Source organism: Equus caballus, chromosome 1 (assembly GCF_041296265.1).
Source record: "Equus caballus isolate H_3958 breed thoroughbred chromosome 1, TB-T2T, whole genome shotgun sequence".
In the NCBI taxonomy this organism is placed as follows: Eukaryota; Metazoa; Chordata; class Mammalia; order Perissodactyla; family Equidae; genus Equus; species Equus caballus.
In genome coordinates, this window is record NC_091684.1 from 197,318,993 (window position 1) to 197,569,279 (window position 250,287).

The window sequence follows — 250,287 nt, forward strand, 5'->3', positions numbered from 1 at the left end:
TGTCTTCCTCACTCGAATCCTCCACGCCCTTGCCTCTCCCACCCGCTGAGAGCTGTTCATTGTCTTTCTGCATGTGGTGCCTTTTAGCCAAAGCAGGCTTAATTTGCTGTTATCGTGATTTGTTTTAAGTATTTTACCCCTTTTAGGGTCCAACAGCCAGCCTAGCTTTCCTTGCAACTCCCTTTGTATTTTCTGGAGATGTTCCTCTCAATGAAGAGGATACCGTTATAACAGCTTTATCAGTAAAATTCTCAGAAATGGAAATAACGTAAGAGATATAGACTTGTGTTCTGGAAAGGTGGTGAGAGGATTGTAGAGTGAAAAAGTCATTAGATAAAAGTCATTAGGCTCTAATTAAGGTAAGGACGACTGGCTGGAAATGGCACAATATGCCCCTGGGAGTCTCGATCTTTAAAGGCAGAGAAAGGTTAGGGTGAATTTTGTAAAGCTGTGTCAACGAAAATAATCCATAACCAATCTATAAATGAAAATTTGGGTGAGTTTATTCTGAGCTTAAATCTGAGGATTACAACCCAGGAGAGTCTTTCCACAAAGGAACAGAGCACTCCAAAGAAGTGGGGGTATACAGGGTGGTTATATACCCTCAAAGAGTATGTTTCACGTATGATTGAAATGTCCCTTTTGCAATAGTCATGAGGCTGCTCTGTCAGCACAGCAACTGATGGAAACAGCAGATAGGCCTGCTGTCTCAGTGAACCCCGCAGGGTGGCAGGTCCTTTGCCTCGAGCTGGGCGGTCACAGATGAACGCTGCAATCAGTTCCCAGCCTAAAGAAAGATGTTTAATCTTTAAGGAGATGCCAACATTGGGAGGGGGAGGGAAGTTGCACCTTTATCTCAAAATGTCTAAGCAGATATACAATGCATGCTCAATGGCCACAGTCAGGCCCTTTTGGAAAAACAAAGTCAGGCCGAATTAGGTTTATACCAAATGGCTTCCTCATATACTCCAATATATCCTATTGCTTGCCATTTTCATTTGTCAGCTGAAAGAGAGGGCTGGCCATAGACAGCAAGGAGGGGCAGCCAGGGGACAGACAGGCCCCACCACGTCACCTGTGCCAGGGCAGGGCTCCCCCAGATCCAGGATGGATTTCCATCAGCCCTCAAAAGCTGGGGTGTCCTCCGGAGGGGAGGACACACATCCCTTCGCCTCTCTTCCCCGCCCCATCCAAGGACACCAAACAAAGGGCATTCTCCAGGCCAATGTTGAAGGGACGCCTGGGGTGATTTCAAGGGTCCCAACCAAAGCAAATCTCTCCCCACTCAGTTACTGATTCCTGAAAAGTCTTTTCTTCTGTAATTAGAGATTAAGGCTTAAAAGGCAAATGCAGTTCCACACATTGACTGAAAATCAGCAAATGCAAACAGCACTAAGCCACCCTTTCTGGATGTTATCTGGGGAGGAAGGAATCAAAAAGAGCAATGAGGGATGAGACTCCAGAAGTGAGTTGACTAACCTTGAACTTCAAAGACAGAGAGACTCTGGGCTCTGGGGCGGCTTCCTCCAGCCATGCTGGTCTGCTCCAGCAGCTCGGCTGGTTAGGATGCATTGTGTTCCTAGCAAAGTTGTGGACCCACATGGCCAGTCCTGGGGCTGTGCTACAGTCAGAGAAGCACAGTGCTTAGCAGTAAGAATAATTTAAAGAGATTTCCTCCTTTCCTCAGTTAGTATTGAAGGGGGTTGTTACGGACTGAGTCGTGTCCACTCCGAAATTCACGTGTACAACCCCCCCACGCAACTGTATTTGGAGACAGGGCCTTCAAGGAGGTAACTAAGGTTAAGTGAGGTCGTAAGGGTGGGGCCCCAATCCAATGGGACTGATGTCCTCATAAGAAGAGGAAGAGACACCAGGAGTGCAGGCACGCTCAGAGAGAAGGCCCTGTGAGACACAGCAGCTGTCTGCCAGGATGAGAGACCTCACCAGCACCAGCCCTACTGGCACCTTCCAGCCTCCAGAACCGTGAGAAAATAAAAAATTTCTGTTGTTTAAGCCTCCCAGTCTGCGGGATTCTGTCACAGGATCCCCAGCAGACTAACATAGGTGTCTAATGTAAAACCACCCCCCACACACACACAAACACACATGGAAACACACAGAAACACCTGCCAGTAGAGAGGAGGATAGAGAACCAGGCTGGCCCCTTGCAGAATTCCTCTGATGGGCTCCAGGGTGAGGGATGGGATTAGTATATTTTATCCCATCCTGTCATTAGTACATTTTATCCCATCCAAACACAGTCATTATAACAGAAAGAAGATTTCTTCCAGGGGTTCGAGTACACACAGGTCAACAGACACTTAGTGTGCACCTGCTGTCCCACACACTAGGACAGGGAGAACAAAGATGAAAAAGATGTCTGCCTTCAAGGATCACACGGCTGGCTCCCCAGCCCCAGGTCTGAGGGCACTGGAGCCCACTGCCCGCTTCCTAGTCACCCTCTGCCCCCATCAGGGGGATGCAGAGTGCGCACCTGAACTCCGAGCGTGCACTGATCCTGCAGGCCCTGGCTCTCTGGATGGACTGGGCGTGGGTAACTTTTCTGTCTCCTCTCCCCGTACATGTTTCTACCTCTAGGGTGCTTAGATTTGCCTCCATTTCGAAAGGATCCCAAGGCTCCGCATTTGCAATTGATTTTCTTGTAGGCAGCAGAGTGGTGACTGGGAAGAGCCCAGAACGCGAATCAGGTCTGGGTCGGTGCCAGGCCCCCCACTTCAAATCGATGACTCTGTCTGGCCCAGTCTCCTCTGTAGGTAAATGGAGATGGTAATGCCCACCTCACAGAGTGTTGTGAGGATTTAAAGAAACAGGTGTATTTAGTGCAAAGCTATAGAAATAAAAGGCAGGAGTAATAGCAACTCTCATGCTTGAACTGTTTGCTGTGTACCAGAGACCGCGGTCACTTCTCACGGTAGCCACAACCAGAGGGACCTGTGACATGGGCGCTATGAGATCTCCATCCTTACTAACAAGAAAAGTCAGACTGAAGGAAGCTCTATAATGAGGCCCAGGTCACAGGAGTGAGGATTTGAAGCCTAGTGACTTCTAGGTGAGCCAGCTTGGTGACTCTTCGTGGTGAGTTCTAGGCACTTATTACTCTACTATCGTCTCTCATGGCTGTATAGCCTTTTAATCAATTGTCTCAGGTACTTTCAAGTCATTTGCATTTGTGACTTAGCATCACAATTGAAAGACATTGATGCACACTTTTTAGGTGAGAGCCATGAGGAGAAAGAAGTCCCAAGGATTGAAGCTAAGGTAACAGGCTCATCATTAGAAGGCTTGGAAAACGCTCCTCGTCCAGGCTTCTGCCAGCTCCACGCCGCTAATGTGCCCCCATCACTCTAAAGAGCCCTAATGCATGAAGGTGCTTATGACGATCCCATCTCTGGCATAGAGAAATCTTCCTGAATATTTTTTAACGTTAAAAATTGTTCCTCTTAGAAACAGAGAGTGGAGGGGTGGTTACCAGGGGGTGGAGGTAGGGAAATGAGGAGACATTGGACGGAGGGTACAAACTTCCAGTTATAAGATTCACAAGTTTGGGGACCTAAGGCACAGCATGGTGAATATACCTAATAACACTGTATCACGTACTGAATGTTGCTGAGAGAGTAGATCTTAAACGTTCTCACCACAGAAAAGAGACGGTAACTGTGTGACAGGATGGAGGCGTAGCTCATGCTATGGTGGTGATCATTTTGCAACATATAAATATATCAAATCAGCATGTTGCAAACCTTAAACATACAAATGTTTTTTCTGTTTTTTTTTTTTTGAGGAAGATTAGCCCTGAACTAACTGCTGCCAATCCTTCTCTTTTTGCTGAGGAAGACTGCCCCTGAGCTAACATCCGTGCCCATCTTCCTCTCCTACCACAGCATGGCTTGCCAAGTGGTGCCATGTCTGCACCTGGGATCCGAACCAGCAAACCCCGGGCTGCCGAAGCGGAACGTGTGCACCTAACCGCTGCGCCACTGGGCCAGCCCCACATACAAATATTATATGTCAATTATCTCTCAGTAAAACTGGGGGAAAAAAGTTGTTCCTCTTAAACCGTCATAGATTGCCTCTTTTCTACCATTCAGAAAAGTAGGAAGGAATTTCATTTTTTTAAATTGAAGACAGGGCTTAGCATCTCTCTGCAGCTCCATGTAAAGCCTTTTAACTGTGTGATTACTCTGCCATCTAGCTTCCTAAGCCTGTACAGCTGTTCATGAGACTTGGGGCATATTAGCACTAGGCACTGCTTTGGTTTAAAATGCATTGTTTTAGATCACTTAACAAATGCTCAGTGATGCTACACACATGCACACACACACACAGCAATAACAGGAAGCATGATGTCTCCTCCTCAGCAGGAAGAAGTCCTTATTTGAAAGGTCAATCTACAATGTTGTGAAAGTCCCCTGAGCTAGTTAAGATTTCTGCTTGTTAAAAAAAATTAAAAAGCGGGGGGCCAGCTGGGTGGCAGAGTGGTTGGGTTCACATACTCGGCTTTGGCGGCCTGGGGTTGGAGGGTTCAGATGCTCAGGATGGACATACACACCACTCATCAGCCATGCTGTGGCAGCATCCCACACACAAAATAGAGGAAGATTGGCACAGACGTTATCTCAGGGCCAAACTTCCTCACCAAAAAAAAAAAGTGGCACAGCATTCAAGAATCAGGAATGCAGATTTTAAACGTAAAGTGAGTGACGTTAAAATGAAAGGCCAACAGATAAAACACTGAGTATCTCTCTGTTGTTTGACTAAATCTTGTTAAATTTAGAAGAAATTAAATTTCTTCTAGAAAAATTTACTAGGAAAGGGAAAGCTTTTTCTGGTAGCCTACGTTCTCTAACAGCAATTTCTTTAAGCTTGCTACCTCTAAGTTACCAAGAATAGTATTTATTGTAGAAATATTATTGTTCCTAGAAAATGGTAACATACCTCAGGAAATGAGGGGAAATCTCTGTTTTGGAAACCTGGGTTTGAGATCGTATTAAAACAGAGTTCTTTAGGAAGCCACCAATCTCAGGAAATAAGCGGACACATGAGCAGCCGAGCAGAGACAAGCCTATTCACACACAGAGCGAGCTCAATCTATTCCTATGAATCTGCTCCGTGTTATTAATGTATTTGTATCAGTTACAATGGAGATCTTGATGTTCTCTGTTTTGCCAGAGTGGCCCCACCACACACACACACACACACACACACACACACACACACACATTTAAACACTTTTCTTTCTATTGAGGCATCTAGCTCTAAAATGTTTTTAGTTTAGAATGAGTGAAAAACAAAGTACACTTCTCATTCCATAGTCAGCTTTTAATGATCAATTGTAAAGACAGAGATGAGCATAAGGCGATCAGACGCGCAATGTGACCTGCCAGGAAGAACTGTGAAAGACTGAAAGGAACCAAAAAGATCGCCTACCATGGCATGGCACCCCAGATCCAAATCGGCAAACCCCAGGCCACCAAAGCGGAATATGCACACTTAATTGCTGTCCCACCAGGCCAGCCCCTGGACAGTTAATCTTTGACAAAGGAGCCAAGAACATACAATGGAGAAAGGAAACTCTGTTCAATAAACGGTGTTGGGAAAACTGGACAGCCACATGCAAAAGAATGAAAGTAGATCATTATCTTGCACCATACACAAAAATTAACTCCAAACAGATTAAAGATTTGAATGTAAGAACTGAAACCATAAAAATCCTATAAGAAAATATAGGCAGTACACTCTTTTGACATTGGTCTTAGCCACATCTTTTTGAATACCATGTCTACTTGGGTATGGGGAACAAAAGAAAAAGTTAACAAATGGGACTACATCAGACTAAAAAGCTTCTACAAAGCAAAGGAAACTATCGACAAAATGGAAAGACAACCCACCAACTGGGAGAAAATATTTGCAAATCATTTATCAGACAAGGGGTTGATATCCAAAGTATATAAAGAACTCACAAACTCAACAACAACAAAAAAACAAACAATCTGATCAAAAAAATGGGCAGAGGATATGAACAGACATTTTTCAAAGGAAGATATCCAGATGGGCAACAGGCACGTGAAAAGATGCTCAACATCACTAATCACTAGGGAAATGCAAATCAAAACTACAATGAGATATCACCTTACACAAGTCAAGACCAAAAACAACAAATGTTGGAGAAGATGTGGAGAAAAGGGAACACTCATACACTGCTGGTGGGAATGCAAACTGGTGCAGCCACTATGGAAAACAGTATGGAGATTCTTAAAAAAACTGAAAATAGAACTACCATGTGACCCAGCTATCCCACTGCTGGGTATCTATCCAAACAACTTGAAATCAACAATCCAAAGTAACATATGTACCCCTATGTACATTGCAGCACTATTCATAATGGCCAAGGTGTGGAAACAACCCAAGTGCCCATCAACCAATGATTGGATAAAGATGATGTGGTGTATATATACAATGGAATACTACTCAGCCATAAAAAAAGACAAAATCATCTCATTTGCAGCAACATGGATGGACCTGGAGGGAATTATGTTAAGCAAAATAAAGAAGACTGAGAAAGACAAACACCATATGATTTCACTTATGTGCAGAATATAAACAAACACATGGACAAAGAAAATAGTTCGGTGGCTACCGGGGAAGGGGGTTGGAGGGTGGGCACAGGGGGTGAAGGGGAGCACTTATGTGATGACAGACAAGAAATATTGTGCAACTGAAATTTCACAATGAAGTAAACTATTATGAATCTCAATAAATAAATTAATTAATAAATAAATAAATTTTTTAAGGAAGATTAGCCCTGAGCTAACTACTGCCAATCCTCCTGTTTTTTCTGAGGAAGACTGGCCCTGAGCTAACATCCATGCCCATCTTCCTCTACCTTATACATGGGACGCCTCCCACAGCATGGCTTTTGCCAAGCAGTGCCATGTCCGCACCCCAGATCTGAACAGGAGAACCCCGGCCGACGAGAAGCAGAACGTGTGAACTTAACTGCTGCGCCACCGGGCCAGCCCCGAGGCATCACTTCTTATTGTTGGTATTCCCGAGAGCATTGCAACCCTATTGTCATCGTAGAAAGAACTCCAACTGCATTTCCCACCAAGATACTGACTTAACACACAAGGACTACTGGCTCCCAGATCGACTCTGGAGGAACTACAAAGGGAAAACAGCAAAACACAGATGATATTTTGAGAAACCCTTAGGGAGATGGAGGGGTGCTTTGAATGGGAGGTGGCAGAGACAGTGCATCCCGAGGTTTGACAAAGCCCATTCAGCTGTGGGGAGAATAAATAGAGAGAGCTGTTGGGGCTTCTGGTAGGCGGCAAGCACTCCTCCTCTACTCTCCTAGGGTCACTGTGGGGCCTGCCAATCAAACTGATAAAAGGTGTATTAACAAGAGGGAGGAAATGGACTTCACTACATACATACACACAAGAGCTCACAAAGAAAAATGTGGTTCAAGGAGGGAGCCGAAGTTGGGGGACTTATGTATCATCTTCAGCTGGACAAAGGAAAAGGCATTTTTCAGCTTAGGGGGAGGCAGGGGGTAAATTACAAGAAGGTGACCAGGAAATGTATGTTAAACAAGGGCTTTTTTAGTGCGGTTTGTTACTCAGATTGAAGACAGTGCCTTCTCCACTGATGAGAGTTCTGAAGAGTCTTCCTCCTCCTTCCTGGTACGGGGAAAGGAGACACCTTTACAAATAGAAATTCCCTTTATAAATGTAAACCTCCCTTACAAAAGGAAGATTTATGCTGTCTTTTCAGAGCTTCTCCTGTGTCTGCTGTTTCTCAAGATAATCAGCTCAAATTGATGCTTATGCCAAAGAGACGTACTCTGGTCCCTTTCGAATTGTATTCTCACTTCTCCCTCCCGATTGCCTTGCGACATCCCATGCCTGCCTCTGTGGAATCAGGATTGACTCAGACCAGGATGCAGTATCAGAATTAGAATCAGGAGGCATAGAAGTCCTGCGTAGGTGAGGAGCTGAGAAAAATGAATGATCCTCGCCAGCCTTGGGGAGCCTGTGTATGTATGTATATTATACCACTCTGTAACACGGTAGAGGATCAACCCTTAACTCTTGTGTAAAGGTTAAAGGACAAGAGTATCAAAAATAATTCTAGCTACAATAACTTGTTAATGAATACACAATATAAAAAGAGGTAAACTGTGACATCAAAAACATAAAAAGGGGGGGGAGTAAAAGGGTAGAGTTTTTGTATGGGACCATAGTCAAGTTGTTCAGCATAAAATAGACTGTTATATCTATAAGATTTTTTTTTTTTTTTGAGGAAGATTAGCCCTGAGCTAACATCTACCAATCCTCCTCTTTTTGCTGAGGAAGACTGGCCCTGAGCTAACATCCATGCCCATCTTCCTCTACTTTTTATGTGGGATGCCTGACACCACATGGCTTGCCACACAGTGCCGTGTCTGCACCCGGGATCCAAACAGGCGAACCCCAGGCCACCGAAGCAGAACATACGAACTTAACTGCTGTGCCACTGGGCCAGCCCCTAGAAGATTTTTTATGTAAGACTCATGGTAACTACAAAGCAAAAGCTTACAGTAGATTCACAGAAGATAAAGAGCAGGGAATTAAAGAATTCTACTAGCGAAAATCATCACTTCACAAAGGAAGGCAGCAAGAGAGGATGAAAGGAACAAAGGAACCACAAGACAGCCAGAAAACCACTAAGATGGCATTAGTAAGTTCTCATTTATCAGTAATTACTCTAAATGTAACTGAATTAAATTCTCTAATCAAAAAGACAAAGGTTGGCTAAATAGACAAAAAAACAAGACCCAACTAGATGCTGCCTACAAGAGATTTCACTTCAGCTTTAAGGACACACGTAGGCTCAAAGTGAAGGGTTGAAAAAAGATACTACATACAAAAGGAAACCAAAAGAGAGCAGATAGCTATACAAATATCAGAGAAAATTAACTTTAAGCCAAAAATGGTAACAAGAGACAAAGATTCTTTGGGGTTGTGGAGAGCTCTGCCAGCCCCCAGCTTCCCACAGGAGTCCTCCCTCAGGACCGTGAAGATGAGCTGGCTCTTTCTTGGCAGCTCCTCTTGTCCTCCTAGGCACCCTGCTGGCCAGCACTGTTGGAGGAGGTCATCGAGAGGACGTGACCACTGGTTGATGCGCAAGCTGGACTCAGTGTGAACCAACAGCCACCCAGTAGAATGAAGCCAGCACCCCTTCCCAAGCCCCAGCACCTGCCTTCTGCCTAGAGCCCCTCTTCCAGAACTCTGCAGGGCCCTGAGAACCAGGTTCATCCTTAAAACCACCTCCAGGCTCTGTGAGACCTCTGGGTACGGCACCTGTAGAAGGAAGGAGAACCACCTCCTAGAGAAATGCGCCAGGATGTGTGGTGGGAAAGATCCAAGACTCAAGCCTGGGAGAGCCTGGCACTGTGCTCCCCTGAGATGCCAAAATCCAAGGAGGTCCCACATAGGGCTGGGCTGTGGCTGCCTTCTAAAGGAGTTCAGCCTCCTCCTCTGCTCAACCCCACCATCCTCAGCAGAACCCTGCTCTGTCCTTCTCCCCATGGGTCTGCTTGTTTTAGCTCTGTCTTATCCAGTAGAGTCTAAGCATCATGAGAGCAAGAACTGTGTGCCTATGCTTTTTTCATCACTTTCTCCCTAGCACTTAGCACAGGTCTGGCACAAAGGAGACAATCCATAAATATTTGTGAAATAAATGAGAGAATGCATGAGCACATCATCTCTTCACTGGATTGATTATAGGACTAGAGGTTTGAAGCCAGGACTCGCTAATCCTAACCCTCATCCTTACTGCATCCTCCACCCCATCATCACTGGTGTTCTTTGGGGGTGGCAGCAGTGGAATTTCTGACATCTAGTTCTGAGCATCTGTGGTGGCAGGGGTATTCTCACTAAAGAAGCCCCCATCCCCCACAGTGATGTGAGACATTTTCCTGTCTGTAGATTCAGATTCTCTGCCTTATATTTTAATAAACTCATTTTCTAACTAAACAGAGAGAGAGAGGGGCCAGCCTGGTGGCACAGCAGTCAAGTTCGCATGTTCCGCTTTGGCAGCCCAGGGTTTGCTGGTTCAGACCCCAGGTGCAGACGTACCCACCACTCATCAAGTCACGCTGTGGCAGGCATCCCACATACAAAATAGAGGAAGATTGGCACAGATGTTAGCTCAGGGACAATCTTCCTCAGCAAAAAGGGGAGGATTGGTGGCAGATGTCAGCTCAGGGTTAATCTTCCTCAAAAAAAAGAAAAAAAGAGAGAGAGATGCACAGGTCATTATATAATGGTAAAAGGGTCAGTTCATCAAGAAGATATAACAATTTTAAATATATATGTACCCAACATCAGAGCACTGAAATACAATTAAGCAAATACTAACAGGTCTGAAGGGAGAAATAGACAACAACACGATAATAATAGGGGACTTCTATACCCCACTGTCAAAAATGGATAGATCATCCAGAAAGAAAATCAACAAGGAAACACTGGACTTGAACCACACTTTAGACCAAGTGAACCTAACAGATATACGCAAAACATCCCATTCAACAGCAGAATACACAAGGAACATTCTCCAGGATAGATCATACATTAGGCTGCAAAACAAGTCTTAACAAATTTAAGAAGATTGACTATCAAGCATGTTTTCCAACCACAATGGTATGAAACTAGAAATCAATAACAGGAGGAAAGCTGGAAAATTGACAACTATATGGAAATTAAACACACTCCTGAAAAACACTGGGTCAAAGAAGAAATCAAAAAATATCTTGAAACAAACAAAAACATAACATACCAAAACCTACAGGATGCTGCAAAAGCAGTTCTAAGGGGAAGTTATTAGTGATAAACATCTACATCAAGAAAAGAGAAAAATCTCAAACAACCTAACTTTATACCTCAATGAACTAGAAAAGAAGAACAAACTAAGCCCAAAGGTAGCAGAAGGAAGAAAATTAAAAAGATCAGAGTAGAAATGAATAAAATAGAGACCAGAAAAACAATATAAAGATCAACAAAACTAAGAGCTGGTCTTTCAAAAAGATAAACAAAATTGACAAATCTTTCGCTAGACTAGGAAAAAAAGAGAGAAGACTCAAATAAATAAAATCAGAAATCAAAGAGGAGACATTACAACTGATACTACAGAAATACAAAGGATGACAAGAGACTACTACGAATAATTATACACCACCAAACTGATATGCTAGAAGAAATGGATAAATTCCTAGAAACATTTAAGCCATCCAAACAGATTCACGAAGAAATGGAAAATCTGAACAGACCAGCAATGAGCAAAGAGATTGAAGCAGTAATCAAAAATCTCCCAACAAAGAAAAGCCCAGGAGCAGATGGCTTCATGGGTGATTTCTACTAAAGATTTAAAGAAGATTAATGCCAATCTTTCTCAAACTCTTTCAAAAAATTGAAGAAGAGGGGACACTTCCAAACATATTTTATGAAGCCGGCATTACTCTCATACCAAAGTTAAATAAGGACACTACAAGAAAATAAAATTACAGGCCACTATCCCTGGTAAACATAGAAGCAAAACTCCTGGGGGCCAGCCCAGTGGCATAGTGGTTAAGTTCACACACTCCACTTTGGCGGCCTGGGGTTCACCAGTTCCAATCCTGGGCATTGACCTACACATCACTCATCAAGCAATGCTGTGGCGGCATCCCACACAGAAAAACTAGGACTTACACCAGGATATATGACTATGTACTGGGGCTTTGAGGAGAAAAAAAAGAGGAAGATTTGCAACAGATGTTAACTCAGGGCCAATCTTCCTCACCAAAAAAACATTAAAAACAATCCTCAACAACATACTGGCAAATGAAATCCAATAGCACATTAAAAGGGTCATACACTGTGATCAAATGGGATTTATTCTAGGGATGTAAGGATGTTGCCATATATGCAAACCAATCACCACACTAATAAAATGAAGGATAAAAATTATATGATCATCTCAGTAGAGGCAGAAAAAGCATTTGACAAAATTCAACATCCTTTCATGAAAAAATTCTCAACAAGTTAGATACAGAAGAACATACCTCAACATAATAAAGGCCATATATGACAAGCTCGCAGCGTCACAGTAGTGAAAAGCTGAAATCTTTTCTCTAGGATCAGGAACAAGACAAGTGTGTGCACTCTCCCCACTTCTATTCAACACAGTGCTGGAAGTCCTAGGCAGAGCAATTAGGTAAAAAAGAAAGAAAGAAAAGAAAGAAAGAAAGGAAAGAAGGAAAGAAGGAAAGAAGGAAAGAAAGAAAGAAAGAAAGAAAGAAAGAAAGAAAGAAAGAAAGAAAGAAAGAAAGAAAGAAAGAAAGAAAAGACATCCAAATCAGAAAGGAAGCAGGAAAATTGTCTCTGTTTACAGGTGACAGGATATTATATATAGAAAACCCTAGACTCCACAAAAAGACTGTTAGAACTAAGAAATGAATTTGGCAAAGTTGCAGGACACAAAATCAACCTACAAAAATGAGTTGTTTCTATACACTAAAAATGAACTATCTGAAAAATAATTAAGAAAACAATCTCGGGGTGAGCCCGGTAGCGCAACGGTTAAGTGCGCACGTTCCGCTTCCGCGGCCCGGGGTTCACCAGTTCGAATCCTGGGCACGGACATGGCACCGCTTGGCATGCCATGCTGTGGTAGGCATCCCACATATAAAGTAGAGGAAGATGGGCACAGATGTTAGCTCAGGGCCAGTCTTCTTCAGCAAAAAGGGGAGGATTGGTGGATGTCAGCTCAGGGCTAGTCGTCCTCAAAAAAAGGAAAAGAAAATCTCATTTACAATAGCTTCAATAAAACAAAATACTTAAGTATAAATTAAACCAAGGAGGGAAAAGATTGTACACTGAAATCTATAAGACACTGATGAAAGAAACTGAAAAAGACACAAATAAATGGAAGGATATTCCATGCTCATGGATTGGAAGAATTAATATTGTTAAAATATCAATAACACCCAAAGTGATCTATAGATTCAACACAATCCCTATCAGAAGTCCAAGGGCATTTTTCACAGAAATAGAACAAACAATCCTAAAATTTGTATGGAACCACAAAAGACCCCAAAAAGCCAAAGCAATCTTAAAAAAGAACAAAGCTGGAGGCATCATATTCTCCACTTTCAAACTATATTACAAAGCTATAGTAATTAAAACAGTATAGTACTGGCATAAAAGTGGACATATAGATCAACAGGAGAGAATCAAGAGCCTAGAAATAAACTCCCACATATACAGTCAAGTAATATTTGACAAAGGAGCTAAGAATACTCAATGGAGGAAGGACAGTCTCTTCAATAAATGGTGCTGGGAAAACTGGATAACATGCAGAAAAATGAAATTGCACCTCTATCTTACACCACTCATAAAAATTAACTCAAAATGAATTAAAGACTTAAAGACTTGAAACCATAAAATTCCTAGAAGAAAATATGGGGGAAATTCCTTGAATTAGTCTTGGCAATGATTTTTTTTTATTATTATTCTTTTTCTCCAGTAATTTTGTTGCGATCATAATGGTTTATAGTATTATGTAATTTGGGGTGTACATTATTATTTATCAATTTCTGAAGAGACTTCAAACTGAAAAGCTTCTGCATAGCAAAGGAAATCATCAACAAAAAGAAAAGGGAGAATAGGATGCGGAGAAAAGGGAACCCTTGTGCACTGTTGGTGGGAATGTAAATGGTTCAGCCACCATGGAAGACAGTATACAGACTCCTGGAAAATTAAAAATAGAACTATCAGATGATCCGACTACCCCTCTTCCGGGTATTTATCCAAAGGAAATGAAAACAGGATCTTGAAAAGATATCTGCACTCCCATGTTTTGCAGGGTTAATCACAATAGTCAAAATATGGAAACAATCTTATGGTCTGTCAACATATAAGTAGATAAAGAAGATATGGGGGCTGGCCTTGTGGCGCAGCAGTTAAGTGCGCACGTTCCGCTTCAGCGGCCCAGGGTTCACTAGTTTGGATCCCGGGTGTGGACATGGCATCGCTTGACAAGCCATGCTGTGGTAGGCGTCCCATATATAAAAAGAAGTAGAGGAAGATGGGCATGGATGTTAGCTCAGGGCTAATCTTCCTCAAAAAAAAAAAAAAAAAGATGTGAAATGCAATATTACAGAGTCCATCATGGATGGACTTTGAGGGTGTTACGCTAAGTAAGATAAGTCAGAGAGAGAGAAAGTCAAATACTGTATGATATCACTTATATGGGTAAATTTTTTTAAAAAGAAACTTGCAGAAACAGAGAGCAGCATGATGGTTACCAGGGCCAAGGGGCTGAAGTAACTGTTGGTCAAAGGGGACAAACTTCCAGTTAGAAGATGAGTAAGTTTGGGGATCTAAGGCACAGCCTTGTAATTACAGCCCACAATACAGTATTATATACTGCAAAGTTGCTAAGAGACTAGCTCTTAAATGTCCTCACCACAGAATGAAATGATAATTGTGTGAAGTGCTGGAGGTGGTGGCTAACACCATGCTGGTACACATATTGCAATACGTAAATGTATCAAATCAACATGCTGTACACCTTAAACTTACACAATATTACATGTCAATTTTATCGGAATATTTTTAAAAAAGAAGTTTAGACTAAATTGGAAGGATAAATATCAACAAAAGGTAATACATGACAAACACACACACACAAAAATATTCTTGTCAACAGTTCTCTCCGTAAACAACGTTTCGAACTTTGACTGACCCCTTGACAGCTTGGTTTTTTTCACACTTGCTTCTCCTCAGTGTGCCGTCCTGAGACTGAGTGGTCAGTCATCCTGGTGTCTTAGTCTAAGAACTGCTGCATGGTCTCTCTGCAGTCCTAACACTCCTGGACCAGGAGCCAGGATGGTGCCAGGACCACTGGAGCGGGGACAGCAGCAATGAAAATAGAACACTGGTCCCCAGAAAAAGGGTAACACTTTCCACTGTCCAAAACCCTCATTCTGGCACTCTGAGATTGTCCTCCCTGGAACAGGAGTGCCCGTGGGCCGATATACTCTTCACACCCCCGGAGCCACAATCAGTCCAACTCTGGGGGACTACTTGACAGACCAACAAAAGTGAGATGTGTGCTCCCAGTGTGTCCAGCTGCCTGTTGGGTCCTCAGATGCCTGGAGGATGAGTTGCATCAAGTCCCCAGCCTTCAAGGCACTGCACCATCCAAAACCATCCACAGTCAACCATCTGTGCACGTTTACGCGTTACCCATTCGCTACTTGCAACACTTCAGTGAGATAGATAGAATCATTATGCTGATTTTAAAGATGAGGTTAATGTCTTCCAGAATGACCCACATTCCACTGACCCACATTCCATTCCAACTTTCCAATTTAGTGTATTTAACTGAAAGAATAGGAATTTTTCACTAGAAGAGTAAGGATTATTTTGGGATTTGGGGTCATTAGGTAACAGTGTGAACCAGCTATTCTTCATGTAAATATAGATCAAAGAAAGAGAAGTTGAACCTCCAATACCAAGCAGAGAGAGATTTTGAGGGCTTCTGGCCTGCAGGATGCCACAGCTGGATCAGATACTGTTCTAGCCTGCTTTACAGGCTCTCAAGAAACAAGCCTCAGGAATACACCTCCTGTCTCCACCTCTCTCCATCTCCACCTCTCCCTCATCTTCCAGGAGGCTGTAGCTTCAGTCTTGCCCCAAAGCAGAGGAATTATCTTACCTACTCATTCCGGGCAGGCCTAAGGACTCTTCTCTTGGTTCAGGTACCCACATGGTGCATTAGGCTTAGGTAAGGCCTCAAAACCCAGCGCCCTGTGCAGTTATAACAAGGCAGACACTTGAGGAACAAGTTCTCTCAAGAAATTTTACAGACATTGTCTCGTTTTCCCACATGGCATTGCATTGAGAGAGGTAGGAAGTCAACGTTATCCTGCAGGAGGCCCCAAGGCTCCCAAAGTGGGCTAGCACTGAAGTGACGGTGGCCTCCTTCTGGACCGTGCCTTCTAACTCGTGGGGTCTGTGCCAGAACTGAATTTCAGTATGCCAGTTGGTGTCAGAATACTTTCAAATTGTTTATTACTTTTATAAGCTTTTTTTCATTTTTTAATTGGTATATTTTTCTATTTGTGAAAATTACTTGAGTATCTTGTGGTGCAATGGAACACATCATTTTTTCCAATAAAATTAACGGAATTTTTTTCATTTAATAGCTTTTAACTTAGTAGAAGGGTTTTCAGGAACAAATTAAAGTCATTAACAAGGGAAAAGGTTATTTAGAAAACCTATAATGAAGGACTCCAATGAGGAACAGTCATTTCCATGATCTGCTCCCTAGGTAACAAAGAAGCTAGAATACTCAGGAATCAGATAATGAAGTCTTCTGATCATGGAGATGATCTTTAAAGGATCTTTAAACTTTAAAGGAAACTGTGTTTAAGGAGATTAGCTGCCCCAAAAACTCTCAAAAAAAGTTTCAAATGTGAACTTGTATTCACAAAGCCTTTCCTGCTGTGACGGACTGAATACGACATCTGTGCTGGATGTGCACACATCATCTTCACAAATGGTGACAGGAGTCCATAAGCATCGTTGGAAGACAGAGGCACAAGTGCCAGCATAAAGTGGGATCTGTCGCTACTGAAGAGAGAACGCCAGGTAAACCAGACTCCGTCTATGAAATCCAACCAAGCAGATTGCTAAGAACCAGGTTCTATTTCTTCTTATTTTGTGCTTTTCTTGATGTCTGTGCTGCCATGAATGTTTATCATTCTGTCAACTAGTCCTTAAATATGTAATTTTTTTATTATTCAGGAAATAAAACAAAACCTCCATTAGCATTAATATAATGAGGCATTATTCTTTACGGGCAACTGTTAAGAATTTCAGTAACCTACACATCTTTGGTTCCCTGGGTAAAGGCTTATTGATTTTTCTAGCTCCTGCTGTTAATGCTGGACGTTTGGTGATGGAGGCTCAGCTAGTCTACACAGAGGAGCTGTTTAGACAATCAGCACTATCACTGTTGGGTTGTATAATGTGCATGAAGCCACTGGTATTTACACTCTTACAAGTTTATTTATTTATTTATTTATTTGGTGAGGAATACTGGCTCTGAGCTAACATCTGTGCCAATCTTCCTCTATTTTTTTTTGTATGTGGGATGCCACCTCAGCATGGCTTGATGAGTGGTGTGTAGGTCCACACCTGGGATCCAAGCCCTCAACCCCAGGCAGCCAAAGCGGAGCCCACAAACTTAACCACTTCGCCACCAGGCCATCCGTCTCTTACAGCTGAATTAATAAAGCTGTTCTTTTCTTTCACTGCTGTGACATCTGAAGCCGTAAACACACCTACAGAGATCCTACCCGGTAAGAAGTGACCCAGTCAGCTCCTGAAAGCAGACCTGCCCTGACCTGTGGTCAGAGAGATCAGTGGGACCCCGCACTACTGGCCCCAGAACCCCTGCAACAGACTGGCAGAAAGAGGGCGTGGTTGTTCTCTCAAACCAGCTCTCTCCTCCCCACCTCTGCAGATACGTCCCTCTCCTCCCTTCCTTCCAGACCTCAGCAACTCCAGCCAGTCTCTGTCAATGGAAACTCACTCCTTTCTTATTCATTACTGCTGTTGCATTAAGAACAGCAGGTTATCTGAATTAATAAAGGTTTTACAATGAAACAGCTGAGTGGCAGCCTGCTGGGCTGACCAAGTGAGCTGACCAAAGACATCAAAAGCAGTGGTCAGAAGGAGCCACCCACAGAGAAGTGGGAGGGTCTGGGGAAAGGAGTCCAGGAGAGCAACCAGTGTTCTACATCCAAAGGTGTAGTGAATGTTGGTCTTTTGGGCCCAGAGCACAGCTTCCTGAAATGTACCCTTTGGACTTCTGGGATGGGGCCCATGCGAGGTCCACACCAGGCACTTCCAGAGCCAGAGACATTTTAGTCCTTGCCCTAAGATCAGCGGTTCTCAAACTACACAGGCAGGCAGGGATCTCTGTCTAAGCAGATGGAAAGGTGTCTGGGGATAAGATGACTGATAGGAACAGCAAGAAGGTGGGGGACAGGGGGAGAGGGAGGCCATCATGGTTCCACACGTCAGGAACCCAGCGTTTGTTTGCAGGAGTCAGAAGGTCCAGTCCGGATCAGCTCAAGGGAGCGGGCACCACTGGCACACACAAGAGACTGAAATTAACAAAAGGATTTTCAGTAAACAAAGTCAGCACCAGCTTCTTTAAATGATAATTAGCCCACCTAGATTAAGCGTGTCACTTCCAATCTCAATTCTTTCAAAGCTCTGAAAGATAGAGGAGACTAGTACGGATCATAATCCAGTCGAATCTTTGGCCCCCATACAGCTGTGATTCCTACACACACATACCTTCAGTGATACCAACAAACAGCCTTTAATTTTCTAGATTAACCCTTGAGAAACATCTGGTAGCTCAGCCTTCTCTTCCTATTTCCTTTTTCAATTTTGGTGGATATTGAGGAAACCCAAACACCCTGTTAGACCCTCCTTAATCATACCTCTGCCTACCCAAAAGCCCAACTCGCCAAGGCACCGATTATCACACACAGTTCTCAACAAGAACTACGTCCTAGGCAGAGGTTATGGCAAGCAGGCAGCTGTAAAACTGTTGGAGGCATCAGCCATATGGAGAGCTGCCCAAGGCCCCGGCCTCTGGTCTTTCTGTAACCGTAGAAGATGGCCCATGAAAAGAGAAGCAACATTGACGCCCAACCACATTAAAGACATCACCAAATCCGCTCACTCGTCCACTCGACAAGCTTTCACTGTAGGCCTGCCCTGTGAAACGTGCTGTGTGGGACACCACCAGGATCTAGACAGAGTGGAATTATTTCAGACAACACCAAAGAAGGCTCTAAAGCATGTCCTGTGAAAACAGTTGAATAATCAGGAATGGTTAGCCTGAAACTAGAAGATTCTGAGAGAACATGAGAGCTCTCGTGCCTAAACATTTAACGTTTTTTCTTGCAGAAAATAATCAGTTTTGTACAGGACCACGTGGACTTGCCATCAGGGGGCGGAAATCAGAGGAAGGAAATCGTAGACACACTAAGAACTTGTTTTCAGAGCAATCTCAAAATAGAAGGAGCCGTTTGGGGAGGAGAAGCCTAATGAGCAGTCCAGGTACCTGAGCACCACATACCATCACTAGGAACCCCGCCCCAAGGAAATCTTAACCCGACTGCTTCCCAATCAGATCTCTGGTAACCCTATCAGCCAAAGGCAGTCACTGCCAACATACTGGCAGGTTGCCTTCTGGTTTCTTTGCGTATTTTTTTAACATAGTGAAATCATACCACATATACAATTTTCCACTTTTTATTGAAAATTACTTCTGTAGGCTATTTTGTAGTCTACCAGTATTTACCAAACCTTTCCCTAATTGTTGGACATTTACAGCTATCAAGAGGTTTTCACATATTGAGGTATATGGGGTAACTATTCGGGTTCAAAACCAATTCGGCTTGAACTAAAGCCTGACTTATGGCCTGTCAAACACACCTTGTCCATCTGCTTAACCATCAACGTAAAGAATGCTCTCTCAAGATAAGAATGCAGACTGCCCCTCCTAAGCCCTATCAGTAACACCCAGATTAGTCCCTTTCCCAACATCAGGGTCATGTTGATCTGCTAACTTGCAACTAAATCTCTTTGAAACTTTGATGAAAATGTATCCTGGCTGTGTTTAATGTATGTTCTTTGTCCTAAAAAGATGTAAGACTGTACTGAAAACCATGCTTACGCAGAACGATTCCTTTCCGGAAAAGGCCTTCCCGGGTTATAATCCTCACTGCGACTCAAGTAAACTCATCTTTTTTCCCTTATCTATAGAATAGTTACTGGTTGTTTTGCGTCGACACAGTTTAGTGGTAAGAGCAGTTCTCGAGACACATCGTCTGCTTTGAGTCTCACTTCCTGACTGGGCCATCTTGGGAAAGTTACTAATTCTCTATGCCTCAGTTGCCTCATTTGTAAAATTGTTACCTCCCAAGGAGCAGCCATCTGCCCATCACAGGACATGCCAATAGTGAAGAGGCAAGTTGGTAGGAGAGAAAGGGTTTTATTATGGCCTGCTGGCAATGGGGAAGATGACTGACTAATGCCCAGAAGAGCCATCTTACAGAACAGACTACAGGCCAGTTATACAGGGGGCTGGTCTCCAGAGGGAGGAGCCATCTGGTCTTAGTTCCTGATAGTCTTGTTTTACTGGATATGCATCAGAGAACGGAGGAATGCCCTATTCCCTGACATTTCAGTTCTCATTGACAATGGCTATCAGCACAGACTCCCTGCTCCAGGAGTCACCACATTCTAAGTGTGGAGGATTGGAATTGGCCACCCCAAGATATGTCTCCTTGGCATGAGGATTATTGTAGGCTGGTTACTTTTAAAAACTGCAGACATGAGAGAAACTCTGAAAAGTAGAAGTTACCCTTTGTTAAGAAACGTATTTGTAAGGGAAATGTCCATCTGTAAAGGTGCCTCCCTCTCTGTCTCCCAGGAAGAAGGGGGGATGACCTCATCTCTAGAAACTCTTATCAATGTGCAAGGCAAGGACTTAAATCTGCATAATCACCTTACTCTTGTTTACTGTGCTTTTCTGGTAATCTCCCATAACTGGCTCCCTCCCACCCCCAACATCCTCCTTTGTAGTTGAAGATGATATTTAAGATGAGAACCTCTGCCATTTTGGTGAGTTGCTCAGTTTTCCTGAGTCTCTTCCACATATACAATGTTACAAAGCTTTGCTTAATTTTCTCCTGCTAGTCTGTCACATGTGAACTTAATTTGTAGTCCAGCCAGAAGGACCTAGAGTGGGTATAAGAAATGTCTTCCTCCCCCACATAAGGAACTCAAAAGAATGAAGTTATCAACTTACAGCAGCTGGGAGGGGCCATAAAATCTACAGAGCATGTCTGGGTGAGTTAATCAGAAGTCACTCAAAGTTCCAATATGGTGCCTTTTTTTTTTTTTTTTTTTTTTTGGCTGAGAAAGACTGGCCCTGAGCTAACATCCATGCCCATCTTCCTCTACTTTATGTGGGTCGGCTACAACAGCATGGCTTGCCAAGCGGTGCCACATCCACACCCGGGATCCGAACCAGGGAGCCCCGGGCCACCGAAGCAAAACATGCACTTAACTGCTGTGCCACCAGACTGGTCCTACAATATGGTTTCTGTTCTACAATGTGGCTTCCCTCATGTCAACCTTGCGCTGAGCAGGTATCAAAATGGGGATTATACCTCACAGACTTGTTTTATTAGAGCTAACTCAAGTAAAGCACTAAGAACACTGCCCAGCACATAGCATGCACTCAGAAATTTTACCAATTATAGGTAAAAGCCTAAAAGTCTGAGGAGAAAAATTGTGAAAGACTTCAAAACGGACCAAAAGATTACTAGATGTCTTTCATGTGTTGACACAAAGTAACCAATAAGCACTCTACAGAAGAGATAAGGTGAGTTTTACTTGAGCCAGAGCAAGGATCACAACCCCAGAAGGCAGTTTTCACAAAGGAAAAAAGCATTCAGAAGCACGGCTTTCAAGTTTTATACCTTTTTAGAACACAGAACATACATTAAACACATCCAGGATACAGTCATCAAAGTTTCAATGATGTATTCAGTTGCAAATTAAGTCAGCATGACCCTGATGTTGGGAAAAAGAATTTATCTTCAAGGGCCAGCCTGGTGGGGCAGCAGTTAAGTTTGCACATTTCGTTTTGGTGGCCTGGGGTTCACCAGTTTGGATCCCGGGTGCAGACATGGCACCACTTGTCAAGCCACGCTGTGGTAGGCATCCCACATATAAAGTAGAGGAAGATGGGCACAGATGTTAGCTCAGGGCCAGTCTTCCTCAGCAAAAAGAGGATTGGCAGCAGATGTTAGCTCAGGGCTAATCTTCCTCAAAAGAAAAATAATCTACCTTCAGGAGTACTAGTACAGGCATTACTGATACTGGTCAGTGTAGGAGGGAAAGTATGCACTCTTATCTTAAAGAGTGCAATTCTTCAGTCCCAGGCCTCGTGGGGTGGTTGAATTCAGCATGCTTCAAGTCAGCAGCCCTGGTTCACATCCTGGGCACAGATCTACAGGACTTGTCATCCATGGTGCGGCAGCAACCCACATATAAAGTGGAGGAAGACTGGCACACACATTAGGTCAGGGCTAATCTTCCTCAGCAAAAAAAAAAAAAAAAAAAAAAAACACAACTCATTCTTTTACTCTGAGATAATGTTTAATGCCCTCTTCACTCTCACCCTAACAGTTAAAGATGTAGAACGTGTTTGACAGACTGTAAGTCAGGCTTTAGTTCAAGCCAAATCCATTTTGAACCAGAATAGCTACCCCCATATACCCCAATTACGCGAAAATCTCTTGTCACATAGAAATTAAAGCTTTGTCTGCACAATCCTGGGCTGAGCCCATGTCTGAGCTATTGTACATAAATACTTGTCCAGACATGCAAATTCTGTCCGGTGGGTAACTGACTTCACTCTCCCCCAGAAAATGCCAGTTTTACACTTGATCTATCGTATTTTGCCATCAACACTATTGAGCTTTTACTAGTGAACTTAATTCAGCTTAACAATCGAAGACCTACTATTAATATACAAGGAAACATGCTATGTGCTATGATAAACATGAAAATAACACTTCCTGCCTTCATGTAATTAATTGACCTTTGGGGACAAGAGGTGGTCTTTCAGCCTTACAGTACATTGTGGGTACTGAGCATTAGCACTGACGTCAGACAGACTCAAGTTCCCACCCAGTTTTGATCCCTTTCCAACTTGGGGAGACCTCAGGGAAATTAATCTCTAAGCCTGTCTCCTCAGCTATGTAAAGAGGGTATCTATGGAAAAGTCTTCTGAGACTTTAAAAAGTAGGGTGCTTAGCATGGTATCTGGCACACACATCTTAAAACAGACTCTCTAGCAGTAAGTCATTCAGCCCCCAACAGGGAAGCCATACCTCCTACCTCCTATCCGTGAAGCCCTCACACCCACTGCACCACAGAGGGCCAGGAGTGGCTGGGGAAGTGCTCCCCCAGCCAATGATCACTTCTTACAGGAGCGTTTACACGGGGCCATCCCACTAGACCAGAGTCTAGCTCAGCCAAGACTCTCATAACCGAATCACACACATCTCACTACCTCATCTACCTAAATCAACAGCTGTGTAAGCCCTTCTCTTTTATCTCAAACTTTTACAGTTGCTCAGCAGACACAACTTCTTATCCAACCTCACCACCTGCAACATCAGCTCCATCCCATTACCAAAACCCTTCCTACAGCCTGTCTCTCCTCCCAATCTTCCTTCCACCTCCTTATCCTGTTTGAAACCTGGCTCTCCTCTAAAGACACTTTCCCAGCAGCAACTGCAGTTATCATCACACACTCCTGGACTCAGGTTAACAGCAGGAAGACTTACCCAAGCTCATGAAACTTACACTTCAGTGTCCCTAACTCCTGAGTTCCTTCTAAGCCCCTAGAAAGCACACTAGTTAAGTGCTCAGTCACATTTTTGAAAACACTGCAGATAATTAACCACAATCAGTAAAGATGTTTTCTCTGCTCCAGCTTCTGGTCATCCTTTCCCTCCCATCAGATGACAATGTCCCCACCACTCTTTCCAACTACCTCAACCCCTCCCTCTATCCTGGTCAGGCCAAGATCACCTGCCTAAACTGTTCCAAAAGACTTGCTTCCTGGCTTTCATGTTCAGTCCACTAAAACCTATTTTGTTTACACGACCCAGTGAACTTTTAATCACTGTTCCCTTCCACACACAAATATTTGAAAAACTTACAAGCTTTCATCTGTGAATTTCCCCAAAAGGCAGGACTGCCACCTCTGGGCAAATGCCCAGAGCGGGTTTTAATGATAACCTTCTTTCTCAAAAGCATTTCTCAACAGCTTTACTCCCAGCGCCCGGCTCACTGCAGTGAGTCAAGGGCTCACGAGACAGTCTGTCTTAGGTTACAATGCTGGATGCTCCTACATATAGCAGGCACTTCACATAAAAAGTGTTTTTTTACAGTGTAATAACAAAACTATCATACTCAGAGTTTAGCATGAATACTTTTACCTGAGAAAACATAAGCCACATATTTGAAGATAAATCCACTGAGAAATAGTAAATTTTAAAAGGATTTCCATAATCAATTGACTATTCCATTGACGTTAAAACACCCATAATTGAAGTATTTTTTTATTTTATGTACAAATAACTAGCATCATTTCTGTCGTCGGGAGATGGCTCGGATAACGCATTCGTGGAAGGTCACTCAGTCCAACTGGAAAAAAAAAAAGAAAACGAATTAATTCTAAAGGCTTTAAATATCTGTTTTATTCTCACAAAAACTGGTTCATTGTAGAATGAGGTGTAAACTGGAAATCTGACCTACCCAAACTAGCTAAATATTTACTGAATGCCTACTACAAGCTGCTGCACACACCACAACCATTATATTTCAGTCTGTGAACTTTGGCATTGGTATTCTCGCTTCTTCCACGAAGGAATTCCCATTCCAAAAACACCACTACAGAAAATGATCTTTACCAAAAGCTCACGATGGTTATTAAGTAGGTAACTAATCACATAGCTAATATTTTGGTACTCAATGTGTGCCAGACACTATTCCAGAAGTCATTGATAAACTAAGTCATTTGATCTTAATCTCTGAGAACTGGGGACACACAGCTGCCCGAAGGCCTGAGTCCATTCTCTCCTCTGTGACATGCTACCTCCCACTGAGTTAGTGAACTTCCACGTTCTAACACCAAGCATACAGTCGTAAAGAATCTGGTCAAAGCTAAAAGTCTAACCTTAAGATACTCTGTCTCTGCCAGAGGTCTCACATTAACAATTTCTATCCACTACAATACCTTAACACTAAGACAGCCATTTTCTAACAAGTAGGTTCTACTCAATATCCTAAATACTTATTACTTAGAAAGCTAGTTACTCTATCTGAAAGAGCCAGTAAGAATTCCTTCTCACCTTAAAAAAAACTTGGGCATTCAAGTGATTTTTAAGAGCCCAGAAAGCTTCCTACACGCTAACTAGCTAATTCCTGCAACAGCACTGGCACTTATTTTTCAGAGGCAGAAGCTGAGCTTCCAGGGACTTGACTGAAGTCAGACGACCAGGGCAGACTTCCGTCCGCGCCCTGACAAGGTCTACGCGGCCCAAACCTCCAGCTCACTGCAGCACACTCCCGTGCATCCAGCTACCCAGCACTGCAGGGCAGTGGTCAACACAGGCACGTCCCTGGAAACCGTCCAGAGACGACTAGAGACCTAAAACGCAACTCAGCGGGTTCTCAACAGTGAGTCACCGTCCCACACGCACGCGGCCCGACACTGCAGCGGCGGGCGCGAAGGCCCGGAAGGCTCTGCCCAGGACCCCCGCCGCCCGCCCGCGCACCTTCACGAAGCCGATGTCCTTGGCGTACTGGCGGAAGCACTGGCGGCACATGTTGAGGCCGTACTTCCGGATCAGGCCGTGCCGGTTCGAGCAGACGCGGCTGTGAGGGAAGACGGCGTTACTGCCGGCCGCACGAGTCACAGGATCCGCGCCCGCACCGCCGGCCCCGCGGACGTCACGGAGACCCGTGATGGCGGCAGCCACCGCGCCATCGCCCCCCCGCGCCGCCTGGGCTCCTCCCCGTAGAGTTCACGCAGAGTCGCGGTCCAGGGCAGCCCTCCCCCTACAACCACACTCCGTTTCTCACCAAGACCGAGAACCCTGGCCGAATTTCCTCGGATGGCTCCAGTAGAGCTGCTGGTGACCCATCTTGCTTTCTCGGAGGCAACGAGGCGAAAAGAAGGAGGTGGCGCACGCATGCGCTCTTCACACTTCGGGGACACTTTACCCAGAATGCAGTGCTGACAAGCGACGCGTGCGCAGTTTGCTTACGCTAGTCCGCGGGAGCGACCGGCGCGAAGTCTTGGAAGTGTTCCAGGCCGGCGCCGCTGATGACGTCAGCGCGCCTCTGCCTCCGGACCGCCTCTCGCGGGGCGTGCCTAGCCCCGCCCCGCCCCGCCCCGCCCCGCCCCGGGCCGGGTGACGTCACGCGCCGCAGCCTCTAGTGCGCCCAGGCGCCGGCTCCGAGCGCCGGGCGCGGTGGCGCGCGCCTGTAGTCCCAGCTACTCGGGAGGCTGAGGCTGGAGGATCGCTTGAGCCCAGGAGTTCTGGGCTGCCGTGCGCTATGCCGATCGGGTGTCCGCACTAAGTTCGGCATCAATATGGTGACCTCCCGGGAGCGGGGGACCACCAGGTTGCCTAAGGAGGGGTGAACCGGCCCAGGTCGGAAACGGAGCAGGTCAAAACTCCCGTGCTGATCAGTAGTGGGATCGCGCCTGTGAATAGCCACTGCACTCCAGCCTGGGCAACATAGCGAGACCCCGTCTCTTTTGTACCCTCGGGAAGGAATTTTTGAACCCCCAGAAAAAGAAACAAATGACCCTGTGATCCTACCGTCTTTTCATCGCCGGAACATTTTACGTCCTTTTAATTAATTTTACACTCGGGGAAAGGATTTTGCCTCAACTCAGCACTGACACCTACTGGGATAAATTTACAAAATAACAAAATCAGCTGTAATAATTAGGAGTCAACAGTAGGAGTTTCTGTTTGGTCAAACAGAATCCGTTTTCAAAGTCTTTTCCTTTTTTATTGACACACTCCTCATAGAAGTACACCTACGTCATTCCATAAAAATGATGCGAGCCTTAGTGTGTTTGATATTTACATGTAGTTGGTTGAGTTTAAAGTGAGAAACGAGTAAATGTGCAACGTATGTTGCTTTGACTAGGTGATTGGTGACAAAACAACTAGTGAAAACCAAATACCGTCTGATAATCTGCTGAAAGATTTCTAAATTCCACGTGGTCGTTTATAATGCCTCTAGATAAACCTAGAACGTTATATGGATCTGAAATAAAAGCTTTAACTATGAAATGTACCACAAGGTGCAATAATCCAGGAAACTTTGACACGTGAACCCTTATTTTATAACTGAAATACAACACTTCTGGAAGGTAAGTTACTTCAGGATTCTGGTGGAGTGCCCCTCCCAGTCATTAAATTAGGCACTTTTTTACGTGATGAAGGAAGGGGACAAGTCAGATTAAAACACCAGATATGACTAGAGTCCTGCCCTTAAAACTTGCATACGTAGTGAGGAAAACAAGATGAACTCAAAGAGCCTTTCCTTCCAGTTTCAACTTTTGTCACTCAGTGACCTGTCTGCAACTAAAGCAGAACGTACGGTATTCACAGATGGATGTGCTCGTGGAGTTCAAGAGGAGCAAAGAAGAGAGAAATTAATTCCAGCTTAAGGTACATTTCAGGGCCTTTGAGATAAACCTTAAAGGATGGGATTTCTACAGGAAGTGAATGCCTAGTGAGAGAGGAACAGTTTGAGGCAAAGAGTGGAGTTGGGAAAGGTCTGGAGGAAGGTGAAGAACCTTGCGTAACGAGAGTGGAGGACGCACAAAAGCACAGTGCTAGATAAGATTGAAAAGGTCTTTTATTGAGAGCCTGACTGTGAGGGTCCAGTGTCAAGCTTCCACAGTTTTCCTGGAATTTATATCAGTCATTGACGTGTGGTTTCCAAAATCCATGTGCCTCTCAAAAGCTAAGCTAACATTTGCCCACTATAGCCTTCTCAGGTCTTTCCTAGTTGGTCTCCATAACTTTTTAAAGATTACAGTGGTTCTGAGATCAATTCCATAAATATTTTCAACATTCTGATATATAATCTGTTGGGCCTAAAGAAGTGAACTCATTTAAAAGAGAAAAGAGACAAACAAGAAGTAATTAGTTACACTTGAACAATCTGTGAAACTATCTTGATATTCAAGACGTTCTTAATGTTTATTCTGGTCTTGAAAATTATTCTTGATGGAGATATTACAAAACTGCAGTTGAGAAGTTGTGTTTCCTCTTAGTTTTAAGATAATGTGGTACCGTCTATCTCAACCAATGGAATTATCGCCTTTTTCAATAAGAAAGCTAAGAATACAGCTTTAAAAGTCCATTTTAAGCTGGTGTTTATAAAGACCTTTTACCTTAATCTTGTACTCTTCTTACAGGTTCCTAGCACTCTTTTGTATTTAGCTTTTAAATACTTTTTGACACATTTTCCTCTGATATAAAACTTACTGGGTTTTGGTTTCTTCCCTCCCTTCCTTCCTTCCTTCCTTCCCACAATGAAATACAAAGAAAAAGAAAAATGTACCATAATCTCCTTGGCCAGATAACCCCTACTGATATTTTCTTTTTGAAAAAATAAAATACTTAGAAGATTGAAACATTCTAACAGTACAGAATATAGACATTGTATTTTTAATTTAACCACATTGGAATGATCTACATGTAAAACACTATTAGTTCAGATATCTCCTATTTTCTTCCTCAGAGTATTCTCACAATCATTTGTAATTGTACATCAGAATTTTATTATTTAAAGACCTGCATCTCTCTTGAGTTATTCAATTTCAGAACCATACTTTTTCTCTAAACTTTTAAAAATCTATTTTACCACAGACAAGGTCTAAGATACATCTTTTGCCTGTTTAACTATCACAATAATATGTACACTTGAGCTTCAGCAGCCAGTTCTTTCCAGCTGATCAGAATTAAGTCTTTAATGATTTAATCAATCTTTTTTAAAGTCCAGTGTTTAATAGTGTGTGTGCATATATATACCCACTTCAGAAAATGGATATTTTAACTATATATTCTAAAGTAAAACATACATACATAAAATATATTTTTAAAAGTGAGTTTTTCTCCAGCCCAGACCCCTATTTCTTCATCTCCCTATCCAGACCAATATGTTACCAGTTTTAGGAGGGAGCCTTAAAGAAATATTCTGTCTATACACTCACACACCCATGTATGTGTGTACCTGTATGTATATCTAGGGACACACATACGTATAAATGTGTCTATATACATATGCTTGTATTCATATTTATATGTATTTATTACATCTCTTTTCCTTTACACAAACAGAAACATACCATACCCAATGATGATAGATCATAAAGCATCTTAGAAGGGTATAAAAGCTATGAAGAGATATATAGCAAAAATAGGAAGTGAAACGTCCTTAGGTGAACTTTTTTTTGCATACTTACATATCTATATTTATGTAGTATGTAAATGTAATAAAGTGTGCCTAAAATTCTGAAAATGGGACTGCTAGGTCACAGAATATGAGTTTTTACATTTTTCATAGATATTACCAATTTGCTGTCTATAGAAATTGTAACAATTCAAACTCATACCCATAGAAAGTATCTGTTTTCCCACAATCCCCCAACAGTGTAAATTAGCAAATTTTTTATATTTGTTCTTCTGATAGCCTAAAAACAGTAGATGTCGTTTTAGTTTGAATTTTGGTGAGGCAGAGCCTGTTTTCATATGTGTATGAGCCAGCCATGTAGCTCCACCTGGGCACTTCTCCTCTGAGTCTACAGCCCACCTTTTTATTGTTGCTGATCTGTAATTTTTCTATTTGTAAATGCTTACATGCAAGGAAATGAGCCCTTGTCCTTCATCCTAGTTGCAAAGTTATTTTATTCACCACAACCCCAGATTTTTATTTCTTTCTTTAATTTGTTTCTGGTATATTCTTCCATGCAAAATGCTTACATGTTATGTAGTAAGCAACAAACAAACACATAGAGACAGAGATTGGATTGGTGGTTACCAGAGGGGAAGGGAGGAGGGCTAAGGGGTGATTAGGCACACGAGTGTGGTGGTGGGTTGTAATTAGTCTTTGGGTGGTGAACACAGAAATCAAAATATAATGATGTACACCTGAAATTTATGTTATAAACCAATGCTATTGCAATTAAAAAATGTTGCTAAAAGTATACATTTTCATGACATAATAAATGAATTTGCATAACAGTGATCTAGAAAAATCTTATGATCTATTTAGATATAAAGAGAAAATGTCATTTGTTGTATTATATAATGTAAGACACTGAAAAGATTGTTTTGTAATGTGTAAATGTATGTTGTCACTTGTGTCTTTTTACTCCTATTGTGTTTTATAAGTAATAAAATATTTTAAAGGAAAAAAATTTATTAACTTATGTTACTTCTTTTAGGTTTTGTGTCAAATTTCTAAAACTGTGTTTTTTTGTGGTACTTTTACATTTTCAGTTTTTATTTCAAATCTTGAATCCACCTAAAATTTATTTCCCTGCCCACCAGGAGTGAGGGAGAAATCCAGCCTCCCTCTCTCGCAAATGGCTAGTTCCATACTCCAACACAAGCAACACTAATTGAGTGTATGCTAGTCTATAAGCTTGCTCTATTCTAGCACAATCCAGGCTGTCATCAATATTCATTAAATGAATACATATATTCATTTACTCATTCATTCTTTCTACAAATTTGCATTGAGTGCCTACTATATGTGAACACTACCCCGGGCCTTGTATATAACAGTAGTGACTCAGAACCTGTTCCCAGGCATCTTGTTGTCTAGAGGTGAAGACAGGCATTAAATAACTATTCATATAGAGATATTTTGGACAAGATGACCTAAGATTCTTCTTCCCGTGAACACCAAAAGTGCGAGATGAAATATCGTATGTTTTGAAATGCAGAGTTGAGCTCCAGGGAATCCCAAGAGCAGGTGCTAAGAAGGAACTAAAAACCACACAGGATGCCCTGGGGAGATGTGTCCAGCTGAGTAATAGGACCTGGGTTCTAAAGAGAACAAGAGATAAGCCTCTGGGCAACTGTATTTAATTAAATTGCAAAGAGTGGAAATCCATGAAAGGTTTTGGGAAGAATTCGGTGCAGCATATGAGATTGAGTTGAGCACTATTTGTTCTAACACTAACTATCTGTGAGGTCATGGACAAATCCCTTTACTCTTTTCCGCCTCTATTCCCCTTGTGTGAAATGAAAGAAGTAACTTAGAATATCTGTGAACTCTGTTTCAGCTCCAAAAGTTTAGAGTTCTGTGATAGGAGACCCTTTAGAAATTCAATTTGGCAGCAGTGTGGATGGTGCATTATTGACTGCATTAGCCTCCTGACTTATCCTCAGCCTCTGGGCTTGCTCCACCTCCAAAGTATCCTCTTTACTGACCACAGGGACCTTTCCTAAACAGGCCTGAATTTTAACTCCTGCTTGAAAATTATCAATGGTTTTCCAGGACTTTCAGGCTAAAGTTCAAAGGCCTTGGTTTAGCAAACAAAATGTTTTCCTCGTCTGGCTGCTTTATACTCCTCTAATGTCCTCCTCTAACATTTATTCCATTGTAGTATCATTGTTGTTTGACTTGTCTTTCCTAAACACTGTAAACTCATCTTTGCCTTCTAAACATCTGGCATGGATGTGGGCATACAGCAAGAACACCATAAATACTCAATGAATGAATAAATTGAAGTAAGAAGACCTATGAATTTAGGAATATTTCTGGAGGGAAGTAATGCTCTGAGCTGACATGCTGGTACTAAGAATGGAAAGGTGGGTATTAATTAGGAAGTCATAGTGGAAACACAACCTAAAGACATGAACCAAGACTGTCAACAGGGGCAAGGCAGCACCATGGGGTCTAATGCTTAGGTGTATGCTTGTTAACTATTTAGCTTTATTTCCTTTAGATGAAGTTTACCATTAAAACAAACAACTCCAAGATCTGGTCCCAATGTGCTAGGGCAGTCAAGTCAATACTGCCCATAGAATGTGACCTCGCTCTTTTAAGAATATGATGTGACTATGACTTTGCTAACTTGAACCCAAGTGAGCCACAAACTCGGTAAAGTTTACTATGGGCACAAATGAAGGGAAAAGTCAGAGAGATTCAATTCATTATCTGTTGAATGTCTGCTATGTGCCCGAAACCCAGGGAAATAAAAGAAATGAAAGGTAATTTTAAGTGAAATTGGATTTTCAAACTCCAAAAAGGAAGATTAAGATGTTAAAGAAGGGGCCGGCCCCAAGGCGTAGCAGTTAAGTGCACACGTGCCGCTTCTCAGTGGCCCAGGATGCGCCGGCCGGGATCCCGGGTGAGGACATGGGCACCACTTGGCACACCACGCTGTGGTAGGCGTCCCACATAGAAAGTAGAGGAAGATGGGCACACATGTTAGCTCAGGGCCAGGCTTCCTCAGCAAAAAGAGGAGGACTGGCAGTAGTTAGCTCAGGGCTAATCTTCCTCGGGGGAAAAAAAAAAAAGATGTTAAAGAAAGCTTAACGGAAACTGAACTAATGGGTTTTGAATGATTAATAGGATTAATTAGTATGAAGAAAACAGAGAAGAGATGTAGATCAGGAAGAAGAGGAACCAGGTTTACAGAAGGAAAACAAATCTAGATGTTATTTCTTTGGTTCCTTTTGTCAAAAACTGGTGGCCCAATTTAAAATTCCTTTTGTATTTCCATGTCCAGTCATTCTGCAATGCAAACTACCTGGAGGTAAATGAAGGTAGGGGAGGTCACTGGGCAGATTTTATTTGTATTGTGGTAAAGAGAAAAGTGTGGATAGCTGTTCAAAGAATCCTTTGCTTCATAAAACAGTCCACTAAGAACAAACATCAGATCCAAGCATGCCAGCCATTAAAAATGGTGGACTAAGGGGAAGATGGCGAGAGGGGGATGAGATCTCAAAAACAGATGTTTGCTTTACCTTCAGTCCAATATTATCTTGTTTAACACGATAATCTTATTTAATCTTACTTAAATATTTTGGGAATCAATCACACATCCGTTTTGAGAATCTGGTGGTTAGGACAAGTTTTTGGCAGTACACATTATTTTTTGACTCTAAGATCACCTTAGAACTGTTAAGCAAGTTTCATACATTTACATTATTTAATTACTGAATTCATGTTTCAACAACCCAAGTAAAAGGCATATAACACCAAATAAAGAGCTGGGGCTTTTTGGGGAGAGGGGGGTTATTCTTGATTTTTGTACATCGATTTATACATTTAAGATTTTTCCCAGCTCCCAACTGCCCCTAGAGATTGAGAGTATGGATGACGTACTTGTAATGCTTTAGGATAGGGTTTTATTCTTTTCTTCTACATTGTCACCCACTCAAAGAACAAAAATGGGTAACTCCTATAAAGTCTAATTGTCTTTGAAAATCCTAGGGTTGTCATTTTAGTTGTTTCTCTCTAGCCATGAGATTAACTGTTGCTAAATTCTGAGTAGTGTTTCATGCAGTCCGTGCAGAAATACTAAATAGAAACAAAGGTAATTTTTTATCATCTTAGTTACTATTTTTCACGACCCAATCATGTGTTTCAGAATGAGGAATCAACAGACAACACTTTAGGTTCAACATGTCAACAGAGACCTCATTTAGGGAGAAACGGTCGTAGTGTCGGAGAGAATTGACACTATTTCCGGACGGCCTTCCACACCCGCGAAGGGGCAGCTCAGACCCAGTGGGACGTTCACCGCCAGGCCGGGTCGGGCGAGGCGGGGCGGCGCGACCACGACCCGGGGCTGGCCCCGCTCGGTCCAGGGGCTCAGGGCGCGAAGGCCCCGGGGCCGGTCCCCCACCCGCTCCCGACGGCGTCCCGGCCAGTCCGTTCTGACGGCACGGGCGCTGCCTCCGGAGCGCGCGGAGCCACAACGGCAGTAACGGTCGCCCCGCCCGGCCCTGGGCGACTCGCGTCGTCCCAGGCCGAAGCCACGCAGATGCAGAGTGTCCCTTTACAGACGAACGCTGCCTCCCCGCGGGCTGGGCGCCCGCACCGCCACCCCCGCGTTGCTCCGGGAGGCCCGGCCCCGCCCGTCGCCGGGGTCCTCAGGCGGCGGTGTCCGCGCCCCGCCGGGCCGCAGCCTCCGGGAGCGAGCGCTCTGCCGGCGCGGGGAGGGGCCGCCGTCCGCCGCGGGCGGCCGGGAGGGGGCGGCTGGGAGCGCGGCCGACGCGCGGCAGGCGGAGCGCGGGCAGCCCGCGCCCGAGGACCCCGGCGCGGCGGGAAGCGGGAAGTTTCAAGGCGGCCTGCGGACGCGCGGCCCGGGCATGAGGCTGCACTGCGAGGTGGAGGTGGTCAGCCGGCGGCTGCCGGCCCTGGGGCTGCGGAGCCGGGGCAGGGCCGTCCGCGCCGTGCTCAGCCTCTGTCAGCGCGAGCCCCGGGGCGGCCCGCCGCGCGCCGGCCTGCTGGTCGCCACCCTGCGGGACAAGCGCGGGACCCGCTACGAGGTGCGTGCGGGCGGCCGGGCCGTCTCGGGCCCCCGGGCCTCGGCGTCTCCCCGCGGACCCGAGGCGGGCGCTCCGGAGAGCGCGTCTGGCCTCAGCCTCCGAGCCCCGAGCCGCGCGCGGGAACGGCGGGAGCTGCCCGCGGGAAGTGTGGCGGGCGGCGCGCTCGGCCGGAGGGCCGGTCTCCGCGGCGTCGCCGCGCGCTGCCGTGAGGCTCCCGGGGAGGCGCGGCGTCTGACTGAGGGCGGCAGACCGGGCTCGGACTGCGGCGAAGCGGGAGTGCTCTGGGGCGGCTGATGCTTTTAGGAAAGTGGTTGGTTACTGCGTCCCTTTTGTTTTTTCCTAATTTCCCAAGGCCCGACTCTTTAGGAACGGGGCTCGCTCTTACCTGCAGAGCGGTAGACAGCTCTCTAGAAGCAGATGGAAGTCGAAATAGGACTTTTGGAGCGCGGGTTTTATCAGCCTTTCTCCCGTCACGAGCAGCACTGTGACATGTGCTCAGAATGCCTGCAGTCCCCCCGCGAGTGCTGTAAATGAAGTCGAGGGGGCAGTTGGTCGCCCACCCTCGCGTGCGCCTCGTGACAGGACTTGGTGCCGTCCCTGGGATCGTCTCCCCTGCGGCGAAGGCTCCGCGGAGCAAAGGGGCGTCCCTGCCTCTCTCAGAGACCCCAGTTGTTGGACGTCAGTAGCTGAAAGTCTCGATGGTCCACCCCGCCCCGTTCAAGGAATCACTCGTGTAGTTTTTTGAGTTGAAAGGACGTCAGAAGTCACCCACCGTTTTATAGGTTGGAGAGCTGTTGGGGGACAGAAGCAAACTCATGAGGAGAATTGGGTGTCCCTTTTCTCCTCCAGTGTCTCCCCCGAAACCTCTCTCCGCCATGCCCAGCTGAGGCCTGCCTGTTTGAGAAGTCTGTGATGATCTCGCCCTTAAAGCTCCCACTGAGTGGCAGTCGTGATCAGTTTTATTGTAAACCGCTCGTTGGAGACTCACTGTGTGCAGGGTGCAGTGCTAGATACCGTGGGAGATAAACTTGATTTAGTCACTGTCCCTCCGAGACCAGAAAGGGAGAAGCAAACCACTACTTACAGTACAGGTGGGCGATGGCAGTGCTGGAAGAGAGGTCGAAGCGAGGTGAATGCTGATGGCACGGCTTGAGGAAGTTTTGTGGAGGAGCTGGTGCCACAGGGCTGGGGACGAGGAGGTGCTCAGTGATCATTTGTTGGATGAACTGAGGTGGTGTTGGTTCTGGGCCTTGAAGGGTCCTGTGACTTCAGCTACCACCCACCTGACTGTGGTTTCCAAACCTGTGTCTTTCCCCAGTCCTCTCCCTTAACTTCTGCCTTGAATCTGCTGCTTACTGGAAATCTTCCCGTGGATGTGTTGCAGCATTTCACACTCAAAATATCTAAAAATTAATTTTCCCTGCCACCCCTAAACCTGCTCTCTGACAGTGTTCTGCCCATCCAGAAACCTTTGCTTCCCCAGATCCAGTGTATTGTTGAATCCTTCCAGTTCTGCCTGCTAGGTATCTTTCAGATTCTCATACCTCCTTCCATCCCAGCTGTGGTCTAAACCACCATTATCGGTTGCCTGCCCAGTCTCTTAAGGGATCTCTCTACCTCTACCGTTGTCCTTTCCCGTCCTATTCTCCTCTCCCCCAAAGGTCAGGCTTACGCTGTGGTTAAAGGGAACTTTTCAAAATGTAGATCTAACCCTGTTCTCAACTTAAAGTCATTCAGTAGGTATCATTGTTCTTAGGATAAAATCCAAGATTCTTAACGTGATTTACAAAATCTTTCACCATCTAATCTCTGTTTACCTCTAGGCTCACCTGCCTCTTTTCACTGGATCCTTCAGCCATTCCGAACTTCTTTCAGCTCCTCACAGCTGCCGAGTTCTCTTGCCTTCAAGGCTTTGCACACACTGTTCTCTTATTGGTAGGCCATCCCCTCCCTCTTCCACCAGTATCTTCACTTGCCCAACATCTCCTAATCCTTCAGTTCTCACCTTTCAGGTCACCTTCGTACCCCCAGACCAGGTAAGATTCCTTTGCTATAAAGTCTTAGAGCAGCCTGTCTTAGTATTTGTTATGCTTACTGTTACCTGTTTAATAACTATCTCTCATCAGATTGGCAACTGTATCAGTGTAATTACCATGCTGGTCTTATTCACCACCATTGTCCCAAGCCCCCATCATAGTTCATGGTACATAGTGGCTTCTCAATAAGTAGTTGAATTGAAGTCTAAAGCAGAAACAACGTCAGTCGTTAAAAATTTTGAGCACCTGTTATCTATCAGTCACTGTTCTGGCTCTGGGGATACAGTAGTGAAGAAAGGAAACAAGATTCCTGCTTTTGTGGAGTTGATAGTCTTGCAGGAGACATGCCCACTCCAGACTAACAGACTGAGACTGAGAAGGCAAGTAACTGCTATTGGCAACTCTTCCTACGGCCACATAGTTGGAATGGGAGAAGAGGAGCATTCTCCCCAAACACGGGATTCTCTTCTCAGAAGAGGAAAGAGTTACTGGGCAGATAGAATAATAGTATGTACCAGAAAATAGATAAGGAGTATAATTACCCAACTGCTAAATAAAGCTCAACCAAACCAAAAACTTTAAAACTTAAAACCACAAAACACCCAGACTTAAGGACTAAAAGCCAAACCAAAGTCTGGCAAAGTGACTGGCACATTCTGGTTGTAATAAATATTACTGAATAACAATACCTGGTTTTGTCCTTTTTTCCTATTGGTTTTAAGCAGCTAAAGGAGAACATTGAGCAATTCTTCACCAAATTTGTGGATGAGGGGAGAGCCACTGTTCGGTTGAAGGAGCCTCCTGTGGATATCTATCTAAGTAAGGTATGGTATTAAAACATTAATGGTTAGGTTGGTTGGCTGTATTTTCTTTAAAGAAGAGGCTATTTGAACATCCTGATATTCCACATGGCTGCATAGTGGTGGACGCTGCAGGTGTGTTTGGAGAAGCGATGGCAGCCTCCCAGGCATATTTGTGTGGCTGCAAAGGACAGAGGCATTCTTGGTACGGCGGCCCAGGATGGGGAGGAAAACAGTTTGCTTCTGTGCCCAAGATGGAGCCTTAGGGTGTTCTTAGACTGGAACTCTATAAGGCAAGTGGCAGAGGTCTACATTTTGCCAGCTAAATCACAGGTTTCAAGTCTAAGTTTGGTGTAAGAAAAGAGGATAAAATGCAACTAGAACCATTTTGGGACAGGCATTTTGTTTACTATAATCATTTTTAAAACTGCATGAACCATAAGAATAAAAAATCTGTTTTCTTTGCCCTGTCTCCCCTTTTCCTCTTCCCCCTTCCCAGAGAGTAGTAGCAGCATCTTGTTCAATCTTGCGTTATTCTTAACACCAAGCCAAGTGCTTTGCAAAGATTAAAAATTCAATGACTATTTAAGGGGTTTGTATTGAATGGAATAATTTTGTCCTATCTCCTCCTGTTCTTGTGGTTTTTCATTTTCTCTTAATATTCAGCCCATCGTACTAACTCCTGCCTTCTACCTAAAGACAAACTGAGGTCTTACCAGTTAAAAAATAGAATTGACAAATTTCTGGAAAGACGAAATTGCCTCCACTTTCTTACTATCTCTTTTGACCTTTACTTTTATTCAAAACTTGTATTGAAAACACTGCCTCAGAGATTAGTGATCTTTCTATTTGCCAATCACATTGCTGTTATTTCTCATCCTTTTTGAGCTCTGTAGAATTTGACACTGATGACCACTCCCTTCTTAAAAATCTTAACTTTCTTGACATCTGTGACAGGGCACTATCCTGGCTCACCTTTGGTTTTCTCAGCCACTCCTTTGTCGCCTATCTCTGCAACCTTTTTTCTATCCCCCAAATAAAGGCTTTATTCCAGTCCTCTGCCTGTTCTCTACCATATCTGCCCTCCATTCTCACAGCTCAACCTTTGTGTGTGACTCCCAAGTCTGTAAGTCGGTACCCTCTGCTGGACCTACTTCACCCAGTCTCCAGACTTTCCTTACTCCACTTCCTGTGTACACTGGTGCCAAAATAATATTTAGCTCTTGTCATGTAATTCTCGTCCTCAGAATTCTTCCATGATTTCCCACAGCCTGACCCTTCTGTCCTCCTTACGTTGACATGAAGCTCTTCTATCATTAGCCCCCACACTGTCTTTCTAATCTTTTACTCCTCTACAAAGCTCCCACATTCCAGCCAAATACAGATGCATACTTAGTTTCCCAAACTTGCTGAAATTTCACTAGTCCTTCACATGTAAACTTCAGGAAACTTCTAAAGTATCTTGCAAGTGTTAGTTATTTTTGTTGCACATACTACTTTATTAGTGATTTCTCTTTCCAGCTGTAAGCAATCTCTCTTGCTTTTGATGTTTTCTAGCACTTTTGACAGGGCTATAGCTTTTCACAATTCCTAGTCTTTGTGAATGGCACCCCTGGGCAGTTTGCAGTGCACAGTACTATCTCAGTGGCATGGAGATTTGAGTCAATTCATCTTTAACCCAAATCTTAAGTGGAATTTTTCCATGCTTTCCTCGTTTATGGTTCTCCCTTTGAACAGTTTCATTTAGAGTTTGTCTCTTGAAATAATTCTTTTCAAAAACTTTTAAAGTCTTTTGTATCTATATTGAAATTTAGTCAGAATACTAAAAAAATTTTTACAGCTTTTTTCAATAAACGATTGCATCGTTTGCATATATAACTTTTTACAGAATTTGTTATAGGATGAATTAGCATGCATCTATTACCTAAAATGGAATTTATAATTGTACAACTTATTTTTATTTATTCAGGCCAATTCCAGCAGTTTAAAGGGTTTCCTTTCAGCTGTGCGACTGGCTCATAGAGGCTGCAAGGTTGAGACATCACTTTCAACCCTCACCCCTGTGAAGACTTCAGAATTTGAAAAATTTAAAACAAAAATGGTTATCACATCCAAAAAGGACTATCCTCTAAGCAAAAACTTCCCATATTCTCTGGAACATCTTCAGACTTCTTATTGTGGGCTTGTCCGAGTTGATATGCGTATGCTTTGCTTAAAAAACCTGAGGAAATTAGACTTAAGTCACAACCATATAAAAAAGCTTCCAGCTACAATTGGAGACCTCATCCACCTTCAAGAACTTAACCTGAATGACAATCACTTGGAGTCATTTAGTGTAGCGTTGTGTCAGTCTACACTCCAGAAGTCACTTCGGAGTTTGGATCTCAGCAAGAACAAAATTAAGGCACTCCCTGTGCAGTTTTGCCAGCTCCGAGAACTTACAGATTTAAAACTTGATGATAATGAATTGATTCGATTTCCTTTTAAGATAGGACAACTGACAAACTTGCGTTTTTTGTCAGCGGCTCGAAATAAGCTTCCATTTTTGCCTAGTGAATTTAAAAATTTATCCCTTGAGTACTTGGATCTTTTTGGAAATACTTTCGAACAACCAGAAGTCCTTCCAGTTATAATGCTGCAGACGCCGTTAACTTTATTGGAATCTTCTGCACGGACCATATTATATAATAGGTAAGACTTTATAGTCATAAAATGTGGTACCTTTGATGACATCCTAGTATTCTCATCATCCTCAGAATAATAGTCAAAGTTCTTAACATAGCTTATGGTGCTGTGCACAGTTAGACCGCCTGCTACATGCTCTTGCTGCTCCTCACCTCTGCTTGGAATGCTTTTCCTCCAGAAAGTCTCAGAGCTCACTTTCTCACTTCGTCAGTTCTCTGTCCAAGTGGCACCCCAGAAAGGCCTTTCCTGACCACCCTATCTATAGTTTTATACCCAATCCTCTTACAATGCTTGATGTTTTTTGTTGCTTTTTTTTTTTTAAAGATTGGCATCTGAGCTAACATCTCTTGCCAATCTTTTTTTGTTTTGTTTTGTGAGGAAGATTGTCCCTGAGCTAACATCTGTGCCAATCTTCCTCTACTTTGTATATTGGACGCTGCCACAACATGGCTTGATGAGCAGTGTGTAGGTCCATGCCCAGGATCTGAAGCCATGAACCCCAGGCCGCCAAAGCAGAGTGTGCGAACCCAACCACTATGTTACCGGGCTGGCCCCCTTTGCCAATCTTTTTCTTTTTTTTCCTTCTTCTCCACAAAACCCCCCAGTACATAGTTGTATATTCTTGTTGTGGGCCCTTCTGGCTCTGCTATGTCGGATGCAGCCTCAGCATGGCCTGATGAGCGGTGCCATGTCAGCACCCAGGATCTGAGCTGGCAAAACCCTGGGCCACCGAAGTGGAGCACGTGAGCTTAACCACTCGGCCGCAAGGTAGCCCCTGCTTGATGTTTTGTCATAAAATTTATTACTTGGCATTATATATTTTTTAACATTTGTTTGTTTTCTGTCAGTTTTCCCCACTAGGAGGTAAGATCCATGAGGAGATGGACTTTATCTTATTCTCCACTGTTCCCCTAAGGTCTAAAATGTGATATCCCCTGCTTCTCTCATATTTTAGGCACTTAATGAATACTTGAATGAGTGAGTGGCATTGTTTCTCCACCTGTGGTCCCCTGGCTGACAGCATCAGCATCACCTGGGAACTTGTTAGAGATGCAAGTTCTTGAATTCCACCCCACACCTGCTGAATCAGAACCTCTGAGGGTGAGGTCCAGCTATCTGTGCTTTACTAAGTCCTCCAGTAGTTCCAATGTACTCTAAAGTGTGAGAACTCCAATCTGGCATAATGGCCAAGTGTGGTCTTTGCAGTCAGGCTTGGGTTTGATTCCTATCTTCACTCCTTAGTACAGCTTTAGCAAATTATTTATTTAGCCTATTTGATTCAGTTTTCTCATCTGGAAAACAGAAACAGTAATACCCACTTTACAGAGTTGTGAAGGTAAATGAGCTAATATAATGCCAAAGCATTTGGCACATAGTAGGACTCAGTAGCTGTTGGTTCTCTTCCCCTTGTCTTCGAATATTAACTAAAGTTGGTTTCATAAGACACTGAACTTGTTATTCATTATGTTCATGCTTCTTTCATATAGGAGTGGAAGCTAAGATGTGCATGTGGACTAAATTATTACTGAGCACCTATAAAATAGTAGGAAGACCATATTTCAAAGGAGAGATACTTAACTTTTTATGGGGGAAGAGGCTCTTTAAAAAGAAACACAAAAGTTATGGGCCTAGAAAAATGCACACATGAGTACACACATAGAATTTTGCATACAACTTTTTTTTCCCCCTTTTTCTCCCCAAAGCGCCCCCTGTATATAGTTGTATATTCTAGTTGCAGGTCCTTCTGGCTGTGCTATGTGGGATGCCACCTCAGCATGGCCTAATGAGCAATGCTAGGTCCACGCCCAGCATCCCAACTGGCGAAATCCTGGGCCAGTGAGGCGGAGCGTGAACTTAACCACTTGCCCACGGGACTGGCACCCACATACAACTTGATAATGTCCATGGACCCCACTGAAACCCAGTCCAGTCCTCCCTCCTCACCATCCTTTCTTAAGAGCTCTCATTCTAAAGCAGTGGTTCTCAAACTTTACTTCACATTTAGAATCACTTGAGGAGCTTTTAAAAATTCTGGCGATTAGTCCCCACCCCAGACTTAGTAAATCAGAATGTCTGAGAGCAGGACCAGTATTTTTGTAAATGTCCAGGTGATTCCAGAGCACAGCTAACTAGGATTCAGAACCACTGCTTTATACCAGTGCTTCTCACACTCTAATGTGCATTCCAGTCACCCAGGAGTCTCCTTAGTAGATTCTGTTTCAGATTTCTGGGGTGGAGATCCTGCACTTCAGACAAGCTCCCAGGTGAGGCTGAGGCCACTAGTCCATGAACCACGCTTCAAGGACTAAGGCTCTAAAAGTAACTAAGGACTCACTATTGTTTTAAGACGGTGATCCTCAAAACCTGAGAGTGCATCAGAATCATGCTTATTAAAGTAGGTTGCTGGTCCCCACCTTCAGAGACTCTTATTCAGTAAATCTGATGTGGGGCTGAAGAAATTGCCTCTCTGACAAGTTGATCACAAGGTGATGCTGATGCTGCTGTTCAGGGGACCACACTCTGAGAACCACTGGTTTAAGACATATTGACTCTTTTTTTTTTTTTTTTTAAACATTTTATTTTTTTTCCTTTTTTCTCCCCAAAGCCCCCAGTACATAGTTGTATATTCGTTGTGGGTCCTTCTAGTTGTGGCGTGTGGGACGCTGCCTCAGCGTGGTTTGATGAGCAGTGCCATGTCCACCCCCAGGCTTTGAACCAACGAAACACTGGGCCGCCTGCAGCGGAGCGTGCGAACTTAACCACTCGGCCACGGGGCCAGCCCCAAGACATTGACTCTTAACTAGGAGTTAAAAATTACCTGTTCAATGACTACCTGTAAGTGCCTAGAACAGTGCCTGGTTCATAATAGTTCTCAAAAATATTTATTAGATGTATAATTACATGTAATTTGCTTATCTGGCAATTAAAAATCAATGTTATTAGCTGTGAAGGAGCTTTTAAATAGTAGTAGATGAGAAATATAGATGCCTAGATTCTATCTCAGACCAACTAGTATCTCCAGAGATGGGCTCCTGTTCTATGCTATAGATTTAAAAAATCTCCAGAAGTGATACTGATGATCCAGATTAAGACCACTGATTTGAGGGAACTCTAAATGGTGTCTTTTGGCAAAGAGTTGCTCATGAGACTCTTATTCTATGCTTTCTCTGAGACTTACATATGAAAAACATAACATATTGTACTTATTCAAATTTGAAAATTATATCCAAATGGGAAACATTGTAAATGGTTTCTGGTGATTTGAAAAGACCATAACAAATTGGCCAGATGATCAAAAAAACACCAGACTGACATCCAACATGGAAAAGTGCAGAGTTGGAAGGAAAAAAATACATGATCAAAATGTGATATAATAGGTAAGGCAGAAAAATAATTTGTTAGTGCTGAATGATTTAGCATTGTAGTATTTATATTGTTGGCTTGTTTGGGTTTTTTTTGTGAGAAGATAGGCCCTGAGCTAACATCTGTTGCCAACCTTCCTTTTTTTGCTTGAAGAAGATTGTCCCTGAGCTAACCACTGTGGCAGTCTTCCTCTATTTTGCATATGGGACACCACCATAGCATGGCTTGATGAGCAGTGTGTAGGTCTGGGCCCAGGATCTGAACCCACAAACCCCAGGCTGCTGAAGCAGAGAGCGCAAACTTAACCACTACACCACTGGGCTGGCCGCCTGCATTGTTTTTTTAAACTTGCCCTCTATTAATATAGGTCCTCATAAGGTGACCCTAACCTTTACTAAAGTATAGTTTTGCGTGTTTTCAGCCCCTTTGTTTTAAAAAGAATATAGATCCCAAACCATGAGAAGAATATCTATTCTCTAGCTGTTGGTAAATTGTCCTAAACCTACTGGTTACAAACAAAGTTATGGTCTATTAAAAAAATATGTGGGGATTTAAATTATATTAGATAGAAAATATAGTTTTTAACTATTGCCTGTTTCCTTAGACTATAATTAATAGCCTGAAAGAGATTAATGTAAATACATGGTAGACACTTCTGGCACAGTTTTTAAAAAATTGTTACTTACACAAGCAACAAATTAGTACATGTGAAAAAAAGAAAAATTACAAGCAAGGCCAATCTCCAATCCCTTACGAGAAGTAAATCTCTATTTTTGATTTGATGTGTATCTTTTCAGACTTTTCTAATAGAGTTTTAAACTCCATTTTAAATAGAGGAGTAGCTTTTATTTACTGAAAAAGATCTGAACACCTATATGTGCCAGCCTTGGCTAGGGCCTAGAGAAACAAAGAAAAGACAGTGTGTGGGAGACAGACAGTGGCTGGAGCATGGTTGTGTTTAGTGGAGAGGAGTTGGGCAGTGGGCAGGCAATCTCAAGAGCCCATCTCTTAGCGTCTCATAGATGAGGAGAAAGAGTTTGACTTGATTTTAATTGCACTGGGCACCGCTGAAGCTTTAATCAGGAGGGTGAACGATTGAAGCAAGGTGAGGTGAGCCTTACTTGCTCAGCCAGTAAAATAAAACTAATGCCCCAAACGACTCAGGTTTTAAATTTGTTTCACACAGTTTATTTGTTTCTTTATTTGTTATAATGTTTCTTCACAGATGGAACTCAGTAATTCTCCTATTACCATTATGAGAATTACATGACAGAGCTAGACATTTAAATTATCATGTTACACTGGTCATACAATATAATTATAAAGGACAGATGACTCATTCTATTCAATGGGTTATGCTATTAAATGGCAATGCTACAAGATACTTTATGAAGTGATATAGATCTACTTCGGTTTACAGTATGTCATATGCTGGTTTTTTAATGTATTTTCCCCATTCTTACCAGTTTGAAAGATAAAACATACTGAGTCAGTTGAGTAATTTTATTTTTCCCTGGTTATAATTCAGTGTCCAGTAATTCATGTCCTCATATTGTAGTCCCCCTTATCAACAGTTTTGCTTTCTGCAGTTTCAGTTACCTGTGGTCAACTGTGGTCTGAATATTAAATTGAAAAGTCCAGAAATAAACAATTCATAAGTTTTAAATTGTGCGCCATTCTGATGATGAAATCTCCTGCTGACCTGCTCCTTCCACCTGGGACATGAATTATCCCCTTGTCCAGCAGATCCACACTATATGTGCCACCTGCCTGTGAGTCACTTAGTAGCCATCTGAGTTATGAGATCGACTGTCAGGTATTGCACACACAGTGCTCGTGTTCACGTCACCCTTACTTAACCCATACTTAACAATGGCCCCAAAGTGCAAGAGTGGTGTTGCTGGCAACTTGGATATGCCAAAGAGAAGCATAAAGTGCTACCTTTAAGTGAAAAGGCAAAAGTTCTCAACTTAAGGAAAGAGAAAAATTCATATGCTGAGGTTGCTAAGATCTACTTTAAGAATGAATCTTCTAGGGCTGGCCAGTGGCATAGTGGTTAAGTTCACACGCTCTGCTTTGGCAGCCTGGGGTTCGCCAGTTTGGATCCTGGGCCCAGACCTACACACCGCTCATTAAGCCATGCTGTAAGCCATGCTGTGGCAGCATCCACATGGAAGAACTAGAAGGACTTACAAGTATTATATATACCTATGATATACTTGGGCTTTGGGGAGAGAAAACAAAGAGGAAGATTGGCAAGAGATGTTAGCTCAGGACCAATCTTCCTCACCAAAAAAAGAGAAAAAAAGAATGAATCTTCTAGTCATGAAATTTAAAAAAGGAAAAAGAAATTCGAGGTAGTTTTGCTGTTGCATCAAATATGTATGTATAGGAAAAAACACAGTATATATAGGTTTCGGCACTATCTGCGGTTTTAGGCATCCACTGGGGGATCTTGGAACGTATCCCCCACTGATAAGGGGGGCTACTGTATGTGAAGTTCTGCATCTAATAACATACTAAAAAATATTTTCTAAACATGTTTTTCCAATAGGATTCCGTACAGCTCTCATATCATTCCTTTCCATCTTTGCCGAGATTTGGATACTGCAAAAACCTGTGTTTGTGGAAGATTCTGTCTAAGCTGTTTTATTCAAGGAACTTCTACCATGAATCTACACTCTGTTGCTCACACTGTGGTCTTAGTAGATAACATGGGGGGTACTGAAGCGCCTGTCATCTCTTACTTCTGTTCTCTAGCCTGTTACGTAAATTCCTGTGATATGTTAAAGTAATAGGTGATAACCACAAAAAAGAAATCCCATTTAGTTACACATCACTTTGGGATTCATTTGTGGTTTAACAGTGTCAAACTGGAGAAAGGGAAGCTTTTGTATACTTGCTTGAGGGGAAGAATGTGTGTTATTCTAAAATTTTCAATCATTTGACTATAAAGTCTTAATTTCATTAAAACTTGATTACTTTCATCGTGGGGTTAACTTTTTATCAGTTTATTGTACTTGTGTTGATTTCAGCTTAGTGTTTCCAGAATGGGTTGTGGGTTATCTTTTAATGTTAAACAGATACTGATCCCAATCACTCTGGTCATAGGATTTTCTTATCAACATTCTTCCTGCATTTCAGTTAAAGAAATTGAGTTTCTGTATGCAGAAAATATACCTCAGAGGACTGTGGTCTAAATTATAGTGAAAACTTGTTTGGTATGAAACTACATAGAAGTTTTTAGCATACCACTTTTTGTTTTTTTATGTGTATTCTATATATGGAATTTTATATTCAACAGGTATGAAGTATGAGTTGCTTTCGGACAAATGGACTTCAGCTTTTATAAGTTTTGTAATGTTAATCATATAATCTTTGTTGTGATTTCTAAGTTAATTTTTAGGGTTGGAACAAGGTTTTGGGGTTGGGTGGGAAGAGCAGAAAATTGCTACTTTTTACTGACTATATTCTGTATTATTTGAGGGTGGTTCTTTTTCTGTTTAGTCACTTGCTATGTTTAAGTTTTTTAATTTAAAAAGTGGTGGTAATACACCAGCTAAAGGAAGATGAGGCTTTGAACTAGGTCAGAGGGAAGAGAAAAGAAACTAAGTTGAAAGAATCATGGAACTTGGAGTCAGTAGACCTGTGCCATTCTGTTCTTTCCCACTACCCTTCTCCAAGCCAGCCTCCCTCCTGGATCATGGCAGTAGTCTCGGAACTGGTTCAGAAACAAGAAGGGGAAAGAGAAAGTGACAGGAGAAGTGCCTCTCCAGTGTCAGCATATCACTGCTGTTTGGGCTTGCAGCGAGGTGGAGTCTATGAAAGTTTCTTATGGTTTAACTACTACCTCCTTTTCTTCCTAAAACATTTCTTATTGGGGACATTTTTTTCTTTTCTGAAAATACAAATATTCTTGAGTAAATACTGTTTAAATGTTAGAACATTTTTATTAAAATTTTATGTATATGATCTCCAAAAAATAGTTTCTTCTCAGAGCTGATTCTTTGAGACTAGGCATTGTCCAGAGGAGTAATTCTTTGGGTGACCTTACATTTGTATTACTAATGGTCAGTTAGATTCTTCCTACAAAAGATTTACATACTTTCTAGTTTTTCATTTAAGAAAATTTTATATATAGTGCACACATACCTTAAATAAAAAGAGCTGCTATTTTTCTGGTACCTACTTTGTTCCAGGTGTTTTTATATAACGTATTTTATTTAATACTCACAAATCACCCAAGGAAGGAGGTACCATGAACCCAGATCAGAGATTTTAAGCCCAGGCTTTATACTGCCTTGTAAAGTTACTTCACTTTTGGTCTTTAAAACCAAGAATTTTGTAATTTAGTAAAATATCTTAGGATTCTCTAAACTCATAAGTTGGTGAGGGATTGCCCATAAATACTACAAACCATATCAAAATACGGTTCTTTAAAAAGTGTTGTTTTTTGGCATACTTTTGTGTATCTGATTTTTACACACTCTTGTAGGAAAACAATTTCATCAACAAAGGCAAATATAATAGTCTGTGTTGGGAGTAAGTGCTGTTCCTCCTACACCCCAGCCCCTTGCCTTTGCATTCTCACCACTTACCTATAAGCTATCCCCATGGAACTATCTTAGCTGACTTCAAAGTCATACGAAAAGCAGGATTTCCTGTCCTCATAACCCATACCTTTTCCCAGTTTATTTTTCCTTTCATTCGATACTCAACTTTTCTTTCTTACCTTTCAGGTAATTGCTAGGTTCACTTCTTTAATTCTGAGTTGCAACTTTCCATCCCGTTTTCAGTTACCTCCTCAACCCTCTCAACAGTCAAAAAGTTAGAATATTTGAATACCTCCCAGTTATGTTCTAAAAGATTCAAGAAACAGTTTATGCTGTGATGGACTCGTGGCTTTTTCACTAGCTTTAGAACTTTTTCTAGCTAGAAGTCAATTCCTGCTTTACATTCAAGACCACAGTCTAAAAGAGTGCTGTCCAAAAAAACTGATGGAAATGTTCTATTACTGTGTCCTCCAGTAGGGTAGCCATTAGCCACATGTGCTGTTGAGCACTAAGTGTAGCTAGTGTAACTGAGGAACTGCATTTTCAACTTAAATAGCTACATGTGGCTAGTAGTCCCTGCTGGACACTACAATTTGTAAAAAGTCGGCTCTCCCCCCCACATGGATCCTCTGCCCCACCCAGTCTGCTATACACAGGCCTAGCTTATCCGCTTCGTGTACTTTTTAAAAAAATTGGATTGAGACCTTTCCCAGCAGTTCACTCATGACTATGAATTCACCCACCACATATATTTGAAACTGACCAGAAAAGAGTAAAGTATGTTTTTTCCCTGCTATATGATTTCTCTCCAAAACCTAGTTGTGAGGTTTGAGGTAGGACTGCTGTCTTTTTTATGTATAAATACAAAGTACCAATTCTTGTGGAACTAAATTTAAATGACAAATTGAGAAAAGGCTAAACCTTAATTCACTTACAAATAATTTACTGTTATTTCCTTAATTTAGAACCACATTAAGCATGTGATTATATTTTTAAAAACACAAAAGACTTGGGCAAGATTCTCACTTTATTTTCATACAGGTAATCTTCCTATGGCGTCAACATTTTCCTCTCAGAAATAAAAGCAGAGGAATCCCAAGGCTTAGAACTGGATCACTTGGCCCTTCCTCTTCTTGTCTCCTCCCAGTTCGAAATGCTTGCACCTCTTAATGGCCAGCATCCTCTTGGACCTGCAGTTAGGGTCCACGCACTCGAGCCTCAGCACGATCTTCTTGGTGGTCTTGGCCTTCTTCCGGAAGATGGGCTTCGTCTGCCCGCCGTAGCCGCTCTGCTTGCGGTCGTAGCGCCTCTTGCCCTGCGCGTACAGCGAGTCCTTGCCCTTCTTGTACTGGGTCACTTTGTGCGGCTGGTGCTTCCCACACTTCTTACAGAAAGTCCTTCGCGTTTTAGGGACGTTGACCATCTTTGCAGTAGGGCTGTCCACACGATGAAAACTAGTGAGAGACTTAAAATACGGCAGCGGACGTTAAGCGTTTGAAAAGTAACGGTCCACGCAAATAGCTGGCGAAAGTATCACTACGTGAGCCAGTAAGGAATGAACGCACCCAGCGCTCCCGTTCCACGCGCGTTCGCACACCTCGGGACGAGCCACCGGCGCGTCAACAGAGCGGCCGCCGGCAGGCAGAGAGGCCGGGCTCGCTTCCTGCCGGCCCCGGGCGCCGCGCACGGCCCCGCCCCGCTCGCCCACCGGCCGCCCCGACCGCCCGTCCCGGTGGCCGCGTCGCCCGCGCCCGAAGCTGACGTGTCCTTACGAGCGCTCCGGGCGCCGCCGCCATGCGGGGGCCCCTCTTGAGGGAGAAGCCCTCCCGAACCACCGGCTAGTGCGGCGGCCGCCCTCCCTTCCCCACGAGGGCCCGTGCGTAACCGACCCCGCGCCATGTCTCCCGTGGGCCCCGACGCCCCCGCCTCAGCTCACCGGTACGCGCTCACCCGGACCCGCTCCCCGCACCGCACGCGCCTCGGCGGAAGGAAGCAGGAAGCGGAAGTGGGCTCCGAGCCTGAGCGACAGGCCGGCGGGCCAATAGGCGTCTCCGACGTGTCCGGGCGGCGCCGACCGCCGCTCCGAGGGGCGGGCCGAGGGGTGTGGCCGGAGCCGCGGCGCCGGCGGGCCAGTCGCGGGGTCGGACGGCGGCCGGAACGGGAGGCCGCGGCGCGGGGTCTGGCCGCTGGCCGCCGAGGATGAGCGTGCGGAGGACGCGGGGCCGCGGGCGGCGCAGGTAACGGCACGGGAGCGGCGGGCTGGTGCGGCCGCGCGGATGGAGGGGGCCGGGGCCGGGGCGACGGCGGGCCGCGGCTGCTAGCGCGGGCCGAGCGGCATGAGCCGAGCGCGGGCGGCGCGGTGAGCGGAGCCCGGCCGCGCCGCCCGAGCAGACCGTCCCCGCCCGCCCGCCCGCCGGGACCATGCGGCTGCGCGTCTACAAGCGGAAGGTGCTGGGCCTGGCGCTCGCGCTGGCCGCCTGCGGCGTGGTGCTCTGGAGCAGCGCCGGCCGCCGCCGGAAGAGCGAGGCCCCGCCGCCGCCGGACGCCGAGCCAGCGCGCGCCGCCAGCCGCGGGGACCGCCCCGAGCCCGCGGGCGCCCGCCGGGCCGCCAACGACTCGGCCGCGCCGCCCGTGCCCGGCGCGCCGCAGCCCGAGGCGGACAACCTGACGCTGCGCTACCGCGCGCTGGTGTACCAGCGCAACTTCGACCAGCCGCTGCGCAACGCGGGCCGCGCCGGCGCCTGGGCGCCCCGCGAGCTGGTGCTGGTGGTGCAGGTGCACGACCGGCCCGAGTACCTGAGCCTGCTGCTGGACTCGCTGCGCAGGGCGCGCGGCATCGGCGACGTGCTCGTCATCTTCAGCCACGACGTCTGGTCGGCCGAGATCAACCGGCTGATCGCCGCGGTGGACTTCTGCCCGGTCCTGCAGGTCTTCTTTCCTTTCAGCATCCAGCTGTACCCCCACGAGTTTCCGGGCAGCGACCCCCGGGACTGCCCCAGGGACCTGGAGAAGAAGGCGGCTCTGAGGATGGGGTGCATTAACGCCGAGTACCCCGACTCCTTCGGCCACTACCGGGAGGCCACGTTCTCCCAAACCAAACACCATTGGTGGTGGAAGCTGCACTTTGTGTGGGAAAGGGTCAAGGTCCTCCGAGACTATGCTGGCCTCATACTTTTCCTGGAGGAGGATCACTACTTAGCCCCGGACTTTTACCACGTCTTCAAAAAGATGTGGAAGCTAAAGCAGCAAGAGTGTCCTGAGTGTGACGTGCTGTCCCTGGGGACCTATACTGCCATTCGCAGCTTCCACGGCATTGCTGACAAGGTGGACGTGAAAACTTGGAAATCCACAGAGCACAATATGGGTCTAGCCTTGACCCGGGATGCTTATCAGAAGCTCATCGAGTGCACAGACGCTTTCTGTACTTACGATGATTATAACTGGGACTGGACTCTTCAGTATTTGACTGTATCTTGTCTTCCAAAATCCTGGAAAGTACTGGTTCCTCAAGCTCCTAGGATTTTTCATGCAGGAGACTGTGGTATGCACCACAAGAAAGCCTGCAGACCGTCCACCCAGAGTGCCCAAATCGAGTCACTCTTAAATAATAACAAACAGTACCTGTTTCCAGAAACTCTAGTTGTCAGTGAGAAGTTTGTGGCAGCCGTTGCCCCACCTAGGAAAAATGGAGGGTGGGGAGATATTAGGGACCATGAACTCTGTAAAAGTTATAGGAGACTGCAGTGAAATATCACAAGTACAAAGCAAAAGTGACAGTCTTCTATTTTTGATATTTGCCCAAACGTACAATTGAATAAAAGGGTTTAGGAACTGGTTTCTGCTTTAATACAAAAAAAAAATAATTCTTGTAAAAGGTGTCCAATGTATTAATCTTTTCCTTTTATGTCTGATTAAGATTTAAAACACAGGTTTTCATTTTGCGAGTTGGGTTTTAAAGCTCAGCTGTATCTGCTAAAGGTAATCATTATTGTTAATGGGGGGATTTTATTTAAATTGCATCTATTAATCTTTTTATCTGGAACTTTGTACACTTTTCCACTTTCAAAACTTATTTTAAGTACAGCAAAATTTATTTAAAATTGTCATAGCAGTAAAAAGTATTCAAATGAAATTGTTAGAGTATTAATGGGACAAGCCCAGTCTCACTCTTGACACAGCTACTAGGAAGGGGTTGCTTCACTGGCTGTTAAACACCCTGTCGGAACAGTCATTTTCAGTATTACGGATTCCTCTGTTAAGATTTGCCTGTGCTTTGGAACCTTCATAGAACATACTTTCTTTTGGAATGTATTTGATTGATCAGAGAGTTTAAACACTGTTTTCACCTCAATGTAGAAATACAGTTGTGTTTTTTTTCCTTTAGTGCTGCCAAAATAAATACTCATTTTTGCATAAAAAGATTCCTAATCATTTTGTAGAATAAATTGTTTACACCAAAATTCAGTAAAGGCATTCTAGGAGTTTTAAAATTACATTTTCATATTTACTATTTGTACATTGTGTAACTGAGTCTGAAATAAAGAAAACCCAGCAATTGACGATGCATTATTCCCTTTGGAAGAAACTGGCTTTCAGATTAGCCAGGCATAGATAATGAACAGTAAAAGCTGCTGTGTAAGTGAAATACAGCCTGAATTGTTTTCGAAAGCCAGAAATGATACAAAGTTCAGTCATTCCGAAGTGAAACATGTTCTAGTGCCAGCTTTATTTTAACTGAAATCATACTTATTTAAAGGACAAACAGTAAATAATAGGAAAGTCTTTAATTTACTCCATACTTAACAAAGAAGTTTTTCTTAACGGTGAATAATTCCATTCAACGAGAAATTATTCAGACTAATTTCTGTGTAGATACTACAATTTGTCATTTCAGTCTAAGAAAATGGTGTATTAAATTGACAGTCTCAAAATTATTGCATCAAACCAAGATTCCTGTTAGGATTGAAAAGTGCATCCTGTCATCTAAGGTGAAGCGAATAGTTCTCTGGCTTGATGAGCTGCGTTTGTTCTGCTTTTGGTGCTCTGATCTGACCTCCCCAGTTTGAAGGACAATTAGGTAGTTTCCAGGACTGAGGTAAGACCAGAGGTTTGAATTAGTAGCCATTTTTGGAATGGAAATAGATCAGCTCCACGGCGTTGGGGTCAGGAATTAGATCAAATATTTTTCTTTCTAAATTTTCCTTCATGCTGTACTAAAAATTTTTGTGAGAAAAAATCTATTAGAATTTTCTCCTGGCCACAAATAAAAATACTGTTCCACAAAATTAATAACTTAGCCACTGTTAGATACATCATCTGCTGCCCTCTTATAGATGTTACAGAAAAAAATTATTAGAAAACACCAGCTTTTTTTTGTTGTTTTCATGTAACAAATATAATGAAGACAATTTTCCTATGGGAGCAAATTCCCAGATATTTTTATTGTTCTGTTCTAAAATTCATGAATATATTTTATAAAACTAAAAGATATTTTAATACTATGACAGCAACTTCCAAAAAACTCAATTTTCAAAGTCATTACTAAATAACCTGTATTATGCCTATATTTTGTGTGACAGAAAAGTAAAATACAGAGTTGAGGCAAAAATACTAAATTTCACTCACTGTATTTGTATTGTAATTGTTTGGATCGTTAATATTGGTTAGTAAGTTCTTTCCTCTCTAAGAACCTGTTTCAGGCCTAAGTACCTCCTATTCAGTGAGATTTATATATAGTTTTGAGATTCTACCGCCCCCCCACACACACATTTATATTCCTAGTTAATTGCATTCTTGGTAATTACTTTTTGTGACAGATACAACTTAGTGAATATTTTGAAATTTTATTAAAATTGTAAAAGAAGCCAAAAATAAGACAGAAGTAAATATATACAGGTTATATTAAAACTAAATGTTTAATTCTCCGTTAGAAAAAATACACCTCTATCAGAGAAATCACAAAACTTATCTCCATAATTAAGGAAGCTTTGTATAAATTCTCTACATGCAAAAAAAATATCTCCAGCTTCCCCATTAGAATCAAAATTGCAAATTTTAATTTTATACTTCGTTGTTTACCTTCAGTTTGAAGACAGTAGTTAACAGAAAGAATCTAAGTCCAACACTTTTTTACTCTTAACCTTTAAGTTCCAAAATTATATAGAATTAATCCAAGTCATATAGCAGAGAGTTCTGAAAACTGAATGCACAGTGAGTCACATGATCTTTAATAATCTGCACACTACCATCCTGCATATTGGTTTCTTTTATGTTGTCAAAACCAGATCCACTGTGAACCGTGGTTTTGTTCAGTAATGAAGACAGGTGATCATCTAACAACTCCTCTTCAGTTGTTACTGGTTCTTTTAAATTATCTTTTTCCTCATTTGAGTAAACAGCACGTTTTTCTTTTATAAATTCAGGTTCCATTTTTGATTCGGACTGCTCAGACTTTCCAAGTGACATTTTAGAAATATCGAGAGACTCTTGTTGCAAGTGTGCAGCCGAACCACAACTGTCTGTTTCTAGTACTTGAACTGCTCCAGATGAATCAGCAGACTCGCTGGGGAAGCTGGTAGAATGTTCTGTACTTTCTTTTTCAGTAAGATGACTTCCTTCGTTGACTGTTTCTTCATTTTCATGAAGCTGCTCAGAGTTACTACATTCTTGCAACTGTGTCAAGGGAAACAACAAATTAATAATTCTTTCAAACAAATAGAAAATTAAATTGTAGTACCCTCTGAAAATAAGATATTTTCTTAAAAAAGTTGTGAGGGAATAATTTGCCAGCCTGCCAACAGGCTTCCTCCGGCTCCCCTCAAAGCTGTCCTCCAGGTGCTGCCAGTCACTGCTTAGTGCAAACCTGGCGCTCCTCAGATTAAATCCTTCCAGTGACTCCTCGTCTCCTTCAGGATAAAATCATCCTGGCCTACAAACCCTTCAGCAGTCATTCTTAGAAGGGCATTCTTGAATTTCTCTGATTCTTCAGAGCCACTCTCCCCTCCAATTTATATAGAAGTGTTGGTTACTGAATTATTTCTGTGTCCAATATCGAAGACTATAAAAATAACCAAACTGGGGCCAGCCCCATGGCCTAGTGGTTAAGTTCGGTGCTCTCTGCTTCACTGGCCTCTGTTCGGTTCCTGGGCATGGACCTCCACCACTTGTTACAGCCATGCAGTGGCTGTAACCCACATACAAGATAGAGGAAGACGGGCACAGATGTTAGCTCAGGGCAGATCTTCCTCAGCAAAAACAAACCACAGAAAACCAAACTTAAGGTTTAACTAGAAAGAATGAACAAACTGTATGACATAGTTGCCATGGTTTGAGAGTCACAAAGACTCAAACTCCCAAATGTTAGTTTCTCTCTATCCTTCATTGGACAGTTATTTGGAGATTAAATGAGATAATGTGAAAATGAATTGCGGAGTGTGTAGGGCTTAGTGCAATACATACAAAGAAGTCTTTACTCCTCTTAACCTCACTCTTCTCAGCCATTATGTACATTTAAAGTTACTACATCAAAAAATCGGGAATTAAGTTATTTATTAGGGTTTAACGTTGTCCTACATCACTACTCAAAGCCAAGCAAGTCCTTACCTTTGCATGAATCTGAATCTTACTATCAGTAACCTGAAGAACTTCGATCAATGGTGGGGTTAGGGGCTCCGTCCACGTGGATGGAGAGCTGAGGACTTCTTCAAGAACTTCATTAACATTTTCTTCATTGACAAACAACCTTTCCTAAAATAAAAAGAGAAAAAATGTTCTGCCTTATAGGTCATACTTGACACAGTTCTATCTAAAAACAGCTCATAAAAGTTCTCTCACAGTTCAGGATTACACTTTTTAAATTTGTTTAATGTTATTCCTGTGCTGTCTTGGCAAAAGAAATACATTCTTTGTGAGTATTGTACAGAGCAATAAGAATAGCAAGCCCACACACACAGATAGGAAGAGACCCGAAAAGAAAAAAGTCTCAGTTCCTTTTCTAGGTCTCTATTAAATTGGAGGTATGTTTTCTCTCCTAGATAATCTTACTTACAAATGACGTTTTCTTTTCCTTTTTCTCTCTTAATATTTTATAAAAATATCACCTTTAGGGCTATAAATACAGTCCCAGCTATAAAATAATTCGATTTTACAACTCTTCCTAATGAGTCCGCTATGAAATATACATGACAGGATCCATTCAAATTGTGTGTGACCAGGTAAGAGCCCAGTTTAATATTGAAGACAAGTATATTCTATTTTTAAGCATTGAGATAGTCCAGTGTGACACTAGCATATAGCTATTTATAAGAATGAGGTAGATTTCAAGACACTGACACGGAAAGATTTCCAAAGTACTGTTAGGAAATGCAAAAATCACTTTCACCAGAATCCCAGACACAAAGCAGTGTGTTCATACTCATGTCAAGTGAATACAGGTTTACTGTTAGGATGTTGAAGGAATAACTGTGTTTAAAATTCATAAAATCAGTTCATTGTTGCGCAAAATAAAAGTATTTTCCTCTGTACTTTCATATACACAAATTTTATAATTACAAATAAACACAGTTCATTATTTGGTCGAAATGAGGGGGGAATCAGAAAGAGAAGTTTTAAGCTCGCTTGTAGTACACATTATTTACGTGTGAACCAGTTTACAACTACAGTTTAAAACAAAAGTGAACCTTGGGAACAGAAAAATGTTACATTTGGAGTAATCTGCCTTGCTATTATTTGAAGATCCAGAATAATACTGTATTATAGAAACACCCCTATCAAAAGCATTTCTAAGGTTCATGTCTCTGAAAAAGAAACACGCGTTAATTGCAAAAAATACTCCAAATAGTTTAGTCTTTAGTTAAGCCAAGGAAGAAAAATATTTATAATGGAAATGGTTATGATTAAAATACAAAGGATTTGCATAAACTTGCCTTCTCATTCTATAATGAGTGATTTTACTATAAAAGACACTGAATTCAGTGGTCCTAAAACGCTAGGAAAATTCCCAATGGATATTTAAGGCTTATATAAATACATTTTATACTGGTTTATGTGTAAAATAACAATTTTGACCTTGATAATCACAAATGTCTTTATAATTATTTTCATATAACGCATATAATATAATCATTATATATTATTTGTCTGCCCACCTACTACTCTTGTGATTTTTTAAAAATTTACTTTAAATGGATGGACCTTGAGGGTATTATGTTAAGTGAAATAAGCCAGATAGAGAAAGGCGAACTCTGTATGACTCCACTCATAGGTGGAAGTTGAACATAGAGACAAAGAGAACTGATTGGTGGTTACCAGGGGAAAGGGGGGATGGGGGGAGGGCACAAAGGGTGAAGTGGTGTACCTACAACATGACTAACAATAATGTACAACTGAAATTTCACAAAGTTATAAACTATCATAATCTTAATAAAAAGTTTTAAAAAAATGTAAATATATACACACACACAAAATTTACTTGAATCCTTAGAGCCTCGCCCAGAGAAATATAAAGAAAAAACTTGAACACTGTGATTCTTTCAGCTTAGCAAATGTGATGATTAATGAATTATAAATTTATTTCAGGCATCAGATATAAAACACAGTTGCCCTAATCCCGTTTTTGTCTAGTTTCTGTTAAAATGTTAGCATACTAGAAAATCAGATTAAAATATATTCTTTAGTATTCTCTCAACTGCTGTCAGTGGAGCTTTCTTCCCACATTGTGAGTTATTTTCACATTTATTTAAGACAATTACAGGAAAATGACTGCCCTTTCCTAAACTTCTCCCTTCTGATGACATAAACAGATAGTCAGTTTCATATTTTATATTCTCACTAAGTATCTTACCCAGTCCTGGCAATTTATTTTACCATTTTTGGAGGATTTCAAATTAACCACTTCTCATAGAAGATACCCCTCATAAAATATAAATGTAACTTATTAGCAAATTTCTAGAAAAACAATGGGAAGAAGCGAAAATTTCTGGCAGGTTAAAGCCAAAGGCCAAAACCTTAATTTTTAATATATAATCTGTGCAACTAGCATTTCTGAGAATTTAACCCTTGGATATGTTAAAAGAGCTAAAAAGAAATTACATGTAACTGATACAAACATCAATCAAAACCACCAATTAAAAGTTCATTTGAGATTAAAACGTTCTTTAGCGCTTCAAATTTTAAGTAGTTTTTTTCAATATTTGCCACTAGTACTGGCGTACTGAATCTGCATTTCAAGAACCTCAATAACCTAAAAAGTATAGCAGCAACTACAACAGGACACACTGAATTATTCAGCCGAATTACACCCTAACTGGGTCACGCGCAGCCCCGATTCTAGAGGATTCGCCCAGAAGAGGCGCAGCTGCTGCTGCTGCTGTTCAGTTTAACAACTACGTGTATCACACTTCGTTACATGCCAGCCATTGTGCCAAATACTAGTAGGGACCTAAAGATAGAACGCCCACCGTCAGCGACTACAAGGTCCGCAGTACGGCCCAGAGCACAGGGACTTAGTTCACCCCTGGGTCCGAGTTCGTCTCCCGCGCGAGAACGGTGCGGCGCCCGCTAGGGTACTTTGCTCTCCGGAAGTAGATTATCACTGACCTCCTAAGGTCGGAAAAAGTTATTTACCCACTTAGAATATGGCCATAACAGAGTGCCTCCTGAACCCAGGTGGGTCACAAAGCCCTCAGAGAGTATGACGGAAGAGACGCCCTTCTCGCCCGAGGACAGCACCCGACTTCCCGCCCACAGCGGCGGCGGCCTGGCCCGGGGCTGCTCCCGCGCTCCCTCAGGGCGGCAGACTCCGGAGGGGACAGCGCTGGAAGGGCGGCTCCCAAGACGCGAGACCCGCCCCGCGGGGATGCATGCCGCCGCGCGTCGGCACGTGCAGCAACTGCGAGGCCTCGCCAGAGGAGCCACGGCGGAGAGGCTGTGTTGAGGACAAACGGAGGATGGCCCTAACGGCCAGCAAAGTGGGACGGGATACTACCAACGCCGACTCTAGAAAGGACGGTTACCTCCAAGGAGCCGCCGTGTGGGCCGTAATACCACTCCCTCCAGGGCCCGCGGCAGCCCGGAGCCTTGGCCAGCTCGATCACCGCGTTGTGCGGGGAGACGCTGACCGCGGGCGCCCTGCAGCTCAGCTGGTTCTCCGGAGCAAAGCGCAGGGAGAAAGCGTAGGAACCCAGGTCTTGGGTGGAGAAGCGCAACTGGTACCCGACGGGGCTCAGGTCCCCTTGCAGACTCTGCGGCTGGATCCGAGGCACCTGCACCAGCAGAGTCAGGGACTCCTCGTCCTGCCTGCACCGCGAAGGGGGACACACGGGCTCCCGGCGGGCGGCCCCAGGACCACCCATGGCTTCACCGCGAGGGTCCCCGCGTGCGCCCCCTGCTCCTGCACCAGGGCCCCTGCCCGGGGACCCGGCTGAAGTGCCCGGGAGGCTCCCTGCTCCGGGGGGCGGCTCCTCCCCGACGGCCGCAGTCCACACCGCTCGCTCGCCCGGGCCCCGCTCCTCCCACTGCTGCTCCCGCTCCTCCTCCTCCCCACGCCGTTCCCCCCGCTGCTCCTCCTCCGGCTGTTCCTCCTCCCGGCGCTCCGGCTCTTCCTTCTCCCGCTCCTCCTCCTCCCCACGCCGTTCCCCCCGCTGCTCCTCCTCCGGCTCCTCCTCCTCCCGATGGTCCCGCTCCTCCTGCCGCTGTCGCTCCTCTGCTCGCTGCTCCCGCTCCTCCTCCTCCTCTCGCTGCTTCTCCTCCCCCCGCTCCTCCTCCCGCCGCTCCAGCTCTCCCTCCTCCCGATCCTTCCTCTCCCGCCTCCCCTCCTCCTCCTCCGGTGCCTCCTCCTCCTCTTCCCTCTCCCGCTGCTCCGGCCCCGGGCCGTCAGTTCCGGGCGCGCGGGCGGGCTCTTCCGGCGCCGCGGGGCGCGGGGCGGGGCGCACGACGGGCAGCGTGAGCAGCAGCTGCCGGCGGGCTCGGTGGAACTGCGCAGTGCCGCGGCTGTCGTCCACGGGGTAAGGGAGCGAGAGGCGCAGGCGGTAGTCGGGGGCCCTCGAGTCCAGGCACAGCAGCCTCCCCGTCACCTCCAGCGCCACCTGCTCGGCCGAGCGCAGCAGCGGCAGCTCGATGGTGACCACCAGCTCGTGCGGCACGGGCCCGGGGGCCGAGTCGCGGGCGCAGCGGTAGTCCTGCAGGTCCACGTGGTGGCGCTGCACCACGCTGTAGCGGGGCTCGGTGGGCGCGCGCGGCGGGCCGGCGGCCGGAGGGGCGGGCGCGGGGGGCCGGGCGGCCGGGCGCGGGGCCGGGGGCGGGTAGGGGTAGGGCAGGCCGGGGAGAGGGCCCTCCGGCTCCCCCTCGGGCCGCGCCGGGCCGGCCCCGGGCAGGGGCGCGCGTAGCACGGCGGCCTCCGGGGTGCCCTTGTACTTGATCTTGAGCGTCTTGGCGTTGGTGCCGTCCACTCTCACGCCCCACTGCGTCTCCACGGCGTCCAGGGCCGCGTCGTCCAGCATGCGGCGGAAGCGCTCGTGGCGCCGGGCCAGCGCGAGCGCGCGCGGGTGGAAGACCACGTCGTAGACGGTGTAGCGGCCGCCGCGGCGCCCCAGGTACTCGCGGCCCGGCGCCAGGCTGTAGGGCAGCGACCAGTGGCCGTCCGGCCGGCCGCGGGGCGCGTCCACCAGCGCGTTGCTGCACACGTTCACGAAGCCGCGCCGCGCCCCGTCCAGGCTGGTGCGCAGCACGTGGCCCGGCTCCGGGTGCACGAACCGCACGTCCACGCCGCGCTCCCGCTCCAGCGCCGTGATCTCCGCCTCGTAGCGCCGCCGGTTGTCGGGGTCCGTGAGCTCCTCGGCGTAGTCGGAGAACAGTCTGCGGAACTCCGGGTCCCGGAAGGCCGAGGTGAGCCGCTGGACCTCCTCTGCGCTCAGGTCCAAGTCCTCCAGCGCCGAAGAGGCTGCCGCCCTGGCCATGCTGCCCGCGGCTCCAGCCCAGAGGCCACCGGAGACCGGTCCGGGACCGGGGCGTGGGACGCGCCGCGCAGCCGCCGGTGCGGAGAGTGCGGTGGGCGGTTGCGGAACCGGCCGGGAGTTGAGCGTGGGCCGCGCGTGCTGGTTGCCCTGGTGACACCGGCAGCACCCTGGAGAGAGGAGGGGCAGGAGGCGGAGAGGGATGGTGGAAATGCCAGAATAGCCTTGGTAGAACTTCAGACCGCAGCTACCCTGCATCCCGCGGTTTTAGATTCTTGTGCCGTGGTGCAGTTACTCCTGCAGAATAACCATCTTCATAATTGTCCTAATTTTCGGCCTTGTTCACAACGCTTCAGGGTGGATCTGATCCCCATTTCACAGACAAGATGGGACCTGAGAAGTTACTAAGGTCTCGCAGCTAGTGTATTCACAAGCTGGGGTTCAAGCTGAGATTTTTTTGCTTTTTTCACGTTGTTAAGCCAACATTTCAGTTTTCTGGATATTTCACCATACAGTTTGCCTTGCAACAACTCTCTCTTGGAGCAAGAGATAGAGGCACGGTGTTCATAAATAACCAGTGATCGATAAACATATGACTTTACTAATAATAAAATACAAATGTAAGATAGCACATAGCACCTATCCAAATGGTAAAAGCCGTTTTTACAGTCACATGCTGTGCATCCTTGGGGTGGTGCTAGAAGTTAGGAAAACCTTTCTAGAGACTAGATTGGTAGCTATAGCACAAGCATTTAGAATGTAATACTTCTTTGATCCAGCAATTCCAACTCCAAGAGCATGCTCAAGGCAGTTATCTCTGATGCTAAAGGTTGGGGAAGAAGCTAAGAATTCAGCAGGGGGACTGGTTGAGCAGATTTTGGTACAGCCATGCAAAGGGGATTCTATGCAGCCACTCAGAGTGACGTTGTAGAAGTATATTTATTGACCGGAGTAGTTGTTAAATCCAGTGATGATTTTTCTCTGGTCATTTTGTTGAAACTCGCAGCAACATTTAACACAATTGATGTTGGCATTTCCTCAGTGACAAGACACTGTGCAGGTTTCTCTCCTAATTCATCAGACATTGATGCTGCATAGTCTGCTTTCCAAGTGTTTACCTCTGTTCACCTAAGTGGACATGCCTGGAGGCTGCAACCCCATCTCTTCTCCATATAAACTCCAGACTCCTATATCCAGCTGCCCATTTGAAATCTCCATTAACGCTTAAGCTCCTCAGGCATGAAATGACCAAAATTAGAACTCCTGACTCCTTTCCTTTCCCAGCTTCTGCCCTCATCTTAGGATCTCTTGGCAGCATGCAAAGCAGCTGATTGTCCCCCTTGAGACACATTTTTCTCAGTTTATGGAACTCCATGCTTCCCATTTTCCTCCTCCTTTACTTGCTCCTCTTCTGCCCCTGCTCTAAATGTAGGAGTCACCCAAGCCTTGTTCATCAGCCCTCTTATCCTATTTCCTCCAAGATGATCTTATTCAGGCCCACAGCTTTAAATGCCACCCATGCTCAGATTCGTTCTTTCAACAGATATTTACGGCACACTTGCTGCACCTGCTATATAGGTAGGTAAGGAAGGAACAGAACTGGCACCGGAACAGAAGACGATCGCTGTGCTCTAAGAATGCACAGCAACTGGCGCTCTCAGATGCTGGAAGTATATACTGGGTCAGTCCCTTTGGAAAACTGCTATTGAATCTAATGTATACCTTATGACTAAGAAATTCTACTAGATATACACCCAACAGAAATGCATACATATCTCTATCAAAAGACATATACTAGAATTTGTCTATTCATACAGCTCTATTTGTAATACACAAATGGTGGAAACTACCCAAATTCCCATCAATAGTACAGTGAATAAATAAATTGTGTGTATCCACACAATGGACAAGAATGAACAATGTGGATGAGTCACTAACATTGTGTGAAAGAAAACAGGTGCAAAATAATACATAGCATACAATTCCATTATGTAACAGACAAAACTTAGTAAAAATAAGCCACACTGTGAGAAGTCAGGCTAGTGACTGTCCTGTCGAGGGGCGTGGGGTGTGGTGATGAGCCAGGGAAGGAGAGAGCTGCTGGGGAGAGGGCACCGTTCTGTTTCAATCTTGGTAACAGGGTGCGCAGTTTGTGAAAATTCATTGAACTGTGTCCTGACCATAGGGGACTTTTACGTATATATCTCATACTTCAATTTAAAAGTTTTTAAATGTATCTGTAAAAAAATCTTTGCCTTCATGGATGTCATGTGGGATGAGACTAGTGACTCCAAAATTTTATCTCTAGTCGTACCTGACTACTGAGCTCTAGACTCATGCCACTGCCTGCCAGATACCTCTGCCTGGATGTCTGATCGACATCTCCAAACAGAAATCTTGATTTTCCCCTCTCAAATCTGTTATTTCCCCAGACTCAGTACTGTCTGCCCAGCTTAAATCTTAAGTGTAATCCTTGATTCCTCTTTGCCCGACCCCGCACTGCCATTCAGTTACCAGGTCCTGTCGTCTCTCCTTACACTCCCCAAATATATCCACTTCTTTCCAGGTCTCGTCTTGACCACATCGTCTCCGGCACAGACTTCTGCAATAGCTTCCTGACTGGTCTCTCCAGCTCTTCTCATCTTACGGCCTCTTCTCCACACACTACGCTAGTTTTAGTGACCTTAAAACCAGATCTGCTCAACACCTTCCTGTCGCCTCACATCCACATTCCTTACTGTCTCTGCAAGGCCCGTCATGCCTGGATCTCTAACCCTCTCTGTACTTGCCACCGAATTTTCTCCCTGGATCATTAGACTTCATTCTCGATGGCAGAACACTCATTGCTCATGTGCAGCCTGCGCACGGGCTCTTGAATCTCAAGAACTTAAATGTCACCTTAGTGACTCCTTGTGACGTATTAGGCCCTCAGATATCTAATGAATGAGTATAGTACAGTACAGAAAAAAGCAAGTTTAATATGTATACTATGATCCCAAAGTATTTTTTTTTTTTAAGGAAGATTAGCCCTGAGCTAACTGCTGCCAAGCCTCCTCTTTTTGCTGAGGAACACTGGCCCTGAGCTAACATCTGTGCCCATCTTCCTCTACTTTATATGTGGACGCCTGCCACAGCATGGCATGCCAAGTGGTGCCATGTCCACACCCGGGATCCGAACCGGCAAACCCAGGCGGCCGAGAAGTGGAACATATGAACTTAACCGCTGCGCCACCAGGCCGGCCCCTATCCCAAAGTATTTTTAAGGAAAAAATGTACACATAGAGAAAAATTTAGAAGGACATATACCAAAATATTAACAGATGATCTCTGGTGGTGGAATTGCTGGTCACTAAACATCTTTTCGGAGCCAGCCGTGATGGCCTAGTGGTTAAGGCTTGGCATCCTCCACTTAGGCGGCCCAGGTTTGGTTCTGGGGACAGCTTCACACCCCTGGTCTGTCCTTAGCCATGGTGTGGCAGCTGGTCACATAGAAGGACTTAAAGCCATGTACTGGGGCTTTTGGGAGGAAAAAAGGATTTTTTTCTTTATGATTATTTGTATTTCCTGGTTTTTCTACTATGAACTTGTTTAATAAAAAGTTTTAAAATACGTCATGAATTAGGTCTTAAAGGTTTACATGTGAAATAGTTTGGAGGCATAGAGATGAGTTCGACAAGATCTTCACAGCTTGTGAGGGATGTATAAAATTGCACCCTTTCCTATTATAACCCTTATGTCAACGAACATACTCAACAATGAGTTGTCAACTTAAGTTACCTTTGTAACTTCAGAATTCTGGACATGATTCATCTTAAAAAGGTATTTGCAAACATGAGCACATCATACTACTCAAATGACAACAGACCACACCTAGTTGGAAAGGAGAAGGGCCTTCACAGTTCCTGAACCCTCTAATTATGTGTAGGGGGTAGGCTCATCTATGTGGATTTTTCTGAGTAGAGGGCCCTTAACTTCCATTAGATCCTCTCAGAAGGGTCCATGCCCTCCACCTTGCCAAATTTCTCACCATGTGACAGTCCCTTTCCCAGAACCTCTTTGGGAAAAGACATTGGAGTTGTGGAAAAGCCCAGTGGCCAAAACAAATTCTCTCTTGCCTAAAATCCATTCACTGAGGAAAGACTACCCTTATTAAAATATGAATGCCCTTTGTGGGGGGAAGGACTGAGCATTAGGGCCATTATCATTTATTTTAAAAAATTATTTGCATTTGTTTTTTTATGGAGGTAACATTGGTTCATAACATTATATAAATTTCAGGTGTATGTCATATTTCAATTTCTGTGGACTACATCATGTTTACCACCTGAAGACTGCTATCCATCACCCTACACGTGTGCCCTATCACCCCTTTTGCCCCTCCCTCCCTCCCCTCTGGCAACCACCAATCTAATCTGTATCTGTGTGTGTGTGTTGTTTTTGTCTTCCACTCATGAGTGAAATCATAAGGTCTTAGCTTTCTCCATCTGACTTACTTTACTTGGCATAATTCCCTTAAGGTCCATCCATGTTGTTGCAAATGGCACAGTTTCATCTTTTATGGCTGGGTAGTAGTCGATGGTGTGTGTGTGTGTGTGTGTGTATATATATATATATATATATATATATATCCTATTTTCTCTATTTATCCATCCACTGATGGGCACTTAGGTTGTTTCCAAGTCTTGGCTATTGTGAATGATGACACAGTGAACATAGGTGTGCAGATATCTTTTCACATTCATGTTTTCATGTTCTTTGGATAAATACCCAGAAGTGGAATAGCTGGATCATATGGTAGATCTATTCTTAATTTTTTGAGAAATCTCCATACTGTTTTCCATAGTGGCTGCACCAGTTTGCACTCTCACCAGCAGTGTACAAGGGTTCCCTTCTCTCCACATCCTCTCCAACACTTGTTTCCTGTCTTAATTATAGCCATTCTGACAGGTGTGAGGTGATATCTCATTGTAGTTTTGACTTGCATTTCTCTGGTAATTAGTATGTCCAACGTCTTTTCATGTGCCTGTTGGCCATCTGTATATCTTCTTTGGAAAATTGTCCAGATCCTCTGCCCATTTTTTAATTAGGTTTTTTGTTGTTGAGTTGTATGAGTTCTTTATATACTTTGGATATTAACCCCTTATCAAATGTGATTTGCAGATATCTTCTCCCAGTTGTTAGGCTGTTTTTGTTTTGTTGATGGTTTCCTTTGCTGTGCAGAAGCTTTCTATTCTGAGGTAGTCCCATTTGCTTTTGTTTCCCCTGCCTGAGGAGACATGGTAATCGAAAAGATACTGCCAAGACCCATGCCGCAGAACATGCTGCCTAAGTTTTCTTCTAGAAGTTTTATGGTTTTGGGTCTTAGATTCAAGTCTTTAATCCATTTTGAGTTAATTTTTGTGCATGGTGTAAGGTCATGGTCTACTTTCACTCTTTTGCATGTGGCTGTCCAGTTTTCCCAACACTGTTTACTGAAGAGATTTTCAGAGCTGTAAGCAGTTATTAACCCCTTAGTGCAAACTACTCTATCTCATCCTGCCACAAACACTGCACTTGGGGTCTTTTCAGTGCCACCAGGAGATGACTCAGAGGAGATGGCCTGAGGCCTACTCACTTAAGTAAGTGAGGCAGGTGGGACAGAACGTGCCAGCTCCTGCAGGTTCTAACACTAACGGAAACAACAGTCTCAGGAAATGATACTTAATACGGTGGAAGTTCCTACTGCGCTGTGACCCATTAATATTTTAACCCTCTGATGAGCTCACCGCTCAGATTAAAACACTGCCCTAGGTAAATGATCCTGCATAGCTTCAGTAGTACGGAGTAAGAATTCTGCTCAGTAAGGAGATAGCAGGAGACAGCACAATGTGGGTGGGTTGCCTGGCCTTCAAGCAGGTAACCCAAAGTCACCTTGGCCCTGACCCTTATCAGCTGTGTGACCTTAGGCAACTTACTTAACCTTCCTGTGCCTGTTTTCCTTGTGTATAAATTAAAGATAACAGGGATTAAATAGCACAGTGAATAAGCAGCCCGCAGCCTGCCTCGCAGAGTGGGCGTCTAACGTGGCATCAAGGAATGAGGAGTGGTTTGAATCCCCTTCCCCACCCACCCCTCTTTCTTTATTCAGAAGGCCTGTCTCGAAATGAAGCCCAGAGCATAAGAACAACGAAAGTGGAGCTTCACGGGGTGAACACGCGGAGGGGCCTTGGCTCCACAGATAACACGCGCTCTGCACAGGGTCAGGATGAAGTGCCCCATTTCCCTTCTACCCTGCCTGCTCTGGGCAGTCACCACCCCTACAAGAGATCACAGTGAAGTCCATGGTAGATTTTGGTGAACAATTGGGACCCACCTCATCTTACTATTTAATAGGGACATTTTACAAAATACGAGATTAAATACTTAGAAGGCAGAGAAGGCAGTTCACGGGCACATGCCAGTCTGGATCACGTCTTCTTTGCAAACTGCAATTAAATTAGTCACAAGTGCTTGACAAGGGATGGTTTACCTGAAAATCCAGATTTCTCCCAAATGCCCAGGTGGGCCGGGGTTTCTGCATGGCCACCCCTGGCTGAGGTGGAAAGCGCAGGACCGCTGTAGCCCTCGGCAGGGCCTGGTGCTCCCGCTGCCTGGGGCCTGCCGCGTCCCGTGGTCTCCCAGCGCTGAGCCGAAGCGCCACTTTCTCTCGCATGGAGAAACTTGCCCGCTGCCCTCTTGTCCTGCCTACCTGGCCCCTGCCCTGAGGTGACCTTCACATGACGGTGCCCCTTGCAGACTTCTGCGCTGAGTCCGCCCTGCTTTGGCTGATTGACCACTGAGTCACTGCTGCCCCTCCGCTGCCCCGTCTTTCAGACCTCTGCTCCTTGTCCATTCCCGTCAATGCTGATTCCAGCTGGTTCCAGTTCCTGCCATCTCATTCCAGCACTTACTGCCCGGTTCTGGTACCTTACCTGCTCTCGGTTAACTGCCTTGCTTCCTCTCTCTTCACCTTGCTAACCCCTAAAAGCACCCTAGCTTTCTAGCCATTGACCGTTGTAGGGACCTGAAATTGGCCACCCCAAGATATGTCTCTTTGGCATCAGGATTATTTGAGGCTGATTGCTTTTGATAAACTGGGACAGGGAAGGAGGCTCTGAGGAATGGAACTTGCCCTTCCTTAGGACATATTTACATTTGTAAGGTAAATCTCTATCTGTAAAGGTGCCTCCCTCTCTGTACCAGGAAGAAGGAGATGACCTTCTTTCTAGAAACTCTTAATCAATACCAAAGGCAAGGACTTAAATCTGCATTTTATTGTGCTTGTCTGGTAACCTCCTGTAACTGACTTCCCTCCCCCTCCCAACGTTGGCATTTCTTTAAGGATTAAGCATCTTTCCTTAGGCTAGGAACTGATTGCTGCACTCACCTGTGACCGCCCAGCTCCAGACAATAGACTTGCCTCCAGCTACGCCCTCTGAGACAGCAGACCACTACCTGCTGTGTCCATCAAGTGCTGTGCCGACAGGGCAATCTTGTGACTATTGTGGGAGGGACATTTCAATCACACGTGAAACACCCTGTTTGGGGGTATATAACCACTGTGTGCACCCCACTTCTTGGGTGCCCTTTCTTCCTTCGGGAAGAAAGGCCCCGGGCCATGGTTCCTCATAAAGCTTTGTTTAATTTTCTCTTGCTGTTCTGTCTCATGTGAATTTAATTCGTTCTCCGGCCAGACGAACCCACATTTGGGGAGAGGAAATGTCTTCCTCCCCTACACCGTGTTCCTGAAAAGCTCTCAAAAAGCCCATCTTTAATTATAAAAGCAAGTATTTGCTCAATGAGTGAGGGGACACTTTGTATCCATTTTCCATTTGTAACTTTCTAACCATCATCTTTCATATTTAGCTCTATGGTTCTCACAACAGGACCCACAACCTCATCTGTCTTTCACTATCACTTTCAAGGCCCAAATTGTACCTTTTTTCCAAGCAATGTAGTAGCTTTCAAATTTATGTCGTGATTTCATCTTTAAGTTCAATTTTTCCAGGCTATTCTTGAAATTAAAGCTAAATCTAGCTCTCCTATCATCAAACCCTGTCTAACATTCTCCCCAAATTCTCCATCTCCAAACCACAACTCAAATTGCCACTTTATCCTTAACTACTGATTCACTTATCACTACATTCAGATTCAATCCCCTCGAGGAATTTTCCCTTCAATGTCATTTTAATTTTTTTATCAGTATCTCTTCCCCAAAAAGCTAAAAATTTTTTTTGAGGAAGATTACCCATGAGCTAACATCTGCCGCCAATCCTCCTCTTTTTTGCTGAGGGAGACTGGCCCTGAGCTAACATCTATGCCCATCTCCCTCTACTTTATACGTGGGACACCTGCCACGCATGGCTTGCCAAACCGTGCGTAGGTCTGCACCTGGGATCTGAACCAGCGAACTCCAGGCTGCCAAAGCAGAACAGGTCAACTTAAACGCTGCACCACCAGGCTGGCCCCAACCTAATTTTCTTTGAAAGAAATGTCTTCCATCCCAGGCTCTTTGTAATACTGAGGTTACTCCTGTCTTTGAAACACTCTTTGTACCCAAGTTTGTTTCTGGGCTGTCGGTGCAAGTCCTTAAACTAAAAGATAAAGGAAGGGGATGGTGTTGAGTGATTACAGCCAAAACGGCAAAACAGGCTGCTTCTGAGGAAACTTGCCTGCTAAATGAAAGCCTCTGGGGCCTGTGTGTTTTTAAATTTCCAGTGCCAAAAGGTAATTATGTAATGATGATCCTGGTAATATCCTGAAACAAAGGTTTTCACTATCATTAGCATAAATTCTGTGACTTTAAATATTTGTTTTTCTTAAAATTAATAACATATGACTAATGTAGAAATAATGAATCTTTAGTTTTTAAGTACAAATATATAATTTTTTTCATATTTTTCTTAAAAGACTATGCAGTAAAACTTTGTAAAGTGTACTCATGTTTATTATAACTTAATATCAAAATTTCATAAAATACAAATTTAAGCAGAACATTCTAAAGTTTACCGTAATTTTATTGTAACAATGTCAAAATTATATAAAATTAGAAAATTAATGAGTTTTGCTTCTTCAGATGGTCTTTAAGAATCTCAAAAACCTTGAAGTTTGCTGAAAATAGAAAATATTCGTAAAATTAAACATTTTGGAGACCTGTTATTGTCCATTTCTTAATATTTAGTTTTAGTTAATTAATTTTAAAAATAGGCAATACATGCACATTGTTCCAAATTCAGAAGGGGGCGCAGTGAAAAATAAGTCAGTCCCACAGTCTGTTTCTGCCTCCCCAGAAGCAAAGTATATCCTTATACAGACAGTCTGATCATACATAAGCCTATGCGTACGTGGGAATGCGCTTTAAAAACACATACACAAGTGGCAGAATACTGTGAACACTATTCTACACCTTTTTTTTGATTAGTAATAAATACATTATATTCATAATTTTTAAAACTAATCCCTTCCTTTATGGCTTTGACATTTAAGTTAGAAAAGTTCTGAATAAGTATACACATTTAAATGGATCTCCACTTACACTGTTTTGCGGTAATAAAAATTACAATAAAAACAGCTGCATCTACTTTTGTGCATCAGCCAGTGCACCTGTCGGGTGAATTCCTAGAAATGGAATTGCTGGTGTATGCAGTTCGGGTCTCAACAAATGTCAAATTGCCCTCCGTAACGTTTTTACCACTTATTCTGACTTTGTGTGCGAATGGGTACTCCTCCCCTGCATCGCTATCTTGTGTTTTTAAATAAAACAACTGTATTTGAGAGTACACGTTCAACAGGCTTGACCTTATCTACTTTGACTACATTTCTCTGATTAACTCTACAATGTGATTTCACAAATCAGGAACACCAAATTATTTCACTGTATCTTGAAAATTTTTTCTCTCTCAAAAATAACATACATCAACTTACTGGATCCAGCACTGAAAAAATCAAGTTTATAACTACTCAATTATAGTTTGGAAATTACGTCCAGGCTTTTCGCACCTGAGTTCACAGAGGATAAAGGGACCAACTATCTCAACCAACATGAGCATCAGCTGCAGGTCAAGTCCTGGGCTGGCAACTCAGGAGGGCCAGGCACAGGGCGGCCTCGGGCACAGTGGGCTGAGAAGCTGATAGAAATCTGCCTCGAGTGCTTAGAACACAAGCCAGCTCTGCATGGCAGGCAGGAGCAACACAAGAAGTGCAACTGAAGTGTCTGTGCTATCACAGTAAAGCAGTCAGTTTCCTACTGTGGTTGATTTATTTATAGTCCAACTCGTTTTTTAAAAGAATATAAAATGGTTTGCTGAGATAGAGGGAATAAAAAAAAGTAAGTACATGAGGAAATTCAAGTGAGGGGAAAATTCAGGTCAGAAAAGAAGACGAAGCCAGGGCTGCACTGTGCAGGTGGCTGTGCTTTTGCAGCTAAGGCAGAGGGAGTCTGTCAGAAGATTCACAGTGTCTCCAAGATAAACATAGTTGCTTAGGAAAGAAACAGATTTCTCTTGTCCCGACATCTGTTCAAAGTTCCCAGTATTGATTTTCGTAGCAGGATAAGCTTTATACATAATCTCAGTAAAAGTCAATCTAAAGATGGACAAAATATGCCCCAGGCAGACAGCCTTAGAGGTGACTTAATCCTGGGGTCACAAGATCATATGCCCTCGCGCATCCAGGTGTGGACAGCAGGAGTGGGGAGACTGGAGAAGTGCGCGTGCCCTTACATGAAGGCAGTCTGCCATGTTTTTTAGGATTCACTGTGGGCTAGGTGGAGTCAAACCCATTAGGCTTAGGGAATAGGGGCTGGAACAGCTGTGACCTTTAAGAGAGCATCTCACCCTAAGGAGTGCCTGGAACACAGTAAGAACCAGATATATGTCAAGTGAGTTCATCTAAGAATAAAATCTAGACTGTCTCATGAAGTGAATGGACTTCATTCCTCCATGAGTGTTGACCAGCAAGAACAGTGCATATTTTTTTTCCCCAAGAAATAGATATAAGAAACTGTTAATCAAAGTTTCAAGGCTGGGAAGCAGAGGTATTTTTCCCTTTCAATTTTATACTTTTAAGCGTTGTTTAAAATTTTTATCATGTACTTGTTTTCATTTTTATTTGAATAAATATGTTAATTACTCCCCAAAAAAAGACAGTTGGGCTGTGTTCAAGGTTATGTTCTCTGACACAAACCTAGAGGGCAGTTATCTGGTTATTTCTTCTTAATTGGAGGTGGGAGCTTTTTCACAATACAATAAACTGAGAAATTGCATGTTAGGATGCCTGCATCCAAGGGAAACAGTGTTAAAAATGCATATTTCTGGGTCCTACAACTAGGGAGTCATTGGTAAGTCTGGGGTGGGTCCTGGAACTGGACATGTCGGCGGATTCTGACAGAGGCAGTCTACAGAGCATCCTTTGAAAACACTACCCATGAGCTGATTATTATTCTTTTCCCCTAAAACCTCCCTCCAAACCCAACCCTCACCATCACCACACTCGCACCCAACTCCCCACCATGTCTTCGCTGCCAATTGAAGGCAGGATCAGGAGTCAGCCTGTAGGAGAAGCAGCCCACCTCCACAGCGGGACCGAGATCTCCCTCAGCAGACAGTTCTCGGTCTATTTCATTCACAAACGTGCCATCAAGTACACACAACTGTATGTCACACAGCATGACCACAGTAAGTTCAGCCTAGAACGTTTCCAGTGGGCTACTAGAGACATTTTTAAAAATCTCAACACACCTACAGAACATCTGATTTTTAATAACATAACCAAGAGACAGCTCCCTGCTGTTTCTGTGGGCAACTTACCTGTCTTCTACTGTCTTATTGGAAGGATAAAAAACTTTGAATGAAAATCCACTTCTTGGAAAAGAGCCCTTCGGGGAGAAAAATGCCTGTAAGTGAATACTCAACTTTTATAAAATAATTTCTATTTTTTAAAACAAATTCCATGGTTGTGACTTAAAGTTAGAAGATGTGACTATAACGTAATGAAGCAGATTTTTGCATGATCTTTATAGAGAAAAGGTACTACTATGAAACAGCTCCACTTGAAGCAAGTCTTTCAGGTTGGCTGGGCAATCTCATGCACGAGATGGGACAAGTCTGTAGGAGTGGCACTACTTCCTAAAGAAAGAAACAGCACTGTGTGAAGCTCAGTACGCCTGCAAGCCGCTCAAACATCTTGTTCAAGAAATCTTTCCTGCCCTCTCCCCAGTGAGAATCTGGGTTTGCTTCCCCTCCAGTGTGCCCCCAAAGCAGCTGAGCAGTAATCACACATACAGTTGTCTGTCCGTTCCTAGAGCCTTAAGGTAGTGAGCAGGGACTATCTTTTCTGGCCCATGGAAGGCTCTCATTAATGTGCGGAAGTATCAAGGGATGAAGCAATGTCAAAAGCAAGTTTGTGTTCGCCCAAAAGGTGAAAAAGATACATTGAGGGTGTAGGAGGTGATTGTTTACTCACCTATAGGATAAAAAGTGGAAAAATTCAGAGAAAGTGTTTTCAAAGAGAACATTAACTATGAGAATGCTCAAAGAGTTCAATTTAAATAAGGAAATAGTCTCAATTTGAAAGAATATTGAAATGTGAATAAAGATTCTACAAAAATTAGGCCACAAATAACAGTGAAACCAAATTAGTTGACTACACTCATCCTTAGAGCAGTAGTTCTCAATCAGGGACAATTTTATCCACTAGGGGACATTTGGCAAATATCTGGAGACAGTTCCGATTGTCCCAACCAGGGGCTGCTCCTGGCATCTAGTGGGTGGAGGCCAGGATGCTGCTCAGCATCCTATAGGGCACAGCACAGTGCCCTACAACAAAGAATTATTTGGTCCAAAAATGTCAGCAGTTCTGTGGTTGAGAGACCTGTCTCAGAGAAAGCTGGACAAAAAAAGTGTGTTTGAGGAAAGCAATAATCAACAGTAAGACATGATGTTTCTAGAAATGACCTACATGAAACAAAAAAGTGTTAAAATCTGAAATTCACAAGGATCAAGGAAGCATACAGATTAAAAATCACTAGTGAAGATATTTGACATAAACAACGTCTATGCACATTTATTCTCCAAGTTCAAAAAGTCAATCACACTTCTATAGAAATTCAGAAGCAACTTCAGGATTCCGAAGCAACTTCAAGGTTCTAGAAAAAAAAGGAAATAATAAAATGTGTCCCAGTAAGAATTTCCACACTCATCAGGCTTAGATTTTTGGGATTTGGGCAGTTTCCAAAAATCAAAATCATCCTCAAGGGACAAGTGCCATTAATATGTTTAAAGAAAATGAGAGAGAGGCTCTGAAAGCAATCTCCAGAAAGGAAGCCCAAGGTAAGTTACTCTGAGGGAACACTCACTTGCATTTGTAAGTTTTAGTGCATTTGTTTTTTTAGAAAGTCATTTTACTTTATAGTCACATGCTATTTTGAAAGTTTAAGAATTTTCTGTGTACACCACATTAGTTCAATGTTTTACTAGTGATATGTTTTTACTCCAACAGTAATCTTATTAACTATGTATTTTAAATTTAAAGAAATAACCCTGTGATCTCGATGAACTATGACTACATGAAGTTCACTGCATTCTCACCGGGTTCATGCAGATGCATTCGGTGTTGGTCAGAGTGAAAGGATCATATTTGTCTGCGATGACGAGCAGATCGGGCACAGGATACACCCTCAGAGCGTAGTCGTATGCCCAGTACACGGGGCACACATAGAGCGGGAGAGGAGTCAGGTGTCCCTGGGATAAGATGGTCTTTACAAACTACAAAAGGATGATACAAAACAAACTTCAGTTGACTTATGAATGGCAGCTAACAAATAATTGCAAATTAAACATTAATTCCCAAAAGGTCTTAGAAAATTTGAGAAACAATTGGGAAAACTGAATCACAGAGCTTGGGAAACACTGATATGAAATTAAATGAGCTATCCTGTACTTCTGGAGAAATCTAGGAATTTTCATTTAACACCATATACCATAAAAGCTACTCCCCCAAATAAATCATATTGGAGCCACTGTACTTAGAGCTGTGTAATAAGCTCATTTACTCATTCTGTTCATCTAAAAGTAATTCCACAGCCTGAGTAATGCCAAGAATAGATATTTAGCCAGCATACGCTTTAAATATTAAAAATAAATACTAAAAATGCTCTGTATGATCCACTTCTGTTCTTCGCAAATGGGCGTACATGTAACCAGGGATGGACAATCGTATGTCAGGGAATTTGATGTTACAAGATAAACGCTACACTCCTCTTGATGTGGACATATCATATGAAATATTTAATAAACATTATAAACATGAACATTTTATTAAAAATATATGTATATATTTTGAAGTACATTGTAAGATTCATGAGTTTTAAAAGCAAAACGGGAAGCTCCAAAGAAATTTCCTGCTCGTTCTGGGCTTTCCTCTGCCCACTAAGGGATACTTCAGTGAGAAAGTTCACAAACACTGACTTAGGAACAAAAATTAACGTACTGACAAGAGTATGTTGTCAGTAAGTTACGACGCTTAACAGAGAAGACTTAAAACTTACATGATTAGGAATATCCAAATTGCTACTAGGAAAACGGACACAGTTTCTGCACATTTTATTCACTAAGTCTTCACGGAAGACAATAATTTCTTGCGTACAATACTGAATTCTGAAATGAAAAACAGTAGTTAAATTTGACTTCCACAGAACAAATTATGAGATAATTTTAAAGGCAAAATGTTTTTTTTTTTTGTAAAGATTTTATTTTTCCTTTTTTTCTCCCCAAAGCCCCCTGGTACATAGTTGTGTATTTTTTTTTCAGTTGTGGGTCCTTCTAGTTGTGGCATGTGGGACACCGCCTCAGCATGGCCCAATGAGCGGTGCCACGTCTGCACCCAGGATTTGAACCAGCAAAACCCCAAGCCGCCAAAGCGGAGTGTGCGAACTTAACCACTAGGCCACAGGGCCAGCCCCCCGCAAAATGTTTTATAATACAAAGCCATCCCACTTCCCATTGTTCACCACAGCAAAAGTTCAACCAGATTTATCTATTCATCCATTCATTTGGCAGTTATTTACTGAGCTCTTAATATGTGTGTGTCCTGCACTGTTCCAGGGATGAGCGAACAGAACAAAAGACCGCAGCCCTCACAGTTTACGTTCTAATGGGGGAGGGCGGGCAGAGAAAGTAAACAATAAACACGGTTAGTATACAGTATGTTGGAAGATGACTTAATGTGTGGGAAAAAGGCTAACAGGATCATCTGTGGGGAGAGAAGGGCGAGAAGGCTGGAGAACTGAACAGGATGATCGGAACAGCTCAGGCTCGTAATGAAGCTTGGTTTGAGCACGGACTTGAAGGAGGTGGTCAGTCAAGGAGACATGCAGAGGAAGGATGCTGCAGGGAGAGCAGAGGTCCTATGATGAAGCATGCTGCACCTCTGAGGAACAGAAGGAGGCCAGAGTGGCTGGAATCAATGAGGAGAGGAAATTGGGCCAGATCACACACGACCCTGACCGCTCCTGCAAGGACATGGCTGTTCCTGCCTGACTCGAGGGGCCCCATCTGTCAGGATCAGAAGGGATGTGATATACTTTAGGTTTCTACGATCACTCTGACAGTGTGAAGAACAGAGGAGGGAGGGGCGGAGTAAAAGCTAAAGACCCACTTGGAGGTTGTGACAGTAATCCAGGCTGGAGAAGAAGGCAGAGGGTCGGGGAGGTGGAGGGTACAGAGGTGGCCAGATTCTGGATATATTTTAAAGTTTTCCTTCAAATTTCTGAAGGAGTTCCTGAAAAACTACATGTGAGGAGAAACCCCAAAGTTTTTGGCCTGGGCGACTGGAAGGACAAAGGTGCTATGAACTAAGATGAGGAAGGCCACAGAACAGGTGGGGGCTGACGAGGCAGGAAGGTCAGAGGTTCCGACTGAAACTGTCATCAGACACCCAAGGGGAGAGAGGAGGCTACTGATGCCTGAGTCTGGGGTCTGGGAGGAAGGTCTGAGCTGGGGACACAGATGTGGGAGCTATCAACACATGGATGGTACTGACAACCATGCATGGGATAAGGTCACAGAAGGGGTGAACACAGGCCGCAGAGAGAGGAGAACCAAGGAGAGAGGGCATCGCCTCCATTAGAGCCTGTGGCCACAGCGAGCGGCACACACAGCAAATGTGTCATCTTTCCATTCTCCCCATAACTTTCCTTAAAGAATGTGTAATGAGAATATCTATTTTTAAACCTCCATCCATTATTCAAGCTTCTGAATTCAATATTAGTGAATTATTTAATTAGAGTTAAAATATTTTCAAAGTTTTGAGAAACAAAGAGAAATCTTTTTATATTTATCTCACAACAGTCAAAATTCAGAGACAAATTTTAAGAATTAAGTTAATTTTTAAGTGAAAGAAAAAAAGTGTAACAAAAAATTCTAATGTTTACCTGCAAGGATTAGTAGTGAAAACTGAAAATGGTACTCTCTGTCTGAATTCACTGGTGACGCTTTCAGCAAGTGGTGGCCTATAAAAACAACTTATGTGATACAGCATGTATTTTTAAACTTTACAAAATTTTCTTTACTGTTACAAAAGTCTGAATAAAACTTACCTTGGTAAGATGGAACCAAATCCAGGATCCTCTGGACCAGGTACAAACACAAAACGACTACTGTAGCAAAATTCAACGTAAGTCATTTAAAATATGGATCATTGCAACACCATCCACTAGTCTAACAACAAGTTATTGCTTTTAATTAAATAATGAGTTTTAAAAGAATTTTAAATTTCATCCATTTTAAATGAATTACTAAAAGTCTCCAGACCAACACTGTCCAGTAGACAGTTCGGCAATGATGGAAATGTTCTATATCTGTACTGTCCAATTACTGAATGTCTGAACTGTCACTAGTACAACTGAATTTTAAATTTTATTTGACTTTAAATTCAAAGAGACACGTGGCCAGTGACTATCACATTGAAGAGTGCAGCTCTAGACACTTGAGTAATGTCATCAAGAAAGTCAAATTACAGCTGTCACTCTCCCTTTTAATACTTATCACTACAAATCTAGAGTGCAGTGTAACATACATTATCATGATGTGAGCATAATTTTCTCTCTTAGCTGTACTAATTTTCTTAACTTTTTCTTCCATTCATTTCTTAGTAATCATTGATATCAAACTTAGGATTTATTTTTTGGGTTTTTTTTAAACAAAATTGTTTAAATAAAAAATATAGCAGTAGAAATCATTACCTTTGGTGAATATTTGGATATTCACATATTATATCTGCCAAAGTTTTCAGGGAATCTAAAATTTTAAAAGGATATTAAATTTAATTTGCACATAATGCACATAAAAATCAAACTGTATTTGATTAGACACAATCTAACATCTTTTGAATGAAACTAAAATGTTACAGATTATTTATCAATTTAGTTTAAATTGATGTAGGAACACTTATTCAATAGACTCTCAATACCTTTCAAAGCTTGAACTTGATTTTTTCCATATGGTGCAGATGAGAAATTACCACACAGAATAAAGCAGGTTGGAGGAGCTGGTGAATAACCTAGATATAAGGGAATCAATGAACATCATTTTTCTAGTCTAGAAATCGGGTCAAAACCCTTTCATCACGAGTTTTTACTAATAAAAACATTATTTTAATAACAACTTATTTTAGTAACAACTTCTTATTTAAATACAGTAGTAGTGACAGTGCCCAATACTGAGGACTCATTCTGTGCCAGGCCCTCCTCCCGACATCCCCACAAGCTCAGAGAGAGATGAGGTGAGCTCCCAAGGCCTCAGGCTGCAGCTCACACCCATTCTGTCAGGCTCCAGAGCTCAGGCTCTCATCTACTCTCAAGCTCCACTCGGGACTGATTCTTATTTATTGTGAATACACACACACACAGCGTGTTATTTTTCAAATGGAAAAATTTAAGTCTTTAAGATAAACTCATTTAAAATATTTTTTAAAAATAGACTACTCAAAAAGATACATTTGTAAAGAATTTAGTTTTTTTTTTTTTAAGAATTTAGTTTTAAGACAGGACCCCTCAAAAGAGTTCAAGAATAACAGGAAAAGTGACACCTACCAGAAAACATGGTGTGCAGTTTTTCCAACACTTCTACTTGGTCCAACCAGACATCAGACAGAAACACAAACATGGCATCTTTATTCTCATCTTCCAGCTGCTTCAGTTTTGCAGAAGTCTTCACAGATGTGTTAGAAGGCCCTCCAAAAAAATTAATATTTCCATAGTATGCCCTAGGGAAATTACAACATAATTATTATCTTCTAGCCTATATTCTATTGGAGATATTTTTCTAATAATTTCACAAATTTAGCTTCTTCCTGTCTAATGAGGTTATTCTCCCATCATTGTAAATAGTCCCATAAAAGTGTACTACTTGTAGCACTTAAAGAGCAGATGAGTTTATTTAAACGTTTGAAAATGAGAAAGAAAGCAATACAGAAGCAGTAATAAAGTACTTAAGTAATGGGCTAACTTTGTGCCTTTTAAAACTGACTAAAGCAAATATTAAAATAAGTCATAATTCCCTATGTGTTAAAAGTAGGAGAAATGGGTACTTAATTCCAACAGTATCTAATAAAAGTGCTCAAAAAAAGTGCTAACCGTTTGACCAAACATTCCACTTCTGGAAATTCGTTCTGAGGAATTAAAGACTAACCTACATCCCAGAATTGTGAAAATTTGGAGGGAACCTTAAAGCTTGTCAGGAAAGGGTCAGTAGGAAACGGGGGTCATCCACAGACACAGCCTCCCCTGCTCTTGCCCCCGTTCCCTGGCCGTCATCCTGTAGTTCCCAGCGTGATGGTGACCAGCCCCGAGAAGCCTCCCGAGGACCCAAGAAGAGGCTGGATTCCCCACCATGCACTCCTGTCCGACCCGCAGTTCTCCTCTGTGGGAGAATCCAGAAGGATCAAATTTGTAATCAGCTCATTATCTGAGTGACTGTTTACTGTCTATTGCCCCCACCCAACAACTAGCACAGAGCCTGGCAATACGGTATGTGCTCAAAGTTATTTGCTGAATGTCACAAATCATGTAATAAAACAGCATTTCATGGTAATGGAAAATGCGGACAGCATACTATTAAATGAAGCAGGTTACAGCAATGTATGTGTCCATTTTTAGTGTCCAAAAAAAGAACAGATATAGACCTGTGTATCCAGGCATAAAAAGAAACTGTGTGTGCACGTCTATCGTGCTATGGCTGATGCTTGTTATCTGCTGTGGTCATGCTTTATAAAGTTGCTGCAAACACTGCATTAGCGGGTACTGAACCCTCGCTCCTCAGGAAATACAAACATATCTACACATATCTCAGATAGATTATAATCTTAAACCCTAAAATAACTCAGCTTGGTAGATTCTGTTTTCTTTATTTTACAAAAGAGAAAACAGGCCCAGGTTCAGAAGGGTCAGAAGGGTTAAGTGACTCGCCCGAGACCACCCCACCTCTGTGCACACCCCAGAGACCGCACTGCGCGCCCCTGCCCACTCCATCCCCCAGCTGCCTCTGCAGGAGGCCTAACCATGGCAGAGGCTCCCCAGGCCACTGCCGCTCGCTCTGCACGGGTCTGAGAATGACCGCTATAGCACCGTGGATGCTGATTCTGGGGTTATAAATAAGTTTTCACAAGAATGTGTGGATAACAAGGATCTACTATAAATATAATGTGTATACATAATCTAAAATATATATGTTAAGTTTTTCTCTATGTTTGGTGAATTATAGGTAATTCTCTTTTCCTTCTTGTTGCCTTCAGATATTTTCTAATTTTTTTTGCAATCATATGCTGCTTGCATAAAATGAAACCAATTTTTTTTTTGCTGAGGAAAATCTGCCCTGAGCTAACATCCATTACCAATCTTCCTCTTTTTGTATGTGAGCCACTGCCACAGCATGGCCACTGATAGATGAGTGGTGTAGGTCCACGCCCAGGAACTGAACCCAGGCTGCCAAAGTGGAGCTAGCCAAATTTAACCACTAGGCCACCTGGGCCAGTGGAAAAAACATTTTTTTAATGACTCAACTACTTTTCCAATGCAGCATAATGGCTGGAGTCAGAAATCTTGAGATCAAAACACATTTCTGCTACTAACAAGTTTGTGACTCTGGACAAGTTACTCAACCCCTCTTAACCCAACCGTCCCCAAATGGGGCGCGGCTAGACTCACATCTAACACAAGGGTTATGAGAAGGAATGAAAGAGGGAATGTACAGAAAGCCCTTAGGGACTGTGAGCACCCAACCGTAGTACTTGTCACCAGTGCCACCAACTAGATTTGGCATTTTCAAAGGTGTGATCTCACAGTTATAACTTTACACTTGTCACAGGAATGCAGTAAGCTGTTAGAAATGTGTGATGATTTCAATTAAGTATACATCCACACATAAGCCAGAGCATTACAGAAATACCTATTCAGCTGAATCTTGAGAAAGTAAAGCCCAGAAAAGCCTTATTAACATCTTCTATCCTTGGTTCATGGAATACAAAGTGCAAAGACAGGAGGGAGACGAAGGGCTGACAGTACCTATTTTCCTAAGGTTTCAATTTGAAAAGAAATATTGCAGTAATTTTAGAAACTCAAATAACACCTTAGGCTCAGAAAACACAAATCACATGCCCTGCACCAGTGAAAGACTTACCAAGATGGCAGTGAAGTCCTAGCAAATCTGTATCCTAAAAAAATTATGATAAACTAAGCCACGGTGGGAAGGCATTAGGTCAGTGTAAATCCTTCCGGGACGGGACCATGCCATAGACCTATCTGTACTTATCTGTATCCCTAAAACAGGACTTTACACATACAAAGTACTCCATAAAATACTGGTTGTCAAATCTCACGACTACTACCAGTCTACAACCCTCTGAATTTTATTTTGAAGGTATTTTAAGAGAAAAGTAATTTATAACCATAACAGCAATAAAATGATTATTTTATTTTAATGTACTTTATGACACGTCATATCAGTCCTTTGGTGTAAAAAACATACACAAAACAGTTGAATTTAGAGAAAATGGCATGATTGAAATAGAAAATTACTTGAGATACTACAATGATGACCTCTTGGCTAAACTGAAACGCATGGTAATGCTCACAACCAGCCACTCAATTATACCTCTCATTGCAAAGCAGAAATTTTGAAGCTTGTATGAAACTAAAACACCAAGACAATAGCAATTCCGCTCTAACTATGTCCCAAAGAAAACCTACCATGTTATAAAAAGCCACAAACTCGCACTCAAAGCACTCATGAGTGAGCTGGCTTGATGAGGGTGTGTCCTCCTTGGCATGACCAGCTCTTTCCCTGGGCTACTTCAGCAGGAAGAGGAGCTGCCTGCCAGGGACACCCGGCCAGCAGGCGTGGCCTGTGACCCTGAATGTACTCAGGTACACGAGGACTAAAACCTTAATCCTTATACTCCTTGAAATCTTCACCATTGTCAGACTCTCAAGATGAGAAGGCAACTTCACTCCCCCAGAGCTGGCAGACTCGAGTGCTCCCCAGCTTCAGGAAGGAAACACCAACTCCCAGCAGCAGCTGAGGCTGACTGGCAGGAGCTGGGGGCACACCCATGGCTGCCCAGGGCGGGCCATCGCTGCAGTGGAGTCCTAGCCAGGTGAGCATTCAGGCACCACGTTGCCAGATATGATTGTTCAAGAGAACTCAGAAATCTAGACTTTTATGAGAAATCTCCTAATTTTTAAACACTGGAAACTAATTCAAAATGTTTTTTAACACCTCAAAGGGGGAAAAAGAAAAGAAAGGTCTGTAGACTACATTCAACTCACAAGCCACCAGCTACAAGTTTACACCATCATTCAGCCTCTGCTCAAATACCTCGAGTGACAGGGAACTCACTCCTCTCAGAGAAGGCCCTTTTGGAATAGCTCTAATATCATGATGCTTTTGCTTATATCAAAGAGCTATATAATCTGCCTCTTATAACTTTCACTCATTAGTAGAATACAAAAATAAGAACTTTACATAACATGGGAATTATACTCTTCTAAGTGTTTTCCTATCTCTTATCTCAGTTGAATTTCTCATGAACCCCACAGATAAGTAAGACAGGTAGATTGGAAATTTTTCCCAATTAACGCTGAAGTATAGAGATGCTATTGTACTAATCTGGGGTCAATCCACTGGTTTTCAGGTACATATAAAGCCCAGTCTTCTAACTCTCATTTTCCATTGCTCTTTGCATTCTGACACAAAGCCTGAGGCCTTGTAGTAACTGACATATAATATACTCTCACATTCATTACTGCCAGTGTCACAAGATTCCTACAGAGTTTAAGGCAAACATCCTTATACCTGGTAATACTAGACGGTTCAGTGGGCGGGAATCCAAAGGCACTGACGTGAAATACTTGGTCTTCAAACCAACCTGAAGAAGATAAGAAACAGATCACTTTCTCTTGTCCAGTTCTCCCTATTTGACAAGACAAAACTACGGAACACAAAGCAATGATGCTAGGCTGCCTTCAGATCCAGAGACAGTCTCAGTTCTATAAAGAAATCTATGAAACAGACTCAGAAGTAAGACTTTTCAGAAAAAATTTTAAAAAAAAAATTTTTTTTAAAAGGGGCCATCCCTGTGGCCAAGTGGTTAAGTTCGTGTGCTCTGCTTCGGCGGCCCAGGGTTTCGCCAGTTCGAATCTTGGGCACGGACATGGCCCGCTCATCAAGCTACGCTGAGGCGGCATCCCACATGCCACAACTGGAAGGACACACAACTAAAAATACACAACTATGTACCGGGGGGCTTTGGGGAGAAAAAGGAAAAAAAAAAAATTTTTTTTTAAAAAAGAAGTAAGACTTTTCCCTGTTTTGCCTCACAGTGCATGTTAGAGACAGAGAGAGAAGGGACAGAAATGTTTCATTCTATGACCCTAAGTAAAATCTGGGTTTTCTTCAATTTAATTGAAATATAATTCACAAATCATACAATTCACCCTTTGAAAGTATGCAATTTAGCAGTTTCTAGTATATTCAGAAGTGATACAACCATCACCACTAATTTCAGAATATTTTCATGATCCCAAAAAGAAACCTCGTGCCCGTTAGCAGTCTGAGAGTTATTTAATGTTGTCAAAAGCATGCTCTCGTAATCAATGTTCCCCCAAATTATATCACGTTAACACATGTGAACCAATGTAGAAACAGTTATCCTGTACAAGGAAGAGGACAGGAAAAAGGAGCACTGACTTACCTTCCGCCAAGACGAAGCATGACTCTGTGTACAACCCACTGTGGAACTGGTACACGGCAGCTGAGGAAAAGCATTCTAGTTCTATGCTTGAGGTGGCGATAAAGTCAAGAGACATTTTGGGCCCAAGAGGACTTCTAAATAATAAATTCAAAGACTTCACATTTGAAACTGTGAAGAGATCATAGCTTAAAAAATTTTTGGTTTCAATGTCCCCATGCCTGGTAATACTGACAGCACAGATCATCCTCTGCATGTTATAAACTTCCTCAGTGGTTTGTCTGGATTCTCTAAATAAGGTAGAATTAAAGTTTTTTTTGTCTCTGTTTAGGATTATGTCTCTAAATTCCTACCCCATGGCCATATGGAAGTTACACGGGGAACCCAAATAGGTCAATTTGAGAATGAAATTTAATCTATTTCCCCAACTCATGTAATATAAATTTTCAAAAAACGGAAGTGAAGGATATAGCTTTACTAAGATCCAGCTGTACTGTTCCTGTGGGATCTTCCAGAAAAAATTTCCCCTAAAAAAAATTAAAAGAAATATGTCCACATGTATGTTAAAATGAATACTATGACAAAATAACTAAAATAATGACAATTTTTGACAACCGAATCTAGTAGAGAGTACAGTGGATTTTAAAAAATCAGAAATTCCTAGTCCAGGCTTTTTCATTTACTAGCCTGGTGACTTAATTGAGACTCAGACTCCACACAGGTACCTGGAGAAGGACCACTGCCCAACCAGAGATGGCAGGAGGGACATTCGCTTGCTGCCATAAGAAGGGCCTCCCCAGGCGCCTCCACTTGACAGAGTTGACAGTGTCTCCAAGGCGCCAGGATGTGGTCTGCACTTTGCCTGTTCAGACACCCAGTACTCTCAGTTCAGCCAGCGGTCAGTGGTGACTAATTTCAGGCCATGCAGACTGGGGCCTGTATAAGACGCTCTTTCCTGATGTCTACTCAGGAAACCGAACACAGACGAAAGGGTTACTTGGTCACTGAGGCAGGAACCTTCAATGAAGGATACGTTCCCATACCCTCTGTAGAAACACGATATGTAACCGACATTTCATCAATCTGGGGCTGAAAACAAAAGTTTGATGCTTGTTCAGTTTAACTTACTTCTTTTAACTGGGTTATCATTCCAAGAACAATCACGTCTCCGATTTTGGTTGTACTGCCCAATAGGGTTTCTATTGTTTTAAGCTAAAATAAAACAAAATCAATTCTTAAAGACTGAAAATACATTCTTTTAAGAAACTAATTTTTTTATAAATAAGTGAATTTTGACTGCATATTTCAGTATTTACACCTACTGTACAGTAGAAAATCAAATAAAACTTAGAAAATAGAATTTTACCTACAAAACGCTAAAATATCAACTGCCGATGGCTTGGAAGAATCATGCCTAAAGAAATACCATATCAACTCAGGCCCTGACCAATGACTGAAGTCTCATACCATATTATTCTGAATAATGATACATACATTTATTTTTAAAATATAGAAAAGAATATAAATTCCATGTATTTTTATTTGGTCAGTACCTCTTGAAAATTAGTGGGCTTTTTTCAAAAGTTATATTCTAATTTATTTAATATCTTAATAGGCTGTCATTATTACTTACATTCTCAATCTGACCATTATATTTTTATCAAAAACTTAAAGATAGTAACAATTGGGACACCATTTAAAAAACCCTTTCAGATCCTTTTCTACACATAATCCTAAATATATGTTAATATACACATATATAATTTCTAGACACAAACTCATAGAGTTTTTGTTTTATTTGCAGAGGTGAAATCATATTATTTGTGTTATTCTGCAACTTAACTTTTTAAATTGAATAAATCTTAGACATCAGTCCATTTAGTTATGTATAGATACACTTCATTCTTTTTAATGGACAAAGATGTCTATAGTGTATGTATAACACTTATTTACCAAGCTCCTATTAGAGGATATTTAAGGTATCCCGAGTTTTCTGCTAATAAAAACAAGGCTTAATATTTCTGTGCATCTCTCTTGGCCCACTGAATGAGAATAAGTGTAGGACAAACCTCTACAAGTTCCAGAAACAGGACTGCTAGATGAAAAGGTCTATAATTTTTCATTTTTATAGAAATTACCAGGTGGAGCATCTTTTATCTCTACCATATTATGTTTTTTATTACAAATAATGCATGTTTACTATAGAAAAAATTGTTAAATATAGAGGAGGAAGAAATAAAGGCATACATAAGCCCATCACCCCATAATAATCACTGTTAACAGTTGATATCGGAGATCCTCTTGAAAAACATGAGCCTAAAGGAACACAGGAGTACAACGTACATTTAAAATAGTTTTAGAAAAATGAAATACTTAGAGATAAATCTGGAGAAAAAGATATGCAAGACCTGTCTCCTAACAACAAGGTTAGGTAAAGATTTCTTAGAAACAATACCAAAAATATGATCCATAAAAGGAAAAAGTTTGTAAGTTGGACTTCAACAAAATTAAGCACTTACGTTCTTCAAAAAGACTGTTAAGACAATAAAAAGACAACTTATAGACTGGGAAAAATGTTGCAATTCACATAAAATAAGTAAATAAATAAAGCAGCAGAGGAGTCCGAAGCTCTAACAAGACACCATTTCCGCAGTGTGTAAAGGCGGAAGACCACACAGGTACCACAAATGTAGCTTAAATGTAGATGTAACAGTTACATCAGGGATACAGAAGCAAACGGGTGGGAAAGACTGAAAGAATAATAAATTATTTAGCTAACCCTTAAAGTTACTTTGGCAAAGAGGAGAGGAGAAATAATGCTTCTGGGCTGTGGGCGCCTGAGTTGCCACAGAAACCTCATATACATACGAGAAAACACACAGTCTTTGGTAGGGAAATTTAAGCAAAGTCAATTTCCAAAACTTAATACAATTTTTTCTCTAGTAAAAGTTAAAAGCAGAAACTGTCAAACACTATAAATGTTTTCTCCTTATGGTGCTGCCATCGAACACGAATGTGAGCATTATCTAGTAGGATTGTTTCAGTAGCTATCAAGCTACTCATCATCATGAATTCTGGTCTAACACGGTAGAGAAGTTAATGGGCCTCTTCAGAACCTATTCGGAACCTCACAGAAATGGGGGGCCTAGACAGAAGTAGCTAAGGACTGTCCCCTGGCAGGGTTCTGGGTGCTGGAGAGGGGAGCAGAGCCACAGACGGGCTGATGGGGACTAGCTGTGTAGCTGGAACAGAAGTGACAGTGCCGTTTGGTAACCACTTTCCAAAGTTGAAGAGTACCAAAGTGGCAGGAGCACACAGGACAGAAGACATTCTCCCTCTCGCCGGCTCCTCGGGTCCCCACAACCCTGCGGCCTGTCTGCTCTCATCCATTCCATAAAGGTTATTTCCTTAATGCCTGAAGTGAAATTTTCACTCCAACAGACACAGCACATTTTAGCTGAGCAAGTGTGTTGTGGTCACTGGAGGGATGGGCTGGCCAAGGAGTCTGAGTGAGGGCAGGAAGGGCCAGAAAGCCAGTGCAGTATCCAGCAAATGGACCAGAAGGACCAGGATCTGTGTCGGTGGCCAGAGAACACCTAGGGGCGACCACAGTCTCAGCACCTGCCACAGAGAAGGAAGTAGCGGCTCCTATTAGACACTGTAGGGCACAGGGCGTAGACTTTACCAAGAGAGGGCATGCGAGGGTCAGTTAGCTAGTTAAACAGTTACCAGTGGTTCATTTTCATTTAAAATTCAATACATTAGAATTAAGCAATGAATATTAAACTTGTATACATATACCCCCTAAATAACTAGGATAATGTTCTAACCTGGAATTTGCTTCCGCTTTCATCAGGGTGAGAACCAATCACTGGAGGAGTAAATAATTCATGTCTATGGGTCCGCTATAAAAAAGAAAGATTCACATGAATTGCTGAAACAGAATTTTAAAATTAAGATTCATTAAAATAATACCCTGATGAAACTGTCCTTAAACTAATGTTACTATGACTTATTCTCAACAAATTTGAAAACCCACATAATTTAATGTACAAATACCTACAAAGGTAATTTTAAAAATAATCTTAGGACTAGCCCCAGTGGCCTAGTGGTTAAGTTTGACATGCTCCACCTCGGCGGCCTGGGTTCCATTCCCAGGCACAGACATATACCACTCGTCTCTCGGTAGCCATACTGTGACAGTGGCCCACATACAAAAAGAGGAAGATTGGCAACAGATGTTAGCTCACAGTGAATCTTCCTCAGCAAAATAAATAAATAAATAAATAATGAAATTATTAAAAATAATTTTTTTAAAAGGTCTCCTGTGTGCCTGGCAGCTGTGCCTCTGGGCTGAGGACATGAAAACAACAAGCAAGTTCATCCTGAGAGCACAGGGACTAGTGAGAGAAGTGTCAAGAGGACCCCCACAACAGAGGACCCCAGGCAGAGGGGCCACCCAACAACATCCCAAAGGATGAAGAAGACTCTGCTGGTAAGAAACAAAAGGAGGCTGAGACAAGTCAGAGCAAGGGATGCATCCCAAGTTAAGAGTAAAGGAGCGTTTAGGAAGCGATGCGAGCTCTGTGCAGTGGCATCATGAGGTGCAAGGGCAGAAGGTGAGACACGGCAGGAGATGAGTTGGGGCATCTATTTGGGGAGCATCCCCCCCTATTGTGGGCCCTGTAGCTGAGGCAGGGCCAGTGCTCCTCCCCCTTCTACACAGACCACCATGGCCTAGCGGATCAAAGCACTCCATCCCCTTGGCCAGTAAATGGTTCAGGGTTGAGCAAGGGCCTTCAGCTGGGCCAATAAGAGACTTCTGCCAGAACTACTAGAAAAGAGGAACTCTCTTTCCAAGAGCAGCCACGGCTGCTAGTGGCCCTCTCTGCCACCTCATAGGGAGGGCTTGTTTGAAAGTAAAATCAATTTTAAAAAAGTGCTGGGAGACGGAAAGAGGTAGCTGTCTCATGACACAGTGTGAGAACCTGGAGGCAGACATGCTTGAAACTGGTGGGCCTCTAGACTTCTCCACAAGTCAATAAATTCCTTTCTCTGTTTTAGTCACTTTGAGTTTCTGTGACCTCCAGTGAAAAAGCCCTAACAACACAGACTTTGTGTGCCAAGTCGAGAAGTTTATCTTCCAGATAATGGAGAACAAAGATTCTGAAGTAGGATAATAATAAAAATCAGATTCACTTTCAGGAAGACAACTGCAATAAAAATATGAATGGACTAAAAGTCAACCCTTTTATTTCACAGACAAGAAAAAATGAGGCTCAGAAGGGTTAAGTGACACACCCAAAATAATATGGTAGGCTTTAAAACATAATTTGTACAAAGAAAGAAAAAGGAAATGTGGTATTTACTGCACGTCTTCTCTGTGCGAGGCACTGTGCCAAGTGTGGCAGAGGAAATAAACAAGGAGCCTGCTGTCTGATAACAGGGACAAGCGCAAGGCAGGGCCAAGTCCAGTAAGCGACGTACATGTATACTGGAGATGTCAGTGGATTGAAAGCAGGAAGAGACTGCATCAAACTGGAGGTTGAATGCAAGAGGGCTTCAGAAAGGAGGAGGAATTTGAGAACGGCCTTCCGGAATTAGGAGGGTTTCAACAACAGAGAGGAGAGAGAAGAGCAGCCTGGAGAGTGGACAGTATAAGCAAAGTCACAGGACAAGTGCAGAAACAGAAACAATGATTCCGTATTTCAGCTTTGGCTCCAGCACAGAGTATGCTTAGAGTAAAAGTAGAGATTAGGCCAAAAATGTGTGACGGAAGATGTCAAATATTAAGTACAATCTGTATGTAACTCACTAGGCAGTAAAATTCCTTGAAAGACTTCTGTGGAAAATCATGACAAGCGCAGAGCTACGCTTTGGGAAGATGAACGTGGCCATGTCACGCAGGTGACAGAAGCAGAGAGAGAGAATCCTTAGTGCTCATTCTCTCCAACCTTTTCTCAGTACTTATTCCTGCTGACCGTCTTCTTGGAAGCTTCGTGAGCTCCTGCCATATGAGCCCCATCCCAGCCTGGCCCACACACTCCATGCACTTCCCTTTTCTGTTGCTTCTCTCTCCCGGGTCTCCTCCCTGCTGTTCCATCTACTACCCTGGGCAGATAAATCTCTCTACTCAGATCTCCCCCTTTAGCTCCAGATGCACATTTCAGCCGATAACCTACTAGCAACCTGAACTCAAATATCTAAAACAGAACCTGCCATCATCATCCCAGACATACCCTTTTTCCTATCTCTTAACACATTACCATTTTCCCACCCGCCTACTCTCTCAGGCTCACAACCTTCCTTAATCCTCTGAGTCTTCACTCTCTCCCTCCTCCTTCGCTTCCAGTCAGTCACCATGAACTTCGGCTCCCACTGCACTGGTTCTGTCCCCTCTGCCTCCCCCGGCCGCCTCCTTGACCCTGTCATTACCAAGCCCTCCTGTAAGGCTTCCCTCACACTTCATCCCAAGATCTGCTGGTAGAGGAAGTGCTCAAAAAACCCAGCTGTGACTGAGTCTCTGGAATCCCACGGCTCCTTGTATAAGAAACAGAGGCCCACTTCCCAGAGTGGCAACTGGGTGCTTCCACAATGTGGCTGTCCCTGGCCTTTCCACACGTATCCCCCGCTACTCCTCTTGGTGACCCCTCTTCTCCATGCAAAGTGGACTGACCGCTCGTCCCTTCCTGCCGAGCCCGTGTTTCCCTTTGCTTTTCAGACAGTGCCACCACTTTCCCCCGACTCCACATGACCAGAGCACTCCAGGCCCAGGACAAACGCCATCTCCTTGAAACCTTGCCTCATTTTTCTAGTGAATGCACTCTGCTTGTATCTCTGTTATAGCACATTTATATTTCATTTCTGCAAATGTCTAACTTCACTGAGTGTAAGGTGCTAGAAGCTAGTGCAGTGCACTAGGCAAAGGCTGGCTCCAGAGTCAGACCGAGTTCAAACCCTGTCTCCACTTACTAGATGGATCTCTGGGCAGGTTACTAAGCTTCTCTAGACCTCGGAGCCTCTTCTGTAAAATGGAAATAATAACAACATTTATACATACACTGATGATGTGATGATTAAACAAGGTAAATAATGTCTGTTAAGGGCTAAGCACAGGCCCCAGCATATCAAAAGCATGGAAGGAACATCGGGTGCCATTTTTATCATCATCCTGATTACTAAGGAGAAAGTATGGATTTTTATTTCTGCATCCCCTATATGGTCTCAAACACAGAGAGCCCAACAATAGTCTATTGAATGACAAAAGTTAGACTACACAATTCCATCCTTTGATTATCCCTGAGTCTTACCCCCCAACTTACCTGGTGCAAAATGGTATATCGTTCACGAAACAGCTCTGCTTTATCTCTTGCTGTTCCAAATAAATTTGGTGCAGGGTGGTTGGTCATTAAAAGACTAGATAAAAAAGAAATATCATTTCTGACTATCATAATATACTAAAGTAGGCCAAATGAAACATGAGACTATTTTGAAAAAAGTATACATCTGAAATTATCTTAAAACCAATAGATGGTATACTTACGGAAGAAACTTTTTTCTTTCTGAATTGTACACAAAGCGTGGAATATCAAATGCTCCTATGATATTGAAAATATGTTCTCTGAAAAACATCCCACAAAAACACAGACCCAATTTACTAAAACATAAGTATTCTAGGTAAACATGAAAACTCATATTATAATATTATGTTACACATACTACTTTTCACTGGTCATGTACACAATTTGTTATAGTGTCAAAAATTATATGGGGGTAAAATTTTTAGCTTGTGATTTTCCTTTCAAGAGACAAGAAAGCATTGCCAATACTCTCAAGCAAAAGACAAAATTAATCAAGTTAACTTCTAAGTAAGAATGTCATCTGTCGAAAAGAGCATTTACATATAAAATAGTCACATCATAAAGAAGTCTCTCCCCGGGGCCTGCCCGGTGGCGCAGCAATTAAGTTCACACATTCCGCTTCTCGGAGGCCTGGGGTTCGATGGTTCGGATCCCAGGTGTGGACATGGCACCACTTGGCACACCATGCTGTGGTAGGTGTCCCACATATAAAGTAGAGGAAGATGGGCATGGATGTTAGCTCAGGGCCACTCTTCCTCAGCAAAAAAAAGGAGGATTGGCAGTAGTTAGCTCAGGGCTAATCTTCCTCAAAAAGGAAAAATGTCTTTCCCCATATGCCATATGTACTACTTTTATGAGCTAAAATATTATTATTAAAGGATATGATTCATTTTCAACAATTTTTTAATCCAAAATATTATGCAAAAGTGTCCCAGGAAAAGTTGTAAAACAGAAAAAGGACCCCCAAAATTCTGGCCATAGCCTTGACACTTACAGTGTTGCAGAAGGAACATCAACAAAATAATTTTACTTTCAGACACTGTTAATAACATAATCATGTTTAAAAGAGGTTTTAAAGAATTCACAGCACTACTGCATAAATATTCCAACCAAAAAAATCTTCCCCAAAATTATATCTGTTCATCTCCCAAATCAAAAACGGTCAAAAAACATTCATGCTAGCCCGGTGATAGCACTAAGTGTACAGCAGCAGAGAATCTGGACTTGAAAAAACCTAGAATCCAGCCACAGCTCCACCTTTCCTGGTGGATCAATCTTGGCAAATTATCTAACCTATCACGCCATTTCTTCATCTATAAAAATGAGAGCCTCTCTCTTGTGCTATAATATAATGACTTTCTGATCATTTACCATTCAGTCCCCACGGCCCTCTACGTCAGCTGACTGTAGCATATCAACAGCTTGACAGAGACAACAGATAACTTTAATGCCCATTTTAGGATTCTAATCCTTTCACTTCCATGCAATCATTTTGAATTTCTATTGATGGTTATAGGGGCATCAATAGCCCCTAGCACCATAAATAATGAGTTTGCAAAGGTAAAATTAAAATTCCTCGATTTCTCTATGTTTTAGCAGCTCTAATAAGTGCAACAGGGAAAAGATTAAAACTACCAACCAAAGTAAGGTCATGGACTCCTTTCAATGATTTCCGTTGCCCAAACAGGAAAAAATTACTAAAGTTAAAACTATCTCCCTGTCCATTTTTCCTAATGTTTCCCTCCCAGTTAAACCCCGTGAATTTGGAAAGAAGTATTATATTCAAAGGAGGAGAGACAAGAGGGACACTAGGGAAATAAAACCCAGAAAAATCACTGCCTTACACATTTCTAACTCTAATAGCATGAGAAAGGGGCAAGAGTCATAAACTGAGGTTCTGCCCTCACTTGCCATTCACCATGTGACCCAAGGTAAGTCACTGAATTCTCCGGACTCAGCACTTTCCTGAGAGCAAAAGTAAATTGTACTTCTGAATGTTCACTTCAATTCATTCGTAGCTTGCAGAATATAAAGTCAGATCAGCGGGTAAGTGGCAAAAGTTGGTAATGGTACAAACACCACTATCGTCTCAAATACTACGAAAAAGTGAGTCCTTTAATAATGAGGTTTATAATGCAGGCTATCACTTAAAAAAGAAACACTGAGAAAAAAGACCACTGCAGAAATAATGACCAATAATTATTATCCCAATAAAATAATGCAAAATAAGCACTCAACAACACCTCCACGGGGAGGAAAGTCTGTTTATCCACATACATAGTTTCATCCACAGACTGACTGCACTCCTGGACGGCCGCCTCCACTGCAGATCGTTCGATCATGTTTGATGACACTGAAAAATTTCAAAGTCAAATTTTAAAAAGAGGCATAAAAATCAGTTCTTTCCACAGATAGCTTTTTTCCTAAAAATAACCTGCAAACACCAATTCTGATACTTTCATTACATAGTTTTTAGGAGGAAAGAAGTGTTAGGTCAGAATAACAAAAGCTGTATCTCAAATACCTTAATTTCCACACTTAGGTACACACGTAATACCTTAATACACAGTCAAATGCATTACTTATCTTAGTCCTGTTTAGTAACATAAATTCAGTTATAAAACACTCTGTAAGAGCAAGCTGCACCCACGTCTATGATTCAGTGCTCTAGAAGAGTATTTCTAGAAGAGCATTTTTTTCTAGAAGAGCATTTCTCCTTTGTAGGCCCATGCTAGGGTAAAGGTCATGTATTTAACAAAAGGACGCCTAAAGAAAGGCTGAAGAAGGCAGAGTTAGCCCTGCTCACTTACTCTTTTTCCCCCTAAACATTTAGGAGCACCTAACTTAAGTAACAGGCCTGCAGAGTGACAAAAGGGACCATAAAGGACCGGGTCAAAGCCAGAAGTCAAGTGCAGAAAGACGGCGGTGACAGCTCCCCAGGGGCAGAGCTGTGAGAGTCTCCAGCGGAACTAGAGGTCCCGCCCGGCCCGGGAAGAAGCGCTCGCAGCAGCCTGGCCCGTAATGCGGGACATCTGCATGTGGAATCCGCCTTTCTCCTTCAGCTACAGACCTAACTGAGGATGCAGACCTACACAAACAGCTGAAGCGCTATCAGAAGACGTCACCTACAGGGCTGCTTTTCAACCGCGTCGATGATCTTTTCCAGCGCATCTTCAAGCTCTACTTCACTGACAGACTGAAGAGCCTCTGTGAGGTACTTAATCGCCTCACTGATAAGAGAGGGAAAGAAAAGACAAGGCAGGTCAGTGGTAATTAAGGCTAAAAGTTTTATGCCAAAACTAGCAAACACGCATCCATCTGGATTGAAAGTAGACCCACTCTCTCCTCCCTGCAAGGAGGGCTCAACTTTCCTGTGCTTCCTGGACAAATTCTTCCTTCGATCCCCTGCCAACATCACCGTTCTTACAGCCCCGAAGCACGTCCTTCTACGAAGAAGCCTTCCTAGTCCAGCCCACTGCTGCCGTCTCCCCTCCCTCCTGAAACGGTTAAAATCCCCCTTTCCCACACCTTAGAGCTGATAGCACAGTCACCTCGTACTAGTCATTGCCTCACATTTAAGGCAGGGCTCCGTCTGCTTCAATGTTCTGAACATAACACTCAAACATGTACTTATTAAGCTGATAATGCATTCCCTTAAAGTAAATTCCAGTAATTTCAATAGTAAAATCAGAAAAACACTAGGCTACAGAAAACTTTGACATTTGGATATGGTCATAGAAGCAACGCTCATGTTAAAATCACATGAATCGGGGCTGTGGCCGAGTGGTTAAGTTCTCTCGCTCCGCTGCAGGTGGCCCAGTGTTTCGTTGGTTCGAATCCTGGGCGCGGACATGGCACTGCTCATCAAACCACGCTGAGGCAGCGTCCCACATGCCACAACTAGAAGGATCCACAACGAATATACAACTATGTACCAGGGGGCTTTGGGGAGAAAAAGGAAAAAAGTAAATAAAATCTAAAAAAAAAATCTAAAATCACATGAATCCCCTCACCTAAAAAAAACTCAATAAAGCTGAAATTTAAATTTAAAAATGACATGAATCCCTGATTTAAATATCACTGCTCAGAATGAGCACTGCCTACTTAATTAGCTCATTACATGCCATTCTGTATTCACAGCACACCACTTTACACTTTACGTCAATATTATTGTTGGAGTCATCACACGACTTGTTCTATACCTCTGGTTGCTTATTGAATGTTTCATGTGTGGCTGCCACACCCCTCCAATTTAGTATAGATGATGCTTCTTGAGAACCGGAGCTGTGTCATCCTTTGTCAGAGTGCTAAGAACACTCAAGGTGGCCCATAAACACTTGATGATTAAGTCCCTACAATCACACACTTATTGGGTGAATCCTGGGACAGCTCTTAGGATCTTAGGGCCTTCTCAAGGCCCGTGAAGCCATATAGGCGCTGGCCCCTGCTGAATCTCACTAGACTCAGCCAGCATCTCTGGCCTTCCTGGGGCTCTCCTGCCGCCGGGGCTTGACATGGTCATTTCCCCTCATTCTTCCCTTCACCTACTCAAGTCCTGCTCATCCTTCAACACTCAGCTCAAACCACTTCTTCAATGAAGCCTGCCTTGACTCCAGAGCAGCCACCTTGTTATACATTATCACAGAACTTCTTTCACAATTGAACTTAAATTGTGAATTATTTAATGTCCACAGTAGACAGAGTTCTAAGATGACTCCTAATGATCCACGCCTCCTGGTAATCACACCCATGTGCAATCCTCTCCCCTTGAGTGTGGGCTGGACCTAGTGACTTGCTTCTAACAATAGAATATAGCAATTGTGATGAAACATTTTACTGTATTGTAATTTTAAAAATAAAATTTCTAAAGTGACAAAATGTCACTTCCTTGATTAGGTTACAAAAGACTGTGACTTCTGTCTTGCTGGCAGAACTCTTGCTGGCTTTGGTGAAGCAACCTGCCATGTTAGAAGGGCCGACATGGCAAGGAACTGAGGGAGGCCTCCAGCAAACAGCCAGCAAGGACTGAGGCCCTCAGTCCAACAATCCTGACAGCCACTGAATGAGCTTGGAAGCAAAGCCTGCCCAAGTGACATCTGACATGACCCCATCTTGACGGCAGTCCCGTGAGAGACCCTGAAGCTGAGGACTCAGCTAAGCCAACCTGAATTCCCGAACCACAGAAAATGTGAGAAAATCAGTGTGTATTGTTTTAAATCTCTAAGTTTTGGGGTAACTTGTTACGCAGCCATAAATAACTAATACACTATCTGCCCTGGGAGCGCCACAATGTCTTACTCTCTCTTGTCCTTCCTTGCCCCAGAACAGGGCTTTGCTGCTAACAGATCTCAGAGTATTTCTGACTGAGTTAATTAATGAATGACAGCTTAATATTAAGTCAAATTCTAAGTCAAAAAAAAGAAAAATTGATTGATCAATCGCTCATATTTTCAAAATGTCAGGGATCAATGAACATACTCACTGCTTTCTCCCAGGGCATATCCTTGTTCACCACTAACCCAAAAGCAAAGTTAAAAGGCCCATAAAACTCATCCTTAAAGCAAAAACAAAGACACTCTCCACACACAGTAAGAGCAACCAAAACGTGGTACAGAAAAGTATATTCCTTCCAGCAGGTATTTAAACATGTAAAAAATATCAAATTCTAAAAAAGAAGAGGCAGATTTAATGAGAAAAATCTTGGAAAGCTTCACTCTCTAAGTCCTAGAAAACACGGATATGGCCAGGAAACCTGACTATCAGAGAAGTTCTAAAGGAAATCTTTAAAAAAATTAAAAACGAGGACACCTAGGAACAGGCTTCGAACCTGCCCACTTTTGAGCCCTCCAGGAATCACACCCGACCCCAACTCGGGAGGGCGGGGAGGGCGCAACCTTCAGCCACAGAGCTGTCGCCGGCCCCGCACCGCGCTCTCCCGGGGCCCCCACCCGCGCTCAGCAGCGCCGGCGGAGGCTGCGAAGGCCCCACCGTGCGGGCGAGACCGAGAGGGGCCCGGGGCACAGCGCCGCCCGGATCCGCCGCCCCCTGCGCAGCGCGGCGCGGGCCAGCCCCTCGCCCCGCCCGGCGGGCACTTCCCACCCCGCGCCTCGGGGACTCCGGGGGGCGTCGCAGCCCCAAGCCCGGGCCGGACCCGCCCCGCGCCTTAGAGCCTTTTAAGGGCCGAACCCCTTCTCCGCCCGCGCGGCGGCCTGACCCTGGCCCTCCCCTCCCCTCCCCGCGGCCAACTCACCCGCGAAGGAGCAGGCCGCGCAGCCTGAAGGCGGACAGCGCGCGGCTCCGCAGCCGCTCCGGCGCCATGCTCGCGTTTTGGCGCCACGGCCGCGGCCCCGCCCCCGGGCCCCGCCCCTAGCCGCCCTGTCCCCCATTGGCCCCGTCCCTTCCTGACCCCGCCCCTAGAAGCCCCGTCCCTTCATAGCCCCGCCCCTCATGGCCCCCCTAGCCGCTCTGTCCCCGCCCCTCATAGCCCCGCCCCCCGTAGCCCCGCCCCTAGTCTCCTGGGGCCCGCCCCCTCGTGGCCCCCACCCCTAGCCGCCCCGTCCCCTTTCGGCCCCGCCCCGCCCCTCCAGGTCCCTTTCCCTGCGAGGGGCGCATGGCACCTCCCCCAGCCTACGGGCTGGAGGCTGGAGCAGGAGACGACCCTACCCTCTTTTGTCCCCCGGAGACTGGAGGCGACAGCGTTCTTCGCTGGGCTCCGGTTGGGAACGTGCTGCCCTTATCCCAGGTCCCTCGCCGAGACACCCTCTCAGCTCAGCCCTCGACCTCCCGCGACCCGTCGGGCTCTGCTGGGACTGGGGGCCCCTGTGGACCACGTTCCCTCCTTCACACCCCTGGCAGTGCCCGGGGGCCCCTGTGGACCACGGTCCCTTCTTCACACCCCTGGAAGTGCTCGCCATTGGGCCTCCCCCGACGTCCACTGGAAGCTACTACAAGTCGCTGTCACTGCCGCCCACCCCGCGTTTTATTTAGGTCGAGGGCTTCCTGCGCGCCAGGCGCTGTCATAAGCCCTGTTAAAGGTGTCAATTGCTGTACTGCTCATCAAGCCGAATGAGCTGGGTGCTGTTTTTGTCAGCATCTTCATTCTAAAGATGAGGAAACTGAGACACAGAGATGGTAGATGGCTGGCTCAAGACGAAACGCTCAGTAGGTGGTGGAGGCAGGATTTGAACTCAGCCTGATTCCAGCAAGTGGGCTATTAATGTGCCGCACTTCAAAACGCTGCCTTCCATGAGTAAACCCATGAGTGCTTACAAGTGCACACGCAGCCTTGTGAAACGCGAGGACAATTTCTAAGTACTGATGTACAGGGACCTCCAGAGTATATGGTGAACTTAAAACAAAAAGCAAAGGATGGTAACGGAGGGGAAATACGAGTATAGATGCATATTTACTTGTTTTTGAGTTTAAAAAAACCTCTGGAAGTTTACGCTAGATGCTAGAAAAATGGTTAACTGTAAAGGGCAGGAGGGTACGGATGGAAGTGAGACCTTTGTGGTGAGACAACCATTGATCCATGTACATGTTTTACATATTCAAAGAAAAAAGTAAACTTAAAATTGAAAGCACACTCAAACCAATACACCTAACTGTATATTAAATTGGTAACATAACATCACAGAGAAAAGTGATTTTTGAACACAGATCTCTGTATATTTTCAGTGAAATATATTCTAAAGATAAAAAAACTGCAAAGAAAATTTGAACTTTTGTGTAAGAAAGAAGAGGAAACAAAAATCAATAAACACAGTCAATTCTCATTATTGGAGGTAGTTATGTTCTATAAAAGTGCCACCAACACTGAAATAGCAAATAATCGTTGCTCCCAGGGGAAATAATCCCAGGGTTAGGTCCCTCTGAGCCTCCGGTCACAACATTTTCATCAACTGATCAATACATAACTTTGTTTTACGTGTGTTTCTGTTTAAAGACATCTTTAATATATATTGTTGATTCAGTAACATTGAACTCAGGGCAACGGCACTATAATTCATGCCTGAGGGAAGTTTATCTAATGTCTCTCTAAGGCGCCTCACAGCCTCCTCGTGCCTTGGAACAATAGACAGCACTATGCTTCAAAGCCATTTTAAACAGCAAAATCACCAAGAAAATTATAAAAATACAGAAAACGTGGCGCTAAATGTGCCTCAGAAAAGACACCTGTTTATAGTATGAAAGAGGAAACAAGAAAGCAGAGTCATCTCACTCAACCTCAGCTGAGAACCTGTGTGATGGGGAATTCAAATTCTTCACTGTTCTGTGTGTTTCTGAGAATGACTGTGAAAGCCCCCAGGTTTGATCTGAGAGTTACAAATAAGTTTTATAGTGAGTAGGTGAATTCGCAAATATGGAACGCACAATTAATGAGGACCAACTGTGTCTGCTTAAGCACTAGAAGGATAGAGAAGAAACAAATAGTTATCTATGGGTAGGAAAGTGGAAGGAATAGGGATATAAAATGCCAAAACCATTGGGCAAGTGTTTTAGGGAACAGGATATTTGCTCAAAGTATCACCCTAAGATTACTGGCTAATGATACAAAGGGAAAAACTTTTAGAACAGATGGTTCAGAGGTTACCACCTTAACCAAGTATCAAACCTAGAATCACAAATAGGGGACTAATTTGACATTATGTTACGATTATAATGCAATACAACATATATGGCATTACTTATGAAGTATTCTTGCCAAAAATGTCAACCTCAATTTAATCAAGTCCAGGTCTAACTTCTGATTTAAGGAAATACGGAGGAGAGAGGACCAAGGTAAATTACACCATGAGGAAACAATCAGACAAATCCAGAATGTGGAACAATCTAACTGGCCTGGTCTCTTCAAAAAGTTAGCGTCATGAGAGGAAAACAGATGGAAGGATTGATCCAGATCGTGGTAGCCAGACTCCACAAGAGCCCTCAATGATTTTTGCTTCCTGGAATTCATGCCTTGTCCACTCGCCTCCCACACTGAAGAGGACTGACCTGTGTAATCAATAGGGTGTCCTGGAAAGGACAGGTGTGACTTCTAAGGCCGGGTCATAGAATTCATTGCTATTTCTGCCTTGCTGTTTCTTAGGTCACTAGCTCTTGGGGAAGCCAGCTGCCCTCAAGCAGCTCCAGGGCAAGGACCCTGGGTTAAGAAATCAAAGCCTCCTCAACAGCCAGCACCACCTTGACCTCCATGTGCTAGTGGGTGTGAGCAATGTCAGAAGCAGATCTGCCAGCCCTAGTGATGTCCTCAGATGACAGCAATCCTCGCCAATATCTTGACTGTAGCCTCCTGAGACCAGAGACTGAACCACCCACCAGGCTGTTCCCAAATTCCCCACCTACACAAACCGTGTGAGATATTAAATGTTTTTTATTTATTTATTCCCAGGGTAACAGGGAAATCTTGAATATGGATTGGATATTACATTATCTTAAGTAATAACTTCATTATTGCTTAGGTGTGATAACGATATCGTAGTTATATGTGTTAATGTCCCTATTTTTAAGAAATGCATACCGAAGTGTAACTTTCAAATAATTCAGCAAAATGAAAAATACACACACATACAAACAAATATAAAGCTATTATGGCAATATTGACAATTATTAAACTTAAGTAGAGGCTACACAGGTATTCCTTGAACTATTTTTCCAACTTTTCTTTATGTTTGATATTTTTCATATTAAGAAATTGGAGGGGCCCGCCTGGTGGCACAGCGGTTAAGTGCGCACGTTCTGCTTTGGCAGCCCTGGTTCACCGGTTCGGATCCTGGGTGAGGACATGGCACTGCTTGGCAAGCCATGCTGTGGTAGGCGTCCCATGTATAAAGTAGAGGAAGATGGGCATGGATATTAGCTCAGGGCCAGTCTTCCTCAGCAAAAAGAGGAGGATTGGCAGATGTTGGCTCAGGGCTAATCTTCCTCAAAAAAAAAAAAGAAAGAATAAGAAATTGGAGATGAAAGAATTTATCCTGATTTCCCACCTTCCTCTCACAATCTGACAATGATTCCCTTTCTCTGATAAATTTTTGTTTTCTTCCCTATGGCTCCTTCACCTGGCAGCTCATCAAGTCCTAATATTTCTATGAACGACTAAATGCTGATGACTCCAAAATCCATACCCTGCCCCCGTCTCTCTCAGGCTTAAAATCCAATTCAATACGCCCCCAAATGAATTCAACATCGCCCCTCATAAATGTGCTCCTTCTGTCATGTTCAGCACCCTAGTGAAGCGCCCCACCCCTTTACTCAGTAACCAGGCTAGTAACTAGCTGGCATCATTAACCCCTCCCTCTCCTTCATCCCCCGCCAACCAATTAGCCACCAAGTCCCATTGGTTCTACCTTTTAAGTCTCTCTCAAACCTGTGCACTTCTCTGTCTCCATGGCCAGAGCCCTCACTCAGGACACCAGCCTCTCTAGCCAGCAGCGACTGACCTGCTAACTGGTCTCTTTGCCTCCAATCTTGCCATCAAAATAAGCTTTCTAAAACAATTATTATTGTGTCACTTTTGTACTTAAAAGGCTTCCAGGGCCCTCTCCGGTGGCGGAGCAGTTAAGTTTCCAGGCTCCGCTTTGGCGGCCCAGGGTTCCCTGGTTCCGATCCTGGGCACAGATCTATGCACTGCTTGGCAAGCCATTGCTGTGGCAGGCGTCCCACATATAAAATAGAGGAAGACGGGCACAGATGTGAGCTCAGGGCCAGCCCTCCTCAGCAAAAAGAGGAGGATTGGTGGCAGATGTTAGCTCAGGGTTAATCTTCCTCAAAACAAAAAAAAAAGTCTCCCAAATCTCCCCATATTAGGATAAAGTCAACAGGTCATCTCTGTCTTCCTCTCCTGTTCCATCTTCCAGGAACACCTCCCTCCGGCCTCCCCCTCCCCCCCGCCCCCGTTTGCCTGAACAACTTTCACTCCCCCTCCAGTTCTTTTTTTTTTTAAAGATTTTCTTTTTCCTTTTTCTCCCAAAGCTCCCTGGTACATAGTTGTGTATTTTTAGTTGTGGGTCCTTCTAGTTGTGCCATGTGGTACGCCGCCTCAGCATGGCCTGATGAGCAGTGCCATGTCCGCACCCAGGATTTGAACTGGCGAAACCCTGGGCCGCTGCAGTGGAATGCGCAAACCTAACCACTCAGCCACGGGGCTTGCCCTCCTCCAGTTCTTAGTGTAGACTTTACTTTCTCTCAGGAACCTTCCCTGACTCTCCAAATGGGAGTTAGGGCCCTCTTACATAGCCCCGAGGGGCCCAGACCTTTTGCACTCAGCACACTTCCTGCACAGTATGATGATGGTCTGTTTGCTGGTCTGTAGCCTCCACTAGACTTTAAGGTCCAGGAGGACATTTCAAAAATACAATACCAATATTACTAGTAACAAGAAAATGGTAGAGTAAGGACTTTAAAAACATATTTTTATTGAGGTATAATTAACACTGTGCATATCTGAAGGATGCAGTTTAATGAGTTTCGATAAATGTATAAACCCATGTAACCACTCCAATCAAGATATAGAATACTTCTATCACCCCAGACTGTTCCCTTTACTCTTTTCCATAAATCTCCTTTCCCTACCTGTAAACAACTACTTTTCTGCTTTCTATCACCATAGATTAGTTTCGTATATCTGAATTTCATATAAATGAAATCCAATAGCAGATATTTTTTGGGTGGCTGGTTTCTTTTTTCCCCCCAGCTTTATGAGGAATGATTGACAAATAAAAATTGTATATGTTTAAGGTGTACAACATGATGTTTTGATATATGTATACAATGTGACGTGATTACACCAATCAAGCTAATTAACATATTCATCACCTCACACAGTTACCATTTTGTGTGTGTGATGAGAACACTTAAGATCTACTTTCTTGGCAAATTTCAAGTATACAGTACATTTTCATTAGCTATAGTTGCCATGCTATACGTTAGGTCTCCAGAATTTATTAACCTTGTAACTCAAAGTTTGTACCCTTTGACCAACATCTCCCTATTTCCCCCACCCTTCAGCCACTGGTAGTCACTACTGTACTCTTTGTTTCTATGAATTTGACATTTTTATGTTCCACATCTAAATGAGATCATGCAATATTTGTCTTTCTGTATCTGGCTTATTTCAATTAGCATAAGGTCCTTCAGGTTCATCTATGTTGTCACAAGTAGCAAGATTTCCTTCTTTTTTAAGGCTGAATAATATTCCATTGTGTATGTATAATTTTCTTTATTTCTTTATCCATGCATCCATTGGTGGACACGTAGGTTGTTTCGTGTCTTGGTCATTGTGAATAATGCTGCTATGAACATGGAGGTGCAGATATCTCTTCAAAATAGTGATTTCATGTTCTTTAGATGCATACTCAGAAGTGGGATTGCTGGATCATATGGTAGTTCTAGTTTTAATTTTTTGAAGAACCTCCATAGTGTTTTCCATAGTGGCTGTACCAATTTACACTCCACCAGCAGTGTACAAGGGTTGCCTTTTTCCACATCCTCACCAGCACTTATTATCTTTTGACTTTTTAATAATAGCCATCCTACTAGGTATGAGGTGATAGCTCATTCTGGTTTTGTATTTCCCTGATAATTAATGTTGTTGAGCACTTTTTCATACATCTGTTGGCCATTTGGATGTCTTCTTTGGAAAAATGTCTATTCAGATCCTCTGCCCAATTTTTAATCAGGTAATTTGTCTTTTTGTTATTGAGTTTTACGGTTTTTTTTTTCTTTTCCTGAGGAAGATTTGCCCTGAGCTAACATCTGTGCCAATCTCCCTCTACTTTGTATGTGGGATGCCCCCACAGCATGGCTGCTGATGAGTGGAGTAGGTCTGCACCCGGGATCTGAACCTGCAAGCCCAGGCTGCTGAAGTGGAGTGTGTGGAACTTTAACCACTCAGCCACGGGGCCAGCCCCTGAGTTTCTTATATGTTTTGGATACTAACCTTTATGAGATATATGGTTTGCAAATATTTTTTCCCATTTTGTAGGTGCTTTTTCCTTTTTTTTGATAGTTTCCTTTGCTGTGCAGAAGCTTTTTAATTTGATGTAGGCCCATTTGTTTATTTTTGCTTCTGTTGCCTGTGCTTTTGGTGTCATATCCAAAAAAAATCACTGCCAAGACCAATGTCAAGGAGCTTACTGCTATGTTTTCTTCTAGGAGTTTTACGATTTCAGGTCTTACATTCAAGTCTTTAATCCATCTTTTGTTTTTTTGTGTATGTTCTAAGGTAAGAGTCCAGTTTCATTCTTTTGCATGTGGCTGTCCAGTTTTTTCCCAACACCATTTATTGAAGAAATATCCTTTCCTCATTGTATATTCTGGGCTCATTTGTCATAAATTAATTAATATACATGGGTTTATTTCTGGGCTCTCTTTCCGTTCCATTGATCTATATGTCTATTTTTATGTAAATACCATACTGTTTTGGTTACTATTGCTTTGTAATATAGTTTAAAATCAGGAAGATATACTACTTTATAGTCATCAGATTGGCAAAAATTAAAAAGGCAGATAATATCAAGGATTAAAAGCAACTGAATATTATCTACTTGTTATCTACTGCTGATAGGCCTGTAGATCGCTACAATTACTTTGGAAAACAACTTAATATTATCCAGTAAAGTTGAAGATGTTCATACCTTATATCCCAGAAAGGGTATATACAGTTCTATTTGAAATTATTTTCTTTCTATGATATAAACCCCTTCTCCATCATCTTTTTACTTTTACCTTTTACTTCAGTGAAATTTAGTAGAAATACAAGCAATTTTTAAAAGTGGGTTTTTAAAGAAAATACAGTGTGTTTCTGAGTTTCATGTCTGAGGTGATGCGTCAGAGGACATAAATAGCATGCCCCATGGGGAGAAGGTCCCTAACTCTGTGAATGGAATTATTCCAGGAGTTTAAAGCCAGATGTGACTATGAGGTCATAAACCTTCTAAGAATTCACAGAAATCTTGGAGAGGGCTTGGAATTCTGCTGCAGGTGGAAAGGGGGTTCCTGGGACAAAGGACCATGAGTGGACATATGGTTGCATACATCATAGGGGAGAAAGAACTCTACCCTCTAGGTCCCTCTGGCTGGTCTAAGAATTAAATTGACATGAGACAGAATCACAGGAGAAAACCAAATCTTAATAACACGTATACGTAGGAGAAACCCAGGAAAATTGAGTAACTCTCCAAAATGGTTGAAGCCACCACCTTAAATACCATCTTCAGCTAAAGACAAAGGAGGATGTTGAGGGTAGTGGTTTGGGATTCCAAAGGGGAGGAAGGCAATTTACATGGAGCTGGAAAAGCAAATGTTTGCTAAACAAATGTTTGTGGGGCCATCTGTAGACATGTGACCTGAGAGACAGAACTTGGATAAAAATAGGCTTAGCAAGGACCCTCCCAGTCTACCTATACCCAGAGTTATCTATGGTGATGGCTTGTCCTGGGGACAGGCCTTCTATCTTAAATTCTTTTAGGTAGTTAGGGGGAAGGCCAAAGTTTCTTTCAGAGTCTTTTGTTCTTAAAAATAATCATCCACTGGTGGATATTTATCCCAAGAACATGAAAACACAAATACATAAAGATACATGCACCCCTGTGTTCATCGCAGCATTATTCACAATAGCTAAGACTTGGAAGCAACCTAGGTGCCCATCAAGGGACCAATGGGTGAAGAAGATGTGGTATATACACACAACGGAATACTACTCAGCTATAAGAAACAATGAAATCTGGCCCTTTGTGACAACATGGATGGACCCTGAGGGCATTATGCTAACTGAAATAAGTCAGAGGGAGAAAGTCAAATAGCATACGATCTCACTCATAAGTAGAAGATAAAAATGACAACAAACAAACACATAGCAACAGAGATTGGATTGGTGGTTACCAGTGGGGAAGCGGGGAGGGAGGAGGGCAAAAGGGGTGATTAGGCACATGTGTGTGGTGGTGGATTGTAATTAGTCTTTGGGTGGTGAACACGTTGTAATCTACACAGAAATCAAAATATATAACGATGTACACCTGAAATTTATATAATGTTATAAACCACTGTTACTGCAATAAAAAAAGAATTTAAAAAATCAAACCAGAGACACATTTTTGGGTGGCAAATTCTGATCCCCCACAGCATTAATAACAATGACTACTACTACTGCTACTACCATTTTCTGAGGACCTACTTTACAGAGCGGTGCTGTGTGCTATCCATCTTTCAGCCTTCAGTCCTGACTCCCCCACCATGCCAATCCAAAGTAAATGTTTGAATAATCAAGTTACATTATCTACTTACTCCCTGCTTAAGACCCTTTTAGCCTTACAGTTAAAGTTCAGACTCCTTAGCAGGACATGCAAGGCTGTGTGATTGTCTGTTCCAGCTTTATCCTTGGATACGTCCTACAAGCATCCACAGCCATATTGAACTATTTCTACAACGGGTAAGAAAAACTCAAGAGTGTCCCTTTGTGCACCCCTTCCCCAACAGATCACATCTTTCCTTCCCACTTTTCTGCTGTATTTTGTCTACGTTTCTACTATACCACTTTTCCTCCCAAATTGCATGTATTTCTTTACATCTTTCCCTCCGCCTGGACTTTGAAGCCCCTGTGGTGCTACTACGTCCTCTTCATCTTAAAATTCACTTTGTTTGTTCATTCATTTAGTCAACAGATATTAATTTAGCATCCACTTGGTACTGAGCTCTGGAGTGTCAATACTACTTGATTCCTTTGAAGAGTTTCCAGTCTAATTAGAGCCTCAGCACCAACTACCTACAGCGAGCAGGCATAAGTAGGTGTATAGTGAATAAATCAATGAATTAACTTGTTCCGATCAGTGCGCAGCCAGAGTCTCTCCAAAGGGTAACTCTGGACAAAGGCACTTACAGACACCGGTAGAATTATTATCTTCTCTCCTGGCCCTAGTTTTCATTCAATAACATCACTTTCTAACAAGAGCTAGCCAACTTTTTCTGTCGGGAGCCAGACTAAGTATTTCCAGCAGTGTGGGCTACACGGGCATCGTCGCAACGGCTCAGTCCTCCTTCTTCGCCCCGGGGTGCGGAGTGACAGCAGCTGGGGACAGCGCCTGAGCAAGTTAGGGGGCCGGGCGCCAACACGACTTTATGGACAGGGCTGACAGCGGAATTCATAGCATTTTCACGAAATATCATCCTTTTGATTTTTTCCCAAACATTCCAAATGTAGAACGTTCTTAGCTTGTGGGCCTTTAACAGGCGGCGGACGGGATTTGGGCTCAGGTCGTAGCCGGCTGGCGTGTAGTTTAGAAAGGTCCGGATTTTAAAAAATGCAAACTTAAATTAAATACACATACACTACTCTGGTGGATAACCGTCTCTGCTGCAGGCTGAGCGGAAAGCGTTGGTGTGTTAACACGTTGACTCCGGTCACAGGGACTGGAAGACCCTGCCCCCCGCGACCCGGCCGCGCAACCCCGGGACGCGCCCGCGCGCCCCCCGGCGCCGCCCCGCTGGCTTCCGGGCGCGGGCGCGCAGACGCACGGCCGCGTCCCCACCAATCTCGACCCTCGCGGCGCCCCGTCCGGCGCGGAAGAGCCGGCGTGAGAGGCCGCTCGGCGGCGGCGGCGCGGATGGCGGACTCGCGACCGTTCTGCGTGGCCGAGGAGCGTAGCGGCCACTGCGCCGTGGTGGACGGAAACTGCCTCTACGTGTGGGGGGGCTACGTGGTAAGGGGAAGAGGCGGGCCGCCCCGCCCCGCCGGCCCCGCCCCTCGGCCGCGCGCCCGCCCCCGGCTCCGCTCAGGCCCCGACCCCGCCGCGCCGTGCGTCCCGCGGCCGCCCTGGGGCTCCGCGCGCTCGGGGGATCGCGCTCGGGGGTGGGGGGTCGCGGTCGGGGGTATGGGGGCCGCGCTCGTGGGTGGGGGGGCCGCGCTCGGGGGGCGGCGCTCTGGGGGGGTCCGCACTCTGGGGGCCGCGCTCAGGGGCGAGAGGCGCGCTGGGCGCCGTGCGCAGTTGGTGCCTCTGTCCCTGTCGGCGGACGAGGTGGCGCGGCGCCTCGGTTCGTACCGTGCTGAGCCTTGTTTCGTGGCGGTCCCTTGCCAGTGGGTCGTCACCAAGCTCTCTCCGAGTCTCCAGAGAGACTCACCTTAGCGACAACGTACCGAAGAGCTGTACGCCCGCAAGTTCTACCTGCCGTGGAGGTTTGACCGCGCGTGTGCGCTTTGTTTCTGGCGTCATAGGATTGCAGACTCAAGGATGCTGAAGCTGGAGGGCAGTGCAGACGTAGATGCCAGCCCCTTTAGTTTACACGTAGGACACTCGCGGGCCATCTGCAAGTTCTGCTGGGAGTAGACCCTGCGTCTCCTGACTCTCCATCCTGTTTTGTGACACGTGTAACGTGGCTGAGTCACCCACTGAAATAAAGTACATGCCGTCTGTGTGACATGATCCTCGGATGCGAGTGGGTTTTTGCTGTTTTGTTTGTTTATTTTTGATTTGGTGCAGTATCAGGACGGGAAAATGAGAACTAACCTTTGAGTGCCTACTATACCCGGCATGTGCTAGGAACTCTTGTCCCTAATCTTATATAATCCTATCATATCTTGTAAGGTGAGTCCTTTTAAAAATAAGGACGATGAGTCAGTGAGAGTGAGTAACTTTAATGGCCGTTTGACCTTGAGGCCACCAGATTCCACCCCAGGTATATTGGATTTCCGAAGGCTATATTTTTCCCATGATAAGTGACATAAATTAGATGACTGTACTTTCTTAATGTCTAGTATTTGCACCCTTTGTTCCTGATGACAAAGTAGTCCAGATATAGTGATGGTTTTATGCAGAAGAATATTTTGATTGTTTTTGAGCTCTGCTACTTAAAAATGTAGAGGTGTCAAACTTCATCTGTTACATTGATTCTTAATATGGCAAAAGTTGTGAAAAAAATTTCACTTAAAAATATTAATCTGTAATATCTCATGTTTGGGACAGTATAGATTTCTTTCGGGCCCCTAAGTGAAATGTCTGGATTTTTTATATCTCATTTTAATCTTGAAAATTGTGTAATCAGTTAAATTCCAGTTCTTCAGGTGGCAGTGAAAAGAAGTACTTCTTTTCCTCCTACTTGTTGATCCAATGAGTAGCGTGCTGTAAGAACTGCCCTGGAAAGTACCTCAGATTGAGATTGTCTGCTGCTTTTTAAATTCCAGGGATTATCAGCGGTTAAATAGGTCTAAGGCATAAGTGGAAGGAAAGGAGAGTGGGAGGCAAAAAAGAAGGCATGGCATGTCATGAGAAAATATAGACTCCTTCTGACAGTTGTTTTATTCAGACCCTTCTGAACAGAGGATAGCTAAAAGGCCCTGGAAGCTGGAGGTAATCCGGTAGTCAATAGTTAAGAAGAATGAACAGCTAATTTCTGATTATTTGTTCCAGTCACAATTTTCCTCCTCATTAACACAATGTGTGTCAAAATTGACAGACATATTTTATATCCTAAAACTTGAATGGCCCACCAATATCTGTCTAAATTACTTATTACTCTTGTCAAACATATCCTAAAGAACGCTGTGTCTGAAAACAGCCCTGCCTCTAGAGCTAGGAGCGGCTGAGCTGAGTTAGTGGTAAATTCTTATTGGTACCAGAATATTCTTTTGCTCCTGGTTCTTCCCTATCCTTTCCACATAACTGAAGTCCATACAAACTTTAATGCGCTAGTAGGAACATTTAAAAGTTGTGAACAGTTTTCCCAAATTTTGGAGGAAAAGCACAGTGTCTTAGCATGTTTGCAGATGATATCTTTCTTCTTAGGGCTTAATAATATGAACAGTTTTGTGTCGATAATACAGTTGATCTTATTACACCTTTCTCTGAACTTTTCCTTAGAGAACATATCTGCATAAATATGCTTAATACATGTTTCTGTTATGGATATGGACTTAAAGGGAAGAAAGATCAATTCAGAAAGTGTTTGAAAAGAATCGAGGTGGGAGGCTTACAGTGCCAGACATTAAAACGTCACAATACGATAATAATTAAATCAGTGCTCCAGATGCAAGTTGAGATAGATGATGGAATGGAAGTTACATAAACGGCCAAGCATGTAAGACTATTTTGTATTTAAAAGGTAGCATTTCAATTCTGGAAAAACAACTGCTTATTCAGTAAATAGTCCTGGGATGCCTGGAGGAACATAATATTGGAGCCTTAGGATTGAAGAGTTAAATGTAGAAAAATTAAGCTATACAATACCAGCAGAAAATGCGTGACTTTTGTAAAATCTTGAGTTGGAAAAAGAAAAACTGAATTGGGAAAAACTATAAAAGAAAAGATTGGCAGATCAAACTCTTAAAGAATTAAAAACTGTGATTTTTAAACACCATAAAATAAGAAGGCAAATGACAAACTGGGGAAAATATTTGCATAATGCATATATGATAATGCATAATGCATAAATGATAAGCAAAGGTCCTGTAAAAATAAAGATTAATATCTCCATTGAAATTGAGCATTGGATATATATAAGCAATTTGCAGAAGAAATACAAATATAATATGAATCAAAGAAACCCAGCTGAAAATAACGAGGTTTTTCTTCTCCAATTTGCAAAGGTTGAAAAGAATTTTTGAGAAGAGCATGGGGAAATGAATTACTGGAACACTGGTAGGGGGAGTACAAATTTGTGTAACCTTTTAGAGGAGAAATTTAGCACTGTGTATCAAAAGCTGTAAGGGGCCAGCCCAGTGGCATAGTGGTTATGTTTGCACACCCTGCTTTGGCAGCCCGGAGTTCATGGGTTCGGTTCCTGGGTGCTGACCTACACACTGCTCATCGAGTCATGCTGTGGTGGCATCCCACATACAAAATAGAGGAAGATGGGCACAGATCTTAGCTCAGTGACAATCTTCCTCACGAAAAAGAAAAAAAGCCTTAACTGTGTATTCTCTTTAAGGTAATAGTTACACTTTATGTATTCATAGATAGCCACACAGGCCACCTATGTCATGTAGAAGACATTTATCCTTTTTAGATGCCCAGAATTTGAACCTTCTTCCTCTATTTGTAGTATCCTCCACTGAGTGAGCCTTGTTGGAGTATCTATTTTAGTTGTCTGACTAGCTCCTCTCTACCCCTATAGGATGTAGCCAGGGATTTTGTTCCCTATTGTATCCTCAGTCTCCAGAACTGGGTATTCCTCATAGTGGATGCCCAATAAAAAGAACCTGGTGCCAGGGACTCACTTTTCCAGGCTCCCTTGCAGCTAGGTTGTGGGTGGGTGGCTTCAACTCAGTTAGTTAGATAAATCTGTGCTACATCTGGACTCAGGAGTAAAGATGTAAAAATCAGGACCTGAAGAGGATTTTTACCCAGTGATAGAATTTGAAGGAAGATCAAGGTCCCTGGCAGAAGAGGTGGTGCTACCAGCTAGAGTGTGATGCTCGCCAGACCTGTTCTGTGCTGGGTTTCAGGCTTTGCTCCTCCTTGCACAGATCTGGCTGGTTCTCCAGCCTCCTTGATGATTCTGTGAGCCACTTCATATTCATTTCTTACAATTTTATTTTCTTAATTTTTGAAGTTGAAATGTTTCTACAAAAGAACGTATAAAATAAGTATCATTTAGAGGTAAACATCTGCTTACCTTCCAGGTTAAGAAATTAACTAGAACGAGTACCTCAGAAGCTTCCTGTTTATCTTCACTGATCACATTGGTCCTCACACCCCACAGGAGGCCACTCTCCTTATTTCTGGTTAATCAGTCTTTTCTCTATAGGTTTACCACTCGTGTATGTATATCGAAAGAATGTTATTTGCTTTTGGAGTCACAGCATATGTTTTCTTTTGTGGCCTAATACTTTCAGTCAACATTATGCTTTTAGACTCAGACCTTACTTGTATCAGCTGGTGTGCGCTTGCGTGGCTGGGCCTCTTTTCATGTGGTGTTCATTCTGGTTGGTCAGTGCTTGTGCTCCCCACTTATTAAATATTTTGAAATCATTCCTGGATTCATTCATTTGACGTGTGTCCTGTATAATATTCTACTGTGTGAATTTACTGCAGTTTATTTCTCTGTTCCACTATTGATGAAGATTTGAATGTTTATGATGTTTTGCTGTTATAGGCAGGGCTACATTGAGCATTCTTACAACATGTCTCCTATTGTACGTGCACAAGGGCGTGCACATCCTCTGGGGCATACACCAAGGGATGGAATGCTTGGTCACCTAGTACACGCATCTCCAGCCTTACCTGGAAACATCACTTTCCTAAATATTTGTATCAATTTACCCTCCCACTAGCCTCCTCCTTGCTCCACATCCTTGACAACATTTGGTGCTGTCTGGCCTTATATTTTTTGCCAACCCAGTGAGTGTAACATATTTCTCTGTGGTTTTTGTTTGCATTTCCCTGATTACTAATAAAGTTGAGTGTCTTATTGTAACTTATGAACTAGTATTTGTGTTTTCGGTAAAAATGCTGGTTCATGTCTTTTGCTCCCTTGTCTATTGGGTTATTTGTCTTTCCTTACTGATTTGTAGGAATTCTTTAAATATATAGTTATATGAGTTGAATATGTCTTCTCAGTTTGTAGCTCATCTTTTTTTTTTTTTTTTTTTTTTGAGGAAGATTAGCCCTGAGCTAACATCTGCTGCCAATCCTCCTCTTTTTGCTGAGGAAGACTGGCCCAGAGCTAACATCTGTGCCCATCTTCCTCTACTTTGTATGTGGGATGCCTACCACAGCATGGCTTGCCAAGCAGTGCCATGTCCACACCTGGGATCCGAACTGGCTAACCTGGGCCGCCGAAGCGGAACGTGCACTTAACCACTGCGCCACCCGGCCTGCCCCTGTAGCTCATCTTTGTTCTTTCTTGATGATTGTCTTTTGTTCAACAGAAGTTCTTAGTTTTAATGTAATTTCAATCTTCCTGAATGCTTTGTGCTTTCTGCATCTTATTTAGGAAATCTTTCCCAATGTGGAGATCACCAAGTCTCCTATATTGTCTTCTAAACAGTTTTGCCTTCCGTGTTAATTTCTTTTTAATCTGAATGTTTTATTTGGTTGGTTTAAGGTAGGGATCTGATTTCATTATGTTTTCCACGTGGATGACCACTTGTCCACGTGTCCTACGTTGAGTAGTGTCCCCTTTCCCAGCTAGTATGCAGACTTGGTCTGTCGTACATCAAGTTTTCATGCTTGTGTGATCTGTTTCTAGGTTCTTTATTCTGTTCACTTGGTCTGTTTGTTTGTTCTTGTGCCAGAACCACATTATCTGCTTTAGAATACCTTTATTAGAGTCTAAATGTTGAGTTATAAAAGCCCCAGCTGCACTCTATCTTGTTCTTGTTCTTCAGGGATATTTTGGTGATTTAGGGCCCTTTGTTCTTTTGTATAAATTTTCTTCACTGTTTTTTATTTTGGTAAAATATATAAAACATAAAATTTGCTATTTAAACTGTAGTTTAGCATACAATTCATTGACATTAATTCAGTTCACAATGTTTTATGATGTTACCACCATCTAGTTCCAAAACTCTTCATTACTTCAAATAGAAACTCTGTATCCATTATGCGATCACTCCCCCGCCCTCTTCCTCCAGTCCCTGGTAACTTCTAATCTGTAAAGTCACTTAGGCCTGGTACCTACTTTGTGGAGAGGTTTTAAATCTCTGATTCAGTCCATTTAAAGCTATAGGATTGTTCACATTTTCTGTTTTTTCTTGAATCAGGCTTGATAAAGTTCCCTCACCCCCACCTCCACCCCCCAGAGTCTGTCCATTTCATTTAGGTTTTAAAATTTGTTGGCATGCACTTAAGTTGTTCATAACACTCTTGGTTTAATCTCTGCAGTACCCACAGCTACGTCCCCTTTTTCATTCCTACAATTGCTTAATGGTCCTTCCTTTCCCCACCAGATTGAATAATCTTCCTGGAGGTCTATCAGCCTTCTGAAACACCAGCTTTTGCTTTGCTTAATCCTCTGTTTGTTTGTTTTTTTAAATTTCATCAATATCTGCTTTTTATTCTATCCTACTTTCTATGGGTTTATTATGCTGTTATTTCTTGAACTTCTAAAGTTGGATGTTCAACTCATTCTTTCTGAGACTTTTTAATTCTTCAATGTAGATATGTAAGGCTATAAATTCTCTTCTAAAGTATCTCTTTGGCTGTATTCCTAAAGTTTTGATAAGCAGTATTTTGTCATTTTACAGTTCTAATATTTTCTACTTTCCATTGTTATTTCTTATTTGACCCATAAGTTGTTTAGGAAGATATTTTAAATTTCTAAACATATGGCATTTTTATAGTGAACTTTCTGTTATTAATTTCTAACTTGTGTTGTGCTTAGAGAATGTGGCTATATCCATCTGATATCAGTCCTTTGGAATATGTCAAAGTGTGCTTTAAAGACTAGTGTGTGATCAATGTTCAGAAATATACCATTTGTTCTTATAAAGAATACATGTTCTAATTATTGGGTGAAGTGTTTTATGTATGTCCATTTTGTCAACCTTGCTAGTTGTACTTTTGAATCTCCTATATCCTTAATGATTATTTTATGTCCTGTTCTGTCAGTTACTGTAACAGGTATTAAAAACCCCTGCTCTGACTGTAGATTTGTTAGTTTTTCCCTGTGGTCCTGTCAGTTTTTACTTTATATGCTTGTTTAGGCTAACTTTTGGGTGTATATGAATTTAGAATTGTTATATCTTTTGGTTGATCTAACATTTTGTTAATTAGTAATGATCCTCTTTATCAACAGTAGTAATGTTATTTGCCTTAAAATTTATTTTGCAAATATTAATGCAGCTATACCAGCACGGTGTATCTTTTTCTCCCTTCTGATGGAAACTTTGTATATCTTTATATTTTATTTTATTTTATTTTTTATTTTTTTTAAGATTGGCACCTGAGCTAACATCTGTTGCCAGTCTTCTTTCTTTCTTTTTTTTCTTCTTCTTCTCCCCAGAGCCCCCCCAGTACATAGTTGTATATTTTAGTTGTAGGTCCTTCTGGCTCTGCTATGTGGGATGCCGCCTCAGCATGGTATGTCCGCACCCGGGATCTGAACGAGAGAAACCCTGGGCCACCTAAGTGGAGCATATGAACTTAACCACTCAGCCATGGGGATGGCCCCTGTATATCTTTATGTTTTAGATGTATGTCTTATAACATCAAAATAGCTGCATCTTATTTTTATGCAGTCTAGCACATATGTATTTTATCTGGAGAGTTCAGTCTATTTTCACTTAATGTATTTCTGACATAATTTTTTCATCAGATGTGCTTTATATGTGCCCCACTCTCTTTCTCCTCCCCCTCCTCCTCCTTCTTTAACTTTCTTATTATGAGGATTGTTCTCTTTCCATTTTTTTCTCTTTGCTTGTATAGAAGTATATGATTTATTTCTAGCCATCTTTTAGGTACTCTCTTTATTTAAATGCAAATACTTCACAAAGTTCAAGGTTAATAATCTTCCTTCTTCCCTTCAAGTTCAAGAACTTGAGAAAGTTAAGTCTGATCACCCATTTCCCTGGTTCTTTCCTGTTTCCCCCTCAAATTAGGCATCAAGAAAAGTTTAGCTGTTTTTTTATGTTTAAATTTACCCACACATTTACCAATATTTTATCATATTCCTTGTTGCATTTCAGATCATTTTTCTTTTGCCTAAAGTAGCACAGCTATTGGAATTTCTTTAAAGGAGGGTCTATTCTTGGCCAACTGTCTTAGTTTTTGTTTGTCTGAAAATTTCTTTATTTCACCTGGATTCTTAAAATATATTTTCACTATGTATACAATTCTAGGTTGACAGTTACTTTATTAAACACATTGGTTAATATTACTTAATCTTGTATTGTTGCTAATGAGAATTCAGTCATTAGTTGCCATTCATTTGAAGATGATTTGTCTTTTCTCTGGCAGATTTTAAGAATATATCTTTTTCTTTGATGTTCTGTCATTTTGCTATGATGTCTCCAGGTATGGATTTCTATGTCTTTATCCTGCTTGGAGCTATTTAGGTCTTCTGAGATCTCAAGGATTGATAACTTTCAACAGTTTTGTACAACTCTTCACCTTTGTCTTTTCAAATATTGCCTCTTCCTTATTTTCTCTATTTTGTAATAATATGATGTCCTACTGTAATTCTGATTTGACTTAGTTCTTACATCTGTTTCTCCATGTCTCTTAACTTCTTTTTTGTATATTCTATCTCTCTGGGCCATATTTCTGGAGAAATCAGTTAACTGATTCCGTTTTTAGGGTGACCTTGAAACGAGCAGTTTTAGTGGGATGATGAGCTCAGAAGCCAGATTAATCTGGATTGATGAGGGAATGAGAGGTGAAGCCATGGGGGCCCTGCTGTAGTTAGCTCGGTGTGGGAGTTTTGTTGTGAAGCCAGCAGAGAGATAGGATAAGGAGTCAGGGGAGAGTTTGTTTTGTTTTGTTTTGTTGTTTGAAGAAGATTAGCCCTGAGCTAACTACTGCCAATCCTCCTCTTTTTGCTGAGGAAGACTGGCTCTGAGCTAACATCTGTGCCCATCTTCCTCTACTTTATATGAGGGATGCCTACCACAGCATGGCTTTTACCAAGCAGTGCCATGTCCGCACCTGGGATCCAAACCAGTGGACCCTGGGCCACTGAGAAGCTGAACGTGCGAACTTAATCGCTGCGCCACTGGGCCAACCCCGAGAGTTGTTTTTTTTAAAAAAAGATGAGTGATGTTCAGGCATATTTGGATATTGATAGGAATGATCTAGTAAAGAAGGAAAAGTTGATGATGTAGAAAAGGAGGGATAATTTAGGAGTGGAATCTCTTGAGAAAGTGGGAAGGAACGAGGTCCAAGTTTTTCACTTCTGTGCTACATTTGTGGTTTTGCACCGCCCCTTTTAAAGATTAGTGAAAGGGGCTTGTGTTTAACTCAGGCTGAGGCGAGCACACAGTCGGTTTAGCAGGTATTCACTTACCCACCCACTCGCTCACTCAATCAACAAATATTCCATTTGCCTTTTATGCGCTGTGCACTGTGCTCGGCTCTGGGAACAGAATTATAACAGGATAAACATGCTGTCATGAAGCTTATAGGTTAGTGGTGGTGGTGGGTGGGTGGGGTACAGATAGAGGACTTTGAAGAGAGGTATGGGACGTATGAGAGCATTTAATAGGGACTGTTATCCTTTACCCTCATTCTGGGAGGTTAGAGAAGCAACATTTAAACCAGTTCACAAAGAAGGAGTATTTGGCCAGGCACATTCCAGGAGAGCCTTCCAGGAGAGAGGAGCATCAGTGCAGGCCCTGTTGCAGCAAGGACCTCGCCAAGGTTTAGGAACTGAGAGAAGACTAGAGCGTGAGCGAGAGGCCAGATGAACTGCAGAGGGACAGCGGGTGCCAGAGCGCGCTCTCTAGGGACTCTAGACTGTTCTGAGAGCAGCCGGGCAGCACGGCGGGGGCTTAGGCAGAATTGTGACAGGTCCATTTTATCTATTATATCATTATATCATCATAATATTTCTGTTGTAAACAGGTACACACGAGGCTACTGGAGCCTGGTGCCGTTAAACTGTGTAATTGTACAATTAACTCCTCTTCTTACAGGTATTCTTAATTTAGCCATCTCAGTCAAACACAAGTGGAAGTTTCCTCAAATTAATAAAATAGATTTCTGCTTTATGTGTGTGTGTGAGAGAGAGAGTACCTATTAGTCAAGGTACTGTTTAAATTTAACATAGCAATGAGAAAATTAGGTAAATCTACTTAGCCGTGAATACTTTGTACATCATACAGTCTTAGAAATTCTTAAACTGCTATCTTTTAAAAACGAGCTATTTTTTAATTATTTTATAGATTCTAACAGTTTATGATAGATTTATGTGAGGATTGTTTTTAACTCCTAAGTGTTTTAACTTAATATAAGTAAGATTATTATTCTATTCTTATTTCTCTTTTCATCATAAATGTCAGAATGTACTGTTCTGTTTATATCAACTTTAGAGATTATTCAGATTCAGAGTTGTCATTTTGACTAGTTAAATTTATCTTGATCCTTAGCTTCTGTATTTAATGCACGCCTAACACTATGCCCTGCGCATAGTAGGCACTCAAAAACTATGTTCCATGAATCAAAGTCTCTGACACAGTCTCCTCATTATACCTTATAAAAATGTCCTTCCTAAATTCCTTCCCTTCACCCAAAACATACTGTCCTTTTTTGATATTCCTTTTCTTCCTGGCTTTATAGTCTTCAGTATTCTGCTCGGAGTGTTATTATTTTGCTCTCTTCCCTTCCTCAGAATCTGCTTCTAAGGTTTCATTGCCCTGAGTCTTTTTCTTGAGACTCATGTACTTGCTATTTTGAATTCTAAACCTTTATCGTCTGCCCATCGTCTCTTAAAAAATGTCTTACTCTCCTTCTCTTTTGACCTATCGTTATATTGAAAAAACCGTGTATGAGCTTCTTTATGATTTTGTGGTTTGCAGTGTTTTAATTTCAGTTTTCCCATCCTGAGGAACTATTTAATTGTTACTATGTATGGATAAACATAATTTTATGTATTCTGTGTTTTTAGTCTATTGAAGACAATGAAGTATATTTGCCTAATGATGAAATTTGGACCTATGATATTGATAGTGGGTTGTGGTAAGTATTTTAAATTGCAGAATGTCCAATCTTAATGTCTGTTGTAAATGTTCTCTTAGATGACAGGGAACGTCAGACCCACTGAGAACACACTGCAGCATTCCCTGTCTTTCTTCTTTTCCTTCAATGCTTTCTTCTCTCTGGCTCTTTCTTTCCCCTGCTCCCTTCCTCTCCCCACTCTGTCCTTTACCATTCCTCTCAAGACTAAGGCTGTCTCTGAAGACTTTGCTCTGTTGTATTAATTCATTCCCAATTCTGGTGACACGTGGAGATTTTATAATTTTTTTCCCAGTAGGTTGAAAAATCTACCGTGGATCTTCTTAGAGTTTTTACAGTATTGGCTACATTTACATTTTAATTGTAACTGCCAGTGACAGTTTTCATTGAGAAAGTAGCCATGGAGTTCAAAGGGAATTTTAATTTGCCTTTCTGGAAAGTGATGGGATTCCATGTTATTCTTGCTGCAGGACAATGCACCTCATGGAAGGAGAGCTCCCCACCTCCATGTCAGGAAGTTGTGGAGCTTGCGTTCATGGAAAGCTGTACATTTTTGGAGGATATGATGACAAAGGATACAGCAATCGAGTAATATTTTCTTTCAATTCAGGAGTGCAGCAAAATGTAATATTCAATGTATCACTTCATCTCGTGAGTTTATAAATATTTTAAAAAGAAGATATATGTCACGAGTCTTATGTTTATGATCATACATTCTTAAAGAGAGTGAAAACGGAGCAGTCCTGCTCTTCTCTTCCCCCACATCCTTCTGCTTCAGAATTAACTGCATCCTTAGTTAACTGTGTATTTAGTTAATATCCACAGGGCAAGAGAATGATGGGAAATGATCTATTTCAGTATGTTTTATATATCATTTTTGCTTCTAAAACATAGTCTCATTTTCATTAACTCTACAATTAAAATTTTTAAAAAGAAAAAAGTAATATTTTTGGATCATATATCCCTCAGATATGGACTTACTTTTCAAATGCCCTGTCTGCTAATGGTGTTCTCCTCTTTTAAAAGCTTTATTTTGTTAATTTGCGAACAAGAGATGGAACCTATGTTTGGAAAAAAATCACCAGCTTTGAAGGACAACCACCCACACCACGTGATAAACTTTCTTGCTGGGTATACAAAGACAGGTAATGCATCGAACTCATCTCAGGAACTGCCCTTACTAAGGATGAGAGCTTGTGGCCAAAATAGAGAAAACTTGAAAGTCTGAATTTTGTCAAGATAGAATTACAAACTTGTTTTCACGTTGATGGTAACGGCAGTTCTGAATCTGGATGAAGGCCGTGTCATAAAAATAAACATCGTGGAAGCAACAATCTGGTTTTTAACATTAATTTACCTGATGATATTTTCTGAACAATTAATACCTTCACATGGTTCAAAAATAGAAACTGTAGTAAAAGTATGAAGGGAAGGTCTGGCTCCCACTCCCTGTCCCCACCCTCCCTGTCCCACCCCCTGCACAAGTGGCTACTGCTTTAGGATCTTCTGTGTTCTCACAGCAGTGGTTCCCAACTGGTCTGCCACTGGAGTCCCCTGGGGATCCTTTAATCCATCCAAAGCCAGGTGACACCCCAGCCTCAGAAAATTACAGTCTCAGGTGAATAAGTTCTTGAAGCTCCCCAGATGATCCCAAGATGCAGACAAGTTTTGGAACTGCTGCCATCTGTTACTTTATGCAAAGAGAAGCAGATGTGTATGTGCGTGCAGGTGGTGTTAGGGGTGTGGTCCCCTGTTCACCCTCCTCCGTGTACAGGTACCAGCGCACCCTGCACTCTGTTCTGCACCCTGCTGCTTCTCTCAGTTAACAGTATCGCAGAGAGATCCTTCATCTTTCTGTATCCCTAGTTACAAAGCTTGTTCTTGTGTTTTTACAGCTCATACTGTTCTCCTCTGTGGATATACCGTGGTTTACATAGCCTTTCCCCTGCAGAGGAAACCACACTTAGATTGTTTCAATTCCTTTGCCATTACAAACTATGCTTTAATGAATATCTATGTATATATATGATTGCAGATCTGTCTGTTGGATAAAATTCCAGAATTGGATTATAGGGTCAGAGGGTAATGCATTTATGATTTTGATAAATATTTAGTTTACTGGGGCTGCTGTAACAAAGTACCATAAGCTGAGTGGCTTAAACAACAGAAATGGATTGTCTCGCAGTTCTGGAGGTGGAAGTCTGGGGCAAGATGTCAGCAGGAGTGATTCCTTCTCCAAGCTTTGAGGATGAGTCTATTCCGTGCCTCTCCCCTAGCTTCTGGGGAGTGGCTGGCAATCTTTGGCGTTCCTTGGTATCTTGAAGCATCACCCCAATGTCTGCCTTCATCTTCACCTAGCACCTCACCTGTATGTGCCTGTCTGTCTCCAGATTTCTCCTTTTCCTAAGGACACCAGTCACATTGGATTGGCCTACTCTAATGACCTCATTTTAAGTTGATTGCCTCTGTAAAGACCCTGTCTCCAAATAAGGTCACATTCTGAGGTACTGCGGATTAGGACTTCCATATATGAATTTGGGAAGGGACACAATTCAACCCATAATAATAAGTTTTGCCAACTTTTTCTCTACAGAAGTTGTGCTGTTTTGCATTCCCAGCAATGGAGTGCTTATTTCTCCACAGCCTTGCCAAGACTTTGCTGGCAAACTTAGATTTATTTTTGCCAAACTGATGGCAAAATCTTAAAGTCTTACTTTAATTTCTATCATTTTTAAAAAATTTATGTGAGTTTGAATGTATTTTGCTGTGTTTAAGGGCAATTTGTATTTATTTTTCTCTGAACTGTTCACATCCTTTACTAATTATTTTCTGTTTGATTATTGGCATTTATACTCATGATTTTTGGGAGTTAGTTATGTGTTAAGGGGATTACTGTTTCACTGTGATGTGATATGAAAATATTTTTCCCAGTTTGTCATTTGTCTTTTGACTTTGCTTAGAGTGTTTTCTGCCTGCATTAAACAGCTTTTAAAAGTTATTTAGGTAAATTTATCAATAATTTATTTTGTGACTTCTTGATTTTGAGTTTTGATTGCAAAGTCTTTTTCTACTCCAAGATTATAAACTAATTGTCTCATATTTTCCTCTAGTGCTTTTGGCATTTCATTTTTTAGTTTTAAATCATTGATTCATTTGGGACGTATCCTGCAAATGGTATGAGATGTGGATCCAGGTTCGTCTTTTTCTGGATGGCTACCTGTCTCTAAGTCAGTCATTTGAGTTGCCACTTTTCCATGTATTTACTACATTTTCATTGGTATTTGGATCTATTTCTGGCTTTTCGATTCTATTCCATTGATCTTCTGTCTGTTCATGTACAAATACTTCACTGTTTCACATACTGAAGTTTTGTAGAACATTCTTATAGGACTAGCACAAATCGTAAGTGTATAACTTAAATAATTATCACAGACTGAGCTTGCTTATGTAACCACCACCCAAGTAAAGAAATAGAACATCATCACCCCTCTAGAAACCCTCGTTATGTCCACTCCTAGTCTCTATGCCCAGCCTCCTTCCTAAAGGACCCTTATCCTGACTTCTAGCACCCAAAATTAGTTCTTCAGAATCCTATAGAATTTATTCTGTTGTGTTTGGCTTCTTTTACTCAAATTATATTTTTTAGAGTTATCTGTATTGTGTGTACCTATAGTTTGTTTTCTGTATGTTATTGTATTAAATGAAATACTGTAATATATTTATTCTACTATTGACAGACATTTGGGTCATTTCCACTTTCTGACTCTTGGAATAATACAGCTATGAACAATAGTTTATGTATTTTGACACAGATGGATAAACATTTCTGTTGGGTATATATCTTTTCATTCTCTCAATGGTATAATCTGATGAACCAAAGATTTTAATTTTAATTTTATTATTATTTTTTAAAGATTTTATTTTTCCTTTTTCTCCCCAAAGTCCCCCGGTACATAGTTGTATATTTTTAGTTGTGGGTCCTTCTAGTTGTGGCATGTGGGATGCCGTCTCAGCATGGCCTGATGAGCAGTGCCATGTCCACACCCAGGATCTGAACCAGCGAAACCCTGGGCGGCAGAAGCAGAGCGTGCAAACTTAACCACTTGGCCACGGGGCCGGCCCCCAGATCTTAATTTTAATATAGTCTGATTTGCCAATCTTTTCCTTATGGTTAGTGCTTTTGTGTCCTAGAAACTTTTCATTCCCCAAGGTCATGAAGATATTCCTCTGAGTTATCTTTTAAAAGCTGTGTTGTTTTCCCTTTGGCGTTCAGATCCACAAGCTGCCCGGAGGTGATTTGTGTGTGGTTTGAGTTAGGGGTCAGGTTTCCTTTGGATACCGGTTGATCCAGCAGCAGTGATTGACAAGATCATACTTTCTCCATTGCTCTGCCACTTTTCCGTAAACTAAGTGTCCGTAAATGGATGGGTCTGTTTCTGAAGTCTCTTCTCTATTCTGTTGAACAATTTGTGTGTCCTTGTACCAGTACCATGTTGTCTTAAGTTCTGTACTTTTTTTTTTTTTACATGAAGACTGTCATCCATATTTATTTATATTTGGGTAGAAACAGTGTCTTAATGCATTGTATTGATGTTTTCTATGAAAGCAGCTATAAATCATTATAACTCAATACTATAATTGATATTTATTTTAGCATATCTCCCAAGTATAGGTGAAAAAAAGTCCAAATATTTGTATAATTAAGAAAATGATGCCTATTTGTTAATGTAGGAGATTATAAACACAATTGCTTTATGATCTAAGTTATTTGTCTTTCTACCTTTGTTTTCTTTTCTGTGGTATTGAGGATGATTCAACAGTTGAGACAGAACATTGACATTGTGGAAAGATCCAAAGATCTTTGAGATTCTCCAAATCTACAAAAAATACTCCACCATCTAATGTCTTCCATAATATGTTGCAAAACATAATGGAAATGAAGTACCCAGTTTAGACCTTAATGATTAAATAAATATAAAATTAAGTGCATGTATAATAAGTATTTCAAATAAATTTAGACTGGAGTACTTCCCAAAACATTTTCATGAATCTCTTGTCTCTATAATAGTGCATGTGGTCCATTGGTTCATAGATCCAAGCATTGCAGCATTCAGCATTTTACTCTTTATCTAAAGCTGTTTTTTGGCTAAGAAGAACACTGTCTTAGATTTCTTCTCTGCCATAACAGTTGCCCTTCTTCTTTATTTTTTTTTCCAATTTTTTTTATTGAGTTCATAATAGTTTACATCAATATGAGATTTCACTTGTATATTATTTCTTGACTGTCAGCACAAGTGCTCCCCTTCACCCCCTGTGCCCACCCTCCACCTCCCTTCCCCTGGTAACCACTGAACTGTTTTCTTTGTCCATGTACTTGTTTATATTCCACATATGAGTGAAATCATCTTGTGTTTGTCTTTCTCAGACTGGCTTATTTTGCTTAGCATAATTCCCTATAGGTCCTTCCATGTTATTGTAAATGGGATGAATTTGTCTTTTTTTCTGGCTGAGTAGTATTCCATTGTATATATATACCACATCTTCTTTATCCAGTCATCGATCGATGGGCACTTGGGTTGCTTCTGTGTCTTGGCTATTGTGAATAGTGCTGCGACAAACATAGGGGTACGTATGTTACTTTGGATTGTTGATTTCAGATTGTTTGGGTAGATACCCAGTATTGGGATGGCTGGGTCATAGGGCATTTCTATTTTTAGTTTTTTGAGGAATCTCCATACTGTTTTCCATAGTGGCTGTACCAGTTTGCATTCCTACCAGCAGTGTGTGAGGGTTCCCTTCTCTCCACACCCTCTCCAACATTCGTTATTTTTAGTCTTAGTGATGATAGCCATTTTAACAGGTGTAAAGTGATATCTTAGTGTAGTTTTGATTTGCATTTCCCTCATGATTAGTGATGTTGAACATCTTTTCATGTGTTTATTGGCCATCTGTATATCTTCTTTGGAAAAATGCCTGTTCATCTCCTCTGCTCGCTTTTTGATCAAGTTGTTTGCTTTCTTATTGTTCAGTTGTGTAAGTTCCTTATATATTATGGAGATTAACCCCTTGTCAGATATATGATTTGCAAATATTTTCTCCCAATTGGTGGGTTGTCTCTTTGTTTTGATTGTAGTTTCTTTTGCCTTGCAGAAGCTCTTTAGTCTGATGAATTCCCACTTGTTTATTTTTTCTTTTGTTTCCCTTAATTTCTATACTTTTATAACAAGGCTTGAGAGCCAGTAAACTTACTCTATTTGTTCCCAGTCTGTTCTCCTACAAATATGTCTTGGCTCTTTTAGGCCTTTGCATTTCCATATAAATTTTGAATTAGCTTGTTAATTTCCAAAAAGCCTACTGGAATGTTAATTGGAATTGCATTGAATCTAGAGTTCAAGTTGAGGAGAAGTAACTTCAAGTCCATGTGAGACTTCAAGCCCGTGAACACCGTATCCCTCTATATCCCTCTATTTATTTAGACCTCTATTTATTTAGTGTGACAAAATGTTCCCGGCTTATCTTGGATATTTCCTATCCTAGACCAGTAATCAGCCATTTCTCCAAGGAATTCTGACTCTGCAGAGGGCCAAGTGGTATTTAGGGACTTCAGTCTCAGAGCAGTGCCAGGCGGGCCATTGCTATTGGGTGAGTTATTATTTCTACATTTTTTCAGCAGCTAGAGACAGGAAATACAAAATTTTAAAGATAAAACACAACTTGCGTTCATAAGATGGTTCCATTCCATGCTCAGAACCACTGAGCTTTGAACCCACCTCACCGATCCTACCTTCGCATGTCCTTTGTCCTGTGTTGAAAATCACCAACATAATGACTCATTTGCTTTATCTCACACAACAATACCAATTACACCACCCAGAATATGATAACTAAAAACAGTTGCAATATTTGCTACAGATTCTTTATTTTTAGGTTTTGTGCCATCAGAGATGTACAGTCATACCTAGTGTTCTGTGGCCACTTTACAAAGTTCTCTTCTGGGTGATTATGCTGCCCCCTTGATACATAGATTCATTTGTTTATTTTACTTTTTATTTAGGATTTGTGGTTTTTTTTTTTTTTTTTGAGGGAGGTTAGCCCTGAGCTAACATCTACCACCAAGCCTCCTATTTTTGCTGAGGAAGAGTGGCCCCGAGCTAACATCTGTGCCCATCTTCCTCTACTTTATATGTGGGACGCCTGCCACAGCATGGCTTGATATTCGGTGTGGCTGTGCCCGGAATCTGAACTGGCAAACCCCAGGCTGCCAATGAACAGTGTGTGAACCTAAGTGCTATGCCACTGGGTTGGCCACTAGGATTTGTTTTTTGTTTTTTTTTTAATTTTAATTTGGCTTTGTAATCATACAGTATTTTACATTGTTCCAAAGTCAAAAATTCAAGTTTTGATTTTGTACATTAGATTTTTTTACTTAATTTGAAACCTATTTATATATACTATGAGGTAGCTTCAACTATATATTTTCTCCAGCTCAATTATTAATTGTTCTATTATTTATTGAATTGTTCAATTTTTCCAAGTGATTTGAAATAGCACATTAACATACATGTAATTTCTACGTATATGTATGAGGAGGGCATGTTATTCTATTCCTACCTTTTGAAACATGGAGGTTTATGAGCAATGAATATTGATTTTTATTAAATAACTTTCCTCTCTTTTGAGGTGATCAGAATTTTTTTCCTAATTTAAATATTGATGTGATATCTTTTCTAACAGGATATATTTGTATTTCAGATATGAATCTTATGTGGTTGTAACAAGTATTTCAACATACTGTTCACTTCTATTTGCAGAAATACACAGAATTTTTTAAGGGAAGTAATTGGTGACTTTGTCAATTTGTTTCTTGGTTAGGCCTTAACTTTTTTGTCCTATCCATTTGGAGTCCGTTTGGAAGCATTGTAGGAGCTTAGAATAGAACTGAATTGTCCCTCTGAGCTTTGGTGGGCTTGCATAAACGGAGCATTTCTGTGAGCGTTTAGGGACAATGAATAAGTTCCTGCGCCAGGAGGCCGTTCGCCTTTTGTTTTCCAGGACGTAATCTACCCCAGCCCTCAAAGTGCTTTTGTTTTCCAGGACGTAATCTACCCCAGCCCTCAAAGTGCTTTTGTTTTCCAGGACGTAATCTACCCCAGCCCTCAAAGTGCTTTTGGACCTTTGAAGTCTTCCTTGTTCCTGTAAACAGGACACTGTAACGGGGTTGCCCCAGGCAGGGCACTGAGTGACTGAGAGTAGGAGGGAGACTTACGTTACTATACTTTTTTTTTTTTTTTAAAGATTTTATTTTTTCCTTTTTCTCCCCAAAGCCCCCCAGTACATAGTTGTATATTCTTCGTTGCGGGTCCTTCTAGTTGTGGCATGTGGGACGCTGCCTCATCGTGGTTTGATGAGCAGTGCCATGTCTGTGCCCAGGATTCGAACCAACGAAACACTGGGCCGCCTGTAGTGGAGTGTGCGAACTTAACCACTCGGCCACGGGGCCAGCCCCACTTTACTATACCTTTTAAGAAAAAGGTGTGGTAAAATACATATAATATGAAATTTGCCATTTTAACTATATTTAAGTGTACAATTCAGTGCCATTAATTACATCCACAATGTTGTGCAACCATCACCACTATCTAGTTCCAAAACTTTTTCATCACTCCAAACAGAAACTGTATACCCACTGAATAATACCTCCTTCTCCCCAGCTCTTGGTGTCCTGCAATCTACTTTCTGTCAACATGAATTTGCCTATTATAGGTATTTCATATAAGTGGAATCATACAGTATTTGTTCTTTGGTGTCTGGCTTATTTCACTTAACAAAATGTTTTCGAGGTCCATCCGTGTTGCAGTATGTATCAGAACTTCATTACTTTTTAAGGCTGAATAATATTCCGTTGTATGTATATACTGCATTTTGTTTATTCATTCATCTGTTGATGAACTTTTGGGTTGTTTCCACCTTTTGGCTATTGTGAATAATGCTGCTATGAACATTGGCTTACAAGTCTTGTTTGAGTCCCCGTTTTCAATTCTTTTGGGTGTATACCTAAGAGTAGACTTGCAGGGTCATATGGTAATTCCATGTTTAACTTTTTGAGGAAGCACAAAACTGTTTTCCACAGTGACTATGCCATTTTATATTCCCACTGGCTATGTACAAAGGTTCCAGTTTTTCCACATCCTTGCCAACACTTGCTATTTTCTGGTTTTTTTTTTTTTTAGTTTTTTAAATAATAATCACCCTAGTGGGTGTAAAGTGGTATTCACTGTGGTGTTCATTTGTATTCCCCCAGTGACTTATGATGTTGACCATTTTTTCACGTGCTTATTGTCCATTTGTATATCTTCTTCAGAGAAATGTCTATTAAAGTCCTTTGCCCATTTAAAAAATTTGGTTGTCTTTTTGTTGTTGAGTTATGGGAATTCTTTACATATTCTAGATTTTAAACCCTTATCAGATACATGTAGTTTTCTTTTGTTGTAGTGTCTTTTTCTGACTGGCCTCGTACAATGAGTTAGGAAGTGTTCCCTCCTCTTCAATTTTGGAAGAATTTGAGAGGGATTGGTATTAATTCTTCTTTAAATGTTTGGTAAAATTCACCCTGAAGCCATCTGGACCTGGGCTTTTCTTTGTTGGGAGGTTTTTGAATACCAGTTCAATCTCTTTACTTGTTATAAGGTTAACTCAGATTTTCTGTTTCTTCACAAGCCGTTTTTGGGAGTGTGTGTCTTTCCAGGAATTTTTCTTTCTTTCTTTTTTTTTTGAGGAAGATTAGCCCTGAGCTAACTACCGCCAGTGCTCCTCTTTTTTTTCTGAGGAATCCTGGCCCTGAGCTAACATCCGTGCCCATCTTCCTCTACTTTCTATGTGGGATGCCTACCCCAGCATGGCTTGACAAGTGGTGCCATGTCCACACCTGGGATCCAAACCGACAAACCCTGGGCTGCTGAGAAGCCGAACATGTGAACTTAACTGCTGCGCCACCGGGCCGGCCCCTCCAGGAATCTTTCTATTTCCTCTAGTTTATCCAATTTGTTGGCATACAGTTTTTCCTAGTATTCTCCTGTAATCCTCTTTTTTTCTGTAATGTTGAAAGTAATGTCCTCTCTGTCATTTCTGATTTTAATAATTTCAGTCTTCTCTCCTTTTTTCTTAGTCAATCTATGTAAAGATTTGTTTATTTTCTTGATATTTTCAAAGAACCAACTTTTGGTTTTGTTGTTTTTCTCTTCACTATTTTGCTTATTTCCCCTTTAATTTTTGTTATTTCTTTCCCTTTATCTATGGGTTTAGTTTGCTCTTCTCTTTCTAGTCCTTAATGTGTGCAGTGCTATTATTGACTTGAGATCTTCCTTTTTAAAAAAAATTTCTAGGCATTTACAGCTATAAATTTCCCTCTCAGAACTGCCTTCACTGCATCCCATAGTGTTGTTTTATTGTGTTTTCATTTTCACTCATTTCAAGGTAATTTCTAATTTCCCCTTGTGACTTCTTTTTCTTTTTTTGAGGAAGATTAGCCCTGAGCTAACTACTGCCAATCCTCCTCTTTATGCTGAGGAAGACTGGCCCTGAGCTAACATCTGTGCCCATCTTCCTCTACTTTTTATGTGGGATGCCTTCCACAGCGTGGCTTTCTTGCCAAGTAGTGCCATGTCCACACCCAGGATCCGAACCAGCAAACCCTGGGCTGCCAAGAAGCAGAACGTGTGAACTTAACCGCTGTGCCACTGGGCTGGCCCCGTGACTTCTTTTTTGACCCTTTGAATTGACAGGTTTTTTTTTTTTGCTTTTTCTTTCAGCACTTTAAAGATTTAATTACGTTGCCTTTTGGCCTCCATTTTTTCTGGTGAGAAATTCACTCTTATTTGTGTTTTTGTTCCCCTTTATATAGTATGTCCGTTTTCTCTGGCTTTTCTTTATCTGTTCTTTATTTTTGCTCTTCATTGATTAGATTAAAATGTGCCTGCATGTAGTTTCCTTTGTATTTATCCTGCTTGGAGTGCGCTGAGTTTCTGGGACCGGTGGGTTTATATCTTTCATCAGTTTTAGGAAGTTCCTAGTAATTATCAAATATTTCTTCTACACATTTATCTGTCTCTTCTCCTTCTGGGGCTCTTCATTTGCACTTTAGACCATTTGATATTGTTCCACTTGGCTTGGGCTCCCTGTTTTTTCCCCCTACTCTTTTCTTCTCTTTGCTTTAATTTAGGTACTTTTTATTGACCTGTTTACCTCTCTTCAAGTTCACTGATCTTTTCCATTGCTGTGTCCAGTTTGCTGTTAAGCCTCTCTAATGAATTATTTATTTCTGACATCTTATTTTCCATTTTTAGCATTTCCATTTAGTTCTTTTTCACGGTTCCATGTCTCCGCTGAAATTACCCAGTTCTTCCTGCATGTTGTCCACCTGTTACAAACTAGGTCTGTTAGCATTTTGAATCATAGTTATTTTAAAGGCCATATCTGATCTTTCCAATGTCTGAACCATCTTGGGGTCAGTTTATATTCACTCTTCTCTCGATCATGGGTCACTTTTCTTGCCAATCATGTGTCTTGTAATTTTTTCATCGTATGCTGGACATTCCGTATGAAAGAATGGTAACGACTGGAATAAACGGTATTTATCTTCAGGAGAGACATACCCTTTCTTCTTGCCTCAGGCAGCTAGAGTAGGAGCTGCCTCAGTCCCATTTGTTGTGGATCTGTGTTTGAACTTTGTTGCAGCTGTAGTTTGATTCAGTTTTACCGCTGGCTTCAAATGCTTTGAGGCACGATCCAGACTTTCCTTCGCTAGAACCCATGTGTGAGCACTAGAGATTGTCTAGAGATTGGCAGCTGTGCTTCACAGCTGAGCTCCCACCTCCCAGAACTGTGGGAGATCTCTCCTGTTTTAGAGCCTAGTTGCTAGGTCTGTGGGTCACTAGGGAGTTCTCTTTGCTCTGCAGTCCCACTTTATGCTTTCTGCACCTTGGGAGATCTCTTGCAGCCTCGCTTCTCCTCCCTGAGCCTTTTGAGGGCAGCTGCCTTGTGTACTCTTATGGCTTGGCATGCCTCTGAGGTGTTTCCTCAGATCTCATGCCCTGACCTCAGACTTTAGTAATTGAAAGCTCAGATTCCCTCCAGGAGGTTTGCTCGGCTCTCCTTGGCTTCCAGCTGTTGGTAACTGACCCTGAGTGTTCCCTGAAGACTGTGAAAGAGTTGTTGAGTGGGTTCAAACTCCCTCTGGGGCTGGGTTTCTTAAGGTTCTAATTTGCCATGCCAGCCTACCTGTATCTGTTAAAATTTGAAGTGGTTTCTTTTACAAACCCTACCTGTGCTAGATGCCTCCTCCTCCTGCTGTCCAATGTGAGGAATGCAAGCAACCATGGTCTCTTCTCTCCCACTTAGAGCTCATCACTTTCTGGAATTAGTCCATTCAGGCCTCTTTCTTCCTTTAGCTCTTGGATTTCTTTTTAAATTATGCTTTTGTAGTTTCTCTGGCTTGTTCAGGTTGTTAGGCTGAGAGAAATGATCTCTTTCAGCTTTCTGTGGATAAACTGGAAGTAGAACTCTAAGGTGTGTTCTTCTGTGTTTGTTTTTCAGGTTAATATATTTTGGTGGCTATGGGTGTAGGAGACACAGTGAACTCCAGGACTGTTTTGATGTTCATGATGCGTCTTGGGTAAGAGAGTCATCACTGTTTACATGTTCCTCTAATTTAGTATTGCCTTACAGTCTTTAGAAATAATGAGCCCACTCTTTCTCATTTTAATTTGCCATAATTGGCACAATGAAAAAAATGTGTTTTTTGTCATTTGGATTTGGTTGGAGGAGGTTCTCTTGCCTTATGATGTTAGACTTCATGGCTACTGGCAGAGCAATTTCTCTTATGTCGTTAATCACTTACAGCTGCTTCTCTTAGACAAGTAGAGGCTTTGGTGCAACTTGGAAAAACTTTGTTCATAGGTAACCACACGGCCCTTGCTGACATACGCCTTCTTTTAGGTCCATCCACCCGAACTATTCATAGCTCAGACTGGCCTCTCTAAGAGTGAGGAAGTTGGTAGTGATATTACTTCCCTACTTACTATTACTGGTAAGAGAATAAACTATTATTAAAGAAAGAAGTCATGACTTATAAAAATGAAATCTTTTAAAAGATAATTTTAAAAACCATTTATCCCACCACCAAGGTGCACAGTAACTCTTCAGTTTTACCTTCTACCAAAATATATAATTATGTATGTTGTTAATGTAAATGTATGTGTAGATTTCATGTATATCTCTTTGTATGTGGGTCTTTAAAAAATTCTTCATGTTTCTACATGGTTTTTGAGTTTTTAAATGAAATAACTTTAAAGCTTTTCTACCTACAGTATTACTGATAATTTTCAGAAACATAGCTTCCCGTTACTTATATCTAATTTCTTTTACTCATCGGTGAAATCTCTCATATTTTTCCTCCCCCAGTACAGTTAGGCTACTACTCATGTCCTGAAGTTCCTGGTACAGAAGTAGACTTTTTTGTTTAGATTCTAAACTGAGTAAATTTTTTAGTTTATTCGACTTGTTTGACAAGTCCTGACAAGAATGCACACTGTGTTTTGACATAGAACAGAAAGCTGGCACGGAGGGAAGCTAGAGCAGTGAGAGGGTTTCTGCGCTCCGGAAGATGCTCAGCACAGTGCAGCTGTGAATCTGTGCCTTGCCGACGGTTCTGTCTCTTAGAGAGAGTGAGCGTGTGTTTGACCTATACGAACAAATTGCTTGGTTAAGTAGAAGTGATTGGAACTTTTTGGAAAAAGGAACCATGGTCCCCTAAAGTTTCTAATAGCAAAAATTAGGAATTCTGACCATGTACTTTAGAAAAACAGATTTCAAAATGTAAATATTCTGTCCTCTGCAATTCTAAAAGAGACAGTCCTTTGAGAGAGTTGGAAGATTGTCAACAAGTAAAATTATGACTCACTGCAAGCAATGCCATGAGAAGAAACCTTGCCACACTCTGCGAGCCTTGTGTGTGCATTGGCTTTATGACTATGGTAACACTTGACTGTCTTTTTGTAAAGGTGTCTATTGTTTCACCAGTAGATATGCAATGAAACCATAACAATAATCTAAAAATTATAAAAGCTTTTAAATATTTAAGAAGTTCCCTTTTTTAGGAAGAGCAGATGTTCTGGGGATGGCATAATGATGTTCATGTATTTGACACAAAGACACAGAGTTGGTTTCAACCAGAAATTCAAGTAAGTATTGTGAAAAGTTACCTTTATATTCATATATTCACTGATGCTTTTAAAATCTATTTTTTTACTAAGTTATTTGGACTTTAATAATTGAGTCTGTAACCACATACAAAGGGGTTCTCTTGAGTACTGTTACTAGTACTATTTTTTTCATCATGTATTTTTCTCCAGGTTAGCTAAGATTTTCTAGAAAAATCTAAAAAGGTGCCATCATCATTCTTTACCCACAAGTGTGATCCCCTGACTTAATGAAGGCTCTCTTAAAAAATTGTTTCATAACAAAGTCCATGATTTAAAAAAACCCATGTTTCATTAACCCTTGAAGTCAGAGCTATATGCAATTATAGCATGATAAAAATACATTATTAATATCTTTCATGTGCTAGGGAGCAAACACAAATTCACATTAGTTTAAGCAATGATGAATTCCCACATGGCTGGAAAGCATATTTTGGAATGGCTCATGCAGGGGAAGCCAGAGTGCAGGGGACCGGGGCCTTGGGACCCGGAGCAGGTTGCTCAGCACCATCACGATGCTTTCCCGCTCTCTTGCCGGCTGCTTTTCATGAGCCAGCTTCATTCTGTCTGCTGGAGACCGGCGGCTCATTTGTGGGGAGCATGGCCCTGGCTACACAGCAGTTCTTTCCATTGGTGCTATATTCTCTCAATGTCTGTATATTAATCAGAGAAAAGGACTCTGGCTCTGCTTGGGCATGTTCCCACTCTTTACATCAGTCCCTGATGCCAAGGGCATGATCGGCCAGGCCTGAGTCTCAGGCCTGTCAAGGGAGCAGGGGATTGTGATTGACAAGCTTACCAGAACTATGCAGAATGGAATGCGGAACAGGCCAAATACATGTGCATGACTAAGCCCCTTACAGTCCAGCTTCTCTTGGGGGAAGAGATCGGAGGCTTGATGCAAAACAGTCAGTGGTAGAGAACTGAACCTTCTCAGCATCCTCTTTTTGCAAGCAGTGAATTTCAGGTTTCCATGCTCTTCTGTTCTCTTCACCCCATTTCTAATTTTAGAATTGATCAGCTCTCAGTCTTTTATGCTTGTTAACTGAATTTTGCTTCAATCAGCATTTAAATTTTAAGATTTGTGTCTTCATTAATGAAGTAAAAGCATTTTATCTCTGTTAAAATAATTTCATGTTAGCAAGCACGTGGAGAGAAATATTGTTGAGAGTGGATCTACTGAAACATCCTAGATCTCTTTTAGGCCTCTTGACCCTTATTTCTTGGAGAGTGAGCAAGGGTCTGGAGCCACCAAAGGCATGTTAGAATGTGCTCCTGGAGAAAAGGGAGTTGAGGGAGCTTGTCCTCGGTCTTTGGGCTTCTAGTCTTCCTCTGACTCCTCTCTCTCTCCTTGCTTTAATCAGTATCCTTCCCCTCCTCTGCTCCAGCAGAAGCACATGCCTTCTGCACGTTACATCTGCAGATGACGCTATTTTAGTTAGTGCTTAACATTATTTTCACTGTAATTTCCCTGATGATGTCTTCAAATAAATTCTTATATTGTTGATATGCTATCTGAAAGTTTTTCTGACCTCGTTGTAGCTGGAATCTGTTATTTTTATTTGAAATAAACGTTATTTTAAAATTTTTCTTTAAAATGTTATTTTTTTGGAGACGTTGTTAAATTACTTCATTATTCCCAAATATCTGCATCCAAAGGCAAGGCAACATGGTAGAGTGTAACAGTTGTTGGTGTTGAAGTTGAAAGAAATGGATTTGCGTTCTAATTGTGTCAGAGAAGAACTGTGTTCTTTAGATGAGCTGTGTACTGTGTCATCTGTACAGTGGAAAGGTCGACAGTGTCTTCCTCCGTGGGATTTTTACTGCTATAAGAGCAACACATGGTAATATGGATCTTTGAGTTATTTTCATAGCTAAGAAGCACTGTGCATTATTTACACAACTAGGCACACAGACGAATGCAAATACCATTTCTTTGATTTTATTTGGAATTATATGAACTCAGTTTATTCAGAAGCTTTGGTTGGTTATTAAAGGTATTTGACAAATAAAAAAGGAGAAAGTCGATGTTTATTTCATAATAAATGTGTATATAGTAGAAGAATTTTTCTGAGATTTCGAATCAGGGGTGGGGTAATAATACAAATTTTGTTTTGCTGGAAGGGCTGGGAACCATAACTCAAATGTTTCTCTGTCATTTATTTAAGTGTTATGTGGGTGTATTCAGATATATAGGTAATATCTGAATTATTTCTTACCATGTTGACTTCAGCACCGTTATTCAAGTAAGCCTGAAAAGTCTAGGAATTTATAATATTGGATGTGGAACTTAAATTTCCCGTGCCCACATTCAGTAGCCAATGAGCTGAAAATGCTGGGTTCTCTGAGGACTTGGGGTGAAATACATACACAGAGGCACCTGCTGTGAACACGTAGAAATTAATGCAGACAATTCTCCCTTCAAATCTTATTCATTCCTGTACCCTTTACACTCTTTTTTCCCACCAATCCAAAACTTCTCTGAAGGAAAGATTTGCTATATTTATTCAAAATAAAGTATAGAGAAGTGTTGTCAGCTAATGAGAAGAGTTTTAGTAAGAGGTGAAGCACTGTTTAGCTTAAGCCAAAAATGAAATTCTTGTGGGAGTCAAAGCCCTAGCAGTGTTGGGGGACAGATTTCATGTTTTTAGAGTCCCTGAGACCATCACACTGTGTACTGCTCATGCATAATATTAACTCTGTTGCAGGGGGAGAAAGAGAATTTTTTTAAATTTGATTTTTAAATTCTTATATTTTAAGCTAAAATTTACATGAAATCTTATTTTGCTAAATAGCGTCAGGCATTTAAGAGAAATACTTGAAAAAGTAAAGATCCCAGTAAATAAATTCATTCTTGAAGAGTATTTGTCTATACTTATTACTAAATTATTTAGAATGAACTTCTGCATTAGGGTTTTTAACTGAATTACATAGGTAATGGTACCTCAGTGGGCAAGTATTTCTTCTGTTGAGCGTAGGAATGTGGCTCATCACAGATGTTTCAAGTCTGGGCTGTTTTCTGATGTTTCCTTGCAGGGTGGAGCTCCCCCACAGCCACGAGCCGCCCACACGTGTGCAGTTCTCGGAAATAAGGGCTACGTCTTTGGTGGACGTGTTTTGGTTAGTGTTTTTATTGGAAATGGTCTTTTTTTAAAAGATTTTATTTCTCCTTTTTCTCTCCAAAGCCCCATGGTACATAGTTGTGTATTTTTAGTTGTGGGTGCTTCTAGTTGTGGCATGTGGGACGCCGCCTCAGCATGGCTTGATGAGCGGTGCCGTGTCTGCGCCGCCCAGGATCCGAAGTGGGAAACCCTGGGCCACCAAAGCAGAGGGAGCGAACTTAACCCCTTGGCCACGGGGCCAGCCCTGGAAATGGTCTTTTTTATGTGTGATGTTTCTTATAAAAATTTATCCTCTGATTTGTGGAACAACTGAACATTTAGATAATCTAGAGATTAAAATGCTCTATAATAATAATTTTTATTTATCTTCTATTCCCCAAATAGACCATACATGAGTAATCATAGATGATTATAAATAATATTTTAATGAGGAGAGTCCTTTGCTTTAGTGTATTATCAGAAAAGTTTAATTTTTTACTGCCTAAATCCTGTTAGTTTAAACTCATTTCTTCCTTTCTCCTTTGACATGTTAATTTGCTATGTTAATTTTATTAATGCTTATTATTGTTTCCCGTTATATAAACTTCTGATGTTAAGTAAAATAGAGTCTATTTTTAATCTGCACTTATTTTAAAACCAAAATTTTCGCCCTTGAAAGATGTAAAACATTGACCAACTTAACACGCTTTTATTTTAGCAAACTAGGATGAATGATTTGCACTATCTCAACTTGGACACCTGGACTTGGTCTGGAAGGTAAGTTTGAAATTTAAGTCTGTTTTAATCTATAGGCATTGCTGTGTGTGTGTGTGTGTGTGTACCCCATAATCCAAATTTGGGTCTCTAAAACTGAACTGGTAATTTTTCCCTCCAGATTATATGTCCAAGCAAGGAATATGTATATATTTAAATATAGAGTTTTTCTTTAACCAAACTATATAAAACATGAGAATACTAGCAGTTGAGAACAGATTACGTAAAAGTACCGGTTTTGTGCTATGTATTCTCAATGACTGGTCAGTAGAATAAATGAAGACATAGTTTCACAGATCATCACAGGTAAACAGATAATGGAGTAGGTAAAAAGTCAGATTTTATTCATGGCTTATATATTAGCAATAGAGTAAATATATTTAGCTATCAATTCAATTGCTCGTGTAATGAGATGAATTCAGAGCTATATATTATTCCAAAGTATAAATACTACTAAAAATAAAACCATGAAAGTGCCAAGAAGAAAATATGGCAGATTATCTTGAAAATCTTGGCATGGAGAAAGCTTTTCTAAAGATGATATAAACCCAAAATTCATAAATGAGAAGACTGATTGATAAGACCACTTAAGAATTAAATATTTCTGTAGAGAAAAATATACCACAAAAAGTTAAGAGGTGAATTGGAAAATGGAAACAAAAAACAAACCAGAATAATATTTACAGTATTTCTAACAGAGAGGACTGAGATCCACAAGAACTGAGATAATCAGTAAGAAAAAGACGAATAATCCAACAGGAGAGTGGATGAAGAACATGAATGAGCGCCGCTGAGAAGAAATGCAAATAGGCAAAAATTATTTTAAAAAAGATGTCCAACTTCATAGATTATTAACGAAATGGAAACAAAAATAATAGTTTTTGCTTATCAGATAAAAATAATTAAAAATGACCTCTCTGGGGCCACCCTGTGGCCTAGTGGTTAAGTTCCACGCACTCTGCTCTGGCGGCCTGGGGTCAGTTCCCAGGCACCGACCTACACCACTCATCAGCGGCCATGCTATGGCGGCAACCACATACAAAGTAGAGGAGGATTGGCACAGATGTTAGCTCAGGGCAAATCTTCCTCACCAGAAATAAAAATAAAAAAAAGACCAGTATGTGCTAGGTTGCAACAACACAATTAGGAGGAGTATAAATTGGTACAATTTTTATGGAAGGTATTTTGACAATATGTTTAAGATGTAAAATGGAATTTCTATTTTGATCTAGAATTTCTCCAAAGACAATAATTGGACAAGTGTATGTCTCTGTGTGGGCATGTATGTATGTATGTATGTGTGCACACACAAAGGTGTTTATTGCAACATTATTTATGAAAGCAAAAACTTGAGATCAGTCCTCATGCCTACAAGTGGGGATTGTTTAAATCGTGGTACATTTGCCCAAAGGGAAACCGTGCTTCCATTACCACAGGAAACTATACTTCATGGAGATATTCTACAACATACTAGTTGAATGGAAAAAAGTTATAGAATAGAATATATGATCTCATTTATATATTTTTAATAAATATGTTTATATGTGCATTAAAGTCTGGAAAGATATATAGCAAACTACTATTATTTCTTATTGCTGGAAGACAGGATGATAGAACACTCTTTTGTTTGCTGAGGAAGAATAGCCCTGAGCTAAGATCTGTTGCAAATCTTGCTCTTTCTGCTTGAGGCAGATTGTCCCCAAGCTAACATCTGTGCCAATCTTCCTCGCCACTGAAGCGGAGCGTGCCGAACTTAACCACTATGCCATGGGGCCCGCCCCTAGAACTCTCTTTTTAAAAAAAAATTTTTTTGGTTGTTGAATGTTTCGTAACCAAAATGTTTCTTTTCTTTTTTCCCCAAGTGTTTCTTATAGTCAACAAAAACAATAAAAATATTTCCAGTTTGGAAAAAATAAATTACATCTTCTACAAATGGCCCATGTTGTTCTAGAGCATTCCAGAATGTTGGAGAATGGTGTCTTCTCACCTGCTAAATAGCCTAAGTTTTGTGCTTCTAACTTGTGCTTATGTTTTTTTTTTTTTTCACTTTTTTAAGAATATGATAGTATTTGTTTGAAATCTTTAGGGGTTTATCCTGGATCTAGAATGGCTTACATGCTCTTATTTTGAAGTTAGAGTAGCTAGCATTTTCAGGTGAAGATGATGCTTTGGGAAATTCTACAACAAATAAACCGAAGTAAAAACAATAACAAAATCCCATAATAACTATGAAGAAATCAGCTGAAAACACAAAATTAGACATGAAACTACAGTAAAAATGTATAGACATGAAAACAATTGTGTTGAAAAACTGAGGAAGTTATATTGATTAACCAAGAAGAAGGATGTTGAGTGTGCATTGTGAATGAACTGAGAATTGACTTTTTAATTTTCATCCTGTATTCTGTGACCATTTGGCATAGACACTAAGTGGAAAGATTGTTTAAATTCATCTAAGAATTGAAGAATGTTTTAAAGGTATCATGTAGGTGGGATTAGTAAAATCAACTTTTTTTTTTTTTTAAGTAGTGAGGTCAGTTTTTTTCTTTAAGATCTGAGATGATCAAAAACCTTTTAGTGGGGTCAGCCTGGTGGCGCAGCAGTTAAGTGCGCACATTTCAATTTGGCGGCCTGTGGTTTGGTGGCAGATATTAGCTCAGGGCTAATCTTCCTCAAAAACAAAAACAAAAACAAAAAACTTTTAGTTTGACTAACAGAGTCCCTAGATTTTTTATCTTTTTCCCTTGCCACAGGATTCCTGTTACTGGAGAAAATCCCAAACACCGCTCATGGCATACTTTAACGCCAATAGCTGATGATAAGCTCTTCCTATTTGGTGGACTAAGTGCAGACAATATTCCATTAAGTAAGTCAATTGAAGTTCAGCCTACAGTTATTTCTCACTCTTTTCTCTTACTTTTCTTTGATACTTAAGGTGTCTTCCTTTTTTGCTGATTTACCTTCATCCCCAGCTATACGCTTGCATTAAGAATTAGAAGACCCCTTTGCTTTGTCCCCGTGGTTCTCCATGTTCTCCTGTTCCCTGGGTATAGAGAAAAGGAAGGGCGGGTAAACCTGGGTGAATTAAAGCCCCTTCAACTATAGTGTTGTCCTCCTTCTGTGTCCTCCTGGTTTTTGATCCAGATGCTTATACCGTAGGCTGGAATGAGAAAAGAGCAGCCTTTCCCAGGAGGCAAGGCTCTGGAATAGAAGGTTGGAAGGCCAACTGCTTCTCTTTTTGTTCCAGAACTATAAAGTAAAATCCTGAGTTAGAAGTTTTTTACCTCCTGTCACTGCTAATCCCAAGCGCTGTGGGTTTTGTAATGCAGTTTTTCTTTCAGCGGTAAACTTGTGTCCTCAGGATAGACAAATGACCGAGAATATCCACTTCTTAGTTTGACGTGTTAGATGTTTCGTGTTTTCTTAACTCAGAAGTTTTCTATGGCTAGAGATGTTTTCATTAAGAAACATTATAAGCCATTAAAACCATTGATATGATTTTATATAGGATCTTGAAACAGCTATTTTTCAACAAAAATTTATTGAGCATCAACTGTGCATCTGGCAGTGTGCTGCCGACAAGCTCCAGGGCCGGTTGGAGAAGCAGCAGCTCCCCACAGGGCATATGAGCTACTGTGGATTATTAGCCTCTTCATTTTGTGGGGAGTTTTAATTAAAAGAGATTTGGAATCTAATAAAAATCTAACATCTGTTTGTTTCCCTAGGGGTTGTTTAATATCATGTCTTCATGTGCTCTGATGTTTTAAATTCCTACTTGCTGTTTTTGGTCACTGACCTGTGGAGAACTCAATGTCCTAACTCTTACTCCAGTCAGTTTCCTCCCTTACACGTTTAGCTTAAGATATGGCCATATGGATATTGATGATACCAGGAAATTATTTTTGGTTTTGTCAACTATGATAATGGTGTTGTGGTTATGTAAAAACTGTCCATTTTTTTTTAGTGATGCTTACTGGAGTATATGTGGGGAAAATGATAGGAGATCTGGGATTTGCTTTAGAATAATTCAGCAACAAGAATAACAAAAAAAGATGAATCGAGCACGTGTGGCAAACTTGACAGTCGTTGATCTGGGATACGTGAGGGCTCATTGTCACATCCACTCTACGTTTGTAGATGTCTGAAATTTTTTATGATAAAATATGCACACACACCAAGGATAGTCATATAAATGTAGCATGATAAATTTGGAAAAAATTAAAATTTTCTCCAGAAGACCTGATCTTAACTTCTGAACTGTCATAACATTGCAGGTGATGGTTGGATTCATAATGTCATAACAAATTGTTGGAAACAACTCACGCATTTACCTAAAACAAGACCCAGGTAAGTCTAGAAGCGGACAAATAGTAAAATAGTTAAGAATTTTTAAAATATTAAAGTATAGCTCTAAATTTATAGTGTTTGCCATTAAAATCATAAATCATCAAAGATATCTTTCAAAAAGGCTTGATGTTACCTAAGTAATTTAATTATCATTTTAATTATATCTGATTATTAGAAATGATCTATTCTGTTTCCACCCACTTTGCATATTTGAAAATATTATTCTTTTAGCTTAATGTATAATCTTGCCTGATAGGTATAAAAAGGCTAAGAATTTGAAAGTGTTATGTAATAATATTTTTAGTAAGTAGATAAGAATGGACTTGGCTTTAGTAGTTATTTGTTTTGGGAAGAGGTTTAGAGCAATTTAATGAGGAAATTGCTTTCGTGTTGATCAAATAGATAACAGATGATTATTTTTCTTTATTAACTGTATGATGTATTCATTAATGTGAATTTTTTGAAAAAGAAAACGTGTTAGTTATTTGTGGTACAGTATAGAGTTAAAATTGTAGAAACAATATACTATTATTAGACTACAAAGAAAACCATATTAGTATTGTAATTCTTATTTTTTTCTTATTTGATTGAGTAGTATAATAAAGATATATTCATAGGAAATTCAAATTCACATTATAATCATTATAGCCAGTAATAGATGTTCTTTTTCATGCCATGTATTTCAGAATTTTTTTATTATAGATTATTTATATTAGTGTGAAGTCAACTTAATGATATGCATTTCAGAAATTTAATAAATGACAGTTAAGTAACTTACTTGAGAAAAAAGTCTGAAAATAATTATATATATCTTAGTGTGTGTATCTATGTTAACATGTACAATACATTTAGAGTTTATTGTAATTACATTTGTGATTCTTATATTTTCATATCTAGAAATTCATTTGATATATTATTTTAGCAATTCTGGATCTTTTGAAATATAGTTTTTAATTTAAAGAGTTTTATATTAAGATCTAGGAGCCTAGAGTTCTAGTCCTTGCTCAGCTGCTACTTAGCTTTTCAGCTTTGGGAAAGTCACTTAAAGAAACTGAGCATCAATTTCTTCATCTGTGAAATGAGGGAGTTGGACTAGATAAGCTCTTTTTTCTGTTTCAGTTGTTTGATTGTATAAATGCATTAATTATAGACCAAAGTGGTAGTAATATGTTTAATTTTTAAATTGTTCCTATTTTATATTTCAATCCTTAAAAAGTAGTTAGAGCAGCAGAACTGTTGTCAGTAATATACTAGTTAGCACTGTAAAGCTATGAGCTATGTAAAGACATTTCTTTGAATTCAGCTGATGTGTCATGTAAATAATATGCTTTATTAGAATGTTTAGGTGATAAGTTTAGAGCAGCTGTGAGAGGACATAAACTATCAGACTGTAGAAAAAACATCAGGTTGCAAGCTAGATGTCACCAAAATCAAGGCAGGAAAGGCTTTCCTGTGTTCTTCGATGATGAAGCCCAGGCCAGAGTTTCCCTAAGGCAGATAAGACAGAGGCAGATCTATCTTCAGGTCCGAGGTGAGGAGGGGTACAGGTGGGATACAGTTTAGTGTAAGGAGAACGTGTATGTGTGTGTATATACTACTGGTTTATGAAAGTGCGAATTTACTTAACATCTAATGCATTTTGTGCAAACTTTTCCAAGTTATAATTTGAAATGTAAGCTGCCCAATTCTCCTCTTGTAATTCTGCAGCAGGTTTCTCAACCTCGGCACTACTGACATTTCAGACCAAGTTATTCTTTGTTTGTAGGGGTGTCCTGTGCATTGCAGGCTGTTTAGCTGCATCTCTAGCCTTTACCCACTACGTGCCAGTAGTGCTGCCCCCCCAACACCTGGAGTTGTGACAATAAGAAATATCTCCAGGTTTTGTCAAATGTCCCCTTGGGGGCCAAATCGCTCCTGGTTGAGAACCACTATTCTGCAGTGTAGCACTCTGTTCTCCGGGTCTCACCTTGGATAGAGCTGTGCTTGGTTGAAAAGCCATCTGTACGGCCATAGCTGATTGCCTGCATAGGTGGCTGTGAGCAAGGACCGTTTTTTGTGTGTCTGTAAAAGCTGTCCAATGAGGTGTTGACACATAGAGCCATGAGTATTGCCAAGGTTGCACATGGCCTTCTCTCCAGGAAATCGAGCTCATTCCTTCTCATATATGAGGGCATTCGTTGTGTTCTATCTCCTTTGCCCAATCCCTCTTCCAATCCACACCCCCAACCCCACAGCATAATCTGGGTGTTGCTGAAGATTTATATCAATTTATGTTCTAACACACAAGTTGGAGAATTGGGCAGAGTATTTCCCAAACAAAATCTAATGACTCAGCTCTATCCTGGGTCCCAAGTACATTTGTCTTTGTATGTGTCATGATTGTTCCAGGAAAGTATTTGATTTAACAAATTGTGCATAATCCCACTGTTTGCACTTGTGAAAGTTAAGTAAAAAGGATTAATGTACTAAAAGTAAGTTATATGGCAATAAAATAGGTGATAATATGTAATTATTTGGGGCATCTGTTGCTTCAGCAATTTGGTCTGTTAAGAAAAGTAATCTAAGGGGTTGGCCCGGTGGCCGAGTGGTTAAGTTCCCACGCTCCGCTGCAGGCGGCCCAGTGTTTGGTTGGTTCGAATCCTGGACGCGGACATGGCACTGCTCATCAAACCACGCTGAGGCAGCGTCCCACATACCACAACTAGAAGGACCCACAGCGAAGAATATACGGCTATGTACCAGAGGGGCTTTGGGGAGAAAAAGGAAAAAATAAAATCTTTAAAAAAAAAAAAGAAAAGTAATCTAAGTACTCTCAGAGTCAAAGCAGTGATTTTTTAAAACCCTAATTTATCTTCTAAAATTGAGAAACTTATGTGTATTTTTTTCTGAGACTTAGAGCCCCTGGAAATATTGAACTTTGTAAAACCATAAAATTATCTTTGGTAAATAATGTGAAGTTGGAGATGAATATGAACTATCAGACCATTTCCAAAAGAACATTAGATGTTCCACTCCTTTATGAAATAATTTGTTTATTTAATCACTGGATAAATTATGCTGGTATTTTGCGTTTGCTTTCATTAATCAAAAGTTTTTGAGCATCTACTGGATGCAGAACACCATATTAAGCACTTTTAAGGAGAACATAAAATTAGATTACCCAAATTTTCCAGTGGTGTGCTGGTAAACAGTTAACAATTGCTCTCCAGGAAAAACAAAACAAAAAGCCCTTTTGTAGCATTTGCTGATTTCCACCATGGCCAATTTCAAGCCACCAACATGGCATCACTGAAGGTAGAGTTGGATGGAGATGAGCACGGTCAGTTGTACTAGCAGGTCGGCCAGTCCCAGCACACCACTGTGGCAAGTTTGACTTTAAAGACCTTCCAGTCTTTGTAGGGAGCTAGAAGACACAGACCTCAGACCATTAAAAGAGCATGTAGAGCAGTTTATCATCAAATGTTGAGTTAGGAGATAATAAATGAGCACATAAATGTCGAAAGGGGCTGAACGGAGAGTTGACAGAGCCAGTTTGGCTGGTATTTGGAACGTTTCCTGGGGATTTTGAGCCAGTTTCTCAAGCCCTGAGAGAATGACTTCCCATTCTAAGAAACAGGGTGAGCCAAAGCCTAGAAATAGATACAAGCTTCTCTCTAAGGGGATGCAATATATGCACTTGGCTGAAGTAGAGTGTTCATTTGGGGAAGGACGAGAGTAAGATTTATGGGAAAAAGAAATAGCTGTTGGTCATAAATATTTAGCCAGGAAAAGTGGCACAGATGCTTCCTTGTCAGGAAATGTCCATGGTTGAAACAGTGTTTGGGAAGTATGACTTATCAGCGGCACGTAGCTGGGAGAGAGGAGAGGCAGAAAGTGAGGAACACGTTGCGGTGGTCCACACCCAGGGTGGGGAGTGTGCGGCAGGGTCGACACAGGGGATGCCCGTTGTGTCTGTCAGGTCACGGGGAGCAGACAACAGGAAAAAGAGTCAAAAATGCTAAGAACAGTAATATGGCAGATAGTAATGAGAAAATTGGGAAAGGTGTCTATTTCTGCAACAGGCTGATCAGTTCCTTTTTAAATTATTTTATTTTGTGATAATATCTATGAGATAAAGAGGTTAGAAAAAGGGTGAGGGATATAACAGGAGAGAGTTATTGGAAGTCATCTCCTTATTTGAAATGGTTTGATTTAATGAACTCTGGAAGCTAATCCTCTACTGATTGTAGAGGAATCTTTAAAATCTAAGCTCTTTGAGGATATGCCAAAGGTTCATGTTCAATCGTGCCTCTTTTGAAATAGATTAAATTTTAGAGTGTGCAATTTAAAATTGATTTATATACGATATACAGTTCCTTCCTTGATAGTATTTCACTCTGTTTGTAATTTTCAATCACAGGTTATGGCACACAGCCTGTCTGGGAAAAGAAAATGAAATAATGGTATTTGGTGGGAGCAAAGATGATTTGCTTTCCTTGGATACAGTAAGAAAGTTTCATATCTAAATATTTCCTCTAAGTAATTGTATTATTCACGCTAAATGGTTATTCAACAATTGTTGATATTCCCACATTGCAAACTATGGAACGGCATGAAATGTTACTCTGTTATATGATTCATCTTCAGAATGAGTGGCTTTTGTGAAGCATTTCAGGATATTTTGGGTTTACAAAACAAAATAGGTCTATTAACTTCATTAGTCAAATTATTAATAAGAGCTTTTAAAGAGTGACTCTTCCTTTTCTTTTCACTTTGAGCCTCCCCATAGTATGGGTGTTTATAATTTTATTAAGTTAAAATATAGATAAGTAATACTTGATCCATAAAAAGAGTATATCTAATGCCTATGTAGACTACTAAGTATAATAACAAGGACCATGAAATTTGCTAACCTAACCTAACAACTAGAGCATCGTCAACACTAGCTTCTCCCCCAAAAGGACTCTACTTTGAACTGTTTAAGGTGTATTTTCTTTTTGTTTTATGTACCTTTTGCCGCTGCTTCACCCCTGTTTTACATTTGAGATCAAAACATTCCAGTTTCAAAATCTGATTAGACTAAAGTCAAAGGAATAACTGAGTAGCATTTGGAGTGGATTGTTCTTTCACTCCTAGCACATTGGGATATTCAGAGCAGGATGCTGGCACTCATACGACATATGTGATGGGACAGGAGTTCAGGACTGGCAACTCTGGTTTGCACAGGACACTTGGGAACAGCAGGCCTCTGAGCTGGCAGGGTCGGGCTTAGGGCTCAGGGCCCAACCGGGGGGCGCCGGCTCCCCTGCTCTGTCTCTTCAGCCTAGTTATCTCCAGAGTCATTCCTGTGGAGGTGAATCCTGAAATAAGGGGCTTCTTTCCAGGAAATTTGGTTTATTTTAAAGTTCTAAGGCCTCCAATGTAAATGTTATGTATATGAAAGTTTTAGAATGTTCCTTAGCTAAGAAGTCAGTGCTTCAGTAAAAGATTAAAACCACAACTTTGCATTTAATTGAAAAGCAAATTTTGTGGTTTGTCTTCTTTTTCTTGGCACTAGAAATCTTTATTGTGGTTTGTCTTCTTTTTCTTGGCACTAGAAATCTTTATTTAAGATACGAAGTTTATCATTAAAATAGGAATTCTGATTAAAATCATGATCATAAATTATGAAATTCTGAAGACCTATTTGAAAGGATAAGAGAAATTTTCTGTTGACTCTTCCACATTAACTTTTAGATGAGAGAGTCATTATTCAAAAAGTCTTCTGGATCTGTGATTTTCAAATTAAAATTCCCGGGAAATCCACCACCTGGAAAAGGGCGACATTAAAGAGGAAATTTTAAAATAAGAGGCATTTGGAAGAAAAAAGTTTTGCTTAAAAAATAAAAAAAGGTTGAAAACAGTACTATTCTCATTTTGAACTCACTGTTCTAAGAGAAAAACATGTTTCTGGTTTTAAAATTTGCAATTATATAGACTATGGTTTGGTAAAAATTTGGGTATTAAAAAAAGGGTAGCCACATGTCCTAAGTTTGTGTGGATAGTGGGGGGGTGTGTGTGTGTGTGTGTGTCAATAGCCAGAGAGAGAGATTTATTTGCTGCTTTACATAATTTCATTTAGATTTATAAAATAAAAATATTCAATTATTAATATATTGTTATTTTTATCAAAAATCTTGATAACTCCTTTTTTATGTTGATCAGGGTCACTGTAATGATTTATTGATCTTTCAAACACAGCCTTATTCATTACTCAGGTAAGTAAATTCATTATTTTAAAATATATATGTTATTAATATATGATAATTTTCTTTTCCCTCCTTTTTGGGAAGGATTATAATATTTTTCGGGTAGTTTATGACTTGAACTTAAGAAATGTTTACATCTTCCTAAGAGTATAATCAAATTTATAATGGTGACCCACATACCAATGTGAGTTTTAAAAATTAAAATACACAGTACAGTCACATTTTTGTTTTGTTTGCAAAATTGCATTTACTTCATATGAGAATATTTAACATAGCCTGACTTTTTTGATATTTTACTTTTTGGAAATCAAGAATGTGTTTAATAATAGACACACATGTATATGCATTTAATTTAGTAGAATTTCTTTCTTTTAAAAACCTCAAAGCTGTTATTAAATTGGTGGTGTGGCTTACAGTGTTTGAGCTCATATACTCACTCTTACTTTAAAAGGAGAGTATACGAAGTTTAGTGGGAAGATTGTAGAAGCCCTTATTTCTGCCTGCGGGAGTCAGGAGGAAGGATTTGACTGAAGTAGAAGTTGCCTAGTGAACAAGCGTGGGTATTTTATGCAGCACGAACGACACGGGTGAAGGCATGTGAGGGGAAGAGAGAGAGAGAAGATGACATGCTGTGTGTCAAGGTGGACACTAACTTCCAGACCTTCTGCAGCTTGAACCACTTGAACACCACCGTACCAGCTCAAACCAGACCTTCCTGAAGTCTTTCTTAGCTGCTCCTTCACTTAGTGCAGCAGTTCCCAAACTTCTCTGCACATTAGAGTCTCATGGGGGGCTTCAAAATATGTTGATGCCTGTGTTCCACCCCCGCAGATTGTGATTTAATTGGTCTGGGTGTGATCTGGATTTTTGGAATTTTTGAAATGTCCCAAGGGAGTTCCAGTGTGCAGGCAAAGTTTGGGATTGTGTTGTTACTTGACTTTTGCTGCGAACGTAACTAGATTGCAAGTTCCTTATATGCAGGGATCAATAAATACAATATTCAAGTGCCTCCCATGGGAAGGCACTGTGTGCTATGAAATGAAAAGTCATGACCTTTCCCTTAAATTGCCAATAATATAGATCAAACAACTATAATAGAAAAATTGCTTTAAGAGGAATACACACAAAGTTCATGAGAATACTACAGAAGAAGGCACTCTGTCCACATGGTTAAGACGGCGAAGATTAGGGATGTCCTTGCAGAGGCAGAAGAATTTGAGACAAGGGTTTCCTATGAACAAGGAGGGCAAAGGTGTTAGTGCCAGATATATATATAAGAGCATGGTTTGTTCTGGGAACTGTGAATTCTTAAGTATTCCTGGGATGCAAGTATGAGGTAGGGAGTTGTAAGAAATGAGGTTGGGACAAGAAATCAGAAACCATACGTCATCTAGCACCTCAGTCTCTTATGCAGAGTTTACATTATCTTGTAGGAGATCAGGAAGCATGGGAAAATTTGGAGCAGAGGAATAAGATGATCATATCACAAGTTAGAAAATTCCTCTGGCAACAGTGTGGATGAAAGATTGGAGGGAGATGTGACTGGGTTAGGAAAGTTGGTAGTGACTCTTCCTGTGGTCAGGCACAAAGTGAGAGTCTGATCTAGACAGTGGCAGAGGAGCTGGAGAAGGGAGGGAGATAGAGATATTCAGGAGGTAGAATGGGCTTGGTAGTTGAATGGGTGCCAAGGGAAAGAAGAGGGAAGAATTAGTGATAGAGGGAATATGGAGAAGGCAGTGGGTTTGAAGGCGGGATGGGTAGAAATGATCAATTTGGTTTTGGACATACTGAACTTGAAGTGCTTATGGGACTTCTAGTGGAGTTATCCATTAAATAGTTCAATGTATAGAGAGAGATGCGGGCTAGACATAAAGATTTAAGAATCACTGGGCTATGAAAGGGTGTGGATTAGCTCTGCCCAGGAAGAGTTTCCAGAGTAAGGATGAAGCCAACAATTGAGCATTAAGAACTTGTAGCATTTGAGGTAGAGGAAGAGGAGGCACAAGAGAGTGACCAGAGAAGTTAAAGGTGAACCAGCAGAGAATGGGAACAAGAAACTGAGGGAGGAGGGAACAGAAGATGGAGAGACTGTTACTGTAAAGAGCTCATCGAATATCTGGGTGGGAAATGCCGTGGAGTTTGGCAGTATAGGAAGTTGTTGATTAAGGTGATGGTGGAAGCCAGGATGACTTCTGGGGACAATTACCAAGCCCAGGAAGGAGTGAGCATATTTGTTTATGTGCTGAGGGGAAGAAGCCAATGGGGAGTAAGTTGTTGGAAACACAAGAAATGAAGGAAGAATTGGTGGAGCAGGGTCTTGAGGAAGTAGATTTTAGCAAACTTTAATTGAATTAGCCTTTGACAGGAGGAAGAATACTTTTCTTTTAAATAGTAGGGAAAGAAGGAAGGATGGCTATGAAGACAGGAATTTGTTGGTTGGGGGCAGGGTACTGAATCTGATAAGAAAGCAGAGAGGTGAGGAAACGAACTTAGGAAGAGCGGTGAAGATTTGAGATAGCTGCTGAGGTGACTGTGAGAAGATGCTGAGGAGGGACATATGACGTGGAAGTGCTAGGCGCTCAGGAGGGCTCAGCTGAGACAGTAGAATCAGGCTGCAGAAGCATGGTTTTCTCTTGCAGCACTAAGCAGGCAGGCTGCAGGTGCAGAAGGGAGGTGGTTGGCTGAAGTTACCCATGGTTGCAGTTTAGCTAGGATGGTAGAACAGAGGGACCGTGGAGAAGGGGATTAAAGTCACTGGCAAGAGAATGAAATGCATATGGACTAGGCTAGATAGGAAAGAAAGTTAAAATTGGAGGGGTCTTATTATGGTCCATGAGGAGGGTATGGAAATTTCGGATTTCAGAAGCAGAACTGTCCTAAGTGAGGTCATAAAGAGGAAAAGGGTTTTGCACACAGATACTAAGATCAGTCAAGAGAGGAGCCTGTGGTGAGCCAGGGCCAGCATCCTCAGAGGCTGGGGAGAAAGAGCAGGAGGTTACTAGACGGCACCCACTGAAGGTGACATGACAGCAGGCTGGAAGCAGCAGTGAGGGCGAGGGGAATAGCAACACTGGCTCCTTGACCGTGAAAACAGAGATGAGGGCCAATTCTTACTCTTTTCTCAAGAAGGCTGTGCAAAAGGCAGTTTTATTAGATTTTAATTAAAGCAAAGACAGAAAGTCAAAGGAAGCAGAGGGGTTTGTATTCACAGCTGGTGTTCCAAAAAAGCACAAAGGAGAGGTTTGGAAGGGAAGATAAACAGTGTTGGGGAAGATGAACCAGTGTAGAAATGAGAGAAAGCAGAAGGACAGACTGGATTGGCTTGTGTTTGAGCTCGGGACTAAGAGTGACCATCAGTCAGGCTTCTTGGTGTCACCCTTGGTACCTAGGGCTGCTGAGAATGGGTACATGCCCTTTTGATGCTGAGCATACTTTGATACATCAAAACTTGAGTATAGCAGGAATTTAGTAGTATTTACTGCACGAAGCAGGCTCACCACAGCCAGTGGTCCACCATGCAGCCAGCATGATCACTCTGTCTTAAATTTGTAGTCAGAGGCATTCAGCACTTACTGTGTTGAGATACTGGGAAAAAACAAAGATGAATAGGATGTGGTCCTTCATCTCAAAAAAACAGATATGATCTAACATACTTGTGGAATCATGCCCATCATAACTTTGGATGTGTGTATTTTAAAGAAATAGCTCTATTATTTATCTGATAAAAATTAAGGTGTACTTACCAAGAAAGTTCATACAATATGAAAAGTATATGGTAAAAAAACATCACCTATGAACCGTCACCCACAATGATCATTGTTAAGAGTTTGGTGTGTATCCTTCTAGACTTTAAAAGGAAAAACATAGTGGATTTAATCGTGCTAAGAAGTCATTGGTCTCAGTGAGAGCAGTATACATGTCCATGTGTATATATAAAGGGTCAAATTACGCATGCTGTTTTATAATCTGCTTTTAAAGCTCATATTATGGATATCTTTCATGTAAGCATATAATCATCCAGTGTAATAGATCTATATTTATGTTTGTAATGACTATATAGTGTTCTGTTTCACAGAAGTACAATTTATTTGCTAGTCATTGATATATATTGAGGACATCTACAGTTTTTGACTATGGTAAAAATTATGTGTGCAACATTCTTGTCTATCCCTTTGGAAACTTGCATGATCTCCTCAGGAGAAATTCCTAGAAGGGATATTGATGGATCAGAGGATATGCACATTTTGTCTTGTGATGACTCTTCAGTGGCTTCCACTGCCCTTAGACAAACTGCAGATTCCTTACTCTGGTGTCCGGAGCCGACACTTCCCTCTCTGCCTCCTTTCTAGACATGCCCAACTTTCACACTCTGCCCTCCAGCTATATTTGAACCACTCAATTGCAGTTTCTGTAATGAACCTTATTTCTCATCTCCGGGGCTCTGCGGGTATGGCTCCTCTGTCCGGAATACCTTAGTTTATTTAATTTGAGACTCTCAGGGTCTCAGCTTGGACCTCCCGTCTGGAAGGTTTCCCCTGGCTTGCTAAGGTTGTCTTGGTTATTCTTCCTATCTTATTCCCATAGAATCCTGTGCCTGTCATGGGAATTTCATTTTATCCAAGTCACAACATTTATAAAGCTTTATCGTTATTTTTATTTATTTTTATTTTTTGAGAAGATTAGCCCTGAGCTAACATCTGCTGCCAATCCTCCTCTTTTTTGCTGAGGAAGACTGGCCCTGAGCTAACATCCATGCCCATCTTCTTCTATGTTATATGTGGGACACCTGCCACAGCATGGTGTGCCAAGCAGTGCCATGTCCCGACCTGGGATCCAGGCCAGTGAACCTCGGGCCACCGAAGTGGAACGTGCACACTTAACCACTGCACCACAGGGCCAGCCCCAGCTTTATTGTTAACTGTTTATCTTCTTCACTAAATTGTAATCTCCTTGAAGGCTGAAATAGAATTTTTCTCAATATTGGGTTTCCCCCTCCTAAGACAGTACCTAGTATGGTGTGCACACTAATAAATATTTGTCATGTTAGTGAATGAATGGTAATGACAGAGTCCATTTCCTCATCTGCCTCTCCCCTTTCCCCATTGGGGAAGGGGCCCAGGAACTCTTGTGTCTCCATGGCAGCAGAGTTAATTTACAGCGGATATAAGATTCATTTCATTTGCTTATACTTTTTTTATATCTATGTGGAACATTTTCACTCTTACTTCTTATTTAGGGTTTTCAGAGTAAAGAGGAAAGTTTCGTGAAAGTACAGAAGAAGACGTAAATCTCTAGAGTGTAAATCCTTTTAAAAATGACAACCAAGGGGCCAGCCTGGTGGCACAGCAGTTAAGTTCGCACATTCTGCTTTAGCGGCCTGGGGTTTGCTGGCCCGGATCCTGGGTGCGGACATGGCACCACTGGTCAAGCCATGCTGTGGCAGGCGTCCCACATATAAAGTAGAGGAAGATGGGCCTGGATGTTAGCTCAGGGCCAGTCTTCCTCAGCAAAAAGAGGAGGATTGGCAGCCGATGTTAGCTCAGGGCTAATCTTCGTTAAAAAAAATGAGAACCGAGGTTAACCACAGCAGAATGGAATGAATCTACTTTTAAAACTTTTAAAAAGGATTTACTTACCTTTCTGAATTAAAGTTTATCAGTTGAAAGGGATGCTTTTTTGGTAGTTCTTAATCAAGTTTCTTTTGGTTTTAAAGTGCAAAACCCTCTTCAAAGTAGCTTAAGATAAAAATGGAAGGACAAAGGGGAAAAATGAACACCATGGCCCCCAGAAGGGGAGAAACTTAGGTGGTCTCTTGTTGGCTCTTTTTGTTTAAGAAATGCTCCCAGGGCCGGCTCCGTGGCCGAGTGGTTAAGTTTGCGTGCTCCGCTGTGGCGGCCCAGGGTTTGGATCCTGGGCGCGGACATGGCACTGTTCGTCAGGCCACGTTGAGGCGGCATCCCACAGCCCACAACTAGAAGGACCTGCAACTAAGATATACAACTGTGTACGGCGGGGAGGTGGGGGGCGGTTGAGGAGATAAAGCAGGAAAAAAAAAAAAAGGAAGATTGGCAACGGTTGTTAGCCCAGGTGCCAATCTTAAAAAAAAAAAAAGAAATGCTCCCTCTCTTCAGACCTGCTCTCTCAGGGTTGGCTTAAGTCGAGGGTGCAACCCTGTGCAGTCATTTCTAGGGGGGTTATGGGAAGACTGGGTCACGTGGAATAAAAAGGTATGTCAGATGCTTTATCTGGGGTGAGGGAAGAAAAAGACAGCTCTCCGAGAAGAGTAAATGGTTACTGGGCTGGGAGGATGTGTGGAAAGGGTCTGCTACAGACTAATCTGCTTTGAAATTAAGTCTGAATCCTTTTTTACTTAACCTTACTCATGGTAAGTTGTAATTTCTATTTTCATTGGATTTTTGTCAGATAAGTCCCTGTGCTATCAAAATAGACAATTACTGTGGTGCTCTGGAAAGAACACATACCCTATCATGTTCCAGACAGTACAAAGGAAGTACATAATTATGTAAAAGTTTCATAATGATTCTTATTTTTAAGAATAATTACCTATAAATATTTTACTTTGTAACTTCAGGTTCAAAAACTAGTAATTTTGTTATGTTTTGTTTACAGGTCATGCCTTGACTGCATTGGTAAAAATGCCATAATTTTAGAACGTCAGATATCTTTATTACCTCCTAAACTTCTGCAACAAGTGCTCAAAAAAATAACGTTTTGGACTGCAGCTAATCACCGAGAAGAACAAAGAGCCCAAAAAGAAGAAAGCGAAAATAAGTATTAATGGATCAGTAGCAATTAAGTTGTTATATACTGCATATATTCAATATGTTTAACCATTTTACTCAGACTGTATATTTACCCCCGAAATTGTCTGCCTTGTTTAGAAGATAAAATTTGAAACAAAAATGCTACGTTAAAGTGATTATATGGTGTAGGATATATGGGAAGAAGATGTTAATGGAAGATTAATTTATATTTATCTTTGTAAACTAATTTCCTTATAAGCTACAGAAAAAAATATACTTTCTGAAAGTAAGTACAATTGTAAGAGATTTTCACTCACTTTGTACTCTTTACTGGAAATATTACACAAATTTGAGGAGGATAAGAAATTACCCAAGGACTTCAGAAATCCCCCAACATATTGATAGATAGATGGATAAAAACACCTGATATCAGCTTACAGAAAGGAAAGACTTTCTCAAGTCACTTTAAAATTATCTAAAGCTTCTCATTAAATAACTCAGTTATTTAAGTAACTTCTCCTTAAATAGCTAATGCAGCCAAAACGCTAACAATGGCAAACCCTGGGATGGCATTAAACATTGAAGCCCTGCCTTTCTGGCCTCACCTGGTAAAGTGTTTTTACGCATTGTCCTAACTGTTGCTCACCTTCATTTGAGTAGGGGAATGAATGTCTTCGATTGTCTTTTTGTTACCCCTAAATTATTAGTTTGTCCAATTATATAAATATATATATGTAAAGACCATATTTTAAAATGTCTAAAGTGGAGGTTTATTTCATACAGGCTTTGAAATACTTTGAAATATTGAGAAGCAGTATGTTTATTACCTTTTGGGACATATTAAAATACATTTTGCCTTTGAAGTGTCCTTCTAAAGTAATTTCCATGAGTAATGAAATGGGATGGTAACCTAGTAATTTGCCTGTGTAGACTCCCCTCAGTTTGACCCACACTGTTCTACAGAGTTGGTGCTCAAGACCCAGGATATTGAAGATCTTCCCATTTATTTTTGGTATTAACTGTCTATATAGAAATGAAACACTACATTTATCTTCATATTTCTTTAAAAGTACTTTTCTCATAATTAAGAAATTGTTCACATTATCAGTCATTCATACCCTTCCATTGGATGACTAATAAAATGAATTACTAAAAAGTTCAGTATATAAAATCACTCTCCACCATACCACCATGCAAGTTCTCTCTGAAATTTAAAATGTTAAAGAAAATATATTTCTATATTGAAATATATGTGTAATTTATAATGAAAATTATGGTAGTTTGTAGTATGTCATTAAATTTTAGGGATATATTTTATGTATATGTACTATATTTTGGATGTGTAAAGCTTCTATTTATGTATTGATATATTTTGTGTTTGAATTTTATTTATTAACAAACTACATAGATTTACTATTTTCCTAGTTTTGTTAGTGTGAACCAGTCATTAGAATTGTTTATGCAAACAATATTTCAGTGTAAGTTTTCATTTTTTCTTACTATTTTTAGGCTGAATAACAGATTTAGAAAATGAATCTCACAGGTAGTATACGTCTTAGAAGCAATTATTTTATTATTATGAACTTCAGTATCAGCATTTTATATTTAAGGGAAAAATACCAAAACCTATTGGATAGTGATAGGTGACACTGAGTGGAATGAACACTTTTTAAAATGGCTTCTGGATCATGTGAATGCCTCCTCTAACCTCTTAGGAAAGCACTGCTGTTTTAAATGGTTTACTTAGAACATTAGAAGTTGGATTACCCCCTCAAAATACACACTGTCATTCAGGCTTCAAGAGAATGAGCATCTTTGTATTATCTGTGGGGCACAGAACTGATGCTGTTCTTACTTGACCTCATACCCTGCGCTGCTTCACAGAGTGCCACCCTGTCCTGAGGGAGCTGCAGTTAGGAGCGGCAGGGATGCTGCTCTTCACGTCAGCTTCCAAGTAAACCAGGGCTTTCCTGCTATTAGGAGATGCAGCAAGTCAGGGACTGGCAAAGCCGGTTTTGAAGTTTCATGCCAGGCAGTCTTCATTCCTCACTTCCCACCAGCTGATGATTTACTCTCCACTTTTGTGCCGCCGACCTCCGCAGTGCAGAGGAGCCCAAGACAACGGCAGCTCCTAACTTTATCTCTGAACGCTCCCCTCCGGGCTCTCTATCTGAAAGGTGACTCGAGAATGGTTGATGGTTTTTTTCAGGTAGTTCACAAAATAGGTTTTCTCAAGGAAAGAGAATTTCTGGCCATCTTCATTACGTCTCTCAGGATATTCTTCTAGTTGTCAAGGATTCTTTTGAGGTATTATCATTTTTAGTATGATATAGTAAATAGCATGTCAAAATTAGTGTACATTTTTTCCAAATGGTATCTTTCACAAAGACCTTTTTTAAAAAAGTATTAGCTTTTTTGTAGAAGCTTAAAAATATTCTTTGAACTTTATACTGTCAGTCCAGGCACAAAGTGTTTTCACCAATACATTATTTCTATGTGTGAAAGAGAAATAATAAAAAATAAACTAAGGTAGAATAACTTTGCTGCTGTCTGACAAATTAAAATTCTGATTCTAAACATTTCGAAGGAAAAAAAGGAATTTTAAGAAACAAATAATGCCCCCTGCCCAGCTTTACTTGGTGCCTGTTTTTCCATTGTATTCATGTGATTCTATTGGAATTTCCAGTTTGATTAAGTTACCATATAGTACAGCGTGTGGGTACAGCAAGAACATTTTTTTTATCACTCTGTTACGGACTGAATATGTTCCCCTAAAATTCATATATTAAAACCCTAGTCCTGGGGCCAGCCCAGTGGCACAGCAGTTAAGTTCACACATTCTGCTTCTGCGCCCAGGATTCCCTGGTTTGGATACTGGGTGTGGGCCTACGCACTGCTGGTCAAGCCACGCTGTGGCAGGCGTCCCACATATAAAGTAGAGGAAGATGGGCATGGATGTTAGCTCAGGGCCAGTCTTCCTCAGCAAAAAGAGGAGGATTGGTGGCAGATGTTAGCTCAGGGCTAATCTTCCTCAAAATAAATAAATAAAACCCTAGTCCTCAATGTGGTGCTATTTAGAGGTGGGGTATTTGGGAGATAATTAGGTTTAGATGAGGTCATGAGGGTGGGGACCCCATGATGGGATTAGTGTCCTTATAAGAAGAGGAAGAGACCAGAGTGCTCTCCCTCTCCCTGCCATGTGAGGATGCAATGAGAAGGCAGCCCACTGTCTGCAAGGCAGGAAGAGGGCCCTCACCCAAGTACTGAATCTGCCAACACCTTGACCTTGGACTTCCTGGCCTCCATAACTATGGGAAATAAATATCTGTTATTTAAGTCACCCAGTCTGTGGTATTTTGTTATAGCAGCCTGAGCTAAGACACTTGAAGTCCATAGTTTACATTAGGGTTCATTCTGGTGGTGTATATTCTATGGTTTACACAAATGTATAACAACATGTATCTACCATTGTAGTATCATATAAAAATCACTTTACTGCCCTAAAAATCCTCTGTACTCATCCCATTCATTCCTTCCTCCCCCCTAATCCCTGGCAAGCACTGGTCTCTTTACCATCTCCATAATTTTGCCTTTCCACGTCATATAGTTGGAATCTTAGACTATTTAGCCTTTTCAGATTGGCTTATTTCATTAGTAATATGCATTTAAGTTTCCTCCATGCCTTTTCATGGCTTGGATAGCTCATTTCTTATCAGCACTGCATAATATTCCAATGTCTGGATGTACCACAGTAATTTTTTAGGATTTTCTACTTAGATGATCGTGTCATCTTTGAACAAAGTTTTATTTCTTCCTTCCCAACATTTTATTTCCTTTTTTTGCCTTACTGCATTAGCCAGGACTTCCAGTAGGCTGTTGAAAAATAGTGGTGACAGAGGACATCCTTGCATTCTTCCTGATCTTAGTGGGAAAGCTTTGAGTTTCTCACCATTAAGCATAATGTTAACTTTAGCTTTTTTGTAGATTTTTTTAATCAAGTTGAGGAAGTTCCTCTCAATTCCTAGTTTGCTGAGAGTTTTTATCATGAATAGGTGTTGGATGTTGATAAATGCTTTTTCTGCATCTACTGTTATGATCATGTGACTTTTCTTCCTTAGCTTGTTGATATGGGTTACATTAGTTAATTTTTTTTTTAAGATTGGCACCTGAGCTAACAACTGTTGCCAATCTTCTTTTTGTTTTTCTCCCCAAATCCTCCCAGTACATAGCTATATATTTTAGTTGTGGGTCCCTCTAGTTGTGGCATGTGGGATGCTGCCTCAGCATGGCCTCACAAGTGGTGCCATGTCCTTGCCCAGGATCCGAACCAGTGAAACCCTGGGCCACAGAAGTGGAGCGCACAAACTTAACCACTCGGCCATGGGGCCGGCCCCACATTAGTTGATTTTTGAATGTTGACTCAGCCTTGCGTACCTGGGATAAACTCCACTTGGTTATGATGTATATGGTTTCTAAAATTTTTTTGATTTGACTTGCTAATATTTTTTTGAGGATTTTGGCATCTATGTTCATGAGAGATATTTGTCATTTTCTCTTCTTGTGATGTCTTTGGTTTGGGTATTAGGGTAATGCTGGCCTCAGAATGAGTCAGGAAGTATTCTCTGCTTCTATTTTCTAAAAGAGATTGTAGAAAATTGGTATAATTTCTTCCTTAAATGTTTTTCAGAATTTACCAGTGAACCCGTCTGGGCCTGTTGCTTTCTGTTTTGGAAGGTTATTATTGATTCAATTTCTTCAGCAGATATACACCTATTCAGATTGTCTGTCTTATGTGAGTTTTGGCAGATTGCGTCCTTCAAGGAATTGGTCCATTGCATTTAGGTTATCAAATATGTGGGCATAGAGTTGTTCATAACATGATTGTCCTTTTAATGTCCATGGGATCTGTAGTGATATTCCTTATTTCATTTCTGATATTAGTAATTTGTGTCTTCCCTTTTTTTTTCTTAGTATGGATAGAAGCTTATTGATTTTATTGATCTTTTCAAAGAACCAGCTTTTGGTTTTGTTGATTTTTCTGTACTGATTTCCTGTTTTCAATTTCATTGATACTTCTCTAATTTTTATTTCTTTTCTTCTGCTTACTTTGGATTTAATTTGCTCTTCTTTTTCTAGTTTCCTAAACTGGAAACCTAGATGACTGATTATAGATCTTTCTTCTTTTCTAACATATGCATTCAATGCTATAAATTTCCCTCTAAGCACTGCTTTTTTTTGCCACGAGTTTTGGTAAGTTGTAAACATGCAGGCAGCAGCTAAGGAAGGAGTTTCCGGCCTTGAACGTTTTAGTGAGGAAAGCCTTGTTGTCCAAAGTATTCCTTCTACATAGTGGTCCCAGCAAGAGGACGGGGAAGAGAGGAGAACAAGGCAGCTCCTCTCAGCAGCACATCCAGGGCGATCTTCCGTCAGCCCTGCTTACGGAGGGGGGCCTCCGGTGTAGCTCACCGTAAGCCTTACCGTCCTCTTGACCTGAGTGTGCTGACCTGTAACGGGAAGAGGGGACGGAACAGGATTCGCCGTCCTCCCTGAGGGCTGGGCGGTGACGCTTTTGGAGCACAATTTTGTAAAGCGGGTGGACGATGCAGCTCTAATTAAGATCCCTGCTGAAGCCCAAGAGCTCAGCGAGCGGAGAGCGGGAATCGCTCTGCCGGCACAGGCCGGGCGCCTCACCCGGACCCCCGCGCGCCCCAACCCCCTCCGCCGGGACCCCCAACCCCCTCCGCCGGGACCCCGCCTCGTTCAGCCGGGACCCCCAACCCCCTCAACCGGGACCCCGCCTCGTTCAGCCGGGACCCCCAACCCCCTCAGCCGGGACCCCCAACCCCCTCAGCCAAAGCCCCTCGCGCCCCCGCCCCCCTGAGCCGGGAGCACGCACGGCCCCGCAGCCGGAGCCCCGCCCTCCTCAACTGGGACACGCGCCCCGCCCCGCCCCCCTCAGCCAGACCCCGCCCCCTCTCAGCCGGGCCTGGCGTGCCGCCCCGCCCCCTCAGCCCGGGTCCCCCCGCCCCCCATCAGCCAGGATCCGCGCGCGTCCCCGCCCCCCTCAGCCAGACCCCGCCCCCTCAGCCGGAGCCTAGCGCGGCCCCCTCAGCCAGGACCCCGTCAGCCAGAGCCCCGCCCCCCTCCGCCGGACCCCGCGCGTCACCGCGGCCGGAGCCCCGCGAACGTCAGCGGCCGGGCGTGTCCCCAGGCAGCCGGCAGCGGCTCGGCGCGGGAGTCCCGAGCCCGGAGTCCTCCCCCTTCCCTTTCCGGCCGAGCGCTCCGGGAAGCCCCCGCCGCACGGAGCGCTCCCGGAGGACCGTCCCCGCGAGAACCTGGCCGCGCGCAGCCTCTCCCTGAGCGCCGCGGCGCGAAGAGGCCGCCCGCATCCCGCCAGCCCGGCCTGGGCCTCCGCGCAGCGGGCCGGCCGGCGGAGTCGCGCGGGGCGGGGCGGCCGCTTCCGGGGCGGGGGCGGCGGCGGCGGAACTGGCGGGCGGCCGGCGTAAACAAGGCCGAGGCCGCGGCGCTCGGGAGGCGGGGCGGCGGCAGGAGCTCGCGCCCGCCCAGGACCGTCCCCGCCCGCCCGCCCGCAGGCCGCCCGGGCCCTCAGCCTCTCCTCCTTTGTCTCCTCGCGACGGCCGGAGTGGGGCCTCGAGATGGCCGACGGCAACGAGGACGCGCGGGCGGACGACCTGCCGGGCCCGGCCTACGAGGGCTTCGAGGGCCTGGAGCTCGCCTGCCCCGCCGAGCGCAGCGGCCACGTAGCCGTGGGCGACGGGCGCCACATGTTCGTGTGGGGCGGCTACAAGGTCAGCGGGCGCCGGCCGGGGGGCGGGGGCGGCTGCTGGCGGCCCCCGGGCTGTCGTCACGCAGCCGCTGCCCGCGGAGCCCGCGCTCCCCACGCACCCCCTGCTCGCCCCAAGCACCCTCTCCCGCACGCAGCTCCCGTTCTCCCCCCATGCACCCCCGTCCTCCTGCTGCTCCCCCGATGCACGCCCCCCACCCCCGCAATCGAGCGTTACTCGGAGAGGGCAGGTTGGGCGGCGGGGGCTGCGGGTTTTATTGAAAAGCGCGGAGGCGGTGCGAGGGGTGGCGACGCGATGTCCCCAGCACTGTGCCCCTGGGGCTGACGGCCCCCGTTCTTGCGGGCGCTGGCGGCGTCGGAAGCCGCGTCCCCGAGGCCCCGGGACGGGCCGGCGCGGGAGTCAGCCCTCTGCGCTCGGTTCTCGCTCGCTGTGGTTCGGGCTGCGGGGCTGCGTCCCCGGCGGCGGCGGAGAGACGGCTGACGTGTTGCACAAGAAACCCCGTTCGGGAGGCGAATGGGAAAGCTCCCCCGCCAGCCGCGCAGCAGCGGCAACAGTTGTCACCACCAAGTGCCTCCCTTGGCCCGATCGCCGACCCGGATTAGTTGGCGCTTCGGGCCACCTGCGGGAACCCGCCAAGGGTCTCCCGCTTGAACCTCGCTCACTCCTGCTCCGGCCCCGCTGCGTTTAGAGCTTCCCAGTGACACCCCACCTTCGAGAGTGATTTCATTTGCTGGGTGGCTCCGATCCATTCCTACCGAAAATATTTAGTCTCCGAAATGACCCCCCCCCCCCCCATGGTCTCGAAGGCCAGCCTCTGCACCTGTGCCTTCAGGACTTGCTCGGGGACTCTGGGGACGGATTTCGCTTAGGGTACAGTTGACCGCTTTTGAGATTACTCTCCAAAGACAGATGGGGGAGGCCGCTATCGCCGTCCTGGGTACTTCATTTGGTTTAACGACAGGTTTTTTGCCAATCCTAGTTAATCTGCAGTGGTTTCCCCAGCCTCCAATGAATGGGAGTTTGGAGGGGGGTACTTGGTGGGAGGAAGGTGGGCAGGTATGTGGTGACCCTTATTGAAAGGTAAATTGGAGAAAAGTAAGCCTGTTGGTCATTCACACTTCAGTTTAAACTGCTTTATTCGTAGTTCTGTCTGTCAGAATCAGCAGCATTGAGGCAATGGGCCGGCCTTGGGGGTGGGAGATTTGTGACGGTGAGTTTCCGAGGGCAGAGGCACGGTCAGTGAAGTGGGTAGGTGGCTCCACAGCAGGCGTCCTGCACCTTTGGGCTGGGAGCCTGAGGGTGGGCACAGGCAGCCCTTGGAGATGGGTTCCTCGCAGCGGTCAGGTTCCTGCCCGGGCAGGCTGATCTCCAGGTCAGCCCGCCGCCCTGCTTCCAGCTTTCCCTCCCTAAGCCGTGGAGTGGAAGGAGGGGTGTCTGCGTGGCCGGCTGCTTGATTTCTGTCGTACTCTTCGAGCTTAGTACACTGACACCGTTCTCGGTGAACACAGCTTGTTTACTGTACGTGGATCAGAAGGCGGCCAGGGAGGTCCAAAGGCTGGAGAGGTCGGGCAGCGGCTGACGCTGCGATTTCAGGGAAAGGAGGTTGGAATCATGGTCCCACCATTACTCGCTAAGTCACCTTGGGCAAATTACCTATCTCTCTAAAAAACATGTTTTCCTGTAATATCAACTACTTTTTAGGGTTGTTGTGAGGATTAAGAATCCATGAATAGTTCAGGCAAATGGTAAGCCCCGTCTGTTAAGAATTATTACCTGAGGGAAGTAGAGCAGAACGAGGAACTTAAAATGTTGCATAAGGACTTAATGTTTGCATATTTGCAGTTCTACCCTTTCTACGCACAGGTGATCTCTCCTGAGGTCATGCAACTGAAACTTGGTGCATGGCCCGTCAGGATAAAGTGGCCTTAGCAGTTTCCCGGAGACCTCTTAACTTCCTGCACCACTGCGCTGCCCTGTCAGAAACTTGAATTCAAGGCTGTCTGTATTAAGCATGACCTTGAGCATGTGGCACAGGGAGGGGAGGACTGCGCATTCGCTGGAACTGTAACACCTATTTAACTTTTCCTAACTCAGTATGTCAAATAAGATAGGAAGAAATACACGATAGTTCCTCTGTAGAACACCAATTATTTTTATATTTGCAATTTTTTTTTGTTCTTAGAGTAATCAAGTCAGAGGATTATATGACTTTTATCTGCCTAGAGAAGAACTATGGATCTACAACATGGAGACTGGAAGATGGTAACTCTGGATATTATGAGGGGGACTAAAAAATTCGAATAAGGTTGCAAACAAAAAGAAACTCTGTAAAAACCATTCTAATGACTAAAAATAGTTTAATTAAAGATGCTAAGCTATCTCTGTGCTCTGAAAACAAAGTTCTGCTAGTTTAGCTTAGCTGCTAAGCTTAGATGCTTGGTATCTCTTTAGAGGTAGTGCAGTAATTGCTAGATGCTTTTATGGCCTTTGAAGACATTTCTATTCAGGGCTCCATAAAGGATCACAGTAATATTAAAATAAAGAAGCACAGGCTTCAGATCCTGGAATGGAAATAATAAAAGCTCCATATATATATTTTTCAAGATGTATGTCTTTTGTTACATGGTATCTTGAATGAGGAAAAGAATTTCTAGATTGTATCTGCTAAAAATAAAAGTGATATTCTATTTTAGTGAGTTCTCACATTAAAATTTCTATGCAAATCTCTTTGAAATAATGTATTTTTTTTAAAAAAACAAAACTAACTTAAATTTGCCTTCCCTGTAAACTGGGGATATTCTGCAAGGATCTTTTGCCAGTCTCCTGTGCCCTGGGCAGAGTGAATGCAGGGTGAGCCATGTTTGCAGATTCATGAGAGTCCTCTGCATGGCTGGCTCTGTGAGAACTTTGTGCTTTACATATTTTGCATAGCAGAGAGCTCAGAACTAGGAGAGTAGTCCTACTTGCTTTAAGAGTTAAAATAAGTCAGGATTATTTCTGTACATAGCAAATCAGTGTTAATCTGAGCTGTTTGCTAATCTTTTTCTAGAGAATTGGAAATTTATAATTGTTTTCCTTTCATAGGGGATTCTACATATTTTTAAAAAATTCAGTCCCAGAAAGGATTCTTTTAAATAAGCCTACCAAACTGAAAGCTTAGCACACATAAAGTGATATTGTGAGGAGAGCTTGATGTCCTATGATATTCTGAATCTTAGATTTCTTAGGTTTTTTGATTCAGATTCATTTTTAGATTCACAGTGAGTTAAAAATGCCGAGCACTGAGAGGAGTGCCTGCTGTAGCAAGCACTGCTAAGTGTCTAAATGGCTAAACGGTGACAATAAAAACACCTACTGAATTAACCTGTCAGGATTGGGATGTCTGAGTTTTCCTTTTGGGTTCCTCACCCACTCAAAAACAAAAACAGAATAACCACTTATGGCCACGTACATAAAAAGCGAACAGTTCAGTTTGAGAAACAAAATGGGATGCTCCTAGAATGCTAAAATGTGACACTCAGGCTTCTGGCGTCTCTCCTCCTGCCCCCGCGTCAGACCAGCCAGCAGAGCATGTGGAAAGGGCGAAGAGGGAAGAGCTGGTGGATTCAGTGTTGGAATTAGAAGAGCCCTAGAAATTATCTACTTAGTCCACTCATTTTTTTTTCCCTTTATTGTGGGGATAGAAAAAAAATGAATAGATTTTTGCATATCTTCCCTTTTGGGAAACTTATTTACATTCAGTTTTTTCCCTCAGGAAAAAAATCAACACTGAAGGTGACGTTCCTCCTTCCATGTCAGGAAGCTGTGCTGTGTGTGTGGACAGGGTGCTGTACTTGTTTGGAGGACACCACTCAAGAGGCAACACGAATAAGGTCTGTGCTTGTAAGGGTTATGGGTCAGGCAGTTTTATTCTTTTTTAGACAACTTCAGATTTCTAAGGTTAGCCCATACTGACTCCTGTCTCAGTTAAAAGATATATGTACTTGATTATGGTATGAATGTGCGTTTTAGTAAATTTTGTCTACCAGTCTTTATTTACCTAGGCCTTTTGTAAAATCAGTTTTGGTTGGTAACCTGTGTGCAGTAAACTTCCTAGGTTGTTTTTCTTTGTGCTCTTTGCAGCTACTTGTTCTCTTTGAACCCTGCAGTGTTAGATGAGTATTAGTAAACTAAATGGGGGTGATGGTAGAAATTAACAGACCACCACTCAGAAAGCCATAAGGATAAATTAACACCGACTAAATATTATATACTAATATTCCTGTAATATGGCGCCATAAGTACCATTGTTCAGACTTTGTCTGTATTTTTTCCAGATAGGAAAAAGATATTAGTTGTTCTCTCAGGCCAGTAAGAGACAGAGGCAGTCAGTCAGAAAGGTGCATATGATAGAGGTAGGCTCTTATAAATTCAGTTATTGGGCAACTTAGTAAGCACCTTATATGCTGAGCATTTGGTTAGACATTGGAGACAGAGATGAAGGACACAGTCCCCGCCTCTAGTTCACATTCTAGAAGGAACACATATAATTACTAATGGATTCAGTAACATATGGAGATACACAGAGCCTGGCTCATAGTAATAGCTCAGTAGATATTGCTGAATCTGAAAAAGAATCCTTGACATTCTGTTTGATAGGATAGATGAACAGAAAAAGGAAAGTCTTCACCCAAGAGGTGATGCTTGAACTGAATCATACAACTGGAAGAGGTAGCAAGGATACAGGTATCAAGATGCAGAGGTATAAGCAAATACATCTTGTTCATGGAAATGCCAGGTGGTTTGGTGTAAATGGAGCATATGGCTGAGATGGCTTCAAACTGCGCCCCTAGGAACTTGAGGCATTTCTGTGAGATGCCCTGGGACATCTGTTGGGGAGCAGAATGTGTTGGGCAGGCTCCAGACCACCCTTTCCTCCTCCATGTTAACAAGTGTAGCTCCACTTTTGTTTTTATACATTAGGGTTTAAGGTTTTTTGAGGCACTGCTGTAGGCTGTGGTTGAGCCACATATTTTTCAGGGCCCAGGGGGAGAAAGATAGCTTTGACACAACATGAGGAAGTTTGGGAGAAAGAGGAGCTGTGGCCTTAGGAAGTAGTTAGTACGTCACATGGCTAGGCTTGAGTATTTTAAGTTTGACTGAAAGGAAGCTTAGGAGTCTTAAGAGAAGTAAGAAAATACATATGCTGGTCAGATTTATTCAGGTACCGGATGTGCACTCTTTTGAAGTTAGACCAACACTTAATCTTTTAAGATTTATCCTTAGCTCCTAGAGTTAAGTAGGCACTTAAGACGTTTGTTAAATTGAGTTTGAAGGTGAAATTGCTAAGTCTGAGTTTTTTGGTAATACCATCCCGATAACTATAAATTAGATCATTACGACTCTAGGTGCCTCTCTAAGGCACAGAATGTGAATCAACACACCTCTGTTCCTCCATCAACACAGTGTGGCTATGGAAAAACAGTAAGCTGAACTAAACAGGGTGCTTGGTGACTTGAGTAACTTACATTCTGGCACCAGTTCCTTCTCTAGACTGAGGCTGGCACTAGTTTGCAGACTGGCAGCCAGTGTGCAGTCACACTCTTAGTAGCACTGAATTAGATGACATTCTTTTTTTTTTTTTAAAGATTTTATTTTTTCTTTTTCTCCCCAAAGCCCCCCAGTACACAGCTGTGTATTTTTAGTTGTGAGTCCTTCTAGTTGTGGCATGTGGGATGCCACCCCGGCATGGCCCGATGAGCGTGGTGCCATGTCCACGCCCAGGATTCCAACCTGCGAAACCCTGGGCCCCTGAAGAGCAGCGAGCAGACCTAACCACTTAGCCACGGGGCCGGCCCCTAGATGACATTCTTATCATCATAAATCACAGTAAAATTAAATGCCAACGTTGAATTTCTTTCACATAACCAAATCTAACTGAAATCATTGCTTCTGACAGTTCTACATGCTGGATTCAAGGTCTACAGACAGAGTATTACAGTGGGAAAGAATTGATTGCCAAGGAATTCCTCCATCGTCAAAGGACAAACTTGGTGTCTGGGTCTATAAAAACAAGTGAGTTAGCAGCACTATAGGTTTGGGCTTTTATTTGGAAAGTGGTTTGCCATTCAAGTCTCCTCAGCCAATAACCATTGTCAACACAGAACATACCTTCTAGGGCCCATATGAGGATTAAATGAATTCACACATCAAAGCACTGAACATAGTACCTAAGATGTAATTGTTAGCATATGAGCCATTATTATGTGAAGAAGTATTTTCATATACTCAAGTGTGCCTTTTCAACTTATAGCACAGGACAAAATAAGAAAAATCTCTTGTATCCTAACTTGTGGTTGTCTGAATTTTTAGTGTCTTGGTTTTTTATCAAACAGGTTAATATTTTTTGGAGGGTATGGATATTTACCTGAAGATAAAGTATTGGGAACTTTTGAATTTGATGAAACATCTTTTTGGGTAAGTGAAGTTTCATATTTGCACATGTCCTATTTAGTATGTTGAAATAATACATTTTGTTTGCTAGTAGTTTTGTCCATTTTGCCTTGTTAATAAATCAAAGGCTATCTAATTTTCCAAACATTATTTGTAAAATAACTCAGATTCTTCTTATTTACTTTTTATAGAATTCAAGTCATCCAAGAGGATGGAATGATCATGTACATATTTTAGACACTGAAACATTTATCTGGAGCCAGCCTCTCACTACTGTGAGTTAATGAAGAGTAATGAATTATGGGAGCAAGGCGACTTAGAGAAGGGGTTGGGGGCGGGGTGTAAATGATGGAAAGAGAAGATCCATAGCTTTCATTATTCTCCAAGGAGTCTAGAACTCAGAAAAGTTTAATGAATGTAAAGACTAACTCAGCAGCTATTATCTCATAGATGTTAAGTGGGATTGTCTGTAAAAATGACCTAGCACTAAAACTTAAGTTACTCAAATACTGGGTTTCTTTTTCCTCTGACACTGATGTCATATAATGTGCTAGCTTTTATTTTAAAAGATAAAAATAAAGCAAGCATTGTATTATATTAACTAGCTCATTCAGTAACACATCTCAAAAATATAAATTCCCAGTTTTGGTAGTCAGCCTTAAGCACTGCTGCTGACCACAAGTCTGCACTTCAGCTTAAAAGCTCAAGTGGCTCGCATATTCTTATCCCACATCTAGGGAAGACTCCTTCTGGGATTTATAGAAAGTTCACTTACTTATTAAATTGCTCTTATGCCCTTAACAGGGTAAAGCACCTTCACCTCGTGCGGCCCACGCCTGTGCAACTGTTGGAAACAAAGGCTTTGTGTTTGGAGGCAGATATCGAGTGGGTATATACATAGTTTCAGTGACTTGTTCTTGAATTATTCAAAATGATAACTACTTCATTATCCTTTTCAGGATGCTAGAATGAATGACCTTCACTATCTTAATCTGGATACATGGGAGTGGAATGAATTGTAGGTATCGCTTTAGATAATTATTTAGAAAAGTTTTTCAAAAAATTTTGTTTTTCCCCTTATTTTCTACTATTAGTATATAATGTACTTGCCTAAATTTTCTCTAACTGTGAATTTAAATAAATATGATGACTAGATCCTTAAAGAAGGACTTTTATCTTTTATTTCCATTCTCTGTTGCCATAATTGTGTTGCTTGGCAGATAGCATGTGCTCACTCTTTGCTGAAAAGAAAAGGTCTAAAGTTGACTCCACTTTCAAAGGAAATAATTCCTTCTGAAACATGTATTTGTTAATACTAAGAAGCCTTTTTAAATGTAAAGTCTTTTTTAATAATTCCATATAATTTTTTTAAAAAACTTCAGTATTTCTCTGCATTAAATACAGTAGCTGCTTTTAGACAGAGATTATTGTAACTTAGCTCTTATTTTCAGAATTCCGCAAGGCATATGTCCAGTTGGCCGGTCTTGGCACTCACTCACACCAGTTTCTTCAGATCATCTCTTTCTCTTTGGAGGATTTACCACTGATAAACAGCCACTAAGTAAGTCCTTTAAAACTATGAGAAACCATTATATATCATTCATATATATAAATAGCTGAAAAAAATCAGTCTATTTCAGATGTATCAGAGGGCTGTAGGGCTGGTTGGAAGTTTGCTATTAATTTTGATCCTATAACATACCTATAATTGTTTTTATATTACGACATACATCCATTCTGTCCAGTAAAGAAATGACCTGGAGCAAGTCAAAGCCCTGCTGAAGGGCTGTAATATGCAAGATTTACTTGGTTAATTGCAGAGAAAAAAAAGAAGGGAATACACTTTCTGTCTCTATTCACAATCTGATTACCTTTCTTGCTAAAGCTGTACCCTTTAAATATCAATGTCACATTGACAGAATAACATGCTTCATAGCTCTTTTTTATTTGCTTCAATTAGGTGATGCCTGGACTTACTGCATCAGTAAAAATGAATGGATACAGTTTAATCATCCCTATACTGAAAAACCAAGGTATGAAGTATTTAAACGATAATTTTTTATATTGAATTAATGAGCTCCATAGAGATGTACAAGACTGGTACTGATTTAGGAAATTTTGGCTGCATTAAATCCATCATTCTTTCAAAAATCCTAGCATTCACTAAGGTTTAACATCATACCTTTTGAAAGAAAACAAATGTTATCCTAGTATCAAATGCTTTCTCTTCCATCATCTGTTTATGAAAAATAGGGCTGGATTTTGATTTTTGTGTCTTCCTTCATCATAAAATTGATACAGTTTATAAGCTCTTTATTCAACTGAGTTGCACTGCATCTAGGTTTGTCATTTAAAAAAAAAAGAACTGGAAAGGAGAGAATTTCAAAACCTTAAAGAATGTAAATGGAGGGAAAAAAATCAGAAACTTTCAATTAGATGTGCAATAGTGCTGTATAACAAAGATTAAGAAGTCATATCATCCAAAAAAAGAGCCTATTAAACACTGACAGTTATTTTTCTTATTACTCGCAAAAAGAATTGTTATGAAGACTGCTAAAGGAAATGAAATGGTCAGAGTTGGTGTTCAAAACACATTCAGATATGTCAGCTTGCATTTTTTCCCAAGCCTCTAACCTAAGTATAGCCATGCCACTGAGACTTCATTTGACATAAATAGTCTTTCCATAGAATTTCCAGGCCTTCAGAGACCTTCAGTGTATTCAGCCAGTTTCAGCATCCTTCAGATGTTTTATCTAAGGCCAACTGGCCCTACCTATGAAAAGAGAAAGAAGGGAGGGCATATACTGTTCATCTCCTGGAAGGTTTTTATTGCTAACAAAGACCTAGAGAACAGATCATTCAGTTCAAACCCCTTGTTGCATACATTAGGACTGGACCAGAGAGAGAAAAAATAACATCCAGATAAAATTCTAGCTTTTGCTACTTTTCCTTAAGATAATTGCTTCTCACCATGATGTTTTGGTCTGAACTAAGATCTTTAGCTTTTATTTCATCAGCTCTATTCTGCGGTGTAAACTACCAATTTGGTGTTTTGGGTGACTTCAAACTAGGACTTTTGTTTTCAATATAGATTATGGCATACAGCTTGTGCCAGTGATGAAGGAGAAGTAATTGTTTTTGGCGGGTGTGCCAATAACCTTCTTGTCCATCACAGAGCTGTAAGTATACTACCCTATGGTAAAGGAGACTTTCTAATGTTGCTGAAACTTATCTGTGAAGTACTTGCTTTTTAATGTGTTCTTCATGTCTATTTTTCAGGCACACAGTAATGAAATACTTATATTTTCAGTTCAACCAAAATCTCTTGTAAGGTAAGTGACTTTTCACTTGGTCCTTAGGGATTATTTTAAATTGTTTCTTAACACTTTAAATTAGTGCTCTTGAAAAACCAGGTTTGTGGATAATTTAAGGGCAATAACCAACCTTCATTGATACAACTAACTAATTCCTATGGAAATCTTTAAAGAAAGTGGGTGGGGTTTTTTTGGTAGTTTGTCAAGTGAATGTACTTCTAAACAGTCAAGTGAAATTATTTCTCTCTTTCCTTGTCCACTTTCAGGCTAAGTTTAGAAGCCGTCATTTGCTTTAAAGAAATGTTAGCCAACTCTTGGAACTGCCTTCCAAAACACTTACTTCACAGTGTTAACCAGAGGTTTGGTAGTAACAACACTTGTGGATCTTAAGGCTTCATAGAGAATGCCTCTCATCACTTGCATGGACAGCAATTCTGTAAACACCAGAGAGTGGCATCGTTTGTATAATTATATGCATTGTTGTAGTTTACAGCTTTTTGGTTTTAATGTGCATGTGAATGGCTAGAGAACCTATTTTTGTGTCTAAAGTTTACAATAAATGTATTTAACACCAGTGACTGTCTTGTGATAAAGCAAAAGAAAAATGATACTTGGGCTTTTTACCCCGAGGAATGGTATTATAAGTCCTTTTTTGGTAACTTTAGGATATATATCTGTAGAAACATTATACTAATTATTCTCACCACTATAAAAATGGTGAAGTTCTTTTAAAAAACATTAATATTTTAGATTTTTTTTAAATGGCAAGAGTAGTCTATTATGTTGTATTTACGACACTAGGCTACATAATTATAAAGTTGTGTTTTTTTTTTTACATTAATCTCAAATGGAAAAATATTCTCAGCACTAAGCTAATAAAAGAAATTTTGGAAGGACCAACAGCTACTTAGTACTTTGACCTTAATGCTTTGGTATAGGGGCTGGGGCAAGTGGTCGTATTGACTATCGGCAGCTGTTGTCTAATTTAAAAAGTAACAGTTTTGTGGCTCATAAAAGAATGGAAATAACGTATGACTTTATTCTCCATTCTGTTAGGAGACAGAAGAAAAAAGCTGGGTCAGGAGTCGTTAGTGATAAACCTACAAGTGCACTTCTGATATTACAGGTTAAGATATTAAGTAACATGCTAGTGATAATTACTAGAGGTGGAAAGAAGAAAGTAAGATGAAAAGTGAAGGTGTATAAGTGCATGGAAGTGATCAACACCAATTTCTTCTAGGTGTTATTTAAGTTGAGTTATGGGAATTATCTGTATTTTAAATCTGGTCTAATATATTTTTTGACAAGTGTCAGTAAAGGTGGAAGGAAATTTATTCCTTCAGTAGTTAGGGTTTTCAAGACCTAATTCTAAATGTTTAACCATGCTCAACCCCCACCACCACCAGAAAAAAAACCCCTGTGATTGTCCTGGGAGTAACAGATACATTAGATGGTCTATACAGTAGACTCCCAAGTCAGCAGTCTAAGCAATGGAGCCACTTCACTGTTCCGTTTCCTTACAACATGAAATGAATAATTAATATTAACCTCCCAAATTCCAAGAAAATGTAGAGTAACTATAAATGTATACAATTAGCATTTAACTGTCCACAAATATTTTAGGAAATCCCATCATAGTGTTTCCTCTCTATAAAACTGGAAAAAAAACAATAAGTTCTTTTGGCGAATATAGCAAGGCAATGTTTAGTTCATTTTTAAATACGGAAGTCTTGTTACGTGGTGTTTTCATCTCTGGACTTCCAAAAGGCTATAAAATTGGCTCTTCGCAAATATTTTAGGATTTCATTCCAGCTATTTCCTTTTTACATTCAGAAGGTTGGGTGCAGACACTTTCACTTTGCCAGGAATGTTTCTTGATAAATCCGTGTCCTAAAAAAAGAGAATTGCTGAATATCTTCACATTCTATGTGGTCAATCATATTTCTTTTATGATAATTATGTATCCTCTGCTGTCAAAAGAAAGGCATTTCCAAAATTACCTGAAATGATTTTACTTATTTTATACTGCTTCTAATAAGACAACCAAACAATACCTAGAGCTTCCATTTACTACATAAAGCAGAAAAAAAAACAGAAAATTGTAACTGCTAAGATTTTTAATTGCACCACCAATCTCCAAAGAGTTCTGGAGGAATACTTTACCTTTACGCTGCGGAATAAGTCTTTTTCTCTTGCCGTTGCTTCTTTGGAATGCATGAAACTGTTCAAGGCTGTTTTTGCAGCTGTAAATAGAAAAATAAAAAGATCTACTTCTATTCAGTCAAGAAATGTTTAAAATAATAATTCAGAAAAGATTTTAAATACCTTTTCCCTTTTTCTGAACTCCAGGAGTAAGTTTCACTTTGTATCTTTAAAAAAAGATTTGCATGTGTTACTAAATAGAGACGATAAAACAATTCATAAGTTGCTGTTGTGTCAGCTGCTTTGAGTAAACTAATGATGACTTACTTATAGTTCGTCATGGTGGCATAAGGGGCACATATCGGAACGGCAAACAGTAGAACATCTTCAGGATGTGGCTGTCCTGTCAAAGAGTCAAACAGATTTTCCTAAAAACGGAAGAGAAAAACCATTAGAAAAGTCATTTATACCAGTCCTAAAAAAAAACAAAACTCTAAAACACTATCATATTAATATCTCAACTTAACTTTTATCCTTTGCTGATAGACATACAGTCTTAACTCTGCTTTACAGCTCCAAAGAGAGTTTAAGACCAATTGTGTTTAAAGACACAATCTTCACTACCAGTAATTTTTGCCTGGCATAGTGAGAAATGAGAACGATTTTCAAAATGATACTGGAGATAAATTTAAGGGAGAAATAACATGTTGGATATTACTCGAGTTGGAGAAAACTACTGTGGATTAAAATGATGCACAATAATGACAACAAAGAGATTTACATCCACTGCATGGAAATGGGACTGATACTTTGGCTAGACCATTGGTTCTCGATCAGGCGGATTTTGCCCCCAACACTGGGCAGTGATGTCTGGTTGTCACAACTTGTGGAGGTAGGGAATAGAGGGCTACTGGCCTCTAGTGGGTGGAGGCCAGGGATGGGACAGCTCCCCTCAACAAAGAATTATCTGTCCCAAAATGTTAATAGTGCCGAAGTTGAGAAATTCTAGGCTACAACAGCTGTCTCTTGCCTGTTCTTAAGGAGAAATCCTTGGGCTTCTTAGAGTTCCCATTTGGTGGGCTGCCAACAAGATTGCCTATATTTATTTAACAATTTGAGGAAATTGAGATTCAGGACAAAATGCTTGGTGCTGAAGTAGAGTGTTTACTATGCACCATGAACTTGTCTAAATGCTTTACATATCTTAACCTAGCTCTCAAAACAGCTCTCTCCTGGTAGGACAATTACTACCCCCACTGTTCAGATGAGGAAACTGAGGCACAAAGATCAATGTTTCCAAGGTTGTAGTTATATCTAGCAAAGTTGTGATCCACACCCAGAATGTTAGACTCTGGAGCTTGGAGTCTTATCTTAGCCTTTTAAGTTTTAATCAGTTAGAAGTTGTGTGTCAAATACTCTGGAGACTTGACTGCAGTCAGAGTGCCAGAGTGGGAGCCCAATACAGTGTCATACCTCATTTCCCTGTTGATCCAGGTCTTGCTCTTCCTGCTCCAAACAGAAAATTTTAAGTCAGCTACAACTTAAATTGAAATTCCACACCATTAAAACTACGAGGAGAAAGAAACAGTGATGTAACGAGACTGTTACATCTAACCCACAGGAGAAGGACTCTGAGACTCTCAGTCAACTGATTTGTGTCTTAATATTTCAGAAAACAATGCCATTCTCAGAGAAAAAGGACTATTCTCTGAAGTTTAAAAAAGACAAGACTTTCGCAGAGAGCACATGCTAAAGCAGTGAATGTTCTAAGGACAATTTAAATGGCAACTAAGCTTGATATATTTGCCAGGGGGAAAGGAAATGGAGAATCCTGGTGAACAGAACTTTTACTTTTCAGTCTCTGTTCAACAGTTCTAGGATAAATTCTTCACATATTAAGACAAGCTTAATATTGTTTGCTTTACTCACATTAAAAAATCTATGTGGAGATAACCTGTGAAAGCATGTTCAGAATTAACACCTCTAATGAATATTTATGAGTCTAGGGTTTATGGAATAAATTAGCAATATAATAATAGTGTAAAAATTTGAAGACCAAAATGAATTTTAATATTAACAAACAACACTGTTCAGCAGAAAAAAAAGAAAACAGTAATACATTTAGAATCCCTATAAGCATCACCTGCATCGAACAGGGCATGCCATTACAACCAAAGCTTTAACTGTCATAAATCAAAACACAGGCTCAATCAAAGATATTCTACAAATTTATAAAACAATCTTTTGCTCAGAATTTCAAGAAGATGTATATATTCCTACAAGAAGATATACTTAAGGCTGGGCTTGTTGTATTCAGTTGATAGAACAATCAGGCAACCATCTTAACTGGAAAAAATGTTAACTTCTCATTGGTTTTGCAACCAGGGCAGCTGGCACTTTAACTGAGTAGCCACTTTCAACATTATGCAAGATAATATAGCATATACTACTATAGAAAAACCCAGAGAAGTGCAGATTTATTTTCCTCTCATTTTCAAGACAATCTCAATTATCTGTCTTATTTTAGCAAAGTCAGTTCCCACCAGAATCAAATAAAACCTCTCCATAAAATTGATTATTTTCTAAAGGCTTGCGATAAACTTTTTTTTGATTTTGAGGAAGATTAGCCCTGAGCTAATAATATCTGTTGTCAATTTTCCTCTTTTTGTTGAGGAAGACTGGCCCTGAGCTAACATCCGTGCTCATCTTCCTCTACTTTATATCTGGGATGCCTGCCACAGCATGGCTTGACAAGCGGTGCGTAGGTCTGCACCCAAGATCTGAACCGGTGAAGCCCGAGCCTACGAAGCGGAACGTGTGGACTTAACTGCTGCACTACCAGGCCAGCCCCTGTGATAAACTTTTTATCAGCTAGCAACACCACCATTTTTATGGTCATATACTGCAATTCTAGTCTTTTAAGGTGTATTTCTAAGATGACTTCCCATTAAAAATAGGGTTACTATTCATCCTGGTTTTAGCACTCTAAGTCCCATGCCCTGGGACCCCTGGGATGGTTCGTCCCCCTAATTAAGAAGCAAAAAGCCCACATGAGTGGTAGCCATACCTTGTCATCATGTGGATCATCTACAGCCAAGTCTTGTAACTCATGAGTTACAACTGCAAGGGATGGAGTTTCTTTCTTTATGCTGTCTGAAACCCGTGGTCCACTTCTAGGTTTCTGGGGCTGTTTCTTCACTGGTTCATCCTTTGTTTTTCCTTTCTTCCCCTTCTTCCCTTTTTCTTCTTTGTTTGAACCCGCAGACTTTAAGGCATAGAGGAAAAAAGTTAATGTTGTCCATATTGTCACTATTTTAACAAAAATGTATTGAATGCCTTGCATGTGACAGGCAGTGGTTTGGATGTTCCTTGTAAAGCAAAAGAAGAAAACGTTTTAGATGTTACTTACCCCCAGCAATTTCATGATGAGTTCACGTTCTTCTTCATCTTGGTCTTTGTATTTTTCCTTCATTTTTTTCATCTTACTCTACAAATGTCAAACGATTTTGGTTGGAAGAATTCAGCAGTAAAAAAATTTTAACAAATATTTGTAAAGAAAAGGTGTTTTAATTCTGTCAAAAATGCTTATTGAGCGAGGTGCCATTATAATAAACAATGGAGGCTAAAAAGATGGATAAACATGGTCCTCAGCCTCAAGGAATTTTATCATCTGGTGGAAAAAGACGACACATACAAGAGTAAGGATAAATTAATGCAACATATTCTAAACGCAAACAAATTATTTCTAAGATAATTTAGAGAAAGACATTTCTTTCACCTTGAACAAGAACTGTGGGGAAGAAATAAAGCGAAACTTAAAAGTTAATCTTCAAAGAAGTAACTTGTATAGTATCTGGGAATCTAGGAAAAGCAAGGTTATATGAGGTAAAGACAAGACAGAATAGCTACAGCAAGTCATCACATTTGGTGAAGTCGAGATTTGCATGCAGAGGGGGAACAGGAAACAAAGCAGCAAAGCTAAGCTGGGTGCTTACTGCAGAGGCTGGTAAGACTTTGAATTTATCAACCAAACCCTGGCTACACACCCAAATCACCCTAGTCGTTTTTAAAACTACAGACATCTGGGCCTCACCTCCAAAGATTTATGTCCTGATTAGTCTTAGCTGGGGCCCAGATGACAAATTTCTAAACTTTTAAAGACTTCTTTAAATAGGACACAAAGAGACACTATTAAAGACAAGATTGATAAATCAGACTTCATTAAAATGAACAAGTGCTGCTCATTAAAATACACTATTACAAAAGTGAGAAAAGCAGGGCTTAAGATGTGAAAAGTATTTGTAATACATATATCCAAGAAAAGACTTGTATTCAGGATTTCAAAGAACTCCTATACATCAATGGGAAAGCTGCACAACTCAGTTTTTAAAATGGGCGCTTCACGAAGAGGATATTCAAAGGTCTAATAAACATGAAAAAGTGCTCAATATCATTAGTCATCAGGGACATGCAAATTAAAGCCAAATAAGACTTCAGTATCTACACAATTGAATGACTAAACCCTGACAACACGAAATGTTAGGATGAGGAACAACTAGAACCTTGATCCACTGCTCGGTGGGAAGTTAGTACAAGTACCACGGAAAACTGTTTGGAACTATCTACTAACGCCAAACACAACAGGTCCGCTCTAACCCAGCAATTCCACTCCTACTTATACACGACAGGAACACATACTTGTGGACCTAAACGACAGGTCTGAGACCGTCTACCGACAATACAGCAGACAGATCAATTGTGGCAGAGTCATACAATGGAATGCTATTTAACCACGCAAATGAACTACTGCTACACACAACAACATGGGTGACTTGCACACAATGCTGAGTGAAAGATGCCAGACAAAAGAGTATATACACCATATGATTACTTTTATATAAAGTTCAAGAACAGGCAAAATAATCTACAGTGATTAAAGTCAGAATAATGTTTTTTTCTCGTGGAGATACTATTTAGAAAGGGGCAAGAGTGAGCCTTGTGGAGTACTGGAAGGGTCTGAGTGTCCTGATCTGGGTGGTGGTTTTACAGGCATGTGTGCACATAAACATGTAAGATTTGTGCATTTTACTATATGTACATTATACCTGAAAAAAATATTCAGAGTAAAATGAACACTACTAATAATAAATTGAACCAAGAAATGGAAAACTCAATGAAAAGAACAGTTTCTTGGAAAATATAACTTAGGAAAGCCAACTTCAATAAAACAGAAAACCTGAATGGGCTTATAATTGCTGAAGAAATTTAATTAGTACTTAAAAACCTACCCACAAAAACCAAGATATCAGGCTCAGTTTTCTTAGCAAATGCTATCAAATTCCAAGGGACAATCTTCATTTTATACAAAGTTCTAGAGAACAGAAAAAGGGGAAAGTTCCAAACTTATTTTGTGAAGCAGGTGTAACCTAGACACCAAAACCAGGCAAGGGCAGTATGAAGGATTACAGGCCAGTTTGATAGATTTTCTCAAGTAATTTACCACATTAACTGATTAAGGGAGAAAAATAATAGATGCAGAAAAAGCTTTCAATATAATTTAACTCATCATTATTAAAGATAACCCTTCAGAAAGGATATCTACCAACAACCCACAGGAAACATCTCATAATGATAAAAATCTTAGAAATAGTTCCTTTGATGTAATTAACAAAGATGTACACCATTATTACTTCCATGCAACACAGTACTGATGTTTGAGCCAGTGCAAAAAAACATGAGAAAAATAACAGATATTAGGATTAGAAGAAAGAAAAGCTATTATTTGCAGGCAATATGACTGCCTATAGATGAATATTAAAATAAATATTCAATAAGATTGCCTATTACAGGCTGGCCTGTTGGCACAGTGCTTAAGTTCACTCACTCTGCTCCATCGGGCCAGGGTTTGCCAGTTTGGATCCCAGGTGTGGACCTACGCACTGCTTATCAACCCATGCTGTGGCAGGCGTCCCACATATAAAGTGGAGGAAGATGGGCAAAGATGTTAGCTCAGGGCCAGTCTTCCTCAGCAAAAAGAGGAAAATTGACAACACATATTAGCTCAGGGCTAATCTTCCTCAAAAAAAAGGAGACTGCGTATACTAGATCAATATATGGAAATTGTCTTCCCACATACCAGCAACTAATAAGCAGGAAGTGAAAGTTTTAAAAATATACCATTTACAAAATGTAAGAAAAATTTTAAGCAGGAATAGATAAGATGGCTAAGACTCTACGGGAAAACATATCTTTACTGAAGAATGTAAAATATTCTTACATTCATGGACAGGAAGACGCAATGTGGTAAAGATGACAGTTCTCCACAGAATAATCTAAAAATTCAATGTATTTTAATAAAAATTCCATGAGGATTTGCCTTAGAACTTAAATTGTCTGCTGAATGTTTCATTGTATAAATGCACCATATTATTTATTGTTACATCATATTGTTGGACATTTAAGATAATTTTCAGTTTTTTTGCTATTATAAATATCAACTTGATGAATATCCTTACTGCACACACATGATGTCTTTTAGGATAAATTCCCAGATGTGGAATTGCTTAGTGAAAGGGTAAATGCACTGTTAGGACTCTTGATGGGGATTCCCATGGTGTAGACTCAAACACTTACTGAATGATTGAACACACATTATCTATTAATCCAATTGATGAAAAATTCCCCTTGTTTACAGAAGCATTTCTTTCATCACTTTTGTTTTTTCCACATTTGCCATTTGTCTTTCAATTTTATTGATAGTTCTTTTCTCCATCTGGAATTTAGTATTTTTTAACATGACTAGTCACTAATTTTGAATAATTCATACTTTCCCAAACAATGTGTAACATACAAAATTTTTAAATATACAGTTAATGGTCCTTTGTCTAGATTTTATTCTGTTTCACTTTTCTAACTGGCTATCCCTATGTTAAAATCATACTATTTTATTTATTTATTTTTTCTACTTTTTCTCCCAAAATCCCGCCAGTACATAGTGGTATATTTTAGTTATGGGTCCTTCTAGTTGTAGCATGTGGGACGCCGCCTCAATGTGGCCTGATGAGCAGTGCCATGTCCACACCCAGGATCCGAACCGGCGAAACCCTGGGGTGCCGAAGCGGAGAGCGTGAACTTAACCACTCGGCCATGGGGCTGGCCCCAAAACCATACTAATTTAACAATTCTAACATTAAATGTTTTACTACTAGTAGGGAAATCCCCCTCAATCTTCTTTTCCAAGATTTCCTTAGCTATTCTCTAGTATTTACTCTTTCAAATGAACTTTAGAATTACTTTATCAAGTTAAAGTCTCAATTCTGATTAAAGTCATGTTGAATTTACATATTATTATGGGGAGAACTCATGTTCTTCCCTTCCATATCTGTAGTATGTCCATTTATTTGAGACCCACTGGAAAAACACAGGAAATTGTGATCACTATTGATGGAAGAAAGATCTTAAAACATGACTTCTGTTAAGATTTCAGAGGAATTTAACTTTTATGAAGATACACTGCTACATTAGCTCACAATCCTCTCTTTCACACTTCTACAACATTTTAAAATATACATATTCTAGATCCACTACCTCTTCCTTCACCAAACATCTTTGATAAAATATATAAGAACTCTAACCAAAATCACATTAATAATTGAAAAAGAAACTACTGAGTCAAATTATCAATAAGGACCAGCACGGCCACTTACTGGCCAAGTGTCTCTGGCAATCACAGTCTCCTATTCCTCTGAGCTTCTCTCTAGATGATCTCAAAGGAACACAGAACAGTGAACTCTGTGTTCCCCACAGTGAATCTTTTCAACTAATTTTCAGTCAAAGGAAATCTTGCCTATATCTTCTGTTTCACTGAAAACTTCATAAAAATTTAAGCGGAACCTCACAACTTCATTTGTGAACCATATAGTACTGTCATTAACAGTTCACCCCAAAGTTTTATTACCTTTTGTCCTCGCTTCATTGGCTGAACAGTTGGGACATTTTTGCTTGTGTTCTGATGAGTTTCAATGTGTAGGGCATTTTCTTTTTCTTTGTCTTTTCCCTCTATCACTTCTAAATCCCCTGGGTCACTTGGAAGCTTTTTCTTCTTCATTTCCCTAAATATAAATGAAACAGAAATGTCTGATTCTTAGAATTTCAGTCTTAATGCCCTAAAAAAATTACATGGGGAGGGGAACATGTACAGTATATAAAAAAATCAAGGTTTCTGCTTACCTTGATAGTCACCAGGTTATACTATACAAAGCAGCACAAATCATCACACAGGAGAAAGCTGACAACTTTTGTCTCATGGGTTATCATTCTCTCTGTCATCCAGGCTGACCACTGTGCCCCTGACTTATCCTCACTCAGCAGCCACATTCAGTCCCTCAACACCTTGTTGGCCAGGCAGTGAGATTTGCTGTCTTTGTACCTACACGGCCTTAGCAGATCTTAGGTATTCAATAAACATTTGTCGGTTGGTTAGTTGAATAAACAAGTGGATTAAAAAAGTGCACACACGAAGGAGGAAGGGGTACTTCTACGGCTGTGATACTATTCATGCGCAGTCTCTGACTCCCAAGGCCACTGCCCTAGTCCAGGTGCTCATCACTTCCCACCCAGACTCCCTCCAGTGTCTCTCCATTATCTGTCTTCCTTAACTGTTTGCCTGTCACATTCCCACTCAAAATCTTCCCAAAGTCCTCCTCACATCACTTTCAGGATAAAGTCCAAAATACTTAGCTTGTCATTCTAAGTTCTCCACTTTTGGTCCAAATTCATTTCACCAATCTTACCATCTAACAGTTCACAGACATGACCTTTCTCCTCCTTTCCCCTTAGTCTCTTTATCATTTCCCCCAAGCACTGCCATATTACTTCCAAAACTGCCCCCTTTAGTTCACGCCAATTCTCCTTGGAGTCTCTGACCTTCCTACCTCCATTTACCTAAGTCCTAATATATCTTCAGGATATACTTCTGATGGTATTTCCCCAAACGCCAGAACTCACAGCATTTTCTTACTCATTTTCAGAGAACACCATGTACAGATTTACAGCTATTTCCTGAATCCAAGACTCAAAAGCTTCTTGAAGGCACAAACTTTGTTTTTGCCTCGTTGTATATGCAGTACCTAGTACAGTGCCATGTTTTCAGAGTCTCTCTGTTTAATGATTATCTTTGTCAAAGAAAAGGGTTTACTGTCATTCCAATCTAGGGCGTCCTGGCGTGCCTGACTAGTTTTCATCTTTTCACCCTATACCACCTGTCTCAGTCATCCCTTTCTATTTGCCTCCCAAGACCTGCTATATTTAAAAAAAACCCAAGTCTTCCCTCTTACATAAAACTTTCTTAATTAATGTTTCAACTATTCCTGTTTATTCCTGCCAATATTATCGCAGAAGCAGCCTATTTAATACACTGCAATCATTATTGCACATATTTATGTAATAATAGGTTTGTCTCGTGTTACTTGACCTAGCTCACTGATTGTAGTGACAGATTAGGGCCCTAACACAGAAAATCCTACTAGAATTGAATATTAAAAACTAAAGATTTATGCTAAATCTTGGTCATTTTAATAAGGGAGTTTTTAGGAACAGCCAAGTGATCTGTCATAACTGAATTGTCAATTAAAAAAAACAGAACAACATGCTTTTCAGTTATATAAAACAAGTATGTTTACCTTCTTTCCTTGGCTGACAAATGTCTCCGGCTTTGTAATTTACTGTCACTCTATTAAAATTAAAACAAAAAAACAAGCAAACACAAATAACATCACTACTATTAATTCTTCAAAAAGTAAAATTAAAAGGTAGAAAATTACTCATTGAGAAAGACATGATGTTCTTCACAGAACTTTGAAAATAGCTTACCAGATTAGAAGCTTCCTCTTTTGAAGCCAATTTCTGGAGGGACCTATGCAAACAAACAGAAAGAGAAGTCCTGTAGCCTGCAAGGGCACTCATTTACAAAGTCCAAAAACATTCCCCTATATGCTTAATTACTGGCAATCCTACAAATTCTCAAATTTGGTAAAATTAGAAAAAATACAGTCAGATAGCTCATCTCCTCACCCTTTTAAATATATTCTTACACAGCTGACGTGTACTGAACACCTCCTGTGTGCCAGGTACAGCCAGGGGCTTTACATGCATATCATCTTCACCAAAACCCTACAAAGGGGCTACCATTCCATTGTCACCAAGAAGGAAACTGAAGCTCAGACACAGAGCAACTTGCGCAAGGACATATCCTGAGAATCAACTGCGGTCTGACTCCTAAGCCATTCTTACTTCAGTGATAATGCTTTTGTAACTAGGGCACTAATTACTTGGTGATCAGTAAGACATTCAAGACTAACACTCCTTATTCTTTTTTTTAAGGGAATCTCCTTTCTTATATTATTAGCATTTATAACCATTTACTTGTTTCTATTTTGACCCAGTTTGGCCACTTTTATATTTACTGTATTTTTCTACCCTGGGTCCTGAGAATTCTTTAGAGAGATCTCCCTACCAGTCAAATGGTGAAAAGATAATAGGACAGTGGAGGGTAAAAGCACCAAAGTCAATCTTGGCATTATCTTTGTTAAGTATTACCTTTAACTCTTCATAAAACTTCAAATCATGGTTTTTAATTACCTTTGGGGTTGCAGGTGGGATAGGTCAATGGTGGTATCGGGGTAACTGAACGCGTCTCCCCCATCATCCTTCACCTCACCCACAGGGTCCTGATCTTTCAGCACCTCTTCAGATTCTCCTTCGTCTTCAGAGCTCTCTTCCTGAATTCCTTCTTCATTTAGCTCATCTCCACCACTCTGAACAGTAATATCCTCTTGGTCAACCTGAGTCACGACTTCCACTTGCACAGGAGTTTCCTGTAATTCCTCCTTATCATCTTCACTGCTACTGTCACCTCCATCTGAAGAATTACCGTAAGTCAGTGTGCCACCCCCACAATAGAGCTAGATGATTTCCTTGAAAACTTCATAAACATATTCTATTTACTTCCTGTCTTTCCAGAAGATCAACAGAAAAATGCCTGATCATCCCCAAAGGATACTCTGTATCATGAATTGGTTTGAATGAAACCAACATCCTTTGCCACAATAAATTTCTTGGAGAGTGCAGCCATTTCTACAATGAAAACTATAACCTGTCTTTGTTAGGTATTTCCAAAAAGGAGGACAACAGAAGTTCTACAAATTCTGCTGCTTTTATTATAATTTGCACAAGAATTGAAATAATACATGAAATATAATGGCACAGAGCAGGTGTTCATAGGTTTGCAAAATGAACACTGGCTAGTGGAATAATATGGTTTACTTGCCTCACCTATAAAATGAGATACCACTACCCATCTGACAAGAATGATTGTGAGAATTTAATAAAAAATAATGTAAATAGGGGCTGCCCCATGGCTGAGTGGTTAAGTTCACATGCTCCACTTCAGCAGCCCAGGGTTTCATGGGTTCGGATTCTGGGTGCAGGTGTGGCACCACTCATCAGGCCATGCTGAGGCGGTGTCCCACATAGCACAACCAGAGGCACTCACAACTAGAATATACAACTATGTACTGAGGGCCTTTGGGGAGAAGAAGAAGAAAAGAAAAAAAAAAGATTTGCAACAGATGTTAGCTCAGGTGCCAATCCAAAAAAAAAAGTAAATAAAGTACTTAACAGTGTCAGGATCATGGTGAAAATACGAAGAAACAGAATCTTGTAGTATAATAGTAGTCCTAAATGAAAGAGTGCAATATTACTCCTAAAAAGGAATGACCTTAGAAGAATAACTATAAAAATAATTTAGAGGGCGTACATTCCCTAGTTCCATTAGGCAGGAAGTAAATTTATTCCAGCAACGATAAGTGCTCTCTATGAAGCAAATATATTATTAAATCAAGCTAAATTCTCTTATAAGAAACTGCACTTGTTATCAACTCATCTTTGTATCATTTCTAACTCCTTAAGCCAAAAGTAAATGTTCATTCATATATATTTGAATCTATCTCTGTTAAACACATTTATATATTACTCATTAAATGCTGAAACTTGGGGCCGGCCCCGTGGCGCAGTGGTTAAGTTCACACATTCTGCTTCGGCGGCCCAGGCTTCGCCGGTTCGGATCCCAGGTGCAGACATGGCACCGCTTGGCAAGCCATGCTGTGGCAGGCGTCCCACATATAAAGTAGAGGAAGATGGGCACAGATGTTAGCTCAGGGCCAGTCTTCCTCAGCAAAAAGAGGAGGATTGGCGGCAGATGTTAGCTCAGGGCTAATCTTCCTCAAAAAAAAAATAAATAAATAAAAATAAAAAATAAAAAAAAACTTTTTTAAATTAAAAAAAATGAAGCTTTACTATATAAACATATACTCAAGTATATTAGTTACACATCCAATTAAACACTTTGATTCACTAAAATAAGTATAATTAACATTTCCAGAAACCAAATTCAGTAAAATTGACAGCAAGTGTCTTTTTTGAAATTTCAATTATCCCAAAGGAGATAGGATCTTCTAAGTAAGAATTTAGAAGCAAAACTGGACAACAGAACATTATAAACTCTTTATTAAAATCTGTAAACTACCTAGTTGTTCCATTTCTTCTGAGATGAGGTCACTTGTGCAGCTGGCCAGTGTCTCCATGTCTTCATCCTGCACTCTGACTTTCCGTTCACCCCGATGTCTCCAAACACAAGACTCATCTACCTATGGAAACAATTCTTTCTCATTGATGGAACTTTAGGTAAGACTAATGAAAATCAGAAAAACAAACAATGTAGCTGAAGAGTACCTTAAAGAGGAAGCTAAACCCCATCATTAGATATGAAGGAGGAAGGAAATTCTTTTTTCCTACAAAAGATAATGTACACAAATGTTTTAAAAATCTGTTTTCTCTATTTTATGCAAGATATCTGACACCAGTGGTCACATCTCTTTTGTCTTTTCTTTGTCCTGAAGCAACATTTCCCATTTACAGAATTTGGCACTATGTAAAGGGATAGGAATTAAGAAATAAAAAATATGCATGTTCTCATCTTTTGGATTAGTCAGACTCTCAATAATCTATTTTTAGAAAAAAGGTCATGCTATACTTACCCTTCCTTACAACTTTATGTGAAAGTACATTCTCATCAATAAAAATATATAAGGAGATGACATGACAAATGCTAAATTTGCCATACCAGGGCAAAATTTTCTTTATTTCTTAACAGACTTTATATAGGAAATCAGAATAATTAATTTCTGTTCTGAGAATATTAGCAGATGGTCTTCAAACCTGTCTCCATAATCCACTGACAAGTCATTACCTCTTATCATGAAGCTTCCTGTTGTCAAATATTCTCCAGTTGGTGCTGTTTTAGACACCTGAAGAACACAATACATTATACTCTTGTCTTAAGAAATAGGGTTTCTTAATTTTCACTAGAGAAAGTAAAGTCACATTCAAGTAAATAGCACTATGTCCTGAAAAGTTTATAATTTAGCAAAAATTCTCAACAATGAAGGAACAGATATCTCTTCAATGATAGACAGCCCTTAAGCATTAACAAAGAAAAGAAATAATGGAGGATATACTACGTCAATAATTTTCAAATGCCATGGACTAGAGTCAGAACTGGTCCACACATTTCCTCTAGTGTGAGATATAATGAGGAAAAAAAGGATAGTTTAATAAGCTTATCATAAAGCTATATTTACTAAAATCAAACTATATTTATATTTAGTAAAATTTTATTTAAAAATCCTTTTACAAGATAATTTTTGGGGGGATAATAACTTTTCATTTTAGGAAATAAAGATAACAGGTTTTTAAAAATATAATCTAATTTGGTAAAATAGGGAGTAAGCAAGATAATTCCACAATATTTAAAAATTTTATAAATCTGTGAAACTCCCAAATCTGAGAGTATCTTTAACAGTCATAGTTACGCAGAGGGATTAAAAGAACACTAAATTTCATCCTACAAAAACCTATTCATAAAAGAATTAAAGCCACTTTTATAACACTAGTGAGGTAGAAAATATAATCCCAGAAGTGATATTAATTTCCTAAAAACACAGTATCACAGCATAGCAGAAACTAATGAACATAAATAGATATAAAATAAAACTAAATCTAAGGCAGGATAATGGCATTGAACTCTTTTTATCTTTCTGTATAAGCTTTAGGACTTTGTAAAAGTATACTGTTATCAATTCTAATTTTGAAAATGTAAAGTCAATAGCAACGTGAAGTCAAATATGGAATGAAGCAGCATCAAAGAGATTAACCACAAAGGAGGACAGTTACTAAAACCAAGTGAATAAAATCTACCAGATGTACCTACTTTTCTGGAATGGGCAAAGATAATTCAGAAAATCCCAACAAAGACGAACAGGAGAAAGACCTTTTAGGTCAGTGTGCCAGTCACAATTGGAACACTCTTTATCCCATATAATCACATGGATCACTCTCTTCATTTAGGTCTCTGCTCAAATCTTACCTTCCCTGACACTTTATTCAAAATGGTAGCCCCTCTCACTCTCTATGGTCTTACTCTGCTTTAAGAAAAAAATCTTTACAGGGCTTGTAACGTGACATTATGTATGTATTTTCTCCATCACCAAAATGTCAGCTCCATCAAGGTAGGTATTTTGTCTGCCTTGTTCACTTCTATACCCCCAAAATTTGGTACCCAGTAGCTCTTAATAAATTAAGAAAAAGGACCACAGCCCCTATTACCTGATGATGGTACACCCACCAAGCACTAGTGATAACTCGTGCATCCCAAGCAGCACTGTAGCAAAGTGCCATTGTGCCAGCTTCAGTCAAGGTCCGAGGTGGGATCGGTTCTCCTATAATAACAACACCACCACCTTCAGTACCAAGTTCAGCCCTTCTACAGAGCAACACATGAAAGTCACATGCAGCATGACAGGTTCAATCCTCTTCTATCTTAAACACTAATACCACATTTTTATTTCAATATTACAAAGTTACTGTTTTATTAAAAATGTTATTTACACAGGAGGCTTTTAAATGGTCTAAGAAAATACAACAAGTCAGCAAAAAAATATCCTCACTTCTATCAATAATTCTAGCTTCATTCCAGAAAGGATAATTTAGAAAGATCTATTTAAAGTTTGAAGACTTCCAAAATTACTATAGATTGCCTAAATCATCAAAATGTAGAGCATGTTAATAATATGTCCCTACAGTTAGATTCAAGTATTTTTTGAGATATAATTCACATACCATAGAACTCACCCTTTTAAAAGTGTACCATTCAGTGTTTTTAATATATTCATGAAGCTATGCAACCATTACCACTATCTAGAATGTTTTCAGTATTCCCAAAAGAAATCCTGTATTCATTAACAGTCACTCTCCATTTTCCCAGGCCCTGGCAATCACTAATCTTTCTATCTCTATGGATTTGCCTATTTTGGAATCTCATATAAATAAAAAATTTTGTGTCTGGCTTCTTTCACTTAGCATAGTGCCTTCAAGGTTCATCTACGTTAGAACACGCATCAGTACTTCATTTCTGAATAATATGCCGTTATATGGATATACCCTATTTTGTTTATTCAATTGATGGACATATGGGTTGTTTCTATTTCTTGGCTATTGTAAGATTTGTCAGTGAGTTTCGTGTAGACATATGTTTTCAGTTGTCTTGGGCATATATCTAGAAGTGGAATTGCTGGGTCACATGGTAAATTTGTGAGGAACTGCCAAACTATTTTCTATAGCACCTACATCTTTTTCCCTTCCCAGCAACAGCATGTAAGGGTTCTAATCTCTCCATATCCTCACCACCATTTATTCTCTGTTTTTTTTCATTGTAACCATTCTAGTGGATGTAAAGTGGTATCTCACTGTGGTTTTGATTTGCACCTCCCTATGACAAATGATGCTCAGCATCTTATCATGCGCTTGTTAGCCATTTGTCTATCTTTGGAGAAATGTCTATTTGAATCCTTTGCTCATTTTTAAATTGCTTTCTTTGCCTTTCTATGTTGAGTCTTAAGTGTTCTTCAGATACTGGTCCTTAATCAGATAAATGATTTGCAAACACTTTCTCACATTCTGTGAGTTATCTTTTCACTTTCTTGATAGTGTCCTTTGAATTAAGGTTTTTAATTTTAAGTTCAATTTATCTGTTTTTCTTTGGTTGCTTATGCTTTTGGTGTCATATCTAAGAAATGACTTCTTGATCCAAGATTATGAAGATTTATGCCTTAGTTTCTTCTAACAGTTTTATAGTTTTTGCCTTTAGGTTTAGGTCTTTGATGCATTTAATTTTTGTAAACGGTGTGAAGTAGAGGTCTAACTTCATTCTTTTACACATGGATATTAGTTGTCCCAGCACCATTTGTTTAAAAGATTATTCTATCCCCCTTGAATGGCCTTGGCACTCCTGCTGAAAATCAACTGACTATAAACAAGGAATCTCACTTCTTTTCATTGATCTATCTGTCCATCCTCATGCCAATACCACACTGTCTTGATTACTGTTGCTTTGTAGGAGGTTTTGGAATCAGGAAGTATGAGTCCTCCAATTTTCTTCTTCGTTTTCAAGAATGATTCGGCTTGGGGCTGGCCCGGTGGCGCAGTGGTTAAGTGCACACATTTCGAGTCTTGGCAGCTTGGGGTTTGCCGGTTCGGATCCCGGGTGTGGACATGGCACGGCTTGGCACGCCGTGCTGTGGTAGGCATCCCACATAGAAAGTAGAGGAAGATTGGCACGCATGTTAGCTCAGGGCCAGGCTCCCTCAGCAAAAAGAGGAGGACTGGCAGTAGTTAGGTCAGGGCTAATCTACCTCAAAAAAAAAAAAAGAAAAGAAAAAGAATGATTTGGCTTAACTGGGTCCTTTGCATTTCCGTATGAATTTTAGGATCAGCTTGTCCATCTCTGTAAAAAAAGGCAGCTGGAATTTTGAGAGGGATTGCATCAAATCTGTAGATTAATATTGCCATCAGAACAATACTCAGACTTTCAATCCATAAACACTGAACGTCTTTCCACTTATTTAGGTCTTCTTTAATTTCTTTCAACAATGTTTTGTAGTTTGGGGTGTATGTCTCTCATTTCTTTTTGGTAAACTTATTCCTAAGTATTTCATTAATTTTAGTGCTATTATAAACGTATGTTTTATAATTTCCTTTTACTACTGCTCATTGCTAGTGTATAAAAGTTTAACCTGGGCTGGCCCCATGGTGTAGGGGTTAAGTTTGCATGCTCCATTTTGGCAGCCCAAGGTTTGTGCAGATCCTGGAAGTGGATCTTACATACCATTCATCAAGCCATGCTGTGGTGGCATCCCACATACAAAAAATAGATGTTAGCTCAGGGCCAATCTTCCTCACCAAAAGAAAAACAAAAACAAAACAAAAACTGACTTTTGTATATTAAATTTGTATCCTAGACATTGCTGACTTTGTTACTAACTAATAACTTTTGGTGGATTCCTTATGGTTTTAAATATGTAACATCATGTCATCTGCAAACAGATAGTTTTACTCGTTCCTTACCAAGTTGGCTATTTTTAAATTTCTTTTTATTGCCTGATGGCACACTTGGAACTTCCATAAAATGTTGAATAGAAGTGGCAAGAACAGACACGCTTATCCTGTGCCTGATCTTAGGGGGAAAGCTTTCAGTCTTTCACCATTAAGTAGGATTGTTAGCTGTGGGTTTTCATAGATGTTCTTTACCAACTTGAGGAAGTTCCCTTCTATTCCTAGTTTGTTGAGGGTGTTTATCACAAATGGCTGTTGGATTATTGCCAAAGGCTTTTTCTGCATCAGCGAGATGATCATGTGGTTCTGTCCTTTATTAATACACCATATTACATTGATTAATTTTCATATGCGAAACCAACCTTGCATTTTTGGGATAAATTCCACTTTGTCATGATGTTTAATCTTTTTAATATGCTGCTGGATTCAGTTTCCCAATATTTTGTTGAGGATTTTAGTTTCTATAGTCATAAGTGATATTGATCTGTAGTTTTCTTTTCTTGTGATATCTTTGTCTGGTTTTGTTATTAGGGTAACATTGGCCTTGCACAATGAGTTAGAAAGTAGTCTCATCTCTTCTATTTTTTTGGAAGAGTATGTGAAGGATGGTCTTCAATCTTCTTTAAAAGTTTGGTAGAATTCACCAGTGAAGCTGTCTGGATCAGAGATGTTCTTTGTGAGCAGACTTTTTATTACTAATTCAATCTCTTTACTTGTTATAGGTTTGCTTTGATCTTCTATTTCAACTTGAGTCAGTTTTGGTAGTTTGTGTCTTTCTAGGAATTTGTCCATTTCATCTAGGTTATCTAATTTATTGCCATACAATTGTACATAACATTCTCTTATAATCCTTCTGATTTCCATAAAGTTGGTAGTAATGTGTCCTCTCTTCCATTCTTTTTTTTTCTGCTTTATCTCCCCAAATCCCCCCTAGTACATAGTTGTATATCTTAGCTGCAGGTCCTTCTAGTTGTGGCATATCCATTCTTGATTTTAGGATTTTGAATCTTCTCTTTTACTTTTTTGGTCAGTCTAGCTAAAGGGTTATCAATTTTGTCAATCTTTTCAAAAAACCAACTTTGGCTTTGTTGATTTTCTCTTTTGTCTTTCTATTCTCTGTTTCACTTATTTCCATTCGAATCTATTATTTCTTTCCTTTCCCAATGCGGCTTTTATCTTTTTTTTTTCCCCTGAGGAAGATTTGTCCTGAGCTAACATCTGTTGCCAATCTTCCTCTATTTTGTATGTGGGTTGCCACCGTAGCATTGCCACTGACAAGTGGTGTAGGTCCATGCCTGGGAACCAAGCTCGGGGGGGGTGAAGCAGAGCGCACCAAACTTAACCACTAGGCCACCTGGGCTGGCTCATTTTTTTCTAGATCTTAATGTGTACAGTTTTGTTACTGACTTGAGATCGTTCCTGTTTTTTATTTTAGGCATTACAGCTACAAATTTCTCTCTAGGCAGTTTTAGCTTCCTCTCCTAAATTGTGATATATTATGTTTTGATTTCATTCATCTCAAAGTATTTTCTAACCATCCTGTGACTTCCTCTTTGATCCACCAGTTATTTATGAGTATATTGTTTAATTTCCACACGTTTGTAAATTTCCCAAATTTTTTTTTTTAAGTTTTCTTTTTTTTTTCCCTTTTCTCCCCAAAGCCCCCCCAGTACATGGTTGCACATTCTTCGTTGTGGGTCCTTCTAGTTGTGGCATGTGGGACGCTGCCTCAGCGTGGCTTGATGAGCAGTGGCAAGTCCATGTTCGAACCAACGAAACACGGGGCCACCTGCAGTGGAGTGCGCGAACTTAACCACTGGGCCACGCGGCCAGCCCCCCAAATTTTATTAGTGGCTTCTAATGTCACTCCATTATGGTCAGAAAACTTACTCTGTATGATTACAGTACTTTTAAATTCATTGAGACTTGTTTTATAGACTATCATCATATGGTCTATCCTGGAGAACATTCCATGTGCAACTGCAAAGAATGAGTAATCTACTATTGTTAGGTAGTGGAGTGTACTAAAGATACGTGTTAGACCTAGTTAACTTATAGTGTTGTTCATATCTATTCTCTTGTGGATCTTGTATCTAGTTATTCTATCCATGACTGAAAGTTAGGTGTTTAAGTCTTGAACTGTTAGTGCTGAATTGTCTATTTCTCCATTCAATTCTGTCAGATCTCACTTTGTGTATTCTAGAGCTCAGTTGTTGGGTGCATATATGTTTATAACTGTTATATCTTATTGATGGATTGACCCTTTTATCATTATGAAGTGTCCTTTATCTCTATTAACAATTTTTGTCTTATAGTTATGTTAAAAGCATTTTAAAGAAAAGAATTAAAGTTTTGAATAATAGGAATATATTACCTGTTGGATTCTTAATTACACAGCTAGTAGCCCCATGAAGATCAGCATGTACATAAATGTCCCCTTAAAAACAAAGAAATAATACTTTAATTCCTGTTTCTTTCTTTCTTTCTTTTAGTTGAAATTATTTATTTATTGTTTAATGCGTTCAAAATTCAGAAGGGATAAGGCATATAAAGAAAAATCCATCTTCCAGCCCTGAGAAACTTCTCATAGGCCTCCTCATAAAGGAAAGCAATGTTAATATGGTAGATTACAAAAATGGTCAAAGTTCCTCTCCTCCTTTCCACATCTCTCTGCTCTGTGACCTTGAAGCTTCTCCCATCAAGAGGTGGAGTCCACTTCTCCAACCCTCGAATCTGGGTCTGCCCCGTGACCTGCTTTGGCCAGTAGAATGTGGCAGATGTGACCAAGTACTAGTTCCCAGCCTAAGCCTTGAGAGGCCTACTGTGCTTCTTCTTTTTCTCAGAAACTTGCTGAGTTACCATGCAAGCAAGCCCAGGCTAGCCTGCGGAAGGGTGAGAGACACATGGAGCAGATGAGTCATCCTAGCAAGTACAAAGGTTCTGAGGACTGTGGATGTTTGCCATGTATAAGGAGAAGTCAGGTGGCCAGACTAATGGGAGAGAGGTGAGGCTGTAGAAGCAGGTAGCCTTGTAAGTCACGATGAGGACTTGCAGTTTTATTCTAAGTGTGTGATAGCAATGAATGAGATGAATGCAGGAGTGAATGGTCAACCAGGAAGAGGAAAGTGCATGGTTCCTAGGAGGTAAAACAAGCAGCCATTGCTTGCTATGGACAGTTCATCTGCGATTTGAAACTCAAAGAAGAGCAAAACCCATACTGCTTCATGACAGGCTCAGCTCACAATGAACAAGTTAGAGAAGACAAAGACCACACCCTGGGCACCATGCAACCTAATCCCTGTGCTTTCCTTCCTGGCTCAGGATCCTCCGTGGACATCAGATTAGCTCTGATACTGCTTGTTGATTTCTAATACTCACACTGGGGGTTCAGCCACAATGAGGCGGTAGTTATCAGCAAACAAATAAAAGTGATAAACCTTACACCACAGGGCTTAAGTCCTGGTTCTAAATGTGAAAAAAGGTTATAAACTTCGGGGCTGAAAAATTAAGCTCTTAAAATCTTGAGCTACAATGACTTTGGAGGACTGAGAGCTATTCTGTTAATGTAGTAGAAAATCAAAAGTCCAGTACCACAGATTAGCTCAGCATTACTACCTTAGGAGTACTCACTTAAAATGAGAAGTGTCAAAGCACATATTCAATGAACCTTAAACCATTAAGCATCAAATTCTTTCTACCAATTAAATGAGTCAAACAAAAGAGTGAAAGAGGAAAATCTACAGCTAATCTTGAGATAACTGATCCAATTATTTAAGAGAAAATTCTTTAGAATTTTAATCTTACCTACCTGGTGTCAAGTATCTTTTCACAATTATTTCATTCTGTTGCTGATCTCGTCCACCTATAATTAGATAGTTCTCTGAGCTAATGAACCACAGAAATTTCTCAAACCTACCAAATTGAAAGAAAAAAAGTTAACATTTCTTTGCCTTTATGGTTGCCTGAATTCACACTCTTTTTGAAAACAAAACAGGAAGCTGTCCTGTTTTGTAGGTTAAGACAAATGGATGATTTAATATCCTAAAGCATCAAGCTGAATTTTATGGAAAGCTTGTAATACAAATTGCTCTAGGGTATTCTTAAGACAGTGTTAGAGAAAGGAACTAAATTCTGTGTTTTAAAAAAGTACATTCTCTCCTTATCTCCCTCTCATATAGCTAGCCTTAAATTTGAGGATAACTTATAATAATGAATTGCCTAAGGCAAAAAGCATAAAATGTCATGTGGTCCCTAGGTTCAGCTTTCTTTTAGTCAGGGTACTGGATAGGCTTTGGGACCTCTGGTAAGAAAGAAAAGTTGTTTTCCCATTCTGTCCTCAATTAATCAATTGAATCTTTACATGTATGATATTCTTTTTTTTTTATACAAAAAAACAAAAATTGCCTTCAGAAGTGTAAAATTATCACTTTTCTCAAGAGACAAGGTAATCTGGGTTTTCATGATTAATATGTACCACCACGATAAAAAGTAAAGAGAGTATCTGTACGACATTTAGAAATGACATGCAAGAGAGATGAACATAAATATTTGCTATATTACATATGACTACCAAGATCATCTTTTTATGATTTAATCTAAAATTTAAAAACTTACAGTTAAAGATGATAGATTGAACACAGGCATTAAACTAAACTCCCTCATATTCCCACTTCCCCCAAATACAATAGCAAAAGAATTTTATTCCTATTTTCGAATCTGATTTTGATTAATACAAACACATGGTTCAAAAATTTTTTTAATTATATAAAAAGGCATCGTGAGAGCTCCTGCCTCCCCCTTCAGTTCCCACCAGCACTACCAAACAGGGAGCCACTGAGATTAGCTTCTTGTGTATCCTTCTCCAGAGTTTCTTTACACATACAAAAACTAAAATAAAATGCGTACTCTAAACCTTTTCTCTTCTTTAGACACAACACACACCGTTCTGCATACTGCCTTCTTTTTTCACTTAAAAATATATCTTCTTCATTGCTGAATGGATGTACTATATTTAACCACTTCCCTTTTGATGGTAAAGACATTTGCAAAAGAGATAAACCCACAAGAACAAAGAGAATGAGAAAGATGAATCAAGGATGTATTTTGTAATCATCCAAGGAGGAATGCCATAACCAACGGGCAAAAAAAGAAAAAGAAACTCCAATTAACCATTCAAAAGATGGCAATAAGGAAGACAAAAAACACAGAACAAATCAGACAAACAGATAGCAAATAGCAAGATGGGTAGGTTTAAACCCAAATGTATCAGAAATTACATTAAAAGTAAATGCAGTCAATTCTCCAGGTAAAATGCAAAGGCTGTCAGACTGGAAAACAAAAATGATATACATACTCCTTTAAAATATAAGGATACACTAAGGTTGAAATATGATAATGGAAAAAGATATATCATACAAACACTAACCAAAAAAAAGCTGAGTAGTTTTAATATCTCACACAGAAGGAAAAAATGGTTGTAAGTTAAAAGGGTATTTCATTGAAGTTAATAAAAGGCTCAATTCACCAGGAAGATATAACAGTTCTATATTTGTATCACTTAACTACATACTCTCATATATATGGCAAAAATTGGCAGAAATAAAAGGAGAAACTGACAAAACCACAATTATGAGGTATTTAACACACCTCTCCCAGTAACTGAGAAAAAAATAGATAAAAAAAGAATTAGTAAAGATGCCAAAGATCTGAACAATATGATTAATAAATGGGACCAAACTGATATTTAGAGAAATGTAGTCAACAACTGCAGAACGCTCATGAAACATTTTCATAAATAAAGTTGATCATAAATAGACTGGGCCATAATGCAAGTTTCAACAACAAATGTCAAAGGATTGAGATAATTCAGAATACCATCTCTGACCATTATGCAAATTAAACTAGAAATCAGTAACAACAATAAATAACCAGAAAAGTCCCATATGTTTGGAAATTAACAAACATACATTCTAAATAATGCATGAGTAAAGAAATCACAATGGAAATCAGAACATATCTTGATGTAAAAGATAATGAAAATACTACAGAAAGCTTTTTAGATGCAGTTAAAGCCAGGCTTAGAGGGAAATTTACTGCCTTGAATACATATTTGAGAAAAGAGGCTGGAGAAAAATCAACGAACTAAGCTTCCACCTCAAGGAATCAGAAGGGGAACTGCAAATGAATCCCAAAGAAAAGTAGAAAAACGAAAATAAAATAGAGAGCACATATATAACAGAGGAGAATAACAGTCAAAACACTAGTTCTTTAAAGATATTAATACAACTGAAAATCCTCTGGTCAGGCTAATCAAGAAGAGAAGGTACAAATAATAACTATCATGAATGAAAAGGGAGAGGTCATTAAAGATCCCAGGGATGTTAAAAAACAGAATATTATAAAGTTTTTGCCAGTACATTTCAAACCTCAGACAAAACAGACAAGGTCTTAGAAAAACACTGCTAACCAAAACTAGAAAATCTGTATCTTCAAAATCTTCAAAACTTTGAATCTGTAATGAAAAACTTTCCCATAAAGAAAACTCCAGAACTATTTGGCTTCACAGGTGAATTCCATCAAACTTTTAAGGACAACTGATACAGGAAGACTTCCGAATTTGTTTTACGAGGTGACAGAACCTTCATATGTACCAAAAGAAACAGCTCAAAGTAGTTTCCTTGGGAGAGGAGGCAACAGGAGTAAGGGTGAAAAATTGCAGGACTACTGGTTTTTGTAACAAGCTTTGTAGAACTGCTTGATCTTCTAAACAATGTGCATGTATAATTTTGATAAAAATAAAAATTCTATTTTAAAAAGGTAGAACACTTACCAGTAAACTTTTCTTGCTTTTTGAATAGAGGTAACTGTTTGGACTTCTTTTAAGGTTTGTTTCGTTTTCTTTTCTGCTGATTTGAATGCCTGTTTATGAGAAATGAATTTTTAAATTCATTCATTGAGAATTTATTTAGATAACACCAAGTAAATGAGAGGGCAAGAAGTAATTTCTTTAAATGTCACAAAATGGCCCTATGTACACACACATACACCATAAACACAGGAAAGTAATGAAGAATGAAAAGATTTTTGCCTTAAATATTAAAATAATTTAATTCAAAGGCTTACTGTATACAAATATTTGCTCAAGACTTCCAAATTAAAGAGTATCATTCATTTCCCAGATACTGAGTGCCTACCACCTACCAGGTTCTGGGCTAGATGCTGGGGACAGAACAGTGGACAAGACGAAGCTCCCATCCCCACCCTACTGTAGTCAAGGAAAGAGACAAATACAAAACACATAATTATTCAAACAAACATGGTAAGTGCTTCTAAGGGCACATGAAAGTCTAACAAGGGAAGATAATTTATAACCGAATATGGTCAAAGAAGGTATCTCTGAGGAAACAGCATTTAGGTAGAAGCCTGAAGGATTAATGGAATTATCGAGGCAAAGAAGAGCAAGAGCATTATAAGCAGAAAGAAGAGGCCTGTGACCAGAAGTAGTGATCACAAGGTCAAATGTCAAGAAAGGAGGTGAAGAGGCACAGAAAGCTGAGTCACAGGGGCTGCTCATTTAACAGACTGTGTTCCAGGCAGTACTCTAGGGGCTGGGATGCGGCAATGAATAAAACAAAGATCCCACTTTCAAGCAATCTACATTCTAGAGAGAGGACAAATCAACGTATGTTGAGAGGGGCGTTTTTTTAAGAAGAAAAACCAAGCGGAGTAAAGGAGGAGTGACTGAAGTAGTACTCTTTCTAGTTAGAGTGGCAAAGAAGGCCTCTCTGATAAAGTCTCATTTAAGTAGACATGTGAATGAAGGCGGGATGGAACCACGGAAATCTTGAGGAAAGAGCTTTCTGGGTAGAAGAGTGCCAGCATTCAGGCAGAAGCCTGAAGGATTACTGGAATTACGGAGGCACAGGCCCTGAGAAGGAGCATGGGCTCCTGCTGTAAGAACAGCTAGGACCCCGAGAGTAGCTGGACAGAGTGTGTAACAAGAGGAAAGCAGGTGATGAGATCGGAGGGGAGCAGATCACGTGGGACCTTACAGGACAGAAGGGCTCTGAACTGTTGAGTAAGACAGGAAGTAAGTGGAAGACTTTTAACAGACAGAAATGGCTTCATTTTCTATTTAAAAGCATCACTATGGCTGCTGTGTCAAGAACAGACTATAGTGGGAAAAGGGTAGAAGGAGAGAGACCCAGTAAGAGGCTACTGTTACAGTCCATGTGAACAGAGATGACGAAGGCCTGGACTAATAAGAAGTGCCCAGATCCTGGTTATACTCGCAAGGAAGAGCCAAAGGATTTGCTGATGGATTGGATATGGTTTGTGAGAGAAAAGTCCACGATGACTCCAACATTTTTAACCTGAGCAAAGGGAAAAATGAGGGGGAGGACTGGGGAGGAGCAGGTTTGGGGAAAAAAATAAACACTGGAAATATATACGTTTAAAGCAAAATTAAGCTCGAAAGATATTTCTGAATTAGAAAACCTCATTTAATCAGAAAAAATAATTAAAGCCATTAAATTAAAGCAGAGAAAAATAATTAACATTCACTCTAAGAAATATTAAGTACCTTCTCAGCAGCTTCAACAGTCTTTTGTGTTTTCTTAGCAGCATATCTCTTGTGATCATAATACCTAGACAAATATATTTCTCTTAATTTTAAGTAAAATCTTTATTCTTTAGTTTTCTATTTATGTTATTTCTAATTTTACAGACTCTCAAACCATAGAGAACAAGTTTTGTGCACTGTGCAACTTTGTTACACTGTATAAAAACAAAGTTGTATAATGCGCAAGATTTTAAAAAGTATTTTCTCCCAAAAGTATATACAGGCAAAATAATGATTTTTATTATCCTTAACACTCTGATTGATTTATTGAAGATAATATTTTACCTAAAATTTTTACTTAAATTTAAGACTTACTTTTTGGCATTGGCGTATGCTGACAAGCTGAGGTCAACATCAACAAGCAATGGCCTATTTTTTTGAGGCTTCTGCAGCTGTTTATTCTTTTGTTTTTTCTTTTTTCCTTTTGGTGGTTCAGTTTCATTTTTCTCAACACTGATGTCACCATCAACATCGTCATCTTCCTCCTCTGATAACAAGTATGGATTTCTATTAAAAATATTCAATAGTATTTCACTAATGTCAATGACATCACTTTATTTTCAATTTTTTCTCAATGAAATTATAAATGGCTTACAATTTTAAATAGTTGCATTATTTTAATGTAAATTAATTTTTTTCTATACCTTCAAGGATAAATTTCCAAATAAAAGATAAAATTTTTAAACAAATATACTGAACAATTAAATAGTAAAATAAAGATAAGCATTAACTGCTTAACTAAGAATCACACTTACCTTAGCAGCATTGTAACATGATTTGTTTGCAGTTTTAATTCTTTGATTGCATTTGCAACAGGGTCTCCTTGAGCTTGGGCTTCTTTCACAATTAACCCGATTTCTGTCCAATCTATCTGGTTGGCTAAAGCACTTCGAACAACCTGAATGGCTCTGTCAACTATTTGCAGGTTCATTTCTATGAGCTCTCCTTTAAGTTTGTCTATTTCCTTTGGAGATACACCAAAACATTTACTATAATGCTAATTCAAGTTACCATTTTTGAAAAAGCATCTGAAACAGTTAAGCATAATACCTGAGCCTGTTGAAGAGCTTCTAATCTGTCTTCATGATCCTTTCGGACATTATCTAACTTCTTCAATGCTTGTTTTTCCTTTTGGTAAGAAAACAGACTTTTAAAAAGTTAGACATCTCCTACCTCCTGCACCTTCTCTCTCTCACCTCCTGAAACTCACTACCCCACCCCTCTTCTGCCTTCTCAGTGTTGTCACCTAGCTAGCTGAAGTTCTCCACAGCCCACCTTCCCAGGTCTATCCTACCCTAAGTGTTTCATGCTCCAAAATTACCTCTCCTCTTTACCTCCCTCCCTCCCATTCCCTATCTAGGAAGGTATTTGGATGGCAGGTTACGCTGTATGTAAGACATGCCCCTAACGCCCTCACATAATTCAAGCAGGCAGAATTCAAGACATTTTTCTTCCTATGACATAAAAGTAAAGTTTGGGGGAATGCATTCTTAGAGAGCATAAAGTACCAAAATAGCTTCTTTTTATTTTATTGCTGCTACTTTTAATTTCTCAACATTATTTCTAATATTTTACAGAGTACTCTTTTTCCTAAATTAACAACACAAAGGCTCACAGTAGTTATTTTACCTTCTATGTAGCATTTTATCATATACAATTTATACTTCAAGGTTACTGATTTGGGGGCAAATTTTCTAACACTAATAATAGTATCACCAATTAATGAATGTTTGAATGCTGGATGTAATATTAAAAAGATTTAAATTATAAGAATGGTGACTATTAAAAGAATGCACAATGATTACTAAAACAATTTATGGGTATTCTGATGCACATAAAAAACATGGGGTTTGATGTTACTGCTAGTATCTGTTTAATAACTAAAGTGCTGCCACCATGTGGCAGTCACACTATTTAATTCACTTGACCCACCTGCTTTGAAATAGTGCTATGGTTAATTTCTTAAAACTGAGGAAGGGAGGATAAAAGGATTCACATAATTTCAAATGTTTGCACACATATTTTAAGACTTTATTAATATTTTTGAAACACTGAACCTCCTTCAAATCAAGAATGATTGTGGTGAATTTCTGAAACTGTTCTGCAGCAAATGCTCCAAAACATGGTCAAATGTGCTGGGAAAAAATGGCAGATTAAACCCTCCTTGTGGAGTCATGAAACACACATAGCATAGTTTAAGACTCCACTTTAAAAAAAACAGTTTAATGATTAAAAAAAAATACTTATTTGCATAGAAAAAACTTTTCCTTCTCTTTTGGCCTATTTTAAAAATCTCCTCTGGGGGCCAGTCGGTGGTGTAGTGGTTAATTTCACGCAGTCCGCCTCCACGGCACCGGGTTTGGCAATTTGAATCCTGGGTGTGGACCTACACACCATTCAGCAAGCCATGCTGTGGCAGCGTCCCACACAGAAGAACTAAAAGGACTTACAACTAGGATACGCAACTATGTACTGGGGCTTTGGGGAGGAAAAAAAAAGAGGAAGACTGGCAACAGATGTTAGCTCAGGGTCAATCTTCCTCTCACACACACACACACAAAACCCCTCCTTGGAACAGTGTTCCCTTAACAGCAAAGTGTGAGAAGCTTTGGATTGCTGTAATAAAGCAAATCATACTAGGTTATAAATAACAGGCCTCCCCTTCCCACTGTATTTTCCATTGTAGACAATGTCTGACATACTGATGGAACAAATAAGGGTGTACTTTTCAAACCTGAGACCTCCCCTGGACCTTGATCAAGATCAAGATGTTCCCGCACTTCTTCTGAAAGACTGCCCATTCCTATATGAAAGTATCATCAACCAGCAAATCACACTAAGGCTAGCTGGTTTAATAGAAATGTTTTTAATAATACCATACCTGTTGTAAAGCTTTTAAATCTATTTTCTGACCTTCTATCTTGGAATAAAATTCATCCACGGCCTTATTAAAAAAAAAAAACACAGAAAATAACTAGCTGAAAAGAAAACCCTGGTCTCTACTTCAATTTGCATACATATTATGCAGCTAGAAAGTCAAGAATCAAATTAAGTTCAAATCTTTGATCCTTCATCTTGAAATAAAGTGGCAACAAATGTTTCCAACAATTTATATCTGTGACTGCATTGATCTTCAATGCTCAGGTTCATAGTGATTGTAAAACAAAAATATTTTCAATTCCCAATCAAAGCACATTGATGTTAATTTAACAACTCATGTCATGCTAACTAGTCAAAAAACAGAATTGGAAAACCCACCTTGTCAAATGATTCAAACTCTATATATGGACATTGTGAATGTTGAGAAAACAAGAAAGGATGAAATTCCTCATACCTGTAAAACATATTTCTTACATCACATTCAAGAACATTAATAAACATCCAAAGCAAAGTGACCCATGCCTGCATGCTTACGTGAGTATGTCTTGAGTCGGTTTATCCACTTCGAGGCTTGGTTTCATTTCTCTTTTCTGAATGATATATCCCTACAAAAATCAAACAATAAAACATTTCTATCCATTATCAACAAAGATTTACTTTCCATGGCTGACATGAAATTTACTAATTTAACATAAAATTACTCTAGTTATAACTAATCAGCTGCAATTGTCTACTGATTGTATTACTTCTCAAAATGATATTTTTTAGGCTCAATAACAATTATTAACAATACTAGTTCATTCATATGGACAAGAAAAAGCAGGGAATAAAGAAAACAAAATTAGTGATTTGATAAAGCGGTGGAATTATACACGTGCATTTTGCTTTTTTCTTTCCATTTTTAGATTTTCTGCAGTTAGAAAAGCCAACAGCACTTTACTTCCAGCAGAAAAAGTCTCAGATTCACTTTCTTACTGAGTAGGAAATTTTAATTCATTTAAAAAACTGACAGGTAGGGATTGGCCTGGTGGCATAGTGGTTAAGTTTACACACTCCACTTCGGCGGCCCAGGGTTCACAGGTTCAGATCCCAGGTGTGGACCTAGCACGACTCGTCAAGCCACACTGTGGCAGCACCCCACACAAAACAGAGGAAGACTGGCACAGATCTAAGCTCAGTGACAATCTTCCTCAAGCAAAAAAGAGGAAGACTGGCAATGGATATTAGCTCAGGCTCAATCTTCCTCACCAAAACAAAACAAAACAAAACCTGACAGGTATATATTTGGACTAAATTTAGCTATAATTAATCAGAACCTTTTCTGAACTTTTTTAGTAAATAAAATTATACTTTGAATAGGGGAAAAAACAAGGTATGAGGTAATTCAGAAGACGTGTAACTATTAGAGGGATGTAAATCACCAAACTTTTTAAAAGTACTGGCAAATTAAAACGTGCTTCTCTATCTAAAATCAACCTAAGAGGAAATATTTTCAAATTCCTCAACTTTTCTGGAGTGCTGATGCTGACTTGACCTAGTACTTCCTATAAAATGTAAGGAACAGAACAAAAATTACAAACCAATAGCAACTAAAAAAAAAAACACTACCCTAGAATAAGCATATAACAGACGTCAAATTTCCAAATGACAATAAAAATTTAGATATATTGATCCTTTAATAAACATTTAAATTCTGAAAATCTAGATAAATAAAACCACAATATATACTAAGTATACGTGGTGCTACCTTTCCACTGAAGTTGGATGTTGTTTTCATATAGTCTTCTGCTTTCTGCAGACAAACAAGTACTTTTTCAATATCTAATAGGGGATAAAAAAGGAAAAAAAGTAGGCCAATCAACTGTCAATTAGCTATTATTGAGACTATGCAGAAAATAGAAGAGTGCATGTGAAATGAAAAAAGTGTTCAAGAAAATCAAATATAATTATTTCATGTTTGTAATCAGTATATGTAAATAAGGATATGTTCTGGCCAGTCTCTAGTCCCAACAGCTTTTATCGAATCCTTCTTTTCTGTCATGATCTGAAAACCACTTTGTTCACACACTAAATTGCCATATATATTTGCAGTGGTTTCTGAATTCTTTATTCTGTCTATTCCTTCTCCAAAAACTTACTGTTCTAATTACTACAGCTTCATAATATATTTTAATCTGTGAAAAGGTTATTCTCCAACATTAATATTATTTTCCAAAGTTTTCGCAAACATTTTTGAATGCTTTTATTCCACATGAATATCAGATTCATTTTATAACAAATGAATAGCAAAACCAACAATATAACCTATTCGCATTTTGATCAGGATTGCACTGAATCAGTATACTTTAGAAACTAAATCATTCATTAAAACATTCAATGTGTATTTTTCAACACAAAAATGTACAGCACAAAAATTATCCCTAAACCTTAAGAAAGGATATACAATCCCAAAATATAAACATCAAGAATGATTTTTTAAAAATTTTACATGAGGGACCGGCCCCGTGGTCGAGTGGTTAAGTTCGAGTGCTCTGCTTCAGCAGCCCAGGGTTTCGCCAGTTCGAATCCTGGGCTCGGACATGGACCACTCATCAAGCCATGCTGAGGTGGCATCCCACATGCCACAACTAGAAGGGCCCACAACTAAAAATACACAACTATGTACCAGGGGGCTTTGGGAGAAAAAGGAAAAATAAAATCTTTAAAAAGAAAAAAAAAGTGCTTAATTAAAAAAAAAAATTTTACATGAGAATCTACAGATAAAAATTTGTCAAAGACCAAATCTTCCATTTTCCTTATATTTCCTCTAATATTTTATTATCCTAACCCGGCAATTAAGTTCCCTTAAGTGGTTACAAAAGCCTAATTCATCATTTACCCACACTATAGTACTTACAGAATTAAAATGCATGAATACTACTATTTCTAGAAGGACTCCAGGTTCTGAGTAAGAAGGTGAATAATTCAACTCCCTCAAGCCTTTTACTGGAGACTATCTCAAGTTCAGTAACCACTTCAAAAATTTAGAGGGAGGGTGGGAGAATATTCTACAGTCGAACCGTAATAAGATAGGTCAAGAGGTTGAACTGCACGTTACTAGGGAGAAAGCAGCACATGAGAGAAGGAAGCCAGGAGCATCATGGATAGAACACTCACGGGTCAATGTTTTTAAGTCTAGAACTATCTGTTCACTTGTCACTTTCACAGAAAGAATTTTCATAGTTTTGGAAAAAGGAAATAAACGAAAATGTGTAAAACTTATAGCATGGAGACATACCTTTACTTTCAAATTTTTCATCCACTTTGACATTGCCAGAGAATCCATTTTCTATAAGACAGTGTTCAATGAGAGCTGGTCCATAGGCTATAAAAGCAGAGGGTATTATTTTTAATATTTTCCTACCAAATTTAACATTCAAAATACAATGTAAACTTATATCCCAATATAAATGATCTACTCTATAACAGTAGCCAGTAAAAATAAGTTAGTTTACTTATTTTGAAATTTTATTAGAGATGACAATTCAAGTACTTACAAAAATTTGAGACTACAATAAAATTGTAGCAATGTAAAAGTTACAGGAATTTAATGGAATTTAGCCACATATATAAGAAGAATTAGAAACCAGGAATGCAAGGTTGGTTCAGCATCCAAAAATTGGTTAATGTAATACACCATATTAATACAATAAAGAAATAACAGAAAAATCCAAACTTACAAAGTTTACACATGCTATACTAATCAGCTGGAAAGTTCCAAAGATAACTTTTTAATGCATTCTAATTTCATAGGAGAGGAAGAGTAACTCCCTAATGCTCAGTAATCAAGGGAACCTGCCTGCCCAAATGTCCTCTTCCAGGTCCCTTACTACAGGGACAAGTGATCACTTTCTCAAGTATAAAAGCTTATTGAGGGGCCAGCCCCATGGCCTAGTGGTTACGTTCAGCGTGCTCCACTTCGGCAGCCCAGGTTCTGTTCCTGGGCATGGACCTACACCACTCATTGATGACCATGCTGTGGTGGTGACTCACATATAAAATAGAGGAAGACTGGCACAGACATTAGCTCAGGGCAAATCTTCCTCAAGCAAAAAGAGGATGATTGGCAATAGATGTTAGCTCAGGATGGATATTCCTCAGCAAAAAAAAAAAATGTTAATTGAATTACTTTACCCCAGTTATTACAAGTACCTGGCAGATCCTTGGAGGTCCTGAGGCCCACTAATAATAATAAAAAAAAAAACCAAAAACAAGCTAAGTGGTTAGTAAACTGAAGATTCACATTGGAAAAAACCTGATTTCTCAGAATACTACAGCTAGCACTAAAGTGCTCGATAACATACTTTTAGTTCACATAACTACATTGCTTTTAAATAAAAGCTAACAGATAAACAAAGGTCAAATTCATGTGGTATAGCAATTTCTCTTTCCTTGAAAATAAACTCTTACTTACTCAAAATATTTTCCTTTTAAAGACTGACACCTGAGCTAACATCTATTGCCAATCTTCTTTTTTTGTTCTTCTCCCCAAAGCCCCCCAGTGCAAACTTACATACTCCAGTTGCAGGTCCTTTTGGCTCTGCTGTGTGGGACACCACCTCAACATGACGTGATGAGCAGTGCTCGGTCCACACCCAGGATCTGAACCGGTGACACCCTGGGCCACGGAAGCGGAGCACACAAACTCAACCACTGGGCCACAGGGCTGGTCCCTCAAAAGATCATTTTAAACTCCTTTCTACATTTATCAAGTTGTTCTAATTTTCTACTAGAACTATAAAAGGTTTAAGTATACTCCTGAAAACTATGTTATCTTGCAAACATGTCATGGCTCTATGAAGGATTACTCACGAAGTAATGGGTTAAGAACTCTCTTCAGTAGTTCGCCCTTAGGTGCACTGGCTATTATTTCAGTCAACCTGTGAAATAAAATTGACATGCCTCTCACTGTCTTATATTTAATAAACCTTACAGCAATACTGCTATCCACAACACTTTCACATGCATCAATCTGCCTGATCTTCACAGTACTCTAAGAGGAATTAGTTCACTTTGTAGGTAAGAAAATGAGTCTTAAAGGAATTTATACAAGGTAAGTGGGTTCCTAACAGCATACCAGGACTTGAAACCAGGTTTTCTGAGAAAAATCAATACTTTTCAACTAAGTCATATTGCTTATCATCAATGCGCCGATATAGGTCATTGAAAGAGACATTTTTATAACAGTTAAATGTTGTCTGTGGAGGCTAATGATGTATCTTAACACCTGAAATGGCTTTACCTATTTAAGCATTTAATAAGAACTCTTAAGGATGTTGTGGGCGACTGTAGTCCCCAGATCAGCAGCATCCACATCACCTGAGAACTTGTTAGACACGTAAAAATTCCTGGACCCCACACCACATATACTGAATCAGAAAGGGGAGGGAGGGGCAGAAATCAATGTTTTACCAATCACCCCCATGACTGTGGGCTGTTAGTCAGCAAAGTCTTCCAGCCCAGAAGAGTACAGCTACAATTGGCACCCTATCCCACCGCACTCCCTTTTCTTAGCTAAACCAGAATTTCGTTCTCCTTTTGCACTCTGCCCAAGATATCCATCTGTCTTCTCACAGAATAGCTAATAAGACCCCTTGCTTTACCAAGAAATCACAAGCATCTGAAACAACACCAAACTTAGATTAAAAAGACAAACCCTGCTCCTCCCAAATAAGGCTAAATTGCTTACCTGCACATTTATGTAGTTTGAGCAGTCCAAATTTAATTATTTTATGCTAGTAAACAAAATATTTTCTGTGACAGTTTTCATATTCTGACATGACTTATCTCACCTTTCAATACAACATGAAATGAGTTTATAAACAAAACATGTTACCTTTCCAAGGTAAGCAAAGGCTCAGCAGCTCTAGCATGATCAACTGGATAGCGTTCACGAACAGCAAACTTAACATCATCTGACTCATCAGTCCGAAATCTTAGGATATTTAAAATTAGATATTCATAATCTGTAAGAACAATGTTCCCCTGTAATAGAATAAAATAATTGCTTTTACCAAATCATTCTTGAAACTTCTTAAAAATTGAGAAAGAAAATGTAGTCTCTTAAAAACCTAATCAAGGCCACAGAAATGAAGTTACAAACAAAAAGCATTTGAGTCACATCTAAACAGTGCTCCTTGCACTTGCCCAGCAGAGACTGTGAAATAAGATAAACAAATTTAAAGACTCCAAGTCTGAATCATAACAAAGAAGTCAGAGCAACTTTAAACTCATCGTCTGATGGTTCTGCAGAAGTCACTAACAGAAGCACGAGAAGCAATTAACACCTTGATGACCACCAGCCGACCTTACTGTTGCACTTTCGTGAGGCAGGTCTACAAACACAGTTTACTAAGAAAAACAGAACAGATACACACTTCAGAAGCCAAGCAAAGACTTATTTATACTTTCACCTGCAATTTGTCTTTTGATAGCAATAGTTACATGGCAGAATCAATAAAGGTAGTTATAACCTTTGCCCAAGTAATTCCACACTTGGCCTAGTAAGTCAATAAAACCAAAAGGTACCTGCTTAAAGAAATTCACTGCAGTTTATTTACAATAGAAAAAACTGGAAACAGCCTAAATATAAAAATTGGGGAAATTGTTAAATAAATGATATATTAAACATAACAAAAGGTGTAAAAGCTGTTAACTTATGAAGATTATGTAAAAAATTGTAGGAAAATGTTTATAATGTTAAGTAAAAAAACAGCCTGACACAAAAAATTCTGTATCCTAGGAAGTAGAAAGCAAATATAGGGAAAAATGAAAATATTTATTAATGAGTTAGGATTTTTAACAGTCCCCTCTGATGATCATAATGTCTAAAATTATTTTTGATTACACACACACAGCTACTTTCATTGTCTCTTGGCCTGATTTACTTACAGAGGTGCAGCAAAAAATGTTAATTAATATATATAAACCTCCTTGTACTATAGTCAGCAAATCTAGAGCCACATGGTATTAAGCAATTACTAAAGCAATAAACTTCACTGCTGCCTGGAGAATTCATACAAAATTTGGAATTTTATTTTCAACAGTCTATTACTTGAGAAATTTAAAAATTATTTTTTTCTCCTAATTCATAACTATGAAACCAAACCAAAAAAAAATGATCACTACCAGTCTTATCTGTGACACATCTATAAATGTAGGAAAATTCCTCTCTACTTCAAGTCATTCAAATCTGCAGGAAGTGACCATCCCTTCCTACAGGTAGGCTAGGATCCTACATGCCACAGAATAGGTAGAAGGCCGGGTGCTCAGGAGAGCTGTGTGGACAACAGTTCTACATACGAAGTACAACCTTGGTTCCTTACAGTGAGCTTGTCATAGCTAATTAAATGAGATTTATTCTCAAACACGACACTACAGGTTTGACCTTGGTGACACAATCAATTTGCTTAATTGTATCCTAGTAAAAGAAAGGACAAATTCTTATTGAACCTATGTAAATATACACATTGCCATTAGCAGTAAAAAAAAAACAAAACAAAAACTTGAGTAAAAGGCATTTGTTTCTAAACTCTAAGGGATCAATGAGAGCCAACTGCCATTTAAAGACCATATCAATTTGCAGTTTGCAAATTTCAATTTGCAAAAGTATATTCTACTAAATTAAAGGTCAAAGAAAGGTAAAGAGCTGTATCATATAACCATCAAAAAAATAATACCAACAATATTCTGAAAAAAATAATCACAATTAGATTCTCTCCAGTTTATTCAGTCCTGTGTAATTAATTCTGATTATCCTAGATCACAGGTTAGCACTCTATTTTCACGAAAGCATCTGACTCTGGACTAAAAAGTCTTATAAATCCTAAGTTGGTCCCCAATACAGTCTGGCATCTGTCTAAGCAGGATCAGCCTAAACAACTGGAATCTATTATTTAAGAGCAGGGGTCAACAAACTTTTTCTGTAAAAGGCAAGAGAGTAAATATTTTAGGATTTGTGGGCCACATATGAACTCTGTTGCATAGTCATCTTTTTCTTTTTTTAAATCTAAAAACCATTCCTTAGCTCACAGGCAGTACAAAAAGGGGTCACAGGCTGTAGTTTATCAACTCCTATTTCTTTTTTTTTTTTCTGCTGAGGAAGATTTGTCTTACCATCCGTTACCAGTCTTCCTCTATTTTGTATGTGAGCCACCATCACAGCACGGCCACTGACAGAGGAGTGGTGTAGGTCTGCTCCTGGGAACCGAACCCAGGTTGCCAAAGTGGAGCACACCAAACTTAACCACTAGGCCACTGGGGCTGGCCCTCATTGACTCCTATTTAAGAGTATCTGGTACATCCTCTCCACCAAGGTTCTGAGACTGCCTTCTTTGTTGAAGATCCAATTTATAATGACAAAATTATATACAGAGTAGCCAGGAGGCAGGGATAGGATGGGGGGTGTTACTGTCAAGGAGGATTTCTGTATCTGATTGCAGTGGTGGTCACAGGAATCAACAAACGTAAAACATATACAACCCGGGAGTGACATCAGCAACATGGCGAAGTGAGCAGTTTTCTTTGTCTCTCCCCCTTTGAATATACAACTAATTGGACATTCATCGGTCAACAAAGGATATCCACACAGCATCTCAGGATGCCTGAGAGACCCATGCTGCTACACATCGGAAGGTAGACGGACATCCCCCCAGGAGAAGGTGGAGTAGGTGAAAACTCTCTGACCCCTGACCCCTAGACAGCCTAGTACCTGCAAGCAACTTTCTTCCAGTGCACATGCTCATAGCATTGCCACACACCAAGGGTGGGCGTGTGTGCACATCAGTGGAGCGACAGTAGGAACAGGTGACTACAGCCCTACCTAAGCGCCCCACAATTGCCCCTAAGCCCAGTGGGAAAATCCACGGTCCCACAGCAGCAGAAGGGAAAGCCTCTACTCGGCATTAGCGGAGAGGCCCCACTCAGCATTCAGAACACTGGGAGGCTCTGGGACAGGAGGATCCCAGGCAGGGCAGCAGCCCGCTAGCCACCTCTGTCTCACGGACTCCAGCAGTGTCCCAGAGGGGGCAGGGGACATCCAGTGAGCCCATGTGAATGGGCAGGGGCAGGCTGGACCCCAGCGGCTCTGCTCAGCGGTCCACGGGGAAAATTCACAGTCCCACAGCAGCTGCAGACAAAGCCTCTACTCAGCATTAGTGGAGAGGCCCTCCCCAGCATTCAGAACGCTGGGAGGCCCCGGGGCAGGAGGATCATGGGTGGGGCAGCAGCCTGCCAGCCGCTTCTGATTCATGGTCTCCTGCTGTCGCCCAGAGGGGGCAAGGGTCACCCAGTGAGCCAGTGTGAGTGGGTAGTGGCAGGCTGGGGTCCCAGCAGGCCTGCTTGGTGGTCCAGGGGGAAAATCCACAGTCTCACAGCAGCCACAGTGAAAGCCTCTGGGCAGCATTAGTGGAGAGGCCCTGCCTGGCAATCACAAGGCTGGAAGGCCCTGAGGCAGAAGTAGCACAGCTGGGTGAGCCAACCACATACTGCAGAAGATACCCATAGCTCTGCTGTGGCCCATAGTGGACAAGTGAGATTTTGCGGGCCCTGACAGTGACAGAGCTGCGAATCTAGGTGAACCTGCTCCCAGCCGCTGTGAAAGCCAATAACACTCCTGCAGACCCTAAGGAGGGAGCGTGTCTAGGTGGTCTGCGACAGTAGGCACCAGCAACCTGAGGCCCCCTTGTGATTGTCCCCACAGCTGACGAGAGACCTCACAGGACCACTGTGACTACGAGGAGGGGCCCAGGTCCGGTCAGCAACAGCTGACAGGGATCCTGGTCAGTGTAGATTAAACAGCTGTCCCCCCTCCCACCCCCGCCACTCCAGCAGTAGCAAGTAGAAGCAGTAACCAAACTCTATCTCTATGCGGAGGCACAAATCCACGCCATCAAGCAGTATGAAAAAAATATATTAAATCTCCAGAACAGAAAGAAAATGACAAGTACCCAGAAAACAATCCCAAAGACAATGAAATCTATAACATAAATGACAATGAATTCAAAACAGCCATCATTAAAAAACTCAATGAGTTAAAAGACAATACAGATAGATAACTCAATGAGTTCAGGAGCTATGTCACAAAAGAGCTTGATACTATAAAGAAGAACCAATCGGAAATATTGGAGATGAAGAACACAATGGAGGAGATTAAGAAAAATCTGGACTCTTTGAACAGTAGGGTCGATAATTTGGAGGACAGAATTAGCAATTTGGAGGACAGGAATATAGAAATGCTGCAGACAGAGGAGGAGAGAGAACTAAGACTAAAAAGAAATGAAGAAACTCTCTGAGAATTATCCGACTCAATTAGGAAATGCAACATAAGGATCATAGGTATACCTGAGGGAGAAGAGAAGGAGAAGGGGGCAAAAAGCCTGTTCAAAGAAATAATGGCTGAAACTTCCCAAACCTTGGGAGAGAGATGGAACTCTACGTGACAGAAGCCAATAGATCTCCAAATTTTATTGATGTAAAAAGACCAACCCCAAGGCATATAGTAGTGAAGCTTGCAAAAGTCAATGACAAAGAGAAAATACTAAGGGCAGGAAGGCAGAAGAAATAACCTACAAAGAAACCCCGATAAGGCTGTCAGCACATTTCTCAGCAGATACCTCACAGGCCAGAAGAGAGTGGAGTGATATATTCAAAACTCTGAAGGACAAAAAATGCAGCCAAGAATACTCTATCCAGCGAAAATATCCTTCAAATATGGAGAAATAAAAACTTTCCCAGATAAACGAAAGTTAAGGGAATTCATTGCCACAAGAAATGCTCAGGAAGACCCTCATAGCTGAAAAATCAAAAAAAGGAAAGGGGCTACAAAACCCAGAGCAAAGGAGATAAGTAGAAAGACAAAATCAGAAAGTTGCAGCTCTCCATCAGAACAGGTTAGCAAAGGCTAAGTATAACATTAAAGATAAGAGGAAGGGAAACACCAAGAATAAATATAATCTTGTCATTTTAACCAGAAACTCACAACACAAGGAAGAAAAAAAAAATCTGACAATAACAACCTAGAAGGGGAAGAGGAAAAGGATGGAACGTCTTAATCTAAGGAAATAAAAGGCTATCAGAAAATGGACTATCTCATCTATGAGACGTTTTATACAAACGACTTGGTAACCACTAAACAAATAACAAGAACAAAGACACAAACTACAAATAAGAAGAAAGCCAATATAGAAATCTACCTACCTGAATTAGTAGTCCAAAAATCATGGGAGAAGAAACAAAGGAAGTCCAAGAGAACCAGAAAACAAGTGATAAAATGGCAGTGTTAGGCCCTCACATTTCAATAATCACACTAAATGTAAACGGACTGAATTCTCCAATCAAAAGACACAGAGTGGCAGGATGGATTACAGAACAAGACCCAACAATATGCTGCCTCCGGGAAACACACCTCAGGCCCAAAGACAAACACAGACTCAAAGTGGAGGGATGGAAGACGATACTCCAAGCTAATAATGAACATAAGAAAGCAGGTGTTGCCATACTTATATCAGACAAAGTAGACTTCAGAGCAAAACAGATAAAGAAAATCAAAGAGGGGCAGTTTATAATGATAAAAGGGACACTCCACCAAGATGACATAACATTTATAAATATATACGCACCCAACACAGGAGCACCAAAATTTGTAAAGCAACTATTAACAAAACTAAAAGGAAACATCAACAACAATACAATAGTAGTAGGGGACCTCAACACCCCATTAACACCAATGGATAGATCATCCAGACTGAAAGTCAACAAGGAAATTATAGAATTAAATGAAACATTAGACCAGATGGACTTAATATATATATACAGAACACTGCATCCAAAAACAGCAGGTTACACATTCTTCTCAAGTGCGCATGGAACATTCTCAAGGATAGACAACATCTTGGGAAACAAAGCAAAGCTCAACAAATTCAAGAGGGTTGAAATAGTATCAAGCATCTTTTCTGATCATAATGCTATGAAACTAGAAATCAACTATGAGAATAAAGCTGGGAAAGAGGCAAAAATGTGCAGACTAGGGGGCTGGCCCCGTGGCCAGGTTAAGTGCGCGCGCTCCGCTGCAGGCAGCCCAGTGTTTCGTCGGTTCGAATCCTGGGCGCGGACATGGCACTGCTTGTCAGACCACGCTGAGGCAGCGTCCCACATGCCACAACTAGAGGAACCCACAACGAAGAATACACAACTATGTACCAGGGGGCTTTGGGGAGAAAAAGGGAAAAAATAAAATCTTTAAAAAAAAAAAAAAAAAGTGCAGACTAAACAACATGTTACTGAACAAACAATAGATTAGTGAAGAAATTAAAGAAGAAATCAAATATTACCTGGAGACAAATGAAAATGAAAACACACCATACCAACTCATTTGGGACGCAGCAAAAGCGGTCCTAAGAGGGAAATTCACTGCAATACAGGCTCACCTCAATAAACAAGAAAAATCTCAGATAAGAAATCTCAAACGACATCTAACAGAATTAGAAAAAGAACAAACAAAGCCCAAAGTCAGTAGAAAGAGGGAAATAATAAAAATTAGAGCAGAAATAAATGATATTGAAACAAAAAAGACAGTAGAAAAGATCAATGAAAAAAAGAGTTGGTTCTTCAAAAGAAAAACCAAATTGACAAACCCTTAGCCAGACTCACTAAGAAAAAAAGAGAGAAGACTCAAATAAATAAAATTAGAAATGAGAGAGGAGAAATCACAACAGATACCACAGAAATACAAAGGATCATAAGAGAATACTATGAAAAACTATATGCCAACAAACTAGACAACCTAGAAGAAATGGATAAATTCTTAGACTCTTACAACCTCCCAAAACTGAAGCAGGAAGAAATAGAGAATCTGAATAGACCAATCACAAGTAAAGAAATTGAAACAGTAATCAAAAACCTCCCCAAAAATAAAAGTCCAGGACCAGACAGCTTCTCTGGAGAATTCTACCAAACAATTAAAGAAGATTTAATACCTATCCTTCTCAAACTATTCCAGAAAATTGAGGAAGATGGAGCACTCCCTAACACATTCTATGAAGCCAACATCACCCTGATCCCAAAACCTGACAAGGACAACACAAAGAAGGAAATCTACAGGCCAATATCACCGATGAACATAGATGCAAAAATCCTCAACAAAATTTCGGGAAACTGAATACAGCAATACATTAAAAAGATTATACATCATGATCAAGTGGGACTTATACCAGGGACACAGGGATGGTTCAACATCCACAAGTCAATCAATGTGACACACTACATTAACAAAATGAGAAACAAAAACCACATGATCATCTCAATAGATGGAGAGAAAGCATTTGACATGATCCAACATCCATTTATGATAAACACTCTCAATAAAATGTGTATAGAAGGAAAGTACCTCAACAGAATAAAGGCCATATATGACAAACCCACAGCCAACATCATACTCAATGGGCAAAAACTGAAAGCCATCCCTCTGAGCACAGGAACAAGACAAGGGTGTCCACTCTCACCACTCTTATTCAACATAGTACTGGAGGTTTTGGCCAGAGCAATTCGGCAGGAAAAAGAAATAAAAGGAATCCAAATAGGCAATGAAGAAGTGAAACTCTCGCTGTTTGCAGACGACATGATCTTATATATAGAAACCCCCAAAGAATCCATAGGAAAACTATTAGAAATAATCAACAGCTACAGCAAAGTTGCAGGGTATAAAATCAACATACATAAATCAGTAGCATTTCTATACTTTAACAACAAACTAACAGAAAAAGAACTCAAAAACTCAATCCCATTCACAATCACAACAAAAAGAATAAAATACCTTGGGGTAAATTTAACCAAGCAAGTGAAAGACCTATACAACGAAAACTACAAGACCTTCCTGAAAGAAATGGATGACAACATAAAGAGATGGAAAGACATTCCATGCACATGGATTGGAAGAATAAACGTAGTTAAAATGTCCATTCTACCTAAAGCAATCTACAGATTCAATGCTATCCCAATCAGAATCCCAATGACATTCTTTACAGAAATTGAACAAAGAATCCTAAAATTCATATGGGGCAACAAAAGACCCCGAATTGCTAAAGCAATCCTGAGAAGGAAGAACAAAGCTGGAGGCATCACAATCCCTGACTTCAAAGCATACTACAAAGCTACAGTAATCAAAACAGCATGATACTGGTACAAAAACAGATGCACAGATCAATGGAACAGAATTGAAAGCCCAGAAATAAAACCACACATTTACGGACAGCTAATCTTCAACAAAGGAGCTGAGGGCCTACAATGGAGAAAAGAAAGTCTCTTCAACAAATGGTGCTGGGAAAACTGGAAAGCCACATGTAAAAGAATGAAAATTGACCATTCTTTTTCACCATTCACAAAAATAAACTCAAAATGGATCAAAGACCTAAAGATTAGGCCTGAAACAATAAGTCTTCTAGAAGAGAATATAGGTAGTACACTCTTTGACATCAGTATCAAAAGGATCTTTTCAGACACCATAACTCCTCAGACGAGGGAAACAACAGAAAGAATAAACAAATGGGACTTCATCAGACTAAAGAGCTTCTTCAAGGCAAGGGAAAACAGGATTGAAACAAAAAAACAACCTACTAGTTGGGAAAAAATATTTACAAGTTATTTATCTGACAAATGGTTAATCTCCATAATATATAAAGAACTTACACAGCTCAACAAGAAAAAAATCAAACAACTTGATCAAAAAATGGGCAGTGGACATGAACAGACATTTCTCCAAAGAAGATATACGCATGGCCAATAGGCACATGAAAAGATACTCATCATCACTAATCATCAGGGAAATGCAAATCAAAACTACACTAAGATATCACCTTACACCTGTTAGAATGGCAAAAATAACCAAATCAAAAAGTGACAAATGTTGGAGAGGTTGTGGAGAAAAAGGAACCCTCATACACTGTTGGTGGGAATGCAAACCGGTGCTATGGAAAACAGTATGGAGATTTCTCAAAAAATTAAAAATAGAAATACCTTATGACCCAGCCATCCCACTACTGGGTATCTATCCAAAGAGCTTGAAGTCAGCAATTCCAAAAGTCCCATGCACCCCTACGTTCACTGCAGCATTATTTACAATAGCCAAGATGTGGAAGCAACCTAAGCGCCCATCAACTGATGACTGGATAAAGAAGATACGGTATATATATATATATATATATATATATATATATATACACAATGGAATACTACTCAGTCATAAAAAAGGATAAAATGGTCCCATTCACAACAACATGGATGGACCTTGAGGGTATTATGTTAAGCGAAATAAGCCAGATAGAGAAAGATGAACTCTGTATGACTCCACTCATAGGTGGAAGTTGAACATACAGACAAAGAGAACTGATTGGTGGTTATCAGGGGAAAAGGGGGGGAGGGAGGGCACAAAGGGTGAAGTGGTGCACCTACAACATGACTAACAATAATGTACAACTGAAATTTCACAAGGTTGTAAACTATCATAATCTTTATAAAAAGTTTTTAAAAAGTACACAACCACATGCATACATTGCACCAATATCAGTTTCCTGATTTTGAGACTGTACTATACTTATGTAAGATGTAACAACTGAGGGAAACTGAGTGAAGGGTACATCACTCTCTGTTCTATCTCTGCAACTTCCTGGCAATCTACAATCATTTCAAAACAAGAAAGTTTTTAAAAAATCTTTTAAAAGAAGGTGTCATACAAATGTTTAAAATTGACCACTATCTGAGACCACATACAAAAATCAATTCCAGGTGGGCAGCAGCTGCAGCTGCTCTTGCCTCAGGGAAGGGGGCAAAAAGATGGTTCCAAGAATCACTGGCAAAGAGAAGTGCATAGACAATTAAAGACAAGTGCAAGGATTGGCACCTGGTCGTGCTGTCCTGTCCCACATCCAGGTCAGTAACTAACAGAGGTATGTTCACTTTGTGACAGTCAACTAAATTGTAGACTTATGAAGTATGTGTCACACTGCTAATAAAAAGCTTAAAATTATTACAAGCACGTTGTAAAAACATTCATAAGAAATAAAAAACAAATAGCTCAATGTTATTTTTTTTTTTAAAGATTTTATTTTTCCTTTTTTCTCCCCAAAGCCCCCCAGCACATAGTTGTCTATTTTAGTTGTGGGTCCTTCTAGTTGTGGCATGTGGGATGCCACCTCAGCATGGCTTGACAAGCAGTGCCATGTCTGCACCCAGGATCTGAACCGGCAAAACCCTGGGCCGCCAAAGTGGAGTGCAAGAACTTAACCACTCCACCCCGGGGCTGGCTCCTCAGCATTATTATTTTTAAAAACTGCATGGTATTCTATTATTTGGGTTTCCCCTAATTACTTAACCAATCTCTTACTCAAAGACATTTAGTTTTGAATAACAGAGTAGCTTGGAGTCTGGCTACAAGAGAAAAATCCCACAGATGAGGAACAACTGAGGACCAATTTACACCTAAGAGCTGTGATAAGTCCAGCCCAACTGACTCACGCAAAAAATAAATGGGAACATTTAAGGGATGACAATTATGAAGAAATGGAGAGGGGAAAAAACACAAAAAACAGAGACATTTAGGTTATTTCCAAGTTTTAACTATTATCAACACTATGATGAATATCCTTGGTATGCTCCTTCCTAAGCACTTGTCTCATTTAATTCTTAAGATAAATTCCTAGAAGTGGAATTCCTGGGTCAAAGCTCACACACAAAAATCTGAAAAATCATGTTCTATATATCAAATAATCTTCCAAAAATAATGTTCTAATCTGCCCTTGTTCCTCTACATTCTTCCTAATGCTGGTTCTCGTCAAACTTTCCAATTGCTTATCTTTTGGCACAGAAAGAAAAAAAGGAAGGCAAGGAGGAATAAAAATATCTTTGTTTTTATTTTTCAGTAATTCATGAATTTTGACACGTATTCATGCTTTTATGAGCTCTTTGCGTTTATTCTTTTTTAAATTGTCTAATCAAGCACTTCGCCCATTTTTCCACTTGAGTCCTTTGTGGAAACTGCCCGTTAAGGTTATGAACATCTTTTACCATACAAGTTAAAATATTTTTCCCCAGTTCTTTATCTTTTGATATAGTTCACAGTGTTTTTTGCCTTACGCAGTTTCAAAATTAAGTAGTCATATCTATTATCTATCAGTACTTGTTTTCACTGTTACGCTTAGAAGTCTTTTTCATCCCAAATTCATCAATCTTAATCCATATTTTCACCTAGTACTTCTATGGTTTCACTTTTTTAATTTGAATTTTTTATGCATATAGAATTTATTTTGCTGTAAGTAGCTCATGAAACATTTCCCAGACAGAATTTGGTGACCAATGGGAAGAGTGAGAGGCAACAAGCAAGAATGGTGAGGCCATCAGTAGTCTTCCAATGACCGATGTCACTATAAAAACACCGCAATGTCCCTCAGTCTCAACTGATGTCTTATTTATGACACATCTGACTATTTTCTGGATGCACCACACTAGTCCTGAAATATAAAGCACCAGATAATTTCTTCAATTCTCAGATCGTCATCTCCTACATTCATAATGCTATTTTAAACGGGTACGGTCTACCTAAATTCTGACCTCCAGATAAAATGAAGGTTATTACTGAAAAATTATATTTTATTTGTGTGGTACTTGATTACTATCCTAATGTATCAATAGCCTTTGACACAGAAAAAACGTTCCCCACCCATGTTTTACAGCACTATTACATGAATAATTAACAACATATGATGAATTCTCCTTCATCCCATCCCCCAAATTTAACTTACCCTATCGTAGAGCTCAATGATTAAGTGATAAGCAGCTTCATCACTTCCAAATTGAAAATCTACAATTCTATCCACACCAAGCTGTTTTGCACTGACTAATCTCCGACTCTTCAAATGTTTTCGGCACTAGCAAGAAACAGAAGAAAAAGGCATTTTATAGTAAAAGTGAATTCCTAATCATTTGGTACTGGTTTATGAATAAGTTTCTTCTTTTCATTACTACCAAGAATAACATTTTAAACGTAGTAAATAAAACAGCATAGTCATAAAATGAAAGCTTGCAGGTGATAATTAGAGGAAAAACATTTTACTTCAGACAACTTTTACTGCTAACTCTGACACAATATTTTATATTCAATTTTTAAGTAGACAATGACAGACCTAGAACTTAATTTATCTTGTTGCTTTTATACCACTGCTAAAACCCTCGTTCCTGCCCTCGTGACCTCACTCAAAACCATAACTTTGTTTTAAGTCTCTGTCTACTCCCATCTTTTAAATATCCCAAATTTCCTTTCAAGTGCTTCTGTTCAAAATTAATTAGTGGTTTCCCTAATCTTCCACTTAAAATTCAAATTATGAACCATGAACTTATTGGGATTCTACAAATTAGTCTTCTAAATTACATCCAATTACCCTCTATCCCCACAAATTTTATTAATATAACCCAAACACAGAATTTTTATGGTACTGTCCCCAAGCTTTTGATCAACCCAGCTCATAACCAAATATAATAACTCTTATTCTTTATTAAATCCCGTTTCTCCTATCCTTAGTCATAACGTTCTTGTTCTTATTAGCAATTAAAATTAGCATGCTAAACCCCAATACAAATTATTTGGTAAATACCTATTGTTCTAGATTACACATACCAAGCTTTAGTACAAATATTTAAGTATGACACGGAGCAGAAACAAGAATACTCTGTAGCCCCTAAAAACCATCTTATAATTGTTTCTAATTTTGAATTTGAAAGACCCTTAGTCAAGACCAGAAAGAAAGAATGTTTTTTTCTTCAAGACTCAAATTCAAGACAAATTTTACAGAGAAATTAATCTAAAACCACCTTAAAACAAACAAACAAGAAATATACAGTCATTCTCAGAATTAACGCCAAATCTTTCATAACTAAGACAAGTTCTTCTCTAGACCTTACAGTTCAAATTTACTAAAATACTCATTTTATGTACTTATTTGGGCAGGCAGATATAAGAACACTTTTCAACCTTCATAAAATAAACAATCACCCTCTCCTAAAATTCAACAGTTCTGACTTAAGAGTGGCCTGTATTGATTTTGATGTAAACACTGACTTACATATAGTGCTATCTTTAAATCCCCAGGGAAAAACGACAATCCAGAGTCCCCCAGTAACACTTTTACTCAAGAAAAATAAAGTTAAAATGAAGATGGGGCCAGCCTCATGGCCAAGTGGTTAAAATTCACATGCTCTGCTTTTGCAGCTTGGGGTTCGCTGGTTTGGATCCTGGGCACAGACCTACACACTGCTCATTAAGCCATGCTGTGGCGGCATCCCACATCAAAGAACTAGAATGACTTACAACTAGGATACACAACTATGTGCTGGGGCTTTGGGGAGAAAAAAACAAAAAAAAGAGGAGGATTAGCAACAGTGTTAGCTCAGGGCCAATCTTCCTCACCAAAAAGTATACCTTAAAAAAAAAGAAGATAAAAGGTATTCTTGAAAGGAACAGAAGTCTGTAGCATGGAACGGTGAAAAAGGAAAGATTATCTATTATGAGTATAGATGGGCATATAGTACATATGTAGAGCTTGTTTTTCATTCATTTCCCTGTGAGTAACTTGGTGAAACAACTTTCTGTCGGTGCCACAAATCTATACTGGCGTCCCCAAAAGTGAGAACTGGGAACAATCACTGTGATTTATCACACACTGAAAATGACCCTGGCTGTGCCATACAACAGCTCTCTAAGTTATTTATAAAGTAAATAATGCTGCAAATAAAAAGTAAATTAACACTTTTGGCTCCATCGGAGGGAATCTTTCTACACATTTAGATTGACACGTACACCTAACTCATAAAACTCAAGATTTTTTTAGAGTGTTTGACCTCCTATTGGAGTAGCCTGATTTGGGGATATTTACCCAATTCCAGTATCATACGTCTTATTATCTGTTACATCATCTTTAAAACTAAAATTATAATATTTGTTCTTCATATCCACTGAGCTGTTAAACAAATGAAATATAAATTATTCATCTACTTTGAAAAACGCTATACAAACAAAAAGGGTAATTATTATTCAGGACAATCCCCAAAAGAACCATTTTGGGTTACTATTAAGTAAATTAAATTCTTAAGAATTTGATTATTTTATGACGGGCCTCGTGATTTGGGAAACACTTACCTAACTTGTAATCCAAAACAGACTCTAAGTTGCTGGGGATAAGGCTCTTCTCTGTAAAGCCTCTAATGAAATAACACAATGCCAAAACAAATACATTTCTGAAGGAAAGTGAGGAGGAGAGGAAGAAGGAAATTAATACATATGGAGCCCTAATACGTGTCAGGCATTGTGTTAGGTGCTTTACATGCTACTTCAATCAATCCTCACCAATAACCCCACAAAGGAGGCATTATCCACACTTTACATTTAAAGAAACTAAGTTCCAAGAGGTTAAGAAAGTTTTCTGGGTTATAAAATTATTTAGCGGCAAAACCATTAATTCAAAGTTAGGTATATCTATATGACTCTAACGTCTTTCCTCTGTACCACATGAACTTTCAGTATATCTGTAATGTCAATAAGCGAAGGGGTAACAAGTCAACAAACACACGATCTCAATTTTAATAGTAAAAAACAAAGAGAGAAATGAAAAGCAGAAAGATATAATGACTGGTAATATACTAACGTCACTGAAGATTGTCACAAAATACAGATTGGCAGCTCAAGAGTGAGCTGTGGAAGATAAGACTAGGAAAAGAGGAGGGGGAGGGCAGATCATAGAAAGCCAAGAATGCTAGGATATAGATTCACAAATTAGGGAATCATACAAGGTGAGATAACTAATGAAAATGATGCTTTAGAAAAATTAGGGTTGACCTAATACAGAACTTTTCTGACAGCAAGAAGTGGGGTGGAGTTAAGGGACTGCAAGGAAGACTGTTAGAAAAGCTTGAACTAGAATGAGGACTATGGGAACAGAAAGATGTGGAGCACAATGGGGTATAGAGAGGAGACAATAAACATTCACTCAATTTATCCCAGTGTCTACCAACTACTCTATCTCTATTTTATGTTTACTTTAGTCATAACAATAAGGAAAACCAAACAGCTTAAAACTTCAATTGCTCGTGACCAATCTCAGGGCCTTAAAATCCAGGTTCAAGTATAACTTAAAATTTACCTTCATGGCAAAACTAGACGGCATCATATTCTTAGGCCACTCAAATTCTGTTGTGTGAATTCGTATGCCAGATTCCAGTAATAGCGTTGCTTTAAAATCTGGTCTGTAGAAGAAAAGAGTCAAATTTTTCTTTAGGGCATTTGCCAACGCTAACTCGGTGAAACAGAATAAAAGTAAAAAAAAAAAAAAAAAATCAATACTCTCACGTTTAATGATCAAAGATAAAACAAGTCTATAAAATGCTCTTACTTCTGAAGACGAATAAGATACGTCTTGTTATCCACATCATAAACATTGTTTACTCTCATTCCTAGCAAGCTGCAAAGAGACAGGAAACAAGTAACAAGTCACACTTTATCACTCGAAACAGAAAACTTCCCGCGACGCGGCGGCGGAGGCGGCGGCAGCAGAGGCTGCGAGCCGGGACCTCCGACCCCGAGGACCGAGGCAACCGGGAGCAGAGTCTGAGGGCCACCAACCCTACTGCACTATGTAAGGACAAAGCGGCACAGCAGCCCGAGGAACCCCGCACAATGCCGTGCTTCTCTGAAATGACCCAATATTTTTTAGGACATAAAGTAAAATCGAATCCACTTAATTTATTACAAAAGAAAAAACGGTGAAGGAGGCGCTGGGAAACAGGACAAAGCTCACGCAGCTGAGCGACAGGAAGCACAGAACCCCGCGCTCAGGCCAGACGTGCCACCTGCAGCTACAACGGCGACGCCCCGTCTCCCCGGGGCGAGGAGGGTCCCAGACGCCAGGCCTCGCGTCCGGAGACCTCGGAGCAATGACCCCTCGGCCGTCCCGGCGCCCGCCTGGAGGCTCGCGCCTTACTAAGCGTCTGCCGCCAGCCCCGCGACGCAGGCCGACGCGGCGAGAGCCCGCAGCCCGGGGCCGGCGCGCCGGGGGCCAGGGCCGGACATCACGCGCTCGCCCGCCCGGGCCGCGCCGGGTCCACAGCGACGGCGCCGGGGGTCGGGGACGCGGGCCGCGCTCCCACCGCCGGCCCGCCCCCGCCGTGCAGCACCTGGCGTTCAGCTCCGCGAGCACGGCGCGGAGGTCCACGGTGCTGAAGCGGGTCTTCATGGCGCTGCGAGGGCGGCCGCCGCAGTCGTCCCCAGCGCCGGCCTGACTCAACGCCGCCGCTCGGGCGCGCAGGCGCACTTGGCGGCGCTCTACGGCCGCCCAGAGGACCCAAGATTCCTCGAGGCGAACGCGTTTGCGTCGCTTTGCTGTGGAGTCCCGCTGTCGAGCCGCCGTCGACTGGCTTTTCGTGGTACCAGAACAATTCGAAATAGACCCAAAGTGAAACTGCATGCCTTCCTGGAAAGCTGGCGGACTACTCCGACGACCTCGCCCCCGGGTGCTCCGGCCTTAGCCGCCTCCGTGGTGCCCCCTGCTGGTGGTGGTTCCCGAGCACGTCCTAGGGGCTGTCCCCGACCGGCGGCGGGGACCGGGGACGCCGGCGACCCGCCCTTCCCATTCAGGACTCGACGTGTAGGGTTTTGAGATGCACCGAGCGGAGCGGTTTCCTTGGCCTTGCGGTACCCTCGGCCATCGAGGCGCACCAGCCCCCAAAGGAGTTCCCGTCCGGACGGGCCGTCCCCGAGAACCTCCGGCGCACGTGGGGGCTCGTCCCACATCGCCCTGGTGTCCCTCGGCTCAGCGCAGCGCCCCGTATACAGTAGGGGCTCCATAGACGCTCGGCAACCTGAGCATTCGGGTGTTTCGTAGATAAGGGTGAAGTGAGATGAAGTAAGACAAGACTGCCCGCCCCGGGGGACTGGGGCGTCGCGGGAAAGGGTCGCGCAGAAGTGGAAAGCCCGCCCTGTCTGTCGTGTTGGGGCAGGACGCAGGTGGCAGGCTGCTTTGAGACGAGGACGCAAAAGAGACAGGGTCTCGCTATGTTGCCCAGGCTGGAGTGCAGTGGCTATTCACAGGCGCGATCCCACTACTGATCAGCACGGGAGTTTTGACCTGCTCCGTTTCCGACCTGGGCCGGTTCACCCCTCCTTAGGCAACCTGGTGGTCCCCCGCTCCCGGGAGGTCACCATATTGATGCCGAACTTAGTGCGGACACCCGATCGGCATAGCGCACGGCAGCCCAGAACTCCTGGGCTCAAGCGATCCTCCAGCCTCAGCCTCCCGAGTAGCTGGGACTACAGGCGCGCGCCACCGCGCCCGGCGCTCGGAGCCGGCCCGCGAGGATGCTTGAGGCTGCCGGCCGCGGGTCGCGACGACGAGAGTTCCCGCCAGCAGAGGGCGACCCTGAGCAGGACGGGCGCGTTGCCGTTTCAGAAGAAGGCAGCAACTGCAGGCTGTTGTAGCACGAACGGCACAGTAAACCACGCCGAATAGCTCGAAACATAAAATAAACCATTTGGAGGGTTTAGGAAAGACTGGAAGTCAAGTCGACTGTAGTCTAACCTGTAAAAGTGAGAGGTCTGACTGTGCATGAACAATGCTAAGGTTCTTATGCCGGCTTTGAAGGCATTCCCTAAAGAATGTCTAAATATTTTGCATAAAAGCAACCCGTATAAAAACTCAGCTTTGAAAGGGACAACACTCAGGTGCTTCTTTAAAGATAAAAACTGAAGTACCTTGTAGCAAACTCCCACCTTAGGGGCCTAGACCCACGTGATGGGAGCAGGATGCTAACTTAAGTGATACTGGGGACAGTCAGCCCATTGACTAACGCATAACATAGCTTCTGCTTTGTCTGCCAAGGAAAACATGCATCAGAAGAAAAATGGAAAAAAAATAGGTAAGGGAGAGAGATCGAGATAAGTGTAAAAATTACAGGGGAGCTGCATCATTTACTACTAAATTCTATCATTTCTAGTTTTTGAAGCAATTTCTCTATTTTGAGAAAATTCTAAACCAAGGATACTTGAGGATTTGTGGAAAAAGTAAGAGCAACAGGAGGTGGGCAAATCATCTTCTGATTTTCAAAAAGAAGATGAAAGTGAATATATGAAACCACAGGCAGGTGCTACTTGATGTGGATCAAGGCTGCCCCAGGGAGGGAAGCCCAAGGTGTTCTGGCCTACATGCCCGTCTATATCGTCCTCCAGAAGTACAGGACATCCTGACCTGATTCATATCTAAGGTTATACACTGTACAATAACGAAATCCTGATATGGGTTTCCCCACATTAAACCCAGCATATATGCGGTTAAAACCAAAGCACTCATTCCCTGCTTACTCCCTGGCTTCCTGGCTCCAGAATCCACCATCCTCCATGGAGACAGACACCGCCAAGGATAAGCACCTGGATTCATTATCTCCTCCCCACAAAGAGCTACGGGCTGGTGGGAAAGCTGCTGACCAGCGAGGTCACAGGCTCCCTCCTCTCTGCAAGTAGTCTCAAGGCCAAAGACAGGCTGGTGGGAAAGCTCCAATCACCAAGGCCATATGGTCCCCCTCCCTTACCTAAAACCCCAAATAAAACCCCTTACTTTTAGCTTTTGGGGGAGTTTGGGATTTCAGCATTAGCTCCCCTCTCTGCTTGCTCAGTGCTGTGCAATAATAAAATTCCTATTTTCTTCCACTACACCCAGTGTCAGAGATTGGCTTGCTGTGCAATGGGTGAGCGAACACACTTCAGGTTCGATAATAAAATTCCTATTTTCTTCCACTACACCCAGTGTCAGAGATTGGCTTACTGTGCAATGGGTGAGCGAACACACTTCAGGTTCGATATCAACCCCACCTGCACTGATACCATCTTAAGAACTTTTTACATCATCTTTCCTTTGTCTAGTAAAAAATAACTCATGTACCCATGCCTTGTAAATTTAGCCCTACCCTCAACACATTGTAGCTTTTCACAGCCCATGGGTTCTGTTACCATGCTTGCAGCTCTTCACTGCCCACAGGTCCTGTCCGCATGCTATTCTCTGAATAAAGGAGCACTACCACCAGAACTTGAGAGTCCAAGAAATCTTTCTTTTGACTCCTTGGCTCGCCAAGCCCACATCATTTCTTTTGGTCGCCTGTACAGGGATCTTCCTTCACCACCTTGTGAGCTTAAGTTCTGGTAAGCACACTTTTCTTCCTTGTGCCTTCCTCTTTTTCAAGGATGGGTCTAAATTCACTTATTCATTGGGAACTTTCTTGGACAACTGTATGAATTCAACTTTGCTGCCCATGGCTACACTATGGGGCAAACGATGCCATTCAGCCCAAAGAGAATCAGTACCTTAAGGCTGTGGGTGATGAAGAATGAATTAATCCATTCCTTCCTAATCCTATCTGTAATATATAAATTCTACATGGGTGCAGGTCGACCGCTTAAGTCATTAGGATGGTCGCCAATCTCCAAGACTCCCCTGGCAGGTTTCTTTTCCTAAGGCTGGATTGGGATCCCTCCCTGTGGCTCCTGATCACACTCTGAACTGCACGAAAGTCCCAATTGGGACTCCCATTCAAGGAGAGTACCAAACTCTAACTTTTGGTTGAGTATGGGAATCTTTTCTTGGGAGAACAGCTCCAGGATGCAATTGAGTAGAATGTCCCCCAGACTGGCAGAAAATTCTTCACTGTTTTTCTCTATTCTTCTTCTATGTCTGGGACCATTCACCAGGCACCTATTATTGCCAGGCATAATAGGGAAGATATACAAGGGATGCAATGAGGGGGGACGCCCCCATCACCCCTTGCTCTAGGAACCCCACAGGCAGAACAAGGGGTTGGATACTGCCCTAGGTTCAAGTGGGAATTTCAAGGTAATAGACCCTTTTCTTTCATCTCTCTTCTTTTGTCTTTTTGTTTCCTAGGACCATGGGAGCTTCTACTTCCATTCCTAAGGACTCACCTTTGGGTTGCCTTTTAAATCACTAGATAAAATTTGGTCTACAAGACCTAAAGAAAAATAGAGTTATTTTTTACTGTAATACTGTTTGGCCTCAATATACTCTGAATGAGGAAAAATGGCCCATGAATGGCATCCTAAATTTTAATACTATTTTTCAACTAGACTTACTTTGCCGCTGCCTGTAAAAATGGTCTGAAATCCCTTATATTCAGGCATTCATGGCTCTAAATCAAGAGCCTGAACTCAGAGTGGTTTGTCGCATGTGTCTAGCTTCCCCAACTAAAGTAGAAAAACCTATACCCGATATATTAGATGATGACTGCCTTGTTAGACCTATTCCTAAGGCCCCTGCAGCTCCTGCTGAATTAACCTCTCCCGAGGACTCAAAGACCAGAATACCTCCTCCCTACAAGAAGGAACCTAAAATTGAGTCCTCAATCCCCATAAGTCCTGCAGGTCATATGAGGAGTGGGACTTCTTATAATCCTGGACATTTCCCTCTCCGCGAGGCAGCACATGGGGAAATGGGGACCATTCGAGTCCATGAGCCATTTTCAATGTCTGATATGGCTCAAATAAAGATACAACTGGGTAGATATTCAAAACATCCTTCCCAATTTATTGATGGCTGTCGACAGCTCACCATGATGTTTGATTTAACCTGGCAGGATATTTATATTATTCTTACTCGTTGCTGCACTATAGATGGAAAATGTCGCATTTGGGCGAGAGAATGTGAATTTGCAGATGACTTACATACTAGAGACAGACATAGATGTCCAGCAGGTACCACACACAAACCCCAAATGGTATTATAGGGATGAAGAAGATCGAGGACAATGAAATCACGTGATTACTTGTTTAATAGAGGGAATGAAGAAGGGATTTACAAAGCCAGTCGATTTTGACAAACTCCAGGAAATAACTCAGGAAACAGATGAAAACATTGTCCTTTTCCAAGGGAGATTAACTGAAACTATTCAAAAATACACTAATCTAGACCCTACTTCTCCTGAAGGGATGACTATTCTAAACATGCACTTCATTAGTCAGTCTGCCCCAGACATATGCCGAAAATTGACTAAATTGGCCTTGGGTCCTCAAACACCTGTACGGAGACTTTTGGAGGTTGCTACTCAGGTGTTCAATGATCAGGACTTGACTCTTAAACAGGATAAGGAGAGAAAGGCAAAGTTACAGGGCAAGATATAGGCTCACATTTTAGCAGATGCCATTGCAGATATGCCACAGAAACAGGCTAACCAGGGGCCCAAGTCTCGAACTACAAATGCCGGAGGCCCAGGTAAGTCCCTTGTTACCGTTGCCGACAACTCGGACACGGGAGCAAATAGTGCCTAAGAAAGGATCTTCCGCCCGGGCCTGGGCCTCTCTGCAAGCAAGAGGGACATTGGAAGTGTGATTGTCCTTGCCTCCAGAGTGAGGAGGGGCCAAGAACACACTTCCCTGCCCGGAGATGTGATCTTGAGGACTCCGCCTGAAAGGGCCCAGAGGCCAGTCTGGATCCCATCACCATCAAACAGACTGAGCCCTGGGTTCCTCTGGAGTGGAAGGTAAGCTAATCAATTTTCTTATTGATATGGGAGCCACTTATTCTGTACTTGTTTGCTACTCTGGCCCAACTCGTAAGTCCCATCAAAAAATTGTCGGAATAGAGGGTGACTCTAAGTTTTATTACCAAACTCTTCCTTTATCTTGCCAATATCGGACTCAGGTGTTTTCCCATACTTTCCTAGTCCTACCTGCTTGTCCTACTCCACTATTAGGGTGAGATTTAATGAAAAAATTAGGAAGCCAATTTATTCTAACACATGAGGAGGACGGCTTGTTTGCTGCTCTCTCTCCAAGCTCTGCTGTTTCCCAGATTCCCTCTAATATTCCACCCCATCTATGGGAAGCAGTTGATCCCCAGGTTTGGGACTGCTCCCTTCCAGGAAGACCTCTAACAGCACAGCCAGTCTCTATTACCTGTGGGACTCTTCTCTTGTATCCTATAAGAAGCAACACCCTTTAAAACCAGAGGCAATTGAAGGATTACAACCCCTTATATCAAAATTCCTTGGTCACGGCCTCCTTAAACTGTATCAATCTACCTATAATTCTCCTATCTTGCCTGTAAAGAAGCCAAATGGAGCTTATTGTTTGGTCCAGGACCTCTGTATATTTAATGAAGCCACTGTTCCTATTCAACCCATCATGCCTAACCCATATACTATAATTTTCCAGGTCCCAGAAAACTATAATTGGTTTACAGTCCTGGACTTAAAGGATGCTTCCCTTTGTATTCCTCTGGATGCAATTTCCCAACCTTTATTTGCCTTTGAATGGAAGTTTCCGAATGAAGCTCTTCCCACCCAGTTGGTGTGGACAGTCCTCCCTCAAGGTTTTCAGGATAGGCCCCATTTGTTTGGAAGTGCCCTAGGCAAGGACCTATCAAACTCCCTGTTTGATATACAATACAATACAAATACAATATGTTGATGATGTCCTTATTTGTAATCCCACAAAGGAGAATTCTGATCACAATACGGTCCTTGTCCTTAATTTCTTAGTCCAAGGGGGATATCAAGTGTCCCCACAAAAGGCACAAATTTCACAACAGCAGGTGTCCTATTTGGGCTATGATTTTCCCCCAGGACACTAGACACTTTATATACACAGGAAAAAGACTATTCTCGAACTCAGACCACCAGAGACAAAAAACCAAATTTGCGCTTTCCTGGGTGTGGCGGGATTCTGTTTATCGCTTCCTCAGTTTGGGGCAATAGCAAAGCCTTTATATGAAGCAACAGAGGACCTGATACAGAACCTCTGGAGTGGACACAAAAGGAGGACAAGGCCTTTCAGTTGATTCAACAACAACTGTCTCCCGCCCCCGCCCTGGCTCTGCCTAACGTCAACAAGCCTTTCACTCTTTATGTTGCTGAAAAGCAGGGTCAAGCCCTCGGTACCCTCACTCAAAGAACAGGCCCAGAGACCCGAATCGTTGGATATTTATCAAGAACTCTAGACTCAGTGGCTTTGTGATGGCCAGCCTGCTTAAGGGCTGTAGTAGCTACAGCTCTGTTAGTTGAGGAGGCCTCTAAATTAATTATGGGACAACCTTTAACAGTCATGATTCCCCATCAGATATAAGCCATGTTACAAACTAAGGGACATCAATGGATGACTGGAGGACGTCTAACTAAATGTCAGGCCATCCTCCTAGACACCCCTGATATCATCCTTAAGGTTTGTCAAAAGATTAATCAGGCAGAGCTATGCCCAGTCCTGACTACCCAGTCCAGGAACTGGAGCACACATGCTCTGAAGTCGTAGAACAAGGGTACTCTAGCAGGCCTGACTGCTGGATTCCCCCATAGATAATGCAGAGTGATGCGGGATCGGTGAGCCGAGGAGTCGAAAGAAAGATTTCTTAGACTCTCAAGATCTGGCAGTAGTGCTCTTTTATTTAGAGAATAGAGATAGAGTAGCATGGGGACAGGACCCATGGGCAGTCAGAGCTTCTGCTGCTGCCGCTTCTGCTGCCCCCGCTGGCATGGGGACAGAGCCCATGGGCAGGCAGAGCCGCTGCTGCTGCCCCCACTGGCATGGGGACAGGACCCATGGGCAGGCAGAGCTGGTGCGTGGGGACAGGACCCACGGGCAGTCAGAGCTCCTGCTGCTGCTGCCCCGAGTTGAGGGTTAGGACTAAATTTAAGGCATAGGTATGTGAGTTATCTCTTTACAAGACAAAGAATATGTAAAAAAGTTAAAATGGTAGATAAGAATCAAACCGGATTGAGTAAATGGCAGAAGTCACCGCTTGAATTTTATCCTCCGCTAAAGACAAAGGAGGATTTGTGGGGTGAGGGTCAGTTACATGAGGTTGCCAGACAGTAACCAACTTAAGTTCTTGCCTCTGGCATTGACCAAGAGCCTCTAGAGATAAGACCATTCCCCCATCTTCCTGGCACAGAGAGGGAGGCATCTTCACAGATAGAGGTTTCCCTTAGAAATGTAAATGTTTCCCAACAAAGGGGCAAACAAATTCCATTCCTTGGAGCCTGAATCTCATCTGTAGTTTTAAAACTAACCAGCCTAAAATCCTCATCATAAGCCATTTTAAAATTAAGCAGCCTAAAAATCCTCATCACAGAGGACACCTGGTTTATAGACGGCAGCAGCTTCATAGAACAGGGCATACGCAAGGCAGGCTATGCTATAGTAAACGCCTCACACATCATCGAGGCAAAAGCCCTTCCAGCCAATACGTCTGCCCAAAAGGCTGAACTCATCTCTCTTACCCAAGCCCTTCACCTGGCAAAAGATATGGTTATTAATATTTACACTGACTCAAAATATGCCTTCTTGGTCCTACATGCACATGGGGCCTTATACAAGGAAAGGGGATCACACAATATAAAGAACTCCCCTATCAAAAACGGAACAGAGGTTTTGGCTCTTTTAAACTCTGTGCTTCTTCCAAAGCAAGTGGCTGTGGTCCATTACCAGGAATATCAGAAGAATTTGTCCCTTGAGCAAGGGTAATAATTTCACTGACCAGAAAGCTAAATGGGCAGATAAACAAAGCAATCTTGTAAGCTTATTCCTCATTCCCCCTGCTTTAGGCCTTATTAGTCCTATTTATAGAAATCAAGAAATAACCCTGGCTCAAGAAAAAGGATATACCCAGGAAACAAAACAGTCTTGGCTAATTAATGACCAGGGAAAAGTTTTCATACCTAAAGCCTTCAATGGAAATTAGTTAATGGAATTCATCAGGCTACCCATTTCGGCAAACAATCATTGACTCAGCTACTTTCTAAAGCCTTTGATGGACACACTTTCCATGCTACCATTAGGCAGGTCTGCCCCTCTTGTGCCACTTGTGCTCGAGTAAATCCAGAGGGGGCAGCTAAACCACCTCCTCTGTTAGGGCCTATACAATGACAGGGTACCTATCTAGGGGAAGATTGGCAACTGGATTTTACCCAAATGCCTCCATGTCATGGCTAAAAATATCTTTTGTTATTTCTTGATACCTTTACAGACTGAATTGAGGCCTGTCCTTGTCTAAGTGAATAGACAATCGAAGTAACAAAGGCCCTTTTAAGGGAGATTATCCTGCGTTTTGGCTTGCCCAAGACCTTACAGACTGATAATGGTCTCTCTTTCATAGCTCACATAACACAACAAGGCTCTTCAGCTTTACAGATTAAATGCTATTTGGATTCGCCCTGGCACCCACAATCCTCTGGGAAAGTGGAAAAAGCAAACCATATTCTAAAATGACATCTCTCCAAATTAAGTCTTAAAACTCAGGAAACTTGGATTATACTCTTACCTGTTGGCGTTCTATGGATGAGAACTACCCCTAAGAACAATTTAGATTAAGCCCATATCAAGTCCTGTGTGGAAGGCCCCTTCTATCCTCCGATCTAGTACTGGACTCTGATTACCACCAATTATATCAATATTCCATTGAGACTGGCCTAATACGAAAGGAACAAATCGAGTATGTTGCTAATCATTTGCCTAACCAGAACCATTGTCTGCAGATGTACCTTGCCAGGTAAATCCTGGAGATGTGGAATATTTAAAGGATTGGAAGGTACGTTCTGATGGGCTAAGCCCAAAATGGAAAGGACCTTATCAAGTCATCCTAAGTACCCCCACAGTAAAGTTAGAAGATCACACTTCTTGGACTCCTATTTCCCAAATAAAACCTATGACTTCTTTACAGGTGTAGGGGAGGAGGACATTTCCTCTCCCCAAATGGGGGTTCGTCTGGCTGGAGAACGAATTAAATTCACATGAGACAGAATAGCAAGAGAAAATTAAACAAAGCTTTATGAGGAACCATGGCCCGGGGACTTTCTTCCCGAAGGAAGAAAGGGCACCGAAGAAGTGGGGTGCACAGAGTGGTTATATAGCCCCCAAACGGGGTGTTTCACATGTGATTGAAATGTCCCTCCCACAATAGTCACAAGATTGCCCTGTTGGCACAGTGCTTGATGGACACAGCAGGTAATGGTCTGCTATCTCGGTGGGCGTAGCAGGAGGCAAGTCTATGTCTGGAGTTGGCCGGTCACAGGTGAACGCAGCAGCAATCGGTTCCTAGCCTAAGGAAAGATGCTTAATCCTTAAGGAATGCCAAAGTTGGGAGGGGGAGGGACGTCAGTTACAGGAGGTTACCAGACTAGCACAATAAAATGCAGATTTTAACTCCTTGCCTTTGGTATTGATTAAGAGTTTTTGGAGAGTAGGTCATCGCCTTTCTTCTTCCTGGTACAGAGAGGGAGGCACATTTTACAGATAGAGATTTACCTTACAAATGTAAATGTGTCCTAACAAAGGGCAAGTTCCATTCCTCAGAGCCTCCTTCCCTGTCCCAGTTTATCAAAAGCAATCAGCCTCAAATAATCCTGATGCCAAAGAGACATATCTTGGGGTGGCCAATTCCAGGTCCCCACACAGGACAGAACTGATCCAGATCCTGCTGTTCAATTGGACTACTCTTGTGAACAAATTTGTGATTTAAAACTACTTTTTAGAACAAAATGAGCCTTATCTTGATTATTTTCCTCTTATCTCCCTTTGTAATTACAGACAATTCTTTTTTAAGATGGGCTCAACATTATGCTAAGCTCTGTAACCAAATCACATGTTGGGTTTGCAAACTCTTTCCTCTGTCTAGTACTTCTGGCCTCCCCCAACGGATCCCTCCCTTCCAGGGTACTGATTGGTGTGTAATACTTCTCTTTTCTACACAATATATTTCCAGGTCTTCTCTTCAACAAGATTCATCTATTACTAATCATAATGTTTCCTCGTGGCCATTCATCTCTGATACCTGGGAGCTCCCTGGCCACAATCAAATCTTTTCCTTCAACTCTACTGCCCAAATACTAACTAGATTCACCTCATCACAGGGCGATCACAAACGAGTTCCTAAGATAAAGCCCCCGACCTATCGATACACACAGGGTGGACTATATCAAATTTGGGACGAATATATTTGTCTCACTCCTACTAGTGGTCTACTCAGTCAAAAGGCCACTCTATGTTGGGAACAAACCAATCATACTTGTGGTACTTGGCCTAATAGCACCCTACCTATGGGACAAATTCCCCGTTACATGTGTTCTCACATCATAGCCTTAAAAAATACTGATTGGTTTGGGACAGACTGGGATAGATGGCCCAGCATACGTTGGTTAGCCCCTAACGGCACTCAGTGGTCATGTGGCTCCAATTTATGGCCTTGGCTGCTGCCTGGATGGATTGGCCAATGCACCTAGGCTTCATCTGGATACAAGGTAGAACTACATTCACTATGTCTCCTCTGTCTAACCTACCCAACCTGCAACAGTGCTGGACCCGCTCTGTCTTCCACTGGTATGATCACCTTGCCTCAATTTTTCTTCCCTAATTAGGAATCGAAAGTGTCATCTGGCACACGGAATCCCTAAACAAATTTACCATGAAGGCGTTAAACGATACACAGCATAGCCTTTTGCTGCTCAATTTAGCAGTATCCCAAGTGTGTAAGGCAGTCCTCCAAAACCGAATGGCACTGGATGTCTTGATGGCAGCACAGGGGGGCACTTGTGCCATTATAAAAACCGAATGTTGTGTCTATATTCCTGACTACCATCAAAATACCTCTGGCCTCCTATCTGATATGAATCACCAAAATTAAATCTATGTCTGACCCTACCCTATCCCTAAATGATTGGTTGGACTCCTGGCCAGGACCAGGTCTCTGGACTACTATCAAAGCCTTATTCATTGGGTTAATCATATTGCTTGTATTTCTTATTATAATTTGTTGTCTATTTCATTGTTTGTCTTCCACATGTCAACAAAGTTTCCCCTCCTGGATCACTTCTCGTCAAATGATTCTCTCCTCTCCAGAGAGACTGTATACCTTGTCTGCCTTGGACAGCACAGGCACATCCTTCTGGCCCACTGAACTTCCTGCCTATACCCCTACGGCTCTACAACCTTGTGCAGCTGGAAGTAGTTACAGAAGATTAACCATCGTCCATATCCCCAAAGGATTTTGGGACCAAATAGGTTTGGGGGGGATTTTATGGTGTGGATCAAGGCTGCCCCAGGGAGAGAAGCCCAAGGTGTTCTGGCCCACGTGCCCATCTATATCATCTTCCGGAAAGTACAGGAAATCGTGACCTGATTCATATCTAAGGTTATATGACCACATGATAACCAGACCCCACCTGCACTGATACCATTTTAATGACTTTTTTTTTTAACATGGTCTTTCCTTTGTCTAGTAAAAAATAACTCACATACCTAGGCCTTATAAATTTAGCCCCACTCTCAACAAATTGCAGCTCTTCACTGCTCATGAATCCTGTCCCCATGCTATTCCCAGAATCAAAGAGCACTACCACCAGACCTTGAGAGTCCAAGAAATCTTTCTTTTGACTCCTCGGCTCACGGAGCCAGCATCACTACTGATGTTTGTCCCAACCAAAAACTTAGAAGAAATTATTAGTGGGTGACTTATACACATCTAGAGTTTGTGTTTCCCAAACTTTAGTGTGTATTCATTAATTACTGTGGAGAAAATTAAAGCAAATTCCTGGACATCACACTCAGATTCTGAATCATTCATTGACCTTGGCTCAAGGTATCTGCGTTTTCAAATGCCGGGATGAAAGGGGCCTGTGGCCCATACTTGGAAGTTCACTCATCTCTAGAAGACAAAGCGATGAGCACTATCACTAGGAATCAATACAGTTTCACCCAAAATAAGACACAATTTATTAATCTCACTTTCTACTAACTCATGGAAATTTTCTATGCGTAGTCTTTGAGATTTTTTTTTTAATTGAGGTGAATTCACATAATATAAAATTCACCATCTTAACCATTTTAAAGTGTACAATTCAGCAACTCTGAAAATATTCACAACACTGTGCAACCATCTCCACTATCTAGTTCCATATAATCGGGGTACATTTGTCATTTAAGACCTACTCACCCACCCTGGGAGGGTGCAGAGGACACACCTTTCACCACAACAGAGAAGTAAATGTGTGAGGGGAGGCTCAACGTCCTTCAAGAGCTCTGTGATCTCGTTTCTCTGTGGGCCACAACTCACAGTGGGAACGGCTGCCACTGAATTGGGAAACACAAATGCAATGAAAGTAATTGGATCCCAGAGTGGCAGGGGCCAAGTGGCAGCACTCCATCCCCAGGGGCAGGTCGGGCGTGATTACCACCGTACGCAGCAGAGTCAGGGCAGTGGTCAGAGCACTCTGACTCATGGAGACCCGTGGTGTCGGCTGTGTGACTGTGGTGTTTCTAGAAGGGAAATATGTGGGAAGCCTACTAAATTCTTACTTGATCTGTATATGCAGAAGAGTTCTAGCTCTAGTGAACAGAAGTCTAACTTGAATCATAAAAACAGAGTTACAGCCCTTTAATCAAGTCCCAGACTTGAGCCAGTTTACAGACCCAGAACTCCTCAAATGAAAGGGAATCCAGATCCCCATGAGGAAGGACTCTAGCAGGCTGCCCAAAATTTATACTGTTAATCTCTCTCCCAGCCTTCCCCAAAGGGACATACGGCCTTTTACCAGGGTAACTGTGCATTGGGGAAAAGGAAATGATCAGACCTTTGGGCATTACTGAACACTGACTCTTAGCTGACACGAATTCCAGGAGACCCAAAACATCAGTGTGGTCCACCGGTCAAGAGTAGGGGCTTATGGAGGTCAGGTGAGTAATGGAGTTTTAGCTCAGGCCTGTCCTACAGTGGGCCCAGTGGGTCCCCAAACCCATCCTGCAGTTTTTCCCTAGTGCTGGAATATGTAATTGGAATAGGCATACTCAGCAACTGGCAGAATCCCCACACAAGCTCTCTCATGTGCGGAGTGAGGGCTATTATGGTAGGAAAGGCCAAGTGGAAGCCACTAAAACTGCCTCTACTCAGGAAAATAGTAACCAAAAGCCGTGCACCTTCCCAGAAATATGCAGATTAGTGCAGCTATCAAGGACTCGAAAGATATGGGGTGGTGATTCCCACCACATCCCCATTCAACTCACTTTTCTGGCCTGTGTAGAAGACAGGTGCATCTTGGAGAATGACAGTGGATTATTATAAGCTTAACTGGGCAGTGACTCCAATTGCAGTTGCTGCACCAAATGTGGTTTCATTGCTTCAGCAAATTAAGACATTCCCTAGTATCTGATGTATAACTACTGATCTGGCAATACTGTTTTCTCCATCTCTGTTAATAAAGACCACCAGAAGGGACCCGGCTCCATGGCCGAGTGGTTAAGTTCACGGGCTCCGCTTCAGCGGCCCAGGGTTTCACAGGTTCGGATCCCGGGCATGGACATGGCACCGCTCATCAAGCCATGCTGAGGCAGTGTCCCATATAGCACAACCAGCAGGACCTACAACTAGAATAAACTATGTACTGGGGTGGGGGGGGGTGGGGGGAGCTTTGGGCAGAAGAAGAACAAGAAGAAAAAATGAAGATTGGCAATAGATGTTAGCTCAGGTGCCAATCTTTAAAAAAAAAGACCACCAGAAGCAGTTTGCTTTCAGCTGACGAAGCCGGCAATACACATTCACTGTCCTACCTCAGGATATCAACTCTCTGGCCCTGTGTCATAATTTAGTTCACAGGGATCTTGATCACCTTTCCCTTCCAGAAGATATCACACAAGTCCAGTACGTTGATGACACTATGCTGACTGGACCTACTCAGCAAGAAGAAGCAACTACCCTAGATTTGTTGGCAGAACATTTGTGTGTCAGAGGGAGGAAATAAATCTGACAAAAATTCAGAGACCTGGTGAGTGCCCAATCCGCCAACAGCAGAAACCAAAACTGAACCCTCGCTACGGCGCCGTGCCCCAGGGTGATCCACCAGCTGCCCAGTGGCAGGTTAATTACACTGGGCTGCTTCCATCACGGAAGTTTTGTTCTTACTGGAATAGACATTTACTCTGGGTATAGATTTGCCTTCCTGCACACAACACTTCTACCAAAACTACCATCTGAGGACTTTCAGAACGCCTTACCCACTGTCGTGGTACCCGACACGGCATTGCTCCTGACGAGGAACTCACTTCACGGCAAATGAAGCGCAGCAATGGGGCCATGCTCATGGAATTCTCTGGCTTTACTCTTTTCCCCACCATCCTGAAGCAGCTGGCTTGATAGAATGGTGGAATGGCCTTCGGGGGACTCAGTTACAATACCAGCTAGGCGGCAATACCTTGCAGGGCTGGGGCAAGGTTCTCCAGGAGGCTGTGTATACTCTGAATCAGCGTCCAACATGTGGCACTGTTTCTCCCATAGCCAGGATTCACAAGTCCAGGAATCAAGGGGTGGAAATGGGAGTGGTGCCACTCACCATTATCCCTAGTGACCCACTGGCAAAAATGTTGCTTCCTGTCCCTCATAGTTTTATAATCTGCTGGCCTAGCTTACAGGTCTTAGTTCTACAGGGAGGAATGCTTCTACCAGGAGTCGCAATAACGATTCTGTTGAACTGGAAGTTTAGACGGCTGCCTAGTCACTTTGAGCTCCTCATGCCTCTGAATCAACAGGCAAAGAAGGGAGTTACTATGCTGGCTGGGGTGATTTGTCTTGACCACCAAGGAGAAATTTGACTGATGCTCCACAATGTAGGTATGGAAGAATGTTTCTGGAATATAGTAGATCACTTAGGGTATCTCTTAACATTATTATATCTGAGATTAAAATCAATGAAAAACTACAACAATCCAATCCAGACAAGACTACTAATGGCCAAGACCCTTCAGGAGTGGAGGTTTGAGTAACTCCATCAGTTAAAGAACCATGACCAGTTGAAGTGATTGCTGAAGGCAAAGGGAATGTGGCATGGTTAGTGGAAGAAGCTACGACCACATGACCAGCTACAGAAACAAGGACTGTAATTGTCATGAGTATTTCCTCCTAATTTTGTTATGAATATGTTTGTGTGTGTTTTGATATGTATATATCAAGCACATATCTTTGTTTTCTTCCCTCTCTTATTCCCGTATCATGTAACATAAGATGTAATTACTTTATATCATAGTATTTAAGTATTGTTAACTTTACATCATAGCATTTAAGTTATGGGATATCAAGGAGAAGAGCAAAATTCACCTAAGGACTGTGCATCTTTTTCTGGGGAAGGGGTTAGTGCATTTTTGGTTGTACACAGGATAGTTGCATCATGTTAGGCAGAAGTATGACCTCGTTATTATCTTTATTTGGAAACCAAGTATGGTTTAAGAAGATGCATATAGGTTTCTAGTTGACAAGGGGTGGACATGTTATGGTTAATTTTATGTGTCAACTACGCTGGGCATGATGCCTAGATGTTTGGTCAAATATTATTTTTATTGTTTGTTATTGTTGTTTGTTTGTATAGTGAACTAAAAGCTTTAGTTTGTTTTCTGAACTAATTTTTTTCCAATTTTTTATTGCGATAAAATACATTATAGAAAATTTACCATCTTAATTATTTTTAAGTGTACTGTTCAGTGGTATTAAATACATTCATGATGTTGTACAACCATCACCACCATCCGTCTCCATAGCTCTTTTCATCTTGTAAGCTTGAAATTCTATACCCATTAAACAATAGCTCCCAATTTCCCCTCTCCTCAACCCCCAGCAACTTCCAATCTACTGTCTGTCTGTATGATGTTGACTACTCCAAGTACATCATATAAGTAGAATCATACAGTATTTGTCTTTTTGTGATGGGTTTATTTCACTTAGCATAATGTCCTCAAGTTTCATCCATGCTGTAACCTGTGTCAGAATTTCCTTCCTTTTTAAGGCTAAATAACATTGCATTGTCTGTCTAATCCACATTTTGCTTATCCATTCATCCATCAATGGACACTTGAGTTGCTTCCACATTTTAGCTGCTGTGAATATGCTGCTATAGACGTGGGTGTACAAAATATTTCTTCAAGATCCTGTTTTAACTTCTTTTGGGTATATTTCCGAAGTAGTGTTGCTGGATCTTATGATAATTCTATGTTTAATTTTTGGAGGAATTGCCATACTGTTTTCCACTCTGGCTGTGCCACTTTACATTCCCACCTAAAGTGCACAAGGGATCCAATTTCTCTCCATCCTCACCAACACTTCTTATTCTCTGTGTTTTGTTTTTTTTTAATAGTAGCCATCTTAGTGAGTGTAAACTTACTCTTGTTGTAATTTTGATTTCCATTTCCCTAATGATCAATGAAGTTGAGAAGCTTTTCATGTGCTTATCGGCCATTTGAATATCTTCTTTGGAGAAATGTCTATTCAAGTCCTTTGAAGCAGAAATTTCTAATTTTCCCCATATATGCAGTTGTTTTTGAATGTCCTAGTCTTTAATATCTGGCTCTCAAAAGGAGAAAGAAAAAAAATTAAGGGAGGGAAAAAGAGTGCTTGCCTTTTGTATCTGCCGGAAGTTACTTCACCTGGATGGGGCAGGAGCTGCCAACAGTGGTGGGAGTTGCAAGGCCACCTGCCTCTTCATCTGCACCTCTGTGACCAGAAGTAGCCATGAGCGATCAGAGCATAGATGCTTGATATTTGGGAAACAGGGTCCTTTTTGCCCATTCTGGCGCTGGAAAGTGGTGTGTCAGCTGCTCCAGGCACATGTACGCATCTGCCTGCCACAGAGCTAGGAGTGGAGGATGGGCAGCCGCCACTGTGCCAGGAGCTAACATGACAGAAAGTAACAGCCATTTACTGTCCAAACCTTTCCCTGAAAGTTGTGAGCCTTCAATAGACTCCAGAGTTCCAGAATAGTTACAGCGGACAGATTCTGCCAAGGAATTGTCCAGATGGGAAGACAGATTCCTGGTGTTTTCTACTCTACCGTCTTCCCAGGATCCTCTCCCTCTGAACCAATTTTGTTAAGTCTTCATTCTTTGCTGTTGTGGCCACTGAAGTCTCTGTTCCATAGGCTTAACATGGTCCACTAATGGTTTGACAGAGAGCTCCTGAAATACTAGAACCAACCAACCAACCAAAAAAAGAGTTCTCCCTGACTTTGTAGCCTGGATCACGTCGGGGCACTGCTTCAACCTTTAGTGTGGCAGTTCACAACTCTGCCTTACGCTTCCCTTCCTTCTTGCTCAGAGTCTGAAGGTCAGCCAGAGGCGAGAGCGAAGTGTCTTCTCAGGTCTTTTCTGAGCATGTATTCTGCCCTGGGCATGTATGTGAGCTTCTGCATTCCCTGGAATATGCCAGAGCTTTTCTTAGCCTTTATTCCTCCAAGAGCTCCTTCCCTAGCTTCTTTCTTCCCATGCTTTTGGGTCTATTTCTTGCCCTGACTGTTATCTCTTGCCCCAGTTGGCCCCAACTAATACATTTGCCTTTAAATGTTTTCAACAAATGCTGCTCAGGAAGCCTCCCCATCCTGGGAAGAACCCCTATGCAGTCAAAGCAAAGGCAAACTCTTGATCCCTTAGGGAGCCACCAGACAGGTCAAAACACACAGCTACAATTCTTCGAGAGTTATGCCTGTACTGCTCCTCCTGCTATGGGCATCTTGCACCAGGAATGTGAGCTCCTGTCTTCAAGGCCACTGTGGAACTGAGGAGGGGGATGGTAACAGGGAAAATTAAATTGCCACAGAGCTCTGATACTGAAATTCACAGTGTTTCCCTTCATTAAGTGTCTCCCTGGTTGTTGTAAGTTTTTTATTAGATTCTAGAGTTCTGAAAAAGTTGATTCTGACAGTTTTTGCCAGCTTATTTGTTCCTGCCGAGAGGGACAAAGCCTGGAAGTTCTCTACTCCACCATATTCTAGTCTGCAAGATTTTTACAAGGTTTTTTATTCATCCATTTGTTTGTTCAATAACCACAAATTGAGCCCCAGGCATTGTTTCCTATTGGGTATTTCAGTCTATTATAAGCTCAGCATTAGGCAAATAGCAGTCTTCGGCTTTATCAACAGAAGTTTGGGATCTAGAATGAGAGACGAGAGACTTCATTCTTATGCTTGGCTGATGAACCAGAGGTAGAATACCATTTTCTGTACTGGGGATCATACGTCCCAGGAAAGATATACAAACAAGACCAAGAGAATGGTGAAATTAGATTCCAACCATGTAAGGTGAGAAATGGTTGAGGTGCTGACGGGGAGAAATGATGTTAAATTTGTTATTTGTAACCCCGAGGATTAAAACTAGGACTAATGAGAGACTGCAGGCAAATGAATCAAGTCTTAATACAAAGAAAACTTTCCATCAGTCAAGACTGTTCAAAGAAGGAATAGCTATTTAGGGAGGCATCCACAGGTACAGGTAGTGAAACCATAAAGGATAACAAGATAACAATCACAAAGTCAGAATAGTGGTTATGCCTAAGAGGGAGGGGTATTTGGGTATGGGCTTCGAGGATGCTAGCAAATTTTCTATTTCTAGATAACAGTTATATAGTCGTTCACTTTACAAATTCTTTAAACTTTACATTACATGTATGTCTTTCCTATAGTGGAAATCAAAAAAAGAAACCTTAACTAAATTGGAGTTGGTAAAGCCTGTAGGGGGAGCTCTCATGCCCTGTTACACAGTGTCAATGACACCAACCACAGGAGACAAACGTTTGCGTCTTGGACAGGAAGTAAAACTACTTTACTACCAAAGGATTTCTCCAGCAACAGCCCAGCCGATAAGAAAAGCTGCAGCCCATCCAATGAGAAGCCGTTGCCGCCTGAACTGTTTCTCTCCTCCAGTGGACTTTCCTTTTGGACAGCCCTCTTTCTCCCCATTTCTCTCTATAAAGCAGCTCCTCTCCTTTGTTTTCTGGATTTTCCTATGGTTTGCCATAGGATGCACATCCCCAGTTGCAATTCTTTTAGCTCTTCCAGAATAAACGCATTTTGAGATAAAATAACAGGAAAATTTGCTTTTTAAGTTGACACGTCTCACAAAAGTAAAAAGCAAAACAAAGAGTTAAAGGATATGTCTGGTGGGAATTAAAAACGGCCACAAGTTCTTTAACACCTGTAGGGTAGGTTCTATTGCCTCCCCATCCCATCTAGACTAGACTGTGACCACTTTGACTAAAAAAGTACAGCAGACAGAAGTGCTGCTATGCTATTTCTGGCTCTAGTCTCTGAGAGGACCGGCAGCTTGCCCTCCTGAAGCCTGAGTGACTGTGTAAGGAGCCTCACCACCTGCCGCAGAGAGGCCTGGAGACTACATGGAGAGACAGATGGGCCAGAGTGCGGTTTTACAGCCAAGCCTGTCAAGGCGCCAGGCGTGTGTATAAGTCCTCTTGGAGCCTTCAGATTAGACCATCAGCTGACTACCACCAAGTGACCACACCACGGTCAGTATCATCACCTGGAGCAGAATTGTCGAGCAGAGCTTTGCCCAAAGTCCTGACTTTCAAAATAAGGGATACAATTAAATGGTTGTTACGTCAAACAACTTAGTTTTGGAGTAGTTTGTTATATACTACCTAGTCCCTTTGGGCTGATATAACAAAAATACCATAGACTGAGTGACTTAAACAATAAACACTTCTTTCTCACAGTTTTGGAGGCTGGGAAGTCCAAGGTCAAGGTGCCCACACATTTGGTGTCTGGTAAAGGCGTGCTTTCTGGTTCATAGATGGCCATCTTCTTCCTGTGACCTCACGTGGTGGAAGGCATGGGGGAGGTCTCTGGGATCTCTTTTATAAGGGCCCTAACCCCATCTATGGGGACTCCGCCATCATAACCTAATACCCTCCCAAAGGCCCCACCTCTAAACACCATCACATTTGGGATTAGGCTTCAACAGATGAATTCTGGGGGGACACAAACATTTCAGTCCAGAGTATATACAATAGACAACACAAACAACAGGCAAATTTAAGCAAAAAATTTGAAAAGAAAGTAAGTGTTCTAACGTTAATAGCAAACAAACTAGAGTTAAGAACAACAAGGAATTGTTCTGGAGAGACAAGGTGTTATTTTTAACTCGGTGACACCTGTACTCTAAAGATGAAAGAGTCGTAAACATTAGTGTGAACATTTATATGCTCTTGGAATCGCTGAGATCCTTCAAAGCAAAACACCAGAAGCAGAAACCTTCTCCTTCATAAAAGATAAGACTAATAGGTTTGAATACATGAAACTGTAAAGTCGCTGTATGTCAAAAATATTACACCATTCACTCAGCTGAAGGCTTAAAAAAATATGATTGACTTCATGATCTACTGACGTCTTTCATGAACGTTGTAGGAATAACCTGAGGATGTTGTAAGGTATAACCAAGTATTGGGTGGGTGTTGGAATAGGCTTTCTCTAATGGTGTTGGATAAATGGCAAACAAGGTGCATCTGTAACAACGAAAGTCGCACCCCAGCCCAGGAGAGAGTTTTTGCCATTGGAGATTTCAGGCATTCAGGTAGGCTGATGAGATAATATACTTGGCAGGGCATCAAGAGAATGCTAAATCACATCTTATATGACTCATTTAAAAATAATTGTTGCTCCCCTTCCCCCACTGGACCTGGAGCTCTACAAAGGCAATGACTTGTCCATGGTATTATTTCTGCTCATCTAGTGTCAACAGGGGATCTGTAAATATTTGGCATTTAAACTTTTTAAAAATGGATAGATGGGTAGATCACTGGATGGGCAGACAGATGAATGGGTGAATTGTTAAAATATTATGGTTTAAAGAAAGACAAACACACACAGACACACACACAGGAAAAAGTATTGACCCTGAAAACTTGTTCAATATGAAAAGTTCTTAAAAAGCACAAGCATGTTAACGAAGACAGTTACTGGAATGATTCCTTTCTGACCTCCAAGAGTTTTTTCAGGTACAGACTAAACTTGACACCCCTCATGTATTCCTTTTCTGTTGCTACCGTAACAAATAACCACAGATTCAGTGGCTTAAGCAACACAGATTTCTTATCTGCAGTTCTGAAGGTCATGAAGTCCCAAATGGGTGAGCAGGGCTGCATTCTTCTGGAGGCTGCAGGGGAGGATATGTTTCCTTGCCTCTTCCAGCTTCCAGAGGCTGGTGAGCCTGCAGGACTCCAATCTCTGCTTCCAGGCCCCATCTCCTTCTCTGACTCTGACCCTCTTACCTCCCTCTTACAAGGATCCTTATAATTACATTGGGCCTCCTGGAAAAATCCAGGATAATCTCCCCATCTCAAGATCCTTAATTCACTCACATCTGTAAAACCCCTTTCACCATGTAAGGTAATGTAAGCTCCAGACATTAGGACGTGCCCGTCTTTGAGAGAGGCCTTCCAGACCTCAGCTGCACAAAGCTGAGAAGTTCTCCCAGAGGTGGTGGGAAAGACTGAAGGCAGGTGGGAACCCCTGGGGTACTCAATGTAGTCCTCACACCCAGGGCTAAGTCATTCTGGCCCACATCCAGGGATCCATTTAGTGAAAAACAAATGAGACATGCCCAAAGTGTTGGCCTCCTGTCTTTTGGGTGGAATGGGGTAAAGATTAAAAAAGTAAAAAAGCATTTCTATCTGGTGAAAATGCATTGACTTGGATGCGACTTTTAAATTCTTGAAAAGTTGTCGTGAAGAATCGGAGTAAGTCTTATTCCATGTGACTGTAGAGGGCAGACCCAAAAGCAGCCATGGGGAAGACAGTCTGTTCAATTCAAGGAGGACCTTATTCTAACAGTTATGTTTGTCCAAATGGAACGAGCCACCTAAAAAAAAAAAAAATGGAACGCAGTTAGCTTTAAGAAAAGCTTATTACATTGTCCCCTTTCCTCTTCATTTTGCAACTAGTGAAAATCTCTGCTTGGCGTCTTTAAATTCTCAATAGATTTTCAGACTAGTGTTAAGACTTACGAGAATGATCAATTTCTACTGCCTGTAAAATGCCAGAATTTAAGGGAACCCTTTAAGATAGTTCTTTCATAAAGATGGATTAACTGTCACAGAGCATCAAGAACTTCTGACAGTTTGAAAGAGTCTCTTCTTTCATACTTTATCCACTTATTTCTTTTGAAAATGAGATAAGGATTCAAGACTCGCTTAGCATGGCTCAGTGTGGGGCTGAGGCTTTGCCGTCGTTAACAGTGGGTTCAAGGCCCAGCCTGAACGGGTGCTCTCCGCTCCCGCACTTCGGTTCCGTCTCTAACGTCAGTGCTGACCATCTGAAAGTCAGAGGAGACAGGGTGACGGCTTCGGCCACTCTGGCCCCTCGCTCTGCTATCTCAGGGGCGTCTGCGCTCCTCTTAGGTGATTTTTCCCACCAGGAGGGAGTAGCGGAGTGGCCCGTCGGAAGGTCAGCCGTATCTATGAACGGGTAGAAGGTAAGGCATCGAGTGAAGGACTGTTGATTAGCCAGATCTTCCGTCTGCAACATTTAAAAGCAAAAACCCTGACAGGACAGCAGTGAAAGAAGGTGCCCTCCTGTCAGGAGGTGGGGAGGGGAGGGCAGGCCCGGCCAGGCACTGGAGACGGTGGTGACAGCAGCAAACGGCACCGCCGCGGGAAGAACTCGGCGTTCCGGAGCCGCGGCGCGCTGTGCAGTGTTGTCCGGGGCCATTCCCTCCAACGGGTCGTGAGGAAACGGGCGTCGCCTGCGGGCTCCGGGGACGAGGACGGTAAAGGAGCATCCCCTGTGGGCTCCCAGTGACGACGGTGAACGAGCATCCCCTGGCGGCTCCGAGCGAGATAGCAGCTCTTGGCAGAGACGTTTGCACGCGGCTCCAGTAGGGGTCAGTGGTGAGGGCGACTACAGGACCCCGAGTGTCCGGTCTCTCGGTCAGCTTTAGCCCCAGAGGAGGCGTCCGAAAGGAGACAAACATTAATAGAGGGAAGAGGGAGCCAGTGACAGAGGCCAGTTGCACCCCGTCTGTTTTTGGTGCACGCATTAGCAGGCTTCCGAGTACGAAAAACGTGGGTCTGGATAGGGGCAAATTTTCATTCCTTACGCGGGGGGCACGGGGAACCTTCGGGACCGGACGGGAGACGCAAAAGAGACGGGGTCTCGCTATGTTGCCCAGGCTGGAGTGCAGTGGCTATTCACAGGCGCGATCCCACTACTGATCAGCACGGGAGTTTTGACCTGCTCCGTTTCCGACCTGGGCCGGTTCACCCCTCCTTAGGCAACCTGGTGGTCCCCCGCTCCCGGGAGGTCACCATATTGATGCCGAACTTAGTGCGGACACCCGATCGGCATAGCGCACGGCAGCCCAGAACTCCTGGGCTCAAGCGATCCTCCAGCCTCAGCCTCCCGAGTAGCTGGGACTACAGGCGCGCGCCACCGCGCCCGGCGCTCGGAGCCGGCGCCTGGGCGCACTAGAGGCTGCGGCGCGTGACGTCACCCGGCCCGGGGCGGGGCGGGGGCGCCTGACGTCACGGCGGGGGGCGGGGCTGCAGCGGGAACAGGCACGCCCAGCGCGAGGCGGTGTAGATGCTGAGACGCGCTGACGTGCGAGCGGGGTCGCAGTCCCCCGACCGGGTGGCCTCCGTAAGGCGGTGATCGCGCGCTCCCCGCCTGGGCTCCCGGGTTTTGCTCGAACCCCGGGGAGGGCCGGAGGAGTCCCCGCGTGCGCGCATGCTCGGGAGGCCCCGGGCCGTGCGGAGGAGGGCCCACCGGGCCCAGGCTGCGGTCCCCGGGAGCGCCGGCGGCCCCTGTCGTGGAGACGAGTCTGGGCCGGGTGGCCTGGTAGGACTTGGCAGCCTCGGTCTCTTTTGGAGGGGATTGAGGGGAGGAGGAAAAGGAGTAGAGCTGCAGCCCGCGGATCTCTGCCCGCCTCCTGGCGGCAGTCTTTCCCACCCCCTGCCTCCCGGGAGCCGGCCCAGACCTGCCCTCCCTGCAGCAGACGACTTGCTCCCTCCTCCATAGAGGAAGGCCGTCAGAATCACTCTCCCCTCCTTGGTACCCCTGCCTTCTCTGGATTCATCTTTACGTTTTCAAGGAAGGGCCACTCCGTTGTCCCTTCCTATCCACAGCCCAGTAGGTGGGAATCCCCCCAGCAGTCTTTTCCACACCCGTCTTGTCTCTCTCTTTCACTTATATAAAGAGATTCCGAGCTTTCTTTCATCTTAGAAACAACTCTCCTTTGACTAAGGAAATTTGTGTTCATGGCTGCACTTCCTGAAAGCATGTTCTACAGTTAACCACAGTCACTTCCTAACATTGTCTTCAGTCCACAGCCCGCCAATCCGCTGAAACTATTTTAATAAGGCTCCCATACTTAAGCCTCCTAACGGGCAGGTCTAAGGGACTCTTTCAGAACTGGGTGACATAATTTGCACACACTCCCCACCCCCGCCCCTGAGCTGTACCACTGGTGACCACTACCCCCTCCCTGAAAGCTGCTTCTCCTTGCTTCTTGTTGACAGCCTCTTCCAGGGCCTCCGAGGCTCTGCTGGTCTCTCCTCCTCTGCCCACTCTATCCATATTGTTCCAGGTGGTTCCCTCCTAAACTTTCTCTGTTCTCTTGTCATGCTTGTCATGAGTGATCTCATCAGTTCTCAAGGCTCCCAACTCTGTGGCTCCAATGTGCTCTTTCCAGAGCTCCAGAGTCGTATTTTTAAGCTGCCTACCAGATAGCACCTTGAAATCATTCAAAACTTCAAATTAAACATGTGCAAGCAAAACTGATCCGTTCCTCCAAACTTGCCTAACTTCCTGTATCCTCACTCTCCGTCAGTATATTTAGTTGGTCACTTCAGAACTCTCTGAGTCATTCTTGATGACTGTTTCATTCATTTAACATCAGAGATTTATTTCTTGCCTCTCCAATCACAGGCACGGTGATGGAGGTGCAGTCGTGAAGAAACAGACATGTTGGGGAGACAGACAAAAACATAGAAAGTTGTAATTACAAGCTGTGATAAGGACCATAAAGGAAACAAAGTGCTGAGATGAAAATGGTGGCAGGAAAAGGGGAGGAGACCTTCTTTAGAGACAGTAGTCAGGTAAGCCTTCTGAGGAGCTGTCATTTGAACTGGGGCCTGAAGAATGGGGCATCAGTTAGGGTACTTCGATTGCAAGCAGTAAGGACTGTCTGTAAACAGAAGTATGCGAGCTCCTCTTAAGAACGAATTCATTGGAAGGGAATAGGGGAAGTGTGGCAGAATCATAGTTGTCCCCCATAGTCTGTTCTCACCTTTTACTACACTGATACATTTTTAGTTGGGTACATGAAGCCCTGATGAGAGACCACATTTCCCAGTTTCTCTTACAACCAAGCGTAGTC

General features: G+C 41.4%; 9 protein-coding genes across 26 annotated transcripts; 4 read left to right on the forward strand and 5 right to left on the reverse strand.

The window, feature by feature from the left end:
* Nucleotides 1-24,267: 24,267 nt before the first annotated feature.
* On the reverse strand, nucleotides 24,268-26,054 carry RPS29 (ribosomal protein S29). Its single transcript, XM_001494060.6, has 3 exons — nucleotides 25,809-26,054; nucleotides 25,502-25,601; nucleotides 24,268-24,368 (listed from the first exon to the last, which is right to left on the reverse strand). The coding sequence occupies exons 1-3, from the start codon at nucleotides 25,868-25,870 to the stop codon at nucleotides 24,360-24,362; spliced, it is 171 nt and encodes a 56-aa protein (XP_001494110.1). The 5' UTR covers nucleotides 25,871-26,054; the 3' UTR covers nucleotides 24,268-24,359.
* Nucleotides 26,055-33,974: 7,920 nt separating this feature from the next.
* LRR1 (leucine rich repeat protein 1) lies at nucleotides 33,975-47,338 on the forward strand. 6 transcript variants are annotated; one of them, XM_023624691.2, is made up of 5 exons: nucleotides 33,975-34,270; nucleotides 36,094-36,306; nucleotides 37,029-37,130; nucleotides 39,076-39,797; nucleotides 45,709-47,338. In XM_023624691.2, the coding sequence occupies exons 1-5, from the start codon at nucleotides 34,091-34,093 to the stop codon at nucleotides 45,947-45,949; spliced, it is 1,458 nt and encodes a 485-aa protein (XP_023480459.1). In that variant the 5' UTR covers nucleotides 33,975-34,090; the 3' UTR covers nucleotides 45,950-47,338. The 6 variants fall into 6 exon arrangements, with proteins under 6 accessions (XP_023480459.1, XP_023480474.1, XP_023480481.1 ...); XM_023624696.2 differs by having other exon boundaries at nucleotides 33,996-34,270; nucleotides 37,032-37,130; XM_070242405.1 differs by lacking the exon at nucleotides 45,709-47,338 and adding an exon at nucleotides 40,747-40,892 and having other exon boundaries at nucleotides 33,998-34,270.
* A 1,378-nt stretch (nucleotides 47,339-48,716) lies between these two features.
* Nucleotides 48,717-49,792, reverse strand: RPL36AL (ribosomal protein L36a like). The gene is made up of 2 exons (XM_023624769.2): nucleotides 49,644-49,792; nucleotides 48,717-49,172 (listed from the first exon to the last, which is right to left on the reverse strand). The coding sequence occupies exon 2, from the start codon at nucleotides 49,128-49,130 to the stop codon at nucleotides 48,810-48,812; it is 321 nt and encodes a 106-aa protein (XP_023480537.1). The 5' UTR covers nucleotides 49,131-49,172; nucleotides 49,644-49,792; the 3' UTR covers nucleotides 48,717-48,809.
* Nucleotides 49,793-49,988: 196 nt separating this feature from the next.
* Nucleotides 49,989-52,126, forward strand: MGAT2 (alpha-1,6-mannosyl-glycoprotein 2-beta-N-acetylglucosaminyltransferase). The gene has a single exon (XM_023624722.2). The coding sequence runs from the start codon at nucleotides 50,129-50,131 to the stop codon at nucleotides 51,452-51,454; it is 1,326 nt and encodes a 441-aa protein (XP_023480490.1). The 5' UTR covers nucleotides 49,989-50,128; the 3' UTR covers nucleotides 51,455-52,126.
* A 288-nt stretch (nucleotides 52,127-52,414) lies between these two features.
* On the reverse strand, nucleotides 52,415-64,254 carry DNAAF2 (dynein axonemal assembly factor 2). Of its 2 annotated transcripts, none has more exons than XM_023624681.2 (3): nucleotides 58,720-64,254; nucleotides 55,310-55,453; nucleotides 52,415-54,379 (listed from the first exon to the last, which is right to left on the reverse strand). In XM_023624681.2, the coding sequence occupies exons 1-3, from the start codon at nucleotides 60,913-60,915 to the stop codon at nucleotides 53,873-53,875; spliced, it is 2,847 nt and encodes a 948-aa protein (XP_023480449.2). In that variant the 5' UTR covers nucleotides 60,916-64,254; the 3' UTR covers nucleotides 52,415-53,872. The 2 variants fall into 2 exon arrangements, with proteins under 2 accessions (XP_023480449.2, XP_070098455.1); XM_070242354.1 differs by lacking the exon at nucleotides 58,720-64,254 and adding an exon at nucleotides 58,331-58,625.
* A 5,417-nt stretch (nucleotides 64,255-69,671) lies between these two features.
* Nucleotides 69,672-108,451, reverse strand: POLE2 (DNA polymerase epsilon 2, accessory subunit). 4 transcript variants are annotated; one of them, XM_070242380.1, is made up of 19 exons: nucleotides 108,311-108,451; nucleotides 94,407-94,507; nucleotides 93,555-93,630; nucleotides 91,460-91,537; nucleotides 91,239-91,332; nucleotides 87,747-87,821; nucleotides 85,045-85,128; nucleotides 84,387-84,443; nucleotides 83,920-83,968; nucleotides 83,022-83,094; nucleotides 78,764-78,936; nucleotides 78,142-78,231; nucleotides 77,915-77,969; nucleotides 77,270-77,329; nucleotides 77,105-77,182; nucleotides 75,221-75,329; nucleotides 74,262-74,438; nucleotides 72,483-72,550; nucleotides 69,672-69,786 (listed from the first exon to the last, which is right to left on the reverse strand). In XM_070242380.1, exons 3-19 carry the CDS (start codon nucleotides 93,617-93,619, stop codon nucleotides 69,768-69,770), a joined length of 1,404 nt encoding a protein of 467 aa, XP_070098481.1. In that variant the 5' UTR covers nucleotides 93,620-93,630; nucleotides 94,407-94,507; nucleotides 108,311-108,451; the 3' UTR covers nucleotides 69,672-69,767. The 4 variants fall into 4 exon arrangements, with proteins under 4 accessions (XP_070098481.1, XP_023480454.1, XP_070098462.1 ...); XM_023624686.2 differs by lacking the exon at nucleotides 108,311-108,451 and adding an exon at nucleotides 97,528-97,633; XM_070242361.1 differs by lacking the exon at nucleotides 108,311-108,451 and having other exon boundaries at nucleotides 94,407-95,319.
* On the forward strand, nucleotides 107,718-156,880 carry KLHDC1 (kelch domain containing 1). 8 transcript variants are annotated; one of them, XM_070242429.1, is made up of 14 exons: nucleotides 107,802-107,971; nucleotides 108,484-108,704; nucleotides 118,806-118,876; nucleotides 119,344-119,461; nucleotides 119,900-120,018; nucleotides 131,465-131,543; nucleotides 133,027-133,110; nucleotides 136,165-136,248; nucleotides 136,948-137,006; nucleotides 139,757-139,869; nucleotides 141,278-141,350; nucleotides 145,750-145,834; nucleotides 147,534-147,586; nucleotides 154,208-156,880. In XM_070242429.1, exons 2-14 carry the CDS (start codon nucleotides 108,699-108,701, stop codon nucleotides 154,374-154,376), a joined length of 1,113 nt encoding a protein of 370 aa, XP_070098530.1. In that variant the 5' UTR covers nucleotides 107,802-107,971; nucleotides 108,484-108,698; the 3' UTR covers nucleotides 154,377-156,880. The 8 variants fall into 8 exon arrangements, with proteins under 8 accessions (XP_023480502.1, XP_070098522.1, XP_070098546.1 ...); XM_023624734.2 differs by lacking the exon at nucleotides 108,484-108,704 and having other exon boundaries at nucleotides 107,718-107,971; XM_023624727.2 differs by lacking the exon at nucleotides 108,484-108,704 and having other exon boundaries at nucleotides 107,762-107,971; nucleotides 119,344-119,524.
* Nucleotides 156,881-160,808: 3,928 nt separating this feature from the next.
* KLHDC2 (kelch domain containing 2) lies at nucleotides 160,809-171,467 on the forward strand. Its single transcript, XM_023624803.2, has 13 exons — nucleotides 160,809-161,150; nucleotides 163,330-163,409; nucleotides 164,902-165,019; nucleotides 167,086-167,201; nucleotides 167,522-167,603; nucleotides 167,771-167,854; nucleotides 168,384-168,464; nucleotides 168,539-168,597; nucleotides 169,031-169,140; nucleotides 169,540-169,612; nucleotides 170,671-170,758; nucleotides 170,859-170,911; nucleotides 171,160-171,467. Exons 1-13 carry the CDS (start codon nucleotides 160,998-161,000, stop codon nucleotides 171,281-171,283), a joined length of 1,221 nt encoding a protein of 406 aa, XP_023480571.1. The 5' UTR covers nucleotides 160,809-160,997; the 3' UTR covers nucleotides 171,284-171,467.
* On the reverse strand, nucleotides 170,382-224,658 carry NEMF (nuclear export mediator factor). Of its 2 annotated transcripts, none has more exons than XM_023624793.2 (33): nucleotides 224,289-224,658; nucleotides 223,508-223,576; nucleotides 223,259-223,361; nucleotides 219,869-219,994; nucleotides 207,916-208,064; nucleotides 206,892-206,959; nucleotides 205,318-205,404; nucleotides 203,788-203,861; nucleotides 202,575-202,645; nucleotides 202,419-202,494; nucleotides 202,042-202,104; nucleotides 200,211-200,288; nucleotides 199,916-200,124; nucleotides 199,476-199,667; nucleotides 199,122-199,185; nucleotides 197,370-197,458; nucleotides 194,349-194,452; nucleotides 192,915-192,977; nucleotides 187,757-187,869; nucleotides 186,342-186,399; nucleotides 185,825-185,883; nucleotides 185,619-185,739; nucleotides 183,674-183,953; nucleotides 182,906-182,948; nucleotides 182,716-182,765; nucleotides 180,993-181,146; nucleotides 176,445-176,522; nucleotides 176,103-176,300; nucleotides 174,509-174,541; nucleotides 173,363-173,463; nucleotides 173,219-173,262; nucleotides 173,057-173,136; nucleotides 170,382-172,783 (listed from the first exon to the last, which is right to left on the reverse strand). In XM_023624793.2, exons 1-33 carry the CDS (start codon nucleotides 224,576-224,578, stop codon nucleotides 172,706-172,708), a joined length of 3,465 nt encoding a protein of 1,154 aa, XP_023480561.2. In that variant the 5' UTR covers nucleotides 224,579-224,658; the 3' UTR covers nucleotides 170,382-172,705. The 2 variants fall into 2 exon arrangements, 1 of the variants encoding a protein (XP_023480561.2); XR_011428689.1 differs by having other exon boundaries at nucleotides 171,712-172,783; nucleotides 174,509-174,603.
* Between the last annotated feature and the right edge of the window lie 25,629 nt (nucleotides 224,659-250,287).

Excerpts from the sequence above, each read along its gene's own strand:
- LRR1 (XM_023624691.2), top strand. The coding sequence starts at position 34,091 with ATGAGGCTGCACTGCGAGGTGGAGGTGGTCAGCCGGCGGCTGCCGGCC. Across the intron at positions 36,307-37,028 it reads CCTTCGTACCCCCAGACCAG|CAGCTAAAGGAGAACATTGA; the intron begins GTAAGATTCCTT and ends ATTGGTTTTAAG. Across the intron at positions 37,131-39,075 it reads TGGATATCTATCTAAGTAAG|GCCAATTCCAGCAGTTTAAA; the intron begins GTATGGTATTAA and ends TTATTTATTCAG.
- RPS29 (XM_001494060.6), bottom strand. The coding sequence starts at position 25,870 with ATGGGTCACCAGCAGCTCTACTGGAGCCATCCGAGGAAATTCGGCCAG. Across the intron at positions 25,602-25,808 it reads GGCCAGGGTTCTCGGTCTTG|CCGCGTCTGCTCGAACCGGC; the intron begins GTGAGAAACGGA and ends CTTCCCTCACAG.
- RPL36AL (XM_023624769.2), bottom strand. The coding sequence starts at position 49,130 with ATGGTCAACGTCCCTAAAACGCGAAGGACTTTCTGTAAGAAGTGTGGG.
- KLHDC1 (XM_023624727.2), top strand. The coding sequence starts at position 107,876 with ATGGCGGACTCGCGACCGTTCTGCGTGGCCGAGGAGCGTAGCGGCCAC. Across the intron at positions 107,972-118,805 it reads ACGTGTGGGGGGGCTACGTG|TCTATTGAAGACAATGAAGT; the intron begins GTAAGGGGAAGA and ends CTGTGTTTTTAG. Across the intron at positions 137,007-139,756 it reads ACCTGGACTTGGTCTGGAAG|GATTCCTGTTACTGGAGAAA; the intron begins GTAAGTTTGAAA and ends CCCTTGCCACAG.
- NEMF (XM_023624793.2), bottom strand. The coding sequence starts at position 224,578 with ATGCAGTTTCACTTTGGGTCTATTTCGAATTGTTCTGGTACCACGAAA. Across the intron at positions 200,289-202,041 it reads ATTTAAAAGCTTTACAACAG|GAAAAACAAGCATTGAAGAA; the intron begins GTATGGTATTAT and ends TCTTACCAAAAG. Across the intron at positions 172,784-173,056 it reads ACTTATTCCGCAGCGTAAAG|GACACGGATTTATCAAGAAA; the intron begins GTAAAGTATTCC and ends CTCTTTTTTTAG.
- DNAAF2 (XM_023624681.2), bottom strand. The coding sequence starts at position 60,915 with ATGCAGGGTAGCTGCGGTCTGAAGTTCTACCAAGGCTATTCTGGCATT. Across the intron at positions 55,454-58,719 it reads CACACGGCGGCTCCTTGGAG|GAAAGGTTGTTTGTCAATGA; the intron begins GTAACCGTCCTT and ends TTTTTATTTTAG. Across the intron at positions 54,380-55,309 it reads AGATTCAGATTCATGCAAAG|TTGCAAGAATGTAGTAACTC; the intron begins GTAAGGACTTGC and ends CCCTTGACACAG.
- KLHDC2 (XM_023624803.2), top strand. The coding sequence starts at position 160,998 with ATGGCCGACGGCAACGAGGACGCGCGGGCGGACGACCTGCCGGGCCCG. Across the intron at positions 168,465-168,538 it reads TGTTTGGAGGCAGATATCGA|GATGCTAGAATGAATGACCT; the intron begins GTGGGTATATAC and ends TATCCTTTTCAG. Across the intron at positions 169,141-169,539 it reads CACTGATAAACAGCCACTAA|GTGATGCCTGGACTTACTGC; the intron begins GTAAGTCCTTTA and ends TGCTTCAATTAG.
- POLE2 (XM_070242361.1), bottom strand. The coding sequence starts at position 94,692 with ATGTTGGCAGGGGATCGAAGGAAGAATTTGTCCAGGAAGCACAGGAAA. Across the intron at positions 83,095-83,919 it reads ATGCTTCGTCTTGGCGGAAG|GTTGGTTTGAAGACCAAGTA; the intron begins GTAAGTCAGTGC and ends TATCTTCTTCAG. Across the intron at positions 77,970-78,141 it reads TCAAGTTCAAGCTTTGAAAG|ATTCCCTGAAAACTTTGGCA; the intron begins GTATTGAGAGTC and ends TTAAAATTTTAG.
- MGAT2 (XM_023624722.2), top strand. The coding sequence starts at position 50,129 with ATGCGGCTGCGCGTCTACAAGCGGAAGGTGCTGGGCCTGGCGCTCGCG.